This window comes from Pristiophorus japonicus, unplaced genomic scaffold (assembly GCF_044704955.1).
Source record: "Pristiophorus japonicus isolate sPriJap1 unplaced genomic scaffold, sPriJap1.hap1 HAP1_SCAFFOLD_29, whole genome shotgun sequence".
In the NCBI taxonomy this organism is placed as follows: Eukaryota; Metazoa; Chordata; class Chondrichthyes; family Pristiophoridae; genus Pristiophorus; species Pristiophorus japonicus.
Genome location: NW_027252668.1, coordinates 19345081 through 19633438, shown reverse-complemented (window position 1 = coordinate 19633438; position 288358 = coordinate 19345081).

Genomic DNA, 288358 nt, shown 5'->3' with positions numbered 1-288358 from the left:
CCAGTTCAGTATTTATTGTACTCTCCAGGTCAGTATTTATTGTATTTATTGTACTCTCCAGGTCAATATTTATTGCCCTCTCCAGTTCAGAATTTATTGCCCTCTCCAGGTGAGTATTAATGTACCTCCAGGTCAGTATTTATTGTACGCTCCAGGTCAGTATTTATTGCCCTCTCCAGGTCAGTATTTAATGTATTTATTGTACTCTCCAGGTCAGTATTTAATGCACTCTCCAGGTCAGTATTTATTGTACTCTCCAGGTCAGTATTTATTGTACTCTCCAAGTCATTATTTATTGCACTATCCTGGTCAGAAATTATTGCACTCTTCAGGGCAGTATTTATTGTACTCTCCAGGTCAGTATTTATTGGAATCTCCAGCTCATTATTTATTATACTCTCCAGCTCAGTGTTTAATGTACTGTCCAGGTCAGTATTTATTGTCTGCTCCAGGTCAGTATTTATTGTACTCTCCAGGTCTGTATTTCTTACCCTCTCCTGGTCGGTATTTATTACCCTCTCCAGGTCAGTATTTATTGCACTCTCCAGGTCAGTATTTATTGTACTCTCCAGGTCAGTATTTATTGCACTCTGCAGGTCAGCATATATTGTACTCTCCAGGTCAGTATTTATTGCACTCTCCAGGTCAGTATTTATTGTACTATCCATGTCAGTATTTATTGCCCTCTCGAGGTCAGTATTTATTATACTCTCCAGGTCAGTATTTATTGTACTCTCCAGGTCAATATTTATTGTACTCTCCAGGTCAGCATATATTACCATCTCCAGGTCAGTATTTATTGTACTCTTCAGATCAGTATTTATTGTACTGTCCAGGTCAGTATTTATTACCCTCTCCAGGTCAGTATTTATTGTACTCTACAGGTCATTATTTATTGTACTCACCAGGTCAATATTTATTGTACTCTCCAGGTCAGTATTTACTGTTCTCTCCAGGTCAATATTTATTGCTCTCTCCAGGGCAGTATTTATTGCCCTGTACAGGTCAGTATTTATTGTACTCTCCTGGTCAGTATTTAATGTACTCTCCAGGTCAATATTTATTTTACTCACAGGTCAGTATTTATTGTACACTCGAGGTCAGTATTTATTGTACTCTCCAGGTCAGTATTTATTGCCCTCTCCAGGGCAGTGTGTATTGCTCTCTCCAGGTCAGTATTTATTATACTCTCCAGGTCATTATTAATTTTACTCTCCAGGTCAGTTTTTATTGTACCCTCCAGATCAATATTTATTGTACTAACCAGGTCAGTATTTATTGTACTCTCCAGGTCAGTATTTATGGTACTCTCCAGGTCAGTATTTATTATACTCTCCAGGTCAGTATTTATTGTACATCTCCAGGTCAACATATATTGCACTCTCAAGGTCAATATTTATTGCCCTCTCCATGTCAGTATTTATTGCCCTCTCCAGGTCAGTATTTATTGTACTCTCCAGGTCAGTATTTATTGTATTCTCCAGGTCAGTATTTATTGTAATCTCCAGTTCATTTTTTATTGTACTCTCCAGGTCAGTATTTATTGTACTCTCCAGGTCAGTATATATTACCCTCTCCATGTCAGTATTTATTGTAATCTCCAGGTCAGTGTTTATTGTACTCTCCAGGTCAGTATTTATTACCCTCTCCAGGTCATTTTATATGGTACTCTCCAGGTCAGTATTTATTGTACTCTCCAGGTCAGTATTTATTGTATTTATTGTACTCTCCAGGTCAGTATTTATTGTACTCTCCAGGTCAGTATTTAATGTACTCTCCAAGTCAGTATTTATTGTACTCTCCAGGTCAGTATTTATTGCCCTCTCCAGGTCAGTATCTATTGTAATCTCCAGGTCAGTATTTATTGTACTCTCCAGGTCAGTATTTATTGTACTCTCCAGGTCAGTATGTATTGTACTCTCCAGGTTAGTATTTATTGTCCTCTCCAGGTCAGTATTTATTATACTCTCCAGGTCATTATTTATTGTACTCTGCAGGTCAGTATTTATTGTCCTCTCCAGGTCAGTATTAATTGTACTCTCCAGGTCACTATTTATTGTACACTCCAGGTCAGTATTTATTGTACTCTCCAGGTCAGTATTTACTGCACTCTCCAGGTCAGTATTTATTGTACTGTCCAGGTCAGCATTTGTTTTCCTCTCCACGTCAGTATTTATTGTACTCTCCAGGTCACTATTTATTGTACCCTCCAGGTCAGTATTTATTGTACTAACCAAGCAAGTATTTATTGTCCTCTCCTGTTCAGTATTTATTGTACTCTCCAGTTTAGTATTTATTGTATACTCCAGTTCAGTATTTATTGTACCCTCCTGGTCAGTATTTATTGTACTTTTTAGGTCAGTATTTATAATACTCTCCACGTCAGTATTTATTGTTCTTCCAGGTCAGCATTTATTGTACTTTTTTGGTCAGTATTTATAGTACTCTCCAGCTCAGTATTTATTGTTCTCTCCAGGTCAGCATTTATTGAACTCTCCAGGTGAGTATTTATTGTACTCTCCAGTTCAGTATTTATTGTACTCTCAAGGTCAGTATTTATTGTACCCTCCAGATCAGTATTTATTGTACTCTTCAGGACAGTATTTATTGCACTCTCCTGGTCAATATGTTTGCCCTCTCCAGGTCTGTATTTATCGCCCTCTCCAGGTGAGTGTTTATTGTACTCTACAGGTCAATATTTATTGTGCACTCCAGGTCAGTATTTATTGTACTCTCCAGGTCAGTATTTATTGTACTCTCCAGGTCAGCGTTTATTGCCCTCTCCAGGTCAGTTTTTCTTGTACTCTCCAGGTCAGTATTTATTACCCACTCCAGGTCATTTTTTATTGTACTCTCCAGGTCAGAATTTATTGTATTTATAGTACTCTACAGGTCAGTATTTATTGTACTCTCCAGGTCAGTATTTAATGTACTCTCCAGGTCAGTATTTATTGTACTCTCCAGGTCAGTATTTATTGTACTCTCCAGTTCAGTATTTACTGTATTTATTGTACTCTGCAGGTCAGTATTTATTGTACTCTCCAGGTCAGTATTTAATTTACTCTCCAGGTCAGTATTTATATTACTCTTTAGGTCAGTATTTATTCTACTCTCCAAGTCATTATTTATTGCACTATCCAATTCAGAAATTATTGCACTCTTCTGGGCATTATTTATTGTACTCTCCAGGACAGTATTTATTGGAATCTCCAGGTCAGTATTGATTATACTCTCCAGCTCAGTGTTTAATGTACTGTCCAGGTCAGTATTTATTGTCTGCTCCAGGTCAGTATTTATTATACTCTCCAGGTCTGTATTTCTTACCGTCTCCTGGTCGGTATTTATTACCCTCTCCAGCTCAGTATTTATTGCACTCTCCAGGTCAGTATTTATTGTACTTTCCAGGTCAGTATTTATAGTACTCTCCAGGTCAGTATTTATTATTCTCTCCAGGTCAGCATTTATTGAATCTCCAGGTCAGTATTTATTGTACTCTCCAGGTCAGTATTTATTGTACTCTCAAAGTCAGTATTTATTGTACTCTCCAGGTCAGTATTTAATGTACTCTCCAGGTCAGTATTTATTGTACTCTCCAGGTCAGTATTTATTGTACTCTCCAGGTCAGTATTTAATGCACTCTCCAGGTCAGTATTTATTGTACTCTCCAGGTCAGTATTTATTGTACTCTACAAGTCATTATTTATTGCACTACCCAGGTCAGAAATTATTGCACTCTTCAGGGCAGTATTTATTGTACTCTCCAGGTCAGAATTTATTGGAATCTCCAGCTCAGTATTTATTATACTCTCCAGCTCAGTGTTTAATGTACTGTCCAGGTCAGTATTTATTGTCTGTTCCAGGCCAGTATTTATTGTACTCTCCATGTCTGTATTTCTTACCCTCTCCTGGTCGGTATTTATTACCCTCTCCAGGTCAGTATTTATTGCACTCTCCAGGTCAGTATTTATTGTACTCTCCAGGTCAGTATTTATTGCACTATCCAGGTCAGTATTTATTGTACTATCCATGTCAGTATTTATTGCCCTCTCCAGGTCAGTATTTATTATACTCTCCAGGTCAATATTTATTGTACTCTCCAGGTCAATATTTATTGTACTCTCCAGGTCAGCATATATTACCATCTCCAGGTCAGTATTTATTGTACTCTCCAGATCAGTATTTATTGTACTGTCCAGGTCAGTATTTATTACCCTCTCCAGGTCAGTATTTATTGTACTCTCCAGGTCATTATTTATTGTACTCACCAGGTCAATATTTATTGTACTCTCCAGGTCAGTATTTACTGTACTCTCCAGGTCAGTATTTATTGCTCTCTCCAGGGCAGTATTTATTGCCCTGCACAGGTCAGTATTTATTGTACTCTCCTGGTCAGTATTTAATGTACTCTCCAGGTCAATATTTATTGTACTCACAGATCAGTATTTATTGTACACTCGAGGTCAGTATTTATTGTACTCTCCAGGTCAGTATTTATTGCCCTCTCCAGGGCAGTGTGTATTGCTCTCTCCAGGTCAGTATTTATTATACTCTCCAGGTCATTATTAATTTTACTCTCCAGGTCAGTTTTTATTGTACCCTCCAGATCAATATTTATTGTACTAACCAGGTCAGTATTTATTGTACTCTCCAGGTCAGTATTTATGGTACTCTCCAGGTCAGTATTTATTGTACTCTCCAGGTCAGTATTTATTGTACATCTCCAGGTCAACATATATTGCACTCTCAAGGTCAATATTTATTGCCCTCTCCATGTCAGTATTTATTACCCTCTCCAGGTCAGTATTTACAGTATTTATTGTACTCTGCCGGTCAGTATTTATTGTACTCTCCAGGTCAGTATTTAATGCACTCTCCAGGTCAGTATTTATTGTACTCTCCAGGTCAGTATTTATTGTACTCTCCAAGTCATTATTTATTGCACTATCCAGGTCAGAAATTATTGCACTCTTCAGGGCAGTATTTATTGTACTCTCCAGGTCAGTATTTATTGGAATTTCCAGGTCAGTATTTATTATACTCTCCAGCTCAGTGTTTAATGTACTGTCCAGGTCAGTATTTATTGTCTGCTCCAGGTCAGTATTTATTGTACTCTCCAGGTCTGTATTTCTTCCCCTCTCCTGGTCTGTATTTATTACCCTCTCCAGGTAAGTATTTATTGCACTCTCCAGGTCAGTATTTATTGTACTCTCTAGGTCAGTATTTATTGCATTCTGCAGGTCAGCATATATTGCACTCTCAAGGTCAATATTTATTGCCCTCTCCATGTCAGTATTTATTGCCCTCTCCAGGTCAGTATTTATTATACTCTCCAGGTCAGTATTTATTGTATTCTCCAGGTCAGTATTTATTGTAATCTCCAGTTATGTATTTATTATACTCTCCAGGTCAATAGTTATTGTACTCTGAAGGTCAGCATATATTACCATCTCCAGGTCAGTATTTATTGTACTCTCCAGATCAGTATTTATTGTACTGTCCAGGTCGGTATTTATTGTGCTCTCCAGGTCAGTATTTAATGTACTCTCCAGGTCAATATTTATTGTACTCACAGGTCAGTATTTATTGTACACTCGAGGTCAGTAATTATTGCAATCTCCAGGGCAGTGTGTATTCCTCTCTCCAGGTCAGTATTTATTATACTCTCCAGGTCATGATTAATTTTACTCTCCAGGTCAGTTTTTATTGTACCCTCCAGATCAATATTTATTTAACTAACCAGGTCAGTATTTATTGTACTCTCCATGTCAGTATTTATTGCCCTCTCCAGGTCAGTATTTATTGCACTCTCCAGGTCAGTATTTATTGTATTCTCCAGGTCAGTATTTATTGTAAATCTCCAGTTCAGTTTTTATTGTACTCTCCAGGTCGTATTTATTGTACTCTCCAGGTCAGTATATATTACCCTCTCCATGTCAGTATTTATTGTACTCTCCAGGTCAATATTTATTGTACTCTACAGGTCAGTATTTACTGTACTCTCCAGGTCAGTATTTATTGCGCTCTCCAGGGCAGTATTTATTGCCCTGTCCAGTTCAGTATTTATTGTACTCTGCAGGTCAGTATTTAATGTACTCTCCAGGTCAATATTTATTGTACTCACCAGGTCAGTATTTATTATACACTCGAGGTCAGTATTTATTGTACTTTCCAGGTCAGTATTTATTGCCCTCTCCAGGGCAGTATGTATTGCTCTCTCCAGGTCAGTATTTATTATACTCTCCAGGCCATTATTTATTGTACTCTGCAGGTCAGTATTTATTGTACTCTCCAGGTCAGCATTTACTGTACTCTCCAGGTCAGTATTTATTGTAATGTCCGGGTCAGTATTCATTGTCCTCTACAGGTCAGTATTTATTGTACCCTCCAGGTCAGTATTTATTGTACTAACCATGTCAGTATTTATTGTACTCTCCAGGTCAGTATTTATTGTACTCTCCAGGTCACTATTTATTGTACCATCCAGGTCACTGTTTATTGTACTCTCCAGGTCAGTATTTACTGTAATCTCCAGGTCAGTATTTATTAGCCTCGTCAGATCAGTATTTGTTGTACTCTCCAGGTCAGTATTTATTGTACTCTCAAGGTCAGTATTTATTGTACTCTCCAGGTCAATATTATTTGTGCTCTCCAGGTCAGTATTTAATGTACCTCCCGGTCAGTATTTTTTGCACTCTCCAGGTAAGTATTTATTGCCCTCTCCAGCTCAGTGATTATTGAACTCTCCAGGTCAGTATTTATTGCCCTCTCTAGGTCATTTTTTATGGTACTCGCCAGTTCAGTATTTATTGTACTCTCCAGGTCAGTATTTATTGTATTTATTGTACTCTCCAGGTCAATATTTATTGCCCTCTCCAGTTCAGAATTTATTGCCCTCTCCAGGTGAGTATTAATGTACCTCCAGGTCAGTATTTATTGTACGCTCCAGGTCAGTATTTATTGCCCTCTCGAGGTCAGTATTTAATGTATTTATTGTACTCTCCAGGTCAGTATTTATTGTAATCTCCAGGTCAGTATTTAATGTACTCTCCAGGTCAGTATTTATTGTACTCTCCAGGTCAGTATGTATTGTACTCTCCAGGTCATTATTTATTGTACAATCCAGGTCAGTATTTATTGTACTGTCCAGGTCAGTATTTAGTGTCCTCTCCAGGTCAGTATTTAATGTACCCTCCAGGTCAGTATTTATTGTACTAACCAGGTAGGTATTTATTGTACTCTCCAGGTCAGTATATATTGTACTCCCCAGGTCAGTATTTATTGTACTCACCAGGTCAATATTTATTGTACTCTGCAGGTCAGTATTTACTGTACTCTCCAGGTCAGTATTTATTGCGCTCTCCAGGGCAGTATTTATTGCCCTGTCCAGTTCAGTATTTATTGTACTCAGCAGGTCAGTATTTAATGTACTCTCCAGGTCAATATTTATTGTACTCACCAGGTCAGTATTTATTATACACTCGAGGTCAGTATTTATTGTACTTTCCAGGTCAGTATTTATTGCCCTCTCCAGTACAGTATTTATTACCCTCTCCAGATCAGTATTTGTTGTACTCTCCAGGTCAGTATTTATTGTACTCTCAAGGTCAGTATTTATTGTACTCTCCAGGTCAATATTATTTGTGCTCTCCAGGTCAGTATTTAATGTACCTCCCGGTCAGTATTTTTTGCACTATCCAGGTAAGTATTTATTGCCCTCTCCAGCTCAGTGTTTATTGTACTCTCCAGGTCAATATTTATTGCCTTCTCTAGGTCATTTTTTATGGTACTCGCCAGGTCAGTATTTATTGTACTCTCCAGGTCAGTATTTATTGTATTTATTGTACTCTCCAGGTCAATATTTATTGCCCTCTCCTGTTCAGTATTTATTGCCCTCTCCAGGTGAGTATTTATTGTACTCTCCAGGTCAATATTTATTGTACTCTCCAGGTCAGTATTTACTGTACTCTCCAGGTCAGTATGTATTGTACTCTCCAGGTCAGTATTTATTGTACTGTCCAGGTCAGTATTTATTACTCTCTCCAGTTCAGTATTTATTGTACTCCCCAGGTCAGTATTTATTGTAGTCACCAGGTCAATATTTATTGTACTCTACAGGTCAGTATTTACTGTACTCTCCAGGTCATGAATTTATTGCGCTCTCCAGGGCAGTATTTATTGCCCTGTCCAGTTCAGTATTTATTGTACTCAGCAGGTCAGTATTTAATGTACTCTCCAGGTCAATATTTATTGTACTCACCAGGTCAGTATTTATTATACACTCGAGGTCAGTATTTATTGTACTTTCCAGGTCAGTATTTATTGCCCTCTCCAGGGCACTATGTATTGCTCTCTGCAGGTCAGTATTTATTATACTCTCCAGGTCATTAATTATTGTACTCTGCAGGTCAGTATTTATTGTACTCTCCAAGTCAGTATTTACTGTACTCTCCAGGTCAGTATTTATTGTACTGTCCAGGTCACTATTTACTGTCCTCTCCAGGTCAGTATTTAATGTACCCTCCAGGTCAGTATTTATTGCACTTTCCAGGTAAGTATTTATTGCCCTCTCCAGCTCAGTGATTATTGTACTCTCCAGGTCAGTATTTATTGCCCTCTCTAGGTCATTTTTTATGGTACTCGCCATGTCAGTATTTATTGTACTTTCCAGGTCAGTATTTATTGTATTTATTGTACTCTCCAGGTCAATATTTATTGCCCTCTCCAGTTCAGTATTTTTTGCCCTCTGCAGGTGAGTATTTATTGTACTCTCCAGGTCAATATTTATTGTACTCTCCAGGTCAGTATTTAATGAACCTCCAGGTCAGTATTTATTGTACTCTCCAGGTCAGTATTTATTGCCCACTCCAGGTCAGTATTTAATGTATTTATTGTACTCTCCAGGTCAGTATTTATTGTAATCTCCAGGTCAGTATTTAATGTACTCTCCAGGTCAGTATTTATTGTACTCTATAAGTCAGTATTTATTGCCCTCTCCAGGTCATTATTTATTGTACTCTCCAGGTCAGTATTTATTGTACTCTCCAGGTCAGTATTTATTGTACAATCCAGGTCAGTATTTATTGTCCTCTCCAGGTCAGCATTTAATGTACCCTCCATGTCAGTATTTATTGTACTAACCAGGTCGGTATTTATTGTACTCTCCAGGTCAGTATTTATTGTACTCTCCAGGTCAGTATTTATTGTACTGTCCAGGTCAGTATTTATTACTCTCTCCAGGTCAGTATTTATTGTACTCCCCAGGTCAGTATTTATTGTACTCACCAGGTCAATATTTATTGTACTCTACAGGTCAGTATTTACTGTACTCTCCAGGTCAGTCTTTATTGCGCTCTCCAGGGCAGTATTTATTGCCCTGTCCAGTTCAGTATTTATTGTACTCAGCAGGTCAGTATTTAATGTACTCTCCAGGTCAATATTTATTGTACTCAACAGGTCAGTATTTATTATACACTCGTTGTCAGTATTTATTGTACTTTCCAGGTCAGTATTTATTACCCTCTCCAGATCAGTATTTGTTGTACTCTCCAGGTCAGTATTTTTTGTACTCTCAAGGTCAGTATTTATTGTACTCTCCAGGTCAATATTATTTGTGCTCTCCAGGTCAGTATTTAATGTACCTCCCGGTCAGTATTTTTTGCACTCTCCAGGTAAATATTTATTGCCCTCTCCAGCTCAGTGATTATTGTACTCTCCAGGTCATTATTTATTGCCCTCTCTAGGTCATTTTTTATGGTACTCGCCAGGTCAGTATTTGTTGTACTCTCCAGGTCAGTATTTATTGTATTTATTGTACTCTCCAGGTCAATATTTATTGCCCTCTCCAGTTCAGTATTTATTGCCCTCTCCAGGTGAGTATTTATTGTACTCTCCCCATCAATATTTATTGTACTCTCCAGTTCAGTATATAATGAACCTCCAGGTCATTATTTATTGTACCATCCAGGTCAGTATTTATTGTAATATCCAGGTCAGTATTTAATTTACTCTCCAGGTCAGTATTTATTGTACTATACAGGTCAGAATTTATTGCCCTCTCCAGGTCAGTATTTATTGTCCTCTCCAGGTCAGTATTTAATGTACTCTCCAGGTCAGTATTTATTGTACTATACAGGTCAGTATTTATTACTCTCTCCAGGTCAGTATTTATTGTACTCCCCAGGTCAGTATTTTTTGTACTCACCAGGTCAATATTTATTGTACTCTACAGGTCAGTATTTATTGTACTCTCCAGGTCAGTATTTATTGCGCTCTCCAGGGCAGTATTTATTGCCCTGTCCAGTTCAGTATTTATTGTACTCAGCAGGTCAGTATTTAATGTACTCTCCAGGTCAATATTTATTATACTCAACAGGTCAGTATTTATTATACACTCGAGGTCAGTATTTATTGTACTTTCCAGGTCAGTATTTATTGCCCTCTCCAGGTCAGTATTTATTACCCTCTCCAGATCAGTATTTGTTGTACTCTCCAGGTCAGTATTTATTGTACTCTCAAGGTCAGTATTTATTGCCCTCTCCAGGTCAGTATTTAATGTATTTATTGTACTCTCCAGGTCAGTATTTATTGTAATCTCCAGGTCAGTATTTAATGTACTCTCCAGGTCAGTATTTATTGTACTCTCCAGGTCAGTATGTATTGTACTCTCCAGGTCAGTATTTATTGTACAATCCAGGTCAGTATTTATTGTACTGTCCAGGTCAGTATTTCGTGTCCTCTCCAGGTCAGTATTTAATGTACCCTCCAGGTCAGTATTTATTATACTAACCAGGTCGGTATTTATTGTACTCTCCAGGTCAGTATATATTGTACTCTCCAGGTCAGTATTTATTGTACTGTCCTGGTCAGTATTTATTACTCTCTCCAGGTCAGTATATATTGTACTCCCCAGGTCAGTATTTATTGTACTCACCAGGTCAATATTTATTGTACTCTGCAGGTCAGTATTTACTGTACTCTCCAGGTCAGTATTTATTGCGCTCTCCAGGGCAGTATTTATTGCCCTGTCCAGTTCAGTATTTATTGTACTCAGCAGGTCAGTATTTAATGTACTCTCCAGGTCAATATTTATTGTACTCACCAGGTCAGTATTTATTATACACTCGAGGTCAGTATTTATTGTACTTTCCAGGTCAGTATTTATTGCCCTCTCCAGTACAGTATTTATTACCCTCTCCAGATCAGTATTTGTTGTACTCTCCAGGTCAGTATTTATTGTACTCTCAAGGTCAGTATTTATTGTACTCTCCAGGTCAATATTATTTGTGCTCTCCAGGTCAGTATTTAATGTACCTCCCGGTCAGTATATTTTGCACTATCCAGGTAAGTATTTATTGCCCTCTCCAGCTCAGTGTTTATTGTACTCTCCAGGTCAGTATTTATTGCCCTCTCTAGGTCATTTTTTATGGTACTCGCCAGGTCAGTATTTATTGTACTCTCCAGGTCAGTATTTATTGTATTTATTGTACTCTCCAGGTCAATATTTATTGCCCTCTCCTGTTCAGTATTTATTGCCCTCTCCAGGTGAGTATTTATTGTACTCTCCAGGTCAATATTTATTGTACTCTCCAGGTCAGTATTTACTGTACTCTCCAGGTCAGTATTTATTGTACTCTCCAGGTCAGTATTTATTGTACTGTCCAGGTCAGTATTTATTACTCTCTCCAGTTCAGTATTTATTGTACTCCCCAGGTCAGTATTTATTGTAGTCACCAGGTCAATATTTATTGTACTCTACAGGTCAGTATTTACTGTACTCTCCAGGTCATGAATTTATTGCGCTCTCCAGGGCAGTATTTATTGCCCTGTCCAGTTCAGTATTTATTGTACTCAGCAGGTCAGTATTTAATGTACTCTCCAGGTCAATATTTATTGTACTCACCAGGTCAGTATTTATTATACACTCGAGGTCAGTATTTATTGTACTTTCCAGGTCAGTATTTATTGCCCTCTCCAGGGCACTATGTATTGCTCTCTGCAGGTCAGTATTTATTATACTCTCCAGGTCATTATTTATTGTACTCTGCAGGTCAGTATTTATTGTACTCTCCAAGTCAGTATTTACTGTACTCTCCAGGTCAGTATTTATTGTACTGTCCAGGTCACTATTTACTGTCCTCTCCAGGTCAGTATTTAATGTACCCTCCAGGTCAGTATTTATTGCACTTTCCAGGTAAGTATTTATTGCCCTCTCCAGCTCAGTGATTATTGTACTCTCCAGGTCAGTATTTATTGCCCTCTCTAGGTCATTTTTTATGGTACTCGCCATGTCAGTATTTATTGTACTTTCCAGGTCAGTATTTATTGTATTTATTGTACTCTCCAGGTCAATATTTATTGCCCTCTCCAGTTCAGTATTTTTTGCCCTCTGCAGGTGAGTATTTATTGTACTCTCCAGGTCAATATTTATTGTACTCTCCAGGTCAGTATTTAATGAACCTCCAGGTCAGTATTTATTGTACTCTCCAGGTCAGTATTTATTGCCCTCTCCAGGTCAGTATTTAATGTATTTATTGTACTCTCCAGGTCAGTATTTATTGTAATCTCCAGGTCAGTATTTAATGTACTCTCCAGGTCAGTATTTATTGTACTCTATAAGTCAGTATTTATTGCCCTCTCCAGGTCATTATTTATTGTACTCTCCAGGTCAGTATTTATTGTACTCTCCAGGTCAGTATTTATTGTACAATCCAGGTCAGTATTTATTGTCCTCTCCAGGTCAGCATTTAATGTACCCTCCATGTCAGTATTTATTGTACTAACCAGGTCGGTATTTATTGTACTCTCCAGGTCAGTATTTATTGTACTCTCCAGGTCAGTATTTATTGTACTGTCCAGGTCAGTATTTATTACTCTCTCCAGGTCAGTATTTATTGTACTCCCCAGGTCAGTATTTATTGTACTCACCAGGTCAATATTTATTGTACTCTACAGGTCAGTATTTACTGTACTCTCCAGGTCAGTCTTTATTGCGCTCTCCAGGGCAGTATTTATTGCCCTGTCCAGTTCAGTATTTATTGTACTCAGCAGGTCAGTATTTAATGTACTCTCCAGGTCAATATTTATTGTACTCCACAGGTCAGTATTTATTATACACTCGAGGTCAGTATTTATTGTACTTTCCAGGTCAGTATTTATTACCCTCTCCAGATCAGTATTTGTTGTACTCTCCAGGTCAGTATTTTTTGTACTCTCAAGGTCAGTATTTATTGTACTCTCCAGGTCAATATTATTTGTGCTCTCCAGGTCAGTATTTAATGTACCTCCCGGTCAGTATTTTTTGCACTCTCCAGGTAAGTATTTATTGCCCTCTCCAGCTCAGTGATTATTGTACTCTCCAGGTCATTATTTATTGCCCTCTCTAGGTCCTTTTTTATGGTACTCGCCAGGTCAGTATTTGTTGTACTCTCCAGGTCAGTATTTATTGTATTTATTGTACTCTCCAGGTCAATATTTATTGCCCTCTCCAGTTCAGTATTTATTGCCCTCTCCAGGTGAGTATTTATTGTACTCTCCCCATCAATATTTATTGTACTCTCCAGTTCAGTATTTAATGAACCTCCAGGTCAGTATTTATTGTACTCTCCAGGTCAGTATTTATTGCCCTCTCCAGGTCAGCAGTTAATGTATTTATTGTACCATCCAGGTCAGTATTTATTGTAATATCCATGTCAGTATTTAATTTACTCTCCAGGTCAGTATTTATTGTACTCTACAGGTCAGAATTTATTGCCCTCTCCAGGTCAGTATTTATTGTCCTCTCCAGGTCAGTATTTAATGTACTCTCCAGGTCAGTATTTATTGTACTATACAGGTCAGTATTTATTACTCTCTCCAGGTCAGTATTTATTGTACTCCCCAGGTCAGTATTTTTTGTACTCACCAGGTCAATATTTATTGCCCTGTCCAGTTCAGTATTTATTGTACTCAGCAGGTCAGTATTTAATGTACTCTCCAGGTCAATATTTATTATACTCAACAGGTCAGTATTTATTATACACTCGAGGTCAGTATTTATTGTACTTTCCAGGTCAGTATTTATTGCCCTCTCCAGGTCAGTATTTATTACCCTCTCCAGGTGAGTATTTATTGCACTCTCCAGGTCAATATTTATTGTACTCTCCTGGTCAGTATTTAATGAACCTCCAGGTCAGTATTTATTGTACTCTCCAGGTCAGTATTTATTGCCCTCTCCAGGTCAGTATTTAATGTATTTATTGTACTCTCCAGGTCAGTATTTATTGTAATCTCCAGGTCAGTATTTAATGTACTCTCCAGGTCAGTATTTATTGTACTCTCCAGGTCAATATTTATTGCCCTCTCCAGTTCAGTATTTATTGCCCTCTCCAGGTGAGTATTTATTGCACTCTCCAGGTCAATATTTATTGTACTCTCCTGGTCAGTATTTAATGAACCTCCAGGTCAGTATTTATTGTACTCTCCAGGTCAGTATTTATTGCCCTCTCCAGGTCAGTATTTAATGTATTTATTGTACTCTCCAGGTCAGTATTTATTGTAATCTCCAGGTCAGTATTTAATGTACTCTCCAGGTCAGTATTTATTGTACTCTACAGGTCAGTATTTATTGCCCTCTCCAGGTCATTATTTATTGTACTCTCCAGGTCAGTATTTATTGTACTCTCCAGGTCAGTATTTATTGTACAATCCAGGTCAGTATTTATTGTACTCTCCAGGTCAGTATTAATTGTACTGTCCAGGTCAGTATTTATTGTCCTCTCCAGGTCAGTATTTAATGTACCCTCCAGGTCAGTATTTATTGTACTAACCAGGTCGGTATTTATTGTACTCTCCAGGTCAGTATTTATTGTACTCTCCAGGTCAGTATTTATTGTACTGTCCAGGTCAGTATTTATTACTCTCTCCAGGTCAGTATTTATTGTACTCCCCAGGTCAGTATTTATTGTACTCACCAGGTCAATATTTATTGTACTCTACAGGTCATTATTTACTGTACTCTCCAGGTCAGTATTTATTGCGCTCTCCAGAGCAGTACTTATTGCCCTGTCCAGTTCAGTATTTATTGTACTCAGCAGGTCAGTATTTATTGTACTCAGCAGGTCAGTATTTAATGTACTCTCCAGGTCAGTATTTATTATACACTCGAGGTCAGTATTTATTGTACTTTCCAGGTCAGTATTTATTGCCCTCTCCAGGGCAGTATTTATTACCCTCTCCAGATCAGTATTTGTTGTACTCTCCAGGTCAGTATTTTTGTACTCTCAAGGTCAGTATTTATTGTACTCTCCAGGTCAATATTATTTGTGCTCTCCAGGTCAGTATTTAATGTACCTCCCGGTCAGTATTTTTTGCACTCTCCAGGTAAGTATTTATTGCCCTCTCCAGCTCAGTTATTATTGTACTCTCCAGGTCAGTATTTATTGCCGTCTCTAGGTCATTTTTTATGGTACTCGCCAGGTCAGTATTTATTGTACTCTCCAGGTCAGTATTTATTGTATTTATTGTACTCTCCAGGTCAATATTTATTGACCTCTCCAGTTCAGTATTTATTGCCCTCTCCAGGTGAGTATTTATTGTACTCTCCAGGTCAATATTTATTGTACTCTCCAGGTCAGTATTTAATGAACCTCCAGGTCAGTATTTATTGTACTCTCCAGGTCAGTATTTATTGCCCTCTCCAGGTCAGTATTTAATGTATTTATTGTACTCTACAGGTCAGTATTTATTGTAATCTCCAGGTCAGTATTTAATGTTCTCTCCAGGTCAGTATTTATTGTACTCTACAGGTCAGTATTTATTGCCCTCTCCAGGTCATTATTTATTGTTCTCTCCAGGTCAGTATTTATTGTACTCTCCAGGTCAGTATTTATTGTACAATCCAGGTCAGTATTTATTGTACTCTCCAGGTCAGTATTTATTGTACTGTCCAGGTCAGTATTTATTGTCCTCTCCAGGTCAGTATTTCATGTACCCTCCAGGTCAGTATTTATTGTACTAACCAGGTCGGTCTTTATTGTACTCTCCAGGTCAGGATTTATTGTACTGTCCAGGTCAGTATTTATAACTCTCTCCAGGTCAGTATTTATTGTACTCCCCAGGTCCGTATTTATTGTACTCACCAGGTCAATATGTATTGTACTCTACAGGTCAGTATTTACTGTAATCTCCAGGTCAGTATTTATTGCGCTCTCCAGGGCAGTATTTATTGCCCTGACCAGTTCAGTATTTATTGTACTCAGCAGGTCAGTAGTTAATGTACTCTCCAGGTCAATATTTATTGTACTCACCAGGTCAGTATTTATTATACACTCGAGGTCAGTATTTATTGTACTTTCCAGGTCAGTATTTATTGCCCTCTCCAGGGCAGTATGTATTGCTCTCTCCAGGTCAGTATTTATTATACTCTCCAGGTCATTATTTATTGTACACTGCAGGTCAGTGTTTATTGTACTCCCCAGGTCAGTATTTATTGTACTCACCAGGTCAATATTTATTGTACTCTACAGGTCAGTATTTACTGTACTCTCCAGGTCAGTCTTTATTGCGCTCTCCAGGGCAGTATTTATTGCCCTGTCCAGTTCAGTATTTATTGTACTCAGCAGGTCAGTATTTAATGTACTCTCCAGGTCAATATTTATTGCCCTCTCCAGCTCAGTGATTATTGTACTCTCCAGGTCAGTATTTATTGCCCTCTCTCGGTCATTTTTTATGGTACTCGCCAGGTCAGTATTTATTGTACTCTCCAGGTCAGTATTTATTGTATTTATTGTACTCTCCACGTCAATATTTATTGCCCTCTCCAGTTCCGTATTTATTACTCTCTCCAGGTCAGTATTTATTGTACTCCCCAGGTCAGTATTTATTGTACTCACCAGGTCAATATTTATTGTACTCTACAGGTCAGTATTTACTGTACTCTCCAGGTCAGTATTTATTGCGCTCTCCAGGGCAGTATTTATTGCCCTGTCCAGTTCAGTATTTATTGTACTCAGCAGGTCAGTATTTAATGTACTCTCCAGGTCAATATTTATTGTACTCAACAGGTCAGTATTTATTATACACTCGAGGTCAGTATTTATTGTACTTTCCAGGTCAGTATTTATTGCCCTCTCCAGGGCAGTATTTATTACCCTCTCCAGATCAGTATTTGTTGTACTCTCAAGGTCAGTATTTATTGTACTCTCCAGGTCAATATTTTTTGTGCTCTCCAGGTCAGTATTTAATGTAACTCCCGGTCAGTATTTTTTGCACTCTCCAGGTAAGTATTTATTGCCCTCTCCAGCTCAGTGATTATTGTACTATCCAGGTCAGTACTTATTGCCCTCTCTAGGTCATTTTTTATGGTACTCGCCAGGTCAATATTTATTGTACTCTCCAGGTCAGTATTTATTGTATTTATTGTACTCTCCAGGTCAATATTTATTGCCCTCTCCAGTTCAGTATTTAATGAATCTCCAGGTCAGTATTTATTGTACTCTCCAGGTCAGTATTTATTGCCCTCTCCAGGTCAGTATTTAATGTATTTATTGTACTCTCCAGGTCAGTATTTATTGTAATCTCCAGGTCAGTATTTAATGTACTCTCCAGGTCAGTATTTATAGCCCTCTCCAGGTCATTATTTATTGTACTCTCCAGGTCAGTATTTATTGTACTCTCCAGGTCAGTATTTATTGTACAATCCAGGTCAGTATTTACTGTACTCTCCAGGTCAGTATTTATTGTACTGTCCAGGTCAGTATTTATTGTCCTCTCCAGGTCAGTATTTAATGTACTCTCCAGGTCATTATTTATTATGCTCTGCAGGTCAGTATTTAATATACTCTCCAGGTCAATATTTATTGTACTCACCAGGTCAGTATTTATTATACACTCGAGGTCAGTATTTATTGTACTAACCAGGTCAGTATTTATTGTACGCTCCAGGTCACTATTTATTGTACTCTGCAGGTCAGTATTTACTGTAATCTCCAGGTCAGTATTTATTACCCTCTCCAGGTCAGTATTTGTTGTACTCTCCAGGTCAGTATTTATTGTACTCTCCAGGTCAGTATTTATTGCCCTCCATATGTAATTTTTTATGGTACTCGCCAGGTCAGTATTTATTGTACTCTCCAGGTCAGTATTTATTGTATTTATTGTACTCTCCAGGTCAATATTTATTGCCCTCTCCAGTTCAGTATTTATTGCCCTCTCCAGGTGAGTATTTGTTGTACTCTCCAGGTCATAATTTATTGTACTCTCCAGGTCAGTATTTAATGTATTTATTGTACTCTCCAGGTCAGAATTTATTGTAATCTCCAGGTCAGAATTTAATGTACTCTCCAGGTCAGTATTTATTGTACTCTACAGGTCAGTATTTATTGCCCTCTCCAGGTCATTATTTATTGTACTCTTCAGGTCAGTGTTTATTGTACTCTCCAGGTCAGTATTTATTGTACACTCCAGGTCAGTATTTATTGTACTCTCCATGTCAGTTTTTATTGCCCTCTCCAGGGCAGTATTTATTGCCCTCTCCAGGTCAGTATTTATTGTACTCTCCAGAACATTATTTATTGTACTCTCCAGGTCAGTATTTATTGTACTCTCCAGGTCAGTATTTACTGTACTATCCAGGTCAGTATTTATTGTACCCTCCAGGTCAGTATTTATTGTACTTCCCAGGTCAGTATTTATTGTACTCTCCAGGTCAATATTTATTGTACTCTCCAGGTCAGTATTTAATGTACTCTCCAGGTCAGTATTTATTGTACTCTACAGGTCAGTATTTATTGCCCTCTCCAGGTCATTATTTATTGTACTATCCAGGTCAGTATTTATTTTATTCTCCAGGTCAGTATTTATTGTACAATCCAGGTCAGTATTTATTGTAATCTCCCGGTCAGTATTTATTGTACTGTCCAGGTCAGTATTTATTGTCCTCTCCAGGTCAGTATTTAATGTACCCTCCAGGTCAGTATTGATTGTACTAACCAGGTCGGTATTTATTGTACTCTCCAGGTCAGTATTTATTGTACTCTCCAGGTCAGTATTTATTGTACTGTCCAGGTCAGTTTGTATTACTCTCTCCAGGTCAGTATTTATTGTACTCACCAGGTCAGTATTTATTGTACTCAACAGGTCAATATTTATTGTACTCTATAGGTCAGTATTTACTGTACTCTCCAGGTCAGTATTTATTGCGCTCTCCAGGGCACTATTTATTGCCCTGTCCAGTTCAGTATTTATTGTACTCAGCAGGTCAGTATTTAATGTACTCTCCAGGTCAATATTTATTGTACTCACCAGGTCAGTATTTATTATACACTCGAGGTCAGTTTTTATTGTACTTTCCAGGTCAGTATTTATTGCCATCTCCAGGGCAGTATGTATTGCTCTCTCCAGGTCAGTATTTATTATACTCTCCAGGTCATTATATATTGTACTCTGCAGGTCAGTATTTATTGTACTCTCCAAGTCAGTATTTACTGTACTCTCCAGGTCAGTATTTATGGTACTGTCCAGGTCACTATATATTGTCCTCTACAGGTCAGTATTTATTGTACGCTCCAGGTCAGTATTTATTGTACTGACCAGGTCAGTATTTATTGTACTCTCCAGGTCAGTATTTATTGCACTCTCCAGGTCATTATTTATTGTACGCTCCAGGTCACTATTTAATGTACTCTGCAGGTCAGTATTTACTGTAATCTCCAGGTCAGTATTTGTTACCCTCTCCAGGTCAGTATTTGTTGTACTCTCCAGGTCAGTATTTATTGTACTCTCCAGGTCAGTATTTATTGCCCACTATATGTCATTTTTTATGGTACACGCCAGGTCAGTATTTATTTTACTCTCCAGTTCATTATATATTGTACTCTGCAGGTCAGTATTTATTGTACTCTCCAACTCAGTATTTACTGTACTCTCCAGGTCAGTTTTTATTGCCCTCTCCAGGTGAGTATTTATTGTACTCTCCAGGTCAGAATTTATTGTAATCTCCAGGTCAGTATTTAATGTACTCTCCAGGTCAGTATTTATTGTACAATACAGGTCAGTATTTATTGCTCGCTCCAGGTCATTATTTATTGTACTCTTCAGGTCAGTGTTTATTGTACTCTCCAGGTCATTATTTATTGTACACTCCAGGTCAGTATTTAATGTACTCTCCATGTCAGTATTTATTGCCCTCTCCAGGGCAGTATTTATTGCCCTCTCCAGGTCAGTATTTATTGTACTCTCCAGGACATTATTTATTGTGCTCTGCAGGTCAGTATTTATTGTACTCTGCAGGTCAGTATTTACTGTACTATCCAGGTCAGTATTTATTGTACCCTCCAGGTCAGTATTTATTGTACTTCCCATGTCAGTATTTATTGTACTCTCCAGGTCATTATTTATTGTACTCTCCAGGTCAGTATTTATTGTACTCTCCAGGTCAGTATTTATTGTACAATCCAGGTCAGTATTTATTGTACTCTCCAGGTCAGTATTTATTGTACTGTCCAGGTCAGTATTTATTGTCCTCTCCAGGTCACTATTTAATGTACCCTCCAGGTCAGTATTTATTGTACTAACCAGGTCGGTATTTATTGTACTCTCCAGGTCAGTATTTATTGTACTCTCCAGGTCAGTATTTATTGCGCTCTCCAGGGCACTATTTATTGCCCTGTCCAGTTCAGTATTTATTGTACTCAGCAGGTCAGTATTTAATGTACTCTCCAGGTCAATATTTATTGTACTCACCAGGTCAGTATTTATTGCACTCTCCAGGTCAGTATTTATTGCACTCTCCAGGTATTATGTATTGCCCTCTCCAGCTCAGTGATTATTGTACTCTCCAGGTCAGTATTTATTGCCCCCTCTAGGACATTTTTTATGGTACTCGCCAGGTCAGTATTTATTGTACTCTCCAGGTCAGTATTTATTGTATTTATTGTACTCTCCAGGTCAATATTTATTCCCCTCTCCAGTTCAGTATTTATTGCCCTCTCCAGTTGAGTATTTATTGTACTCTCCAGGTCAATATTTATTGTACTCTCCAGGTCAGTATTTAATGAACCTCCAGGTCAGTATTTATTGTACTCTCCAGGTCAGTATTTATTGCCCTCTCCAGGTCAGTATTTAATGTATTTATTGTACTCTCCAGGTCAGTATTTTTTGTAATCTCCAGGTCAGTATTTAATGTACTCTACAGGTCAGTATTTATTGTACTCTACAGGTCAGTATTTATTGCCCTCTCCAGGTCATTATTTATTGTTCTCTCCAGGTCAGTATTTATTGTACACTACAGGTTAGTATTTATTGTACAGTCCAGGTCAGTATTTATTGTACTCTCCAGGTCAGTATTTATTGTACTGTCCAGGTCAGTATGTATTGTCCTCTCCATGTCAGTATTTAATGTACCCTCCAGGTCAGTATTTATTGTACTAACCAGGTCGGTATTTATTGTACTCTCCAGGTCAGTATATATTGCCCTCTCCAGGTCATTATTTATTGTACTCTTCAGGTCAGTGTTTATTGTACTCTCCAGGTCAGTATTTATTGTACACTCCAGGTCAGTATTTATTGTACTCTCCAGGACATTATTTATTGTACTCTGCGGATCAGTATTTATTGTACTCTGCAGGTCAGTATTTACTGTACTATCTCGGTCAGTATTTATTGTACCCTCCAGGTTAGTATTTATTGTACTTCCCAGGTCAGTATTTATTGTACTCTCCAGGTCAATATTTATTGTACTCTCCAGGTCAGTATTTATTGTACTCTCCAGGTCAGTATTTATTGTACTCTCCAGGTCAGCATATATTGCACTCTCAAGGTCAATATTTATTGCCCTCTCCTTGTCAGTATTTATTTCCCGCTCCAGGTCAGTATTTATTGTACTCTCCAGGTCAGTATTTATTGTATTTATTCGACTCTCCAGGTCAGTATTTATTGTATTTATTTTACTCTCCAGGTCAGTATTTATTGTACTTTCCAGATCAGTATTTAATGGACTCTCCAGGACAGTATTTATTGTACTCTCCAGGTCAGTATTTATTGCCCTCTCCAGGTCAGTATTTATTGAACTCTCCAGGTCAGTATTTATTGTACGCTCCAGGTCAGTATATATTACCCTCTATAGGTCAGTATTTATTGTAGTCTCCAGGTCAGTATTGATTGTTCTGTCCAGATCAGTGTTTATTGCCCTCTCCAGGTCAGTATTTACTGTACTCTCCAGGTCAGTATTTGTTGCTCTCTCCAGGGCAGTATTTATTGCCCTTCCAGGTCAGTATTTATTGTACTCTCCAGGTCAGTATTTATTGTACTCACCAGGTCAGTATTTATTGGACACTCGAGGTCAGTATTTATTGTACTCTCCATGTCTGTATTTATTGTCCTCTCCAGGGCAGTATTTATTGCCCTCTCCATGTCAGTATTTATTGTACTCTCCAGGACATTATTTATTGTACTCTGCACGTCAGTATTTATTGCACTCTACAGGTCAGTATTTACTGTACTTTCCAGGTCAGTATTTATTGTACCCTCCAGGTCAGTATTTATTGTACTTCCCAGGTCAGTATTTATTGTACTCTCCAGGTCAGTATTTATTGTACTCTCCAGGTCAGTATTTATTGTAGTCTCCAGGTCAGTATTTATTGTACTCTCCAGGTCAGCATATAGTGCACTCTCAAGGTCAATATTTATTGCCCTCTCCTTGTCAGTATTTATTTCCCGCTCAAGGTCAGTATTTATTGTACTCTCCAGGTCAGTATTTATTGCATTCTCCATGTCAGTATTTATTGTAATCTCCAGTTCGTATTTATTGTACTCTCCAGGTCAATATTTATTGTACTCTCCAGGTCAGTGTATATTACCCTCTCCAGGTCAGTATTTATTGTACTCTCCAGGTCAGTATTTATTGTACTCTCCAGGTCAGTATTTATTGTAGTCTCCAGGTCAGTATTTATTGTACTCTCCAGGTCAGCATATAGTGCACTCTCAAGGTCAATATTTATTGCCCTCTCCTTGTCAGTATTTATTTCCCGCTCCAGGTCAGTATTTATTGTACTCTCCAGGTCAGTATTTATTGCATTCTCCATGTCAGTATTTATTGTAATCTCCAGTTCGTATTTATTGTACTCTCCAGGTCAATATTAATTGTACTCTCCAGGTCAGTGTATATTACCCTCTCCAGGTCAGTATTTATTGTACTCTCCAGGTCAGTATTTATTGTACTTTCCAGGTCAGTATTTATTACCCTCTCCAGGTCCGTATTTATTGTAATCTCCAGGTCATTATTTATTGTAATCTCCAGGTCAGTATTTATTGTACTCTCCAGGTCAGTTTTTATTGTACTCTCCAGGTCAGTATTTATTGTCCTCTCCAGGTCAGTATTTATTGTACTCTCCATTACAATATTTATTGTACCCTACAGGTAAATATTTATTGTACTCTCCAGGTTAGTATTTATTGTACTCTCCAGGTCAGTATTTATTGTACCCTGCAGTTCAGTATTTATTGCCCTTTCCAGGTCAGTATTTAATACCCTCTCCAGGTCAGTATTTTTGTACTCTCCAGGTCAGTATTTATTACACTCTCCATGTCAGTATTTATTGTACTGTTCAGCTCAGTATTGATTGTACTCTCCAGGTCACTATTTTTTGCACTCTCCAGGTCAGTATTTATTGCGCTCTCTCGGTTAGTATTTATTGCCCTCTACAGGTCAGTATTTATTGTACTCTCCAAGTCAGTATTTATTGTATTCTCCAGGTCAGTATTTATTGTGCTCTCCAGGTCAGGATATATTACCCTCTCCAGGTCAGTATTTATTGTACTCTCCAGGTCAGTATTTATTGTACTCTCCAGGTCAGTATTTAATACCCTCTCCAGGTCCGTATTTATTGTAATCTCCAGGTCAGTATTTATTGTACTCTCCAGGTCAGTATTTATGGTACTCTCCAGTTCAGAATTTATGGTACTCTCCAGGTCAGTATTTATTGTACTCTCCAGGTCAGTAGTTATTGTACTCTCCAGGTCAGTATTTAATGTACTGTCCAGGTCAGTATTTATTGTACTCTCCAGGTCAGTATTTATTGTCCTCTCCAGGTCATTATTTATTGCACTCTCCAGGTCAGTATTTATTGTACTCTCCAGGTCAGTATTTATTATACTCTCCAGGTCATTATGTTTTGCACTCTCATGGTCAATATTTATTGCCCTCTCCAGGTTAGTATTTATTGCCCTCTCCAGGTCAGTATTTATTGTACTCTCCAGGTCAGTATTTATTGTACTCTCCAGGTCAGTATTTATTGTACTCTCCAGGTCAGTATTTATTATACTCTCCAGGTCATTATGTTTTGCACTCTCCAGGTCAATATTTATTGCCCTCACCAGGTTAGTATTTATTGCCCTCTCCAGGTCAGTATTTATTGTACTCTCCAGGTCAGTATTTATTGTCCTCTCCAGGTCAGTATTTATTGTACTCTCCATTTCAATATTTATTGTACCCTACAGGTCAATATTTATTGTACTCTCCAGGTTAGTATTTATTGTACTCTCCAGGTCAGTATTTATTGTACCCTGCAGTTCAGTAATTATTGCCCTTTCCAGGTCAGTATTTAATACCCTCTCCAGGTCAGTATTTATTGTACTCTCTAGGTCAGTATTTATTACACTCTCCATGTCAGTATTTATTGTACTGTTCTGCTCAGTATTGATTGTACTCTCCAGGTCATTATTTTTTGCACTCTCCAGATCAGTATTTATTGCCCTCTCTCGGTTAGTATTTATTGCCCTCTCCAGGTCAGTATTTATTGTACTCTCCAGGTCAGTATTTATTGTGCTCTCCAGGTCAGGATATATTACCTTCTCCAGGTCAGTATTTATTGTACTCTCCATGTCAGTATTTATTGTATTCTCCAGGACAGTATTTATTGTACTCTCCAGGTCAGTAGTTATTGTACTCTCCAGGTCAGTATTTAATGTACTGTCCAGGTCAGTATTTATTGTACTCTCCAGGTCAGTATTTATTGTCCTCTCCAGGTCATTATTTATTGCACTCTCCAGGTCAGTATTTATTGTACTCTCCAGGTCAGTATTTATTATACTCTCCAGGTCATTATGTTTTGCACTCTCCAGGTCAATATTTATTGCCCTCTCCAGGTTAGTATTTATTGCCCTCTCCAGGTCAGTATTTATTGTACTCTCCGGGTGAGTATTTATTGTACTCTCCAGATCAGTATTTATTGTACTCTCCAGGTCAGTATTTATTGTCCTCTCCAGGTCAGTATTTATTGTACTCTCCAGTTCAGAATTTATTGTACTCTCCATTTCAATATTTATTGTACCCTACAGGTCAATATTTATTGTACTCTCCAGGTTAGTATTTATTGTACTCTCCAGATCAGTATTTATTGTACTCTCCAGGTCAGTATTTATTGTCCTCTCCAAGTCAGTATTTATTGTACTCTACATTTCAATATTTATTGTACCCTACAGGTCAATATTTATTGTACTCTCCAGGTTAGTATTTGTTGTACTCTCCAGGTCAGTATTTATTGTACTCTCCATGTCAGTATTTATTGTACTCTCCAGGTCAGTATTTATTGCACTCTCCAGGTCAGAAATTATTGTACTCTCCAGGTCAGTATTTATTACCCTCTCCAGGTCCGTATTTATTGTAATCTCCAGGTCATTATTTATTGTAATCTCCAGGTCAGTATTTATTGTACTCTCCAGGTCAGTTTTTATTGTACTCTCCAGGTCAGTATTTATTGTCCTCTCCAGGTCAGTATTTATTGTACTCTCCATTACAATATTTATTGTACCCTACAGGTAAATATTTATTGTACTCTCCAGGTTAGTATTTATTGTACTCTCCAGGTCAGTATTTATTGTACCCTGCAGTTCAGTATTTATTGCCCTTTCCAGGTCAGTATTTAATACCCTCTCCAGGTCAGTATTTTTGTACTCTCCAGGTCAGTATTTATTACACTCTCCATGTCAGTATTTATTGTACTGTTCAGCTCAGTATTGATTGTACTCTCCAGGTCACTATTTTTTGCACTCTCCAGGTCAGTATTTATTGCGCTCTCTCGGTTAGTATTTATTGCCCTCTACAGGTCAGTATTTATTGTACTCTCCAGGTCAGTATTTATTGTATTCTCCAGGTCAGTATTTATTGTGCTCTCCAGGTCAGGATATATTACCCTCTCCAGGTCAGTATTTATTGTACTCTCCAGGTCAGTATTTATTGTACTCTCCATGTCAGAATTTATTGTACTCTCCAGGTCAGTATTTAATACCCTCTCCAGGTCCGTATTTATTGTAATCTCCAGGTCAGTATTTATTGTACTCTCCAGGTCAGTATTTATGGTACTCTCCAGTTCAGAATTTATGGTACTCTCCAGGTCAGTATTTATTGTACTCTCCAGGTCAGTAGTTATTGTACTCTCCAGGTCAGTATTTAATGTACTGTCCAGGTCAGTATTTATTGTACTCTCCAGGTCAGTATTTATTGCCCTCTCCAGGTCATTATTTATTGCACTCTCCAGGTCAGTATTTATTGTACTCTCCAGGTCAGTATTTATTATACTCTCCAGGTCATTATGTTTTGCACTCTCCAGGTCAATATTTATTGCCCTCTCCAGGTTAGTATTTATTGCCCTCTCCAGGTCAGTATTTATTGTACTCTCCAGGTCAGTATTTATTGTACTCTCCAGGTCAGTATTTATTGTACTCTCCAGGTCAGTATTTATTATACTCTCCAGGTCATTATGTTTTGCACTATCCAGGTCAATATTTATTGCCCTCACCAGGTTAGTATTTATTGCCCTCTCCAGGTCAGTATTTATTGTACTCTCCAGGTCAGTATTTATTGTCCTCTCCAGGTCAGTATTTATTGTACTCTCCATTTCAATATTTATTGTACCCTACAGGTCAATATTTATTGTACTCTCCAGGTTAGTATTTATTGTACTCTCCAGGTCAGTATTTATTGTACCCTGCAGTTCAGTAATTATTGCCCTTTCCAGGTCAGTATTTAATACCCTCTCCAGGTCAGTATTTATTGTACTCTCTAGGTCAGTATTTATTACACTCTCCATGTCAGTATTTATTGTACTGTTCTGCTCAGTATTGATTGTACTCTCCAGGTCATTATTTTTTGCACTCTCCAGATCAGTATTTATTGCCCTCTCTCGGTTAGTATTTATTGCCCTCTCCAGGTCAGTATTTATTGTACTCTCCAGGTCAGTATTTATTGTGCTCTCCAGGTCAGGATATATTACCCTCTCCAGGTCAGTATTTATTGTACTCTCCATGTCAGTATTTATTGTACTCTCCAGGTCAGTATTTAATGTACTGTCCAGGTCAGTATTTATTGTACTCTCCAGGTCAGTATTTATTGTCCTCTCCAGGTCATTATTTATTGCACTCTCCAGGTCAGTATTTATTGTACTCTCCAGGTCAGTATTTATTATACTCTCCAGGTCATTATGTTTTGCACTCTCCAGGTCAATATTTATTGCCCTCTCCAGGTTAGTATTTATTGCCCTCTCCAGGTCAGTATTTATTGTACTCTCCGGGTGAGTGTTTATTGTACTCTCCAGATCAGTATTTATTGTACTCTCCAGGTCAGTATTTATTGTCCTCTCCAGGTCAGTATTTATTGTACTCTCCATTTCAATATTTATTGTACCCTACAGGTCAATATTTATTGTACTCTCCAGGTTAGTATTTATTGTACTCTCCAGGTCAGTATTTATTGTACCCTGCAGTTCAGTAATTATTGCCCTTTCCAGGTCAGTATTTAATACCCACTCCAGGTCAGTATTTATTGTACTCTCCAGGTCAGTATTTATTACACTCTCCATGTCAGTATTTATTGTACTGTTCAGCTCAGTATTGATTGTACTCTCCTGGTCACTATTTTTTGCACTCTCCAGGTCAGTATTTATTGCCCTCTCTCGGTTAGTATTTATTGCCCCCTCCAGGTCAGTATTTATTGTACTCTCCAGGTCAGTATTTATTGTATTCTCCAGGTCAGTTTTTATTGTGCTCTCCAGGTCAGGATATATTACCCTCTCCAGGTCAGTATTTATTGTACTCTCCAGGTCAGTATTTATTGTACTCTCCAGGTCAGAAATTATTGTACTCTCCAGGTCAGTATTTATTACCCTCTCCAGGTCCGTATTTATTGTAATCTCCAGGTCAGTATTTATTGTAATCTCCAGGTCAGTATTTATTGTACTCTCCAGGTCAGTTTTTATTGTACTCTCCAGGTCAGTATTTATGGTACTCTCCAGTTCAGAATTTATTGTACTCTCCATTTCAATATTTATTGTACCCTACAGTTCAATATTTATTGTACTCTCCAGGTTAGTATTTATTGTACTCTCCAGATCAGTATTTATTGTACTCTCCAGGTCAGTATTTATTGTCCTCTCCAAGTCAGTATTTATTGTACTCTACATTTCAATATTTATTGTACCCTACAGGTCAATATTTATTGTACTCTCCAGGTTAGTATTTATTGTACTCTCCATGTCAGTATTTATTGTACTCTCCAGGTCAGTATTTATTGCACTCTCCAGGTCAGAAATTATTGTACTCTCCAGGTCAGTATTTATTACCCTCTCCAGGTCCGTATTTATTGTAATCTCCAGGTCATTATTTATTGTAATCTCCAGGTCAGTATTTATTGTACTCTCCAGGTCAGTTTTTATTGTACTCTCCAGGTCAGTATTTATTGTCCTCTCCAGGTCAGTATTTATTGTACTCTCCATTACAATATTTATTGTACCCTACAGGTAAATATTTATTGTACTCTCCAGGTTAGTATTTATTGTACTCTCCAGGTCAGTATTTATTGTACCCTGCAGTTCAGTATTTATTGCCCTTTCCAGGTCAGTATTTAATACCCTCTCCAGGTCAGTATTTTTGTACTCTCCAGGTCAGTATTTATTACACTCTCCATGTCAGTATTTATTGTACTGTTCAGCTCAGTATTGATTGTACTCTCCAGGTCACTATTTTTTGCACTCTCCAGGTAAGTATTTATTGCGCTCTCTCGGTTAGTATTTATTGCCCTCTACAGGTCAGTATTTATTGTACTCTCCAGGTCAGTATTTATTGTATTCTCCAGGTCAGTATTTATTGTGCTCTCCAGGTCAGGATATATTACCCTCTCCAGGTCAGTATTTATTGTACTCTCCAGGTCAGTATTTATTGTACTCTCCATGTCAGAATTTATTGTACTCTCCAGGTCAGTATTTAATACCCTCTCCAGGTCCGTATTTATTGTAATCTCCAGGTCAGTATTTATTGTACTCTCCAGGTCAGTATTTATGGTACTCTCCAGTTCAGAATTTATGTTACTCTCCAGGTCAGTATTTATTGTAATCTCCAGGTCAGTAGTTATTGTACTCTCCAGGTCAGTATTTAATGTACTGTCCAGGTCAGTATTTATTGTACTCTCCAGGTCAGTATTTATTGTCCTCTCCAGGTCATTATTTATTGCACTCTCCAGGTCAGTATTTATTGTACTCTCCAGGTCAGTATTTATTTAACTCTCCAGGTCATTATGTTTTGCACTCTCCAGGTCAATATTTATTGCCCTCTCCAGGTTAGTATTTATTGCCCTCTCCAGGTCAGTATTTATTGTACTCTCCGGGTGAGTATTTATTGTACTCTCCAGATCAGTATTTATTGTAGTCTCCAGGTCATTATTTATTGTCCTCTCCAGGTCAGTATTTATTGTACTCTCCATTTCAATATTTATTGTACCCTACAGGTCAATATTTATTGTACTCTCCAGGTTAGTATTTATTGTACTCTCCAGGTCAGTATTTATTGTACCCTGCAGTTCAGTAATTATTGCCCTTTCCAGGTCAGTATTTAATACCCACTCCAGGTCAGTATTTATTGTACTCTCCAGGTCAGTATTTATTACACTCTCCATGTCAGTATTTATTGTACTGTTCAGCTCAGTATTGATTGTACTCTCCAGGTCACTATTTTTTGCACTCTCCAGGTCAGTATTTATTGCGCTCTCTCGGTTAGTATTTATTGCCCTTTCCAGGTCAGTATTTATTGTACTCTCCAGGTCAGTTTTTATTGTATTCTCCAGGTCAGTATTTATTGTGCTCTCCAGGTCAGGATAATTACCCTCTCCAGGTCAGTATTTATTGTACTCTCCAGGTCAGTATTTATTGTACTCTCCAGGTCAGAATTTATTGTACTCTCCAGGTCAGTATTTATTACCCTCTCCAGGTCCGTATTTATTGTAATCTCCAGGTCAGTATTTATTGTACTCTCCAGGTCAGTATTTATTGTACTCTCCAGGTCAGTTTTTATTGTACTCTCCAGGTCAGTATTTATGGTACTCTCCAGTTCAGAATTTATGGTACTCTCCAGGTCAGTATTTATTGTACTCTCCAGGTCAGTATTTATTGTATTTTCCAGGACAGTATTTATTGTACTCTCCAGGTCAGTAGTTATTGTACTCTCCAGGTCAGTATTTAATGTACTGTCCAGGTCAGTATTTATTGTACTCTCCAGGTCATTATTTATTGCACTCTCCAGGTCAGTATTTATTGTACTCTCCAGGTCAGTATTTATTATACTCTCCAGGTCATTATGTTTTGCACTCTCCAGGTCAATATTTATTGATCTCTCCAGGTTAGTATTTATTGCCCTCTCCAGGTCAGTATTTATTGTACTCTCCGGGTGAGTATTTATTGTACTCTCCAGATCAGTATTTATTGTACTCTCCAGGTCAGTATTTATTGTCCTCTCCAGGTCAGTATTTATTGTACTCTCCATATCAATATTTATTGTACCCTACAGGTCAATATTTATTGTACTCTCCAGGTTAGTATTTATTGTACTGTCCAGGTCAGTATTTATTGTACTCTCCAGGTCAGTATTTATTGCCCTCTCCAGGTCATTATTTATTGCACTCTCCAGGTCAGTATTTATTGTACTCTCCAGGTCAGTATTTATTATACTCTCCAGGTCATTATGTTTTGCACTCTCCAGGTCAATATTTATTGCCCTCTCCAGGTTAGTATTTATTGCCCTCTCCAGGTCAGTATTTATTGTACTCTCCAGGTCAGTATTTATTGAACTCTCCAGGTCAGTATTTATTGTACTCTCCAGGTCAGTATTTCTTATACTCTCCAGGTCATTATGTTTTGCACTATCCAGGTCAATATTTATTGCCCTCACCAGGTTAGTATTTATTGCCCTCTCCAGGTCAGTATTTATTGTACTCTCCAGGTCAGTATTTATTGTCCTCTCCAGGTCAGTATTTATTGTACTCTCCATTTCAATATTTATTGTACCCTACAGTTCAATATTTATTGTACTCTCCAGGTTAGAATTTATTGTACTCTCCAGGTCAGTATTTATTGTACCCTGCAGTTCAGTAATTATTGCCCTTTCCAGGTCAGTATTTAATACCCTCTCCAGGTCAGTATTTATTGTACTCTCTAGGTCAGTATTTATTACACTCTCCATGTCAGTATTTATTGTACTGTTCTGCTCAGTATTGATTGTACTCTCCAGGTCATTATTTTTTGCACTCTCCAGATCAGTATTTATTGCCCTCTCTCGGTTAGTATTTATTGCCCTCTCCAGGTCAGTATTTATTGTACTCTCCAGGTCAGTATTTATTGTGCTCTCCAGGTCAGGATATATTACCCTCTCCAGGTCAGTATTTATTGTACTCTCCATGTCAGTATTTATTGTATTCTCCAGGACAGTATTCATTGTACTCTCCAGGTCAGTAGTTATTGTACTCTCCAGGTCAGTATTTAATGTACTGTCCAGGTCAGTATTTATTGTACTCTCCAGATCAGTATTTATTGTACTCTCCAGGTCAGTATTTATTGTCCTCTCCAGGTCAGTATTTATTGTACTCTCCATTTCAATATTTATTGTACCCTACAGGTCAATATTTATTGTACTCTCCAGGTTAGTATTTATTGTACTCTCCAGGTCAGTATTTATTGTACCCTGCAGTTCAGTAATTATTGCCCTTTCCAGGTCAGTATTTAATACCCACTCCAGGTCAGTATTTATTGTACTCTCCAGGTCAGTATTTATTACACTCTCCATGTCAGTATTTATTGTACTGTTCAGCTCAGTATTGATTGTACTCTCCAGGTCACTATTTTTTGCACTCTCCAGGTCAGTATTTATTGCCCTCTCTCGGTTAGTATTTATTGCCCCCTCCAGGTCAGTATTTATTGTACTCTCCAGGTCAGTATTTATTGTATTCTCCAGGTCAGTTTTTATTGTGCTCTCCAGGTCAGGATATATTACCCTCTCCAGGTCAGTATTTATTGTACTCTCCAGGTCAGTATTTATTGTACTCTCCAGGTCAGAAATTATTGTACTCTCCAGGTCAGTATTTATTACCCTCTCCAGGTCCGTATTTATTGTAATCTCCAGGTCAGTATTTATTGTAATCTCCAGGTCAGTATTTATTGTACTCTCCAGGTCAGTTTTTATTGTACTCTCCAGGTCAGTATTTATGGTACTCTCCAGTTCAGAATTTATTGTACTCTCCATTTCAATATTTATTGTACCCTACAGGTCAATATTTATTGTACTCTCCAGGTTAGTATTTATTGTACTCTCCAGATCAGTATTTATTGTACTCTCCAGGTCAGTATTTATTGTCCTCTCCAAGTCAGTATTTATTGTACTCTACATTTCAATATTTATTGTACCCTACAGGTCAATATTTATTGTACTCTCCAGGTTAGTATTTATTGTACTCTCCAGGTCAGTATTTATTGTACTCTCCATGTCAGTATTTATTGTACTCTCCAGGTCAGTATTTATTGCACTCTCCAGGTCAGAAATTATTGTACTCTCCAGGTCAGTATTTATTACCCTCTCCAGGTCCGTATTTATTGTAATCTCCAGGTCATTATTTATTGTAATCTCCAGGTCAGTATTTATTGTACTCTCCAGGTCAGTTTTTATTGTACTCTCCAGGTCAGTATTTATTGTCCTCTCCAGGTCAGTATTTATTGTACTCTCCATTACAATATTTATTGTACCCTACAGGTAAATATTTATTGTACTCTCCAGGTTAGTATTTATTGTACTCTCCTGGTCAGTATTTATTGTACCCTGCAGTTCAGTATTTATTGCCCTTTCCAGGTCAGTATTTAATACCCTCTCCAGATCAGTATTTTTGTACTCTCCAGGTCAGTATTTATTACACTCTCCATGTCAGTATTTATTGTACTGTTCAGCTCAGTATTGATTGTACTCTCCAGGTCACTATTTTTTGCACTCTCCAGGTCAGTATTTATTGCGCTCTCTCGGTTAGTATTTATTGCCCTCTACAGGTCAGTATTTATTGTACTCTCCAGGTCAGTATTTATTGTATTCTCCAGGTCAGTATTTATTGTGCTCTCCAGGTCAGGATATATTACCCTCTCCAGGTCAGTATTTATTGTACTCTCCAGGTTAGTATTTATTGTACTCTCCATGTCAGAATTTATTATACTCTCCAGGTCAGTATTTAATACCCTCTCCAGGTCCGTATTTATTGTAATCTCCAGGTCAGTATTTATTGTACTCTCCAGGTCAGTATTTACGGTACTCTCCAGTTCAGAATTTATGGTACTCTCCAGGTCAGTATTTATTGTAATCTCCAGGTCAGTAGTTATTGTACTCTCCAGGTCAGTATTTAATGTACTGTCCAGGTCAGTATTTATTGTACTCTCCAGGTCAGTATTTATTGTCCTCTCCAGGTCATTATTTATTGCACTCTCCAGGTCAGTATTTATTGTACTCTCCAGGTCAGTATTTTTTATACTCTCCAGGTCATTATGTTTTGCACTCTCCAGGTCAATATTTATTGCCCTCTCCAGGTTAGTATTTATTGCCCTCTCCAGGTCAGTATTTATTGTACTCTCCGGGTGAGTATTTATTGTACTCTCCAGATCAGTATTTATTGTAGTCTCCAGGTCATTATTTATTGTCCTCTCCAGGTCAGTATTTATTGTACTCTCCATTTCAATATTTATTGTACCCTACAGGTCAATATTTATTGTACTCTCCAGGTTAGTATTTATTGTACTCTCCAGGTCAGTATTTATTGTACCCTGCAGTTCAGTAATTATTGCCCTTTCCAGGTCAGTATTTAATACCCACTCCAGGTCAGTATTTATTGTACTCTCCAGGTCAGTATTTATTACACTCTCCATGTCAGTATTTATTGTACTGTTCAGCTCAGTATTGAATGTACTCTCCAGGTCACTATTTTTTGCACTCTCCAGGTCAGTATTTACTGCGCTCTCTCGGTTAGTATTTATTGCCCTTTCCAGGTCAGTATTTATTGTACTCTCCAGGTCAGTTTTTATTGTATTCTCCAGGTCAGTATTTATTGTGCTCTCCAGGTCAGGATATATTACCCTCTCCAGGTCAGTATTTATTGTACTCTCCAGGTCAGTATTTATTGTACTCTCCAGGTCAGAATTTATTGTACTCTCCAGGTCAGTATTTATTACCCTCTCCAGGTCCGTATTTATTGTAATCTCCAGGTCAGTATTTATTGTACTCTCCAGGTCAGTATTTATTGTACTCTCCAGGTCAGTTTTTATTGTACTCTCCAGGTCAGTATTTATGGTACTCTCCAGTTCAGAATTTATGGTACTCTCCAGGTCAGTATTTATTGTACTCTCCAGGTCAGTATTTATTTTATTTTCCAGGACAGTATTTATTGTACTCTCCAGGTCAGTAGTTATTGTACTCTCCAGGTCAGTATTTAATGTACTGTCCAGGTCAGTATTTATTGTACTCTCCAGGTCGGTATTTATTGTCCTCTCCAGGTCATTATTTATTGCACTCTCCAGGTCAGTATTTATTGTACTCTCCAGGTCAGTATTTATTATACTCTCCAGGTCATTATGTTTTGCACTCTCCAGGTCAATATTTATTGATCTCTCCAGGTTAGTATTTATTGCCCTCTCCAGGTCAGTATTTATTGTACTCTCCGGGTGAGTATTTATTGTACTCTCCAGATCAGTATTTATTGTACTCTCCAGGTCAGTATTTATTGTCCTCTCCAGGTCAGTATTTATTGTACTCTCCATTTCAATATTTATTGTACCCTACAGGTCAATATTTATTGTACTCTCCAGGTTAGTATTTATTGTACTCTCCAGGTCAGTATTTATTGTACCCTGCAGTTCAGTAATTATTGCCCTTTCCAGGTCAGTATTTAATACCCACTCCATGTCAGTATTTATTGTACTCTCCAGGTCAGTATTTATTGCACTCTCCATGTCAGTATTTATTGTACTGTTCAGCTCAGTATTGAATGTACTCTCCAGGTCACTATTATTTGCACTCTCCAGGTCAGTATTTATTGCCCTCTCTCGGTTAGTATTTATTGCCCCCTCCAGGTCAGTATTTATTGTACTCTCCAGGTCAGTATTTATTGTATTCTCCAGGTCAATATTTATTGTGCTCTCCAGGTCAGGATATATTACCCTCTCCAGGTCAGTATTTATTGTACTCTCCAGGTCAGTATTTATTGTACTCTCCAGGTCAGAAATTATTGTACTCTCCAGGTCAGTATTTATTACCCTCTCCAGGTCCGTATTTATTGTAATCTCCAGGTCAGTATTTATTGTAATCTCCAGGTCAGTATTTATTGTACTCTCCAGGTCAGTTTTTATTCTACTCTCCAGGTCAGTATTTATGGTACTCTCCAGTTCAGAATTTATTGTACTCTCCATTTCAATATTTATTGTACCCTACAGGTCAATATTTATTGTACTCTCCAGGTTAGTATTTATTGTACTCTCCAGATCAGTATTTATTGTACTCTCCAGGTCAGTATTTATTGTCCTCTCCAGGTCAGTATTTATTGTACTCTCCATTTCAATATTTATTGTACCCTACAGGTCAATATTTATTGTACTCTCCAGGTTAGTATTTATTGTACTCTCCAGGTCAGTATTTATTGTACCCTGCAGTTCAGTAATTATTGCCCTTTCCAGGTCAGTATTTAATACCCTCTCCAGGTCAGTATTTATTGTACTCTCTAGGTCAGTATTTATTACACTCTCCATGTCAGTATTTATTGTACTGTTCTGCTCAGTATTGATTGTACTCTCCAGGTCATTATTTTTTGCACTCTCCAGATCAGTATTTATTGCCCTCTCTCGGTTAGTATTTATTGCCCTCTCCAGGTCAGTATTTATTGTACTCTCCAGGTCAGTATTTATTGTGCTCTCCAGGTCAGGATATATTACCCTCTCCAGGTCAGTATTTATTGTACTCTCCATGTCAGTATTTATTGTATTCTCCAGGACAGTATTTATTGTACTCTCCAGGTCAGTAGGTATTGTACGCTCCAGGTCAGTATTTAATGTACTGTCCAGGTCAGTATTTATTGTACTCTCCAGGTCAGTATTTATTGTCCTCTCCAGGTCATTATTTATTGCACTCTCCAGGTCAGTATTTATTGTACTCTCCAGGTCAGTATTTATTATACTCTCCAGGTCATTATGTTTTGCACGCTCCAGGTCAATATTTATTGCCCTCTCCAGGTTAGTATTTATTGCCCTCTCCAGGTCAGTATTTATTGTACTCTCCGGGTGAGTATTTATTGTACTCTCCAGATCAGTATTTATTGTACTCTCCAGGTCAGTATTTATTGTCCTCTCCAGGTCAGTATTTATTGTACTCTCCATTTCAATATTTATTGTACCCTACAGGTCAATATTTATTGTACTCTCCAGGTTAGTATTTAGTGTACTCTCCAGGTCAGTATTTATTGTACCCTGCAGTTCAGTAATTATTGCCCTTTCCAGGTCAGTATTTAATACCCACTCCAGGTCAGTATTTATTGTACTCTCCAGGTCAGTATTTATTACACTCTCCATGTCAGTATTTATTGTACTGTTCAGCTCAGTATTGATAGTACTCTCCAGGTCACTATTTTTTGCACTCTCCAGGTCAGTATTTATTGCCCTCTCTCGGTTAGTATTTATTGCCCCCTCCAGGTCAGTATTTATTGTACTCTCCAGGTCAGTATTTATTGTATTCTCCAGGTCAGTTTTTATTGTTCTCTCCAGGTCAGGATATATTACCCTCTCCAGGTCAGTATTTATTGTACTCTCCAGGTCAGTATTTATTGTACTCTCCAGGTCAGAAATTATTGTACTCTCCAGGTCAGTATTTATTACCCTCTCCAGGTCCGTATTTATTGTAATCTCCATGTCAGTATTTATTGTACTGTTCAGCTCAGTATTGATTGTACTCTCCAGGTCACTATTTTTTGCACTCTCCAGGTCAGTATTTATTGCGCTCTCTCGGTTAGTATTTATTGCCCTTTCCAGGTCAGTATTTATTGTACTCTCCAGGTCAGTTTTTATTGTATTCTCCAGGTCAGTATTTATTGTGCTCTCCAGGTCAGGATATATTACCCTCTCCAGGTCAGTATTTATTGTACTCTCCAGGTCAGTATTTATTGTACTCTCCAGGTCAGAATTTATTGTACTCTCCAGGTCAGTATTTATTACCCTCTCCAGGTCCGTATTTATTGTAATCTCCAGGTCAGTATTTATTGTACTCTCCAGGTCAGTATTTATTGTACTCTACAGGTCAGTTTTTATTGTACTCTCCAGGTCAGTATTTATGGTACTCTCCAGTTCAGAATTTATGGTACTCTCCAGGTCAGTATTTATTGTACTCTCCAGGTCAGTATTTATTGTATTTTCCAGGACAGTATTTATTGTACTCTCCAGGTCAGTAGTTATTGTACTCTCCAGGTCAGTATTTAATGTACTGTCCAGGTCAGTATTTATTGTACTCTCCAGGTCGGTATTTATTGTCCTCTCCAGGTCATTATTTATTGCACTCTCCAGGTCAGTATTTATTGTACTCTCCAGGTCAGTATTTATTATACTCTCCAGGTCATTATGTTTTGCACTCTCCAGGTCAATATTTATTGATCTCTCCAGGTTAGTATTTATTGCCCTCTCCAGGTCAGTATTTATTGTACTCTCCGGGTGAGTATTTATTGTACTCTCCAGATCAGTATTTATTGTACTCTCCAGGTCAGTATTTATTGTCCTCTCCAGGTCAGTATTTATTGTACTCTCCATTTCAATATTTATTGTACCCTACAGGTCAATATTTATTGTACTCTCCAGGTTAGTATTTATTGTACTCTCCAGGTCAGTATTTATTGTACCCTGCAGTTCAGTAATTATTGCCCTTTCCAGGTCAGTATTTAATACCCACTCCATGTCAGTATTTATTGTACTCTCCAGGTCAGTATTTATTGCACTCTCCATGTCAGTATTTATTGTACTGTTCAGCTCAGTATTGAATGTACTCTCCAGGTCACTATTATTTGCACTCTCCAGGTCAGTATTTATTGCCCTCTCTCGGTTAGTATTTATTGCCCCCTCCAGGTCAGTATTTATTGTACTCTCCAGGTCAGTATTTATTGTATTCTCCAGGTCAATATTTATTGTGCTCTCCAGGTCAGGATATATTACCCTCTCCAGGTCAGTATTTATTGTACTCTCCAGGTCAGTATTTATTGTACTCTCCAGGTCAGAAATTATTGTACTCTCCAGGTCCGTATTTATTGTAATCTCCAGGTCAGTATTTATTGTAATCTCCAGGTCAGTATTTATTGTACTCTCCAGGTCAGTTTTTATTCTACTCTCCAGGTCAGTATTTATGGTACTCTCCAGTTCAGAATTTATTGTACTCTCCATTTCAATATTTATTGTACCCTACAGGTCAATATTTATTGTACTCTCCAGGTTAGTATTTATTGTACTCTCCAGGTCAGTATTTATTGTACCCTGCAGTTCAGTAATTATTGCCCTTTCCAGGTCAGTATTTAATACCCTCTCCAGGTCAGTATTTATTGTACTCTCTAGGTCAGTATTTATTACACTCTCCATGTCAGTATTTACTGTACTGTTCTGCTCAGTATTGAGTGTACTCTCCAGGTCATTATTTTTTGCACTCTCCAGATCAGTATTTATTGCCCTCTCTCGGTTAGTATTTATTGCCCTCTCCAGGTCAGTATTTATTGTACTCTCCAGGTCAGTATTTATTGTGCTCTCCAGGTCAGGATATATTACCCTCTCCAGGTCAGTATTTATTGTACTCTCCATGTCAGTATTTATTGTATTCTCCAGGACAGTATTTATTGTACTCTCCAGGTCAGTAGTTATTGTACTCTCCAGGTCAGTATTTAATGTACTGTCCAGGTCAGTATTTATTGTACTCTCCAGGTCAGTATTTATTGTCCTCTCCAGGTCATTATTTATTGCACTCTCCAGGTCAGTATTTATTGTACTCTCCAGGTCAGTATTTATTATACTCTCCAGGTCATTATGTTTTGCACTCTCCAGGTCAATATTTATTGCCCTCTCCAGGTTAGTATTTATTGCCCTCTCCAGGTCAGTATTTATTGTACTCTCCGGGTGAGTATTTATTGTACTCTCCAGATCAGTATTTATTGTACTCTCCAGGTCAGTATTTATTGTCCTCTCCAGGTCAGTATTTATTGTACTCTCCATTTCAATATTTATTGTACCCTACAGGTCAATATTTATTGTACTCTCCAGGTTAGTATTTATTGTACTCTCCAGGTCAGTATTTATTGTACCCTGCAGTTCAGTAATTATTGCCCTTTCCAGGTCAGTATTTAATACCCACTCCAGGTCAGTATTTATTGTACTCTCCAGGTCAGTATTTATTACACTCTCCATGTCAGTATTTATTGTACTGTTCAGCTCAGTATTGATTGTACTCTCCAGGTCATTATTTTTTGCACTCTCCAGGTCAGTATTTATTGCCCTCTCTCGGTTAGTATTTATTGCCCCCTCCAGGTCAGTATTTATTGTACTCTCCAGGTCAGTATTTATTGTATTCTCCAGGTCAGTTTTTATTGTGCTCTCCAGGTCAGGATATATTACCCTCTCCAGGTCAGTATTTATTGTACTCTCCAGGTCAGTATTTATTGTACTCTCCAGGTCAGAAATTATTGTACTCTCCAGGTCAGTATTTATTACCCTCTCCAGGTCCGTATTTATTGTAATCTCCAGGTCAGTATTTATTGTAATCTCCAGGTCAGTATTTATTGTACTCTCCAGGTCAGTTTTTATTGTACTCTCCAGGTCAGTATTTATGGTACTCTCCAGTTCAGAATTTATTGTACTCTCCATTTCAATATTTATTGTACCCTACAGGTCAATATTTATTGTACTCTCCAGGTTAGTATTTATTGTACTCTCCAGATCAGTATTTATTGTATTCTCCAGGTCAGTATTTATTGTCCTCTCCAAGTCAGTATTTATTGTACTCTACATTTCAATATTTATTGTACCCTACAGGTCAATATTTATTGTACTCTCCAGGTTAGTATTTATTGTACTCTCCAGGTCAGTATTTATTGTACTCTCCATGTCAGTATTTATTGTACTCTCCAGGTCAGTATTTATTGCACTCTCCAGGTCAGAAATTATTGTACTCTCCAGGTCAGTATTTATTACCCTCTCCAGATCCGTATTTATTGTAATCTCCAGGTCATTATTTATTGTAATCTCCAGGTCAGTATTTATTGTACTCTCCAGGTCAGTTTTTATTGTACTCTCCAGGTCAGTATTTATTGTCCTCTCCAGGTCAGTATTTATTGTACTCTCCATTACAATATTTATTGTACCCTACAGGTAAATATTTATTGTTCTCTCCAGGTTAGTATTTATTGTACTCTCCTGGTCAGTATTTATTGTACCCTGCAGTTCAGTATTTATTGCCCTTTCCAGGTCAGTATTTAATACCCTCTCCAGGTCAGTATTTTTGTACTCTCCAGGTCAGTATTTATTACGCTCTCCATGTCAGTATTTATTGTACTGTTCAGCTCAGTATTGATTGTACTCTCCAGGTCACTATTTTTTGCACTCTCCAGGTCAGTATTTATTGCGCTCTCTCGGTTAGTATTTATTGCCCTCTACAGGTCAGTATTTATTGTACTCTCCAGGTCAGTATTTATTGTATTCTCCAGGTCAGTATTTATTGTGCTCTCCAGGTAGGATATATTACCCTCTCCAGGTCAGTATTTATTGTACTCTCCAGGTCAGTATTTATTGTACTCTCCATGTCAGAATTTATTGTACTCTCCAGGTCAGTATTTAATACCCTGTCCAGGTCCGTATTTATTGTAACCTCCAGGTCAGTATTTATTGTACTCTCCAGGTCAGTGTTTATGGTACTCTCCAGTTCAGAATTTATGGTACTCTCCAGGTCAGTATTTATTGTACTCTCCAGGTCAGTAGTTATTGTACTCTCCAGGTCAGTATTTAATGTACTGTCCAGGTCAGTATTTATTGTACTCTCCAGGTCAGTATTTATTGTCCTCTCCAGGTCATTATTTATTGCACTCTCCAGGTCAGTATTTATTGTACTCTCCAGGTCATTATTTATTATACTCTCCAGGTCATTATGTTTTGCACTCTCCAGGTCAATATTTATTGCCCTCTCCAGGTTAGTATTTATTGCCCTCTCCAGGTCAGTATTTATTGTACTCTCCGGGTATTTATTGTACTCTCCAGATCAGTATTTATTGTAGTCTCCAGGTCATTATTTATTGTCCTCTCCAGGTCAGTATTTATTGTACTCTCCATTTCAATATTTATTGTACCCTACAGGTCAATATTTATTGTACTCTCCAGGTTAGTAATTATTGTACTCTCCAGGTCAGTATTTATTGTACCCTGCAGTTCAGTAATTATTGCCCTTTCCAGGTCAGTATTTAATACCCACTCCAGGTCAGTATTGATTGTACTCTCCAGGTCAGTATTTATTACACTCTGCATGTCAGTATTTATTGTACTGTTCAGCTCAGTATTGATTGTACTCTCCAGGTCACTATTTTTTGCACTCTCCAGGTCAGTATTTATTGCCCTCTCTCGGTTAGTATTTATTGCCCCCTCCAGGTCAGTATTTATTGTACTCTCCAGGTCAGTATTTATTGTATTCTCCAGGTCAGTATTTGTTGTGCTCTCCAGGTCAGGATATATTACCCTCTCCAGGTCAGTATTTATTGTACTCTCCAGGTCAGTATTTATTGTACTCTCCAGGTCAGAAATTATTGTACTCTCCAGGTCAGTATTTATTACCCTCTCCAGGTCCGTATTTATTGTAATCTCCTGGTCAGTATTTATTGTAATCTCCAGGTCAGTATTTATTGTACTCTCCAGGTCAGTTTTTATTGTACTCTCCAGGTCAGTATTTATGGTACTCTCCAGTTCAGAATTTATTGTACTCTCCATTTCAATATTTATTGTACCCTACAGGTCAATATTTATTGTACTCTCCAGGTTAGTATTTATTGTACTCTCCAGATCAGTATTTATTGTACTCTCCAGGTCAGTATTTATTGTCCTCTCCAGGTCAGTATTTATTGTACTCTCCATTTCAATTTTTATTGTACCCTACAGGTCAATATTTATTGTACTCTCCAGGTTAGTATTTATTGTACTCTCAAGGTCAGTATTTATTGTACCCTGCAGTTCAGTAATTATTGCCCTTTCCAGGTCAGTATTTAATACCCTCTCCAGGTCAGTATTTATTGTACTCTCTAGGTCAGTATTTATTACACTCTCCATGTCAGTATTTATTGTACTGTTCTGCTCAGTATTGATTGTACTCTCCAGGTCATTATTTTTTGCACTCTCCAGGTCAGTATTTATTGCCCTCTCTCGGTTAGTATTTATTGTCCTCTCCAGGTCAGTATTTATTGTACTCTCCAGGTCAGTATTTATTGTATTCTCCAGGTCAGTATTTATTGTGCTCTCCAGGTCAGGATATATTACCCTCTCCAGGTCAGTATTTATTGTACTCTCCATGTCAGTATTTATTGTACTCTCCTGGTTAGAAATTATTGTACTCTCCAGGTCAGTATTTATTACCCTCTCCAGGTCCGTATTTATTGTAATCTCCAGGTCAGTATTTATTGTAATCTCCAGGTCAGTATTTATTGTACTCTCCAGGTCAGTTTTTATTGTACTCTCCAGGTCAGTATTTATTGTCCTCTCCAGGTCAGTATTTATTGTACTCTCCATTACAATATTTATTGTACCCTACAGGTCAATATTTATTGTACTCTCCAGGTTAGTATTTATTGTACTCTCCAGGTCAATATTTATTGTACCCTGCAGTTCAGTATTTATTGCCCTTTCCAGGTCAGTATTTAATACCCTCTCCAGTTCAGTATTTTTGTACTCTCCAGGTCAGTATTTATTACACTCTCCATGTCAGTATTTATTGTACTGTTCAGCTCAGTATTGATTGTACTCTCCAGGTCACTATTTTTTGCACTCTCCAGGTCAGTATTTATTGCGCTCTCTCGGTTAGTATTTATTGCCCTCTCCAGGTCAGTATTTATTGTACTCTCCAGGTCAGTATTTATTGTATTCTCCAGGTCAGTATTTATTGTGCTCTCCAGGTCAGGATATATTTCCCTCTCCAGGTCAGTATTTATTGTACTCTCCAGGTCAGTATTTATTGTACTTTCCATGTCAGAATTTATTGTACTCTCCAGGTCAGTATTTAATACCCTCTCCAGGTCCGTATTTATTGTAATCTCCAGGTCAGTATTTATTGTACTCTCCAGGTCAGTATTTATGGTACTCTCCAGTTCAGAATTTATGGTACTCTCCAGGTCAGTATTTATTGTACTCTCCAGGTCAGTATTTATTGTATTCTCCAGGACAGTATTTATTGTACTCTCCAGGTCAGTAGTTATTGTACTCTCCAGGTCAGTATTTAATGTACTGTCCAGGTCAGTATTTATTGTACTCTCCAGGTCAGTATTTATTGAACTCTCCAGGTCTTTATTTATTCCACTCTCCAGGTCATTATTTATTGTACTCTCCAGGTCAGTATTTATTATACTCTCCAGGTCATTATGTTTTGCACTCTCCAGGTCAATATTTATTGCTCTCTCCAGGTTAGTATTTATTGCCCTCTCCAGGTCAGTATTTATTGTAATCTCCAGGTGAGTATTTATTGTACTCTCCAGATCAGTATTTATTGTACTCTCCAGGTCAGTATTTATTGTCCTCTCCAGGTCAGTATTTATTGTACTCTGCATTTCAATATTTATTGTACCCTACAGGTCAATATTTATTGCACTCTCCAGGTTAGTATTTATTGTACTCTCCAGGTCAGTATTTATTGTACCCTGCAGTTCAGTAATTATTGCCCTGTTCAGGTCAGTATTTAATACCCTCTCCAGGTCAGTATTTATTGTACTCTCCAGGTCAGTATTTATTACACTCTCCATGTCAGTATTTATTGTACTGTTCAGCTCAGTATTGATTGTACTCTCCAGGTGACTATTTTTTGCACTCTCCAGGTCAGTATTTATTGCCCTCTCTCGGTTAGTATTTATTGCCCTCTCCAGGTCAGTATTTATTGTACTCTCCAGGTCAGTATTTATTGTATTCTCCAGGTCAGTATTTATTGTGCTCTCCAGGTCAGGATATATTACCCTCTCCAGGTCAGTATTTATTGTACTCTCCAGGTCAGTATTTATTGTACTCTCCAGGTCAGAAATTATTGTACTCTCCAGGTCAGTAGTTATTGTACTCTCCAGGTCAGTATTTAATGTACTGTCCAGGTCAGTATTTATTGTACTCTCCAGGTCAGTATTTATTGTCCTCTCCAGGTCATTATTTATTGCACTCTCCAGGTCAGTATTTATTGTACTCTCCAGGTCAGTATTTATTATACTCTCCAGGTCATTATGTTTTGCACTCTCCAGGTCAATATTTATTGCCCTCTCCAGGTTAGTATTTATTGCCCTCTCCAGGTCAGTATTTATTGTACTCTCCGGGTGAGTATTTATTGTACTCTCCAGATCAGTATTTATTGTACTCTCCAGGTCAGTATTTATTGTCCTCTCCAGGTCAGTATTTATTGTACTCTCCATTTCAATATTTATTGTACCCTGCAGGTCAATATTTATTGTACTCTCCAGGTTAGTATTTATTGTACTCTCCAGGTCAGTATTTATTGTACCCTGCAGTTCAGTAATTATTGCCCTTTCCAGGTCAGTATTTAATACCCACTCCAGGTCAGTATTTATTGTACTCTCCAGGTCAGTATTTATTACACTCTCCATGTCAGTATTTATTGTACTGTTCAGCTCAGCATTGATTGTACTCTCCAGGTCACTATTTTTTGCACTCTCCAGGTCAGTATTTATTGCCCTCTCTCGGTTAGTATTTATTGCCCCCTCCAGGTCAGTATTTATTGTACTCTCCAGGTCAGTATTTATTGTATTCTCCAGGTCAGTTTTTATTGTGCTCTCCAGGTCAGGATATATTACCCTCTCCAGGTCAGTATTTATTGTACTCTCCAGGTTAGTATTTATTGTACTCTCCAGGTCAGAAATTATTGTACTCTCCAGGTCAGTATTTATTACCCTCTCCAGGTCCGTATTTATTGTAATCTCCAGGTCAGTATTTATTGTAATCTCCATTTCAGTATTTATTGTACTCTCCAGGTCAGTTTTTATTGTACTCTCCAGGTCAGTATTTATGGTACTCTCCAGTTCAGAATTTATTGTACTCTCCATTTCAATATTTATTGTACCCTACAGGTCAATATTTATTGTACTCTCCAGGTTAGTATTTATTGTACTCTCCAGATCAGTATTTATTGTACTCTCCAGGTCAGTATTTATTGTCCTCTCCAAGTCAGTATTTATTGTACTCTACATTTCAATATTTATTGTACCCTACAGGTCAATATTTATTGTACTCTCCAGGTTAGTATTTATTGTACTCTCCAGGTCAGTATTTATTGTACTCTCCATGTCAGTATTTATTGTACTCTCCAGGTCAGTATTTATTGCACTCTCCAGGTCAGAAATTATTGTACTCTCCAGGTCAGTATTTATTACCCTCTCCAGGTCCGTATTTATTGTAATCTCCAGGTCATTATTTATTGTAATCTCCAGGTCAGTATTTATTGTACTCTCCAGGTCAGTTTTTATTGTACTCTCCAGGTCAGTATTTATTGTCCTCTCCAGGTCAGTATTTATTGTACTCTCCATTACAATATTTATTGTACCCTACAGGTAAATATTTATTGTACTCTCCAGGTTAGTATTTATTGTACTCTCCAGGTCAGTATTTATTGTACCCTGCAGTTCAGTATTTATTGCCCTTTCCAGGTCAGTATTTAATACCCTCTCCAGGTCAGTATTTTTGTACTCTCCAGGTCAGTATTTATTACACTCTCCATGTCAGTATTTATTGTACTGTTCAGCTCAGTATTGATTGTACTCTCCAGGTCACTATTTTTTGCACTCTCCAGGTCAGTATTTATTGCGCTCTCTCGGTTAGTATTTATTGCCCTCTACAGGTCAGTATTTATTGTACTCTCCAGGTCAGTATTTATTGTATTCTCCAGGTCAGTATTTATTGTGCTCTCCAGGTCAGGATATATTACCCTCTCCAGGTCAGTATTTATTGTACTCTCCAGGTCAGTATTTATTGTACTCTCCATGTCAGAATTTAATGTACTCTCCAGGTCAGTATTTAATACCCTCTCCAGGTCCGTATTTATTGTAATCTCCAGGTCAGTATTTATTGTACTCTCCAGGTCAGTATTTATGGTACTCTCCAGTTCAGAATTTATGGTACTCTCCAGGTCAGTATTTATTGTACTCTCCAGGTCAGTAGTTATTGTACTCTCCAGGTCAGTATTTAATGTACTGTCCAGGTCAGTATTTATTGTACTCTCCAGGTCAGTATTTATTGTCCTCTCCAGGTCATTATTTATTGCACTCTCCAGGTCAGTATTTATTGTACTCTCCAGGTCAGTATTTATTATACTCTCCAGGTCATTATGTTTTGCACTCTCCAGGTCAATATTTATTGCCCTCTCCAGGTTAGTATTTATTGCCCTCTCCAGGTCAGTATTTATTGTACTCTCCGGGTGAGTATTTATTGTACTCCCCAGATCAGTATTTATTGTAGTCTCCAGGTCATTATTTATTGTCCTCTCCAGGTCAGTATTTATTGTACTCTCCATTTCAATATTTATTGTACCCTACAGGTCAATATTTATTGTACTCTCCAGGTTAGTATTTATTGTACTCTCCAGGTCAGTATTTATTGTACCCTGCAGTTCAGTAATTATTGCCCTTTCCAGGTCAGTATTTAATACCCACTCCAGGTCAGTATTTATTGTACTCTCCAGGTCAGTATTTATTACACTCTCCATGTCAGTATTTATTGTACTGTTCAGCTCAGTATTGATTGTACTCTCCAGGTCACTATTTTTTGCACTCTCCAGGTCAGTATTTATTGCCCTCTCTCGGTTAGTATTTATTGCCCCCTCCAGGTCAGTATTTATTGTACTCTCCAGGTCAGTATTTATTGTATTCTCCAGGTCAGTATTTATTGTGCTCTCCAGGTCAGGATATATTACCCTCTCCAGGTCAGTATTTATTGTACTCTCCAGGTCAGTATTTATTGTACTCTCCAGGTCAGAAATTATTGTACTCTCCAGGTCAGTATTTTTTACCCTCTCCAGGTCCGTATTTATTGTAATCTCCTGGTCAGTATTTATTGTAATCTCCAGGTCAGTATTTATTGTACTCTCCAGGTCAGTTTTTATTGTACTCTCCAGGTCAGTATTTATGGTACTCTCCAGTTCAGAATTTATTGTACTCTCCATTTCAATATTTATTGTACCCTACAGGTCAATATTTATTGTACTCTCCAGGTTAGTATTTATTGTACTCTCCAGATCAGTATTTATTGTACTCTCCAGGTCAGTATTTATTGTCCTCTCCAGGTCAGTATTTATTGTACTCTCCATTTCAATTTTTATTGTACCCTACAGGTCAATATTTATTGTACTCTCCAGGTTAGTATTTATTGTACTCTCCAGGTCAGTATTTATTGTACCCTGCAGTTCAGTAATTATTGCCCTTTCAAGGTCAGTATTTAATACCCTCTCCAGGTCAGTATTTATTGTACTCTCTAGGTCAGTATTTATTACACTCTCCATGTCAGTATTTATTGTACTGTTCTGCTCAGTATTGATTGTACTCTCCAGGTCATTATTTTTTGCACTCTCCAGGTCAGTATTTATTGCCCTCTCTCGGTTAGTATTTATTGTCCTCTCCAGGTCAGTATTTATTGTACTCTCCAGGTCAGTATTTATTGTATTCTCCAGGTCAGTATTTATTGTGCTCTCCAGGTCAGGATATATTACCCTCTCCAGGTCAGTATTTATTGTACTCTCCATGTCAGTATTTATTGTACTCTCCTGGTCAGAAATTATTGTACTCTCCAGGTCAGTATTTATTACCCTCTCCAGGTCCGTATTTATTGTAATCTCCAGGTCAGTATTTATTGTAATCTCCAGGTCAGTATTTATTGTACTCTCCAGGTCAGTTTTTATTGTACTCTCCAGGTCAGTATTTATTGTATTCTCCAGGTCAGTATTTATTGTGCTCTCCAGGTCAGGATATATTACCCTCTCCAGGTCAGTATTTATTGTACTCTCCAGGTCAGTATTTATTGTACTCTCCATGTCAGAATTTATTGTACTCTCCAGGTCAGTATTTATTGTCCTCTCCAGGTCATTATTTATTGCACTCTCCAGGTCAGTATTTATTGTACTCTCCAGGTCAGTATTTATTATACTCTCCAGGTCATTATGTTTTGCACTCTCCAGGTCATTATTTATTGCACTCTCCAGGTCTGTATTTATTGTACTCTCCAGGTTAGTATTTATTGCCCTCTCCAGGTCAGTATTTATTGTACTCTCCGGGTGAGTATTTATTGTACTCTCCAGATCAGTATTTATTGTAGTCTCCAGGTCATTATTTATTGTCCTCTCCAGGTCAGTATTTATTGTACTCTCCATTTCAATATTTATTGTACCCTACAGGTCAATATTTATTGTACTCTCCAGGTAAGTATTTATTGTACTCTCCAGGTCAGTATTTATTGTACCCTGCAGTTCAGTAATTATTGCCCTTTCCAGGTCAGTATTTAATACCCACTCCAGGTCAGTATTTATTGTACTCTCCAGGTCAGTATTTATTACACTCTCCATGTCAGTATTTATTGTACTGTTCAGCTCAGTATTGATTGTACTCTCCAGGTCACTATTTTTTGCACTCTCCAGGTCAGTATTTATTGCCCTCTCTCGGTTAGTATTTATTGCCCCCTCCAGGTCAGTATTTATTGTACTCTCCAGGTCAGTATTTATTGTATTCTCCAGGTCAGTATTTATTGTGCTCTCCAGGTCAGGATATATTAACCTCTCCAGGTCAGTATTTATTGTACTCTCCAGGTCAGTATTTATTGTACTCTCCAGGTCAGAAATTATTGTACTCTCCAGGTCAGTATTTATTACCCTCTCCAGGTCCGTATTTATTGTAATCTCCTGGTCAGTATTTATTGTAATCTCCAGGTCAGTATTTATTGTACTCTCCAGGTCAGTTTTTATTGTACTCTCCAGTTCAGTATTTTTGTACTCTCCAGGTCAGTATTTATTACACTCTCCATGTCAGTATTTATTGTACTGTTCAGCTCAGTATTGATTGTACTCTCCAGGTCACTATTTTTTGCACTCTCCAGGTCAGTATTTATTGCGCTCTCTCGGTTAGTATTTATTGCCCTCTCCAGGTCAGTATTTATTGTACTCTCCAGGTCAGTATTTATTGTATTCTCCAGGTCAGTATTTATTGTGCTCTCCAGGTCAGGATATATTTCCCTCTCCAGGTCAGTATTTATTGTACTCTCCAGGTCAGTATTTATTGTACTCTCCATGTCAGAATTTATTGTACTCTCCAGGTCAGTATTTAATACCCTCTCCAGGTCCGTATTTATTGTAATCTCCAGGTCAGTATTTATTGTACTCTCCAGGTCAGTATTTATGGTACTCTCCAGTTCAGAATTTATGGTACTCTCCAGGTCAGTATTTATTGTACTCTCCAGGTCAGTATTTATTGTATTCTCCAGGACAGTATTTATTGTACTCTCCAGGTCAGTAGTTATTGTACTCTCCAGGTCAGTATTTAATGTACTGTCCAGGTCAGTATTTATTGTACTCTCCAGGTCAGTATTTATTGAACTCTCCAGGTCTTTATTTATTCCACTCTCCAGGTCATTATTTATTGTACTCTCCAGGTCAGTATTTATTATACTCTCCAGGTCATTATGTTTTGCACTCTCCAGGTCAATATTTATTGCTCTCTCCAGGTTAGTATTTATTGCCCTCTCCAGGTCAGTATTTATTGTAATCTCCAGGTGAGTATTTATTGTACTCTCCAGATCAGTATTTATTGTACTCTCCAGGTCAGTATTTATTGTCCTCTCCAGGTCAGTATTTATTGTACTCTGCATTTCAATATTTATTGTACCCTACAGGTCAATATTTATTGCACTCTCCAGGTTAGTATTTATTGTACTCTCCAGGTCAGTATTTATTGTACCCTGCAGTTCAGTAATTATTGCCCTGTTCAGGTCAGTATTTAATACCCTCTCCAGGTCAGTATTTATTGTACTCTCCAGGTCAGTATTTATTACACTCTCCATGTCAGTATTTATTGTACTGTTCAGCTCAGTATTGATTGTACTCTCCAGGTGACTATTTTTTGCACTCTCCAGGTCAGTATTTATTGCCCTCTCTCGGTTAGTATTTATTGCCCTCTCCAGGTCAGTATTTATTGTACTCTCCAGGTCAGTATTTATTGTATTCTCCAGGTCAGTATTTATTGTGCTCTCCAGGTCAGGATATATTACCCTCTCCAGGTCAGTATTTATTGTACTCTCCAGGTCAGTATTTATTGTACTCTCCAGGTCAGAAATTATTGTACTCTCCAGGTCAGTAGTTATTGTACTCTCCAGGTCAGTATTTAATGTACTGTCCAGGTCAGTATTTATTGTACTCTCCAGGTCAGTATTTATTGTCCTCTCCAGGTCATTATTTATTGCACTCTCCAGGTCAGTATTTATTGTACTCTCCAGGTCAGTATTTATTATACTCTCCAGGTCATTATGTTTTGCACTCTCCAGGTCAATATTTATTGCCCTCTCCAGGTTAGTATTTATTGCCCTCTCCAGGTCAGTATTTATTGTACTCTCCGGGTGAGTATTTATTGTACTCTCCAGATCAGTATTTATTGTACTCTCCAGGTCAGTATTTATTGTCCTCTCCAGGTCAGTATTTATTGTACTCTCCATTTCAATATTTATTGTACCCTGCAGGTCAATATTTATTGTACTCTCCAGGTTAGTATTTATTGTACTCTCCAGGTCAGTATTTATTGTACCCTGCAGTTCAGTAATTATTGCCCTTTCCAGGTCAGTATTTAATACCCACTCCAGGTCAGTATTTATTGTACTCTCCAGGTCAGTATTTATTACACTCTCCATGTCAGTATTTATTGTACTGTTCAGCTCAGCATTGATTGTACTCTCCAGGTCACTATTTTTTGCACTCTCCAGGTCAGTATTTATTGCCCTCTCTCGGTTAGTATTTATTGCCCCCTCCAGGTCAGTATTTATTGTACTCTCCAGGTCAGTATTTATTGTATTCTCCAGGTCAGTTTTTATTGTGCTCTCCAGGTCAGGATATATTACCCTCTCCAGGTCAGTATTTATTGTACTCTCCAGGTTAGTATTTATTGTACTCTCCAGGTCAGAAATTATTGTACTCTCCAGGTCAGTATTTATTACCCTCTCCAGGTCCGTATTTATTGTAATCTCCAGGTCAGTATTTATTGTAATCTCCAGGTCAGTATTTATTGTACTCTCCAGGTCAGTTTTTATTGTACTCTCCAGGTCAGTATTTATGGTACTCTCCAGTTCAGAATTTATTGTACTCTCCATTTCAATATTTATTGTACCCTACAGGTCAATATTTATTGTACTCTCCAGGTTAGTATTTATTGTACTCTCCAGATCAGTATTTATTGTACTCTCCAGGTCAGTATTTATTGTCCTCTCCAAGTCAGTATTTATTGTACTCTACATTTCAATATTTATTGTACCCTACAGGTCAATATTTATTGTACTCTCCAGGTTAGTATTTATTGTACTCTCCAGGTCAGTATTTATTGTACTCTCCATGTCAGTATTTATTGTACTCTCCAGGTCAGTATTTATTGCACTCTCCAGGTCAGAAATTATTGTACTCTCCAGGTCAGTATTTATTACCCTCTCCAGGTCCGTATTTATTGTAATCTCCAGGTCATTATTTATTGTAATCTCCAGGTCAGTATTTATTGTACTCTCCAGGTCAGTTTTTATTGTACTCTCCAGGTCAGTATTTATTGTCCTCTCCAGGTCAGTATTTATTGTACTCTCCATTACAATATTTATTGTACCCTACAGGTAAATATTTATTGTACTCTCCAGGTTAGTATTTATTGTACTCTCCAGGTCAGTATTTATTGTACCCTGCAGTTCAGTATTTATTGCCCTTTCCAGGTCAGTATTTAATACCCTCTCCAGGTCAGTATTTTTGTACTCTCCAGGTCAGTATTTATTACACTCTCCATGTCAGTATTTATTGTACTGTTCAGCTCAGTATTGATTGTACTCTCCAGGTCACTATTTTTTGCACTCTCCAGGTCAGTATTTATTGCGCTCTCTCGGTTAGTATTTATTGCCCTCTACAGGTCAGTATTTATTGTACTCTCCAGGTCAGTATTTATTGTATTCTCCAGGTCAGTATTTATCGTGCTCTCCAGGTCAGGATATATTACCCTCTCCAGGTCAGTATTTATTGTACTCTCCAGGTCAGTATTTATTGTACTCTCCATGTCAGAATTTAATGTACTCTCCAGGTCAGTATTTAATACCCTCTCCAGGTCCGTATTTATTGTAATCTCCAGGTCAGTATTTATTGTACTCTCCAGGTCAGTATTTATGGTACTCTCCAGTTCAGAATTTATGGTACTCTCCAGGTCAGTATTTATTGTACTCTCCAGGTCAGTAGTTATTGTACTCTCCAGGTCAGTATTTAATGTACTGTCCAGGTCAGTATTTATTGTACTCTCCAGGTCAGTATTTATTGTCCTCTCCAGGTCATTATTTATTGCACTCTCCAGGTCAGTATTTATTGTACTCTCCAGGTCAGTATTTATTATACTCTCCAGGTCATTATGTTTTGCACTCTCCAGGTCAATATTTATTGCCCTCTCCAGGTTAGTATTTATTGCCCTCTCCAGGTCAGTATTTATTGTACTCTCCGGGTGAGTATTTATTGTACTCCCCAGATCAGTATTTATTGTAGTCTCCAGGTCATTATTTATTGTCCTCTCCAGGTCAGTATTTATTGTACTCTCCATTTCAATATTTATTGTACCCTACAGGTCAATATTTATTGTACTCTCCAGGTTAGTATTTATTGTACTCTCCAGGTCAGTATTTATTGTACCCTGCAGTTCAGTAATTATTGCCCTTTCCAGGTCAGTATTTAATACCCACTCCAGGTCAGTATTTATTGTACTCTCCAGGTCAGTATTTATTACACTCTCCATGTCAGTATTTATTGTACTGTTCAGCTCAGTATTGATTGTACTCTCCAGGTCACTATTTTTTGCACTCTCCAGGTCAGTATTTATTGCCCTCTCTCCGTTAGTATTTATTGCCCCCTCCAGGTCAGTATTTATTGTACTCTCCAGGTCAGTATTTATTGTATTCTCCAGGTCAGTATTTATTGTGCTCTCCAGGTCAGGATATATTACCCTCTCCAGGTCAGTATTTATTGTACTCTCCAGGTCAGTATTTATTGTACTCTCCAGGTCAGAAATTATTGTACTCTCCAGGTCAGTATTTTTTACCCTCTCCAGGTCCGTATTTATTGTAATCTCCTGGTCAGTATTTATTGTAATCTCCAGGTCAGTATTTATTGTACTCTCCAGGTCAGTTTTTATTGTACTCTCCAGGTCAGTATTTATGGTACTCTCCAGTTCAGAATTTATTGTACTCTCCATTTCAATATTTATTGTACCCTACAGGTCAATATTTATTGTACTCTCCAGGTTAGTATTTATTGTACTCTCCAGATCAGTATTTATTGTACTCTCCAGGTCAGTATTTATTGTCCTCTCCAGGTCAGTATTTATTGTACTCTCCATTTCAATTTTTATTGTACCCTACAGGTCAATATTTATTGTACTCTCCAGGTTAGTATTTATTGTACTCTCCAGGTCAGTATTTATTGTACCCTGCAGTTCAGTAATTATTGCCCTTTCCAGGTCAGTATTTAATACCCTCTCCAGGTCAGTATTTATTGTACTCTCTAGGTCAGTATTTATTACACTCTGCATGTCAGTATTTATTGTACTGTTCTGCTCAGTATTGATTGTACTCTCCAGGTCATTATTTTTTGCACTCTCCAGGTCAGTATTTATTGCCCTCTCTCGGTTAGTATTTATTGTCCTCTCCAGGTCAGTATTTATTGTACTCTCCAGGTCAGTATTTATTGTATTCTCCAGGTCAGTATTTATTGTGCTCTCCAGGTCAGGATATATTACCCTCTCCAGGTCAGTATTTATTGTACTCTCCATGTCAGTATTTATTGTACTCTCCTGGTCAGAAATTATTGTACTCTCCAGGTCAGTATTTATTACCCTCTCCAGGTCCGTATTTATTGTAATCTCCAGGTCAGTATTTATTGTAATCTCCAGGTCAGTATTTATTGTACTCTCCAGGTCAGTTTTTATTGTACTCTCCAGGTCAGTATTTATTGTATTCTCCAGGTCAGTATTTATTGTGCTCTCCAGGTCAGGATATATTACCCTCTCCAGGTCAGTATTTATTGTACTCTCCAGGTCAGTATTTATTGTACTCTCCATGTCAGAATTTATTGTACTCTCCAGGTCAGTATTTATTGTCCTCTCCAGGTCATTATTTATTGCACTCTCCAGGTCAGTATTTATTGTACTCTCCAGGTCAGTATTTATTATACTCTCCAGGTCATTATGTTTTGCACTCTCCAGGTCATTATTTATTGCACTCTCCAGGTCTGTATTTATTGTACTCTCCAGGTTAGTATTTATTGCCCTCTCCAGGTCAGTATTTATTGTACTCTCCGGGTGAGTATTTATTGTACTCTCCAGATCAGTATTTATTGTAGTCTCCAGGTCATTATTTATTGTCCTCTCCAGGTCAGTATTTATTGTACTCTCCATTTCAATATTTATTGTACCCTACAGGTCAATATTTATTGTACTCTCCAGGTAAGTATTTATTGTACTCTCCAGGTCAGTATTTATTGTACCCTGCAGTTCAGTAATTATTGCCCTTTCCAGGTCAGTATTTAATACCCACTCCAGGTCAGTATTTATTGTACTCTCCAGGTCAGTATTTATTACACTCTCCATGTCAGTATTTATTGTACTGTTCAGCTCAGTATTGATTGTACTCTCCAGGTCACTATTTTTTGCACTCTCCAGGTCAGTATTTATTGCCCTCTCTCGGTTAGTATTTATTGCCCCCTCCAGGTCAGTATTTATTGTACTCTCCAGGTCAGTATTTATTGTATTCTCCAGGTCAGTATTTATTGTGCTCTCCAGGTCAGGATATATTAACCTCTCCAGGTCAGTATTTATTGTACTCTCCAGGTCAGTATTTATTGTACTCTCCAGGTCAGAAATTATTGTACTCTCCAGGTCAGTATTTATTACCCTCTCCAGGTCCGTATTTATTGTAATCTCCTGGTCAGTATTTATTGTAATCTCCAGGTCAGTATTTATTGTACTCTCCAGGTCAGTTTTTATTGTACTCTCCAGGTCAGTATTTATGGTACTCTCCAGTTCAGAATTTATTGTACTCTCCATTTCAATATTTATTGTACCCTACAGGTCAATATTTATTGTACTCTCCAGGTTAGTATTTATTGTACTCTCCAGATCAGTATTTATTGTACTCTCCAGGTCAGTATTTATTGTCCTCTCCAGGTCAGTATTTATTGTACTCTCCATTTCAATTTTTATTGTACCCTACAGGTCAATATTTATTGTACTCTCCAGGTTAGTATTTATTCTACTCTCCAGGTCAGTATTTATTGTACCCTGCAGTTCAGTAATTATTGCCCTTTCCAGGTCAGTATTTAATACCCTCTCCAGGTCAGTATTTATTGTACTCTCTAGGTCAGTATTTATTACACTCTCCATGTCAGTATTTATTGTACTGTTCTGCTCAGTATTGATTGTACTCTCCAAGTCATTATTTTTTGCACTCTCCAGGTCAGTATTTATTGCCCTCTCTCGGTTAGTATTTATTGTCCTCTCCAGGTCAGTATTTATTGTACTCTCCAGGTCAGTATTTATTGTATTCTCCAGGTCAGTATTTATTGTGCTCTCCAGGTCAGGATATATTACCCTCTCCAGGTCAGTATTTATTGTACTCTCCATGTCAGTATTTATTGTACTCTCCTGGTCAGAAATTATTGTACTCTCCAGGTCAGTATTTATTACCCTCTCCAGGTCCGTATTTATTGTAATCTCCAGGTCAGTATTTATTGTAATCTCCAGGTCAGTATTTATTGTACTCTCCAGGTCAGTTTTTATTGTACTCTCCAGGTCAGTATTTATTGTCCTCTCCAGGTCAGTATTTATTGTACTCTCCATTACAATATTTATTGTACCCTACAGGTCAATATTTATTGTACTCTCCAGGTTAGTATTTATTGTACTCTCCAGGTCAGTATTTATTGTACCCTGCAGTTCAGTATTTATTGCCCTTTCCAGGTCAGTATTTAATACCCTCTCCAGTTCAGTATTTTTGTACTCTCCAGGTCAGTATTTATTACACTCTCCATGTCAGTATTTATTGTACTGTTCAGCTCAGTATTGATTGTACTCTCCAGGTCACTATTTTTTGCACTCTCCAGGTCAGTATTTATTGCGCTCTCTCGGTTAGTATTTATTGCCCTCTCCAGGTCAGTATTTATTGTACTCTCCAGGTCAGTATTTATTGTATTCTCCAGGTCAGTATTTATTGTGCTCTCCAGGTCAGGATATATTACCCTCTCCAGGTCAGTATTTATTGTACTCTCCAGGTCAGTATTTATTGTACTCTCCATGTCAGAATTTATTGTACTCTCCAGGTCAGTATTTAATACCCTCTCCAGGTCCGTATTTATTGTAATCTCCAGGTCAGTATTTATTGTACTCTCCAGGTCAGTATTTATGGTACTCTCCAGTTCAGAATTTATGGTACTCTCCAGGTCAGTATTTATTGTACTCTCCAGGTCAGTATTTATTGTATTCTCCAGGACAGTATTTATTGTACTCTCCAGGTCAGTAGTTATTGTACTCTCCAGGTCAGTATTTAATGTACTGTCCAGGTCAGTATTTATTGTACTCTCCAGGTCAGTATTTATTGAACTCTCCAGGTCTTTATTTATTCCACTCTCCAGGTCATTATTTATTGTACTCTCCAGGTCAGTATTTATTATACTCTCCAGGTCATTATGTTTTGCACTCTCCAGGTCAATATTTATTGCTCTCTCCAGGTTAGTATTTATTGCCCTCTCCAGGTCAGTATTTATTGTAATCTCCAGGTGAGTATTTATTGTACTCTCCAGATCAGTATTTATTGTACTCTCCAGGTCAGTATTTATTGTCCTCTCCAGGTCAGTATTTATTGTACTCTCCATTTCAATATTTATTGTACCCTACAGGTCAATATTTATTGCACTCTCCAGGTTAGTATTTATTGTACTCTCCAGGTCAGTATTTATTGTACCCTGCAGTTCAGTAATTATTGCCCTGTTCAGGTCAGTATTTAATACCCTCTCCAGGTCAGTATTTATTGTACTCTCCAGGTCAGTATTTATTACACTCTCCATGTCAGTATTTATTGTACTGTTCAGCTCAGTATTGATTGTACTCTCCAGGTGACTATTTTTTGCACTCTCCAGGTCAGTATTTATTGCCCTCTCTCGGTTAGTATTTATTGCCCTCTCCAGGTCAGTATTTATTGTACTCTCCAGGTCAGTATTTATTGTATTCTCCAGGTCAGTATTTATTGTGCTCTCCAGGTCAGGATATATTACCCTCTCCAGGTCAGTATTTATTGTACTCTCCAGGTCAGTATTTATTGTACACTCCAGGTCAGAAATTATTGTACTCTCCAGGTCAGTATTTATTACCCTCTCCATGTCCGTATTTATTGTATTCTCCAGGTCAGTATTTATTGTAATCTCCAGGTCAATATTTATTGTACTCTCCAGGTCAGTTTTTATTGTACTCTCCAGGTCAGTATTTATGGTACTCTCCAATTCAGAATTTATTACACTCTGCAGGTCAGTATTTATTGTACTCTCCAGGTCAGTATTCATTGTACTCTCCAGGTCAGTATTTATTGTACTCTCCAGGTCAGTATTTATGGTACTCTCCAGGTTCAGTAATTATTGTACTCTCCAGGTCAGTATTTATTGTACTCCCCAGATCTGTATTTATTGTACTCTCCAGGTCAGTATTTATTGTCCTCTCCAGGTCAGTATTTATTGTACTCTCCAGGTCAGTATTTATTGTATTCTCCATGCCTGTATTTATTCTACTCTCCAGGTTAGTATTTATTGTACTCTCCAGGTCAGTATTTATTGTACCCTACAGGTCAATATTTATTGTACTCTCCAGGTTCGTATTTATGTTACTCTCCAGGTCTGTATTTATTACCCTCTCCAGGTCAGTAATTAATATCCTCTCCAGGTCAATATTTATTGTACTCTCCAGGTCTGTATTTATTACCCTCTCCAGGTCAGTATTTAATACCCTCCCCAGGTCAGTATTTAATGTACTCTCCAGGTCAGTGTTTATTGTACTCTCCAATTCAGTATTTGTTATCCTCTCCAGGTCCGTTTTTATTGTACTCTCCAGGTCAGTATTTATTGTACTCTCCAGGTGAGTATTTGTTGTACTCTCCAGAACAGTATTTATTGTACTCTCCAGGTCAGTATTTATTGTCCTCTCCAGGTCAGTATTTATTGTACTCTCCAGGTCAATATTTATTGTACCCTACAGGTCAGTATTTATTGTATTCTCCAGGTCAGTATTTATTGTACTCTCCAGGTCATTATTTATTGCGCTCTCCAGGTCAGTATTTATTGCACTCTCCAGGGCAGTATTTATTGTACTCTCCAGGTCAGAATTGATTGTACTCTCCAGGTCAGTATTTATTGTACTCTCCAATTCATTACTTATAGTACTGACCAGGTCAGTATTTTTTGTACTCTCCAGGTCAGTATTTATTGTATTCTCCAGGTCAGTATTTATTGTACTCTCCAGGTTAGTATTTATTGTACTATCCAAGTCAGTATTTGTTGTACCATCCAGGTTAGTATTTATTGTACTCTCCAGGTTAGTATTTATTGTACTCTCCAGGAAAGTATTTATTGTACTCTCCAGGTCAGTATTTTTTATACTCTCCAGGTCACTATTTATTACCCTCTCCAGGTCAGTATGTATTGTACTCTCCAGGTCAGTATTTATTGTACTCTCCAGGTGAGTATATATTGTACTCTCCAGAACAGTATTTATTGTACTCTCCAGGTCAGTATTTATTGTCCTCTCCAGGTCAGTATTTATTGTACTCTACAGGTCAGTATTTATTGTACCCTATAGGTCAATATTTATTGTACTCTCCAGGTCAGTATTGATTACACTCTCCAGGTCAGTATTCATTGTACTCTCCAGGTCCGTATTTATTGTGCTCACCAGGTCAGTATTTATTACCCTCTCCAGGTCAGTATTTATGGTACTCTCCAGGTTCAGTAGTTATTGTACTCCCCAGGTCAGTATTTATTGTACTCCCCAGATCAGAATTTGTTGTACTCTCCAGGTCAGTATTTATTGTCCTCTCCTGGTCAGTTTTTACTGTACTCCAGGTCAGTATTTATTGTACTCTCCAGGTCAGTATTTATTGTAACCTACAAATCAATATTTATTGTTCTCTCCAGGTTAGTATTTATTTTTCTCTCCAGGTCTGTATTTATTATCCTCTCCAGGTCAGTATTTAATACCCTATCCAGGTCAGTCTTTTATTGTACTCTCCAGGTCTGTATTTATTACCCTCTCCAGGTCAATATTAAATACCCTCCCCACGTCAGTATTTATTGTACTCTCCAGGTCTGTATTTATTGCACTCTCCAATTCAGTATTTGTTACCATCTCCAGGTCAGTATTTATTACACTCTCCAGGTCAGTATTTATTGTACTCTCCAGGTCAGTATTCATTGTACTCTCCAGGTCAGTATTTATTGTACTCACCAGGTCAGTATTTATTACCCTCTCCAGGTCAGTATTTATTGTACTGTCGTGGTCAGTATTTATTCTACTCTACAGGTCAATATTTATTGTACTCTCCAGGTCAATATTTATTGTACTCTCCAGCTCAGTATTTATTGTACTCTCCAGGCTAGTATTTATTGTACTCTCCAGGTCAGTATTTATTACACTCTAGAGGTCAGTATTCATTGTACTCTCCAGGTCAGTATTTATTGTACTCACCAGGTCAGTATTTATTACCCTCTCCAGGTCAGTATTTATTGTACTCACCAGGTTCAGTAGTTATTGTACTCTCCACGTCAGTATGTATTGTACTCCCCAGATCAGAATGTGTTGTACTCTCCAGGTCAATATTTAATACCCTCCCCACGTCAGTATTTATTGTACTCTCCAGGTCTGTATTTATTGCACTCTCCAATTCAGTATTTGTTACCATCTCCAGGTCAGTATTTAGTACACTCTCCAGGTCAGTATTTATTGTACTCTCCAGGTCAGTATTCATTGTACTCTCCAGGTCAGTATTTATTGTACTCACCAGGTCAGTATTCATTACCCTCTCCAGGTCAGTATTTATTGTAGTCTCCAGGTCAGTATTCATTGTACTCTCCAGGTCAGTATTTATTGTACCTTACTGGTCAATATTTATTGTACTCTCCAGGTTAGTATTTATTTTACTCTCCAGGTCTTTATTTATTACGCTCTCCAGGTCAGTATTTAATACCCTCTCCAGGTCAGTATTTATTGTACTCTCCAGATCAGTGTTTATTACCCTCTCCAGGTCAGTATTTATTGTACTGTCGAGGTCAGTATTTATTGTACTCTCCAGGTCAGTATTTATTGTACTCTCCAGGTCATTATTTATTATACTCTCCAGGTCATTATGTTTTGCACTCTCCAGGTCTATATTTATTGCCCTCTCCAGGTTAGTATTTATTACCCTCTCCAGGTCAGTATTTATTGTACTCTCCAGGTCAGTATTTATTGTATTCTCCAGGTCAGTATTTATTGTACTCTCCAGGTCATTATTTATTGCACTCTCCAGGTCAGTATTTATTGTACTCTCCAATTCATTACTTATAGTACTGTCCAGGTTAGTATTTATTGTACTCTCCAGGTTAGTATTTATTGTACTCTCCAGGAAAGTATTTATTGTACTCTCCAGGTCAGTATTTTTTATACTCTCCAGGTCACTATTTATTACCCTCTCCAGGTCAGTATGTATTGTACTCTCCAGGTCAGTATTTATTGTACTCTCCAGGTGAGTATATATTGTACTCTCCAGAACAGTATTTATTGTACTCTCCAGGTCAGTATTTATTGTCCTCTCCAGGTCAGTATTTATTGTAATCTCCAGGTCAGTATTTATTGTACCCTATAGGTCAATATTTATTGTAATCTCCAGGTTCGTATTTATTTTACTATCCAGGTCTGTATTTATTACCCTCTCCAGGTCAGTATTTATTGTACTGTCGTGGTCAGTATTTATTCTACTCTACAGGTCAATATTTATTGTACTCTCCAGGTCAATATTTATTGTACTCTCCAGCTCAGTATTTATTGTACTCTCCAGGCTAGTATTTATTGTACTCTCCAGGTCAGTATTTATTACACTCTCCAGGTCAGTATTCATTGTACTCTCCAGGTCAGTATTTATTGTACTCACCAGGTCAGTATTTATTACCCTCTCCAGGTCAGTATTTATTGTACTCACCAGGTTCAGTAGTTATTGTACTCTCCACGTCAGTATGTATTGTACTCCCCAGATCAGAATGTGTTGTACTCTCCAGGTCAGTATTTATTGTGCTCTCCTGGTCAGTATTTATTGTACTCTCCTGGTCAGTATTTATTGTATTCTTCATGTCTGTATTTATTGTATCCTCTAGGTTAGTATTTATTGTACTCTCCAGGTCAGTATTTATTGTAACCTACAGGTCAATATTTATTGTTCTCTCCAGGTTAGTATTTATTTTTCTCCCCAGGTCTGTATTTATTATCCTCTCCAGGTCATTATTTAATAACCTCTCCAGGGCAGTATTTTATTGTACTCTCCAGGTCTGTATTTATTACCCTCTCCAGGTCAGTATTTAATACCCTCCCCACGTCAGTATTTATTGTACTCTCCAGGTCAGTATTTATTGCACTCTCCAATTCAGTATTTGTTACCCTCTCCAGGTCAGTCTTTATTGTACTCTCCAGATCAGTATGTATTGTACTCTCCAGGTGAGTATTTATTGTACTCTCCAGGTCAATATTTATTGTACCCGACAGGTCAATATTTATTGCACTCTCCAGGTTAGTATTTATTGTACTCTCCAGGTCAGTATTTATTGTACTCTCCAGGTCAGTATTTATTTTCCCTCTCCAAGTCGGTATTTATTGTACTGTTCAGGCCAGTATTTATTGTACTCTCCAGGTCACTATTTTTTGCACTCTACAGTTCAGTGTTTATTGCATTCTCTAGGTAAGTATTTATTGCCCTCTCCAGGTCAGAATTTATTGTACTCTCCATGTCAGTATTTATTGTACACTGCAGGTCACTATTTATTGTACTCTCCAGGTTAGTATTTATTGTACTCTCCAAATCTGTATTCATTACCCTCTCCTGGTCAGTATTTATTAACAGCTCCCGGTCAGTATTTATTGTACCCTCCAGGTCATTATTTATTGTACTCTCCAGGTCAGTATTTATTGTACCCTACAGTTCAGTATTTATTGCCCACTCCAGATCAGTATTTAATACCCACTCCAGGTCAGTTTTATTGTACTCTCCAGGTAAGTATTTATTACCCTCTCCACGTCGGTATTTATGGTACTTTTCAGGTCAGTATTTATTGTACTCTCCAGGTCACTATTTTTTGCACTCTACAGTTCAGTGTTTATTGCCCTCTCTAGGCTAGTATTTATTGCCCTCTCCAGGTCAGTATTTATTGTACTATCCAGGTCAGTATTGATTGTATTCTCCAGGTCATTATTTATTGAAATCTCCAGGTCAGTAATTATTTTCCTCTCCAGGTCAGTATTTATTGTACACTCCATGTCAGTATTTATTGTACACTGCAGATCACTATTTATTGTACTCTCCAGGTTCGTATTTATTGTACTCTCCAAATCTATATTTATTACCCTCTGCTGGTCAGTATTTATTACCCTCTCCCGGTCAGTATTTATTGTACCCTCCTGGTCAGTATTTATTGTACTCTCCAGGTGAGTATTTATTGCATTCTCCAGGTCAATATTTATTGCCCTCTCCAGGTCAGTATTTATTGCCCTCTCCAGGTCAGTATTTGTTGTACTCTCCAGGTTAGTATTTATTTTACTCTCCAGGTCATTATTTATTGCACTCTCCAGGTCACTATTTATTACCCTCTCCAGGTCAGTAATTATTGTACTCTCCAGGTTAGTATTTATTATCCTCTCCAGGTTACTATTTATTACCCTCTACAGGTCAGTATTTATTGTACTTTCCAGGTCAGTATATATTGTACTCTCCAGGTGAGTATTTATTGTACTATCCAGATCAGTTTTCATTGTACTCTCCAGGTCAGTATTTAATGTCATCTCCAGGTCAGTATTTATTGTACCCTGCAGGTCAATATTTATTGTACTCTCGAGGATAGTATTTATTTTACTCTCCAGGTCTTTATTTATTACCCTCTCCAGGTCAATATTTAATACCCTCTCCAGGTCAGTATTTATTGTACTCTCCAGGTAAGTATTTATTACCCTCTCCAGGTCAGTATTTATTGTACTCTCCAGGTCAGTATTTATTGTACTCTCCAGGTCAGTATTTATTATACACACCAGGTCATTATTTTTTGCACTCTCCAGGTCAATATTTATTGCCCTCAACAGGTTAGTATTTATTGCCCTGTCCAGGTCAGTATTTATTGTACTCTCCAGCTCAGTATTTATTGTATTCTCCAGGTCAGTATTTATTGTACTCTCCAGGTCATTATTTATTGCACTCTCCAGGTCAGTATTTATTGCACTCTCCAGGACAGTATTTATTGTACTCTCCAGGTCAGAATTGATTGTACTCTCCAGGTCAGTATTTATTGTACTCTCCAATTCAATATTTATAGTACTGACCAGGTCAGTATTTTTTGTACTCACGAGGTCTGTATTTATTGTATTCACCAGGCCAGTATTTATTGTACTCTCCAGGTTAGTATTTATTGTACTGTCCAGGTCACTATTTATTGTACTGTCCAGGTCAATATTTATTGTACTCTCCAGGTCACTATTCATTGTACACTCCAGGTCACTATTTATTACAGTCTCCAGATCAGTATTTATTGTACTCTCCAGGCCAGTGTGTATTGTACTCTCCAGGTCAGTATTTATTGAACTCTCCAGGTAAGTATTTATTGTACTCTCCAGGTCAGTATTTATTATACTCTCCAGGTCACTATTTATTACCCTCTCCAGGTCAGTATTTATTGTACTCTCCAGGTCAGTATTTATTGTACTCTCCAGGTGAGTATTTATTGTACTCTCCAGGTCAGTATTTATTACACTTTCCAGGTCAGTATTTATTGTAGTCTCCAGCTCAGTATTCATTGTACTCTCCAGGTCAGTATTTATTGTACTCACCAGGTCAGTATTCATTGTACTCTCCAGGTCAGTATTTATTGTACTCACCAGGTCAGTATTTATTACCCTCTCCAGGTCAGTATTTATGGTACTCTCCAGGTTCAGTAATTATTGTACTCTCCAGGTCAGTATTTATTACCCTCTCCAAGTCAGTATTTATTGTACTCTCCAGGTCAGTATTTATTGTATTCTCCGGTTCAGCATTTATTGTAATCTCCAGGTCAGTATTTATTGTCCCCTCCATGTCAGTATTTATTGTACTCTCCATGTCAGTATTTATTGTACCCTGCAGGTCAGTATTTATTGTACCCTCCAGTTTAGCATTTATTGTACTCTCCAAATCTGTATTTAATACCCTCTCCAGGTCAGTATTTATTACACTCTCCAGATCAGAATATATGGAACTCTCCAGGTTCAGTAGTTATTGTACTCTCCAGGTCCGTATTTATTGTACTCCCCAGATCAGAATGTATTGTACTCTCCAGGTCAGTATTTATTGTCCTCTCCTGGTCAGTATTTATTGTACTCTCCAGTTCATTATTTATTGTACCCTACAGGTCAATATTTATTGTACTCACCAGGTCAGTGTTTATTACCCTATCCAGGTCAGTATTTATGGTACTCTCCAGGTTCAGTAGTTATTGTACTCTCCAGGTCAGTATTTATTGTACTCCCCAGATCAGAATTTATTGTACTCTCCAGGTCAGTATTTATTATCCTCTCCTGGTCAGTATTTATTGTACTCTACAGGTCAGTATTTTATGTACTCTCCAGCTCAGTATTTATTGTACTCTCCAGGCTAGTATTTATTGTACTCTCCAGGTCAGTATTTATTACACTCTCCAGGTCAGTATTTATTGTACTCTCCAGGTCAGTATTCATTGTACTCACCTGGTCAGTATTTATTGTACTCACCAGGTCAGTATTTATTACCCTCTCCAGGTCAGTATTTATTGTAGTCTCCAGGTCAGTATTCATTGTACTCTCCAGGTCAGTATTTATTGTACTCACCTGGTCAGTATTCATTGTACTCTCCAGGTCAGTATTTATTGTACTAACCAGGTCAGTATTTATTACCCTCTCCAGGTCAGTATTTATGGTACTCTCCAGGTTCAGTAGTTATTGTACTCTCCAGGTCAGTATTTATTGTACTCCCCAGATCAGAATTTATTGTAACCTCCAGGACAGTATTTATTGTCCACTCCTGGTCAGTATTTATTGCACTCTCCAGGTCAATATTTATTGTACCCTACAGGTCAATATTTATTGTACTCTCCAGGTTAGTATTTATTGAACTCGCCAGGTCAGTATTTATTGTACCCTGCAGGTCAGTATTTATTGCCCTCTCCAGGTCTGTATTTAATACCCTCTCCTGGTCAGTATTTATTGTACTCTCCAGGTCAGTATTTATTGTACTGTTCAGGTCAGTATTTATTGTACTCTACAGGTCACTAGTCTTTACACTCTCCAGGTCAGTATTTATTGCCCTCTCTGGGTTAGAATTTATTGCCCTCTGCAGGTCAGTATTTATTGTACTCTCCAGGTCAGTATTTATTGTATTCTCCAGGTCAGTATTTATTGTAATCTCCAGGTCAGTATTTATTGTCCTCTCCATGTCAGTATTTATTGTACTCTCCAGGTCACTATTTATTGTAATCTCCAGGTCAGTATTCATTGTACTCTCCAGGTCAGTATTTATTGTACTCACCAGGTCAGTATTTATTACCCTCTCCAGATCAGTATATATGGTACTCTCCAGGTTCATTAGTTATTGTACTCTCCAGGTCCGTATTAATTGTACTCCACAGATCAGAATGTATTGTACTCTCCAGGTCAGTATTTATTACACTCTCCAGGTCACTATTTATTGTACGCTCCAGGTCAGTTTTCATTGTACTCTCCAGGTCAGTATTTATTGCAGTCACCAGGTCAGTATTTATTACCCTCTCCAGATCAGTATATATGGTACTCTCCAGGTTCAGTAGTTATTGTACTCTCCAGGTCCGTATTTATTGTACTCCACAGATCAGAATGTATTGTACTCTCCAGGTCAGTGTTTATTACCCTCTCCAGGTCAGTATTTATGGTACTCTCCAGGTTCAGTAGTTATTGTACTCTCCAGGTCAGTATTTATTGTACTCCCCAGATCAGAATTTATTGTACTCTCCAGGTCAGTATTTATTATCCTCTCCTGGTCATTATTTATTGCACTCTACAGGTCAATATTTATTGTACCCTACAGGTCAATATTTATTGTACTCTCCAGGTTAGTATTTATTGTACTCTCCAGGTCAGTATTTATTGTACCCTGCAGGTCAGTATTTATTGCCCTCTCCAGGTCAGTGTTTAATACCCTCTCCAGGACAGTATTTATTGTACTCTCCAGGTCAGTATTTATTACCCTCTCAAAGTCAGTATTTATTGCACTGTTTAGGTCAGTATATATTGTACTCTCCATGTCACTATTTTTTTGCACTCTCCAGGTCAGTATTTATTGCCCTCTCTAGGTTAGTATATATTGCCCTCTCCAGGTCAGTATTTATTGTACTCTCCAGGTCATTATTTATTGTATTCTCCAGGTCAGTATTTATTGTAATCTCCAGGTCAGTATTTATTGTCCTCTCCAGGTCATTATTTATTGTATTCTCCAGGTCAGTATTTATTGTAATCTCCAGGTCAGTAATTATTGTCCTCTCCATGTCAGTATTTATTGTACTCTCCAGGTCATTATATATTGTACTCTCCAGGTGAGTATTTATTGTACTCTCCAGATCAGTATTTATTGTACTCTCCAGGTCAGTATTTATTATACCCTCCAGGTCAGTATTTATTGTCCCCGACAGGTCTATATTTATTGTACTCTCCAGGTTAGTATTTATTTTACTCTCCAGTTCTGTATTTATTAACCTCTCCAGGTCAGTATTTAATACCCTCTCCAGGTCAGTTTTTATTGTACTCTCCAGGTCAGTATTTATTACCCTCTCCAGGTCAGTATTTATTGTACTGTCCAGGTCAGTATTTATTGTACTCTCCAGGTCAGTATGTATTGTCCTCTCCAGTTCAGTATTTATTGTACTCTCCAGGTCAGTATTTATTGTACCCTAAAGGTCAATATTTATTGTACTCTCCAGGTTAGTATTTATTTTACTCTCCAGGTCTGTATTTATTAACCTCTCCAGGTCAGTATTTAATACCCTCTCCAGGTCAGTTTTTATTGTACTCTCCAGGTCAGTATTTATTACCCTCTCCAGGTCAGTATTTATTGTACTGTCGTGGTCAGTAGTTATTATACTCTCCGGATCAGTATTTCTTGTACTCACCAGGCCAGTATTTATTGTACTCTCCAGCTCAGTATTTATTTTACTCTCCAGGCTAGTATTTATTGTACTCTCCAGGTCAGTATTTATTGTACTCTCCAGGTCAGTATTCATTGTACTCTCCAGGTCAGTATTTATTGTACTCACCATGTCAGTATTTATTACCCTCTCCAGGTTAGTATTTAATACCCTCCCCACTTCAGTATTTATTGTACTCTCCAGGTCAGTATTTATTGCTCTCTCCAATTCAGTAATTGTTACCCTCTCCAGGTCAGTCTTTATTGTATTCTCCAGGTCAGTATGTATTGTACTCTCCAGGTGAGTATTTATTGTACTCTCCAGGTCAATATTTATTGTACCCTGCAGGTCAATATTTATTGTACTCTCCAGGTTAGTATTTCTTGTACTCTCCAGGCCAGTATTTATTGTACTCTCCAGCTCAGTATTTATTGTACTCTCCAGGCTAGTATTTATTGTACTCTCCAGGTCAGTATTTATTGTACCCTACAGTTCAGTATTTATTGCCCTCTCCAGGTCACTATTTAATACCCTCTCCAGGTCAGTATTTATTGCACTCTCCAGGTCAGTATTTATTACCCTCTCCAAGTCGGTATTTATTGTACTGTTCATGTCAGTATTTATTGTACTCTCCAGGTCACTATTTTTTGCACTCTACAGTTCAGTGTTTATTGCCCTCTCTAGGTTAGTATTTATTGCCCTCTCCTGGTCGGTATTTATTGTACTCTCCAGGTCAGTATGTATTGTATTCTCCAGGTCAGTATTTATTGTAATCTCCAGGTTAGTATTTATTGTCCTCTCCAGGTCAGTATTTATTGTACTCTCCATGTCATTTTTTATTTTACACTGCAGGTCGCTATTTATTGTACTCTCCAGGTTACTATTTATTGCACTCTCCAAATCTGTATTTATTACCCTCTCCTGGTCAATATTTATTACCCTCTCCCTGTCAGTATTTATTGTACCCTCCAGGTCAGTATTTATTGTACTCTCCAGGTGAGTATTTATTGCATTCTCCAGGTCAATATTTATTGCCCTCTCCAGGTCAGTATTTATTACCCTCTCCAAGTCGGTATTTATTGTACTGTTCAGGTCAGTATTTATTGTACTCTCCAGGACACTATTCTTTACACTCTCCAGGTCAGTATTTATTGCCCTCACTTGGTTAGAATTTATTGCCCTCTGCAGGTCAGTATTTATTGTACTCTCCAGGTCTGTATTTAATGTATTCTCCAGGTCAGTATTTATTGTAATCTCCAGGTCAGTGTTTATTATCCTCTCCATGTCAGTATTTATTGTACTCTCCATGTCAGTATTTATTGTACCCTGCAGGTCAGTATTTATTGTACTCTCCATTTAGTATTTATTGTACTCTCCAAATCTGTATTTGATACCCTCTCCAGGTCAGTATTTATTGTATTCTCCATGTCTGTATTTATTGTACTCTCCAGGTCAGTATTTGTTGTCCTCTCCAGGTCAGTATTTATTGTACTCTCCAGGTTAGTATTTATTGAACTCTCCAAATCTGTATTTATTACCCTCTCCTGGTCAATATTTATTACCCTCTCCCGGTCAGAATTTATTGTACCCTCCAGGACAGTATTTATTGTACTCTCCAGGTGAGTATTTATTGCATTCTCCAGGTCAATATTTATTGCCCTCTCCAGGTCAATATTTATTGCCCTCTCCATGTCAGAATTTATTGTACTCTCCAGGTCAGTATTTATTGTATTCTCCATGTCTGTATTTATTGTACTCTCCAGGTCAGTATTTGTTGTCCTCTCCAGGTCAGTATTTATTGTACTCTCCAGGTCAGTATTTATTTTACTCTTCAGGTCATTATTTATTGCACTCTCCAGGTCACTATTTATTACACTCTCCACGTCAGTATTTATTGTGCTCATCAATTCAGTATTTGTTACCCTCTCTAGGTCAGTATTTATTGTACTCTCCAGGTTAGTATTTATTATCCTCTCCAGGTTACTATTTATTACCCTCTCCAGGTCAGTATTTATTGTACTCTCCAGGTGAGTATTTATTGTACTCTCCAGATCAGTTTTTATTGTACACTCCAGGTCAGTATTTATTGTCATCTCCAGGTCAGTAGTTATTGTACCTTGCAGGTCAATATTTATTGTACTCTCTAGGATAGTATTTATTTTACTCTACAGGTCTTTATTTATTACCCTCTCCAGGTCTGTATTTATTACATTCTCCAGGTCAGTATTTATTGTACTCTCCAGGTTAGTATTTATTACCCTCTCCAGGTCAGTATTTATTGTACTGTCCAGGTGAGTATTTATTGTACTCTCCAGATCAGTTTTTATTGTACAGTCCAGGTCAGTATTTATTGTCATCTCCAGGTCAGTAGTTATTGAACCTTGCAGGTCTATATTTATTGTACTCTCTAGGATAGTATTTATTTTACTCTACAGGTCTTTATTTATTACACTCTCCAGGTCTGTATTTATTACACTCTCCAGGTCAGTATTTATTGTACTCTCAAGGTCAGTATTCATTGCACTCTCCAGGTCAGTATTTATTGTACTCACCAGGTCAGTATTCATTACCCTCTCCAGGTCAGTATTTATGGTACTCTCCAGGTTCAGCAGTTTTGTACTTTCCAGGTCATTATTTATTGCACTCTCCAGGTCACTATTTATTACACTCTCCAGGTCAGTAGTTATTGTACTCATCAATTCAGTATTTGTTACCCTCTCCAGGTCAGTATTTATTGTACTCTCCAGGTTAGTATTTATTATCCTCTCCAGGTTACTATTTATTACCCTCTCCAGGTCAGTATTTATTGTACTCTCCAGGTGAGTATTTATTGTACTCTCCAGATCAGTTTTTATTGTACTCTCCAGGTTAGTATTTATTGTCATCTCCAGGTCAGTATTTATTGTACCCTGCAGGTCAATATTTATTGTACTCTCCAGGATAGTATTTATTTTACTTTCCAGGTCTTTATTTATTACCCTCTCCAGGTCAGTATTTAACACCCTCTCCAGGTCAGTATTTATTGTACTCTCCAGGTCAGTATTTATTACCCGCTCCAGGTCAGTAGTTATTGTACTCTCCAGGTCAGTATTTATTCTACTCTGCAGGTCATTATTTATTATGCACTCCAAGTCATTATTTTTGGCACTCTCCAGGTCAATATTTATTGCCCTCTCCAGGTTAGTATTTATTGCCCTGCCCAGGTCAGTATTTATTGTACTCTCCAGCTCAGTATTTATTGTATTCTCCAGGTCAGTCTTTATTGTACTCTCCAGGTCATTATTAATTGCACTCTCCCGGTCAGTATTTATTGCACCCTCCAGGACAGTATTTATTGTACTCTCCAGGTCAGAATTGATTGTACTCTCCAGGTCAGTATTTATTGTTCTCTCCAATTCAGTATTTATTTTACTCTCCAGGTCATTATTTATTGCACTCTCCAGGTCACTATTTATTACACTCTCCAGGTCAGTGTTTATTGTACTCATCAATTCAGTATGTGTTACCCTCTCCAGGTCAGTATTTATTGTACTCTCCAGGTTAGTATTTATTATCCTCTCCAAGTTACTATTTATTACCCTCTCCAGGCCAGGATTTATAGTACTTTCCAGGTCAGTATATATTGTACTCTCCAGGTGAGTATTTATTGTACTCTCCAGACCAGTTTTTATTGTACACTCCAGGTCAGTATTTATTGTCATCTCCAGGTCAATATTTATTGTACCCTGCAGGTCAATATTTATTGTACTCTCTAGGATAGTATTTATTTTACTCTACAGGTCTTTATTTATTACCCTCTCCAGGTCAGTATTTAATACAATCTCCAGGTCAGTATTTATTGTACTCTCTAGGGCAGTATTTATTACCTCTCCAGGTCAGTATTTATTGTACTCTCCAGGTCAGTATTTATTCTACTCTCCAGGTCAGTATTTATTATACACTCCTGGTCATTATTTTTTGCACTCTCCAGGTCAATATTTATTGCCCTCTCCAGGTTAGTATTTATTGCCCTGTCCAGGTCAGTATTTATTGCACTCTCCAGCTCAGTATTTATTGTATTCTCCAGGTCAGTATTTATTGTACTCTCCAGGTCATTATTTATTGCACTCTCCAGGTCAGTGTTTATTGCACTCTCCAGGACAGTATTTATTGTACTCTCCAGGTTAGAATTGATTGTACTCTCCAGGTCAGTATTTTTTGCACTCTCCAATCAGTATTTATAGTACTGACCAGGTCAGTATTTTTTGTACTCACCAGGTCTGTATTTATTGTATTCTCCAGGTCAGTATTTATTGTACTCTCCAGGTTAGTATTTATTGTACTGTCCAGGTCACTATTTATTGTACTGTCCAGGTCAGTACTTATTGTACTCTCCAGGTCACTATTCATTGTACAGTCCAGGTCACTATTTATTACAGTCTCCAGGTCAGTATTTATTGTACTCTCCAGGCCAGTATTTATTGTACTCTCCAGGTCAGTATTTATTGAACTCTCCAGGTCAGTATTTATTGTGCTCTCCAGGTCAGTATTTATTATACTCTCCAGGTCACTATTTATTACCCTCTCCTGGTCAGTATTTATTGTACTCTCCAGGTCAGTATTTATTGTACTCTCCAGGTGAGTATTTATTGTACTCTCCAGATCAGTATTTATTGTACTCTCCAGGTCATAATGTATTGTCCTCTCCAGGTCAGTATTTATTGTACTCTCCAGGTCAGTATTTATTGTACCCTACAGGTCAATATTTATTGTACTCTTCAGGTTAGTATTTATTTTACTCTCCAGGTCTATACTTATTACCCTCTCCAGGTCAGTATTTATTGTACTGTTGTGGTCAGTATTTATTCTACTCTCCGGATCAGTATTTATTGTACTCTCCAGGCAATATTTATTGTACTCTCCAGCTCAGTATTTATTGTACTCTACAGGCTAGTATTTATTGTACTCTCCAGGTCAGTATTTATTACACTCTCCAGGTCAGTATTTATTGTACTCTCCAGGTCAGTATTCATTGTACTCTCCAGGTCAGTATTTATTACCCTCTCCAGGTCAGTATTTATTGTACTCTCCAGGTGAGTATTTATTGTACTCTCCAGATAAGTATTTATTGTACTCTCCAGGTCATAATGTATTGTCCTCTCCAGGTCAGTATTTATTGTACTCTCCAGGTCAGTATTTATTGTACCCTACAGGTCAATATTTATTGTACTCTCCAGGTTAGTATTTATTTTACTCTCCAGGTCTATACTTATTACCCTCTCCAGGTCAGTATTTATTGTACTGTTGTGGTCAGTATTTATTCTACTCTCCGGATCAGTATTTATTGTACTCTCCAGGCAATATTTATTGTACTCTCCAGCTCAGTATTTATTGTACTCTACAGGCTAGTATTTATTGTACTCTCCAGGTCAGTATTTATTACACTCTCCAGGTCAGTATTTATTGTACTCTCCAGGTCAGTATTCATTGTACTCTCCAGGTCAGTATTTATTGTACTCACCAGGTCAGTATTTATTACCCTCTCCAGGTCAGTATTTATGCTACTCTCCAGGTTCAGTAGTTATTGTACTTTCCAGGTCAGTATTTATTGTACTCCCCAGATCAGAATTTATTGTACTCTCCAGGTCAGTATTTATTGTCCTCTCCTGGTCAGTATTTATTGTACTCTCCAGGTCAATATTTATTGTATCCTACAGGTCAATATTTATTGTACTCTCCAGGGTAGTATTTATTGTACTCTCCAGGTCAGTATTTATTGTACCCTGCAGGTCAGTATTTATTGCCCTCTCCTGGTCAGTATTTAATACGCTCTCCAGGTCAGTATTTATTATACTCTCCAGGTAAGCATTTATTACCCTCTCCAAGTCAGTATTTATTGTACTGTTCAGGTCAGTATTTATTGTACTCTCCAGGTCACTATTTTTTGCACTCTCCAGGTCAGTATTTATTGCCCTCTCTAGGTTAGCATTTATTGCCCTCTCCAGGTCAGTATTTATTGTAATCTCCAGGTCAGTATTTATTGTATTCTCCAGGTCAGTATATTATTGTAATCTCCAGGTCAGTAGTTATTGAACCTTGCAGGTCTATATTTATTGTTCTCTCTAGGATAGTATTTATTTTACTCTACAGGTCTTTATTTATTACACTCTCCAGGTCTGTATTTATTACACTCTCCAGGTCAGTATTTATTGTACTCTCAAGGTCAGTATTCATTGCACTCTCCAGGTCAGTATTTATTGTACTCACCAGGTCAGTATTTATTACCCTCTCCAGGTCAGTATTTATGGTACTCTCCAGGTTCAGCAGTTTTGTACTTTCCAGGTCATTATTTATTGCACTCTCCAGGTCACTATTTATTACACTCTCCAGGTCAGTAGTTATTGTACTCATCAATTCAGTATTTGTTACCCTCTCCAGGTCAGTATTTATTGTACTCTCCAGGTTAGTATTTATTATCCTCTCCAGGTTACTATTTATTACCCTCTCCAGGTCAGTATTTATTGTACTCTCCAGGTGAGTATTTATTGTACTCTCCAGATCAGTTTTTATTGTACTCTCCAGGTTAGTATTTATTGTCATCTCCAGGTCAGTATTTATTGTACCCTGCAGGTCAATATTTATTGTACTCTCCAGGATAGTATTTATTTTACTTTCCAGGTCTTTATTTATTACCCTCTCCAGGTCAGTATTTAACACCCTCTCCAGGTCAGTATTTATTGTACTCTCCAGGTCAGTATTTATTACCCGCTCCAGGTCAGTAGTTATTGTACTCTCCAGGTCAGTATTTATTCTACTCTGCAGGTCAGTATTTATTATGCACTCCAAGTCATTATTTTTGGCACTCTCCAGGTCAATATTTATTGCCCTCTCCAGGTTAGTATTTATTGCCCTGCCCAGGTCAGTATTTATTGTACTCTCCAGCTCAGTATTTATTGTATTCTCCAGGTCAGTCTTTATTGTACTCTCCAGGTCATTATTTATTGCACTCTCCCGGTCAGTATTTATTGCACCCTCCAGGACAGTATTTATTGTACTCTCCAGGTCAGAATTGATTGTACGCTCCAGGTCAGTATTTATTGTTCTCTCCAATTCAGTATTTATTTTACTCTCCAGGTCATTATTTATTGCACTCTCCAGGTCACTATTTATTACACTCTCCAGGTCAGTGTTTATTGTACTCATCAATTCAGTATGTGTTACCCTCTCCAGGTCAGTATTTATTGTACTCTCCAGGTTAGTATTTATTATCCTCTCCAAGTTACTATTTATTACCCTCTCCAGGCCAGGATTTATAGTACTTTCCAGGTCAGTATATATTGTACTCTCCAGGTGAGTATTTATTGTACTCTCCAGACCAGTTTTTATTGTACACTCCAGGTCAGTATTTATTGTCATCTCCAGGTCAATATTTATTGTACCCTGCAGGTCAATATTTATTGTACTCTCTAGGATAGTATTTATTTTACTCTACAGGTCTTTATTTATTACCCTCTCCAGGTCAGTATTTAATACAATCTCCAGGTCAGTATTTATTGTACTCTCTAGGGCAGTATTTATTACCTCTCCAGGTCAGTATTTATTGTACTCTCCAGGTCAGTATTTATTCTACTCTCCAGGTCAGTATTTATTATACACTCCAGGTCATTATTTTTTGCACTCTCCAGGTCAATATTTATTGCCCTCTCCAGGTTAGTATTTATTGCCCTGTCCAGGTCAGTATTTATTGCACTCTCCAGCTCAGTATTTATTGTATTCTCCAGGTCAGTATTTATTGTACTCTCCAGGTCATTATTTATTGCACTCTCCAGGTCAGTGTTTATTGCACTCTCCAGGACAGTATTTATTGTACTCTCCAGGTTAGAATTGATTGTACTCTCCAGGTCAGTATTTTTTGCACTCTCCAATCAGTATTTATAGTACTGACCAGGTCAGTATTTTTTGTACTCACCAGGTCTGTATTTATTGTATTCTCCAGGTCAGTATTTATTGTACTCTCCAGGTTAGTATTTATTGTACTGTCCAGGTCACTATTTATTGTACTGTCCAGGTCAGTACTTATTGTACTCTCCAGGTCACTATTCATTGTACAGTCCAGGTCACTATTTATTACAGTCTCCAGGTCAGTATTTATTGTACTCTCCAGGCCAGTATTTATTGTACTCTCCAGGTCAGTATTTATTGAACTCTCCAGGTCAGTATTTATTGTGCTCTCCAGGTCAGTATTTATTATACTCTCCAGATCACTATTTATTACCCTCTCCTGGTCAGTATTTATTGTACTCTCCAGGTCAGTATTTATTGTACTCTCCAGGTGAGTATTTATTGTACTCTCCAGATCAGTATTTATTGTACTCTCCAGGTCATAATGTATTGTCCTCTCCAGGTCAGTATTTATTGTACTCTCCAGGTCAGTATTTATTGTACCCTACAGGTCAATATTTATTGTACTCTTCAGGTTAGTATTTATTTTACTCTCCAGGTCTATACTTATTACCCTCTCCAGGTCAGTATTTATTGTACTGTTGTGGTCAGTATTTATTCTACTCTCCGGATCAGTATTTATTGTACTCTCCAGGCAATATTTATTGTACTCTCCAGCTCAGTATTTATTGTACTCTACAGGCTAGTATTTATTGTACTCTCCAGGTCAGTATTTATTACACTCTCCAGGTCAGTATTTATTGTACTCTCCAGGTCAGTATTCATTGTACTCTCCAGGTCAGTATTTATTACCCTCTCCAGGTCAGTATTTATTGTACTCTCCAGGTGAGTATTTATTGTACTCTCCAGATCAGTATTTATTGTACTCTCCAGGTCATAATGTATTGTCCTCTCCAGGTCAGTATTTATTGTACTCTCCAGGTCAGTATTTATTGTACCCTACAGGTCAATATTTATTGTACTCTCCAGGTTAGTATTTATTTTACTCTCCAGGTCTATACTTATTACCCTCTCCAGGTCAGTATTTATTGTACTGTTGTGGTCAGTATTTATTCTACTCTCCGGATCAGTATTTATTGTACTCTCCAGGCAATATTTATTGTACTCTCCAGCTCAGTATTTATTGTACTCTACAGGCTAGTATTTATTGTACTCTCCAGGTCAGTATTTATTACACTCTCCAGGTCAGTATTTATTATACTCTCCAGGTCAGTATTCATTGTACTCTCCAGGTCAGTATTTATTGTACTCACCAGGTCAGTATTTATTACCCTCTCCAGGTCAGTATTTATGCTACTCTCCAGGTTCAGTAGTTATTGTACTTTCCAGGTCAGTATTTATTGTACTCCCCAGATCAGAATTTATTGTACTCTCCAGGTCAGTATTTATTGTCCTCTCCTGGTCAGTATTTATTGTACTCTCCAGGTCAATATTTATTGTATCCTACAGGTCAATATTTATTGTACTCTCCAGGGTAGTATTTATTGTACTCTCCAGGTCAGTATTTATTGTACCCTGCAGGTCAGTATTTATTGCCCTCTCCTGGTCAGTATTTAATACGCTCTCCAGGTCAGTATTTATTATACTCTCCAGGTAAGCATTTATTACCCTCTCCAAGTCAGTATTTATTGTACTGTTCAGGTCAGTATTTATTGTACTCTCCAGGTCACTATTTTTTGCACTCTCCAGGTCAGTATTTATTGCCCTCTCTAGGTTAGAATTTATTGCCCTCTCCAGGTCAGTATTTATTGTAATCTCCAGGTCAGTATTTATTGTATTCTCCAGGTCAGTATATTATTGTAATCTCCAGGTCAGTATTTATTGTCGTCTCCATGTCAGTATTTATTGTACCCTGCCGGTCAGTATTTATTGTACTCTCCAGGTTAGTATTTATTGTACTCTCCAAATCTGTATTTAATACCCTCTCCAGGTCAGTATTTATTACCCTCTCCAGGTCAGTACTTATTGTACCATCCAGGTCAGTATTTATTGTACTCTCCAGGTGAGTATTTATTGCACTCTCCAGGTCAATATTTATTGCCCTCTCCAGGTCAGTATTTATTGCACTCTCCAGGTCACTCTTTATTGTACTCTCCAGGTCAGTATTCATTGTACTCTCCAGGTCAGTATTTATTGTACTTCCCAGATCAGAATTTATTGTACTCTCCAGGTCAGTATTCATTGTACTCTCCAGGTCAATATTTATTGTACCCTACAGGTCAATATTTATTGTACTCTCCAGGTCAGTATTTATTACCCCAACCAGGTCAGTATTTATGGTAGTCTCCAGGTTCAGTAGTTATTGTACTCTCCAGGTCAGTATTTATTGTACTCCCCAGATCAGAATTTATTGTACTCTCCAGGTCAGTATTTATTATCCTCTCTTCGTCAGTATTTATTGTACTCTACAGGTCAATATTTATTGTACCCTACAGGTCAATATTTATTGTACTCTCCAGGTTAGTATTTATTGTACTCTCCAGGTCAGTATTTATTGTACCCTGCAGGTCAGTATTTATTGCCCTCTCCAGGTCAGTATTTAATACCCTCTCCAGGTGAGTATTTATTGTACTCTCCAGGTCAGTATTTTTTACGCTCTCCAAGTCAGTATTTATTGTACTGTTCAGGTCAGTATATAATGTACTCTCCAGGTCACTATTTTTTTCAAACTCCAGGTCAATATTTATTGCCCTCTCCAGGTTAGTATTCATTGCCGTCTCCAAGTCAGTTTTTATTGTACTCTCCAGGTCAGTATTTATTGTATTCTCCAGGTCAGTATTTATTGTAATCTCCAGGTCAGTATTTATTGTCCTCTCCATGTCAGTATTTATTGTACTCTCCATGTCAATATTTATTGCACCCTGCAGGTCACTATTTAACATACTCTCCAGGTTAGTATTTATTGTACTCTCCAAATCTGTATTTAATACCCTCTCCAGTTCAGTATTTATTACCCTCTCCAGGTCAGTATTTATTGTACCCTCCAGGTCAGTATTTATTTTACTCTCCAGGTCATTATTTATTGCACTCTCCAGGTAACTATTTATTACACTCTCCAGGTCAGTATTTTCGTACTCATCAATTCAGTATTTGTTACCCTCTCCAGTTCAGTATTTATTGTACTCTCCAGGTCAGTATTTATTACCCTCTCCAGGTCAGTATTTATTGTATTCTCCAGGTCAGTATTTATTGTACTCTCCAGTTCAGTATTTATTATCCTCTCCAGGTCACTATGTATTACCCTCGCCAGGTCAGTATTTATTGTACTCTCCAGGTGAGTATATATTGAACTCTCCAGGTGAGTATTTATTGTACTCTCCAGATCAGTATTTATTGTACTCTCCAGGTCAGCATTTATTGTCTTCTCCAGGTCAGTATTTATTGTCCCCGACAGGTGTATATTTATTGTACTCTCCAGGTTAGTATTTATTTTACTCTCCAGTTCTGTATTTATTAGCCTCTCCAGGTCAGTATTTAATACCCTCTCCAGGTCAGTTTTTATTGTACTCTCCAGGTCAGTATTTATTATCCTCTCCAGGTCAGTATTTATTGTAATCTTCAGATCAGTATTTATTGTACTCTCCAGGTCAGTATTTATTATCCTCTCCAGGTCAGTATTTATTGTACTCTCCAGGTCAGTATTTATTGTACCCTACTGGTCAATATTTATTGTACTCTCCAGGTTAGTATTTATTTTACTCTCCAGGTCAGTATTTATTACCCTCTCCAGGTCAGTATTTATGGTACTCTCCAGGTTCAGGAGTTATTCTACTCTCCAGGTCAGTATTTATTGTACTCTCCAGGTGAGTATTTATTGTACTCTCCAGATCAGTATTTATTGTACTCTCCAGGTCATAATGTATTGTCCTCTCCAGGTCAGTATTTATTGTACTCTCCAGGTCAGTATTTATTGTACCCTACAGGTCAATATTTATTGTACTCTCCAGGTTAGTATTTATTTTACTCTCCAGGTCTATACTTATTACCCTCTCCAGGTCAGTATTTATTGTACTGTTGTGGTCAGTATTTATTCTACTCTCCGGATCAGTATTTATTGTACTCTCCAGGCAATATTTATTGTACTCTCCAGCTCAGTATTTATTGTACTCTACAGGCTAGTATTTATTGTACTCTCCAGGTCAGTATTTATTACACTCTCCAGGTCAGTATTTATTGTACTCTCCAGGTCAGTATTCATTGTACTCTCCAGGTCAGTATTTATTGTACTCACCAGGTCAGTATTTATTACCCTCTCCAGGTCAGTATTTATGCTACTCTCCAGGTTCAGTAGTTATTGTACTTTCCAGGTCAGTATTTATTGTACTCCCCAGATCAGAATTTATTGTACTCTCCAGGTCAGTATTTATTGTCCTCTCCTGGTCAGTATTTATTGTACTCTCCAGGTCAATATTTATTGTATCCTACAGGTCAATATTTATTGTACTCTCCAGGGTAGTATTTATTGTACTCTCCAGGTCAGTATTTATTGTACCCTGCAGGTCAGTATTTATTGCCCTCTCCTGGTCAGTATTTAATACGCTCTCCAGGTCAGTATTTATTATACTCTCCAGGTAAGCATTTATTACCCTCTCCAAGTCAGTATTTATTGTACTGTTCAGGTCAGTATTTATTGTACTCTCCAGGTCACTATTTTTTGCACTCTCCAGGTCAGTATTTATTGCCCTCTCTAGGTTAGAATTTATTGCCCTCTCCAGGTCAGTATTTATTGTAATCTCCAGGTCAGTATTTATTGTATTCTCCAGGTCAGTATATTATTGTAATCTCCAGGTCAGTATTTATTGTCGTCTCCATGTCAGTATTTATTGTACCCTGCCGGTCAGTATTTATTGTACTCTCCAGGTTAGTATTTATTGTACTCTCCAAATCTGTATTTAATACCCTCTCCAGGTCAGTATTTATTACCCTCTCCAGGTCAGTACTTATTGTACCATCCAGGTCAGTATTTATTGTACTCTCCAGGTGAGTATTTATTGCACTCTCCAGGTCAATATTTATTGCCCTCTCCAGGTCAGTATTTATTGCACTCTCCAGGTCACTCTTTATTGTACTCTCCAGGTCAGTATTCATTGTACTCTCCAGGTCAGTATTTATTGTACTTCCCAGATCAGAATTTATTGTACTCTCCAGGTCAGTATTCATTGTACTCTCCAGGTCAATATTTATTGTACCCTACAGGTCAATATTTATTGTACTCTCCAGGTCAGTATTTATTACCCCAACCAGGTCAGTATTTATGGTAGTCTCCAGGTTCAGTAGTTATTGTACTCTCCAGGTCAGTATTTATTGTACTCCCCAGATCAGAATTTATTGTACTCTCCAGGTCAGTATTTATTATCCTCTCTTCGTCAGTATTTATTGTACTCTACAGGTCAATATTTATTGTACCCTACAGGTCAATATTTATTGTACTCTCCAGGTTAGTATTTATTGTACTCTCCAGGTCAGTATTTATTGTACCCTGCAGGTCAGTATTTATTGCCCTCTCCAGGTCAGTATTTAATACCCTCTCCAGGTGAGTATTTATTGTACTCTCCAGGTCAGTATTTATTACGCTCTCCAAGTCAGTATTTATTGTACTGTTCAGGTCAGTATATAATGTACTCTCCAGGTCACTATTTTTTTCAAACTCCAGGTCAATATTTATTGCCCTCTCCAGGTTAGTATTCATTGCCGTCTCCAAGTCAGTTTTTATTGTACTCTCCAGGTCAGTATTTATTGTATTCTCCAGGTCAGTATTTATTGTAATCTCCAGGTCAGTATTTATTGTCCTCTCCATGTCAGTATTTATTGTACTCTCCATGTCAATATTTATTGCACCCTGCAGGTCACTATTTAACATACTCTCCAGGTTAGTATTTATTGTACTCTCCAAATCTGTATTTAATACCCTCTCCAGTTCAGTATTTATTACCCTCTCCAGGTCAGTATTTATTGTACCCTCCAGGTCAGTATTTATTTTACTCTCCAGGTCATTATTTATTGCACTCTCCAGGTAACTATTTATTACACTCTCCAGGTCAGTATTTTCGTACTCATCAATTCAGTATTTGTTACCCTCTCCAGTTCAGTATTTATTGTACTCTCCAGGTCAGTATTTATTACCCTCTCCAGGTCAGTATTTATTGTATTCTCCAGGTCAGTATTTATTGTACTCTCCAGTTCAGTATTTATTATCCTCTCCAGGTCACTATGTATTACCCTCGCCAGGTCAGTATTTATTGTACTCTCCAGGTGAGTATATATTGAACTCTCCAGGTGAGTATTTATTGTACTCTCCAGATCAGTATTTATTGTACTCTCCAGGTCAGCATTTATTGTCTTCTCCAGGTCAGTATTTATTGTCCCCGACAGGTGTATATTTATTGTACTCTCCAGGTTAGTATTTATTTTACTCTCCAGTTCTGTATTTATTAGCCTCTCCAGGTCAGTATTTAATACCCTCTCCAGGTCAGTTTTTATTGTACTCTCCAGGTCAGTATTTATTATCCTCTCCAGGTCAGTATTTATTGTAATCTTCAGATCAGTATTTATTGTACTCTCCAGGTCAGTATTTATTATCCTCTCCAGGTCAGTATTTATTGTACTCTCCAGGTCAGTATTTATTGTACCCTACTGGTCAATATTTATTGTACTCTCCAGGTTAGTATTTATTTTACTCTCCAGGTCAGTATTTATTACCCTCTCCAGGTCAGTATTTATGGTACTCTCCAGGTTCAGGAGTTATTCTACTCTCCAGGTCAGTATTTATTGTACTCCCAAGATCAGAATTTATTGTAATCTCCAGGTCAGTATTTATTGTCCTCTCCTGGTCAGTATTTATTGTGCTCTCCAGGTCAGTATTTATTGTGTGCTCCATGCCTGTATTTATTGTCCCCTCTAGGTTAGTATTTATTGTACTCTCTAGGTCAGTATTTATTGTACCCTACAGGTCAATATTTATTGTTCTCTCCAAGTTAGTATTTAATTTACTCTCCAGTTCACTATTTATTACCATCTCCAGGTCAATATTTAATACCCTCTCCAGGTCAGTATTTATTGTACTCTCCAGGTCTGTATTTATTCCCCTCTCCAGGTCACTATTTTGTGCACTCTCCAGATCAGTATTTATTGCCCTCTCTAGGTTAGTATGTCTTGCACTCTCCAGGTCAGTATTTATTGTACTCTCCAGGTCAGTATTTATTGTATTCTCCAGGTCAGTATTTATTGTAATCTCCAGGTCAGTATTTATTGTCTTCTCCAGGTTAGTATTTATTGTCCCCGACAGCTCTATATTTATTGTACTCTCCAGGTTAGTGTTTATTTTATTCCTCAGTTCTGTATTTATTAGCCTCTCCAGGTCAGTATTTAATACCCTCTCCAGGTCAGTTTTTATTGTACTCTCCAGGTCAGTATTTATTCCCCTCTCCAGGTCAGTATTTATTGTACTGTCCAGGTCAGTATTTATTGTACTCTCCAGGTCAGTATTTATTGTACTCTCCAGGTCTGTATTTATTATACTCTCCAGGTCATTATTTTTTTCACTCTCCAGATCAATATTTATTGCCCTCTCCAGGTTAGTATTTATTGCCCTCTCCAGATCAGTATTTATTGCCCTCTCCAGGTCAGTATTTATTGTATTCTCCAGGTCAGTATTTATTGTAAACTCCAGGTCAGTATTTATTGTCCTCTTCAGGTCAGTATTTATTGTACTCTCCATGTCAGGATTTATTGTACCCTGCAGGTCACTATTTATTGTACTCTCCAGGTTAGTATTTATTGTACGCTCCAAATCTGTATTTATTATCCACTCCTGGTCAGTATTTATTACCCTCTCCAGGTCAGTATTTATTGTACCCTCCAGGTCAGTATTTATTGTACTCTCCAGGTGAGTATTTATTGCACTCTCCAGGTCAGTATTTATTGCCCTCTCCATGTCAGTATTTATTTTACTCTCCAGGTCATTATTTATTGCACTCTCCAGGTCACTATTTATTACACTCTCCGGGTCAGTACTTATTGTACTCATCAATTCCATATGTGTAACCCTCTCCAAGTCAGTATTTATTGTACTCTATGGGTCAGTATTTATTACCCTGTCCAGGTCAGTAATTATTGTACCCTCCAGGTCTGTATTTATTACCCTCTCCAGGTCAGTATTTATACGCTCTCCAGGTCAGTATTTATTGTGCTCTCCAGGTCTGTATTTATTCCCCTCTCCAGGTCAGTATTTATTGCCCTCTCCATGTCAGTATTTATTGTACTCTCCAGGTCAGTATTTATTGTATTCTCCAGGTCAGTATTTATTGTACTCTCCAGGTCAGTATTTATTGTACTCTCCTGGTCTGTATTTATTACCCTCTACAGGTCAGTATTTATTACACTCTCCAGGTCAGTACTTATTGTGCTCTCTAGGTCTGTGTTTATTGTACTATCCAGGTCAGTATTTATTGTACTCTCCAGGTTAGTATTTATTGTAGTCTCCAGGTCAGTTTTTATTATACTCTCCCGGTAACGATTTTTTGCAATCTCCAGGTCAATATTTATTGCCCACTCCAGGTTAGTATTTATTGCTCTCTCCATGTCAGAATTTATTGTACTCTCCAGGTCATTATTTATTGTATTCTCCAGGTCAGTATTTATTGTAACTCCAGGTCAGTATTTGTTGTTCTCTCCAGGTCAGTATTTATTGAACTCTCCATGTCAGGATTTATTGCACTCTCCAGGGCAGTATTTATTGTACTCTCCAGGTCAGAATTGATTGTACTCTCCAGGTCAGTATTTATTGTCCTCTCCAGGTCAGTATTTATTGTACTGACCAGGTCAGTATTTTTTGTACTCTCCAGTCCGTATTTATTGTACTGTCCAAGTCAGTATTTATTATACTCTCCAGGTCAGTATTTATTGTACTCTCCAGATCAGTATTTATTACCCTCTCCAGGTCAGTATTTATTGTAGTCTCCAGATCAGTAATTATTGTACTCTCCAGGTCAGTATTTATTGCACTCTCCTGGTCAATATTTATAGCTCTTCAGGTCAGTATTTATTGCCCTCTTCAGGTCAGCAGTTATTTTACTCTCCAGGTCAGTATTTCTGAACTCTCCATGTCAGTGTTTATTGTACTCTCCAGATCAGTATTTATTACCCTCTCCAGGTCAATATTTATTGCCCTCTCCAGGTCAGTATTTATTGCCCTCTTCAGGTCAGTAGTTATTTTACTCTCCAGGTCAGTATTATTGAATTCTCCAGGTCAGTATTTCTTGTACTCTCCAGGTCAGTATTTATTGTACTGTCCAGGTCAGTATTTATTATACTCTCCAGGTCAGTATTTATTGTACTTTCCAGGTCAGCATTTGTTGTACTCACATGTTAGTATTTATTGTAGTCTCCAGAGCAGTAGTTATTTTACTCTCCAGGTCAGTATTTTTGAACTCTCCAGGTCACTGTTTATTGTAATCTCCAGATCAGTATTTATTACCCTCTCCAGGTCATTTTTTATGATACTCTCCAGGTCATAGTTATTGTACTCTCCAGGTCAGTATTTATTGTATTTATTGTACTCTCCAGGTCAGTATTTATTGTCCTCTCCAGGTCAGTATTTAATATACTCTCCAGGTCAGTATTTATTGTAATCTCCATGTCAATATGTATTGCCCTCTCCAGGTCAGTGTTTATTGTACTGACAAGGTCAGTATTTATTGTCTTCCCCAGGTAAGTATTTATTGTACTCTCCAGGTCAGTATTTATTGTACACTCCAGGTCAGTATTTTTTGTACTCTCCAGGTCAGTATTTATTGTACACACCAGGTCAGTGTTTATTGTACTGTCCAGGTCAGTATTTATTGTCCTCCCCAGGTCAGTATTTACTGTACTCTGCAGGTCAGTATTTATTGTACACTCCAGGTCAGTATTTGAAGGTATGAGGCGTGAATTGGCTCAGATGGATTGGCCAGGTCAGTACTTATTGTACTCTCCAGGTCAGTATTTAATGTAGTATCCAGGTCAGTATTTTTTCTACACTCCAGGTCAGTATTTATTGTGCTATCCAGGTCAGTATGTATTGTACTCTCCACGTCAGTATTTATTGTACTCTCCAGGTCAGTGTTTACTATACTGTCCAGGTCGGTATTTGTTGTCCACTCCAGGTAAATATTTATAGCTCTTCAGGTCAGTATTTATTGCCCTCTTCAGGTCAGCAGTTATTTTACTCTCCAGGTCAGTATTTCTGAACTCTGCAGGTCAGTGTTTATTGTACTCTGAGATCAGTATTTATTACCCTCTCCAGGTCAATATTTATTGTAGTCTCTAGATTAGTATTTATTGTACTCTCCAGGTCAGTATTTATTGCACTCTCCTGGTCAATATTTATTGCCCTCTCCAGGTCAGTATTTATTGCTCTCTTCAGGTCAGAAGTTATTTTACTCTCCAGGTCAGTATTTCTGAACTCTCCAGGTCAGTATTTCTTGTACTCTCCAGGTCAATATTTATTGTACTGTCCAGGTCAGTATTTATTATACTCTCCAGGTCAGTATTTATTGTAGTCTCCAGATCAGTATTTATTGTACTCTCCAGGTCAGTTTTTATTGCACTCTCCTGGTCAATATTTGTTGCCCTCTCCAGGTCAGTATTTATTGCCCTCTTCAGGTCAGTAGTTATTTTACTCTCCAGGTCAGTATTTTTGAACTCTCCATGTCAGTGTTTATTGTATTCTCGAGATCAGTATGTATTACCCTCTCCAGGTCATTTTTTATGGTACTCTCCAGGACAGTATTTATTGTACTCTCCAGGTCAGTATTTATTGTCCTCTCCAGGTCAGTATTTAATATACTCTCCAGGCCAGTATTTATTGTAATCTCCAGGTCAATATTTATTGCCCTCTCCAGGTCAGTATTTATTGTACTCCCAAAGTCAGTATTTATTGTACACTGGAAGTCAGTATTTATTGTACTCTCCAGGTCAGAATTTATTGTCCTCCCCAGGTCAATATTTATTGTACTCTGCAGGTCAGTATTTATTGTACACTCCAGGTCAGTATTTATAGTACTCTCCAGGTCAGTATTTATTGTACTCTCCAGGCCATTATTTATTGCACTCTCCTGGTCAGAATTTATTGCACTCTCCAGGTCAGTATTTATTGTATCCTCCGGGTCACTATTTATTGTACTCTCCAGGTCACTATTTATTGTACTCTCCAGGTTAGTATTTAGTATTTATTGTACTCTCCAGGTCAGTATTTATTGTACTTTCCTGGTCACTATTTATGTGACTCTCCAGGTCAGTATTTAATACCCTCTCCTAGCCGTATTTATTGTACTCTCCAGGTCACTATTAATTGTCCTCTCGAGGTCAGTATTTATTGTACTCTTCATGTCAGTATTTATTGTATCCTGCAGGTCATTATTTATTGCACTCTCCTGGTTAGTATTTATTGTACTCTCCAGATCTGTATTTATTACCCTCTCCAGGTCAGTATTTATTGTACTCCCTAGGTCATTATTTATTGTACTCCCCAGGTCAGTATTTATTGTACTCTCCAGGTCAGTATTTATGGTACTCTCCAGGTCAGTACTTATTGTACTCTCTAAGTCAGTCTTTATTTTACTCTTCAGGTCATTATTTATTGTACTCTCCAGGTCATTATTTATTGCACTCTCCAGGTCACTAATTATTACACTCACCAGGTCTGTATTTATTGTACTCTCCAGGTCAGTATTTATTGGACTCTCCAGTTCAGTATTTATTGTACTTCCAGGTCATTATTTATTGTACTCTCCAGGTCAGTATTTATTGTACTCTCCAGGTCAGTATTTATTGTATTTATTGTACTCTCCAGGTCAGTATTTAATATACTCTCCAGGTCAGTATTTATTGTAATCTCCATGTCAATATTTATTGCCCTCTCCAGGTCAGTGTTTATTGTACTGTCCAGGTCAGTATTTATTGTCTTCCCCAGGTCAGTATTTATTGTACTCTCCAGGTCAGTATTTATTGTACACTCCAGGTCAGTATTTGTTGTACTCTCCAGGTCAGTATTTATTGTACACTCCAGGTCAGTGTTTATTGTACAGTCCAGGTCAGTATTTATTGTCCACCCCAGGTCAGTATTTACTGTACTCTGCAGGTCAGTATTTATTGTACACTCTAGGTCAGTATTTATAGTTCTCTCCAGGTCAGTATTTATTGTACTCTCCAGGTCATTATTTATTGCACTCTCCTGGTCAGAATTTATTGCATTCTCCAGGTCAGTATTTATTGTATTCTCCGGGTCAGTATTTATTGTACTATCCAAGTCAGTATTTATTATACTCTCCAGGTCAGTATTTATTGTACTCTCCAGATCAGTATTTATTACCCTCTCCATGTCAGTATTTATTGTAGTCTCCAGATCAGTATTTATTGTACTCTCCAGGTCAGTATTTATTGCACTCTCCTGGTCAATATTTATAGCTCTTCAGGTCAGTATTTATTGCCCTCTTCAGGTCAGTAGTTATTTTACTCTCCAGGTCAGTATTTCTGAACTCTCCAGGTCAGTGATTATTGCACTCTCCAGATCAGTATTTATTACCCTCTCCAGGTCAATATTTATTGTAGTCTCTAGATGAGTATTTATTGTGCTCTCCAGGTCAGTATTTATTGCACTCTCCAGGTCAGTATTTTTGAATTCTCCAGGTCAGTATTTCTTGTACTCTCCAGGTCAGTATTTATTGTACTGTCCAGGTCAGTATTTATTATACTCTCCAGGTCAGTATTTATTGTACTCTCCAGGTCAGCATTTATTGTACTCACAGGTCAGTATTGATTGTAGTCTCCAGATCAGCAGTTATTTTACTCTCCAAGTCAGTATTTTTGAACTCTCCAGGTCAGTGTTTATTGTACTCTCCAGATCAGTATTTATTACCCTCTCCCGGTCATTTTTTATGATACTCTCCAGGTCAGTATTTAATGTACTCTACAGGTCAGTATTTATTGTATTTATTGTACTCTCCAGGGCAGTATTTATTGTCCTCTCCAGGTCAGTATTTAATATACTCTCCAGGTCAGTATTTATTGTAATCTCCATGTCAATATGTCTTGCCCTCTCCAGGTCAGTGTTTATTGTACTGTCCAGGTCAGTATTTATTGTCTTCCCCAGGTCAGTATTTATTGTACTCTCCAGGTCAGTATTTATTGTACACTCCAGGCAGTATTTTTTGTACTCTCCAGGTCAGTATTTATTGTACACTCCAGGTCAGTGTTTATTGTACTGTCCAGGTCAGTATTTTTTGTCCTCCACAGGTCAGTATTTACTGTACTCTGCAGGTCAGTATTTATTGTACACTCCACGTCAGTATTTATAGTACTCTACAGGTCAGTATTTATTGTACTCTCCAGGTCATTATTTATTGCACTCTCCTTGTCAGAATTTATTACATTCTCCAGGTCAGTATTTATTGTATATTCCGGGTCACTATTTATTGTACTCTCCAGGTGACTATTTATTGTACTCTCCAGGTGACTATTTATTGTATTCTCCAGGTTAGTATTTATTGTACACTCCAGGTCAGTATTTATTGCATTTATTGTACTCTCCAGGTCAGTATTTAATATACTCTCCAGGTCAGTATTTATTGTAATCTCCATGTCAATATTTATTGCCCTCTCCAGGTCAGAGTTTATTGTACTGTCCTGGTCAGTATTTATTGTACTCTCCAGGTCAGTATTTATTGTACTCTCCAGGTCAGTATTTATTACATTTATTGTACTCTCCAGGTCAGTATTTAATATACTCTCCAGGTCAGTATTTATTGTAATCTCCATGTCAATATTTATTGCCCTCTCCAGGTCAGTGTTTATTGTACTGTCCAGGTCAGTATTTTTTGTCTTCCCCAGGTCAGTATTTATTGTACTCTCCAGGTCAGTATTTATTGTACACTCCAGGTCAGTATTTATTGTACTCTCCAGGTCAGTATTTATTGTACACTCCAGGTCAGTGTTTATTGTACAGTCCAGGTCAGTATTTATTGTCCACCCCAGGTCATTATTTACTGTACTCTGCAGGTCAGTATTTATTGTACACTCCAGGTCAGTATTTATAGTTCTCTCCAGGTCAGTATTTATTGTACTCTCCAGGTCATTATTTATTGCACTCTCCTGGTCAGAATTTATTGCATTCTCCAGGTCAGTATTTATTTTATTCTCCGGGTCAGTATTTATTGTACTATCCAAGTCAGTATTTATTATACTCTCCAGGTCAGTATTTATTGTACTCTCCAGATCAGTATTTATTATCCTCTCCAGTTCAGTATTTATTGTAGTCTCCAGATCAGTATTTATTGTACTCTCCAGGTCAGTATTTATTGTGTTTTCCGGGTCACTATTTATTGTACTCTCCAGGTGACTATTTATTGTACTCTCCAGGTGACTATTTATTGTATTCTCCAGGTTAGTATTTATTGTACACTCCAGGTCAGTATTTTTTGTACTCTCCAGGTCAGTATTTATTGTACACTCCAGGTCAGTGTTTATTTTACTGTCCAGGTCAGTATTTATTGTCCTCCCCAGGTCAGTATTTACTGTACTCTGCAGGTCAGTATTTATTGTACACTCCAGGTCAGTATTTATAGTACTCTCCAGGTCAGTATTTATTGTACTCACCAGGTCAATATTTATTGCCCTCTCCAGGTCAGTAATTATTGTTCTCTCCAGGTCAGCATTTATTGTACTCTCCAGGTCAGTATTTATTGTACTGTCCAGGTCAGTATTTATTGTACTCTCCAGGTTAGTATTTATTGTAGTCTCCAGGTCAGTATTTATTGTACTCTCCAGGTCAGTTTTTGTTGTACACTCCAGGTCAGTATTTATTGTGCTATCCAGGTCAGTATGTATTGTACTCTCTACGTCAGTATTTGTTGTACTCTCCAGGTCAGTGTTTATTGTACTGTCCAGGTCGGTATTTGTTGTGCTCTCCATGTAAATATTTATTAACCTCTCCAGGTCACTATTTATTGTTCTCTCCAGGTCAGTATTTATTGCCCTCTCCAGGTCAGTCTTTATTGTACTCGACAGGTCAGCATTTATTGTAATCTCCAGATCAGTATTTATTGTACTCTCCAGCTCAGTATTTATTGCACTCTCCTGGGCAATATTTATAGCTCTTCAGGTCAGTATTTATTGCCCTCTTCAGGTCAGCAGTTATTTTACTCTCCAGGTCAGTATTTCTGAACTCTCCAGGACAGTGTTTCTTGTACTCTGAGATCAGTATTTATTACCCTCTCCAGGTCAATATTTATTGTTGTCTCTAGATTAGTATTTTTTGTACTCTCCAGGTCAGTATTTATTGCACTCTCCTGGTCAATATTTATTGCCCTCTCCAGGTCAGTATTTATTGCTCTCTTCAGGTCAGCAGTTATTTTACTCTCCAGGTCAGTATTTCTGAACTCTCCAGGTCAGTATTTCTTGTACTCTCCAGGTCAGTATTTATTGTACTCTCCAAGTCAGCATATATTGCACTCTCAATGTCAATATTTATTGCCCTCTCCTTGTCTGTATTTATTGCCCGCTCCAGGTCAGTATTTATTGTAATCTCCAGTTCGTATTTATTGTACACTCCAGGTCAATATCTATTGTACTCTCCAGGTCAGTATATATTACCCTCTCCAGGTCAGTATTTATTCTACTCTCCAGGTCAGTATTTATTGTACTGTCCAGGTCAGTATTTATTACCCTCTCCAGGTCAGTAATTATTGTACTCCCCAGGTCAGTATTTATTGTACTCTCCAGGTCAGTATTTATTATACACTCCAGGTCAGTATTTTTTGTACTCTCCAGGTCAGTATTTATTGTACTCTCCAGGTCAATATTTATTGCCCTCTCCAGGTCAGTATTTATCGTACTCCCCAAGTCAGTATTTATTGTACACTCGAAGTCAGTATTTATTGTACTCTCCAGGTCAGAATTTATTGTCCTCCCCAGGTCAATATTTATTGAACTCTGCAGGTCAGTATTTATTGTACACTCCAGGTCAGTATTTATAGTACTCTCCAGGTCAGTATTTATTGTACTTTCCAGGCCATTATTTATTGCACTCTCCTGGTCAGAATTTTTTGCACTCTCCAGGTCAGTATTTATTGTATCCTCCGGGTCACTATTTATTGTACTCTCCAGGTCAATATTTATTGTACTCTCCCGGTTAGTATTTATTTTACTCTCCAGGTCAGTATTTATTGTACTTTCCTGGTCACTATTTATGGGACTCTCCAGGTCAGTATTTATTACCCTCTCCTAGCCGTATTTATTCTAATCTCAAGGTCCGTATTTATTGTACTCTCCAGGTCACTATTTATTGTCCTCTCGAGGTCAGTATTTATTGTACTCTTCATGTCAGTATTTATTGTATCCTACAGGTCATTATTTATTGTACTCTCCTGGTTAGTATTTATTGTACTCTCCAGATCTGTATTTATTACCCTCTCCAGGTCAGTATTTATTGTACTCCCTAGGTCATTATTTATTGTACTCCCCAGGTCAGTATTTATTGTACTCTCCAGGTCAGTATTTATGGTACTCTCCAGGTCAGTACTTATTGTACTCTCTAAGTCAGTATTTATTTTACTCTCCAGGTCATTATTTATTGTACTCTCCAGGTCATTATTTATTGCACTCTCCAGGTCACTAATTATTACACTCACCAGGTCTGTATTTATTGTACTTTCCAGATCAGTATTTATTGTACTCTCCAGGTCAGTATTTATTGTAATCTCCAGGTCAGTACTTATTGTACTGTCCAGGTTAGTATTTATTGTACTTCCAGGTGAGTATTTATTGTACTCTCCAGGTCAGTATTTATTGTACTCTCCAGGTCAGTATTTATTGTATTTATTGTACTCTCCAGGTCAGTATTTAATATACTCTCCAGGTCAGTATTTATTGTAATCTCCATGTCAATATTTATTGCCCTCTCCAGGTCAGTGTTTATTGTGCTGTCCAGGTCAGTTTTTATTGTCTTCCCCAGGTCAGTATTTATTGTACTCTCCAGGTCAGTATTTATTGTACACTCCAGGTCAGTATTTATTGTACTCTCCAGGTCAGTATTTATTGTACACTCCAGGTCAGTGTTTATTGTACAGTCCAGGTCAGTATTTATTGTCTACCCCAGATCAGTATTTACTGTAATCTGCAGGTCAGTATTTATTGTACACTCCAGGTCAGTATTTATAGTTCTCTCCAGGTCAGTATTTATTGTACTCTCCAGGTCATTATTTATTGCACTCTCCTGGTCAGAATTTATTGCATTCTCCAGGTCAGTATTTATTGTATTCTCCGGGTCAGTATTTATTGTACTATCCAAGTCAGTATTTATTATACTCTCCAGGTCAGTATTTATTGTACTCTCCAGATCAGTATTTATTACCCTCTCCATGTCAGTATTTATTGTAGTCTCCAGATCAGTATTTATTGTACTCTCCAGGTCAGTATTTATTGCACTCTCCTGGTCAATATTTATAGCTCTTCAGGTCAGTATTTATTGCCCTCTTCAGGTCAGTAGTTATTTTACTCTCCAGGTCAGTATTTCTGAACTCTCCAGGTCAGTGATTATTGCACTCTCCAGATCAGTATTTATTACCCTCTCCAGGTCAATATTTATTGTAGTCTCCAGGTCAGTATTTTTGAATTCTCCATGTCAGTATTTCTTGTACTCTCCAGGTCAGTATTTATTGTACTGTCCAGGTCAGTATTTATTATACTCTCCAGGTCAGTATTTATTGTACTCTCCAGGTCAGCATTTATTGTACTCACAGGTCAGTATTGATTGTAGTCTCCAGATCAGCAGTTATTTTACTCTCCAAGTCAGTATTTTTGAACTCTCCAGGTCAGTGTTTATTGTACTCTCCAGATCAGTATTTATTTCCCTTCCCAGTCATTTTTTATGATACTCTCCAGGTCAGTATTTATTGTACTCTCCAGGTCAGTATTTATTGTATTTATTGTACTCTCCAGGTCAGTATTTATTGTCCTCTCCAGGTCAGTATTTAATATACTCTCCAGGTCAGTATTTATTGTAATCTCCATGTCAATATGTCTTGCCCTCTCCAGGTCAGTGTTTATTGTACTGTCCAGGTCAGTATTTATTGTCTTCCCCAGGTCAGTATTTATTGTACTCTCCAGGTCAGTATTTATTGTACACTCCAGGCAGTATTTTTTGTACTCTCCAGGTCAGTATTTATTGTACACTCCAGGTCAGTGTTTATTGTACTGACCAGGTCAGTATTTATTGTCCTCCCCAGGTTAGTATTTACTGTACTCTGCAGGTCAGTATTTATTGTACACTCCACGTCAGTATTTATAGTACTCTCCAGGTCAGTATTTATTGTACTCTCCAGGTCATTATTTATTGCACTCTCCTTGTCAGAATTTATTACATTCTCCAGGTCAGTATTTATTGTATATTCCGGGTCACTATTTATTGTACTCTCCAGGTGACTATTTATTGTACTCTCCAGGTGACTATTTATTGTATTCTCCAGGTTAGTATTTATTGTACACTCCAGGTCAGTATTTATTGTACTCTCCAGGTCAGTATTTATGGTACTCTCCAGGTCAGTACTTATTGTACTCTCTAAGTCAGTATTTATTTTACTCTCCAGGTCATTATTTATTGTACTCTCCAGGTCATTATTTATTGCACTCTCCAGGTCACTAATTATTACACACTCCAGGTCAGTATTTTTTGTACTCTCCAGGTCAGTATTTATTGTACACTCCAGGTCAGTGTTTATTGTACTGTCCAGGTCAGTATTTATTGTCCTCCCCAGGTCAGTATTTACTGTACTCTGCAGGTCAGTATTTATTGTACACTCCAGGTCAGTATTTATAGTACTCTCCTGGTCAGTATTTATTGTACTCGCCAGGTCATTATTTATTGCACTCTCTTGGTCAGAATTTATTGCATTCTCCAGGTCAGTATTTATTGTATATTCCGGGTCACTATTTATTGTACTCTCCAGGTGACTATTTATTGTACTCTCCAGGTGACTATTTATTGTATTCTCCAGGTTAGTATTTATTGTACACTCCAGGTCAGTATTTATTGTACTCTCCAGGTCAGTATTTATGGTACTCTCCAGGTCAGTACTTATTGTACTCTCTAAGTCAGTATTTATTTTACTCTCCAGGTCATTATTTATTGTACTCTCCAGGTCATTATTTATTGCACTCTCCAGGTCACTAATTATTACACACTCCAGGTCAGTATTTTTTGTACTCTCCAGGTCAGTATTTATTGTACACTCCAGGTCAGTGTTTATTGTACTGTCCAGGTCAGTATTTATTGTCCTCCCCAGGTCAGTATTTACTGTACTCTGCAGGTCAGTATTTATTGTACACTGCAGGTCAGTATTTATAGTACTCTCCTGGTCAGTATTTATTGTACTCGCCAGGTCATTATTTATTGCACTCTCTTGGTCAGAATTTATTGCATTCTCCAGGTCAGTATTTATTGTATATTCCGGGTCACTATTTATTGTACTCTCCAGGTGACTATTTATTGTACTCTCCAGGTTAGTATTTATTGTACTCTCCAGGTCAGTATTTATTGTACTCTCCTGGTCACTATTTATGGTACTCTTCAGGTCAGTATTTATTACCCTCTCCAGGCCGTATTTATTCTCCTCTCCAGGTCCGTATTTATTGTTCTCTCCAGGTCAGCTTTTATTGTACTCTCCAGGTCAGTATTTATTGTACTGTCCAGGTCAGTATTTATTGTACTCTCCAGGTCAGTATTTATTGTAGTCTCCAGGTCAGTATTTATTGTACTCTTCATGTCAGTATTTATTGTATCCTACAGGTCATTATTTATTGTACTCTCCAGGTTAGTATTTATTGTACTCTGCAGATCTGTATTTATTACCCTCTCCAGGTCAGTATTTATTACCCTCTCCAGGTCAGTATTTATTGTGCTCCCCAGGTCACTATTTATTGTACTTCCAGGTGCGTATTTATTGTACTCTCCAGGTCAGTATTTATTCTACTCTCCAGGTCAGTATTTATTGTACTCTATCGGTTAATAATTGTTATACTCTCCAGGTCAGTATTTCTGTTACTCTCCAGGTCAGTACTTATTGTACTCCCCAGGTCAGTATTTATTTTACTCTCCAGGTCATTATTTATTGTACTCTCCAGGTCATTATTTACTGCACTCTCCGGGTCACTAATTATTACACTCACCAGGTCTGTATTTATTGTACTCTCCAGTTCAGTATTTATTGTACTCTCAAGATCAGTATTTATTGTACTCTCCAGGTCAGTATTGATTGTAATCTCCAGGTCAGTACTTATTGTACTCTCCAGGTCAGTATTTATTGTACTTCCAGGTCAGTATTTATTGTACTCTCCAGGTCAATATTTATTGTACTCTCCACTTCATTAATTGTTGTACTCTCCAAATCAGTATTTATTGCCCTCTCCAGGTCAGTATTTATTATACTCTCCAGGTCAGTATTTATTACCCTCTCCAGGTCAGTATGTATTACCCTCTCCAGGTCAGTAATTATTGTACTCTCCAGGTCAGTATTTATTGTACTCTCCAGGTCAGTATTTATTGCCCTCTCCAGGTCAGTATTTATTGTACCCTCCAGGTCAGTACTTATTGTACTCTTCAGGTCAGTATTTATTTTACTTCCAGGTCAGTATTTATTGTATTCTCCATGTCAGTATTTATTGTACTTTCCAGGTCAGCATTTATTGTACTCTCCAAGTCAGTATTAATTGTACTCTCCAGGTCAGTATTTATTGTACTCTCCAGGTCAGTATTTATTGTACTTCCAGGTCAGTATTTATTGAACTCTCCAGGTCAGTATTTATTGTACTCTCCAGTTCATTAATTGTTGTACTCTCCAAATCAGTATTTATTGCCCTCTCCAGGTCAGTATTTATTATACTCTCCAGGTCAGTATTTATTACCCTCTCCAGGTCAGTATGTATTACCCTCTCCAGGTCAGTATTTATTGTACTCTCCAAGTCAGTATTTATTGTACTCTCCAGGTCAGTATTTATTGCCCTCTCCAGGTCAGTATTTATTGTACCCTACAGGTCAGTACTTATTGTACTCTTCAGGTCAGTATTTATTTTACTTCCAGGTCAGTATTTATTGTATTCTCCAGGTCAGTATTTATTGTACTTTCCAGGTCAGCATTTATTGTACTCTCCAAGTCAGTATTAATTGTACTCTCCAGGTCCGTATTTATTGTACTCTCCAGGGCACTATTTATTACAGTCTCCAGGTCAGTATTTATTGCACTCTCCAGATCAGTGTTTATTGTACTCTCCAGTTCACTATTTCTTGTACTCTCGAGGTCAGTATTTATTGTACTCTTCATGTCAGTATTTATTGTATCCTACAGGTCATTATTTATTGTACTCTCCAGGTTAGTATTTATTGTACTCTCCAGATCTGTATTTATTACCCTCTCCAAGTCAGTATTTATTTCCCTCTCCAGGTCAGTATTTATTGTACTCCCCAGGTCAGTATTTATTGTACTTCCAGGTGCGTATTTATTGTACTCTCCAGGTCAGTATTTATTCTACTCTCCAGATCAGTATTTATTGTACTCTATAGGTCAGTAATTGTTATACTCTCCAGGTCAGTATTTATGGTACTCTCCAGGTCAGCACTTATTGTACTCTCCAGGTCAGTATTTATTGTACTCTTCAGGTCAGTATTTATTTTACTTCCAGGTCAGTATTTATTGTACTCTCCAGGTCAGTATTTATTGTACTTTCCAGGTCAGCATTTATTGTACTCTCCAAGTCAGTATTTATTGTACACTCCAGGTCAGTATTTATTGTATTCTCCAGGTCAATATTTATTGTACTCTCCAGGTCAGTATTTATTGTACTCTCCATGTCAGTATTTATTATACTCTTCAGGTCAGTATTTATTGCCCTCTCCAGGTCAGTGTTTATTGCCCTCTCCAAGTCAGTATTTATTGTAATCTCCAGGTCAGTACTTATTGTACTCTCCAGGTCAGTATTTATTGTACTTCCAGGTCAGTATTTATTGTACTCTATAGGTCAGTATATATTGTACTCTCCAGTTCATTATTTGTTGTACTCTCCAAATCAGTATTAATTGTACTCTGCCGGTCAGTATTTATTGTACTCTACAGGTCAGTATTAATTGTACTCTCCAGGTCGGTATTTATTGTACTCTCCAGGTCAGTATTTATTGTACTCTCCAGGTCAGTATTTATTGTAATCTGCAGGTTCGTATTTATTGTACTCTCCAGGTCACTATTTATTGTACCCTGCAGTTCAGTATTTATTGCCCTCTCCAGGTCAGCAATTAATACCCTCTCCAGATCAGTATTTATTGTACTCTCCAGGTCAGTATTTATTACCCTCTCCAGGTCAGTATTTATAGTACTCTCCAGGTCAGTATTTATTTTGCTTTCCAGGTCACTATTTTTTGCACACTACAGGTCAATATTCATTGCCCTCGCCAGGTTAATATTTATTGACCTCTCCAGGTCAGTATTTTTTGTACTCTCCATGTCAGTATTTGTTGTATTCTCCAGGTCAGTATTAATTGCCCTCTCCAGGTTGGTATTTATTATACTCTCCAGGTCATTATTTATTGTACTCTGCAGGTCAGTATTTATTGTACTCTCCAGGTCAGTATTTACTGTCCTCTCAAGGTTAGTATATATTGTACGGTTCAGGTCAGTATTTATTGTCCTCTCCAGGTCAGTATTTATTGTACTCTCCAGGTCATTATTTATTGCACTCTCCTGGTCAGTATTTATTGCACTCACCAGGTCATTATTTATTATATTCTCCAGGTCACTATTTATTGTACCCTCCAGGTAAGTATTTATTACGCTCTCCAGGTCAGTATTTATTGTACTCTCCATGTCAGTATTTATTGTCCTCTCCAGGTCAATATTTATTGTGCTCTACAGGTCAGTATTTATTGTACTCTCCAGGTCAGTAATTATTGTACACGAAAGGTCAGTATTTATTGTACTCTTCAGGTCAGTATTTATTTTAAACTCCAGGTCAGTATTTTTGGACTCTCCAGATCATTGTTTATTGTACTCTCCAGGTCAGTATTTATTACCCTCTCCAAGTCAGTTTTTATTGTACTCTCCAGGTCAGTATTTATTGTACTCTCCAGTACAGTATTTATTGTATTTATTGTAATTTCCAGGTCAGTATTTATTGTACTCTCCAGGTCATTATTTATTGCACTCTCCAGGTCAGAATTTATTGCACTCTCCAGAGCACTATTTATTGTACTCTCCATGTCAGTATTTATTGTACTTTCCCGGTCAGCATTTATTGTACTCTCCAAGTCAGTATTAATTGTACTCTCCAGGTCAGTATTTATTGTACTCTCCAGGTCAGTATTAATTGTACTCTCCAGGTCGGTATTTATTGTACTCTCCAGGTCAGTATTTATTGTACTCTCCAGGTCAGTATTTATTGTACTCTCCAGGTCAGTTTTATTGTACTCTCCATGACAGTATTTATTGCCCTCTCCAGGTCAGTATTTATTGCCCTCTCTAGTTCAGTATTAATTGTACTCTCCAGGTCAGTATTTATTGTACTCTCCATGTCAGTATTTATTATACTCTCCAGGTCAGTATTTATTGTACCCTCCAGGTCAGTACTTATTGTACTCTCCAGGTCAGTATTTATTGTACTTCCAGGTAAGTATTTATTGTACTCTCCAGGTCAGTATTTATTGTACTCTCCAGTTCATTATTTGTTGTACTCTCCAAATCAGTAATAATTGTACTCTCCCGGTCAGTATTTATTGTGCTCTCCAGTTCAGTATTTATTGCCCTCTCCAAGTCAGTATTTATTGTAATCTCCAGGTCAGTACTTATTGTACTCTCCAGGTCAGTATTTATTGTACTTCCAGGTCAGTATTTATTGTGCTCTCCAGGTCAGTATTTATTGTACTCTCCAGTTCATTATTTGTTGTACTCTCCAAATCAGTATTAATTGTACTCTCCCGGTCAGTATTTATTGTACTCTACAGGTCAGTATTAATTGTACTCTCCAGGTCGGTATTTATTGTACTCTCCAGGTCAGTATTTATTGTACTCTCCAGGTCAGTATTTATTGTACTCTGCAGGTTCGTATTTATTGTACTCTCCAGGTCAGTATTTATTGTACCCTGCAGTTCAGTATTTATTGTACTCTCCAGGTCAGTATTTATTACCCTCTCCAAGTCAGTATTTATAGTACTCTCCAGGTCAGTATTTATTTTGCTTTCCAGGTCACTATTTTTTGCACACTCCAGGTCAATATTCATTGCCCTCGCCAGGTTAATATTTATTGCCCTCTCCAGGTCAGTATTTTTTGTACTCTACAAGTCAGTATTTATTGTATTCTCCAGGTCAGTATTTATTGCCCTCTCCAGGTTGGTATTTATTATACTCCCCAGGTCATTATTTATTGTACTCTGCAGGTCAGTATTTATTGTACTCTCCAGGTCAGTATTTACTGTCCTCTCAAGGTTAGTATTTATTGTACGGTTCAGGTCAGTATTTATTGTCCTCTCCAGGTCAGTATTTATTGTACTCTCCAGGTCATTATTTATTGCACTCTCCAGGTCAGTATTTATTGCACTCACCAGGTCATTATTTATTATATTCTCCAGGTCACTATTTATTATACCCTACAGGTAAGTATTTATTACGTTCTCCAGGTCAGTATTTATTGTACTCTCCAGGTCAGTATTTATTGTACTCTCCAGGTCAGTATTTATTGTGCTCTCCAGGTCAGTATTTATTGTACTCTCCAGGTCAGTAATTATTGTACACGACAGGTCAGTATTTATTGTACTCTTCAGGTCAGTATTTATTTTACACTCCAGGTCAGTATTTTTGTACTCTCCAGGTCATTGTTTATTGTACTCTCCAGGTCAGTATTTATTACCCTCTCCAAGTCAGTTTTTATTGTACTCTCCAGGTCAGTATTTATTGTGCTCTCCAGTACAGTATTTATTGTATTTATTGTACTTTCCAGGTCAGTATTTATTGTACTCTCCAGGTCATTATTTATTGCACTCTCCAGGTCAGTGTTTATTGTACTCTCCAGGTCAGTATTAATTGTACTCTCCAGGTCGGTATTTATTGTATCTCCAGGTCAGTATTTATTGTACTCTCCAGTTCCGTTTTATTGTACTCTCCATGATAGTATTTATTGCCTCTCCAGGTCAGTATTTATTGCCCTCTCTAGTTCAGTATTTATTGTACTCTCCAGGTCAGTATTTATTGTATTCTCCTGGTCAAAATTTATTGTACTCTCCAGGTCAGTATTTATTGTACTCTCCATGACAGTATTTATTATACTCTCCAGGTCAGTATTTATTGTACCCTCCAGGTCAGTTCTTATTGTACTCTCAAGGTCAGTATTTATTGTACTTCCAGGTCAGGATTTATTGTACTCTCCAGAGCACTATTTATTGTACTCTCTATGTCAGTATTTATTGTACTTTCCAGGTCATCATTTATTGTACTCTCCAAGTCAGTATTAATTGTACTCTCCAGGTCAGTATTTATTGTACTCTCCAGGTCAGTATTAATTGTACTCTCCAGGTCGGTATTTATTGTAATCTCCAGGTCAGTATTTATTGCACTCTCCAGGTAAGTATTGATTGCCTTCTCCAGGTCAGTATTTATTGCCGATCCCTAATTATTCCCGAGAATGTGAGTGAGCCGCCTTCTTGAACCGCTATAGTACGTGTGCTGAAGCTGTTTCCACAGTGCTGTTTGGGAGGGATTGCCTGGATTTTGACCCAACGACTATGAAGGAACAGCCAATATATTTAGAAGTCAGGATGGTGAGTAACCTGGAGGGGAACGTGCAGATGATGGCGTTTCCATGCACTTGTTGCCCTTGTCCTTCTTGGTGGTAGGGGTCGCGGGTTTGGAGGTGCTGACAACGAAACCTTAGCTAGTTGTTGCAGTGCATCTTTTCGATTGTACACACTGCAGCCACGGTGCGCCGGTGCTGGAGGGAGTGAATGTTTAATGTGGTGGATGCAGGGCCAATCAACTGGGCTCCTTTGTCCATACAAAAGGAGTCAAATAAAAAGCAGGAAACTCTTGACCAGTTAGCCTAACATCTGTGGTTAGGAAAATGCTGGAGTCTGTTATTACGGAAGCAGTAGCAGGACATTTGGAAAAGCATAATACAATGAAGCAGAGTCAGCATGGTTTTATGAAAGGTAACTCTCATTTCACAAATGTGCTGGAATACTTTGAGGATGTAACGAGCAGGGTGGATAAGAGGGAACCTGTGAATGTGGTGTATTTGACAAGGTGCCACATAACAGGTTACTGCAGAAGATAAACGTTCACGTGGTTGGGGGTAATATATTAGCATGGATAGAGGATTGGTTAACTAACAGAAAACAGATAGTGGAATAAATGGGTCATTTTCGGGTTGGCAATCAGTGACTAGTGAGGTGCCGCAGGGATCGGTGCTGGGGCCTCAACTATTTACAATCTTATATTAATGACTCGGATGAGGGGATCAAGTGTAATGTAGCCATGTTTTCGGATGATATAAAGATGGGTGGGAAAGCAAATTGTGAGGAGGACACAAACAATCTACAAATGGATATAGACAGGCTAAGTGAGTGGGCAAAGATTTGTCAGATGGAGTATAATGTGGGAAAATGTGAGGTTATCCACTTTGACAGAAAAAATAGAAAAGCAAATTATAATTTAAATGGAGAAAAATTGCAAAGTGCTGCAGTACAGAGAGACCTGGGGGGACTTGTACATCAAACACAAAAGGTTAGTATGCAGGTACAGCAAGTAATCAGGAAGGCAAATGGAATGTTGGCATTTATTGCAAGGGGGATAAAGCAGAGAAGTCCTGCTACAACTGTACAGCGTATTGGTGAGGCCACACCTGGAGTACTGCATGCAATTTTGGTCTCCGTATTTAAGGAAGGATATACTTGCAGTGGACGCTGTTCAGAGAAGGTTCACTAGGTTGATGCTAGAGCAGTGGGGGTTGACTTATGAAGATAGGTTGAGTAGGTTGGGCCTATACACATTGGAGTTCAGAAGAATGAGGTGATCTTATCGAAGCATACAAGATAATGAGGGGGTTCGACAAGGTGGAAGCAGAGAGTATATTTCCAATCATACTACGGGGCATAGTCTAAGAATAATGGGCCGCCCATTTAAAACTGTGATGAGGAGGAATTTTTTCTCTGAGGGTTGTAAATCGATGGAATTTTCTCCCCCAGAGATTTATGGAGGCTGGGTCATTGAATATATTTAAGGCAGAGATAGACAGATCTTTGAGTCATGAGGGAGTAAAGAGTCATGGGGAGCGGGCAGGCAGGCAAGTGGAACTAAGAACACGATCAGATCAGCCATTATCGTATTAAATGGAGGAGAAGCTTCGGTGGGCCAAATTGCCTAATCCTGGTTCTATTTCTGATGTTCTTATGGATAGAGGGTGGGCTAACTGACAGAAGACAGAGAATCAGGCTAAATGGTTCATTTTCCGGTTGTCAAACAGTAACTTGTGTGGTCCAACTATTGGGACCAAGTGCAATGGGGCCAAGTTTCCTGATGACACAAATATGTGTGGGAAAGCAAGTTGTGAGGAGGACACAACGAATCTGCAGAGGGATATTGGCAGCCTAAGAGAGTGGGAAAAATGTTGTAGATGGTACATAATTTGGGAAAGTGTGAAGTTATCCACTTTGGCAAGAAAAAAAACGCAAATTATTATGTAAATAGAGATATATTAAAAATGCTCAGTACAGAGGGACCAGGGAGTCCTTGTACATAAGACATAAAATTAGGAGCTGGAGTAGGCCATACGGCACCTCAAGCCTGCTCCGCCATTTAATATGATCCTGGCTGATCTGATCATGGACTCCGCTGCACTTCCGCGCCCACTCCCCATAACCCTTTGATCACTTATCGGTCAAGAAACTGTCTATTTCTGTCTTATATTTATTCAATGTCCCAGCTTCCACAGCTCTCTGAGGCAGCGAATTCCAGATTTACAAGCCTTTGAGAGAAAAAATTCCTCCTCATCTCAGATTTAAATGGGCGGCCCCTTATTCTAAATTCATGCCCTCTCGTTCTAGTCTCCCCCATCAGTGGAAACATCCTCTCTGCATCCTCTCTGCATCCCCCTCATAAGCTTATACGTTTTGATAAGATCACCTCTCATTCTTCTGAATTCCAATGAGTAGAGGCCCAATCGCGTCAACCTTTCTTCATAAGTCAAGCCCCAGATCTCTGGAATCAACCTAATGAATCTTCTCTGAATTGCCTCAAAAGCAAGTATACCCTTTCGTAAATATGCAAACCAAAACTGCACGCAGTATTCCAGGTGTGGCCTCACCAAAACCCTGTACAGTTGGAACAAGACTTCCCTGCTTTTATACTCCATCTCCTTTGCAATAAAGGCCAAGATTCCATTGGCCTTCCTGATCACTTGCTGTACCTGCATACGAACCTTTTGTGTTTCATGCACAAGTACCCCCAGGTACCGCTGCACCGCAGCACTTTGCAATCTTTCTGCTTTTAAATAATAACCTTCCCTTTTTAATTTTTTTCTGCCGAAGCGCATGACCTCACACTTTCCAACATTATACTCCATCTACCGAAATTTTTGCCCACTCGCTTAGCCTGTCTATGGCCTTTTGCAGATTTTGTGTGTCCTCCTCACACATTGCTTTTCCTCCCATCTTTGTATGGTCAGCAAACTTGGCTACGTTACACTCGGTCCCTTCCTCTAAATCGTTAATATAGATTGTAAATAGTTGGGGTCCCGGTACTGATCGCTGCTGCACGCCACTAGTTCCTGATTGCCAAACCGAGAATGAACCATTTATCCCGACTCTGTTTTCTCTTGGTTAGCTAATTCTCTATCATTGAAACATTGAAAATAGATGCAGGAGTCGGCCATTCGGCCCTTCGAGCCTGCACCACCACTCAATAAGATCATGGCTGATCATTCCTTCAGCACCCCTTTCCTGCTTTCTCTCCATACCCCGTGATCCCCTTTACCGTAAGAGCCATATCAAACTCCCTCTTGAAGATATCCAATGAACTGGCATCAACAAATCTCTGTGGCAGGGAATTCCACAGGTCAACAACTATCTGAGTGAAGACGTTTCTCCTCATCTCAGTCCTAAATGGCCTTTCCCTTATCCTAAAACTATGTCCCCTGGTTCTGGACTTCCCCAACATCGAGAGCATTCTTCCCGCATCTAGCCTGCCCAGTCCAGTCAGGATTTTGTATGTTTCTATGAGATCCCCTCTCATCCTTCTAAACACCAGTGCATAAAGGCCCAGTTGATCCAGTCTCTCCTCATGTGACAGCCCAGCCATCCCTGGAATCAGTCTGGTGAAATATCGCTGCAATCCCTCAATAACATGAACGTCCTTCCTCAGACTAGATTACCAAAACTGAACACAATATTCCAGGTGAGGCCTCACTATGGCGCTGGACAACTGCAGTAAGACGTCACTGCTCCGATATTCAAATCCCCTAGCTATTAAGGCCAACATACCATTTGCCTTCTTCACCGCCTGCTGTAAAATGGATGTGGGGAGTTCAAACACAGTCCTTGCTTCGTTAATAACGGACTCCAACATTTACCCAACCACAGATGCTAGGCTAAATGGTCTATAGTGTCCCTGCTTATTGGCTGCCTCTTTTTTAAATAGGGGCATTTACACTCACAGTGACACTGACCCCTCACACTCTTCTATCTGGGGGGGTCCCTCTAACCCCTCACACACCTGGATCTGGGTGGGGCGGGGCGTCCATCTAACCACTCACATTCCTGTATTTGCGGAGGAACCTCTAAGTCTTCTCTCACACTCATGTATCTGGGGACGTCCCTCTAACCCCTCTCGCACACTCCTGTATCTGGGAAGCTCACTTTAAAGCCTCTCTCTCACTCTTGTATCTGGGGAGGACCCACTAACCCTTATCTCACTCTGCTATATCTGGGGGTGTCCTTCTAATCCCTCTCTCACACTCCTGTATCTGGGGAGCTCCCTCTAACGCCTCTCTCTCACTCCTGTAACTGGGGAGGTCCCTCTAACCCCTCCTGCACACTCATGTATCTGGGGAGTTCCCTCTAAACCCTTCTCTCACAGTCCTGTATCTGGGGTGGTCCCTCTAACCCCTCTCTCACACTCGTGTATCTGTGGACGTCCCTTTTAATCAGTGAGCCAGTGCCCATTTTACTCTACACAGCAAGACTCCTTGCATGGACCTGTGTCAGGTTGAGGTCAGTGATTTGCTTGAGGGAGGAGAGAATGAGGAAGGAGCTGAGATTCCATAATATATATTGTGAATACCTCTCTTGCTATATCCCTGGTATCGTTAACAGTAAGGGGTGAACAATTGACTGTTAGTGTTTCGAAGATGTACGTGACACTGTCGTTTCACAGGGGTATAATCAGCTGTGATATTCATTCCAGTTTACTGCAGCTATCCTTATTTCAACCTGAAATATTTGCTCAGGATTTGTGAAAGGGCAGGTTAAAAAATGGTTGTAAAACCGACCTCGTCTCTGAGCTTGAGACAAAGACAAAAGCTTCCAGTTATAAACTGATATCAACAAAGTCTGACTCTGGACGCATTTCCGTGGTCAGGTTTCTGGGGAGCTCGCGCTAATCTCTCGCTCATACTCCTGTGTCTGGGGAGGTCCTTTTCACCATCTCTCTCACCTCAGTATCTAGAGAGGTTCCTTTAACCCATCTCTCACACTCCTGTATCTGGGGAGCTCCCTCTAACCCCTCTCTCACACTCCTGTATCTGGGGAGGTCCCTCTAACCCCTCTCTCACACTCCTATATCTGGGGAGCTCCGTCTAACCCCTCTCTCGCACTCCTGTATCTGGGAAGCTCCCTCTAACCCCTCTCTCACACTCCTGTATCTGGGGTGGTCCCTCTAACCCCTCACACTCCTGTATCTGGGCAGGTCCCTCTAACCCCTCTCTCACACTCCTGTATCTGCGGAGGTCCCTCTAACCCCTCTCTCACACTCCTTTATCTGGGGAGTTCCCTCTAACACCTCTGTCACAATCCTGTATCTGGGGAGGTCCCTCTAACCCCTCCCTCACACTCCTGTATCTTGGGAAATCCCTCTAACCCTTCTCTCACACTCCTGTATCTGGGGGAGGTCCCTCTAACCTCTCACACTCCTGTATCTGGGAAGCTCACTTTAAAGCCTCTCTCTCACTCTTGTATCTGGGGAGGACCCTCTAACCCTTATCTCACTCTGCTATATCTGGGGGTGTCCCTCTAAACCCTCTCTCACACTCCTGTTTCTGGGGAGGTCCCTCTAATCCCTTCTCTCACACACCTGTATCTGGGGAGGTGCCTCTAACCCCTCTCTGACACTCCTGTATATGGAGAGCTCTCTCTAACGCCTTTCTCTCACTCCTGTATCTGCGGAGATACATCTAACCCTTCTCTGTCACTCCAATATCTAGGGAGGCTCCTATAACCCCTCTCTCACACTTATGTTCCTGGGGAGGTGCTCCTAACCACTCTCGCATCACTCCTCTAATTGAGGAAGTCCCTCTAACCCATTCCACATTAATCCTGTACTTCGGAATTTCTTAACTCCTTCCTCACACTCCTGTATCTGGGGAGGTCCCTCTAACCCCTCACATTCCTGTATCTGGGGAGATCCCTCTAACACGGCTCTCACACTCCTGTATCTGCGGAGGTCCCTCTAACGCCTCTCTCTCACTCCTGTAACTGGGGAGGTCCCTCTAACACCTCTCTCACACTCCTGTATCTGGGGAGCTCCCTCTAACGCCTCTCTCTCACTCCTGTAACTGGGGAGGTCCCTCTAACCGCTCCTGCACACTCCTGTATCTGGGGAGTTCCCTCTAAACCCTTCTCTCACAGTCCTGTATCTGGGGAGGTCCCTCTAACCCCTCTCTCACACTCCTGTATTTGTGGACGTCCCTTTTAATCAGTGAGCCAGTGCCCATTTTACTGTACACAGCAAGAATCCTTGCATGGACCTGTGTCAGGTTGAGGTCAGTGATTTGCTTGAGGGAGGAGAGAATGAGGAAGGAGCTGAGATTCCATAATATCTATTGTGAATACCTCTCTTGCTATTTCCCTGGTATTGTTGATAGTAAGGGGTGAACAATTGACTGTTAGTGTTTCGAAGATGTACGTGACACTGTCGTTTCACAGGAGTATAATCATCTGTGATATTCATTCCAGTTTACTGCAGCTATCCTTATTTCAACCTGAAATATTTGCTCAGGTTTTGTGAAAGGGCAGGTTAAAAAATGGTTGTAAAACTGACCTCGTCTCTGAGCTTGAGACAAAGACAAAAGCTTGCAGTTATAAATTGATATCAACAACGTCTGACTCTGGACGCATTTCCGAGGTCAGGCTTCTGGGGAGCTCGCGCTAATCTCTCGCTCATACTCCTGTGTCTGGGGAGGCCCTTATCACCATCTCTCTTCCCTCAGTATCTAGAGAGGTTCCTTTAACCCATCTCTCACACTCCTGTATCTGGGGAGCTCCCTCTAACCCCTCTCTCACACTCCTGTATCTGGGGAAGTCCCTCTAACCCCTCTCTCACACTCCTATATCTGGGGAGCTCCGTCTAACCCCTCTCTCACACTCCTGTAGCTGGGAAGCTCCCTCTAACCCCTCTCTCACACTCCTGTATCTGAAGTGGTCCCTCTAACCCCTCACACTCCTGTATCTGGGCAGGTCCCTCTAACCCCTCCCTCTCACTCCTGTATCTGCGGAGGTCCCTCTAACCCCTCTCTCACACACCTGTATCTGTGGAGGTCACTCTAACCCCTCTGTCACAATCCTGTATCTGGGGAGCTCCATCTAACCCCTCTCTCACACTCCTGTATCTGGAGAGGTCCCTCTAAACCCTCTCTCACACGCCTGTATCTGGGGGAGGTCCCTCTAACCCCTCACACTCCTGTATCTGGGGAGGCCCTCTAACCCCTCTCATACACTCCTGTATCTGGGGAGGTCCCTCTAACCCCTCACATTCCTGTACCTGGGAAGGTCCCTCTAAACCCTCTCTCACACTCCTGTATCTGGGGAGGTCCCTCTAACCCCTCGCACACACTCCTGTAATGCAGGAGGTCACTCTAACCCCTCTCCCACACTCCTGTATCGAGGGAGCTCCCTCAAACCCCTATCTCACACTCCTGTACACGGGGAGGTCCCTCTCACCCCTCTCTCATACTTCTGTGTCTGGGGAGTTCGTTCTCAACCCTCACACTCCTGTCTCTAGGGCGGTCCCTCTAACCCAGAAGAAGAGGAACTAGGAATTGGCGTAGGCCATACCGCCCCTCGAGCCTGCTCTGCCATTCACTATAATTTCATGGATGATCTGATCATGGACTCAGCTCCACTTCCCCACTCCCTCCCCATAACCCCTTATCCTCAGCGTTTTAGAAACTGCCTATTTCTGTCTTAAATTTATTCAATGTCCCAGCTTCCTGAGGCAGCGAATTTCATAGATTTACATCCTTGAGAGAAGAAATTTCTCCTCATCTCCCTTGTTCTAAGATCACGAACTCCAGTTCTCGTCTCCTCCTTCAGTGCAATCATCCTCTCTGCATCCACCTTGACATGCTCCCTCTTAATCTTATACGTTTCGATAAGGTCCCCTCTTATTCATTCTTCTGAATTCCAATGAGTAGAAGTCCAACCTACTCAACCTTTCCTCATAAAGCAACCGCCTCATCCCCGGAATCAACCTAGTGAATCTTCTCTGAACTGCCTCCAAAGCAAGTATATCCATTCGTAAATATGGAAACCAAAACTGCACGCAGTACTCCAGGTGTGGCCTCAACAATACCCTGTAAAGCTGCTGTAAGACTTCCCTGCTTTTATACTACATCCTCTTTGTAATATCGGCCAATATTCCGTTGGCCTTCCTGATCACTTGCTGTATATGTGTACTATCTTTTTCTGTTTCATGCACAAGTACCCCCAGGCAATCTTTCTCCATTTAAATAATAATTTTTTCTACCAAAGTGCATGACCTCACAGTTTCCAACATTATATTCCATCTGCCAATTTTTTTCCCACTCACTTCGCCAGTTCATGTCCATTTGCAGATTTTTTTTGTCCTCCTGACACATAGCTTTTCCTCCCATCTGTATATCATCAACAAACTTGGCAAGGTTACACGTTCTTCCAAGTCGTTAATATAGATTGTAAGTAGTTGGGTTCCCAGCACTGATCCCTGCGGCACCCCACTAGTTACCAACCAGAGAATGAAGCATTCATCCCGACTCTCTGTTTTCTGTTAGTTAGCCAATCCTCTATCCGGGCGAATTAACCCCAACCCCATGAAATTTTATCCTGGGCAGTAACCTTTTTATGTGGTGTCTTATCAAATGCATTCTGGAAGTTCAAATACAGCACGTCCACTTGTTCCCCTTTATCAACCCTGTTCGTGATATCGTCAAAAAATATCCAGCAAATTTTTCAAACATGACCTCCCCTTTGTAAATCCATGCTGACTCTGCCTGACCGAATTTTGCTTTTCCAAATGTCCTGCTACTGCTTCTTTAATAACGGACTCCAACATTTTCCCAACCACAGATGCTAGGCTAACTGGTCTCTAGTTTCCCTGCTTTTTGTCTGCCTCTTTTTTAAAATAGGGGCGTTTATACTCACAGTGACACTGACCCCTCACACTCCTCTATCTGGGGTGTCCCTCTAACCCCTCTCTCACACTCCTGTATCTGAGAAGCTCCCTTTAAAGCCTCTCTCTCACTCCTGTATTTTGGCAGGTCACGCACACCCTTCTCTCACTCTCCTTTTTCTGGTGGTGTCCCTCTAAACCCTCTCTCACATTCCTGTATCTGCGGAGATCCCTCTAACACCTCCTTCACACTCGTGTATCTGGGGAGGTCTCTCTAACCCCTCTCTCTCACTACTTTATCTGTGGAGGTCCCTCTAACCCCTCTCTCACACTCCTATATCTGGGCGCTCCCTCTCACCCCTCTCTCACACTCCTGTATCTGGGGAGGTCCCTCTAACCCATTGTCACACTCCTATATCTTGGGAGGTCCCTCTAACTCCTCTCTCACACACTCCTGTATCTGGGGAGATCCCTCTAACCCCTCTCTCACACTCCTGTACCTCGGGAGGTCCATCTAACCCCACCCCCCTCTCACACTCCTCTATCTGGAGAGGTCCATCTTACCCCTCTCTCACACTCCTATATCTGGGCGCTCCCTCTAACTCCTCTCTCACACTCCTGTATCTGGGGAGGTCCCACTAAACCCCCTCTCACACTCTCGTATCGGGAGAGGTCCCTCTAACCCATCTCTCAAACTCATATATCTGGGCGCTCCCTCCAACCGCTCTCTCACACTCCTGTATCTGGGGAGGTCACTCTAACCCCACTCTCACACTCCTGTATCTGGGGAGGTCCCTCTAACCGCTCTCTCACACTCCTGTATCTGGGGAGGTCACTCTAACCCCTCTCCCACATTCCTGTATCTGGGGAGCTCGCTTTAACACGGCTCGCACACTTCTGTATCTGCGGAGGTCACTCTAACCCCTCCTGCACACTCCTATGTCTGGGGAGGTCCCTCCAAACCCTTCTCTCACAGTCCTGTATCTGGGGAGGTCCCTCCAACCCCTCTCTCACACTCCTGTATCTGTGGACGTCCCTTTTAGTCAGTGAGCCAGTGCCCATTTTACTGTACAAAGCAAAAGTCCTTGCATGGACCTGTGTCAGGTTGAGGTCAGTGATTTGCTTGAGGGAGGAGAGAATGAGATAGGAGCTGTGATTCGATAATGTCTGCTGTGAATACGTCTCCTGCTATTTCCCTGGTATTGTTGACAGTAAGGGGTGAACGAATGACTGGGTGTGTTTGGAAGATGTCCGTGACTCTGTCGTTTCACAGGGGTATAATCAGCTGTGATATTCATTCTACTTTACTGCAGCTATCTTTATTTCAACCTGAAATATTTGCTCAGGTTTTTTGAAAGGGCAGGTTAAAAAATGGTTGTAAAACTTACCTCGTCTCTGAGCTTGAGACTAAGACAACAGTTCCCAGTAAGAAACAGATATCAACACAGTCTGACTCTGGACGCAATTCCGAGGTCAGGTTTCTGGGGAGCTCGCTCTAAGCTCTCGCTCACACTCCTTTGTATGGGGAGGTCCTTTTCACCATCTCTCTCACCTCAGTATCTAGAAAGGTTCCCTTAACCTATCTCTCACACTCCTGTATCTGGGGAGCTCCCTCGAACCCCTCTCTCACACTCCTGTATCTGGGGAGGTCCCTCTAACCCCTCTCTCACACTCTTGTATCTGGGGAGGTCCCTCGAACTCCTCACACTCCTGTATCTGGGCAGGTCCCTCTAACCCCCCTCTCACACTCCCGTATCTGGCAAGGTCCCTCTAACCCCCCTCTCACACTCCTGTATCTGGGGAGGTCCCTCTAACCCCTCTCTCACACTCCTGTATCAGGGGAGGTACTTCCAAACCCTCTCTCACACTCCTATATCTGGGGACGTCCCTCTAACCCCTCTCTCACAAACTCCTGTATCTGGGGTGGTCCGTCTAACCCCTTTCTCACTCTCCTGTATTTGGCGAGTTCCCTCTAACCCCCCCTCTCACACTCCGATATCGGGGGAGGTCTCTCTGATCCCTCTCTCACACTCCTATATCTGGGGAGCTCCCTCTAACCCCTCTCTCACACTCCTATATCTGTGCGCTCCATCTAACCCCTCTCTCACACTCCTGTATCTGGCGAGGTCCCTCTAACCCATTCTCACACTGCTAGGTCTTGGGAGGTCCCTCTAACCCCTCTCTCACACACTCCTGTATATGGTGAAGTCCCTCTAACCCCTCTCTCACACTCCTGTACCTCGGGAGGTCCATTAAACCCCACCCCCTCCCACACTCCTGTATCTGGAAGAGGTCCCTCTAACCCCTCACTCACACTCCTATAACTGGGCGCTCCCTCTAACACCTCTCTCACAATCCTGTATCTGGGGAGGTCCCTCTAACCTCCCTCTCACACTCCTGTATCTAGAGAGGTCCATCTAACCCCTCTCTCACACTCATATATCTGGGCGCTCCCTCTAACCCCACTCTCACACTCCTGTATCTGGGGAGGGTCCTCTAACCCCTCACTCACACTCCTGTATCTGGGGAAGTCCCTCTAACCCCTCCCTCACACTCCTGTATCTGGGGAGGTGCCTCTAGCCCCTCTCTCACACTCCGATATCTGGGGAGGTCACTCTGACCCCTCTCTCACACTCCTATATCTGGGGAAGTCTCTCTAACCCCTCTCTCACACATTCCCCTATCTGGGGAGGTCCCTCGAACACCTCTCATCACACTCCTATATCTGGACGCTCCCTCTAACCCCTCTCTCAGACTCCTGTATCTGGGGCGGTCCCTCTAACCCCTCTCTCACACTCCTGTATCTCGGGAGGTCCATCTAACCCCCCACCCCTCTCACACTCCTGTATCTGGGGTGTCCTCACTAACCCCTCTCTCACACCGCTGTATCTGGGCGCTCCCACTAACCCCTCACTCACACTCATGTATCTGGGGAGGTCCCTCTAACCCCTCTCTCACACTCCTGTACCTCGGGAGGTCCATCTAACCCCCCGCCCCTCTCACACTCCTGTATCTGGGGAGGTCCCACTAACCCCTCTCTCATACTCCTGTATCTGGGCACTCCCTCTAACCCCTCTCTCACACTCCTGTAACTGGGTAGGTAATTCTAACCCCTCTCCCACACTCCTGTATCTGGGGAGCTCCCTCTAACAAGGCTCTCACACTTCTGTATCTGCGGAGGTCCATCTAACCCCTCCTGCACAATCCTGTATCTGGGTAGGTCCCTCTAAACCCTTCTCTCACAGCCCTGTATCTGGGGATGTCCCTCTAAACCCTCTCTCACACTCCTGTATCTGTGGACATCCCATTTAATCAGTGAGCTCGTGCCCATTCTACTCTACACAGCAAGAGTCCTTGCATTGACCTGTTTCAGGTTGAGGTCAGTGATTTGCTTGAGGGAGGAGAGAATGAGGAAGGAGCTGTGATTCGATACTATCTGCTGTAAATACCTCTCTTGCTATTTCCCTGGTATTGTTAACAGTAAGGGGTGAACGAATGACTGGGTGTGTTTGGAAGATGTCCGTGACTCTGTCGTTTCACAGGGGTATAATCAGCTGTGATATTCATTCCAGTTTACTGCAGCTATCCTTATTTCAACCTGAAATATTTGCTCACGTTTTGTGAAAGGGCAGGTTAAAAAATGGTTGTAAAACTGTCCTCGTCTCTGAGCTTGAGACTAAGAAAACACCTCCCAGTTGTAAACTGATATCAACACAGTCTGACTCTGGACGCAATTCCGAGGTCAGGTTTCTGGGGAGCTCGCTCTAACCTCTCGCTCATACTCCTGTGTCTGGGGAGGTCCTTTTCACCTTCTCTCTCACCTCAGTATCGAGAGAGGTTCCTTTAACCCATCTCTCACACTCCAGTATCTGGAGAGCTCCCTCGAACCCCTCTCTCACACTCCTGTATGTGGGGAGGTCCCGCTAACCACTCTCTCACACTCCTGTATCTGGGGAGGTCCCTCTAACCCCTCTCTCACACACCTGTATCTGCGGAGGATCCTCTAACCCCTCTCTCACACTCCTGCATCGCGGAAAGTCCCTCTAAACCCCTCTCTCACCGTCCTGTATAAGGGGAGGTCCCTCGAACCCCTCTCAACCACTCCTGTATCTGTGGACGTGCCTTTTAATCAGTGAGCTAGTGCGCATGTTACTGTACACAGCAAGAGTCCTTGCATGGACCTGTGTCAGGTTGAGGTCAGTGATTTGCTTGAGGGAGGAGAGAATGAGGAAGGAGCTGTGATTCAATAATATCTATTGTGAATACCTCTCTTGCTATTTCCCTGGTATTGTGGACAGTAAGGGGTGAACAATTGACTATGTGTGTTTGGAAGATGTACGTGACACTGTCGTTTCACAGGGGTATATGGAGCTGTGATATTCATTCAAGTTTGCTGCAGCTATCCTTATTTCAACTTGAAATATTTGCTCAGGTTTTGTGAAAGAGCAGGTTAAAAAATGCTTGTAAAACTGACCTCGTCTCTGAGTTTGAGACTAAGACAACAGCTCCCAGTTATAAACTGATATCAACACAGTCTGACTCTGGACGCAATTCCGAGGTCAGGTTTCTGGAGAGTTCGCTCTAACATCTCGCTCACACTCCTGTGTCTGGGGAGGAGCTTTTCATCATCTCTCTCACCTCAGTATGTAGAGCGGTTCCTTAAACCCATCTCTCAAAATCCTGTATCTGGGGAGGTCACTCTAAACCCTCTCTCACACTCCTGTATCTGGGGTGGTCACTCTAACCCCTCTCACACTCCTGTATCTGGGGACGTCCCTCTAACACCTCTGTCACACTCCTGTATCTGGGGAGGTCCCTCTAACCCCTCTCTCACACTCCTGTATCTGGGGAGGTCCATCTAACCCCTCTATCACACTCCTGTATATGGGGAGGTCCCTCTAACCCCTCTCTCACACTCCTGTATATGGGGAGGTCCCTCTAACCCCTCTCTCACGCTCCTGAATCTGGGGAGGTTCCTCTAACCCCTCTCTCACACTCCTGTATCTGGGAAAGTGCCTCTAACCCCTCTCTCACACTCCTGTATTTGGGGAGGTCCCTCAAACCCCTCTCTCACACTCCTGTATCTGGGGAGGTCCCGCTAACCCCTCTCTCACACTCCTGTATTGAGGAGTTCCACCTAACCCCTCCCTCACACTCCTGTATCTGGGGAGGTCCCTCTAACCCCTCTCTGACACACTCCTGTATCTGGGGAGGTCCCTAAATCCCCTCTCTCACACTCCTGTAGCTGGCGAGTTCCCACTAACCACCCCTCTCACAGTCCTTTATCTGGGGAGGTCCCTCTAACCCCTCTCTCCCACTCCTATATCTGGGGAGATCCCTCTAACCCCTCTCTGACACTCCTGTATCTGGGGAGGTCCCTAAAACCCTCTCTCACACTCCTGTATCTGGCGAGTTCCCTCTAACCACCCCTCTCACACTCCGATATCTGGGGAGGTCTCTCTGACCCCTCTCTCACACTCCTATATCTGGTGAGGTCCCTCTAACTCCTCTTTCACACATTCCTATATCTGTGGAGGCCCCTCTAACCCCTCTCTCACACTCCTATATCTGGGCGCTCCTTCTAACCCCTCTCTCACACTCCTGTATCTGGGGAGGTCCCTCTAACCCCTCTCTCACACTCCTATATCTTGGGAGGTCCCTCTAACCCCTCTCTCACACTCCTGTATCTGGGGAGGCCCCTCTAACCCCTCTCTCACACTCCTATATCTTGGGAGTTCCCTCTAACCCCTCTCTCACACACTCCTGTATCTGGGGAGGACACTCTAACCTCTCTCTCACACTCCTGTATCTGTGGACGTCCCTTTTAATCAGTGAGCCAGTGCCCATTTTACTGTACACAGCAAGAATCCTTGCCTGGACCTGTGTCAGGTTGAGGTCAGTGATTTGCTTGAGGGAGGAGAGAATGAGGAAGGAGCTGTGATTCGATAATATCTACTGTGAATAACTCTCCTGCTATTTCCCTGGTATTGTTGACAGTAAGGGGTGAAGAATTGGCTGGGTGTGTTTGGAAGATGTACGTGACTCTGTCGTTTCAAAGGGTTATAATCAACTGTGATATTCATTCCAGTTTACTGCAGCTATCCTTATTTCAACCTGAAATATTTGCTCAGGTTTTGTGAAAGGGCAGGTTAAAAAATGGTTGTAAGACTGACCTCGTCTCTGAGCTTGAGACAAAGACAAAAGCTCCCAGGTATAAACTGATATCAACACATTCAGACTCTGGACGCAATTCCGAGGTCATGTTTCTGGGGAGCTCGCTCTCACACGGTGCCATGAACTTGGCTGCTGCTGCCCTCCCCTGATGAGTCATCCCCCTCAACAGTGCCCAAAGCAGTGTATCTGTTTTGCAGGGGGATGACCACAGGGGACTCCTGCACTCCCTTCCTTGCACTGTTCTTCCTGTTGGTCTTCCATTCCCTATCTGGCTGTGGACCCTTTCCCTGCGTTACGACCAACTCGCTACACGTGATACTCACGTCATTCTCAGCATCATGAATGCTCCAGAGTGAATCCAGCCTCAGCTCCAACTCCGCAACGCGGACCGTCAGGAGCTTGAGGTGGACACACTTCCTGCAGAGATAGTGGTCAGGGACACTGGTGTCGTCCCTGAGTTCCCACATGGTACAGGAGGAGGATAACACCCTACCGAGCTCTCGTGCCATGACATAACCCTTAGATACACTTAAATTGGCAACAACAATGTTAAAATTACTCACTGTTATAGTAGAGAAAAAGGAAAGAGAAAAAGAGAAAAACTACTCACCAATCACCAACCAATCACTCACCCTCTTGGCTGTGACGTCACCTTTTGATTTCTTTATACTTCTTTTTGCCTTCTCCCTGTAGCTGCACAAGTTACGATTTTTATAGGCGTATCCTCGCACCTCTTCGACGCTGCTCCCGACTGCCGCCGACACTGGGCCCCGGACTCCCTGCTGTGCCTTTTATAGGCCTCTCCAAGCACCTCCTCGACGCTGCTCCCGACTGCCGCCGAAGCTGGGCCCCGGACTGCCTGCTGTGCCTTTTATAGGCCTCTCCACGCACCTCCTCGACGCTGTACCCGACTGCCGCCAACGCTGTGACGCGGACTCCCTGCTGTGCCGATTATAGGCCTCTCCACGCACCTCCTCGACGCTGCTCCGGACTGCCGGTGAATTGGCTACCTTGAGTCACATTAGCCTTTCCAGCACTACTCCCCTAATGACAGTGATTGTCTCAAGGTCCTCCCTTCCCACATTCCCGTAACCAGCAATTTTTGGCATGGTTTTTGTGTCTTCCACTGTGAAGACCGAAGCAAAATAATTGTTTAAAGTCTCAGCCATTTCCACATTTCCCATTATTAAATCCCCCTTCTCATCTTCTGAGGGACTAACATTTACTTTAGTCACTATCTTCTGTTTTATATATCGGTAAAAGCCTTTACTATCTGTTTTTATGTTTTGCGCAAGTTTACTTTTGTAATCTATCTTTCCTTTCTTCATTGCTTTCTTAGTCATTCTTTGCTGTCGTTTAAAATGTTCCCAATCTGCTAGTTTTCCACTAAATTTGGCCATCTTATACGCATTGGTTCTTAATTTTATACTCTCTTTATTTCCTTGGTTATCGGCATGGACGAGGCCCGTTCGGCCCATCAAGCCCATGCCGAATCAAAGCATGTCCCACACCACCTCGCCTTTTCTCTGTAGCCCTGCAATGTCTTTCTTCATCTAGAAAGTTGCGGATTAAACATGGACAGTCAACATGGATTTGTTAAGGATAGGTCGAGTCTGACTGATATTTTTTATTTTTGGAGGATGCAACATGAACTCTGGATGAGGGCTGTGCACTTGCTGTAGTGCATATAGAATTTAGCAAGGCTTCAGATAAGGTGTCACATAGCACATTGTTCACGAAAGTAAAAGCCCATCCAGGGCAAAGTGGGAAGTAGGATCCAAAATATGTTCACTGGCAGGAAGCAAATGTTAATGCTTGATGTGTGTTTTTTGACTGAAAGGCTGTTTCCAGCGGGGTTCCATAGTGCTCCGTACTAGGTCCCTTGCTTTTTCTCTTCACGATTTTGAGTTGAATGTAGATAAATTAATAAGTAGTTTGCACATTATTCCATAATCGACTGATAATAAAAAAGGAAGCTGTGGATTGCAGGAAGATATTAACGAACTGGTCCGGTTGGCAGAACAGATGCCAATTGAATTCAATCCGGAAAATTATGAGGTAATGCATTTGAGGAGGGCTAACACGGCAAGTGAATACGCTTTAAATGGTAAGGTACTGAAAAGTATACAGTAACAAAGGGGCCTTGGAGTGCTTGTCCACTGGTCCTGGAAGGTCGTATGTCAGTAAGATGCGATGGTAAAAAGACATTTGTTATATTTACCTTTGTTAGCCACGGCATAGACTATAAGAGCAGCTAGTTTATGTTTGAACTGTATAAAGCACTTTTTAGGCCATAACTAGAGTATTGCTTGAAGTTCTTGTCTCCATATTACTTGAAAGATGAGATTGCATTAGAGAGGGTACAGACGAAGATGTATAAGAGAGATGCTTGTATTGAACAATTTTGGCCATGAGGGAAGTTTGGATAGGTTGTGTTTGGTTACATTAGTACACAGGAGGCTGAGGAGCGTCGTTATTGAGGCGTATCAAATTATGCCCCCAAAAGTTTGTCACCATCCTCTGCCTGCTCCACGAGGGCAGGGAAACCGGGATTCTGAACAACGGACCTATCACAGAACCAACCCACGTCAGGACCGGGGTCAAGCACTGTTGCGTCATCGCGCCAACAATCTTCTCGATCTTGCTCGCTGCAATGCTCCACCTCACACTCAAACAGCTCACCACATGAGTGCAAATTAAATACAGAACCAATAGGAACCTCGTCAACGTTCGACATCTACAGTCCAGAACCAAGACCATCCCAACCTCTGTCGACGAACTGCAGTACGCGAATGACACTTGTGTCTGTGCACATTCAGAGACTGAAGGGTCATCAACCAAGGGGGATCGATTTATGTAACTGGCGGGAGGTTTTGAGGAGATATGAGAGGAAATGTCTCCACCCAGAGGATGGTGGGGGTCTGGGACTAACTGCCTGAAAGGCTGATAGAGGCAGAATCACTCATCACATTAAACAAGTTATTGGATGTGCTCTTGGAGTGCTATATGTTACAGGGCTACGCACCATGAGCTTTAATGTGGGATTAATCTGGACAGCTTTTTGTCGGCTGCGCGGACACAATGGGCCAAAACTGCCTCCTTCCGTGCTGTAAATTCCTGTTTTTCTATGATTATCCAACTCACTTTTGAGTCTGCCTCCACCATCCTTTCTGATAGTGCATTCCAGATCTGAACCACTCGCCGCATAAAACTTTGGCTCTTTTGCCAATCACGTTAAAACTGTGCTCTCTGCTTCTCGACCATTCCGCCATTTTTTTCTATCTACTCTGTCTGAATCCCGCGTAAATTTGCCGATTTCAATCAAATCAGCTCTCAATCTTCGCTGCTCCAAGGCGAGCAAAGCCAGCTTCTCCAGACGATCAAACGAATTGAAGTCCGTCATTCCTGAAATCATTCTCGCAAAATCTTCGCTGCACCCTTTCTATGGTCTTCACATCTTTCCTAAAGTGCGATGTCCAGAATTGTACACAGAACTCCAGTTTGGGCAGAACTAGTGTTTTATGCAGGTGCATCATAATTTCAATTTTTTGTATCTTATGCCTCTATTTCTGACGTCCACGATCCCATAAACATTTTCAACCGCTTTCTCAACCTGCCTTGTGAACTCACATCCAAGTTAATAATATATATCAAGAAAAGCAGCGGTCCTAGAAGCAACTCCTTCGGAACACCACTTTACAGCTTGCTCCAAACGGAAAAACAACCGTTCACCAGGACGGTCTGTTTCCTGTCACTTAGCCAATTTATTATCCATGATGCAACTGTTCCTTTTACTCCATGGGCTTCAATCATGCTGGCAAGACTATTATGTGGGACTTTGTCAAAATATATTTTAGAAATCAATGTACTGATCAAAAAAGTTCTCCTGATCACACTTCAGAATTTTTGCCGCTTCTCTGCCTTTACACTATTACAATTCCAGTACAGTTGAAGTCAACCGTTTTTCCTTCCCGACAGTTCTTGCTCCTCTCTGTATGGCTCTGTTAAATTGCTCCTCCGTATCTTTCCCACTCTTTGGTGGTTAATAAGATATGCCTTGTAGTTTAATGGCAACTCAATTATTTCTCAACACTAGTCTTTGAACCCTCCAGGAGATCTTCCCTCTCCAGTACTGTAACATTCTCCTTAATATTAGTGCGACACCATATCCGACATTTAGTTCCCTATTTTTTCCGGGAATATAACCAGGTATATGTAATATCCAATCCTGTCCTTTGCTCCAGGTCTCAGTTATTTCCACAATATCATATTCTCATGTCTCTTTTTGTGCCTGCAGCTCAATTACCTTGTTTACTACACTTCGTGCTTTCACAAAAATAAACTGTAACCGCCTCTTAGACCATGGTTGTATTCTCTCTTAGACTGACACAAACTAATACCGTACTATTTTAGTGCTCCCTGCCACTCCCATTACTTGCGAACTTTCACCAACCTTTCTAATGTTACATCCTGCTGCCCACCCCACTTCCAGATTAGTTAAATCCCTCCCCAACACCACCAGCAAACCTCCCTGCGAGGATACAGGTACCGGCTCTGATGAAATGCAAACCTGTCCTGCTTGCAGAGGTGCAACCTCCCCAGAATATATCCCAATGCCTCAGGAATCTAATGCCCTCCCCGCTGCACCATCCTTCCTGGCACGCATTAATTTGCTCTATACTCCGATTTCTGTACTCACACGAGCATGACGCGAGAAGTAAACCACAGATTACTATCTTTGAGGTCGTGCTCTTTAATCTCTCTCTGAGCTCCCTATAATCTACTTGAAGGACCTCATCCCTCTTTCTACCTCTGTCTTTGGTACTGATATGAACCAAATCAGTACACCCTATTCTCTCAGATTGTCCTGCAGCCGCTCTGTACCATCCTTTATCCTGGCACCTATAAGGCAAAATATCATCCTGGAATCAGGTCTGCGCTCGCAGAAACGCATGTCAAATCACCTGATTATAGAATCCCCTGCCATTTTTGCTCTTCCCCTCTTCTTCCTGCCCCCTATGCAGCTGAGCCACCCGTGGTGTCGTGCACATGAATCTGTTTGCACTGCGCAGAAACACGGTCGCCCTCACCAGTACTCAGAACAGAATACTGGTTGGAGAGCGAGATGCACTCATTGAATTCTTACAAGACCTGCCTGGTCCTCTTTCTCTCTCTAGCGGCCACGCATTCCCTGTCTCTCTGAATATTCTTCAGCTGCGGCGTGATCACATCTATGAACATGTTATCCAGGTAGCTCTCAGCCTCAAAAATGCACAACAGTGCCGCCAGTTGCTGCTCAAGCTCCGAAGCTCAGAGCGCGAGGTCCTGCAGCTGCCGACAATTCCAGCACATGTGTGTGCCCCGGACATGGGGAGCACCAGTACTTTCCACTGGACAGAGCTGCCTGCCCTGTCCCTATTTAATAGTGTAAGACTTAACTTAGAAGTAATGAACTTAAAGATTCGAAAAAAAAACTCACCAGCTACTCTCCAATCGCTTTTGTTGATATCAGATTTGGTATTTCACTCTGACTTCACTCTTTCAACTTCAGCTTGTGATGAATTGCTCGCCTCTCTCCTGTCGTTCCACATCTCGCCGAACCGACCTCGAGCCTGAAGCACGCTTTAGCCCTCATCCCATCTCGCCGAGCCCTCACCACCTTTGTCAAGCAAGACACATCTTTCACAAATGAATGCTGGCACTCTCTGAGCAACTGAAAATATCCTTAATTGTAGATTCGAGTAATTTCCCGACAACAGATAGTAGAGTAATATAATTCCCCGGTTTCCATCTCTCACCAGTTTTAAAAAGCAGCTTGACTTCTGCAAGCTACCAATCTAAAGGGATGTTCGCCGAATTACGAGAACTTTGGAAAATAAGAGAGAGCGAGAGAGAGTGGGAGAGAGAGAGAATAAGAGAGGGAGAGAGAGAGAGAGCGAGAGATGTCGAAACAGAGAGAGAGCGAGAAGGTGGGAGGGAGATGGAGAGAGAGAGAGCGACTTAGACAGAGAGATAGAGTGACAGGCAGAGATGGAGAGAAGGTGTCGAAGGAACTTTAATTTTTACCTGAACAATGCTGTACCTGGCCTGGATGTGTTTGATAGAGCAGTTTACATAAAAACATAAGAACATAAGGATTTGGAGTACGAGTAAGCCATGCAGTTCATCGAACCTGGTCTAACATACAACTCCACTTTAGCACCCGATAGCCTTATCCGACGATTCCCCTGGACTCCAAAAATATTTCTATCTCGGCCTTGAATATATTCAGAGACACAATTTCCACAGACCTCTGGGGCAGAAAATTCCAAAGATTCAAAACCCTCTTAATGCAGAAATGACTCCTGAAATCTGCCTTAAATGGTCGACAGAAAGGAGATGATTAAAAGTGGAGGGCAGAGAAATTCAAGGCAAAAAACAAAAAGGGCCACTGAATATAAAGCTGCTGCAGGAGTGGTCAAAACCAGAAATCATGGTTAAAAATTAGGATTAAAACACTCTACCTAAACGCACGCAGCATTCGAAATAAAGTAAATGAGTTGATGGCACAAATCATTACAAATGGGTATGATTTGGTGGCCATTGCAGAAACATGGCTGCAGGTTGACCAAGACTGGAAATTAAACATACAGGGGTATCTGACGATTCGGAAAGAAGTACAAGAAGGGAAAGGAGATGGGTTAGCTCTGTTAATAAAGGATGATATCAGGGTAGTTTTGAGAGACGATATTGGCTCTAATGAACAAAATGTTGAATCATTGTGGGTGGAGATTAGTGATAGTAACGGGAAAATGTCACTGTTGGGCGTAGTTTATAGTCCCCCAAATGATAACTTCACGGTGGGGCGGGGAATAATCAAGGGAAAAATGGAGGCATGTGAAAAATGAACGACAGTAGTCATGGGGGATTTTACCCTACATATCGATTGATCAACTCAAATCGCACGGGCTGGTTTGGAGGAGGAATTCATAGAATGGAGACGGGATTGTTCATTAGAACAGTATGTTACAGAACCTACAAGGGAACAAACTATCTTAGATCTGGTCCTATGTAATGAGACAGGAAAAATAAACGATCTCCTAGTAAAAGATCCTCTCAGAATGAGTGATCACAGCTTGGTTAAATTTGCAATACAGAATGAGGGTGAGGAAGTTGGGTCAGAAACGAGCGTACTATGCTTAAACAAAGGGGACTACAGTGGGATGAGGGCACATTTGGCCAAAGTAGACAGGAAAGAAAGACGAAACGGTGGCACAATTGAGGAACAGTGGAGGACTTTGAAGGAGCTCTTTCATAGTGCGCAACAAAAATATATTCCATTGAAAAAGAAGCGTGGTAAGAGAAGGGATAACCAGCCGTGGATAACCACGGAAATGAAGGTGAGTATCAAACCAAAGACAAATGCGTGTAAGGTGGCCAAGGTTAGTGGAAAACGAGAAGATTGGGAAAATTTTAAACAACAGCAAAGAATGACTAAAAAAGCAATAAAGAAAGGAAAGATAGATTATGAAGGTAAACTTGCGCAAAACATAAAAACAGATAGTAAAAGCTTTTACAGAAACATAAAACGGAAAAGAGTGACTAAAGTAAATGTTGGTCCCTTAGAAGATGAGAAGGGGGATTTAATAAAGGGAAATGTGGAAATGGCTGAGACCTTTAACAAGTATTTTGCTTCGGTCTTCACAGTGGAAGAACAAAAACCATGCAAAAAATTGCTGGTCACAGGAATGTGGGAAGGGAGGACCTTGAGACAATCACTGTCATTAGGGGCGTAGTGCTGGACAGGCTAACAGAACTCTCAAGTTAGACAAGTCTCCTGGTCATGAGGAAATGCATCCAAGGGTATTAAAAGAGATGGCGTAATTTATAGCGAATGCATTCGTTACAATCTCCCAAAACTATATGGACTCTGGGAAGGTACCAGCGGATTGGAAAGCAGCTAAGGTAACGCGTGTTTTAAAAAGGGGGCAGACAAAATGCAGGTAACTATAGGCCGGTTAGTTTAAAATCTGTCGTGGGGAAAATGCTTGAAGCTATAATTAAGGAAGAAATAGCGGGACATCTTGATAGGAATAGGGCAATCAAGCAGACGCAGCATGGATACTGAAGGGCAAATCATGTTTAATTAATTAACTGGAATTCTTTGAGGATATAATGAGCATGGTGGATCGAGGTGTACCGATGGATGTGCTGTATTTAGATTTCCAAAAGGCATTCGATAAGGTGCCACACAAAAGGTTACTGCCGAAGATAGAGATACGTGGAGTCAGAGGAAATGTATTAGCATGGATAGAGAATTGGCTGGCGAACAGAAAGCGGAGAGTCGGGATAAATGTGTCCTTTTAGGGTTGGAAATCGATGGTTAGTGGTGTGCCACAGGGATCGGTGTGGGACCACAAATGTTTACAACATACAAAGATGACCTGGAATAGGGGACAGAGTGTAGTGCAACAAAATTTGCAGATGACACAAAGATTAGTGGGAAAGCGGGTTGTGTCGAGGACACAGAGAGGCTGCAAGGAGATTTGGATAGGTGAAGCGAATGGGCTAAGATTTGGCAGATGGAATACAATGTCCGAAAGTGTGAGGTCATCCACCTTGGGAAAAAAAACAGGAAAAGGGAATATTATTTGAATAGGGAGAAATTACAACATGCTGAGCTGCAGAGGGATTGGGTGTCCTTGTGCATGAATCCCAAAAATTTAGTTTTCAGGTGCAGCAGGTAATGAGGAAGACGATAGGAATGTTGGCCTTCATTGCATGAGGGATGGAGTCCAACAGCAGGGTGGTCCTGCTGCAATTGTACAGGGTATTGGTGAGGCCGCACCTGGAGTACTGCGTGCAGTTTTGCTCACCTTACTTAAAGAAGGATATACTGGCTTTGGAGGGGGTACATAGACGATTCACTCGGCTGATTCCGGAGATGAGGAGGTTACCTGATGATGATAGATTCTTCAGACTGGATCTTTACTCGTTGGAGTGCAGAAGGATGAGGGTTGAACTTATAGAAACATTTAAAATAATGAAAGGGATAGACAAGATAGAGGCGGAGAGGTTGGTTCCACTGGACGTGTAGACTGGAACTATGGGGCACAGACTCAAAATACGGGGGCGCCAATTTAAACCGAGTTGAGAAGGAATTTCTTCTCCCAGAGGGTTGTGAATCTGTGGAATTCTCTGCCCATGGAAGCAGTTGAGGTTAGCTCATTGAATGTATTCAAGTCACAGATGGATAGATTGTTAACCAATAAGGAATTGCGGGTTACGGGGAGCGGGCGGGTAAGTGGAGCTGAGTCCACGGCCAGATCAGCCATGATCTTATTGAATGGCGGAGAAGGCTCGAGGGACTAGATGGCCTACTCCTGTTCCTAATTGTTATGTTCTTATGTTCTTATGACCACTAATCCTGAGTCTGTGACTCCTCGTTATAGACACTCCAGCAAGGGAAAACAAACTTTCAGTATCTACCCAGTAAATCCCCTTCAGAATATTGCATGTTTGAATGAAGCCACCTCTCAATCTTCTCAACTCCAGAGAATACATTTCAATTTTATGACGTGTCTCATCATGAGGAAGCACTCTCATCCCAGGAATCAATCTCGTGAACCACCGTTGTGCCACCTCCAAGGAACATAAGAATATTAGAATTAGGAACAGGAGTTGGCCATCTCGCCACTCGAGCATGCTCCGCTATTCAATACCATCATGGCTGATCTGGCCGTGGACTCAGCTCCACTTCCCGCCCGCTCCCCAGAACCCTTAATTCCCATATTGGTTAAAAATCTATCTATCCATCTGTGACTTGAATACATTCAATGAGCTTGCCTCAAATGCTTCCTTGGGCAGACAATTATACAGATTCACAACCCTCTGTGACAAGAAATTCCTTCTCAACTCGGTTTTGAATTGGCTCCCCCGTATTTTGAGGCTCTGTCCCATAGTTCTCATCTCCCCGACCAGTGAAAACAACCTGTCCGCCTCGATCGTGTCGATCCCATTCATTATTTTAATTGTTTCTATAAGTTCACCCCTCATCCTTCTGAACTGCAACGAGTAAAGACTCAGTCTACTCAATCTATCATCATAACGTAACCCCCTCATCTCCAGAATCAGCCTCGTGAACCGTCTCTGTACCCCATCAAAAGCCAGTATATCCTTCCTTAATTAAGGTGACCAAAACTGCACGCAGTACTCCAGGTGCGGCCTTACCAACACACTATATAGTTGCAGCAGCACCTCCCTGCCTTTGTACTCCATCCCTCTCGCAATGAAGGCCAAGATTCCATTCGCCTTCCTGATTACGTGCTGCACCTGCAAACTAACTTTTTGGGATTCATGCACAAGGACCCCCAGGTCCCTCTGCATCTCAGCATTTTGTAATTTCTCCCCATTAAATTAATATTCCCTTTTACTGTTTTTTATCCGAAGGTGGATGACCTCACATTTTCCGACATTGTATTCCATCTGCCAAACATTAGCCCATTCACTTCACCGATCTAAATCTCTTTCCAGCCTCTCTGTGTCGTGCACACTACCCGCTTTCCCACTAATCTTTGTGTCATCTGCAAATTATATAACACTACACTCTGTACCCTCTTCCACGTCATCTATGTATATTGTAAACATTTGTGGTCCCAGCAACAATCACTGTGGCACACCACTACCCACCGTTTTCCAACCCGAAAAGGACCTATTCATCCCGGTCTCTGCTTTCTGTTCGCCAGCCAATTCTCTATCCATGCTAATACATTTCCTCTGATTTCACATATGTCCTTCCTTAGATAAGTTGAGCCAAACAGTACGCCATGTTTCGTACCACCGCGACTGTGTCCGATTCTAGAAATGCGACTTTACTCTTGGACTTCAAACCACCTGCAATAAAGGACAACATGCCATTTGCATTCCTTATTGCTTGCTGTTCCTGCATGTAGCTTTCTGTGTTTCTCGCACTAGGACAACCACATCGCTCTGAACAACAACATTTAAAAAATATTCTGAGTCCTATTATTTCTACCAAAGTGAATTAACTCACATTTCCCCACATTACACTCCAGCTGAAACATTATTGCCCACTTAATTAGGCTATTCCTATCCGTTGGCAGTATTTAGAGTACAGAAGGAGTTTTACTCTGTGCTGTTCATTCCCTGGGATTAGTTAATTGGACTGTCTGGAGGGAGATAGGAGCAGGGTGGTGAAGAAGGAACCAGTGCTGTGGTGCATTAGGATTACCCGAAGGCATTCGATTAACTGCCACATAAAAGGTTACTGCACAAGATAAATGTTCACAACGTTGCGGGTAATATATTACCATGGATAGAGGATTGGCTAACAAACAGAAAACAGATTGTCGGGATAATTAGGCAATTTTCGAGTGGCAAACATTGACTAGTGGGGTACCGCAGGGATTGTTGCTGGGTCCTCAACTATTTACAATCTATTTTAATGAATTGGATGAAGGGACCGAGTGTAACTTAGCCAAGTTTTCTGATGAACACAGATGTTTGGGAAAGGAAATTGTGAGGTGTTTACAACAAATATGGAAAGGGAGATAGACAGGCTAAGTGAGTGGCTAAAAATGTGACAGATGGAGGAAAATGTTGTAAAATGTGATTTATCATCTTTTGTAGAAAAAATAGAAAATCAAATTAAATTTTAAATGGAGAAAAATGCAAAGTGCCGCAGTACAGAGGGACTCGGTGTCCTTGTGCATGAAACACAAAAACATATTATGCAGGTACAGCAGGTAATTAGGAAGGCAAATGGAACCTTGGCTTTTATTGCAAGGTTGGTAGAGTATAAAATAAGCGAATTCCTTCTACAACTGTGCAGTGTATTGGTAAGGCCACACCCTAAATACTGCGCACAGTTTTGGTGCCCCTATTTAAGGAAGGATATAGTTGCATTGAGGCTGCTCAACGAAGGTTTACTAGTTTGTTTCCGGAGATGAGGGGCTTGCATTTTGAAGACAGATCGAGTAAGTAGTGCCCATACATATTGGAGTTCAGAAGAATGAGAAGTGATCTTATCGAAACATATAAGATAAAGACAGGGCTCGACAAGGTGGATGCAGAGAGGATATTGCCACTCATAAGGGAAAATAAAACTAGGGGACATAGTCTCAGAATAACGGAACCCCCATTCAAAACTGAGATCAGGAGGAATTTCTTCTCTCAGACTGTTGTATATCTATGGAATTATCTGCCCCAGAGAGTTATGTAGGCTGCATCATTGAATATATTAAAAGCGGAGATAGACAGATTATTGAGCGATAAGGGAATAAAGGGTTATGCGGAGCGGGCAGGGCAGTGTAGCTATGTCCATGATCAAATCAGCCATGAACTTATTTGATCGTATTGAATGGCGCAGCAAGATTGGGTTGCTAAATGGCAGACTCCTAATTCTATATCTTCTGATTTTTATGTTCTTATGAGATTTAGTCTGTATCTCACTACTCGCTGTAACTGCCCTGGGAATGTTTATTTGGAAAATTTTGAAGGAGCTTTACTCTGTATCTAAAACATGCTGTAACTGCCCTGGGAGTATTTTATATGACAGTGTCGAGTCAGATGTAATCTGTATCAAACCCTTGCTCAAATTATCCAGCGAGTGTTTGATGTGACAGTGTCGAGTGAGCTTTGCTCTTTATCTAACCCGAGCTGTACCTGCATTGCTAGTGTTTGATGGGAGACTGCAGAGCGACCTTTACACTCTATCTTACCCGTGCTGAAGCTATCCAGGGAGTGTTTAATGGGAGTGTCTCGAGGGAACTTTTCTATGAATGTTACCGGTGCTTTACCTGCCATTTGATTGCTTGATGCAACATCGGAGAGGGAGCTTTACTCTGTATCCAACCCGTTTTGTAAATGCACTCGAAGAATTTGACGTGACAGTGTAGAGGGAGCTTTACTCTGTATCTAACACGTACTGCACATTCACTGCGACTGTTTGTTGGGACAGTGTAGGGGGCGCTTTATTCTTAATGTAAATCCTGCTCTGCCTGCCCTGGTATTGTTTGATGCGAGTGAGCAAGGGATGTTTACTTTGTTGCTAACCCCCTGGTCTACCAGCCTTGTGAATTTTTGATGGGGACACAGTAGAGGGAGCTTTATATTATGAGAGAGATTCATCGATATTATCATCAGAGCAGGACGCCATTTCGGCCCATCCTATCCGCGTTGGGCGGCCAATCACTATCCAGTCTAATTTCCCTTCCTAGCTTTTAGTGCGTAGCCATGTAGGTTATGGCTCTTTTCGGGTGCATGCAAGTATGTTCTAAATGTGGTGAAGTAACTTGCCTCTCAAGCAGTGAGTTCCAGACCCCCACCACTCACTGGGTGCAGATATTTCCCCTCATATCTCATCATATCTCCCACCAATTACTTTAAATCTATGCCCCCTGGTTATTGACCACTCTGCCAAAGGAAACCGATCCTTCCTATCCACTCTATCCAGGTGCTCATAATTTTACACAGTTGAAACAGGTCTCTCCTTAGCCTCTGCTGTTCCCAACAAAATAGATCCAGCATCTCCAATATTTCCTCATAGCTAAAATTTTCGAGCCCAGGCAACGTTCTAGTAAATCTATTTCTGCTATTGCCAAACAGGATTTTATACAGTTCAAGCACAACCTCCTTGCTCTTGTATTCAATACTTCGACTTATAAAGCGAAGTATTCCATATGCCTTAACCGAAGATTCCACTCCACCTTGTTTGACTTAGCACTCGACCATATTCGTCCCATTATCCGCAATTCTGGTCTCACCATTTCTCTTGCTCTCACGCAAAAAATTACGGGTTTACGCTTGCACTCACCTTCCAACCAACCAGCCTCCAGAATCAATGGATCACCATTTCTGCCTCCTCCCGCGTGATTTAACCATCAAACTCTTCTTCTCCTCTCTTCCCATTCCAGCATTTCTGAAGAGAACGCTCCTTCTGCTATACAATGGTCCATTCCACAGTCACTCTAAGCAGCCCCTCCCCTGCCCACGGCATCTTCCCAGGCAATCGCAGAAAATGCAACACCTGCGTTGTTATCTCCTTCCTACCCACTGTCCAGCGCCCCAAACACACCTTCCAGATAAAACATTGTTTCACTTGTATTTCTTTCAATGTGTTATACTGTATTCGCTGCTCACCATGTGGTCTCCTCTGCACTGGTGATAGCAGGGACAGATTGGGTGATCACCATGGGTCAGGCGAACAAGCTTGACATTGACCATCCGGTCACAAAGTATTTTAATTCTCTGCCCCACGCCCCCTCTGAGATCGATGTTCTTGCTGAACTGAAGCTCAATGTAAGCTCTAGGAACGGCACCTCATCTTTCGATTCGGCAGTTTACATTCTTCTGTATTCAAGATTGAGTACAACAACTGAATGTTATAAAGACTACTCCCATTTTTAGGACACGAGCTCTTGTTAATGAGCTCATTTAGTTATTCCCATTTAGTTATCCACTAGACGCATCTTTTGTTTCTTTCCTTGTCCCAATGTTGTCCCCTTTTGCTTTGCACAATCAACCCCTTGATTCATTTAATCTCTCCTGACTTCCACCCTGTCACAGATCTTCCTCTTTGTTCCTACCCCAGCCCCCATCCGTTTCCCTGCCTCTGTACCTGTTTAAAACCTGCTCCAACTCCAACTAACTCCAGTTGTGATGATTAGTCATCGATCTGACAGGTTAAATTTATTTAACACTCCAGAAATGCTTTCTGTCCTGCTGAATATTTCCAGCAATTACTGTTTATTCGAATTTTCAGCACCGCAAGAAGTTACCATTGGAAATATTGATATCAGCTCGGTGGGTGTGAGGCGCGGTAACCAAGCGGCAAGGTCTCCGTCTTATAAACTGAAAAGCACGGAATCGTTCCCTCCCCATGCATTCATACAATGTTGCTTTAAACATCCTGTTGCTCCAAAAGATTTCAAAATGAATCTAAATCTGCCAACGCATGTGCATGAAGATCCAGTGAATCTCTTGGATAGGTCAGTGATCGATGCTGCTTCCTGTGTTTCTCTTGAATTTGGCGTGCAGTAAAGATCATGTCCATTGTGCCCCTCAGTTGGCAGAATGAGTACTACGAATGTGCGACCTCGACAGTCACTGGGAGAATGGGATTAAGGCGGATTCTTCCGATGACTTTCTCTGGGGCAGGCCGCAGGGAAACTCCTCTGTAATTATCGCAAACGGACTTGTCGCCTTTCTTGATGCTAGTCACGATTACAACGTCTCCGAAATCTGCGGGTCTGCACTCCTCCTTCCAAATAAGAGAACAGATTTAATGAATTCGCGCCAAAAGTAATTCGCCACCCATCTTTAGTGCTTCGGTGGCGATTCCATGTGCTGCTGCGGCCTTCTTGATCTTCAATTATCGGATGGCCATTTGTACGTTGTGCCAGGATTAGTTGGTGACAGGTAGCATGCTTTCGGATGGAATCGAGGACACTCATGACGAAGACAGAGTTTCTGATCAGCAGATCTTGAAGTACGCCTTCCAGCGGGCACTGACTGCTTCTCTGTCCTTCTAATTACTCTTCTGTTTCTGGCCCTCAGTGGGGTATAAACTTCACTGCTTGATCATAATTGGTCTTGGTTGCGCCAATGAATCTTTGCACGTCGTGTTTGTCAGCTCGTTGCTGGATCTCCTGCGCTATTTCCACTCGCCATCTGTTATTTAGGTCGCGAGATTTATATTGGATCGCGCCCTTCAGACGTCGAAAGAACTGCTTTCTTTCTCTCGAAATGTGCATCAGTTTCAAATTCAACAATGATTTTCATCTGCGGCTTTTTAGCTCCTGGATCTCGTGGTCATTCTCGTCGAACCAATCTTGATGTTTCCTCATGGATTTCTCAAGCGTCTCTGCAGCGGTGCCAACAATACAGGCCTTGAAGGCCGACCAGTCACTGTGGACACTCTGCCTCTCCGGCTGACTGGAATTCCTGAAGTTGGATGCAAGGCGTTATCTAAATAGGACATTCTTAATAGGGTTTTTGAGTGTTCCAGCGTTGGTTTTCCTGTGCCAGCATTTCTGTTCCCGCTGCTGTTTTGAGTCTACATTCATTTAATATCAGGATGGATTAGCTGGAGGTTCATTTAGCAATCATCAGCTATTGCCATGGTGTGCGTGATGCGGACGTGGTTGCGATCCCAAGACAAGACAATTACGTAGTCATCTTGTTGGAACAGTAAACCAGCAACATTGTGAATGAATTGACTTATGCCGCCCAGCTTCGGAATCAAGCAATGCCGATTGGTTGATAGCTGATTTTTATATGTATATCCTGTTGCTGCAATGTGCAATTAAGGCAGTTAGCTTTCTTGTCACCAGAAGACCACAACTGTTTTTAAGATGCACATAGTCCCAGCCTGGCCGAAGTATGCAGCGCGGGGATTGCAAAGCAAATGGAGCAGCGTCACAGACCGAGATATGAAGGGCTGAAACACCCAAATGGGAGTTTTCTTTGCACAGCGCTTCATGTAATTTTTAAAATTTTATATGCATACTGAACTTCATTCGAAAACCGGGGGATTGCAATGGGTCGGAAATCGAACCCATGTCTTCTCATAGAAACATAGAAAATAGGTGCAGGAGCAGGCCATTCAGCCCTTCTAGCCTGCACCGCCATTCAATGAGTTCATGGCTGAACATGAAACTTCAGTACCCCCTTCCTGCTTTCTCGCCATAACCCTTGATCCCCCGAGTAGTAAGGACTTCATCTAACTCCCTTTTGAATATATTTAGTGAATTGGCCTCAACTACTTTCTGTGGTAGAGAATTCCACAGGTTCACCACTCTCTGGGTGAAGAAGTTTCTCCTCATCTCGGTCCTAAATGGCTTACCCCTTATCCTCAGACTGTGACCCCTGGTTCTGGACTTCCCCAACATTGGGAACATTCTTTCTGCATCTAACCTGTCTAAACCCGTCAGAATTTTAAACGTTTCTATGAGGTCCCCTCTCATTCTTCTGAACTCCAGTGAATACAAGCCCAATTGATCCAATCTTTCTTGATAGGTCAGTCCCGCCATCCCGGGAATCAGTCTGGTGAACCTTCGCTGCACTCCCTCAATAGCAAGAATGTCCTTCCTCAAGTTAGGAGACCAAAACTGTACACAATACTCCAGGTGTGGCCTCACCAAGGCCCTGTACAACTGTAGCAACACCTCCCTGCCCCTGTATTCAAATCCCCTCGCTATGAAGGCCAACATGCCATTTGCTTTCTTAACCGCCTGCTGTACCTGCATGCCAACCTTCAATGACTGATGTACCATGACACCCAGGTCTCGTTGCACCTTCCCTTTTCCTAATCTGTCACCATTCAGATAATAGTCTGTCTCTCTGTTTTTACCACCAAAGTGGATAACCTCACATTTATCCACATTATACTTCATCTGCCATGCATTTGCCCACTCACCTAACCTATCCAAGTCACTCTGCAGCCTAATAGCATCCTCCTCGCAGCTCACACTGCCACCCAACTTAGTATCATCCGCAAATTTGGAGATACTGCATTTAATCCCCTCGTCTAAATCATTAATGTACAATGTAAACAGCTGGGGCCCCAGCACAGAACCTTGCGGCACTCCACTAGTCACTGCCTGCCATTCTGAAAAGTACCCGTTTACTCCTACTCTTTGCTTCCTGTCTGACAACCAGTTCTCAATCCACGTCAGCACACTACCCCCAATCCCATGTGCTTTAACTTTGCACATTAATCTCTTGTGTGGGACCTTGTCGAAAGCCTTCTGAAAGTCCAAATATACCACATCAACTGGTTCTCCTTTGTCCACTTTACTGGAAACATCCTCAAAAAATTCCAGAAGATTTGTCAAGCATGATCTCTGCTCCCGCATTTTAACAGCTGCAGCTCATTGCACCCTCCTCTAGACATGTTTTGAGGGACCATCATATACCTGAAACATTAACTCTGTTTCGCTCTCCGGGATACTGCCTGACCTTCTGTGCATTGCCAGCATTTTCTTTTTATCGTCATCATGGGCAGTCTCTCGTAGCGAGGATGACTTGCTACCACGCCAAACAGCATTGAGTATCAATGGTGTATCAATGAAGGACGTAATATTCCAGATCCCGACCTACATCGTGCTTGGAATTTTTAACGTCTGTTGCCGTTGCATACCAGCAATCACACGGACTTGATAGAGCTGGTATTTGATCCATTGGCAAAGAATACGCAAGTCAAACTGGAGACCAACTCTGCTGCACAGACCAAGCGCGCACACATGTCGTTGTGTGGGCTGGCCCATGCTGCCCCTGGGCTCTCGTCTCTTCTGGGCCCCAGATTCACGCGTCTCTTGGGAACAGTCACTTCCAGTAATGGACTCTTGCCGCTCCTTCACCTCTCCAGCTGTGTCTGCCCGCACTGCAATCAGTGACCGAGCTTCACAGCCATCGCCCTCCTGCAGCAGCACGCGCTGCTCCCTGCAGTGGAATGTCGCAACACGCTTCTCCCTCCAAAGGCCTCGGCCTGCTGATGGTATTGCAGGACTGGACTGCGACGATTTTCAGGACAGGTCTCCGCATACGACTTGATCCTTTTTATAGATTAGGCTGCACTTGTCGCCTTTAGAGCTTGTGCTGCAATGGTAGACATTCTGATTCCAGATCAGGCGTCAGCGGATTTCAAGCACATCTAAATCGCACGTTGTCATTGGGCCAGCTTCACGTTGAAGGAAGAGCTGTTCATTGTTGGTGCAATAAATATTGTCAGAAACAAGTGTTCTGTTACTTTAGATTTTCGCACACAGTTTTTATTAAATTTATACTTTAGAATCCAACAATTTTTAAGGGATCTGTTACGTTTCTTTTTTGCACAATAACCATGTCTCCCGCGTGGCAGGTGGGAATTCTATGCCTGAACTATCACAGCTTACATTGTTTTGTTCTTTAATCATCAAGTCAGCGCAATTAATTATTGCATTTTATTAATACTAATTGAAGCACAATAAAGCACAGCGAAGTAATTCAGATGCTGAAAAATTATTTATTCAGCAACTGCTCGAAACACGCCACTGGTTCAGCACCAGGGACTCTCTCTCAGCTCTGTTCCCGCTCTCTAAACAACCGCTCCTCTCTGCTACTGCTCTGTAAACAGCCGCTCCTCTCTGCTCCCGCTCTGTAAAATAGCCGCTCCTCTCTGCTCCCGCTCTGTGAACGGCCGCTCCTCTCTGCTCCCGCTCTGTAAATTGCCACTGCACTCTGCTCCCGCTCTGTAAACAACCGCTCCTCTCTGCTCCCGCTCTGTAAACAGAAGCTCCACTCTGCTCCCGCTCTGTAAACAGCCGCTCCTCTCTGTCCCGCTCTGTAAACAGCCGCTCCTCTCTGCTCCCGCTCTTTAAACAGCCGCTCCTCTCACCTGCCACGTGTGTAAGACATTCAATGAGATAGAGAGCCGCAAACACCCGGAAACCTACATATTTACTCAGTTGGTTGGTTTTAACTTTTCTCCTTTGAAGCTCTGTGAGTTTGGATAATCATGAAAAGACGGCTCAAAGGTACACATTTTTAAATTAAATTACTGATTTTTTTGCCGCGCCTTTCGGCTCTGAGAACGTGATTTTTGACTAAACCCGAGCGACGGCAGTCCTTCTTTTGTACCCGGGATCTGTCCCATTTCAACACTGAAAATCTCAAAGTGCGAATCAAATCGCGAGGCCAAAGAGCCTCAATAAAAATACAACGCAACTCATTGCGTATTGAAATATCATATTCTTTCGGGAAAGAAGAACGTTTTATCACCCATCCTGCATGTGTTGCGTCTCTGAGAGCGATATCAAATTAGTTCCACACCCCATAATCCTACAAACGTGTTCGCTTTAATGTACATATGAGTAATTTGAGACATGACATGTGCTGAGCATTGCATACAAAGATGAAAAGTTGAATTTGGACGTGAAGCTTACGTTGATTAACAACGCAAGCAAGAGCATCAAATATTTAAAGAAACAACAATGAGGATTATATTGGAATTCGTGCATGCAGCGCAAAATGGATTCGCAGTCCTACACCTTAATCTCAAATTACTACTACTATGTAATCAGTCAGTTTGCTTTCTGCTTTTTGCATCCAAAAACAAATCTGTGCGACAAACGGAACTCGCCGCCCGTTCTGCCCGTGCACCCACTTGCAACAATGTTCAAAACTACAATTCGCGTCTTTCAGTCGAAGACCTTTCGTTGCTTCAGGTGATGGAGCGCCAGAAATGTTCTGTTTTGAAACAGATTCAGAACAGAGAAAAAAAAACGTCTGACCCGGTGAATTAAACGACCAGGACAGGACTTTGTTAGTATCGAAGTCAGGCGCTTTTTCCATTAGCCCAGGCAGCCACTGTTGCTGCCATGACAACTGTTGTTGGGAGAATTCTAAGCAAAGGTCTATTCTTTCTGGAAAGGAGGAAAAGCTGAGACAAGAGGCGCGATCGAATGACTAAACATGTTTGTACCCCCAAAAAAATAATCTTTTTTCAAAATAGTAAAGATTGATGTTTTGCTGTGTTGTATCAGCAGGTGCCATAGAGGACAAAAGGTAAAAAGCAAAAATTCCCATAATTCCAATTATACCGAAATTGCTGCGATCACAATGCAGAATAGTAACCACTAAAGGATTACGGCGCCCCAGATCAGCTGCTACAAGTCTGCTCTCACCAGAGCAAAGTCAAACACACCACTGCTGAGAAAAGATGGATTTTTTTGATGAGGCCAAAATTAGGCCCGCTAGAATTTATGACAGCGGTGGAATTGGACTCACACCCTGCAGCGACTGGAGCGTTAATCCGAGTGGCAACTGGAGCTTCCATAGTTAAATGTAAACCCCTTTCACCAGGGAAGAAATTTGCCATTGTACGTTTTGGATCTAACTATCTCTCTTGTCTATTGCAACATCTGACCCGATACTGCCGCTATCCTTTTGCGTTTATCTCATTTTCAGTCAGTGGGTTGATGGTGAAGGAATTCCAGTGTGTGTTTCGAACGTTAACTAAATAAAAACATAAGAACATAGGAAATAGGAACAGGAGTACACAACTGGCCACTCGATCCAATTCTGACATTCAATACGATAATGGATGATCTGATCATGGACTCAGCTTCACGTCCCTGCCCGTACTCCATAACTCTTTAATCCCTTGCCTCTCAAAAATCTGTCTCAGTCCGACATAACTATAGTCAATGACTCAGCCTCCACAGCTCTCTGGGGCAGAGAATTCCATAGGTTAACAAACCTCTGAGAGAAGACATTTCTTCTCATCTCAATTGTAAATGTGCGGCCCCGTATTCTAAGAATATCAGCCAAATCCTTGTGACATCGAGGAAAGAATCAGCCAAAGACATTTAACAGGATGATGTTTAATGTGATGTTGCAAATACAACATTCGGCCTCGAATGAATCAGGATCCATTATGTGCAAAACGAAACTGTCATATCAAAGCGATTGCAACTACCCTAATATTAATTGAGTTATAATCAATGTGACAGGTATTGAGGGTGAAGAATTACTAAAATATATTCAGGAGAACATTTTTTATGCAGTATGTACCAAGCCCAACAAGGGAGTGCATGGTTCTGGTCTTAAATTTAGGTGATGAATCTGGGCTGGTGGTATGATTATCACTGTGAGAGTTGTTCTGCCGAGTGATTCAGTTAGATTTGGTGCAGTAACGGAAAAGCTTAAGGATAGACAAGAAATAAATGGTTTCATTTGAGGAAAAGCCAATTTTACTGAGTTGAGATTTGATTTATCCACTGGAAACAACGACTAGAAGGCAAATCCATGTCATATCAGTGAGAGGCATTTAAGGAGGTGAACATGACGGTTCAGGGCAAGTATTTCCCATAAAGCAAAAGAGTGGGCAGAACAAATCTAGAATCCGTGGAATTAAAGTGGCACACAGGGTAAGAAAAAAAGGGAGGCTTATGACAGCACAATTCTGCAGAAACCCAACAGGACTATAGAACGTGAAGCGGTAAAATTAAAAAAGAAAATCAGGAATGCAAAGAGAGATAGAGATTAGGAAAACATGTTGGTAAGTAAAACCAATGAAAGCCAGAACATGTTTTATGTTGTGTATCTTTAAAGAATGCACTCCCATGTTCCACCACTAGGGAGCTCATCCCCTGAAGTACCAAGGGATCCCAGCATCTCTTGAGTGCACAGCATATAATCCGGCCCGTAAGGCCTGTTCCTCACTCTGGAGTGTCTTATTAAAGACTGAGGTCACTGTTGCTTTAACCTCCCTGTGTGCAGCCTCATCTGTGTTAGGAACACTATAAATGGCGACATGAATACGAATCCAACGCAAAGATGCAGCAAACTGTGGACATCCTGGAGAAGTTCTCGGAGGGTGAGTACTGGGAAGACTTTCTCGAACGACTAGAACAGTATTTTGTAGCCATCGAGCTGGACGGGAAAGGGAGCGCTACAAAAATGAGAGCCGTCCTCCTCACAGTATGCGGGGCACCGACCTGCAGCCTACAGCCTCATGAAAATGTTCTGGCTCCGGTGAAACCCACAGATACGTCGTATGAGGAGCATCTTTTCCCGAGAGAGAGCTTGCTGATGGCGACTTATCGATTCTACACGTGCCAGCGAACTGAAGGTCAGGAATTGCCGAGCTATGTCGCCGAGCTAAGGCGACTTGCAGGAAAATGTATGTTTGATGGCTACTTGAAGCAAATGCTCAGAGACTTTTTGTACTGGACATTGCCCACGAGACCATCCTACTGACTCTCGAGACACCGACCCTCAGCAAGGCCATTGCGATAGCACAGGAGTTTATTTCCACCAGTGATAGCACCAAACAAATCTCTCAGCAAACAAGTGCTAGCAATGTTCATAAATTAACTGGAACTATTTATGCAAGCAGAAATGGATAGGGCAGAACCCACGACTCTGAAACTGCCAGCACGCCTCTCTGTTTCCATGTGTCTATGACCCAGATGACTCACAGTCCCGAACTAAGGATGAATGCAAGGCAATTCACAACTTGGCGCTGTGGAGGCTTCCATTCCGCCTAATCATGCCGCCTCAAACGGTATGTTTGCAAGAGCTGTGCTACAATAGGACATCTCCAACGAGCTTGCAAACGAGCTGTACGCTCTGCAAAGCCTGCTAACCACCACGTGGCAGAGGAAGATCGGTCCATGGTGTTCCAATGCAATTTCGAGCCTCAGAGAGAGGAGGCAGATGATGAAGTACACGGGATGCACACATTTTCGATGACATGTCCACTTGAAATGCTAAACGTAACATTGAATGGCTTAACCGTAGCAATAGAACTGGACACTGGCACTAGCCAATCGATCTTGAGTAAAAATATGTTTGAAACTCTGTGGTAGAACAAGGCATTCAGACCAGTCCTGAGCCCCATCCACACGAAATTGAGAACGTACACCAAAGAGCTTATCACTGTCCTGGGCAGGACCATGGTCAAGTGATCGCTGCAAGAACTACCACTCTGGATTGTCCGGGGCGATGGCCCCGCACTGCTTGGAAGGAGCTGGCTGGGCAAAATCAGCTGGAACTGGGATGAAATCCGAGCGTTACCACATGTCGATGAGGCATCATGTACCCAGGTTCTTATCAAATATCCTTCCCCTTTATGAGCCAGGCATTGGAAACCTTTCCGGGGCGAATGTGCGGATCCACTTGGTCCCAGAGGCAGCGGCCATTCACCACAAGGCGCAACCGGTACCTCACATGATGAGGGAGAGAGTGGAAATCGAGTTGGACAGGCTGCAATGCGAGGGCATCATCTCCCCAGTGGAACTCAGCGAGTGGGCCAGCCCGATTGTTCCAGCAGTCAAAAGTGATGGTACGGACAGGATTTGCGGCGAACAGAAAGTGACGATTTATCGTTTCTCGCTACAGGGCCAGTATCTACTACCTAAGGCAGACGACCTATTTGCGACGCTGGCAGGAGGCAAGACGTTCACCAAGCTCGTCCTGACTTCGGCCTACATGACACACGACCTGGAGGATTCTTCGAAGGGCCTCACCGACATCAACATGGACAAGGGGCTGTTCATCTACAACAAATGCCCGTTCGGAATTCGGTTGGCTGAAGTGATCTTTGCAGAAAAACGTGGAGAGCCTCCTCAAGTCGGTACCAGAGACGGTGGCCTTTCAGGACTTCATATTGGTTACGGGTCGGAACCCCGCCGAGAATCTACATAACCTGGAGGACGTCCTCCAGCGACTGGATCGCGTAGGGCTCCGGCTGAAGAGTTCGAAATGCATCTTCATGGCAACAGAAGTGGAGTTTTTGGGTAGAAAGTTCGCAGCGGATGGCATTCGGTCCACAGACGCCAAGACAGAGGCTATCAGGAATGCACCCTGGCCACATAATGTTACTGAGCTGCAGTCGTTCCTGTAACACCTCAACTATTTTGGTAACTTCCTACCGGGGTTAACAACCTCTTAGAGCCCCTACATGTGTTATTGCGTAAAGGTGAGAACTGGGTGTGGGGAACAAAAACAGTCATTGATTTTGAGAAAGCAAGAAACATTTTATGCTCTCACAAGCTGCTTGTATTGTATAACCCGTGTGAAAGACTTCTGCTAGCATGTGATGCGTCGTCGTACGGAGTCGGGTGTGGATTAAAACAAGCTTACGTTGAGGGGAAGTTGCAACCTGACGCCTATGCCTCCAGGAGCTTGTCTAAGTCCGAGAGAGCCTACCGCATGATTGATAAAGAGGCATTAGAGTGTGTGTTTTGGGTACAGAATATGCATCAATATCTGTTTGGCCTCGAATTTGAGCTGGAAACCGATCACAAGTCCCTCATATCACCTTTCGCTGCAATCAAGGGGTAAATGCTAATGCCTCAGCCCGCGTAAAAAGGAGGGCACTCGGGCTATCAGCTGATAACTATACCATCCACCACAGGCCAGGCACTGAGAACTGTGCGGCTGCTCTCAGTCGGCTCGCATTGCGCACCACGGGGTTGGAAATGGCGCAGCCTGCAAACTTGTTGATGGTGGCGCAGCCCGCAGACTTGTTGGCCATGGAAGTTTTTGAAAATGCTCGATCACCTATCACGGCCCGCCAGTTTCGGACTTCCACCAGCCATGATAATCTGTTATCTGAAGTTAAAAACTGTGTGCTGCATGGGAGCTGGGCCAGCTTCCTCGTTGAAAAGCAGAAGCTAATCAAGCCGTTCCAGCGGAGAAACGACGAGCTGTCTATTTAGGCAGACTATCTGTTGTGGGGAAAACGCGTCGTGCTACCCAAAAAGGGCAGGGAGACATTTATCTGGGATCTCCACAGCACACACCCGGGTATAGTAATGATTAAAGCGATAGCCAGATCCCAAATGTAGTGGTCCGGTATCGACTCTGAATTTTAGGCTTGTGTACGGCAATGCAGCGTGTGTGGTCAGTTGAGCAACGCGCCTCGAGAGGCACCACTAAGTTTGTGGTCCTGGCCCTCCAGACCATGGTCGAGGATCCATGTCGACTATGTGGGCCCGTTTTTTGGTAAAATGTTGCTGATGGTGGTAGATGCTTTTTCAAAATGTATTGAAAGTGAAATAATGTCGAGAAGCACCGCCACTGCCACCATTGAAAGCCTGAGGGCTCTGTTTGCCACCCACGGCCTGCTGACATATTGGTCAGTGACAACGTGCCATATTTGACCAGTGCCGAATTGAAATAATTCATGAACCGCAATGGGATCAAACATTCACCAAGGCCCCGCTCAAACCTGCCTCCAATGTGCAGACATCGCGAGCAGTACTCAGATGTAGCCCTTGCAACCAGAGGGATCAAGGTTTATGGGGAGAGAGCAGGAATGGGGTACTGAAGTTGCATGTTCAACCGTGAACTCATTGAATGGCGGTGCAGGCTCGAAGGGCCGAATGGCCTACTCCTGCACCTATTTTCGAAACAATCAAACAGAGCCTTAAACGAATCACAGAAGGCTTACTCCAAACACGCCTGTCTCGAGTATTGCTCAGCGACTGCACGAGACCCCACTCGCTCACCGGGGTGCCCCCAGCTGAGCTACTCATGAAAAGGACACTTAAAACCAGATTCTCGCTGGTTCACCCCAACCTGCATGATCAGGTAGAGATCAGGCGGCAGCAACAAAATGCAAACGATGGTCGTGCCACTGTGTCACGGGAATTTGATCTGAATGACCCTGTGTATGTGATAGATATGAACATGGTCCCAAGTGGATCGCGGGCACGGAGATAGCTAAAGAAGGGAGTACGGTGTTTGTAGTCAAAGTAGACTATGGGCAACTTTGCAGAAAGCACCTCGACCAAAGGAGGCTGTGGTTCACAGACAGACCTGAGCAACCCACAGCAGACACCACATTTTTCAAGCCCAAAACACACACCCAAAGCTCACTGATACAATCCCAGACTAGGAAATCGAACCCATCACGCCCATCATCCCAGCAAGGCCAGGCTCACCCAGCAGCCCTGCAGGGCCAAAAACACGGCAACCCAGCGAGGGCATAGCCAACACACCAGAACAGACATTTGTACCGAGGCGGTCCACCAGGGAAAGAAAGGCTCCCGACCGCCTCAAGTTGTAAATAGATTTCATTTTGACATTGGGGGGGCCGGGGCGGTGAGTGATGTTGTGTTACGACTATGCATGCACTCCCATTTTCCGCCACCAGGGAACGCATCCACTGAAGACCCAAGGGATCCCAGCATTCCTTGGGAGTACTGTATATAAGCCGGCCCCTAAGACCTGTTCCTCACTCTGGAGTGTCTTAATAAAGACTGAGTTCACTCTTCCTTTAAACTCCGTGTGTGCAGTCTCATCTGTGTTAGGAACACAATAACTTCGAAAAGAAATGTGACCCCGATCGCCAGAAAGAAGATGAAATGCTGACTCCCGTTCGGCGAAAAATTCCTTTCACAAACATTTCTCTGACCGAAATTTCACAAAATAAAAATGTTCCTTTCAAAGTCATTTAACCCGAATTTTCACGCACCCAAATCTTCCAAATCAGATGCCACTAGTTCTGCCGACACAATCCATGTCGCTTTGCAATATTCTGCTCCCAGGCACACTATTAGATATGCTACTAACTTATAGAATCACATAATAAGGGAATGGTTACAGCACGGAAGAGCCACATTCGGCCCGCAGAGGCCATGCCAACTCTCAACTAGTCACACCAACCCTGTCATTTACCCGCAACTGTACAATCTTATAGCTTCGGATATATATCCAACTCCGTTTTGAAAGATAAGATTTAGTCTGCCTCCACCGCCCTGTTAAGCAGTGTATTCCAGATTTTAACCATTTGCTGAGTAATGGCAACTCCTGTTCCTGTGTATAAAGTTTGAGGAACACGGGATCAATTCCTGCCACACTCAAAACCTTGCTAACTATAGCACAGTCATTCTATTCTCATAACGCAAGGTCCTGACGTGTCGGCAAGCTGTTGAGCTTAAAGCTCTGGTTATATTCCCAACAACAAGGCGACTACCGCATTTCTGTAGTGTAGTGGTTATCCCGTTCGCCTAAGACGTGAAAAGTCACTGGTTCGAGACTGGGCGGAAACATTTTGCAAACGTGTTATATTAATGATTAGAACAAATTGAATAATTCATATTTCTGGTTCAATATTAACAGAATGCAGTGTCTCATGACGCTGTTGCATTTGCGGATTTCTCTGCACTCAAATTCTGTGCTCATTCAAAATCTACACAGTGTTTCTCGCTCCCTCCCGTTTGCAGCCCTGACGGTGGAGAAATCCCATCTCAAAGCTGCACATTCCATGCATTCAGTTCAGCTGTGAGAGATTATTAAAGGATCCTGCCGCGCCGCATCGAAAATCAAAGCCACAAACAAACCCATCGACTAATCGCTCTTCCCCAGCTCCAGAGTGAGTGAGGGCGGGACAAACCCCAAAATTCCGATCCCGCACTCGCCAATTCGCCGCTGCCGGCGGATAGCGGCGAATGCAGCATCAACGACAGTTTACCGTTCTTCACTGGGCTACAAAATGCTGCGCTTTGAGGCAAAGCTCCCCGCACACCGAACAGCAGTCTCAGAAAACTCTGAATCCCTGGTATGTGAGTTCGAGCCGCAGTCCACATGAACGTTTTTTCATTGGAAACACCATTAATGAGCCGATCGCCTTGTTTTGCATCATGAAAGTAATGCTGACCGACATTATGTAATCAAAGAAGTTTACAGCATGGAAGGAGTCCTTTTCGTCACAACGAATCCACACCGGCCAACAAATGTCCAGTTTTCGGTTTGTAACCCTGCAACTTACGGCTTTTGAAAAGCATATCCGAGTACTTTTAAATGTGGTGAGGGTTTCTCCCTCCACCACACTTACAGACAGTGAGTGCTAGACCCTCACAAACATCTGGATGAAGAATGTTCCATTCAAATCCCCGTAACCCTTATACTAATTACTTTAACTTTATGCCCACTGGTTGTTGACCCCTCTACTATGGGAAATTTGCCCATTTAATCAACAATATCTAGTCCACTCCTAATTGTATACACCATAATGCAGTCGCCAATCAGCCCCTTATGGTCCAAGGAAAACAACACGCATCCTACCCAATCTCTCCTGATAGCAAAGTTGCTGCACTCCCGGCAACATCTACGTCAATCTCCTCTGTACCCACAGCAGCACAATTAAGTCCTTCATTCAATGAGGTGACCAGAACAGCACGCAGTACTCCAGCTTTGGCCTCACCAGAATGTTATATATTTCAAGCATAACCCATTTGCTCTTCTATTCAATGCCTCTGTCAATAAATGCAACGATGCGATATGCCTTCTTCACCAACTTATCCAATTGGCCAGCTACCTTCATGGATATGTGGACATGTAATCCCAGTTGCCTTTGTTCCTCTACACTTCTCAATGTCCTACTAGTTGAAGTGTATTCCCTTTCCTTGTTAGCCCTCCACAAATGCAACGATATCACATGTCTCTGGATTAAATTCCATTTGCCACTGTTCTGCCCACCTGTCAGTTGATTGATGTCTTCCTGCAGTCTCCAACTTTCATCTTCATTATCAACCGCACTGCCTATTTTACTTTCGCCTCTGAACGACTTAATCATAACCCCTGTATTCAAGTTTAGATCAATGATAAATACCATAACAAGCAATTGACCTAGCACTGAAGACAGCGGGACCCCACTGGAAAGATCGTTCCATTCACAAAAACACTCATCAAGAATTACACTTTGCTTCCTGTCTATGACACAAAGTTGCATCCAATTTGACCACTTCGCCCTTGATCCCATGGGCTTTTACTTTCATCACCATTCTGCTATGTGGGACCTTAGCGAAAGTATTAATAAAATCCATATAGACTATATCATTCGCACTGCTTTATCGACCCATCTGGTGACCTCCTCCAAAAATGAAACAAGTTAGTCAAACGCCACCATTCCTTAACAAATCGTGCTGACTGCCCTGATTAACTAGTGCCTTTTCGAAATGTAGAAAATGTATAATCGTTAAATGTTATCCTACTTCACGTGAATATATCATCAATTAACTAATGATCTTCATTTGCACAACGAAAGAAATGTGAACTGAAGGAGAGTCTTTAATTGAATAATTTGACTGTGCTCTGCAACTTACCTCTTCAACCATTTTAGACACTGTGCTTTAGTGGTCTGCTTCAAAATGTTCATTGCTGGTAGGAATACATGAGACCTGGGATACGGTGAGATCGACTGTAGAGCAAGTGACTGGTTATTGTGAAACAGCACAGAAAATATACATCCTGTAAGAATAACATCGAAAAGAAATGTGAAGCCAATATCCTGAAAGAAAAGTAAATGTTGAGTCCCTTTCAGCAAAAAATTGCTTTCCCAAACATTTCTCTGACCTAAACTTCCCAAAACAAAAATGATGCTTTTTAAAATCATTAAACCCGGATTTTCGCGCACCCGAATCTTCTGAATCAGTTGCCTCTCGCTCTGCCGACTCAATCCATGACCCTTTGCAATATTCTGCTTCCATGCACACTATTAAATGTTCCACTAACTTATAGATTCACAGAATAAGGGAACGGTTACAGTACGGCAGAACCACATTCGGCCCGTCAAGCCCATTCCAGCACTCAACTAGTCCAACTCCCCCGTCATTTACCCGCAGCTGTGCAATTTTTTCCTTCGGATACTTAGCCAACTCCATGTTGAAAGATAAAATTGAGTCTACCTCCACCGCCATTTAAAGCAGTGTATTCCAGATTCTAACCACCTGCTGAGGAATGGCCTCTCCTGTTCCTATGCATAAAGACAGAGAAACAAGGGATCAATTCTTGCCACAGTCAAAACCTTGCTAAATATAGCACCGTCATTCTATTCACATAACGCAAGCTCTTGAAGTGTAGTCCAGCTGTTCAGGTTAAAGCTCTGGTTATTTTCCCAACACTGCGTTTGCGACAGCGTTTCCGTAGGGTAGTGGTTATTGCACGCGAAAGGAAACCAGGCTGAAATATGCAAACGTGTTCAATTAATGATTAGAAGAAATTCAATAATTCCTATTGGTTGTTCAATATTAACAGAGTACAGTGTCTCACGACGCTGTTGAATTTGCTGATTGCTTTGCACCGTTCTGTACACACTTAAACTCTGCTCAGTGTTTCTCACTCCCTCCCGTTTCCAGCACTGATCGTGGATAAATCCCATCTCATAGCTGCACATTCCGTGCATTCAGTTCAGCTGTGAGAGATTATTAAAGGATCCTGCCGCGCCGCATCGAAGATTAAAGCCACAAACAAACCCATATGCTAATCCCTCTTCCCCAGCTCCAGAGTGACTGAGGGCGGGACAAAGCCCCATCATTCCGAGCCCGAACTCGCAAATCAGCCGCTGCAGGCGGAAAGCGGCGAATGCAACATCAACAGCGGTTTACCGCCCTTCACTGGGCTACAAAATGCCACGGTAGGAACCTAAACTCCCCGTACACCAAACCGCAGCCTCATTAGCCTCTTAATCTCCGGTTCATGAATTCGAGCCCCAGCTTGCATGACCGTTTTATCACTGGACACACCATTAATGAGCCGATTGCCTCGTTTTGCATCATGAAAGAAATGCAAACCGCTAATTATATAATCATAGAAGTGTGCAGCTTGGAAGGAGTTCTTTTTGTCCCATCGTATCCGCACCGGCCAACAAATCACTTTTAGGTGTGTAACACTGCACGTTACGGCATTTCAAATGCACATTCAAGTACTTTTTAAATGTGGTGAGGGTTTCTCCCAGGCAGTGAGTTCCAGACCCCCACAAACATTTGCATGAAGAATTTTCCCTTCAAGGACCCTTTAACCCTTATACTAATCACTTTTAATTTATGCCCCCTGGTTGTTGACCCCTCTGCTTTGGGAAATAAGCACTTTTAATCTGCAATATCTTGGCCCCTCCGAATTTTATACACCTTAATGCAGTAGCCCGTCAGCCTCCTTTTTTCCAAGGAAAATAAACACAGCCTATCCAATCTCCTCATAGCAAAGTTGCTCCACTCCCGGCAACATCTAATTCAATTACTCTGTACCATCCACAGCGCAATCACGTCCTTCCTTCAATGCGGTGACCAGAACTGCACGCAGTACTACAGCTATGGCCTAACCAGAAATTTAAACTGTTCTAGCATAACCCACTTGCTGTTCTGTTCCTTGCCTCTGCCAATAAATGTAACCATTCCGTATGCCTTCTTAACTAAGTTATCCAATTGTCCAACTACCTTCAGGGATCTGTGGACATGCAATCTCATTTCCCTTTTTTTCTCTATATTTCTCAATGTCCTACCAGTTGATGTGTATTCCCTTTCCTTGTTAGCCTTACTCAAATGCACGATCTCACACGTCTCTGGATTAAACTCCATTTGCCACTGTTCTGCCCAACTGACCAGTTGATTGATATCAGCCTGCAGTCTCCAGCTTTCTTTTCCATTTTCAAACACACTGCCTATTTTACTATCACCTGAAAACGTCTGAATCATAACCCCTATATTCAAGTTTAAATCATTGCTAATTACCATAAAAAGCAATGGTGCTAGCACTGAAAACTGTGGAACCGCACTTGAAACATCCTCCCAGTCACAAAAACACCCATCGAACATTACCCTTTGCTTCGTGCATCTGAGTCAAATTTTGATCGAATTTGCCACTTCGCCCTGGATCCCATGGGATTTTAATTTCATGATCAGTCTGCCAAGTGTGACGTTAGCGAATGCATTAAAAAAATCCATATGCACTACATCATATGATGTACTTCATCGGTTCACCTTGTGACTTCCTCCAAATATGCAATCAAGTCAGTCAAACGAGACCCTTCCTTAACACATCGTGCTGTCTGCTGTGATTAACCTGTGCCTTTCGAAATGTCGAAAATGTATAATCGTTTAATGTTACCCTGCTTTCACGGTAAAACATCATTAATAAACTGATGATCTTCATTTGCACAACTAAATAAATGTTAACTGAAGGAGAGTCCTCAATTGAATAATTTGTCTGTGCTCTGCAATTTACCTCTTAAACGATTTTAGACACTGTGCTTTAGTGGTCTGTTTCAAAATGTTCATTGCTGGTAACAATACATGATACTGGGGTTACAGTGAGATGGACTGTAAAGCAAGGGACTGGTTATTGTGAAACAGTAAATAAAATATACATTCTGGAAGAATAAAATCAAAAGGAAATGTGACCCCAACATCCTGAAAGAAGATTAAATGCTGAGTGCCTTTCAGCAAAAAAATCCATTCCCAAGCATTTCTATGACGGAAACTTCACAAAACCAAAGTGATACTTTTAAAATCATTAAATCGAATTTCGGCGCAAACGCATCTTCTGAATTGGATGCCTCTAATTGTGCCGACTCATACCATGTCACTTTGCAATATTCTGCTTCCATGCACACTATTAAATGTGCCAGTAACTTATAGAATCACAGAATTCAGGAACAATTACAGCACGGAAGAAGGCAATTCGGCCCGTAAACGCCAAGCCAACTCTCAACTAGTCCCACACCCGATAATTTACCCGCTGATGTGCAATTCTGTTTCATTCGGATAGTTAACCAACTCCCTTTTGAATGATAAGAATGAGTCTGCCTCCACCCTCATTTAAACAGTGTGTTCCAGATTCTAACCACTTGCTGAAGAATGGCCACTCCTGTTCCTATGTATAAAGACAGAGAAACACGGGATCAATTCCAGCCACACTCACCACCTTGCGAAACGTAGCACCGCATTTCTATTCTCATAACGCAAGCTCCCGAAGTGTAGTCTATCTGTTGAGCTGAAAGCTCTGTTTATGTTCCTAACAGAGCTTCTCACACAGCATTTCCGTAGTTTAGTGGTTATCATGTTCGCGTAATACGCGAAAAGTCCCCGGTTGGAAACCTGGCGGGAACATTTTGCAAACGTGTTCTATTAATGATTAGAAGAAATTGAATAATTCATATTAGTGGTTCACTATTAACACAGTGCAGTGTCTCATGACGCTGTTGGAGTTGCTGATTTATTTGTACCGTTCTGCAAACATTTTTACTCTGCTCAGTGTTTCTCACACCCTGCCGTTTCCAGCACTGACCGTGGAGAAGCCCCATCTCAAAGCTTCACATTCCGTGCACTCAGTTCAACTGTGAGAGAAGATTAAAGGATCCTGCCGCGCCGCATCGAAGATCAAAGACACTAACAAACCTATCGACGAATCGCTCTTCCCCAGCTCCAGAGTGATTAAGGGCGGGACAAACCCCAACATTCCGAGCCCGCACTCGCCAATTAGCCTCGGTCAGAGGTTTCCGGCGAAGGCAGCATCACTGGGCTGCAAAATGCCACGGAATGAGCCAAAGCTCTCCCTGCACCAAACAGCAGCCACATAAGACTCTTAATCTCAGGTTCATGAATTCGAGCCCCAGCTTGCATGACCGTTTTATCACTGGAAACACCATTAATTAGCCGATCGCCTCGTTTTGCATCATGAAAGTAATGCAAACCGCTAATTATATAATCATAGAAGTGTGCAGCTTGGAAGGAGTGCTTTTTGTCCCATCGTATCCGCACCGGCCAACACATGTCCACTTTTAGGTGTGTAACCCTGCATGTTATGGCATTTCAAATGAACATCCAAGTACTTTTTAAATGTGGTGAGGGTTTCTCCCTCCAACACACTTTCAGCCAGTGAGTTCCAGACCTCAATAAACATCTGGAAGAAGAATGTTCCCTTCAATTCCCCTTTAAACCACTTTTAATTTATGCCCCCTGGTTGTTGACCACTCCACTGTGGGAAATTGGCCCTTTTAATCTACAATATCTAGGCCCCTCCTAATTTATTCACCTTAATGCTGTCGCCTCCTCTGTTCCAAAGAATACAAAACCAGCCTATCCAATCTCCTCTTAGCAAAGTTGCTCCACTCCCGGCAACATCTACGTAAGTCTCTCTGTACCCTCAACAGCGCAATCATATCCTTCCTTCAATGCGGTGACCAGAACTGCACGCAGCACTCCAGCTATGGCCGAACCAGAAATTTATACTGTTCTAGCATAACCCACTTGCTGTTCTGTTCCTTTCCTCGGCCATCAATGCAACCATTCCGTAAGCCTTCTTAACAAACTTAGCTAATTGGCCAACTACTTTCAGTGATTTGTGGACATGCAATCCCAGTTCGCTTTGTTCCTCTATATTTCGCAATGCCTACCAATTGACGTGCATTCCTTTTCCTTGTTAGCCCTCCACAAATGCACGATCTCACACGTCTCTGGACGAAATTCCATTTGCCACTGTTCTGCCCACCTTACCAGTTGATTGATAGCTGCCTGCAGTCTCCAGCTTTCCTCTCCATTTTCAACCACACTGCCTATTTTACTATCACCTGAAAACGTCAACATTTTTTGAGGATGTTTCCAGTACAGTGGACAAGGGAGAACCAGTTGATGTGGTATATTTGGACTTTCAGCATGCTTTCGACAAGGTCCCACGCAAGAGATTAATGTGCAAAATAAAGCACATGGGATTGGGGGTAGTGTGCTGAAATGGATTGAGAACTGGTTGTCAGACAGGAAGCAAAGAGTAGGAGTAAATGGGTACTTTTCAGAATGGCAGGCAGTGACTAGTGGGGTACCGCAAGGTTCTGTGCTGGGGCCCCAGCTGTTTACAATGTATATTAATGATTTATACGAGGGGATTAAATGTAGTATCTCCAAATTTACGGATGACACTAAGTTGGGTGGTAGTGTGAGCTGCGAGGAGGATGCTATGAGGCTGCAGAGCGACTTGGATAGGTTAGGTGAGTGGGCAAATGTATGGCAGATGAAGTATAATGTGGATAAATGTGAGGTTATCCACTTTGGTGGTAAAAACAGAGAGACAGACTATTATCTGAATGGTGACAGATTAGGAAAAGGGGAGGTGCAACGAGACCTGGGTGTCATGGTACATCAGTCATTGAAGGTTGGCATGCAGGTATAGCTGGCGGTTAATAAAGCAAATGGCATGTTGGCTTTCATAGCGAGGGGATTTGAGTACAGGGGCAGGGAGGTGTTGCTACAGTAGTACAGGGCCTTGGTAAGGCCACACCTGGAGTGTTGTGCACAGTTTTGGTCTCCTAACCTGAGGAAGGACATTCTTGCTATTGAGGGAGTGCAGCGAAGGTTCACCAGAATGATTCCCGGGATGGCGGGACTGACCTGTCAAGAAAGACTGGATCAACTGGGCTTGTATTCACTGCAGTTCAGAAGAATGAGAATGGACCTCATAGAAACGTTTAAAATTCTGACGGGGTTCGACAGGTTAGATGCAGGAAAAATGTTCCGAATGTTGGGGAAGTCCAGAACCAGGGGACACAGTCTAAGGATAAGGGTTAAGCCATTTAGGACCGAGATGAGGAGGAATTTCTTCACCCAGAGAGTGGTGAACCTGTGGAATTCTCTACCACAGAAAGTTGTTGAGGCCAATTCACTAACTATATTCAAAAAGGAGTTAGATGAGGTCCTTACAACTAGGGGAATCACGGGGTATGGTGAGAAAGCAGGAATGGGGTACTGAAGTTGCATGTTCAACCGTGAACACATTGAATGGTGGTGCAGGCGAGAAGGGCCCAATGGCCTACTCCTGCACCTATTTTCTATGTTTCTATGTTTCTATAACCCCTATATTCAAGTTTAGATCATCGATAATTACCATAAAAACCAATGGACCTAGCACTGAAAACTGCGGAACCGCTCTTGAAACATTCTTCCAGTCACAAAAACAGCCATCAAACATTAACCTTTGCTTCCTGCCACTCTGCCAAATTTGGATCGAATTTGCCACTTAGCCCTGGATCCCATGGGCTTTTACATTCATGACCAGTCTGCCATGTGGGACCTTAGCGGAAGCATTCATAAAATCCATATACATTACATCATATGCACTACTTCATCGCTTCACCTGGTGACTTCCTCCAAAAATGCAATCAAGTTAGTCAAACGCGACTCTTCCTTAACAAATTGTGCTTGCTGCCGTGATTAACCTGTGCCTTTAGAAATGTCGTAAATGTATAATCGTTCAATGTTATCCTGCTTTCATGGGAAAACATCATTAATAAGCTAATGATCTTCATTTGCACAGCTAAATAAATGTTAACTGAAGGAGAGTCCTCAATTGAATATTTTTCTGTGCTCTGCAATTTACCGCTTAAACCATTTTAGACACTGCGCTTTCGTGGTCTGTTTCAAAATGTTCATTGCTGGTAACAATACATGTGACTTGGGATACAGAGAGATAGACTGTAAAGCAAGGGACTGCTTTTTGTCAAACAGCAAAGAAAATATATATTCGGAAAGAATAACATCGAAAGGAAATGTGACCCCAACATCCAGAAAGAAGATTAAATGCTGAGTCCCTTTCAGCAAAAAAATCCTTTCCCAAGCATTTCTCTGCCAGAAACTTCACAAAAGCAAAAGTATACATTTAAAGTCATGAAACCCGAATACCCGAGTGATTCGAAGAAGCTGACCACCATCACGACAAAGAAAATAAGTTGTTTGACGACAACAGATGTCCGTTTGGGATTCACTCGGCCGCCGGGATCTTTCAACGAAATATGGAAAGCCTCCTCAAGTCGATTCCAAGGACAGTGCTTTTCAGGACGATATGCTCATCACCGGTTGTGATACTGAAGAACAGCTCCGCAACCTGTAGAGGTGCTTCTCAGACTGGACCTGGTAGGTCTGCGACTGAAAACTATGAAGTGCGTCGTCCAAGCTCCAGAGGTAGAGTTCCTGGGGATGAGGGTAGCAGCGGACGGGATCTGACCTGCTGCATTCAAAACGCAAGCGATCCAAAGAGCTCCCAGAACCCGTAATTCGACGGAGCTGCGTTCGTTCCTGGGCTCCTAAACGATTTTGGTAACTTTCTTGCCAAATTGAGCACGCTGTTTGAGCTGCTACACGTGCTCCTTCGCAAAGTTCGCGATTGGGTCTGGGGGGACAGCAAGGAAAGGGCTTTTGATAGAGCAGGAAATTTGTTATGTTCCAACAATCTGTTAACGCGATATGACCCATGTAAGAAACTCGTTTTTACGTGAGATGCGTGGTCCTATGGGGTCAGGTGTGTGTTGCAGCATGTTAATGCCAATTTTCAGTTACCGCCGTTAGCCTATACCTCCAGAAGTCTATCACAGGCAGAACGGGGATACGGGATGGGAGAAAAGCAAGCCCTTCCATGTGTATAAGCTGTAAGAAAATGCATAAGTACCTGTTTGGCAACAAATTTGCGCTGGGGATAGATCACAAACCCCTAATGTCCCTTTTGGCCGACAGCAAGGCCATAAATGCAAATGCATCAGCCCGCATACAGCAGTTGGCATTCACATTAGCTGCCTATGATTATACAATTCGGCACATACTTGGCACTGAAAACTGCGCCGAAGCAGTCAGCAGGCTCCCACCAATCACTACCGATGGGGCAACCGAGCGAGCTGCTGAGATGGTCATGGCTTTTGAAGCTTTCGACAGCGAAGACTCAGCTGTGACAGCCCGTCAGATAAACGTCTGGACTAACAGAGACCAGCTACTGTCTTGAGTCAAGAAATGTGCCCTGAATGGGGAATTAGCAGCCACGTATGAGGCATGCTCTGAGGAATTCAAACCATTTCACAAGCGCGAGGATGAACTGTCGATTCAGGCCGATTGCCTACTATGGGCAGAGAGATGTTCATCAGAAAACTCCACAAAGAGCACACGGGCATTGTCAAGATGAAGACAATTGCCAGGTCACACGTTTTGTGTCCAGGGATAGATGCAGACCTGGAACATTGTGTTCGCAGGTGCAGCACGTGTGCCCAGCTGAACAATGCGACCAGCGAAGCACCCCATCGCCCCGGGTCCTGGCCTGCCAAGCCATGGTCACGCATCATTGTGGACGGCACAGGTCCTTTCTTAGGAAAAATTTTATTATTTTTAGTAGACGACTACTCCAAATGGATCGAGTGAAACATTGTCAATTCAAGCACATCCTCTGCGACCGTAGAAAGTCTGCAAGCAATATTCACTGCCCATGGTCTACCAGACGTCTTGGTCAGCGAGAATGGCCCATGCTTTACTAGCACTGAATTCGAAGACTTCCTGGCAGGGAATTGTATCAGATATGTCAGAATGGCACCGTTCAAGCCGGCTTCATCGGTCAGGCGGAACGAGCAGTTCAGATTATCATAGAGTGGATGCTCTGAATCAAAGGGGGTTTCCTGCAAAGCCGCTGATGACGCCTCCTGTTGGCCAATAGATACCGACCACACTCGCTCACAATGGTCCCACCCGCATAGCTGCAAAGGAAAAGGAGGCTCAAAACTAGGTTATCGGTTATACACGCCACCATGATAGAAATGTATGAGAACAGGCGCGAGTCACAATGTGACTAGCACAACAGGAATGCGAAGGCGCGATGTATCGATGTCAATAACCCTGTCTTTGTCCTCAACTAAGCTGCAGGGCCTAAATGGCTTGCAGGCACTGTGATTGCCAAAGAGGGGACCATGATTCTGGTCGTAAAACTTACCAATGGAAAAATCAGCTGCAAACACGTGGATCAAATAAAAAGGAGTTTCACCAACACTATTCATGAAGCAGAGGAAGAACACGAAGCAGAGTTCAATCCACCACAGGTGACCGAACACCGGAATCTTGTGGAGGAAAGCCCAGACATTGTGGGCAGTCCAGACAGGCCTGAGGCACCGCAAACAGCCGACACTCAGGCCAGCGCCCAACAACCGGAGCCCCAAGTCAGGCACTCTACAAGGAAACGTAAACCACGAGAGAGACTTAACCTGTTATCCCAATAAGATTTGGCGGGGGAAAGGGGGGGCGGGGTGGGGAGGTGATGTCATGTATTTAACTATCATTGTAAGCCATGTACAAACTTATCTAAGTTGTACACTGTGAGAAAATTGACCACAAGGTGGGGAACTTGTGGGAGAAACTCCGAACCTACACTTTCAGTTAAAAAGGGCAAGCTCGACCCACCTTCTTCACTTCAGTGCTTCCAATAAAGTATGGGCCTCGTATGCATTTATACTCTATAGTAAGGACATATTATTGGCGACGAGAAACTGGGATTTAAACCACGCGAACATGGCCATTATCAGCACAGACGAGAGGTACTGTGTTGGTGATGATTGGGACGATTTTATTGAGAGACTACAGCAAAGTAAGGAGATATGAATATCGCTCGCGGTAATGCCCAATTTAAAAAATGCAGATTAGGGGCTTTGAAATTGTACCACATTCCGGCGTTCTGAAAGCTCATTGTAACCATCCACACCGGAAGTAATGACAATTTTTGGTTCATCTCATCTATAGCAGAAAATCTAGCCCATAATCTCAGAAAATTGGACCCCCATTTAAAACTGAGATGATGAGGAAGTTCTTCTCTCAGGGAGTTTTAAATCTGTGGAATTATCTGTCCCAGAGAGCTGCGGAGGCTGGATCATTGAATAAATTTAAGGCAGAGATGACAGATTTTTGAGCAATAAGGCAATAAAGGGTTATGGGTAGTGGGCATGGAAGTAGAGCTTACTCGATTATCAGATCAGCCATGTTCCTATTGAATGGTGGAGCATGTTCGAGGGGCCAGGTCGCCTCCTATAGCAACTTGTTGTTTTCCTGCCAAAATACCACACTTATCAATTTTACATGTTAAATTTAAACTGCCATCTGTTTGCTCTTCTCAATCAGAGTTAGGGTATTGTTGTAAGCAAAATGATTGATTTTGGACAGAAACGCCACCCGCGAATTGTATGATCAGGTTAGAGACTTCTCCGATGTTCTCTGGCACTCCAGCCTGAATACATTTCATGAGAGTCAAGACCCAATCAAATCTTCTGGTGGGTTAGGACCTGTTTTAGGCAGCAATGATATTGTAATCTTTCAATGCAAAATATATATCACTTAACAGTGTAATGAGTTAACTTTACGTGCAGGAATGAGTGTCAGTTGGACGGTTTAAATGATTGTCCATTTTTACGGATGATCAGCCACGATCGTCGTGTATAGCGGAGCAGGCTCGAAGGGCTGAACGGCCTACTCCTGCACCTATTTTATAATTTCTAATGTGCAACAGTCAGTCTGTTCCCTCCTGAAATCTAGGACTATCGTCCTCATTGGATACACCATTTCCTAGTCTCGTATCATCTACAAAGGTTAAAATGATGCCGTTTATACCCAACTCTAGTTCACGGATATATATCAAACAGAGCAGCGCTCCAATCCAGACCCCTTGGGGAGACAGCAGTAGAGCTCGCGCCAGTCTGAACAACAACCAATCACCAATGCTCTCTTTTTTCTGTCAATTCGACAATGACATTACCATACTGCCCTGTCCCTTTAATCTCATGGGTTAGAATTTTATCAACAAGTTAATTAAGTGGCTGTTTGTCAAAGGCCTTTCAACAGTCCTTATACACATCATCAAAAACTTAATATTTCTATATACATCTAGATTCCTACCAAATTGTATCACATCGCATTCATCTTGAAATTCACTTCCCACTTCAATGCACAGTCCAAATGTCTTCGAGTGTTTATTGTGAGATGAACTTTCGAGAATTGCGTCTTAAATATTTGAAGCAATGTATCAAACAAAATTCTGAATAAAACAATTGGTAATGCAATAAACAGCCATTTATCTGCCTGAGATTTTGGAATTAATAAGGAAACCAAACGGTTTATTGCTATTCGGTGACGATGTTATTTATTTAATGCACTGATTACATAAACGTCACTTTGTGTCTTCACATATCTAATTATGCACCCAATATTCTTAGACCGTCCCCAATCACCCAATAGCCTCAGCTGATCCCCATCCCACCCAATGTCCTCAGCTCCTGCCCAACCTACCCAATATCCTCAGCACCTCCACAGCCCTCCCAATATCCTCAGACGCTTCCTACCCCACCCAATATGCTCAGCTCCTCCTCATCCCACCCAATATCCTCATACCCTCCCCACCCCACCCAATATCCTGAGACCTTCCTCACCCCACCCAATATCCTCAGCTCCTCCACACTCCACCCAATATCCGCAGACCCTCACCACACCATCCAATATCCTTGCGCCCTCCAGACCCCACCCAATATCCTCAGACCCTCCGCGCCCCACCCAATATCCTGAGAACCTCCTCACCCCACCCAATATCCTCAGACCCTCCGCACCCCACCCAATATCCTCAGACCCTCCCCACACCACCACACATCCTCTGCTCCACCCCACACCACCCAATATCCTCAGACCCTCCCCATCCCACCCAATATCTTCAGACCCTCCCCACAGCACCCAATATCCTCAGACCCTCCCCACACCAGCCAATATCGTCAGCTCTTCCCCACCACACCCAATATCCTCAGACCCTTCACATCACACCCAATATCCTCAGCTCTACCCCACACAACCCAATATCGGCAGAACGTCCACACTCCACCCAAAATCCTCAGACACTCCCCTCCCCACCCAATATCCTCTGGCCCTCCCTACCTCACGCAATATCCTCAGACGCTCCTTACACTACCCAATCTCCTCAGCTCCTCCCAAACCCACACAATATCCTCAGACCATCCCCACTATACCCAATATCCTCAGATACTCCTCACACCAGCCAATCACATCAGCTCCTCAAAACCCCACACAATATGCTCAGACCCTCCACACCCCACACAATATCCTCAGACCCTCCCCACCCAACACAATATCCCCCGCTCCTCCCCAGCAATGTTGCCTCTAATTGTTTGTATTGAGCGCGTCAGAAACTACTTTTAGCGTGAACTTTTAACCCTGGGAAAAGTTTACAACAACAATATTTACAACAACTTTTACATCAACGACAGCAGCAGCAACCACTTATAAGAACATAAGAACATAAGAACATAAGAATTAGGAACAGGAGTAGGCCATCTAGCCTCTCGAGACTGCTCCGCCATTCAACAAGATCATGGCTGATATGGCCGTGGTGTCAGCTCTACTTACCCGCCCGCTCTCCGTTGAAATCGTATGTAGAGTTATGCCATATTGGCAGCCCACCGTCTCAGATCATTAGACAATCAGAAAAGGTTCGATATAGGGTTTACATATCTTCTCTTCTGTTTAATTATAATCCTCTATAAATGATCTCCAGTGCTTCATTTGCACTTGTATGGCCTGATTATCCTCCATTGCTACATTTGATATCTTTTGTATCTGTACCCAGAGATCACTTTGCATTTCAATTCCATTTGTACCATTACTTTCCAAGTGTAGGTTGGGTATTTATCTCTCCTACCAAAATGCTCCAACTCAAACTGATCCATATTGAAAATCGTTTGATGTTTACATCAATATTATGCACGTTGGTTGCGATAGAATTAATTAAATATTTTTAGTTCGTCATGTACAAAATCTATTGATGTGATCACAAATGAGTGGGATATAAATGTACTGCATAAGAATGCAATAAGACGACATAACCATCACTCAGTTACTCGGCTATGCATCGACAAACAGTCCAAAAGTCCAATGTGAGCTGAAAGTGGCATATATTTTCGTGCAATTAGTCTTTATTTTAAAGTTGTCAACTTTTTAGCCGCATCTCTCATAGAACAAGTGCAGCACAAGCAGCAGGAACAGTGACTTTCCTAGGATGCTGATATCCTGTTTGTCCACGTAAGCAATTAGAATATTAATCATAAAACAATCAGCCAACCAGAACATAACATTGCCGTAATTCTTTAGTTAATGGTATAAAAAAGATTGAACAAAATAAACCGCAATCTCAAACTGCAGTCACTTCCATTAATACAGGTTGCCTCCTTGTTCCAGCATCACCCCATGTAACATGTCGGAAATGAGACACTTATACACAAGTGCAGAAAAACACATACAAAATGTGCGTCACCGAATTGAAAACAAAACGGAGGGAGAGCTATGATTTAACAGAAATATACATTCATCTTTCTTCCTGGATAGGAAAACCAGTCTGACTTGGATATGTCTACTAATATGGTGAATTAAAGTTGTTAAAATACAAATTTTACTTCCAATGTTTTTCTCTCAAACACTCGGTAATATATTAATCCATGCTCTTATTACCTAAAGTGTGGAATTATTTTATGTACTTCCCAATTCTAATGTCCGAAACAAAATTAATTGTACTCTCAATTTTTATTTTCCTATTTCAAACACATGTACCAAATCTAAATTATACGTTGTCTGTTTCATAAAGTATTTTCTGTGTCGTTTTCAAAAAACAAATAGTGCTTTGTTCTAAAATCGCTTCCTGCTATTTTATACATCATTACATTACCCTTGTTTCACTTTAACATTCCAAAAACGTTTAGAAGGAAATCTACTTTTAAATTTTTCCTGAGACTTGTTTGGACTGTAGCAAGACAGACAACATAAAATAGTTCTCAATAGTAAAAAATAGTGGATGCTGGAATTTGAAACTCAAACAGAAAATGCTGGAAATACTCAGAAGCTCAGGCAGCTTCTGTGGAGAGAAAAACTAAGTTAGCCATTTAGGTCTGTGTGGAAGAACTTTAGTTCACGATATAGGAAGGGGTTAAATTTCTCTTTTCCTTTTAGTAAGTTTAATTCTGTGCTGAGACTGCAGAATCCTGCAAGGCCAGAAAATACTTGATGTCTCTTTTTTGTTAGAAAAGAACAGGTAACATGAAGGCTGTACATCTGGTATTTGTATATGTTAAGATACCCCCATTGCCTGGACAAACTGATTGCTCTGATATGCGAAAACAGATAAGAGGGGCTTTTAGTGATGATCCTGCTGACCCTCGAAAAGATTGAATAATGACGTGACAAGATACTGTTGGGCTGTGTAAACTGACCTTTGTGCCCTGTTTAAAATTGGTAATGTTCCTGAATAATGTAGTTGTCAATTCTAGAGATATAATTCCTTTTTTTCTGTATAAAGATGGAACACGTTTCTATAGAATCTCAGAGTATTGCCTTGGTAACGACCAAGCAGCTCTCCGAGATATCTCGCCTGTACATATTAAAGAATCTCTTGAAGCAAGACTCTGAAATCTCCGCTTGAGTTACTTTAACTTAGAAATTTCCTCGACAGTTTCTGGCGTAGTCTGCAGGACCTCTGATAACGAGATCCCAAACGAACAAAATTAAAAGAAAAAATTGGCTTAAAAGAAAAAGAGGAATTTTAAAAGGATTTTCCCAGCTTAAAGGGGAAAGTGCCTAGGCTGTCCTAGAAAAGGGGGCAAGCCGCCTAGATCCCGGAAGGGTAAGGCATAGGGTAGCTACCGTATTAAGCTAAAATAACAAGAAAGCTAAAGGAGACCCGAGCCGAGCCGAAAAGAGACACCGGTGAGCGCTTTGTAAATACTGTGTGTGTATATATTTTTGTGGGCGTGTCTTAACCTCTCGTTTCAGGAAACACCGCGAGAAACTGCACCCGGAGAGAATGGGAAACAGCTCTAGTCGAGCAGGATGCTTGCGTCCAGTTCCTAGAAAAGGGAAGAAAACCGACCCTCCAACTAAAAGAATGAGTATGCAGCGTAAAACTGAAAAAAGGATTCGTAAGGTAGTAAAGCAACGAGAGAAGGTAGGAGATCCAATTGTGCCACCCGGCTCGCCGGCGGACACTGTAATTAAAGAAACGGGGGATGACCGATAAGCGGTAACATTTAGGAGCGATTTATATGGTTGGTCTGATGGGGACTGGCCATATGGAGGAAGTTTTAAATTGTCTTTAATCGAAGAATGGAGGAAAATAACTAAGGAAGGGGGAGGAGACCCTACTTGGGACAAAGATTATATGGATAAATGTTTTATTAAATGGCTAGAGGTTGCAAAAAGACATCAGCCTCCGAAAGTAAAAATAAATCAGGAGAGAAAGAAAAGGGGGAAACTGAAAAACCTCCCTCTTATAGCCCTCCAAACCTCCCTATCCCCTCAGCACCAACCGTGGGACTCTATCCTCGCATAGAACCCCCAAAGCGAAATAGCTGGCAGGAAATTTTAGAAATGGTTATTGCCCATAGAGATCAAGCCCAGGGAGAACTAGCTGTCTTCCCGGCCCCACCACCTAATGGAGGAGCTGATGAAGGAAACCCGGGGGTATTAGGAGCAGGGGCTGAAGCAGCAGAGGCTGAAGCAGCAGAGGGAGGGGGAGCCAATCTGAGAGCTGGTGTGGTCCTAAGGTCACAAACAACCCCAGCTCAGGCAGAAGCCGACTCTACCCTCCTCCTCCAAAATCCCCGAGCAATGATCGGAACCACAGCGGTTTTAAAACCCTGGTCTCCGGGAGAGGCCAGAGATATGATCTCTGCAGCCCCAAACCCGGTAAAGAAACCTGTTGCATTTCATAACTGGCTTGAGCAGACCTGTACAATTTATAATCCGCTACCAGGGGATGTTAAACTATTATTACAAGCAGCGTACGGATCTTCCTGGCAGGGAGTAAAAGATATGTTCCATATCCCGCCCGGAGAAGAAGGGGATTGGAGAGCTAATAATGATTTGCTAAATGAAGGAAACGAATCTTTAACACACTGGCTACAGAATAGAGGACGGAATGCAATTCTACAAGGGGCTTGAAAACATGGGGATATAGGGGAGGTTGCTCGCTGTTTGCAGAAAGCGGAAGAATCAATGATAGATTTCGCAGCCAGGTGGAAAAATAGCTGGGAGGAGTATGCAGGAATACCCTTAGATACGAATGAACCTTTAGCAGTACAAACACTGCTGCACTGCATGTTACCACAGCATGCAAAGACCTACAAAATTAAAGTTTTAGATTGCCAAGGAAAAACCTGGAAAGAGACAGTCACTGTCTTGGCAAACATGGACAGGGAGGGATTGTTCAATTACGTAAGTAAAACCAAAGCAACAGGTCAATATTACCAGCAGAGAGGCGGAGGGCAGGCGCAGAATCGAGGGGGATTTAGGGGTGGAGGAAGAGGAAGAGGACAGTGGTCACAGCGAGATCGCTCTCAAGATGAGTGTAGAAATTGTGGAAGAATAGGGCATTGGGCTCGCGACTGTAGATGCCCGCCCAAACAGAATGGAGGGTCGCAAGGGAACTTTTCCGAACCTCCACCTCCACCGGCCCCTCAATTTTCCTTTTCTAACCCCAATCCGTATCAATCAGCATAGGGATGCCCCAGAGGCATAACGGTACAGGCAGCGACTCTTCGCTTATCAACGGACATAGAAGAAAATCCCTTAGCAATACTAAAAGTAGGAAACACTTATGTAAAGTTCCTGGTGGATACCGGCGCCACTATGTCCTCTGTACCGCCCTCTGTGGGACTACACGAAAGCAACACCTCTATTTTAAGTATGGGTGTGGGCGGCGTCCCCTTGAAAGATTTCTTATCTAAACCTACTAATTTGACAATTGAAGGACAACAAGTCAATGGCGAGACCCTGATAATTTCAAAAACGACGCCTCTCCCCCTATTAGGAAGACAGACTTTGTGCAAGCTGGGAGCCATAATATATTGCACAAAGGAAGGGATGTTTATGGAGATTCCTTCAAATAACATTCACCAATTCTTTCAAGGGACAGAAAAGGAGAGAGAGGAAGAGGGTGAAGAGAATACTGCCCTTTACAATTGGCAACTGAGTGGCAACTTCTACTCCCCCGTAATAAAAGAATTAGTAGAAAGCTTAAAAATTAAGACTAATCCAAATACTAAAGAACTATTGTATATCATCTTGACAAGCTATGAGGCAGTCCAGCTTCACTGTACCGCCTGGTATACTCGACAAAAGGCTGACAATTATCAGCGCCTTATACAACCATTCTTAAATAAAATTGAAGTGATAAAGGCCACTCCCAGCATTTACTTCGGACCTGAAGGGTTAGGGGTGGCCGTGGAGCTAACAGCCTTACAACAAAAACGATTTAAAGAAGAAAATACGACACCCCATCTGACATTGGCTGTAAAGCCCCCAGCAAAACCTAAAGACATGGGCGGGATGATCTTAGACATAGAAGAGAAAAGACAGCGACCAGGTTATCAACCATGGGCGATGATAGAACTGCAGGATATACGGCTAGAATTTATCACCCGTGACAGAGGAATTCTCCACTGGGAGAGAAAAGGGCACGATGCTACGTTTGAAAAACAGCAACCCCCCGGACAAACTAGCCCTAACATACCAATGGCACTGAGTCAAGTGTCCCCCGAACTCTGGGCTAAACATAAAAACCATGTTGGACAAGTCTATTCTGCGGTGCCCCATAGGGTACAGTTGATAAAAAATGCTGTATTACTAACGCTCCAGCATTGGGACTTCCGAACTATTCGAAACCTTTTCAAATGTATGTGAATGAAAAAGAAGGATTCGCAACAGCAGTGCTAACCCAAGAACATGGTGGGGGAAATAGACCAGTTGCTTATTATTCGGTAATGCTCCCCCCAGTAGTACGAGGAATGCCTGCTTGTCTGCGTGCTGTAGCCGCTACTGCGGTCATGGTGGAAAAATCAGTACCAATTGTATTGGACTATCCGTGCACTGTTATCACCGCGCATGCGGTGCTGTTATTGTTGAATTCCGCAGCAACTCAGCATTTCACAGCATCCCGAAGGACAAGCTACGAGGTGCTGCTGTTTTCACACCCTAACTACACTTTTCGCCGTGCGCCTGCAGTAAACCCTGCTGTTTTTGTTCCGACCAGCTCCACTAGAGAAATAGAGGACCCAGACCAGCACGACTGTCTGTCAACAGTGGAGATGGCTACCATGCCTAGACCAGATTTGCTTACGGAACCAATGGACAATCCCGATCTCATTCTTTATACAGATGGGTCGTCTCACAGACCATCAGACAATTTGCTCCTGGCAGGCTATGCTATTGCGAACCCATATGAAATTGTTGAGGCATTTGCCTTGCCCCCCGGAACCTCGGCACAGGCAGCTGAATTGTTCGCCCTAACTAGAGCATGTATATTAGCTAAAAATCAATCTGCTAATATATATACCGATTCAAGATATGCATTTGGTGTAGTCCATGATTTTGGACAACTATGGAAAAACAGAGGCTTCATCACCTCTGGCGGGAAGCATATTAAGCACTCACAATTAGTGCTTAACCTGATAGATGCCATTCAATTGCCAAAAAGGGTTGCTGTTATTAAATGCGCAGCCCACACAACTGGTGAAGATGAAGTATCAATAGGAAATAGGAGGGCCGACGAGCCGCTTTGGACCAGACGTGCTGCCTACAGGCAGCCTCAATCTCCCCTCTGCCAACACTGAGCGCCCAACAACTTGAAATAGCACAGCAACAAGTTACAGTGCAGGAAAGAAAAACATGGGAGAAACAAGGATGTTTTTAAAAAAAAATAATATCTGGACCCATCCTGACGGACGAACTGTATGTCACAGGTCTTTTTTTTGCCCTTGTCTCACCTAGCTCATGGTCAGGCTCACATGGGCAAAGGAGGGATGATACATGCTATCAATGCGCAATGGTATGCACCAGGAATAACAGTAATAATTGAGAAAATTGCTAAAACCTGCCAAATTTGCCAACGAAACAATAGAGGAAAGACGCCTGCAGAATATGACCATCTACCCCAACCAAGCATGCCCTTTGAAAATTTGCAAGTTGATTTTGTCCACATGCCTCCAGTATTAGGCTTTAAGTATCTATTAGTAATAGTAGATATCTTTACAAGGTGGGTAGAGGCATATGCAACAAGGAAGGATGATGCCCGAACAGTAGTGAAGATCCTATTTAAAGAAAGATATGGGATACCTATGGGAATCAACAGTGACAGAGGAACACATTTTACAGGAAAAATAGTGCAGAATCTAGCCGAAGCGCTAGGTTTCCAGTGGAAATTGCACATACCGTATCAACCTCAGTCCTCAGGCATGGTGGAAAGAGTCAATGGAGTGATAAAATCCACCCTTACTAAAGTATGTCAAGAAACAGGACTAAAATGGCCAGATGCCCTTCCATTGGTACTATATACCATAAGAAACCAAAAGAACCGAAATACTGGTTTGACACCCCATGAAGCCTTATTAGGAAGGCCAATGCCTACTGGTGTAAAACCGCCACTAGGAGCAGAAAAGGTAGCATTAATTTGGAATGACGAAAAGTCGCTAAAATATGCTCAGGCCATGTGTGAAATAGCGAGAAGCCTGCATGAGCGAATAAAACAGACCCAAGTACCTCCGTCAGAGGGAAACATGCACCGTTTCAGGCCGGGAGAGCAAGTATTAGTGAAAACTCTAAACAAGGAATCTTTTTCTCCTAGGTGGAAGGGACCATATCAGATAATCCTCACAACAAGAACCGCCCTGAAACTGGAAAAACATCCAAATTGGATACACGCCACCCGATGTAAATACTACCTTCCAGACGAAACACAGCAAGAAGAAGAAATACCGAGCTAGGGCGGACACACCCCGAAAAGAACTGTACTCATCCCCTTTTGTTTCTACCGAGCCAGGCTGGACTAAGAGCACAATACCCCGAAGTATCAAGCTAGATGTCAGAACTTGCCTGTATACCAATTTGGGTCTTTATCTTGTGGATCACTGTTACTATTGTACTAGTAAGCTATTATTTTAACGAATTGGTTCAGGAGCATTATAGAAGAATACAAAGGGAGGAAGATGAGGAAGGACTCCTGGCAAAACTATCAGGGGACTCTGGGTATGTTAATCCTTCTGGCAGTGGCAAGAGTTAAAACAGAAGAAAGGTTTATAAAAGAAGGTAAAATATGGAAAGGAGAAATGGCCTGGGGCACGATTGACAAAGCAGGACAGCAGGACACTTATGTATGTTCGGAAAAAGAGGATTGCAAAGTGGGGAACTTCACAGTAAGGTGTGAGGCCTGCGGAATAGGGGTGGACCCAAGATCAGGGGAAGTGAAAATAACCAGTGAGGAAGGATTTAACATAACCTTGAAATGGAAGGTACATATGACATGCCTGACCAGCAAGGAAAGAGCTGAGAGCCAAGAAACTAATGGCACGTTTTGTGACCCCGAAGAAGATTGTCATTTTAAAATAGAAAACAGAGGATGGGTAAAGTGCATGAACCGTACAAAAATACTACATGGGGGAACCTATATTAAACAGTGGACACATAATAAAAATAGGCATTCCCCCAGAGATCCGGGCCATTTAAAACGGATATTGACCACCTGCACATCGGTAGTAAGATCCCCAGGTATAGTAAATTTAACCATACAAATCCTATATCCGCTAAAGGAGTAGGAATGGGAGCCTTGAACACAATAGATATAGAGACCCTGCAAAACAAAATCCAGGTTGTAGGAGAACTAATAGGAGAAAGTATAGAGTTGAGAAACGCGTGGGATGAAGGGCTACAGCAACTACAGGTATCTGGCTACATAACAGACAAAATGACGTGGAGGCAAAGTAAAGAAATAGAAAAGGAAATCGAAAACCTGATGAAGGAACAGAAAGGGCTAAATTGGTACACCAGCTGCATGTTTACGGAGAATATCAGACAGTTATTGAGAGCCGAGTTAGAAAGGAAAATACTATCTTTCCACGCTGAGACCTGGGAAAGGTTAATGGGAATCAAGCAACGAAATAAGTTTCCAGATCTTGTCCTCAAACCTCAAGAAAAATACACTAGCTGTGATATAGACGGATGTAATATCACAATGGAAATAATAAGTATGACTAAGAAGGAAATTTGGTGTCAGTATCAAGTAATACCCCAATTATTCGGACAGAACTTTTGGTATCTAAAATTTAAAGGGGACTGGGTCGATGAAAGGAATCTAACACATCATGACAGGGGATGTGTTAAATGGCCATTCGGGATGGTTTGTCCTTACCGAACCGCCATCCACGAACCATGTTCTTTGCAGCACTCGACAGGAATATGCAAGTGGGAACTAAAACAAGCTAATGACACAGAGGTCTAAGAGATAGGCCAAAAGGAAGTTTGCCTAACAGGAAATAAACCCGTCTACTTAAACGGGATTTTATATATACCTCCTATTAATATTTGTGTGAAAGGAGTTTACACTCTATATAACCCAGAAGAAAAAAGAACTTATACTTTTGGACAGTGGAAAAATGTGGAGAAGTATTTAACGGTGCACAGAATTGAACCATTACCACCTACAATTAATTTAACCCGACTGCATAATTTAATACAAAATGACAAAGAAATAGAAAAGGCATTGTCCAAGCGGGGCAGAGATATTCACCAATTTGAGATAGAAAGGAGTTTTAAAAAAGGGACAATTAGTACGAATAGCAAACACAGTTACCTCTATAACAGCGCATCACTGGTGGGATATATTCCAAGGCTGGTCCCCCAGGGCAACAGCGGTATTAAAACTGGCAATACACCCGATAGTAGTACTTGGTGTAATTTTGCTGATTCTGCTGCTAATTGTCTGTGGAATGGGGCTGAAAGTAAGTTCCCTGTTAGGACAAGTAATTAACCTAGTAGAAAAAATAGAGCAGAAAAATGTGATCGTGAAAGGAAGGTTAAACAGAATAGAGGGACAGTTAGATGACTATAATGAAAAAGAATGTTTAGAGATGAGACCTTACCCCGAGGGGTATGAGCCTCCCTTCTCTATCTAAGAAGGAAAGCATGTTGATCATTAAAGATAAAAGATCAACAAGGAGGGAGTTGTGGAAGAACTTTAGTTCACGATATAGGAAGGGGTTAAATTTCTTTTTTCCTTTTAGTAAGTTTAATTCTGTGCTGAGACTGCAGAATCCTGCAAGGCCAGAAAATACTTGATGTCTCTTTTTTGTTAGAAAAGAACAGGTAACATGAAGGCTGTACATCTGGTATTTGTATATGTTAAGATACCCCCATTGCCTGGACAAACTGATTTCTCTGATATGCGAAAACAGATAAGAGGGGCTTTTAGTGGTGATCCTGCTGACCCTCGGAAAGATTGAATAATGACGTGACAAGATACTGTTGGGCTGTGTAAACTGACCTTTGTGCCCTGTTTAGAATTGGTAATGTTCCTGAATAATGTAGTTGTCAATTGTAGAGATAGAATTCCTTTTTTTCTGTATAAAGATGGAACAAGTTTCTATAGAATCTCAGAATATTGCCTTGCTAACGACCAAGCAGCTCTCCGAGATATCTCGCCTGTACATATTAAAGAATCTCTTGAAGCAAGACTCTGAAATCTCCGCTTGAGTTACTTTAACTTAGAAATGTCCTCGACAGTCTTTGAGCTTTCGGTCAGAACTGGAAGAAGTGAAAGATGTAACAGTTTTTAAACATGTTCAGAGGCAGGATTTAACCTCACCTGCCTTACATCAAAACACAGATCTTTCCTTTTGTTCTTTCCCTTCCTCCCGACTTTTTCTGCCCCTGCATCTGGTTTAAGTCTGTTACATCTCTATCATTTTTCATTTCTGATGTAAGTTGACAGACCTGAAACATTAACTCTGTTTCTCTCTCCACAGTAGTTCCTGCAATTTTTTTTTATGTTATATACAATAAACTTTTTTGTGTTTTTACCACTTTTTTTCTTCTCTCCAAACGTATTAATGATACTTAATAACGTCAATAAAAAGTAACGTGCAACTCCGACATCTCCACCCCTGCCCTCCCTTCCTCAACAGCATGGGGAGCGTGTTTGTGCAAAGCTGCTCACTTTATTCAATCGCTCAAAATCAAATATTGAACGCCTTCATTTTTAATCGTGTTAAGCAACTCGGAGCATCTTTAGAAGTGTCTGGATTCAAGACCAGGTTGGGACTTGTTTAGAGGAGGCGAAAACTGATTTTTGCCTGTTTCGTCCGAAATCATCTTCGAAACTTAGAAGGTAACGTGTTTTCAACGCTCCTGTTTTGTGAAAGTCTCATAAAAAATCTTTAAACTGTTTCTAGTCTCATTGTAGCATTCTGAAAATAATTTGCTCCGAGTTTCTCTTTCCTGCTTCAAAGCTGTCGTTAAACACTCAACAAGAATAATAAAATAAACGGATTCCAAACGGAGCTCAAATAAGAAGGTGAAGAAAGTGGTGAAACTTCCTAAGAAGGCGGTGAACTTATCAACCCTCAGATTTGGCGATGAATTGGCATCAGTTTTGTAGAAGTTGTTTTCTCTTTGCCTGCTGCCGTTCCCTCCGTCTCTCACAGACTCTGATGTAAAAACGGGCCCACAAACCTTATCTTGTCTCTCATGACATGATTTGAATAACCAGGAGAAATACTTTCAAAAAGGGACCAAAATCTCGGAAAATGTAACTGGAACTGAGCTCGGCACTCTTTAAGCCGACGGATTGTTGTCTTTAGCCACCTCCCAGCGGCCACAGAACATGTGCTGCTCCTCCACCTGTGTTGTTCCGGATGAGCAGAAATGTATCCAATTGAAGATTGGGAAGACCGATTCATTATTTTCGGTCCCCGCCACAAACTCCGTTCCCGAGTGACTGACTCCATGCCTTTCCCCATCTCGGTCTGAGACTGAACCCGGCAGTTCGCAAACTTGCTGTTACATTTGATACTGAAATTAACTTTCGACCATATATCCGCTGCGAACTAAGACCGCCTATATCCATCTTCCTAAGATCGCCCATCTCCGCCCCTTGTCTCAGCTCGTCCGCTGCTGAAATCCGTCGTGCTATCCTCCGTTTCCTGGAGACATCATTATTCCAACAGTCTCCTGGTTGGCCTCCCACATTCTGCCCTGCGCATGCTAGAGGTGATCCGAAACCCGGATGCCCATGATCTAACTTCCACCAAATTCCTGTCACCAATTACACCTGTGCTCGCTGAACTACATTGGTTCCTGGTTCAACAACGCCTCGCTTTCAAAATCCTCATCCTTGCTTTAAAGTCCCTCCATTGCCCTTACATCCTCTTTACTATGTAACCTCCCCCACCACTAAATCCTAGATATGTCTTCAATCCATTAATTCTGCCCTCTTGAGCAGCCCTGATAATAATCACTCCGCCATTGGTGGGCGAGCCTTATGTTGCCAAGACCCCGAGCTCTGGAATTTGGCCCTAATCCTCTCCACCTCCGAATATCTTTTTCCCCTTCAAGATGTTCCTTATAACTTTCTTCTTTCAACAACGTGTTGATCACTTGCACTAAATGCTACTTGTGCGGTTCAGTGTCAAGTTTGTTTTGTCTCATTGTACACCTGTGGAGACCGTTGGGACGTTTCGCCACGTTAAAGGCTCTATATACTTTAAGTTGTTGTTGTAGTGTCAAAATGCGACCGATGTGCAGTCCCTGGGAACGGACTGACAAACATCAGTCTCACCCGTCTTATGCTCTCTTTACCCCTCTTTTCCTGCCTATCTCTCTCTCTCGATTTCTGTATGACGCTGTATCTCACTCCCCATGAATTGTCTCTCAATCTCTCCCATTTACTCGCCTCAATCTCATTCTCTTCCACTCTATCTCGCTCCCCACTCACGATTTGCCCCAGCCTCACTATCCAACATTTTCTCTCTCCAATACTCTCCCACAACTGCACCTGGTGTTCTAGGGCCTAAAGCGTTCAGTGTGCCGACGCACTTTATAAGATAACCGTCTTTCAAGCCATGATTCGCAGCACAGTACCTGCATTCTGCTGCTCTTCACATACTCAGTGGTTCAGGGCTCCAGCCTATAGCGGTTTCCAGGTAACTGGCTACATAATGGGCTCAGCCCGCTCGCACCGAATTTGCACCAGCAGATCTGAGGAACGAACCTGTGGAATATGATTGTAACGAGTGCCTGCATGTTGAAGCCTGTGCCAGCCAGAGTACGTGACATGCAACCCTGATGTGGGGAAGCATCGAGATAAACACACAACTGCACAGCTTTGGAGAAACAGTGTGTAATACTCTTCCAGATACATCACTGACCTAACTCATACTGTCACTACCCATCCAGATACATCAGTGACCTCACTCATACTGTCACTACTCATCCAGGTACATCACTCTCCTCACAGTACTGTCACTACCCATCCAGATACATCACTGACCTTACTCATACTGTCACTACCCATCGAGATAAATCAATGACCTCACTCATACATTCACTCCCATCCAGGTAAATCACTGACCTCACTTATCCTGTCACGACCCATCCAGGTACATCATTGACGTCACTAATACTGTCATGACCCATCCAGATTTATTACTGTCCTCACTCATACTGTCTCTACCCATCCCGATACAACATTGACCACACTCATTCTGTCACGACACATGAAGATACATCACTGGCCTCATTCATACTGTTATTGCCAATCCACATACATCACTGACCTCACTACTACAGTCACTACCCTTCCAGATACATCAATGACCTCACTCATACTGTTACTGCCCATCCAGATACAAAGAAACACAAAACCATGGAAATTAGGTGCAGGAGTAGGCAATTCGTCACTTCAAGACTGCACTTGGATTCAATATGATGATGGCTGAACATGCAAGTTCAACATCCCATTCCTGCTTTCTCTCCATACCCCTTAATCCCTGTATCCGTAAGGGCCACATCAAACATCCTTTTGAATATATCTAACGAACTAGCCTCCACAAATGTCAGTGGTAGAAAATTACACAGGTTCAAAATTCTCTGAGAGAAGAGGTTTCTCCTCATCTCGTTCCTAATTGGCTCCCCCCTTATGCTAAGACTGTGACCTCTGGTTCTGGAGTACCCCAACATCGGGGACATTTTTCCTGCATCTATCCTGTACAATCCTCTCAGAACTGTATATGTTTCGATGAGATCCGCACTCATTCTCCGAAATTCCAATGAATGCAAGCCTCGTCGATACAGTCTTTCTTCATATGTCAGTCCTGCCATCCTGGGAACCAGATTGGTGAAGCTTCGCTGCACTCCCTCAATAGCAAGAATGTTCTTCCTCGGATTAAGAGACCAAAACTGCACACAATTTTCAACGTGCGGCATCACCAATGCCATGAACAACTGCGTAAGACGTCCTTGATCCTGTACTCTAATCGGCTCGCTATAAAGGCCAACATAGCTTTTAACTTCTTCACAGCCTCCTGTACCTGCAGGCTAACTTTCAATGGCTGATCTACCACAAAACCCTCGTCTCGTTGCTCCTCCCTTTTTCATAATCTGTCAAGATTCAAAAAGTGTTCTTCCTTTCTGTTTTTGCCACCAAAATGGATAACCTCAAATTTTTCGACCTTGAACTGCATCTGCCACGCATTTGACCATTCACATAACCTGTCCACGTCATCGTACAGCCTCTTAGCATGCTCCTCGCAACTCACACTGCCATCCAACTTAGTATAATCTGCAAACTTGAAGACATTACATTCAATTCCTTCGAGTAAGTCAATGTGTATATTGTAAATAGCTGGGGTCCCAGGACTGAACATTGTCGTACCACACTACGCAGTGCATGCCATTTTAAATTGGTATTATTAATTAATATTATAAATTTACCTGTTCAGTCCCTCCTGTTGGTCCCTGATTATTTCTAAATAATCATCCGACCACATACATGTTCTGAGCCATCTGCTGGAAAAAGTGTACAAATCCATTTCCTTTGGATTGCTCGTAATTCCATCTTTTACCAGAATCTTTGCAGGCTACCCCTGCCAATTTCCGTTGGATTAGTGGCAAGCTACTTATATTTGTTTTTGTACATACAGAGCATAAGCTTGAGGGATTTAATTGTTTCACTAACGTGTTCCAAAGTCCCTATGTTTCCAACATTACATGGGCTGTTGGCTGTTCGGCGAGAACCACGCAATTGCATATCCCACGGATCTTACACATCAGATATTGTTGGATAAAGATACATTTCCCTACCGGTACCAATATTACCAAAATTCGGTGCCAAATTAATTTAAGGACCGCGTAAGCCTTAGGTGACAAGCCCTTAAAAATGTCCCACCAGTGTTAAACCGTGAGGTCACTGAGTTGTTTCGTCACGCGGATCAGTTCTTGTTTTGTGTAATTCATTACGATCTTTTGTCTGAGTAACCGTTCCCTTTCTTCTCCCAGGTACTTGGTCACCTGAACGTGTTTTTCGATAAAGGCCTTTAACTTTCGCATGTTCAGTACCGGAGGTAGAAGGATAATCCTTTGGTGCTCGTACGTTGTGCCATGTTTTTCCTTTGTCGCACTCGGTCGGACTTGGTCGTTTTAACGTCGATGATGACATATATTTTTTCCAGCATTCATTTACCAGGGGTTACAATCCATCCGCGTTCAAATATACCGCGTGGGTATTGGTTACACATATGTAGTTTTGTCTGATTTCATGTATTACGATAACATTTAAGGGTTGCAGCCGCTATTCACAAGCCCCTGTTGTGCCTTCAATGCTGCATGGATCCACCTCTGGAGCATGTAGCGGGTATAGTTGTCCTAATGGTGACTTTACGCAGGCCATCCCTTTGTGCATTTTATTCTTCAGGTCTGTCCAATTTATGTAAAACTGTGACTTCCATTAATTTTTCCCGAATATCTGTGGTTGGGTCAAAAACTCACATTATATCTGACTGTTAATAACATTAGCCAACAAAATCGTCATATTACATCCCTCTTCATCACATCACGTATGCATCATATCTGGCCTGAGTGTAAGATTTTGGTGTACAAACTGAACTACTTTAGCCCATTGTGGGTCATTCCCAGAGAATGCTATTCTTTCTAATTCAGCACGTTGTCCTTCCTTGATCAGCCCCATTATATGTCAGTGAAACTTATTGGCTTCCCGCGTTGAATTGACCAATACCTGTTGCTGTTCCCAGTTAGTTTTGTTGACGGTTGCCGTATCATATTGTCTGACAGCCGTCCCCACAGGCGATTGACCTGTTAGGGTTCTTCCCACACATCTGACAGCATTATGGAATCTTTTGTCCATTGTCCAGCTTTTTGTATTTGAATCCGCAGCGTTTCAATATCCATTGAATTTAATGCTCCTAGTCCCGTTCCTAACACTTCTACTACTCGATCTATTACGTTACACCAATTGCGAGCTTTAGTTATCTTTAGGGCAAGATCCGGGTTCTTACAAACTGGGTACCATCTAATGATCATAATGTATATTTATTTGTACATTTTTTATTGTAGGGTCTATCATTGTGCTCATATGTTTATTGTGCAGCTTTTGTAAGTGCGGCATCCGTTCCTGGTTCAGACAGAGATATTTTACACTTATCATGACCATTCATTCACCCCTCCGGCCAAACTGAATTGTTCCTGCACAAGACCCAGTTTCCATCTCCCAAGGTTGCGTGCCTCCACTCTGTACTATCGGTGCACTCCGTTTTTTTAGTATCCCAGGCTTCTTTACGTATTCTGCTAATATTCTGGGGAGTATTGTCGCTTACACATCATCCCTGGACCGTAGGCCATCCATGTAAAGTTGAAGGTTACATTCTCATTCTTATGGGTGATCAGTATGATATTGCCAGAGACTGGTGTCGAATAGGTCCATCGTTTGCAGTCAAACGTTAAATGAAAAACATGACCTTACATTCCCGCGGGGCATGGATAGTTTCCTGGGTGGCTTCTCGGTGGGCCTTCCACTAATAATAACGTCTACGGTCTTTTCATTCGAAACGTTTCTCTGGAGGCACTGGGAGGGCAGGACGGCCAGAAACCCAATTGCCACCACCACAGGTCCAACCCGTTGTTTTCTGGCTTGCTTCCGGATCGGACGCGTCCGTCGTCACCGGGTGCACTGCCACTACACATTAAAACAGACGGGGGTTGTTTAGTGTTATATGGTTTTCCCTGTGCCCAGTATTTCCATGTAATCCTAGTGGGCTATGTGTACAAACACAAGTATCGTTCATTATGAGTACCGAGTATGGTCTCATTCTTCGGAGCGCCATTCCCCTTCACAACCCTATCACATTTATCATGAAATGTTCTCCTATTTAGGTAGCGTAACGAGTCTCACTCTCTCATTTTGAATTTCTAGTTCTCTTGTCTGCTCTTTGCTCCTAACTTATTTATTCATAGCATAAACCTCCTGATTTCGATGGACCAAGTACTCCTTCAGCATCACCTGAGTTGGTCCTGCTTCACCTGCCCCTGCATCTCAGGCCTTTGGTGTCTCATAGCCCTTCCAATCGTCAGCTCCTATGGTGTTGTCCCGTGGTTCGCTCTCGGGTGCGTATGAGCCGCATTAACATTTCTGCAAGCAGCCCGGTGCATCCGTTATCTATCTCATGCGTTGCTTTGGACAGGGTCGTGTTTAAGGTCTTATTCATTCTTGCCACCATTCCCGAAGTTTGGGGATGATATGGTATGTGGTACCTCTGTTTGATTCGCAGCTGTGCACATATTTCTTCCATTAATTTGCCCGTGAAATGTGTCTCATTGTCTGAATCTATCTGTCGGGATACTCCCCACCGAGGTATCACCTCGCTAGCCAGGATCCGTGCTACCATTCGAGCAGAGCAGTCCCTGGTAGCGAAGGCTTCCACCCATCGTGTGGACTGGACTATAACTACCAGGCACTAACTTTTGCCAGTATCCTATCGCAGGGAGCTGGTGAAGTCGATCTGTAAATTCTCCCAAGGTCCCTCTGGCCTTGGCTCATGTCCCATTCGTACCTTACATCCCCTGCGTACGTTTTGTTGGGCACAAATAATGCACTTTTGGCAAAATTTATTTACATCCTTCCACATCGCTGGCCACCACGAGTACTGCGAGAGCAAGTACAGCATGTTGCTTCTCTGGATATGTGTTATCCCGTGATATAATTTTCGTACTTGTTGCCCACAACATTGTGGTACCACAACTTGCTTCTGGGGATCCCATATCCATATTTCACATTTTTGCTGGACTCCTTTCACGTCTTTCTTCCTGATCGACACTATGGTGGACTGATACCATATTTATGTCAGTATGAACACTGTTGACATTACTGGTTTAATTTCAGCCTTAAATGCTGGCTTTGGCTTCCGTTCACGTGCCGCTCGTTTGGCTCCGAGGTCGGCGAACCTATTCCCGACGATGGTTAGGTCTTGCGGGAGCTTTTGCCCCTTACTAGTTAGTTCTGTGTATGCTTTTACCTTTATTGCCGCTGCTCACCATGGTTCTTTTGCTGCTTTCACTTGACTTTTTGCGAGCTTTCCATGTTTTACCACATCGCCAGCCGATGTCAGAAACCCTCGTCTTGACCAGGCTGTCATATAGTGGTGAACCACCCCGAAAACTTATTGATCTTCTGTAAACTTTTTTACTCCCTTTCATTTAGCTGACTCGAGAGCCTTTATACCAGTTCTGCCACCTGAGCGGACTTGTCTCCTGGGAGTTTTTTACCATTATTTCCTCTCGCTCCTGTGTTACCCTGCCCACCCAGTATGGGTTTCTCCATCAATGTATTTTCTGGATTCATCAGGATTGTCCAATGGCTCTTCCTTTACCCCGCTGTGCGTTTCCTCCTCTACTTGTTCCTGAGAGCTAAGTTCATCTCCTTCTGTCGGCGAGGTTAACTCCATTATGCTTTTTTACTATTACTGACTTGCCTTTGGACATGAATACGGCCAACCATAAGCTTTTAGGCTGTCCGAGATCGACGCCAGCTTTCGAATTTTTAGTACTTAGTAGTTCTACCAGGGAATGTTGTGGGTGCAAAATGATCTGTCCCATCATCATTACTGGTTGGCTTACTTTGACCATCCAAGTCGCACAGGGCAAGGCGGACACACATCGGGGGATTCTACTAACCACATGGACTTTCTTCGTCGAGTAGTAGGATATACGTCTCTGTTGGCTCCCATGATCCTGCATTACCACAGCGGAATAGCGTCCATCATTCTGATTACAATGGAGTTGGAAAGGTTTATTGGGATCTGGCAATCCTAGGGCGGGGGACGACATCAGATCTCTTTTTATTCACCTTATGCCTCTTACTGCTCCGGTCCGCAATCTATTTGACGTAGGGGTCCATTTAATTAATTTCTGTATGGGTCCCGCTATTGTTGTGTATCGAGGTATAACATTCCGACGATAGTTAAAAAGTCACAATACGTTCCTTACTCCACTGAAATTCTGGGGCTTAGGCATGTCCCTTATTGCCATCCGTCTTTCCTCTGTCATGTATTTTTTGCCCTGACTGATCCAATGTCCAAGGTACCGCACTGTAGTCTGGGCCACCTGCGCCTATATGGGTGATGCCTTGAACCCACCTGCACGCACACAGACACTCACACACACAGTTACACACAGATACTCACTGACACACAGTCACGCACACAGCCACTCATTCACTCACACACAGACACAATCTCACAGACAAACACATATCCAGACACACACTTACACACATACACACACTCACACACTTTCCCAGACACAGTTACAAACACACACTCACATGCAGACACTCACTCACACACACACTCTCACACACACATTTACACACACACAATTACACACTCAAAGACGTACACACACATACACAGACACACACTTACACATTAACACATTCCCAAATTCACGCACTTACTGACCCGCACACCCTGCACAGATTTATATGCTCACTTTCTTACAAACTCACGCACTTAGACACACATATATTCAAAGATTACATACTCACACACTTACCCAGATACACACTCAAGCACACAAATGCGCACACATAGACACTCGCACACACTTACAGATTCACATACTCAAACAGTTACTCACTCAAAGACTTACCCAGGCACACACGTGCATAATTACACATTTATACAATAATACAGTCAGAGACTTACACACTCGTACGTTTAGCCAGACACACAATTACACACTCATACACTTACACTAAGAAAATTACACATTCACACTCTTACCCAGACACAAACTCACACATTAACTAATTTACTTAGCCAGGCACGCGCTTACACGCTCACATGCTTACGCACTCATGCACTCACACACTCACAGATGTAAGCATACACACACTTACCTAGACACGCACTTACACACTCGCACACTCACACTCATAGACTTAAATACTCACAGACTCACACACTTACACAGACACACATTCACACACTTACACACTCCAGACTTACACAGTCACACACACTTGCTCACACACAGGCTTAGCCAGGCACACAATAATACACTCACACATACACACACTTACCCAGACACACATTTAAACTCTCATATATTTACACACACACAAGCACACACTTAAACACACATTCCACGCATCATCAGCAATCACACGAATTGGGGATGAATTGCTTCTACGTCAAAACGTTCACAGGTGTTTCAATGAATGACTTAAAATTCCAGGTCCGAACAAAATCTTCAAGGGTGGAAGATGCCTATGCGTGGATTTTTTTTAACGTGTGATGACTGTTGTACACCAGCCAGCAATTACCCACATACACACTTACCCATACACATGCCCATACACTCATGCATAATAACACACTCACATTCATTTACCCAGACACACACATACACACTCACACAAATGCACACACACTTACCCAGACAGAAAGTCACACACAATTAACACACTCATACTCATACATCCGTACCCACACAACCACTAATTCAGTCAGACATAATCACACATTCATACACAATAACACACTCATGCACGCTTAACCATACACATCATTACATACTCATATACTTACACACACTTACACAGGCACACACTCAAACACTCTCACACTATAACACACTCACCAACACTTACGCAGAAACACACTCACACACTCATACATACATTCTCAATCACATAAACCTGCACTTAGCCAGGCACGCATTTACCCAGAGACGCATTTACACTAGCACAGTTGACTCATGAGTTGGCCAGTTGGGACAAAATCTTAAATGAACAATTGTGTGTCAGCAGTTTAATTAGCGCAAGTTGCCATTACAGAACGGGGCAGAGGAGCAGAGAGGTGCCGCTACATATATCACTATAAACAGCGAAGCAGGCAAATGAGGCCATAATAAACATCAAATGAAGCTACAGGGTGCATTTCAAGAAGGTCAGATTTCAAAAACACAATAACTTGTATTTACTTGGCGCCTTTATCAGATTGAATCATCCGAAGGCGCTTCTCAGAAGTGTTATGCGACAAAACATTTGACACCAAGACCTATCAGGAAAAATTAGGGCAGGTGACTGAAAGCTTCATTAAAGAGGGAGATTTTAAGGAGAGTGTTGAAAGATGATGGAGAAGTGCAGGTATGGAGAGGTTTATGCAGGGAGTTCCAGACCTAGGCAACAGAAGGCTTGTGATCAGAGTGAATATTAACGCACTCACTTACACACTATCCACACAGGGCTGCCTGTGTGAGGCTTGTGATTAGGGTGAATATTAACATACTCACTCACACACGATCTACACATGGCTCCTTAAATGAGGCCTGTGATCAGGGTGAATATTAACACACTCACTCACAGACGATCGACACAGGGCTCCATAAATGAGGCCTGTGATCAGGGTGAATATTAACACACTCACTCACACACTGTCTACACTGGGCTCCCAGCATGCGGCCTGTGATCAGGGTGAATTATTAACACACTCACTCACACACTTTCTACACACAGCTTTCTGTGTGAGGCATGTGATCAGGGTGAATATTAACACACTCACTCACACCCTGTCTACACTGGATTCGCTGTGTGAGGTCTGTGTTCAGGGTGAATATTAACACACTCACTCAATTAAACCAGGTCTGCACTGGGCTCCCTGTGTGAGTGCTGTGATCAGGGTGAATGTTAACACACTCACTCACACACTGTCTACAAAGGGCTCCCTGTGTACGGCCTATGATCAGGGTGAATATTAACACACTCACTCGCACACTTTCTACACAGGGCTGCCTGTGTGAGGCATGTTATCAGTGTGAATATTAACACACTCACTCACACACTGTCTACACTGGGCTCCCTGTATGAGGCCTGTGATCAGCGTGAATATTCGCCCACTCTCTTACACACTTTCTACACAGGACTCCCTGTGTGAGGCATGTGATCAGGGTGAATATTAACATACTCACTCACACATGTTCGAAACGGGACTCCCTGTGTGTGGCCTGTTATCAGGGTGAATATTAACACACTCACTCACACACTTTATACACTGGGCTCCCTGTGTGAGGCCTTTAATTCGGGTGAATATTAACACACTCACTCACACACAGTCCACACTGTGCTCCATGTGCGATGCCTGTGATCAGGGTGAATATTAATCCACTCACTCACACACTGTCAACACTGCGTTCCCTGTGTGCAGCCTATGAACAGGGTGAATATTAACACACTCATTCACACACTGTCTACACGGAGCTCCCTGTGTAGGGCCTGAGATCAGATTATTACTAACACATTCACTCACACATTGCCTACACTGGGCTCCTTGTGTTAGGCCTGAATGTGAAATTATGTCGGGAAGCACCGCCACCACCACCATTGAAAGCCTGAAGGTCATGTTTGCCACCCACGGCATGCCTGACATACTGGTCAGTAACATCGGGCCATATTTCACCAGTTCCGAATTTAAAGAATTCATGACCTGAAATGAGACCAAACATGACACGTCGGACCCGTTTAAAGCAGCCTCCAATGGGCAGGCAGGGCGGCCAGTACAAACAATCAAACAGAGCCTTAAATGTGTCACAGAAGCCTCACTCCAAATGTGCCTGTCCCGAGTACTGCCCAGCTACGGCACGAGACACATTCACTCACAGGAGTGCCCCCGGCTGAGCTACGCATGAAAGGAACACTTAGAACGAGACTCTCGTTGGTTCACCCCAATTTGCATCATCAGGTAGAGAGCAGGCAGCAGCAACAAAATGTAAGCGATGGTCGCGCCACTGTGTCATAGGTAATTGATCTGAATCACCCTGTGTATGTACGAAACTATGGACATCTTCCCAAGTGGACCGCCGGCACGGTGATAGTTAATTAAGGGAGTAGGGAGTTTGTGGTCAAACGAGACAATGGACAAATTGCACAAATCATCTGGACCAAACGAGGCTACGGTTCACAGACTGCCCTGAACAACCCACAGCAGACACCACCTTTTTAGAGCCCACAACACACAGCCAAAGGATCAACGACAGCACCTCGGACTAGGAAATCGAACCCATAACGCCCAACATCCCAGCTAGGCCAGGCTCACTCAGCAGACTTGCAGCGCCAACAACATGCCAACCCAGCGAGGGCACAGCCAACACGTATGAACATACATTTGTACCGAGGCGATGAACCAGAGAAAGAAAGTCTCCCGACCGCCTCACCTTCTAAAGAGTTTTCAATTTGACTTTGGGGGAAGTGATGCTGGGCATCGATAAAGCATACACTTCCATGTCCCGCCACCAGGGAATGCATCCCCTGAAGACTCAAGGGATCGCAGCATCCCTTGGGAGCACTGTATGTAATCCAGCCCCGAAGGCTTGTTCCTCACTCTGGAGTGTCTTAATAAAGACTGAGATCACTGTTACTTGAACCTCACTTTGTGCAGTCTTATCTATGTTAGGAACACAATAAATTGGAAAAAAAATGTGACACCGAAAGCCAGGAATAAATGAAAAGCTGACTCCCTTTCTGCGAAATAATCGTTTCGCAAAAATGTCTCTGACCGAAAATTCACAAAAGAAAAATTTTCCTTTCAAATTTCCACGCAGCCGATTCTTCTGAATCAGATGACTCTCGTTGTGCTAACTCAATCCATGTCGCTTTGCAATATTGTGCTTCCATGGACACTTTTAAATGTGCCACTCACTTATATAATCACAGAATAAGGGAATGGTTACAGCATGGAAGGAGTCCATTCGGCCCATTGAGCCCATGCCAACACTCAACTAGTCCCAATTACCTGTCATTTACCAGCAGCTGTGCATTTTTTTTTCTTTCAGCTCCTTATCCAGCTGCCTTTTGAAAGATAAGATTAAATCAGCCTCCACCGCCCTTTAAAGCGTTATATTTCAGATTCTAACTGCTTGCTGCGAAATGGACACCTTCAGTTCCTATCTACAAAGTGTAAGTAAAAAGGGATCAATTTCTGCCTTTTTCAAAAAAGCACCTTCATTCTATTCTCGGAACTCAAGCTCTTGAAGTGCAGTCCAGCTGTTGAGGTTAAAGCTCTGGTTATGTTCCCAAGAGGGCTTTTGCCACAGCGTTTCTTCAGCGTAGTTGTTATCACGTTTGCCCAACATGCAAATGATCCCCGGTTCGAAACCGGGTGGAAGCATTTTGAAAACGTGATCAATGAATGATTGGAACAAATTGAATAATTCATATTCGTGGTTAACAGAGTGCAGTGTTTAATGACGCTGTTGCATTTGTTGATTTCTTACACTGTACACACTGAAACTCTGCACAGTGTTTCTCACTTCGTCCCGTTTCCAGCCCTGACGGTGGAGAAACGCCATCTCAAAACTACACATTCCGTGCCGTCAGTTCAGCTGTGAGAGATTATTAAAGGATCCAGTCGCACCTGCTCGCTTCACAACAGAAAATCAAAGCCATAAACAAGCCATTGACTAATCGCTCTTCCCCAGCTCCAGAGTGAGTGAATGCTTGACAAGCCCCAACATTCCGGTCCCGCACTCTCCAATCAGCCGCTGCCGGCGCAAAGCGACGAATGCTGCATCAACACTGGCTTACCGCCCATCACTGAGCTATAACATGCCTCGGTTCGAGCTAAAGCTTCCCGTACACCGAACAGCAGCCTCATAAGCCTCTTAATCTCAGGTTCCTGAGTTTGAGCTCCAGCTTACATGAACATCTTTGCACTGGAAAGACTCTTAATTAGCTGATCGCCTCGTTTTAGCTGATCGCCTCGTTTTGCATCATGAAGTAATGCGAACCGATAATTATATAATCATAGTAGATTACAGCATGGAAGGAGTCCTTTTCGGCCCATCGTATCTGCACTGGCGAACAAATGTCCAGTTTTCGGTATGCAACACTGCACGTTACGGCATTTCAAGTGCAAAACCAAGTACTTTATAAATGTGATGAGGGATTCTCCCGCCACCACGCTTTCAGGCAGTGAGTTCCAGACCCCGACAAACATCTGCATGAAGAATTTTCCCTTCAAATCTCCTTTAACTCTTTTACTAATTACTTTTAATTTATGCACCCTGGTTGTTGACCACTCACCTACGGCAAATAGGCCCTTTTAATCAACAATATTTAGGCCCCTCCTAATTTTCTACATCTCAATGCTGTCGCCCATCAGCCTCCTCTGTTCCAAGGAAACCAAACCCAGCCTATCCAAATGTCCTCATAAAAAATTTGCTCCACTCCTGGCAACATCCTACAGAAATCTCCTCCATACCCTCTTCAGAGCAATCACGTCATTCCTTCAATACGATGATCAGAACGGCACGATGTACTCCAGCTGTAGGCTAACCAAAATTTTGCATATTTCAGACATAACCCACTTGCTCTTTTATTCCATGCCTCTGCCAATAAATGCAACCATTCGGTCTGCCTTCTTAATCAACTTATCCAACTGGCCAGCTAAATTCACGGATCTGTGGACATTCATTGACAGTTCATAAGAACATACGAATTAGGAACAGGAGTAGGCCATCTCGCCCCTCGAGCCTGCTCCAACATTCAAAAAGATCATGGCTCATCTGGCCGTGGACTCAGCTCCACTTACCCGCCCGCTCCCCATAACCCTTAATCCCCTCATTGGTTGAAAATCTATCTATCTGTGATTTTAATACATTCAATTAGCTAGCCTCAACTGCTTCCCTGGGCAGAGAATTCCAAAGATTCACCACCCTCTGGGAGAAGAAATTCTTCACAACTCGATTTTAAATTGGCTGCCCCGTATTTTGTGGCTGTGCCCCCGAGTTCTATTCTCCCCGAATAGTGGAAACAACCTCTCTGTCTCTATCTTGTCTATCCTTTTTATTATTTTAAATATTTCTATAAGATCACCCCTCACCCTCAAAAACTCCAATGAGTAAAGACCCAGTCTGCTCAAAGTATCATCATAAGATAACCCCCTCATCTCCGGAATCAGCCTAGTGAATCGTCTGTACACACTCCAAGGCTAATTTACCCTTCCTTAAGTAAGGTGACCAAAACTGCATGCAGTACTCCAGCTCCGGCCTTACCAATACCCTATACAGTTGCGGCAGGACCTCCCAGCTTTTGTACTCCATCCCTCTCGCAATGAAGGCCAACATTCCATTCGCCTTCCTGATTATCTTCTGAACCTGCAGACTAACTTTTTGGGATTCATGCACAATGACCCCCAGGTCCCTCTCTAACGCAGCATGTTGTAATTTCACCCCATTCAAATAATATTCCCTTTTACTGTTTTTTTTTCCAAGGTGGATGACCTCACATTTTCCGACATTGTATTCCATCTGCCAAAGCTTATCCCATTCGCTTAATCTATCTAAATCTCTTTGCAGCCTCAATGTATCCTTTACACACCCCGCTTTCCCATTAATCTTTGTGTCATCTGCAAATGTTATTACATTACACTCTGTCTCCTCTTCCAGTTCATCTATGTATATTGTAAACAGTTGTGGTGCCAGCACCGATCCCTGTGGCACACCACTAACCACCGATTTCCAATCTGAAAAGGACCCATTTATCCTCACTCTCTGCTTTCTGTTCGCCAGCCAATTCTCTATCCATGCTATTACATTTCCTCTGACTCCGCATAACTTTATCTTCTTCAGTAACCTTTTTTGTTACACCTTATCGAAATCTGGAAATTTGGAAATCTAAATACACCACATCCATCGGTACACCTCTATCCACCATGCTCGTTATATCCTCAAAGATTTACAGTAAATTAGTTAAACGTGCTGTCCCCTTCATGAACCAATGTTGCGTCTGCTTGATTGCACTATTCCTTTCAAGATATCCCGCTATTTCTTCCTTAATGATAGCTTCAAGCATTTTCCCCACTGCAGATGCTAAACTAGCCGGACTATAGTTACCTGGCTTTTGTCTGCCCTCTTTTTTAAACAGAGGCGTTACATTAGCTGCTTTCCAATCCACTGGTACCTCCCCAGAGTCCAGAGAATGTTGGTAGATTATAACGAATACATCTGCTATAACTTCCGCCATCTCTTTTATTACACTGGGATGCATTTCATCAGGATCAGGGGACTTGTCTACCTTGAGTCCCATTAGCCTGTCCAGCACTACCTCACTTGTGATCGAGATTGTCTCAAGGTCCTCCCTTACCCCATTCCCTTGACCAGCAATTTGTGGCATGGATTTTGTGTCTTCCACTGTGAAGACCGAAGCAAAAGAATTGTTACATGTCTCAGCCATTTCCACATTTTCCATTTCTAAATCCCCCTTCTCATCTTCTACAAGACCAACATTTACTTTAGTCACTCTTTTCCGTTTTATATATCGGTAAAAACATTTACTATCTGTTTTTATATTTTGTGCAAGTTTACTTTCGTAATCTATCTTTCGTTTCTTCATTGCTTTCTTAGTCATTGTTTGCTGTCGTTTAAAATTTTCCCAATCTTCTAGTTTCCCTCTGACGTTGGCCACCTTATGCGCATTGGTTTTCAAATTGATACTCTCCTTTATTTACTTGGTTATCCGCGGCTGGTTATCCCTTCTCTTGCCGCCCTTCTTTTTCATTGGAATATATTTTTGTTGAGCACTATGAAAGGCCTCCTTAAAAGTCCTCCACTGTTCCTCAATTGTGCTACCGTTTAGTCTCTGACCTCATCCCTCTGTAGTTCCCTTTGTTTAAGCATAGTATGCTCGTTTGAGACACTATTTCTCACGCTCAATCTGTATTACAAATTCAACCAGACTGTGATCACTCATTCCGAGAGGAGATATTACTAGGAGATCGTTTATTATTCCTGTCTCGTTACACAGGACCAGATCTAAGATAGCTTGCTCACTTGTAGGTTCTGTAACATACAGTTCTAAGAAACAATACCTTATGTATTCTATGAATTCCTCCTCAAGGCTACCCCGTGCGATTTGATTTGACTAATCAATATGTCGGGTACAATCCCCCATGATTGCTGCCGTTCCTTTTTCACATGCCTCCATTATTATCTTGATTCCCTTGATTAATTAGTTCGCCCCACCGTGAAGTTATTATTTGGGGGCCTATAAACTACACCCACCAGTGACTTTTTACCCTTATTATCTCTAATCTCTACCCACAATGACTCAACATTTTGTTCATTAGAGCTAATATTGTCTCTCACAACTGCCCTGATATCATCCTTTATTAACAGATCTACCCCTCCTCCTTTCCCTTCCTATCTACATTCTCGGGTGGATAATTCCAATTAATTTACAACTCTTTGAGTGAAGACATTTCTCCTCATCACAGAATTAAATGGCCGTCCCGTTAATCTGTGAGATTGACCTCCTGTTTTAGATTCCCCAGTCAGGATGAACATTTATTCTGCATTAACCCTGTTAACCCCCGTTTATATGTTATATATTTTTATATGTTTCAATGAGAGCCAATATCATCTCTCACAACTGCCCTGATATCATCCTTTATTAACAGAGCTACCCCACCTCCTTTCCCTTCCTGTCCATCCTTCATAATTGTCAGATAGCCCTGTATGTTTAATTCTCAGTCTTGGCAACACTGCAACCACGTTTTTGTAACGGCCACCAAATCATACCCATTTGTAATGATTTGTGCTGTCAACTCATTTACTTTATTTCGAATGCTACGTGCGTTCAGGTAAACCATGATTTTAAATTTTTACCCCTCTTGCAGCCCATTTATCTTCATACATATTGTCCCTTCCTTTCACCTTGTGGTTTACATTTACCCCAGTGCTATTCTGCTCTGTTGCCTCCTGCCTTTTGCATTCTTTCTTGGGGTCCTGTTCATCTGCGCTCTCACCCACTCTAACTAGCTCAGAGCCCTCTCCTGGGTTTCGAATACTCCTCGCATTGAGGCACCGAGCTTTCAGGCTTGCCATTTAATTACACTTTAACCCTTTAGAATTTTGCTGTACATTGGCCCTGATTGTTTTTTGCCTTGGGTTTCTCTGCCCTCCACTTTTATTCATCTCCTTTCTGTCGTTTGATTCTGTCGTCGTTGTGTTTCACTCTGTCAACCTGCATTGGTTCCCATCCCCCTGCCATATTAGTTTAACTCCTCCCCAACAGCACAAGCAAACACTCCCACTCGGACATTGGTTCTGGTCCTGCCGAGGTGCAGACCATCCGGTTTGTAATGGTCCCATCTCCCCCAGAACCTGTTCCAATGCCCCATGAATTTGAATCCCTCCCTGCTGCACCACTGCTCAAGCCACGTATTCATCTGCGCTATCCTGCGATTCCTACTCCTACTGGCACGTGGCACTGGTAGCAATCCCGACATTACTACTTTTGAGATCCCACTTTTTAATTTAGCTTCGAGGTGCTTAAATTCGTCTCGTAAGACCTCATCCCTTTTTTTCCCTGTGTCTTTGGTACCAATGTGCACCACGACAACTGACTGTTCTCCCTCCCTTTTCAGAATGTCCTGCACCCACTCCGAGACATCCTTGACACTTGCACCAGAGAGGCAACATACCATCCTGATTTCTTGGTTGCGGCCGCAGAAGCGCCTGTCTATTCCCGTTACAATTGAATCCCGTATCACTATCGTTCTCACACTCTTTTTCCTGCCCTCCTGTGCAACAGAGCCAGCCACGGTGCCATGAACTTAGCTGCTGCTGCTCTCCCCTGGCGAGTCATTCCGCTCAACAATACTCAAAGCATTGCATCATTTTTGCAGTGGGGTGACCGCAGGGGACCCCTGCACTACCTTCCTTGCACTACTCTTCCTGCTGGTCTTCCATTCCCTAGCTGGCTGCGAACCCTTCACCTGCGGTAAGACCAACTCGCTATACGTGCTACGCACGTCATTCTGAGCATCGTGGATGCTCCAAAGTGAATCTACCCGCAGCTCCAATTCCGCAACGCGGTCCGTCAGGATCTGAAGGCGGATACACTTCCCACCTGAAGTGTCCCTGAGTTCCCACATGGTACAGGAGGAGCATATCACGTGACCAAGCTCTCCTGCCATGAATTAACGCTTTGATTAACTTAAATTGGTGAAAACACTGTTATCATGTTACTTACTGATATTAAAAAGAAAAAGAAAAGCTACGTTCCAATCACCAGCCAATCACTTACCCCTTTGGCTGTGACATCACATTTTGATTCCTTTCTCCTTCTTTGCTCCTCTACACTTCTCAATGTCCTAGAGTTGATGTGTATTCCCTTTCGTTGTTCGCCCTCCACAGATGCTCAATCTCACACGTCTCTGGATTAAATTCCATTTGCCACTGTTCTGCCACCTTACAAGTTGATTGATATATTCCTGCAGTCTCCAGCTTTCTTCTTCATTATCAGCAACACTTACCTGAAGACTTCTTAATCATAACCCCTATATTGAAGTTTAGATCATTGAAAAATACCACAAAAAGCAATGGAAGTAGCACTGAAACTGCGGAATCCCATTAGAAACATCCTTCCAGTACAAAATCACCCATCAAACATTAACCTTTGCTTCCTGCGTCTGAACCAATTCTTGATCCAATTTGCCACTTCGCCATGGATCCCATGGGATTTTACTTTCATCACCAGTCTGCCATGTGGGACCTTAGCGAAAGCATTAATAAAATCGATATACATTGCATCGTCCGCACTACTGATCGACCCTACTGGTGACCTCCTCCAAAAATGCATTCAAGTTACTCAAACGCGACCATTCCTTAAAAAAATCGTGCGAACTGTCCTGATTAACCAGTGCCTTTTGAAATGTAGAGAATGTATCATCGTTAAATGTTATCCTGCTTTCACGGTAAAACATCATTAATTAACTGATGATCTTCATTTGCACAACTAAAGAAATGTTAACCGAATGAGAGTCCTCAATAAAATAATTTGTCTGTGCTCTACAATTTACCTCTTAAATCATTTTAGACACTGTGCTTCAGTGCACTGCTTCAAAATGTTCATTGCTGTTAACAATACATGAGACTGGGGATACAGTGAGATAGACTGTCGAGCAAGGGAGTGGTTATTGTGAAACAGCAAAGTAAATATACTATCTGGAAATATAACATCTAGAAGAAATATGATGCCAAAATCCAGAAGAATAATTAAATGCTGATTGCCTTTCAGCAAAAAATTCCTTTCCCAAAGATTTCTCTGACCGAAACTTTACAAAACAAAAATAATGCTTTTTAAAGTCATTAAACCCGAATTTTCGCGCACCGAATCTTCTGAATCAGATACCTCTAGCTCTGCGGACTCAATCCATGTCGCTTTTCTATATTCTGCTTCCATGCACTCTATTAAATGTGCAACTAACTTACAGAATCACGGAATAAGGGAATAGTTACCGTATGGAAGAACCACATTCGGCCCGTCGAGCCCATGTCAACTATCAACTAGTCCCACCCGCACTGTCATTTACCTGCAGCTGTGTATTTTTTTCCTTCAGATCCTTATGCAACTGCCTTTTGAAAGATAAGGTTAAATCAGCCTCCACCGATCTTCAAAGCATTGTATTTCAGATTCTAACTGCTTGCTGCGAAATGGCCACCTTCAGTCCCAATCGATAAAGTCTGAAAAACACGGGATCAATTGCTGCTGCACTCACAAACCTCTGAAAAAAAAGCACCTTCATTCGATTCTCGGAACGCAAGCCCCTGGAGTGTCGTCCAGCTGTTGAGGTTAAAGCTCTGGTTATGTTCCCAAGACGGCTTTTGCCACAGCGTTTCCGTAGTGTAGTGGTTACCACGTGAAAGATCCCAGGTTCGAAACCGGGCGGAAACATTTTGCAAACGTGTTCAATTAATGATCAGAAAAAAATTGAATAATTCATATTCGTGGTTAACAGAGTGCAGTGTCTCATGACTTTGCTGCATTTGTTGATTTCTCTGTAAAATTCTGTACAAACTGAAACTCTGCACAGTGTTTCTCACTCCTTCCCGTTTCCAGCCCTGACAGTGGAGAAACGCCATTTCAAAAGTGTACATTCCGTGCCTTCAGTTCAGCTGTGAGAGATTATTAAAGGAACCAGCCGCACCGCCTCGTTTCACAAAAGAAAATCAAAGCCACAAACAAACCGACCGACAAATCGCTCTTCCCCAGCTCCAGAGTGAGTGAAGGCAGGACAAGCCCCAACATTCCGGTCCCGCATCTCCAATAAACCACTGCAGGCGGAAAGCGACGAATGCAGCATCAACATTGGATTACCGCCCATCACTGGGCGATAACATGGCACAGTTCAAGCTAAAGCTTCCCGTGCACCGAACAGCAGCCTCATAAGACTCTTCATCTCAGGTTCTTGAGGTTGAGCTCCAGCTTACATGAACATGTTTACACTGGAAACACTATGAATTAGCTGATCGCCTCGTTTTGCATCTTGAAAGTAATGCTAACCTATAATTATACAATCATAGAAGATTACACCATGGAAAGAGTGCTTTTCGGCCCATAGTATCTGCACCAGCGAACAAATGTCCAGTGTTAGGTGTGTAACCCTACACCTTAAGGCATTTCACGTGCACATCCAAGTACTTTATAAATGTGGTTAGGGATTCTCCCGCTACCACACTATCAGGCAGTGAGTTCCAGACCCAGACAAACATCTGCATGAAGAATGTTCCCTTCAAATCCCCTTTAACGCTTATACTAATGACTTTTAATTTATGCCCCCTGGTTGTTGACCACTCACCGATGGCAATTAGGCCCTTTTACTCAACAATATTTGGGTCCCTCCTAAATTTAAACACCACAATGCTGTCGCTCATCAGCCTCCTCTGTTCCAAGTAAACCAAAGCGAGCCAATCTAATCTATCATAGTAAAGTTGCTCCACTCCCGGCAACATTCTACAGAAATCTCCTCCATACCCTCTTCAGTGCAATCACGTCCTCCCTTCAATACGGTGACCAGAACTGCACGCAGTACTCCAGCAGTAGGCTAACACGAATGTTGCACATTTCAGACATACCCCACTTGTTCTTCGATTCCATGCCTCTGCCAATAAATGCAACCATTCGGTCTGCCTTCTTAATCAACTTATTCAAATAGCCAGCTACATTCAGGGATCTGTGGACATGCATTGACAGTTCCCTTTGCTCCTCTACACTTCTGAATGTCCTACAGTCGATGTCTATTCCCTTTCGTTGTTAGCCCTCCACAAATGCACAATCTCACACCTCTCTGGATTAAATTTAATACGCCACTGTTCTGCCCAAATTATCACTTGATTGTTATCTTCCTGCAGTCTCCAGCTTTCTTCTTCATTATCACCCACACTGCCTATTTTACTATCACCTGAAAACTTCTGAATCATAACCCCTATATTCAAGTTTAGATCATTGAAAAATACCACAAAAAGCAATGGACCTAGCACTGAAAACTGCGAAACCCCACTGAAAATTTCCTTCCAGTCAAAAAACACACATCAAACATTAACCTTTGCTTCCTGCATCTGAACCAATTTTGAATCCAATTTGCCACCTCGCCCTGGATCCCATGGGCTTTTACATTCATCACCAGTCTGCCATGTGGGACCTTAGCGAAAGCATTAATAAAATCCATATACACGACATCGTATGCACTACTGATCGACCTCCTCCAAAAATGCATTCAAGTTAGTCAAACGCGACCATTCCTTAAAAAAATCGTGCGGACTGTCCTGATCAACCAGTGCCTTTCGAAATGTAGAGAATTTATCATCGTTAAATGTTATCCTGCTTTCACGGGAAAACATCATGAATTAACTGATGATCTTCATTTGCACAACTAAAGAAATGTTAACTGAAGGAGAGTCCTCAATAAAATAATTTCTCTGTGCTCTGCAATTTACCTCTTTAAACATTTTAGACACTGTGATTTAGTTGTCAGCTTCAAAATGTTCATTCCTGTTAACAATACATGAGACTGGGGATACAGTGAAAAGGACTGTAGAGCAAGGGACTGGTTATTGTGAAACAGCAAAGAAAATATACATTCTGCAAGAATAACATCGAGAAGAAATATGACGCCAACATCCAGGAGGAAGATTAAATGCTGAGTCCCTTTCAGCAAAACATTCCTTCCCCATACATTTCTCTGACCGAAAATTCACAAAACAAAAATGAAGCTTTTAATGTCATTAAACCCGACTTTTCGCGCGCCCGAATCTTCTGAATCAGATCCCTCTTGTAATGCCGACTCAATCCATTTCCCTTTGCATTATTCAACTTCCACGCACATTATTAACCGTGCCACTAACTTATTGAAGCACAGAATAAGGGAATGGTTACAGCACGGAAGAAGTCCATTAGGCCCGTCGAGGCCATGCCAACTCTCAACTCGCCCCACAACCCCGTTAGTTACCCACAGCTGTGCAATTGTATTCCTTCGCATATTATCCAACTCCATTTTCAAAGATAAGATTGAGTCTGCCTCCACCGCCCTTTTATGTAGTGCATTCGAGATTCTAACCACTTCCTGAGGAATGGCCACTCTTGTTACTATGTATAAAGTCTGAGAAACACAGGATCAATTCCTGCCACACTCAAAACCTTGCTAAATAAAGCACCGTAACTCAATTCTCATTCCGGAAGCTCGTGAAGTGTCGGCCAGATGTTGAGCTTAAAGGTCTGGTTATGTTCCCAACACTGGTGCTACCATAGCGTTTCCGTAGTGTAGTGGTTATCACATTCGCCTAACACGCTTAAGGTTCGTGGTTCGAAACCGGGTGGAAACATTTTGCAAACGTGTTTCATTAATGATTGCAACAAATTGAATAATTCATATTTGTGGTTTAATTTAACAGGAAGCAGTGTCGCATGACGCTGTTGCATTTGCTGATTTCTCTGCACAGTTATGCACACACTCAAGCTCTGCACAGTCTTTCTCACTCCCTCCCGTTGGCAGCCCTGACGGTGGAGAAACCTCATCTCAAAACTGCACATTCCATGCATTCAGTTCAGCTGTGAGAGATTATTAAATTAGTGCAGATATGTTAGCTGAACATTCATGCTTCGATGGTTTTTAGGCAGGAGAGAGAGGGGGAATAACGAGGGGTGGGGATAGGTCGCAGTGTTGATTAAAAAAGCAATTGCAGCATAGGAGAGTTACTGTGCATGATGGATGATCAATTCAAGACATATGGGATGAATTGAACAACATAACAACGGCGATCATACTGCTGGGAGTGTACTATAGACTCCCAAACAGCCAGAATGAGAGAGAAGAGCAACATTGTTGGCAAAGTTATAGGGGAGGAATAGAAGTCGTTTTCAACTACAATAATTTTAACTGGGATATAATTTGTGCGAAACACATAGAGGGACGGAATTCGTAAAATCCATTCAGGATATCATTATTAGAACGTAAGAACATAACATAGCCATTATATTGCAAGCCAAAGAAGGGAGGGGGCGATTCTGATATAGTTTTATCTAATGAAGCTGAGTGGGTGGAAGGGGTATCCTTGGGAGAGAATTTTGTTACGAATGATCATAATTCAGTTAGATTTAGTGTAGTTCTGGAAAAATACAAATTTAGACACGGAATCAATAATCTCATTTTGGGAAAAGCCAATTCTGTTAAGCAGAGATAGGATTTAGCCAATGTTTACTGGAAATAGATAATTGAAGGCAAAACTGTGTCAGAGCATTGGAGACATTCAAGGAGCAGATCCTCAGCGTTCAGATCAAGTACGTTCCCTTAAAGAAAGAGGGTGGGACTAGCAAATCCAGAGCCGCCCTGGATGCTAAGTGGCGTACCGGGTAGAATAAAAGAAAATATGGGGGCTTATGCCATAGCGATGCATCACTGCTTCAGAAACTCTAGAAGATTATCGGATGTGCAAAGGTGAAATTAAAAAGGAAATTATTAAAGCAAAGTGAGAGCATGAAAATATTTTTCAAGTAAATTCAAAGAAAACCCAAAAATTTATAAATACATTAAGAGCAAGAGGAGATCTAAAGAAAGAATAGGGCTCATTAGAGATCGTAAAATAATCTATGAGTGGAGGTGGAATATTACTTTATGGATCTTCAAGAATAATTTCCATCTGTTTTCACAGAAGTGTGCGGCGATGCAGACGTTGCAATTGTGGAGGAGGAACGTGAAATATTAAGTTAAATAGACATAGTAATCGAGGAAGTATTATGGGGTTTAACAGCTTTGAAAGTGGAAAAATCCACAGAGCCACGTGAAATGTACCCAGGCTGTTAAGAAAAGCAAAAGAGGAAATAGCAGAGGGTCTGACAATCATAATTCTCTGGCTGCAGTTGTGGTGCCAGAAGACTGGAGGACTCCTAAGTCGTATCTTTGTTGAAAAAGGGAGAAAGGGATCTATGATCAATTACAGAACAATCAGCCTAACCTCGGTTATGGAAAGATTATTAGAAAAATGTTTGAGGAACAGGAAAAATATTCATTACAAAGGCTCAGTTTGATCAAGCACAGTCAGCATAGATGTTTTCAGGGAAGGTCGAGTGTGACGAAATTGATTACGTTATCTGACAAAGATTGTCCGGAAGGGTAGTGCATTTTATGTAGTGTATATGGATCTTAGCAAGGCTTTTGACAAGGTAACTTATGGCACAATGCTCACTAACGTAAAAGCCCTTGGAATCCAATGCAAATTGGCAAGGTGGATCCAAAATTTTCCTGGAGGCAGGAAGCAAAGAGAAATAGATGTTTTCACAACTGGAAGGCTGTTCGAGTGGGAATCCTCTTGGCTCAGTAGAAGGTACATTGCTTTTTGTCGTATATATCAATGATTTAGACCTGAATGAAGGGGTTATGATTAAAAAGATTTCAGATGACACAACCATTGGCTGTGTGGATGATAATGAAGAAGAAAGATCCTGAATGCAGCTAGTAATCAATGAACTGTTCACCTGAGCAAAATTATGGTGAATGAAATGTAATACGGAGTGGTATTATGTTATGTATTTGGGGATGCTTAACAATACAAAGGAATACACTTTAAATGGTAGGGCAGTGAGAAGTGTACTGTAACATAGGGAATGTTGAATGCATATCCACATTCCCATGAATGTAGCAGCACAGGCAGAAAAAGGCGTAAAGAAGGCATCCGAAATTCTTTCCTTAATTAGCGGAGGCATAGACTACAAGAGCAGGGAAGTTATTCTTGAACTGTGGAAAGCACTAGGCAGGTCACAGATAGAGTACTGCGTGAAGTTCTGGTCACCATATTACAATAAACACGTGATTGCACGAGACAGGGTACATAGGAGATTTACCAAGATGTGGCCTGGAATGGAGAATTTTAGCTGTGTGGAAAGATTAGACACGCTGGGTTTATTTTCTCCAGAACGCAGGAGGCTGAGGGGAGAACTTTTAAGTTGTTTAATTATGTGGTGCCGAGATAAAGGGGAGAGGAAGGACCTTTATCCCTTATCAGAGGCTGTCAGCTACCAGGAGGCCTAGCTTTAAATTAATTGGTAGGAGGTTTAGAGCGGAGTTAGAGGAAATTTCTTCACACAGATATTTGTGGCGCCGATTGGGGGAGGGGGGCTTGGATCGCATTGCCTGAAAGGATGGTAGGTGCAAAAATGGTCACCGTATTTAGAAAGTACTTTGATGTCTATCTGAAGTGCCGTAACCTACAGAGCTGTGGACCAAGAGTTGGAAAGTGGGATTAGGCTGGATAGCTCTTTATTGGACAGTGCAAACACGACGGGGAGTAATGGCCTCCTTCTGTGCTGTAAATTTCTGTGATTCCATGATTCGATGAATAGAAAAGGTGGACGTGAAACAGCCCACTGAAGGTAAATCAGTGTCAGAGCAATGGGAGGTATTCAAGAAGGAGATACAAGTTCAGTGTCAACATTTTCCTGGAAAGAAAAACTGCAACATGTGCCAAATCTTGAGCCGTCTAGATAATAAGGTGCATACAGTGAAATATAAGGCTAAGAGAGGAAGCTTATATCAGCAACCGAGATCCCAGTACTGCAGAAAGCCTCGAGGTGAAATTAAAAATGAATTTTGGAAAGAAAAGCGAAAACATGAAAAATACTTGCACGTTGAATTAAAGAAAACACGGAGATATTTCACAATTGCATAAATAACAAGAGGATAACGAATGGCAGAATAGGGCATTTAGCGACCAAAATGGTAATCTATGTGTGGATGTGGAGTATGTGGAAATGGTATTTAACAAAAGTATTGCAGCTGTTTAATAAAGGAGGGTGACGATGCTAGCGTTAAAGGTAAGGTAGAAGGGAATGTAATATTGGATGGGATTAACATAGTAAGGAAGCAATGATTGAGGGGTTTGGCATCTACGAATGTGAATAAATCTCCAGGACGCAATGAAATATATCCTAGGCTATTAAAAGAAGGAAGTGGCGAAATTGCGGAGGCTCCAACCATCATTTGAGCAACCTCCCTTGGTACAGTAGAAGTAAAAAAACATTGCTAACAGCTAACGTTGTATCATTATTTAAAAAGGGATAAAGTGAAACAGCGAATAATTAAAGACAGTTAGTGTCATCCTGGTTGTGGGGAAATTATTGGAATCAACGCTGAGGGACAGTACAAACCTTCATTTTGAAAGACATTGATTCAAATGAACAGTCAGCATCGAATTGTTGAGGGAAGGTCGTGTCTGACATATTTCATTGAATTGTTTGAGGAGGTAACATAGAGGTACGATACGTGGAGTGAATTTGAAGTAATCGACAAGGATTTTAACAAGACTTTTTACAAAGTCTCGCACACCAGGCTGATCAAAAAAGCTAAAGACCATGGGATTTAAGCGAGTGTTGGAAATCGGATCGAAAATTGGCTCAGTGGCAGAAAGAAAATAGTTGATGCGAATAGAAGGCTGTTTCCAATGGGGTTTGTACGGTTCAGTGCTCAGTCCCTGGTTTTCTGCAGTTTACATTAATTATTGAGACATAAATGTAGGGACCATGGTAAAAAGGTTCACAAATGATAAGAAAATTGTCTGTGTGTTTGACAGTGAGGAAGGAAGTTTAGACTGCAGGAAAATATCGATTGATCTGTCAGTTGGGTAGAAAAGAGAAACATGGCAATCAATCCAGGGAAGTGTGAGCTAATACAATCGGGGAGGTGCAACAAGGCAAGCGAATTCACACAAAATAGCAGGATACTGCGATTTCTTCAAGAACAAAGGGACCTTCGAGTGTATGCCCTCAGATCTTTAAATTTAGAGGATAGGTCGATTATGTAGTTCAAAAGGCATGTGGAATCTTTTATTTGTGAGCCGAGGGATAGAATGTAAGAGCATGGAAGTTATGGAACAACTGCAAAACAATTGTTAAGGCGCAGCTGGAGTATTGCTGCAGTTCTGCTCACGAGATTACAGGAAATATTTGATTGCACTCGAGAGGGCACAGTGGACATTACGAGGATGTTGCATAGACTGGAAAATTGAAGCTATGAGGAAAGATTGGCTGAACCATGTTTTATTTTAATTGGAATTGACGAGGCTGTTGGAAGATTGAATTGAGGTGCATGAAATACGAAGGCCCTAGATAGAATGGGTAGCAAGGACATTAGAAAGAAGATTTGCCTTAGGTGTGTGGTCCAACACCAGACGCATCGAGGCAAAGTAGTTGGTATAGAAACATAGAAACATAGAAAATAGGTGCAGGAGCAGGCCATTCAGCCCTTCTAGCCTGCACTGCCATTCAATGAGTTCATGGCTGAACATGAAACTTCAGTACCCCCTTCCTGCTTTCTCGCCATAACCCTTGATCCCCCGAGTAGTAAGGACTTCATCTAACTCCCTTTTGAATATATTTAGTGAATTGGCCTCAACTACTTTCTGTGGTAGAGAATTCCAAAGGTTCACCACTCTCTGGGTGAAGAAGTTTCTCCTCATCTCGGTCCTAAATGGCTTACCCCTTATCCTCAGACTGTGACCCCTGGTTCTGGACTTCCCCATCATTGGGAACATTCTTTCTGCATCTAACCTGTCTAAACCCGTCAGAATTTTAAACGTTTCTATGAGGTCCCCTCTCATTCTTCTGAACTCCAGTGAATACAAGCCCAGTTGATCCAATCTTTCTTGATAGGTCAGTCCCGCCATCCCGGGAATCAGTCTGGTGAACCTTAGCTGCACTCCCTCAATAGCAAGTATGTCCTTCCTCAAGTTAGGAGACCAAAACTGTACACAATACTCCAGGTGTGGCCTCACCAAGGCCCTGTACAACTGTAGCAACACCTCCCTGCCCCTGTATTCAAATCCCCTCGCTATGAAGGCCAACATGCCATTTGCTTTCTTAACCGCCTGCTGTACCTGCATGCTAACCTTCAATGACTGATGTACCATGACACCCAGGTCTCGTTGCACCTTCCCTTTTCCTAATCTGTCACCATTCAGATAATAGTCTGTCTCTCTGTTTTTACCACCAAAGTGGATAACCTCACATTTATCCACATTATACTTCATCTGCCATGCATTTGCCCACTCACCTAACCTATCCAAGTCACTCTGCAGCCTAATAGCATCCTATCATGATTAGAGATGAGATAAGGGGAATAAATTTATCCAGGTGATGATGGGTGTCTGGACCTCACTAGCTGAAAGGATAGTAGACGCAGAAACCCTCACCATTATTTATAACGTACTTGGAAGTGCACTTAAAGAACCGTATCCTACAGGCCTACGGTCCTCGTGTTGGAGGTCGGGACAGGCTGGTTAGCTATTTGTCGGCGGGTAGAGACACAATGGGACAAATGGCTTCCTTCAGTGTTGTATTATTTATATTATTCTATGAGGAGAAAGAGTTAGAAAGGTTCAGAGATTTCGTAAGGAAATTCTAGAGCTAAGAGCCCAGGCAGCTGAAGATACTGCCACGAATGGTTGAGTGATTATAATCACCGGCGCTCAACGAGACAGGATTAGAGGAGTGAAGATTTGTCAGGGATTTATGGAGCTGGAGGAGCAGACAGAGATAGGGAGGGGCGAGGAAATGAAGCGGTTTGAAAGCAAGGATGAGATTTTATAATCGATGCGTTGCTGAACCGGGAGTGAATGTAGTTCAGTGAGCACATGGGCGATGGGTGAACGGGCTTGGTGCCAGTTAGGACACAGGCTGTCTATTTTGTGGATGAGCACAAGTTTTCATAGTGTAGAACGTGGGTGGCCACCCAGGAGTGCATTGGAATAGTCCAGTCCAGGCAACAAATGTATGGATAAGGATTTCAGCAGCAGACGCGCTGAGGCAAGGGTTGAGATGGCTGATGTTATGCACGTGGGATACTCCATAACTCAGAGGTAAAAGGTTGGCAGCCACGAGGAAGGATTTGGTTGCATGCAGTCCGCGGTTACGTTTAATGGACTGTAATTTAAGTTATGGGATTGAGGAGGATTTGGATGGAATTCAAGAAGCAAAGCAACTTCCTGACGGCAGCAGAAAAGCTGTCGAGGAGGAAGTGCACGGAATGGAGATTAACTTTGGAATTCTCGTTTCTCAATCAGTGAACGGTTCACAGCCGTTGATTTGTTTGCAGTGCACGGAATGTGTACAGTTGGGGTCTCATAGCCTCAGGAAGGATAGAGAGGGAGGAAGGAAGGTTCGCCAGACTGATTCCTGGGATGTTGCGATAGTTCGATGAGAAGAAATTGAGTAGACCAGGAAAATATTCGCTCGAATTTAGAATAATGTGAGGTGAACTCATTGAAATATACGACATTCTTACAGTACTTGACAGCACAAATGCAAAGAGGACGTTTACTCTGTCATGGGAGTCTAGAACCAGTGGGCACTGTCTCAGAATAAAAGATCTGCTCTTTAGGACAGAAATCAGGATAAACGTTTACAATCAGCGGGTGGTGAATCCTTTGAATTATTTACCCCAGAGGGCTGTGGAGGCTCAGTCTTTGAGTATATACATGACAGCGGTCGATAGATTAAGGAAAATTAAGGGCATTAAGGGATATGTGTCAGTACAGGAATGTAGATTTGAGATAGAAAATCAGCCATAATATCATTGAATATCGCAGCAAACTCGAGGGACCGAATGGCTGGCTCCTGCTCCTAATTCTTCTGTCTTTTTGAAAGAAGTGGAAATAAAAACTGACACGTTGTTTAATCATTAATTGTTCCCATTAGTCTCACACTTCATCCTTGCTCACGCTGGACCATGGATCACGAGCGAACATCAGGTCATCGTTACCAAGAAGGTCACTGATCTCAGCTCGGCTGGGGATCTTCCCACAAGGCCGCTAACCTCATAGTTCCCTAACCCGCGCAGCCAAATACAAAAATTGCTTCAGCCTGTTCACGCCCCATGGAACTGATGTCCACTGTCTCAGCTCAATTTTTCTCCCCTTGTCTTACCTGTTCCCACCTCCTGGGACATTTGGAATAGCGTGATGCAATAATGCAGAGACAGCATGTTTTTCTGAAAGGGAAATCATGCTTGCCATTTTGCAGGAGTTATTTGAGGATGTAACGAGCAGATGGATATGGAGGAACCAGTGCACGTGGTGTAATTCGATTTCGAGAAGGCATTCGATAAGCTGCCACATAATAGTTTGCTGATCAAGAAAGAAGTCCATGGATTTGGCGGTAATGTATTAGCATTGGCTAAATAACAAAAAAACAGAGAGTCGGAATAAATGGGACATTGTACGGGTGGCACAACCGACTAGTGGGGTGCCGCAGGGTCAGGGTACTGAGTCTTCAACTATTTACAGTCTGTATTAATGACTTAGAAGAAGAGACCGAGTCTAATTTAGCCAAGTTTGCTGATGATACCAAGATGGTATGGAACGCAAATTGTGAGGAGGATATAAAACATCTGCAAAGGGAGATAGACAGGCGAATGAGTGGGCAAACCTTTGGCAGGTGGGGAATCATGTGGGATATTGTGAGATTATCCAATTTGACAGAATTACTAGGTAAGCAAATTATGATTTAATTTGAGAAAAATTGCAACCTGCTGCAGTACAGAGTGACCTGGGGAGCTGTGTGCATGAAACACAAAAGGTTAGTAGTCAAGTACAGCAATTAATCAGGAGCGCAAATGATTTGTTGGCCTTTATTGCAAGAAGGATGAAGTATAAAATGAGAGAAGTCCCGCTACACATTTGCAGGGTATTAGTGAGGCTACCCCAGGAGGACTGCATAGAGTTCTGGTATCCTTAGTTACAAAGATATACTTGCATTGGCGGCTGTACAGAGAAGGTTCACCAGAATGATTTCGGAGATGAGAACGTTGACTTATGAAGATAGGCTGAGTAGGTTGGACCTATACTGATTGCAGTTCAGAAGAATGAGAGATGATGATCGTGAAATTTGTAAGAAAATGAGAGGGCTCGAAAAGGTGATGCAGAGAGGATATTTCCACTCATCGGGGAAACTAAAACGAGGGGACATCGTCTCAGAATAAAGAACCTCCCACGTAAAACTGAGATTAATGTTTTTTTCCTTTGCGGGTTGTAAATCTAAGGAATTTTCTGATCGAGAGAACTATGAAGGTTTGTTCATCATATATATTTAAGGCGGGGATGGACATATTTTTGAGCGATAAGAGGGCAAAGGATTACAGTGTGCGTGATGGGAAGTACAGCTTAGTCCATGACCAGATGAGCCATGATCAAACACATTGACACAGTGGGCTCGAGGGGCCAAATGGCCGAGTTCCTCTCCTATTGTTTATGTTCTTATGGTATAAAACGATAATTTGATATCGAGCCTCATCAGGAGATATAAGAATAGATGAGCAAAAGCTTTGTCACAGAGCTAGGTTTCAAAGCGTCCTAAAGTAGTGGAAATAGATGGAGAGGTTTAGCTAGGAATTCCAGAGATTAGGGCTCAGGCAGCTGCAGGGATGACCAGCGATTGTTGAACGATAATAAACAGGGATACACAAGATGGCAGAATTAGAAGAGTGCCTATATCTTCAGTGGTTATGGGGATCGAGGATATTAATGACATTGGGAGGGGCGAGGCCATGACGAGAAGTGAAAACAACAATGAGAATTTTGAAATCCAAGCATTGCTTCAGCGCGAGCCAATATCGGTGAGCGACCATCAGATGCTGGGTGAATGGGATTGATGCGAGTTTTGGGACAGAGAGTTTTGGGCCAACATCAAGTTTACTTAGGGTAGATCGTGGGAGGCCAGTAAGGAGTGCGTTGGAGTTGACAAGTCAGAAATAACGAAGGCATGGTCAGGATTTCAGCAGCTGATGGGTGACGGTAGCGGCGGTGTCGGGCGATGTTACGGATGGGGGACATTCCTCAAGGAGGCAGCTCGGGAGCAAAAGTTTGGCACTGACTGGGGAGTGAGTTGGTGAAATGCAATCTGCGGCTTAGATTAAGAGCCTCAGCTGTGGATTAATTTAATTGAGTTAGGAGGTTTTACGTGGAGGTCAAGATTAAAAGAGATAGCCCAAGGGCAGCAGAAAAGCAGGAAAGGAGGCGGTGAGGAAACGCTTTGATTGTGGTTCGACTTTCGAACTTTTCGTATTTCAATCAGTGAATGGTTCACATCAGCTGTTGGAGTGTACATAATGGTACTCAAATAAAAACAATCAGGGGCGTTAATCTATCATTATCGTCATTACATGAATGTTAATTGCAGATACGATGTGACTTAAATAATAAGGTGTGTGATTCTTGTGCAAATCAGAATATTATCAAAAGTTTGCAGGTTCGAGTCTTGCCCTAGATGCGCTAGTTAATTACATTTTAACTTTATAAAACCAAACCACAAGTCAAATCATTAGATTGATGAATGGTTGATGAATAGCGGTGTACATAAAATGAGATATTTCACAACTTTTCAAGAAAAATATAATTCCACTGAGGAGGAAACGGCGAAAGCGAAACGATCGCCTTCCATGTTTAACTATTGAAATCAAGGACGGCATCAAATTCAAAATAAAGACATCAATATGGCCAAAACTAGTAGGAGGCAGAAGATTGGAAAGCGTTTAAAAGCCAACAAAGAATTACAAAAAAATGATTAAGAATGGGAAGATAGACTATGAAAGTAAACTAACCCGAAATATTAAAACACATAGCAAGAGTTTCTATACGTATATAAAAATGAAAATTGTGGCTAGTCTAAATGTTGGTTCCGAAGTGGACGAGACCGGAGAATTAGTAATGGGAAACAAGGAGATGGCAGAAACTCTGAACAACATTGTGTTTTATTATTTACGGTAGTGGACACTAATAATATGTCAACAATGGATAGTCAAGGGGCTATAGGGGGGAAGGAACTGAACACAATCAAAATCAGTAACGTTGTGGCACTAAGTAAGCTATTGGGACTAAAGGCAGAAAAGTCCTATGCACCCTATGGCTTGCATCCTAGGGTCTTAAGGGAAGTAGCGGCAGGAATAGTGGATGAATTGGTTGTGATTTACCAAAAATCCCTGGATCCTGGGATGGTCCCAGCAGATTGGAAAACAACAAATATAACACCCCTATTTAAAAAAGGAGGCCGATAAAAACGCAAGTAACTATAGACCAGTAAGCCTAACTTCTGTGGAATGGAAGATATTGAAGTCCATTATTAAATAAGAAGCAGCAGGAAATCTGGAGAAGCAAAATTAGGTCAGGCAGCGTCAGCATGGATTCAAGCAGGGGAATTCATTTTTTGCACATTGGCTAGAATTCTTTGAGGACGTAATGAACAGGGTGGATGAAAGGGAACCAATGGATGTGGTGTATCTGGACTTCTAGAAAGCCTTTCACAACCTGCGATGTAAAATATTACTGCACAAGATAATGATTCACGTGCTGGGCGGTAATATACTAGCATTAATAGAGGATAGCCGAATGAACAGAAAACACAGAGTAGGAATGAATGGTTCATTCTCAGGATGGCAATCTGTAACCAGGGGGATGATGCACCGGTCAGTGCTGGGTTCAAACTATTTGCAATCTATATGAACAACTTGGAGGAAAGTAGCGAGTGTAACGTTGCTAAGTTTGCCGACGATACAAAGATGGGAGGAAAAGCAGTGCATGAAGAGCACACTAAACATCTGCAAAAGGAAAAAGACAAGCTAAGTGAGTGGGCAGACGGAGTATAATGTGGGAAATTATGAGGGCAGCAAAAATTAAGAGCTATTTATTATTTAAATGTAGAATGTTTGCAAAGTGCTGCTGTACATGCGGAACTGGGGGTACTTGTGCATGAAACACAAAAAGCGTAGTGTGCAGGTACAGCAAGTGATCAGGAAGGCCAATGGAATCTTGGCCTTTCTTGCAAAGGCGATTGGAGTATAAAAGCTGGGATGTCATGCTACAGTAGTACAGGCTATTTGTGAGGCAATACCTGGAATAATGCGGGCAGTTTTGTTTTCCATATTTGCGAAAGGATATACTCGTTTTGGAGGCAGTTCAGAAAAATTACAAAAGGTTGATTCCAGAGATGAGGAGGTTAACAGATGTGGAAAATATGAGTCGTGTGGGCCTCTACTCATTGGAATTCAGAAGAATGAGAGGTGAGCTTATCGAAACGTATGAGATTAAGTGGGGGCTTGGCAAGGTGGAAGCAGAGAGGATGTTTCCACTGATAGGGCAGACTAGATCTAGATGGCATAATCTTTGAATCAGAGGCCGCCCATTTAAAACTGAGGTGAGGAGAAATGCGTATTTCAGTGGGTAGTGCATCTGAGGGATTCGCTGCCTCAGAGAGCTGTGGAGGCTGGGTCATTGAATATATTTAATGCGGAGATAGAACGAATTTTGAGTGTTAATTGTTTAAAAGATTATCGAGAGCGGGCAGGGAAGTGGAGCTGAGTCCATGAGCAGAGCAGCCATAATTTATTGAATGTCGGAGCTGGCTGGAGTGGTCAAATGAACTACTCCTGCCCTAATTTCTTATGTTCTTACGTTTTCATTTTGTTCATTGTCGAAAGAAACTTTGGAATTCCTTCAGCATCAAACCACAGATTGCAACTGAGATAAACGCAGCGAGAGGTAGCTGCAGAATCGAGTCAGATGGCAGAATAGACAAGAGAGATGGTTCGATCCAAAACAGCCTCCGAATCCAAAAGGCAATGACAGGTAGCTGACTGAAATTAGTCAGTGAAGGCGAGCCGGTAAAGTTGTGGTTTGTCTCCGTGGCTTAAGTGTTCAAAGCACTTGTCTAATTAACACGACAGTCTTGGGTTCAACCATTAATACGGCCTAATTTATTTTCACTACGCACAATGGACGAAATTCTTCCCGCGTGAAAGGGGTTTTAAATATAACTACCACAGCACCAGTTTTCATTCTGGATTGACACTCCAATCGCTGCGGGGTGTCGGTGGAATTCCACCGGTGCCATAATTTCTGGTGGGACTAATTTTTGCTTGATCAATAATAATCCAGCAGTGCTGTTTATGACTGTACTTTTGTCAGAACAAACTTGCAGTAACTGATGTAGGGTGCCGTGATCGTATAATAGTTAGTATTCTCCGTTATGGCTGCAGCAACCTCGGTTCAAATCCGAGTTATGGTACAGTTTACATTTTATCTTTTGTCCTCTCCGGCAACTGTTGATAGAACACAGCAGCACATCAATCTTTATTTTCTTAAACACTTATTATTTTTTTGACAGCAGAAACATGTATACTCTTTCAAACGGATCTGTTTTCTCAACTTTTTCTGCCTTCCAGAAACAAAAGCCCTTTCCTGAAAATGCTCCCTTCAATAACTGTAATGGCGGCAGCAGTGGCTGCATGGGTTAATGGAAAAGGCGCCTGACTTCAATACCAAAATAAGTTCTGTCACGGGCATTTAATTCCCCCAGTCAATCGTTTATTTTTCTCTGCATTGAAACTGTTTCACTACATAACATTTCTGGCGCTGCCTCACCTTAAGTAAGAAAAGGACTTTTACTGACAGACGCTAGTTGTATTCTTTCAACATTGTTGCAACTTGGAGCATGGGCAGGACAAGCGTTGAGTTCTGTTTTTCCCTAAAGATTGCTGTTTGGATGCAAAAATCAGAAAGCTGAGAGACTGATTACACTCTTGCAGCAAAACATGGTGGCTGACTGGTTCAGGCAAAGGTCTGCTAAAAAATTGTGCGCAAATGCGCGGATGCGAATATAATCCTCGTTGTTATTGCCTTCAACGTTTGATGCTTCAGTTTTTTTTGTTCATCGCTTAAGCTTAATGTCCACATTCAACTGTTGCTCCAAATATGCTATACTCAGCTCATGTCATTTCACAAATTACTAATATTTACATTAAAAGGAAAGAAAAAATTCGGATTGTGGGGAGTGGGACTATTTTGATAGCTCTCTCATGGACACAGCACAGGGAGGCTGGGCTTTAAATTTAAATCTTTACCGACAGAATATGAGATTTGCATACGTAATGAGTTGCGTTGTTTCTTTTTATCGGAGGCTCGTTGGCTCGATTCTCACATTGGGATTTTCAGCTTTGAAATGCGACAGATCCTGGATGCAATTCCTTGACTATTGTCTCAAGGGTTTAGTCAAAAATCACATTTTCACAGCCGAAATGCACTGCAGAAAAGATTAATAATTTAAATTGTAATGTATGAATTTGCACGTATTTTTTACATCGTCCGAAATCACACAGCTTCACAGGAGCAACGTTAAAACCAACCAATTGAGTAAAGTTATTGGATTCCGGTGTCTGCAGCTCTGTGTCTCATTGGATGCGTTACACACGTAGGGGTTGTGAAGAGGCAGAGCATGATGAGCAGAAGTTCAAAGAGCGGGAGCAGAGACGATCGGCCGGTTACAGAGCGGGAGCAGAGAGGAGAGGCTGTTTACAAAGCAGGAGCAGAGCTGATTGGAAGTGGCTTGTTCTGGACCTGTGAGTTTTTCGAGCAGTTGCTGAAGAAATTATTTTTTAGCATCTGAAATACTTTGCTGTGCATAATTGTGCTTCATTTTGTATTAAAACAAATGCAATCATTAATTGCGCTGGCTCGAAGATTAAATACAAAAGCTGCTATGTACGTAAGTATGTTATACTTGACATCAGAGGACGCGACTACTTGATTCCTAGTGGTCATCTGCAGACAAGGGCAGGGCCAGTATACAAGATTGGCTGCCATGCTGTTTCGGCAATCTGGAGTTGCAATAAAGAATTGTTAATGAAGAATACAAAGAAAAACAGGCTCTCTCTCGTCCACCTGGATCTAATTTATCACGTGCAAACCCGGCGACACCGGCAGAACATGTACCGCGAACACGTGGCTGTTTCACGTGATATTGATGACAACGACCCTCGATTTGTCCTGAATTACGGCCATGGTTCCAAGTGGATTGCTGGCACTATTTTTGCCAAGGAGGGGAATAGAGTGTTTATACTCAAACTGTTAATTGCCGAAACGTGCAGAAAGCATTTAGATCAGACCAATTTGCGATTTACTGACAGCCAGGTACGACTTGAATAGGACATCAACATCGACGATCCACCAAACCACACACAACCAGCAATCGAACTCGTTGGCAATCACGAGGATGAATCCACCGTTCCTGACAGTCCGGTCACAGCAGCCGCGTTGCAGCGCAGAAATGCTCTGTCCAACTCACACGTGCCAGGGTTTGAACTTAGACAATAAACCAGGGGCGAAATGCTCTGGATCGCTTCAACTTGTAAATAACTTGTACCGAAGGTCGGAGTGATGTTATGCATATAACGATGTAATACTTGCCACCAGAGGGCGCGAATTCTGGTGTCCGAATGGTTCCCTGCACACACGTGCAGGGCCAGTATAACATGTTGTCTGGCATGTTGCTTACGCACTCTGGAGTTGTAATAAAGGAGTCAAAGGACACACTAAGTTTAGCTCCCTGTACTCAGACTCGTGGAGTTCTTCTGTACACGACAAAAACAAGGTAAGCTTTGCTGATTCAGGGGAAGAAAACTCGCCTGACACGCGGGAGACATGGTTATTGTGAAAACAATGAACGTAACACATGCCTTATATATTGTTGAAATATAAACCATAAATTAAAAAATAACTGTGTGCGTAAATTGAGAGGAACAGATCATTTGATTCTGAGAATATTTATTTCACCAACAATGGATAGCTCTTCTTTCAAAGTGATGCTGGCCCAATGAATACGTGCGATGTAGACTTGCATGGAACCCATTGTCTGATCTGGAATCAGAATCACTACCATTGCAGCACAAGGTCCAAAGCCGACAAGTGCAACCTCATCTATAGGAAGGGTAGAAACAGGACATGCTGACAATTCACAGACGGTCAGGCAATATCCGTGGGGAGCAAAACACAGTTTATGTTTCAGGTCCATGATGCTCCCTCAGAACCTGTCTATAGGAGGGTGCAGTGAGGAGCAGCTGTTTAAATATGGAGCAGAGAAGACGCGGGTCCGAACCAGGTCAATCCCGATCCCTGGTTTTACTAATGAATTTCAATAAACAAATTACATTTAAAAAGTTACATGTAGCACTGCGCAAAGAAAAATCTCATTTTTTGTTTTCAGCCCGTCATATCACGGTCTGTGAAGCTGCTCCATTTGCGATGGAATCCCGGTGCTGCATATATCGGCCAGACTGAGACTATGTTCATTCTGAATCAGTTCAGTTGTCGATCTTATAAAAGCTGACTGTTATAATTGCTCAATGCAGCAAAATAATATATATAAAAATCCGCTATTGACCAATCGGCATAACTTGATTCTGAAGCTGGGCATTCTGTGTTTCAATTCTTTCACCGGGTTGGTGGGTTATTGTTCCAACAAAATGACTATGTCATCGTCTGGGCGATGGATCGCATCGACGTCCACATCACCCACGCCATGACAGGAGCTGGTAACTGCTGGATGGGCCACAGCTAATCCACTCTGTTACTTAATTAATGTAGACTCAAAACAGCAGCGTGAACAGAAACGCTGGCGCAGGAAAACCAAAGCTTGATCACTCAAATACTCTTCTAAGGAAGCCCTATTCAGACAACACCCCACAACCAACTTCAGGAATTCCAGTCAACCGGAGGCACAAAGTGTCCGTAGTCCTTGGTCTGCGTTCAAGGCCTCTCTACTTAACACCTGTGTCGAGACGCTTGGTAAATCCACCAGGAAACATCAAGACTGGTTCGACAAGAATAAGCAGGAAATCCAGGAGCTAATAAGCCACACCACCAATGCAAGGCATTGTTGAACTGGAAGCAGATGCAAAACTCGAGAGCAACAACGCAGTTATTTAGACATCTAGAGGCCGAGGTCCAAGATAAAACTAGCGATGTCATGAACAGATGAAGAAGATCCAGCAACTTGATGATAAACATGGTGTGCATGGATTCATTGGCGCAGTCAAGACCAACTACGGACCAAGCAATGAAGTTTGCACCTCAATGAGGGCCAGGATCGGAACCGTACTTATCAAGGACAGAGAAGCAGTAAGTGCCCGCTGGAAGGCGTATTTCAAGATCTCTTAACAGAGACTCTCTCTTCGAAATAAGTGTCCTCGATTCCATCCGACAGCATGCTACCCACCTCGAACTCAGCATAACCACAGCCCGGCATGAGGTTCCAAAGGCCATCCGATAATTGAAGAACAACAAAGTATCGTAAGCACATGGAGTCCCAGCTGCTGCACTAAAGAATTGCGGGGAATATCTGTTGGCGCGAATGCATGAAATAATTTCATTCATTTGCAATGCGGAGAGCAAGCCAGGGGATCTCGGAGAAGTTGTAATCATTGCCTTCCTCAAGAGAGGTGATAAGTCCTATTGCAGTATTTACAGAGGAGTTTAACTGCTGTCTGACCAAGGGAAAGTCATCCGAAGAATCCTCCACAATCACGTTCTCCAAGTGACTGAAGTTTCGTGGTGCTGATTCAGCCCACGAAGGGGCACAGTGGTCATGATCATCACTGCGTGCCAAATTAAATAAAAAGGCTGGGAGCAGCATCGAACACTGGACAGGACCTACTTTGACCTCAAAAAGGCCTTCGACACCGTCACAGGTGAGGGATTATGAAGTGTCCTCTTCAACTTCAGCTGTTCTCAAATTGTTTTCATTATCCACCACCTGCTTCACGATGACATGCAAGCCATAATGCTGAACAACGGATCCACCACACATGTGCGAACCGGGGTCAAGCAAGGTTGAGTCATCATAACAACGCTCTTCTAAATCGTCCTTTCTGCAATGATCCTTCTGACTCTCAATATGCTCTCACCTACTTTTGAACTAATCTACAGAATAAGTGTGAAATTGTTCAAACTCCATCACCTGCAGTCCAGATTCAAGGTCGTCCCACCATCTGCGATTTAATTATAATATGCAGAGGATGCTTGCGTCTGTGCACAGTGGAAGGTCGAATTCCATACCTTTGTCAATACCAGCAGCGAAGCGTACGAGGGCATGGGCCTTACATTAACCATCCATAAGACATAGGTTTTCCACCAACCTGCACCGCCATACAATACGGCCATCTTATTATCAAGAACCATGCCGAGGCCTTGGACAACGTGGACTATTTTGCATAACTCGGAACGCTAATGTCAACAAGGGAAGATCTCGAAGACAAAGTCCAACACCGCCTTCAGTGTGCCAGTGCAACGTTCTGTCACCTGAGGAAGAGAGTGTTCAATGAGCAGGATCTGAAGTCCGGCACCAAGCTCAATGCCTGCAGGGCTGTAGTGATGTTCCCCCTCCTGCATGCTTCACAGGCATAGCCTTTGTAGAGCAGGCACTTCAAATCACAGGAGAAGTAGCAAAAATGCTTAATCGGCAAGTTCCTGCAAATACATTGGCAGCATAGGAAGCAACGGCAGAATACTCGCTCAGGCAAACATCTACAGCATGGAAGCATTGACCACACTCCATCAGCTCTGATGGACAGGTGACTTCGTCCTCATGTCTGATATTAATCTGCCAAAATAAGGTGCTCTACTCAGAGCACCAACAGGGCAAGCGAGTCCATGGTGGCATAAGTAACTGTTCAAGAACATTCACAAAACAGCCTTGAAAAATTATTACATTCCCACCGACATCTGGGAATCTTTGGACTAAGACGGCTCAAAGTGAGGCAGAAACATTTGGGAAGGCGCCAAACACCCCATGTCTCTTCGCTGGAATCACACAGAAGCCAAGCACAAACAGGGGAAGAAGCCCACGACAACCCAAGCACCACACCCTTCCGTCCTTTCCACCACCGCCTGCCCAACTGGTGACAAAGACTGTGGTCCTCGCATTTCCTCATCACTCACCTGAGAAAAAATATTGTGAGGAAGCAAGTCATCCTCGACTCCGAGCGAGTGCCTAAGAGGAGACAAACAGGGGAAGACCGAAATAAATAGATGCATTCAAGGAAGTATATATACGCATACGAGTGCTGACATTGAAGGCGTTTGATGCAGAAGGGAGGAAGCACGCCCTTGCGGAGCATAAACATAGACACTGACCTGATTGGCCGAATGGTAGTTTATGTGCTCAAAATAATTTGTATTACATTTTGTACATCAGTAACCTTTATATTTCCAGTATAACTAACCCATACTCAATTCTGATACTTTACTGATGTATGAGAGATTTTTCCACTCCATGTGCTCTCTCTAACACAAAGTGCCCACTGAACTTCCAATATACACAGCCATTTCCCAACATGGAATGATTTCATTCTATGAATATAATTGCTCAACACTCAGTAAACGTTCACTTTCCAATATGCACAGCCCATGACCGGATAATGAATCATTTGTCAGATAGGAGAGATTTCTCTTGTGACTATAATGGTATTATTCAGTACCTGTTATATTTCCAACATATTGAGCCAATGCCCAATATTGACTTTACTGTTATGGGAGAGATTTATGTTCTCAATATTCCGGCTTTTAATGCACACTAACGTGGATGGTAATAGGGCAGTAAAGAAACAAAAGATGCTCCAAAGAAGGTGTTTGTGGGAACAGCAGAATATTTCCTCCATCGGATGCCCGAGAGCGGGAGCACAGGTTAAGCTCCGATTTATTGAACTTACTGTTGAGACCGGAAGGTTGTAAAATACCGAAAGGAAAGATATGGTCCGCAACGCATTTACTCAGCACAGGAAGCCTGGTCAAGCCGGTTTGATTCCGGCCAATACAGAACCCTGTACGGTTTGTATTCGGAATCATGGGACCAATACAAAAGCCAACTTCTCACATCTTTTCAGCGGTACAAAAAACAAGCCTGACTGATATTCTCGGCAGTCGATGTTTCATGAGGATAGAGGTTTGAAGCTAAATGTAAGTTTCTCCCAAATCAGCGAGCTCATCAATACAGAAAGCCAAATGTCAAGGTGCTGCATTGGCGGTAATCGAAAATGAGTATAAGACATTCAAGGAGACACAGAGACGAATACAGCTAGAAACATTTAACCTTACTGAGTAAGTTGAATTTCATATCGCTCCTGTGCAGATCTGGGATTTCAGTAGACGTGGGAAAATCGCACGAGATTACATAAATTTTATTTAAAATATTTATGTTTTCTGGAATGTCGATCGGAGTTGAAAAGCTAATTTTTGACTAAAATTGAGCCTCGTTCGTCCGCGGTGTGAATCGGGACTGCTTGAAACTCAGCTTTAAAATCCGAAAGACAGAATCATGCCCATAAAGCAAAGCAACCGCGTATTGGTCTTGAATGCGCTAATTAATGTATGCACGTCGTGTTTGTCAGCTCATTGCTGGATCTCTTGCTTTATTTCTACACCCCCCCCCATCTGTTATTTATGTCGCGAGTTCTATCTAGGATCGCGGCCTTCAGATGTCTAAAGAACTGCTTTCTTGCTCTGGAATTGTGCATCTGTTACAAATTCTAGAATGATTCGCATTTATTGCTTCTTAGCTCCTGAATCTTCTGGTCATTTTTGGCGAAACAGTCTTGATGTTTCCTGAAGGATTCATCAAGCGTCTCTGCACAGCTGGTAACTATAGAGGCCTTCAGGGCAGACCAGGCAATGTGGACATTCTGCCTAACTGGAATTCCTGAAGTTGGTTTCGGGTCTCTGTCGGAATAGCGCCTTCTGAATAGGTTCTTTGAGTGCTCCAGCGTTGGTTTTCCTGCGCCAGCGTTTCTGTTCCGGATGCAGTTTGGATTCTACGTTTATTTAATAACAGGATGGAATTGGCGTTGGTTCATCCAGCAATCATCAGCTACTGTCATGGCGTGGGTGTTGCGGACCTCGTTGAGATCCCAAACCCAGACAATGACGTAGTCATCTTGTTGGATCAGTAAACCAGCCATCTTGTGAATGAATTGAAACATACACCGCCCAGCTACGGAATCAAGCAATGCCGATTGGTCGATTGCTGATTTTTATATATATCCTGTTGCTGCATTTTGCAATTATGGCAGTTAGCTTTCTTGTCACCAGAAAACCAACAACTGTTTTTAGGATGAACATAGTCCCAGGGGGCCGATATCTGCAGCACCGAGATTGCAAGGCAAATGGAGCAACGTCACAGACCGAGATATGACGGTCTGAAATCCGCAAATGGGAGTTTTCTTTGTGCAGCGCTTCATGTAAATTTAAATTTAATTTGTTTACTAAAATTGATTAGTAAAGCGGGGCATTGCAATTGGTCGGGAATCGAAACCCTGTCTTATCTGCTCACTCATTTAAGCAGCTGTTCCTCATTGCACCCCCCTCTAGACATGTTTTGAGGAACCACCATCAAACTGACACGTTAACTCTGTTTAACTCTCCACGGATACTGCGTGACCTTCTGTTTATTTCCAACATTTTCTTTTTCTCATCATCGTAGGCAGGATCTTGAAGCGAGGATGACGAGCTTCCACGCCAAAAAGCAATGAGTACACAGATGTATTAATGAATGCCCTCATATTCCAGATCCTGAAATATATCGTGAAGAGTGGAACTTGCCTGTGCTTCGAATTCTTAACGTGTGGTGGCCGTTGCATAACAGAAACCACACAGGTTTGACATAGGTCGGTCTTGAACCAGTGGCAAGGTATACGCAAGTCAAACTGGAGAACAGCTCAGCTGCACAGGCCGAGCGCGCACACATATCGTTGTGGGGGTTGGCCCATGCTGCCCTTGGGCTCTCGTGTCTTCTGAGCCCCAGATTCACGCCTCTATTGGGCCCCGGCCACTTCCATCTATGGACTCTTGCCGCTCCTCCATCCCTCCTGCTCTGCCTGCCCGCACTGCAATCAGTGACCTGGCTTTGTAGCCATCGCCCTCCTGCAGCAGTACGCGCTGCTCCCTGCAGTGGCATGCGGCTGCAAGCTTCTACCTCCAAAGGCCCCGGCCTGCTGATGGTCTTGCAGGCCGGGACCGCGCTGATTTCTGGGCCGGGCCACCGCACGCTGCTCCCTCCAATTGCACCGGCCTGCTGATTGTCTTGCAAGATTGGACCGCGCCGATTTCCAGGACAGGCGCCTTCATTGTGCTCGATCCTTACTATAGATGCGGCTGCATTTGTCAGCTTTAGACCTTGTGCTGCAATGATAGCGCTTCTGATTTCAGTTAAATGGCAACGGGTTACAATCAAGTCTAGATCGCACGTTTTCATTGGGCTAGCCTCACTTTGAATGAAGAGCTGATCATTGTTGGTGCAATAAGTATCCTCAGAATCAAGTGATCTTTAATTTCGATTTTCGCACAGAGTTTTTATTTAATTCATATTTTATAACCCAACAATGTTTAAGGGATGTGTTATGTTTATTATTTGCACAATATTCATGTCTCTCGCGTGGCAGGCGAGAATTCTACCCCTGACCCACCAAAGCTGACATTGTTTTGAAATTTATTCTTCATGCCAGCGCAATTAATTATTTCATTTGTTAATACAAAGCGAGGCGCAATAAAACACTGCAAAGTTCTTCAGATGCTGAAAAAGAATTTATTCAGGAACTGCTCGAGACATGCCACAGGTCCAGCGCCAGATACTGCCACTCAGCTGTGCTCCCGCTCTGTAAATAGCCGCTCCTCTCTGCTCCCGCTCTGTAAAAAGCCGTCCCTCTCTGCTCTCGCTGTGTCAACAGCCGCTGCTCTCTACTCGCGCTCTCAAACAACCGCCCCTCCCTGCTCCCATTGTGTAAACAACTTCTTCCCTCAGTTCCCGCTCTGCAAACAGTCACTTTTCTCTACTCCCGCTCTGTAAATAGCCGCTCCTCTCTGCTCCCGTTCAAAAAACAACCGCTCCTTTCTGCTCCCGCTCTGTAAATAGCAGCCCCTCCCTGCTCTCGCTTTGTAGACAGGTTCTTCCCACTTTTCCTGCTCTGCAAATAGTCACTTTTCTCAATCCCGCTCTGTAAATCGCCGCTCCTCTCTGATCGCGCACTGTAAACAGCCGCTCCTCTCTGCACCCGCTCTGTAAATAACCGCTCCTCTCTGCTGTCGCTCTGTAAACAGTCGCTCCTCTCTGCTCCCGCTCTGTAAATAGCCGCTCCTCTCTGCTCCCGCTCTGTAAACAGCCCTCCTCTCTGCTCCTGCTCTGTAAACAGCCACTCCTCTCTGCTCCTGCTCTGTAAACAGTCGCTGCTCTCTGCTCCCGCTCTGGAAACAGTCGCTCCTCACTGCTCCCGCTCTGTAAACAGCCGTTCCTCATGCTCTGCTTCTTTAAACATCCGCTCCTCTCACCTCCCACGTGTTTAAGATGTGCAATGAGACACAGAGCCACTCAAACCCGGAAACCTATAACTTTACTCAGTTGTTTCGTTTTAATGTTGCTCCTGTGAAGTTCTGTGATTTGTACGATGTACAAAATATGGTGCAAATTCACAAGTTTTTAATTTAAATTATTGATCTTGTGTGCAGTGCCTTTCAGCTGTTAGAAGGTGTTTTTTGTCTAAATGCTGGCGACGACAGTCCGGGATTTGCACCATGGATCTGTCGCATTGCAACACTGATAATCCCAAAGTCAGAATCTAATCACTAGACCAATGAGCCTCCTATAAAATACAACGCAACACGATGCATGTTGAAATCCCATCCAATGTCGGTAAAGAAGAAAGTGTGAACTCCCTCCTGCCTGTATTGTGTCGTTGAGTGAACTATTAATATAGTCCGCCTCCCCATCATCCTACACATGTTTTCCCATTATTATACATGTTAATAGTTTGAGACATGACATGAGCTGAGTGTGGCATACTTGGAGTAAAAGGTTAATTTGGACATGAAGCTTACGGTGATTAACAAAACCAACAGAGGCATCAAATGGTCAGCACAATAACAATGAGGATTATATTCGAATCCTCACGTGTAGCGCACAATGGATTTGCAGTCCTTCGCCTCAACCATTCGGCTACCTCGGATTACTGGTATGTACACTAAATCTGCTTTCTGCTTATTTAACCAAAACTGAAATCCTCAGCTACAAACGGTACTCACCGCTAGTGCTGCCCGTGCACCCAGTTGCAACAATGTTCAAATTGTACAATTAGCGTCTGTCAGTAAAAGGCCTTCCGTTGCTTCAGGTGAGGGAGCGCCAGAAATGTTCGATTGTGAAACAAATTCAGAACAGAGGAAAACAAACACGTTTGACGCGGTGAATTAAACGACCACGCCAGGACTTTGTTAGCATCGACGTCCGGCGCCTTTTCCTTCAGCTCATGCAGTCACTGCTGCCGCCACAATTGTGGTGAGGAGAATTGTAAGAAAAGGGCTAATTTTTTCTGGAAAGCAGGAAAAGCTGAGACAAGAGGCACGTTTGAATTAGTAAAACTATATCTACCGCAAACAGTATTATATTTGTTTCATATAGTGTAGATTGATGTTTTGCTGTGTTTGATCAGCAGGTGCCGCAGATGACAAAAGATAAAAAGCAAACTGTGCCGTAACTCTGATTGGAACCGAGGTTGCTGCGGCCACAACACAGAGTACTAACCACGATAAGATCACGGCGACGCACAGCAGCTGTCGCAAGGCTGCTCGCACCACAGCAAGGAATCACACGCAGCACTTCTTGGAAAAGATGGATTCTTTACATGAGGCCAAAATCAGCCCCGCCAGAAATAATGGCAGCAATGGAATTCGACCCACACCCTAAAGCGACTGGAGCGTTAATCCAGAATACTGGAGCCATCGGAAGAAATGAGCCTCTTGAGCGTTGTGAAAAAAAGCCAAGGGAGTGGAGGCTGGGTCATTGAATATATTTAAGGAGGCGACATAGAGAATTTTGAGCGATAAGGGATTAAAGACTTATGGGGAGTCGAATGGAGGATCTATTCTTGACTCGACAGGCGCTTTGATCAGCTGAGCCACGCAGCGAAACAACGCTTTTACCAGCTTACCTTCACTGAGTCCACTGTCATTGCCTTTTGGAGAGTGAGGCAGTTTTGGATCTAACCATCTCTCTTGTCTATTCCGCCATCTGTCCCGATGCTGCTGCTATCACTCACTGCATTTATCTCACTTTCAATCTCTGCTTGATCTGAAGGAAGTCCAGTATTTGTTTCGAACATGAACTAAATGAGAACATAACAACATAAGAAATTGGAGCAGGATTAAGCCATTTGGCAACTCGAGCCAGCTTCGACATGCAATTAGAACATGGCTGATCTACAACTGTAAATGGAATTGCGAAGTCCACACCTAGAGTACTGCATACAGTTCTGGACTCCATATATTAGGAAGGATATGCTTGCATTGGTGGCTCTTCAGAAAAGCTTCACTACGTGTTGAAGAAAGGGTGAATAGGTTGGGCCTATACTCATTGGAATTCAGAAGAATGAAAGGTATTCTTATCGAAATATATACGTTAATGAAGGTGCTCGAAAAGATGAATACAGAGAGGATAGTTGGAAACGTAGGGAAAGTGAAAGTAGCGGACATAGTCTCAGAATAAGCGGCAGCACATTTAAGATCGGGAAGAGGGGGAATGTATTCTACCTAATAATATAAGGAAATAAGAACATAAGAAATAGGAGCAGGAATAGGCCATTTGGTCCATAAAGCCTGTTCCACCGTTCAATAAAGTCGTGGCTGATCTGATCATGGATTCAGCTGCATTTCCTTGCCCGCTTCCCATAACCCTTTACCCCGCTTATCGCACAATAATCTGTATATCTCCGCCTGAAATGTATTCAAACAGCCTCCACAGCTCTCTGGGACAGAGATTTGCAAAGATTTACAACCTTGTGAGAGAAGCAATTCCTCCTCATCTCAGTTTTAAATAAGTGGCGACTTGTTCCGAGACTATATCCCCTTGTTTTCTTTTTCCCATATAAGCGGAAACGTCCTCTCTGCATCCACCTTGTCGAGCCGCCTCATTATATTATATGTTTCAATAAGTTGACCTCTCATCCTTCTGAACTCCAATGTGTACAGGCGCAACCTACCGACCCAAAATGTACGCAGTACTCTAGGTGTCGCCTCATCAATACCATGTATACTTGTAGCAGGACCTCTCTGCTTTTATACTCAATACCCATTCAATAAATGCATTCCTGATTACCTGCTCTATCTGCAGACTAAATTTTTGTGTTTCGTGCACACGGACCCGCAGGACCATCTGTACTGCACCTTTTTGAAATTTTCCTCCATTGAAAACGAATTTGCTTTTATACATTTCTACCAAAGTGGATAACCTCACATTTTCCCAAATTATACTGCTCCAGCCAAATGATTGCTCAGTCTCTTAATCTGGCAAAACTCTTTGCAATTTTTTTGTGTTCAACTGACAACTTGCTTTCCCACCCATCTTTTTTTTTTTACAGATAAATAGGCGACAGTGCACTCGGTTCCTTCAGCCAAATCAATAATATAGATTGTAAGTTGTGGAGATCGCAGCACCTATCCCTGCGGCACCCCACGAGTTACTGTTTGCCAAATGGACAATAAACAATTTATCCCGACGCTCTATTTTCTTTTAATTAGCCAATCTTCTATCAATGCTAATATATTACCCCGAACCCAAGACCACGTATTTAACTTGTGCAGCCAAAGTTTATGTTTCATGTTATAGAATGCTTTCTGGAAAGCTAAATTCACCACATCCAATGGTTACCTCTTATTCACCCTGCTCGTTGCATCCTCAAAGAACTCCAGCAAATTTGTCAAACATGGATTCTCTTTGATAAAACCATGATTGTTTAAATTATGCTTTTCGAAATGATCTGCTACCGCTTCCTTAATAATGGACTCCAGCATTTTCCCAACGACAGATGTTAGGAAAACTGATCTATAGTTTCCTGCTTTCTGTCTGCCTCCGTTTTTACACAGGGGCGTTACATTTCCGGGTTTCCAATACGCTGGGAGCTTCCCAGAATCCAGGAAAAATTGTCAGATTACAACCAATGCATCCACTATTACTTTAGCCATTTATTTTAAGATCCTAGGATGCAAGCCGTCAGGTCCAGGGACTTGTCCGCCTTTATGCCCATTATTTAACCGAGTACTATTTCTTTCGTGATAGTGATCCATCCCTCCCGAAAGCCCATTGAGTATCCACAATTGGGATATTTGTCTTCTAACGTGAAGCCCGTTACAAAATATTTGTTCAACGTCTCTGCCATTTGCGGGATCCCCATTATTAATTACCCAGTCTTGCCCTCTAGGGGACCAATATTTACTTTAGCCATAGTTTTCCTTCTTTTGTACCGGAAGAAACTCGAGTTATCTGCCAGTTTACTTTCAGGTGGACAGGAGCATGGCAGAGGGAATTTATTCCAAAGAGGTTTGGGGTAATGCCTTTGGGGAGGGCTAACAGGGCAAGGGAATGCACATTAAATGTTAGAACATTTGGAAGTGTAGAGGAATGAAGGTAGCTTTGAGCGCAGGTAAACACATGCCTTAGAGAATCAAGGGGCCAAATGGCTGACTCATGCTCATATTTCATATTTTCTCATGTTCTGACAATTTGTTTTAATGGCATATGGAATGCATGGGCCAAAACTAGAAAACTGCGTGTAGTTCTGCTCATTTAATTACAGCGTCGAGGTGATTGCCGTAGAGCTGGTCGAGAGCAGATTTACGAGGATGTTGCCTGGATTGGAGGATATTAGCTATCAGGAAAGATTACATGGGATGGATTCATTTTTTTCAGACTAGCAGATGCTGAGAAGTGGACTCATTGAGGTGTATACAATTATGAGGGTTTAGATAAAATGAACAGTAACGACCTATGATATGGGTCAACAACAAGAGGTAATAAATTAACATAATCAGTTGGGACTCAGAGTGCATTTTTTTCACCCATAGAAAGGTGGAGGTGTGAAACCCACAGCCTGAAAAGGTGATATAGGCAGAAGACTGTACCCTATCTAAAAATTACCTGGATGTGCAATAGAACTGCCCGAACGTGCAGGGCTACGGACCCAGTTTCTGAAAGAAGGATTCGGCTGGAACCAACTAGGGGGGAGGCCATCTTAGACTGGGTGTTGTGTAATGACAGAGGATAAGTTAGCAATCTCGTTGTGCGAGGCCCCTTGGGGAAGAGTGACCGTCATGTGGTGGAATTCTACATTAGGATGGAGAATGATACAGTTTATTCAGAGACCATGGTCGAACGTAAAGAAGGGTAACTTTGAAGGTATGAGGTGTGAATTGGATAGGATGGATTGGCGAATGATACTGAAGGGATTGTCAGTGGATGGGCAATGGCAGACATTTTGAGACTGTATGGATGAACTACAACAATTGTACATCCCTGTCTGGCATAAAAATAAAAAATGGGAAGGTGGCGCAACCGTGGCTATCAAGGGAAATCAGGGATAGTATTAAAGCCAAGGAAGTGGCATACAAACTGGCCAGAAATAGCAGCGAACCCGGGCACTGGGAGAAATTTAGAACTCAGCAGAGGAGGACAAAGGGTTTGATTAGGGCAGGGTAAATAGATACGAGAGGGAGCTAACAGGGAACATTAAAACGGACTGCAAATGCTTCTCTATATATGTGAAGAGAAAAAGGTTCATAAAGACAAACGTAGGTCCCGTGAAGTCAGAATCAGGGGATGTCTTAATGGGAACAAAGAAATGGCAGAACAATTGAACAAGTAATTTGGTTCGGTGTTCACGAAGGAGGATGCAAACACCCTACCGGATATAAAAGGGGTCAGAGGGTCTAGTAAGAAGTTGGAACTGAGGTGGATCCTTATTAGTCGAGAAATTGTGTTGGGGAAATAGATGGGATTGAAGACCGATAAATCCGCAGGGTCTGATGGTCTGCATCCTAGAGTATTTAAGGAGGTGGCCTTGGAAATAGCGAATGCATTGACAGTCATATTCCAACATTCCATAGAATCTGAATCAGTTCCTCTGGAGTGGAGGGAATCGAATGTAACCCAACTTTTTAAAAAATGAGGGAGGTAGAAAACAGGGAATTATACACCGGACAGCATGACATCGATAGAGGATAAAATGATGGAATCAATGATTAAGAATGTCATCTCAGCGCATTTAGAATAGGTGACATAATAGGTCCAAGTTAGCATCGATTTGTGAAAGGAAAATCATGCTTGACAAATCTTCTGGAATATTTTGAGGATGTTTCCAGTGGAGTGGACAAGAAAGTTGATGTGGTGTATTTGGACATTCAGAAGGCTTTCGCCAAGTTCCCACACAAGAGAGTAATGTGTAAATTAAATGCACATGGGATTGGGGGTACTGTGCTGACGTGGATTGAGAACTGGTTGGCAGACAGGAAGCAAAGAGTAGGTGCAAATGGGTACTTTTCAGAATGGCAGGCAGTGACGTTTATGGCACTGCATGGTTCTGTGCTGAGGCACCAGCTGTTTACATTGTACAATACTGATTTAGACAAGGGGATTAAATGAAGTATCTCCAAATTTGCGGATGACACTAAGTTGGCTGGCAGAGTGAGCTGGGAGGTGGATGCTATGAGGCTTCAGATTGACTTGGATAGGTTAGGTGAGTGGGCGATTGCTTGGCAGATGAAGCAATATGTGGATTTTTGTCATGTTATCCACTTTGGTGGTAAAAACAGAGAGACAGACTATAATCTAAATGGTGACATATTATGAAAAGGGGAGGTGCAACTCGACCTGGGTGTCATGGTACATCAGTCATTGAGTGTTGGCATGCAGGTACAGCAGGCTGCTAAGAAATAAAATGGATTATTGGCATTCATAGCGCGGGGATTTGAGTACAGGGGCAGGGCGGTGTTACTCCAGTTGTACTGGTCCTTGATGAGGCTACACCTGGAGTATTGTGTACACTTTCGTCTCCTAACTTGAGAAAGGACATTCTTGCTATTGAGAGAGTGCAGCGAAGGTTCACCAGACTGATCCCCGGGATGGCGGGACTGACATATCAAGAAAGACTAGATCAACTGGGCTTTTATTCACTGGAGTTCAGAGGAATGAGAGGGGATCTCATAGAAACGTTTTTAAATTCTGACGGGTTTAGACAGGTTCGATGCTGGAAGAATGTTCCCAATGGTGGAGAAGTTCAGAACCAGGGATCACAGTCTAAGGAGAAGGGGTAAACCATTTAGTACCGAATGAGGAGAAACTTCTTTACCCAGAGAGTGGTGAACCTGTGGAATTCTCTACCACAGAAAGTTGTTGAGGCCAATTCACTAAATATATTCACAATGGAGTTAGATGTAGTCCTTACTAATCGGTGGATCCAGAGGAATGGCGAGAAAGCAGGAATGGTGTACTGAAGTTACATGTTCAGCCATGAACTCATTGAATATCGGTGCAGGCTCGCAGGGCTGAATGACCTCTTCTTGCACCTATTATCTATGTTTGTACTCCTCCAGCCACGTATTCTTCTGATTTATCCTGCGATTCCTACTCTGTCTAACACGTGGCACTGTTAGCAATTCTGAGATTAGTATTTTGAGGTACTACATTTTAATTTAGCTCCTAGCTTCCTAATTGCGTCTCGTAGGAATTCATCAAGTTTTTTTACCTATATCGTTGGTAACTCTCTGCACCCCGACAAGTGGCTGTTCACCCTCCCCTTCCAGAATGTCCTTCACCCGCTCCGAGAAATCCTCGACCCTTGCACCAGGAAGCCAACATACCATCCTGGAGTCTCAGTTGCGGTCTCATTCCTATTGAATCTCTTATCGCAATCGCACTCCCACTCTTTTTCCTGCCCTCCTGTGCAGCAGAGCCAGACATGGTGCCAGGAACTTGGCTGCTGCTCCCTTCCCCTGAAGAGTCATCCGCCTCAACAGTACCCAAAGCGGTGTATCTGTTTTGCAGGGGGATGACCGCAAATGACCACTGCAATACCTTCCTTGCACTGATCTTCCTGTTGGTCACCCGTTCCCTATCTTGCTTTTCCTGCATTCCGACCAACTCGCTAAACGTGCTATTCATGTCATTCTCTGCATCGTGGATGCTCTAGACTGAATCCAGCCGCAACTCTCGTGCTGCAATGCGGTCTGGTATGAACTGCAGACGGATGCACTTCCCGCACAAACAGTCGTCAGGGACACCAGAGGCGTTCCTGAGTTCACATATCGTACAGGAGGAGCATAAAACGTGTCCGAGGTCTCCTGCCATGACTTAACTCTTGGATTAACTTAATGGGGCAACAGAAATGTTAAAAGGTTACTTACTGATAAAGAAAGAAAAATAAATATTACTGACCAATCACCAGTCAATCACTTACCCCTTTGGCTGTGACATCACCTTTCAATTTCTTTCTATATCTTCTTTGCCTTTTCAGTGTAGCTGCACCAGCTGGCCTCAGCGATGCGTTGCGCCTTTTTATAAGTTTCTCTGATGCACATCGCAAGCCGCTCCGACTCGATACGAACTACCGAGCCTCAGCGATGCGTTGAGCCTTTTTTTAGACCTCTCCAACGCACCTCGCGACCATCCCCGACTCACCACGACCTCCCCAGCCTCAGCTACGTGTTGGGTCTTTTAATGGGCCTCTCCAGCGCACCTACCGACCCTCTCCGACTCACCAAGAACTCCAGAGCCTCAGCGACATGTTGGGCCTTTTTATAAGCCTCTCCGACGCACCTCTGGAGCCTCTCCGACTCACCACAAATTCCAAGCATCAGCGACGCGTAAGGACTTTTTATAGGCCTCTCCGACGCAAGTCCCGAGCCTCCTCGTCTCACTGCGAACTCCGGAGTATCAATGTCGTGCAGGACCTTTTTATAGGCTTCTCCGACCACCTCCTCAACCTCACCGACTCACTACGAACTCCCGAGCCTCAGCGACGCGTTGGGTTTTTTTGTAAGCCTCTCCAACGCAACTACCGAGGCTCTCCAAAACAACACGAACTCCCGAGCCTCAGCTACGCGCTGCGCCATTCTATAGGCCTCTCCGACTCAACTTCCGAGCCTCAGCGATGCGTTGGTCCTGTTACGAGGCCTCTCCAACTCACCGTGAGCTCCCGCGACTCGGCGACGCGTTGGACCTTTTTATAGGGCTCTCCAACGCACCTCCCCAGCCTCTACGACTCACCACAAACAGCATATTTACCTGTTTCATAATGGAAGCGGCTCACTCCTTCAAATATAAACAAGTAATACCAAAGCGCTGTCAAAGAACTGTCACCTGCCCCTGAATCATGTGGCTCTTTGGAATCTAAATGCTCACATGGAACCATTAAAGAGTATATAAAATGTGAGGGAAACACCAATTGTCATTTCAACGTCGAATCATTGCCTGATCTTAGCGAGGATTAAACAACCTTTGCGTTGCATCTGCCTGCACTATCATATAAGTACTTCACGCTAGCCCGTTGTGCCACTGGAGCCACACTATGGTAATGTGAGGCATCAGTACTCCCAAGTTACAGCTGTATTTTCCACCGATCTTATATACAAGTGTGCATAGAGTCATTCCGCTCAAAAATACGCCATTAATTCCATCGTCTCTGTGCCACACTCAGAAAAATGTTTCAAATTATTCCCACGTCTGAGATTTTGCGCCAAAGCCCTGCTTTATATTTCTCTGTATCCGTTTATTATTTACAATGCAGGAAGGATATATTCACCTTGGAGTGAGTACAGCGTAGGAATTTCCAAATGACAGCTAGAATCAAAGGCCAGATTACAAAATTAAAGTTGTATTCTATTGAATTTAGCAGGATAATGTGTGATTTGACCAATCAATTCAAGATATTAGGGGGAAATGTTAGTATAAGCAGAGATTCATTTTTCCCGCTGTCTGTAGTATCTCGGATTAGGGGACATAGTCTATAAATTAGAGCCAAAAGTGAACTTAGCCAACACGTCTGCTCAAAAAGGATGATAAAGTTTGGAACTCTCTTCTGCAAACTGAAATTGATGAACGATGAACTGTTAATTTTAAATCTGACGTTGAATTATTTGTGTCAACGAATGGTAGGATTTGGGCCAAAGGAAGCCAGATAAAGATCAGCCATTTTCTCATTGAGTGGCATAGAAACATAGAAACATAGAAAATAGGTGCAGGAGCAGGCCATTCAGCCCTTCTAGCCTGCACCGCCATTCAATGAGTTCATGGCTGAACATGAAACTTCAGTACCCACTTCCTGCTTTCACGCCATACCCCTTGATCCCCCGAGTAGTAAGGACTTCATCTAACTCCCTTTTGAATATATTTAGTGAATTGGCCTCAACTACTTTCTGTGGTAGAGAATTCCACAGGTTCACCACTCTCTGGGTGAAGAAGTTTCTCCTTATCTCGGTCCTAAATGGCTTCCCCCTTATCCTTAGACTGTGACCCCTGGTTCTGGACTTCCCCAACATTGGGAACATTCTTCCTGCATCCAACCTGTCCAAACCCGTCAGAATTTTAAACGTTTCTATGAGGTCCCCTCTCACTCTTCTGAACTCCAGTGAATACAAGCACAGTTGATCCAGTCTTTCTTGATAGGTCAGTCCCAACATCCCGGGAATCAGTCTGGTGAATCTTCGCTGCACTCCCTCAATAGCAAGAATGTCCTTCCTCAAGTTAGGAGACCAAAACTGTTCACAATACTCCAGGTGTGGCCTCACCAAGGCCCTGTTCAACTGTAGCAACACCTCCCTGCCCCTGTACTCAAATCCCCTCGCTTTGAAGGCCAACATGCCATTTGCTTTCTTAACCGCCTACTGATCCTGCATGCCGACCTTCAATGACTGATGTACCATGACACCTTCCGTTTTCCTAATCTGTCACCATTCAGATAATAGTCTGTCTCTCTGTTTTTACCACCAAAGTGGATAACCTCACATTTATCCACATTATACTTCATCTGCCACGCATTTGCCCACTCACCTAACCTATCCAAGTCACTCTGTAGCCTCATAGCATCCTCCTCGCAGCTCACACTGCCACCCAACTTAGTGTCATCCGCAAATTTGGAGATACTTCATTTAATCCCCTCGTCTAAATCATTAATGTACAATGTAAACAGCTGGGGCCCCAGCACAGAACCCTGCGGTAACCCACTAATCACTGCCTGCCATTCCGAAAAGTACCCATTTACTCCTACTCTTTGCTTCCTGTCTGACAACCAGTTCTCAATCCACCTCAGCACACTACCCCCAATCCCATGTGCTTTAACTTTGCACATTAATCTCCTGTGTGGGACCTTGTCGAAAGCCTTCTCAAAGTCCAAATATACCACATCAACTGGTGCTCCTTTGTCCACTTTTTTGGAAACATCCTCAAAAAATTCCAGAAGATTTGTCAAGCATGATCTCCCTTTCACAAATCCATGCTGACTTGGACCTATCATGTCACCATTTTCCAAATGCGCTGCTATGACATCCTTAATAATTGATTCCATCATTTTACCCACGACTGAGGTCAGGCTGACCGGTCTATAATTTCCTGCTTTCTCTCTCCCTCCTTTTTTAAAAAGTGGGGTTACATTGGCTACCCTCCACTCCACAGGAACTGATCCAGAGTCAATGGAATGTTGGAAAATGACTGTCAATGCATCCGCTATTTCCAAGGCCACCTCCTTAAGTACTCTGGGATGCAGTCCATCAGGCCCTGGGGATTTATCGGCCTTCAATCCCATCAATTTCCCCAACACAATTACCCGACTAATAAAGATTCCCCTCAGTTCCTCCTCCTTAATAGACCCTCTGACCACTTTTATATCCGGAAGGTTGTTTGTGTCCTCCTTAGTGAATACTGAACCAAAGTACTTGTTCAAGTGGTCTGCCATTTCTTTGTTCCCCGTTATGACTTCCCCTGATTCTGACTGCAGGGGACCTACGTTTGTCTTTACTAACCTTTTTCTCTTTACATACCTATAGAAACTTTTGCAATCCGCCTTAATGTTCCCTGCAAGCTTCTTCTCGTACTCCATTTTCCCTGCCATAATCAAACCCTTTGTCCTCCTCTGCTGAGTTCTAAATATCTCCCAGTCCCCAGGTTCGCTGCTATTTCTGGCCAATTTGTATGCCATTTCCTTGTCTTTAATACTATCCCTGATTTCCCTAGATAGCCACGGTTGAGCCACCTTCCCTTTTTTATTTTTACGCCAGACAGGAATGTACAATTGTTGTAATTCATCCATGCGGTCTCTAAATGTCTGCCATTGCCCATCCATAGTCAACCCCTTAAGTATCATTAGCCAATCTATCTTAGCCAATTCATGCCTCATACCTTCAAAGTTACTCTTCTTTAAGTTCTGGACCATAGTCTCTGAATTAACTGTTTCATTCTCCATCCTAATGCAGAATTCCACCATATTATGGTCACTCTTCCCCAAGGGGCCTCGCACAATGAGATTGCTAATTAATCCTCTCTCATTACACAACACCCAGTCTAAGATGGCCTCCCCCCGAGTTGGTTCCTCGACATATTGGTCTAGAAAACCATCCCTTATTCATTCCAGGAAATCCTCCTCCACCGTATTGCTTCCAGTTTGGATAGCTCAATCTATGTGCATATTAAAGTCACCCATTATAACTGCTGCACCTTTATTGCATGCACTCCTAATTTCCTGTTTGATGCCCTCCCCAACATCACTACTACTGTTTGGAGGTCTGTACACAACTCCCACTAACGATTTTTGCCCTTTAGTGTTCTGCAGCTCTCCCCATATAGATTCCACATCATCCAAGCTAATGTCTTTCCTAACGATTGCATTAATCTCCTCTTTAACCAGCAATGCTACCCCACCTCCTTTTCCTTTTATTCTATCCTTCCTGAATGTTGAATACCCCTGGATGTTGAGTTCCCACCCCTGATCATCCTGGAGCCACGTCTCCGTAATCCCAATCACATCATATTTGTTAACATCTATTTGCACAGTTAATTCATCCACTTTATTGCGGATATTCCTTGCATTAAGACACAAAGCCTTCAGGCTTGCTTTTTTAACACCCTTTGTCCTTCTAGAATTTTGCTGTACAGTGGCCCTTTTTGTTCTTTGCCTTGCGTTTCTCTGCCCTCCAATTTTCCTCATCTCCTTTCTGTCTTTTGCTTTTGCCTCATTTTTGTCTCCCTCTGTCTCCCTGTATAGGTTCCCATCCCCCTGCAATATTAGTTTAACTCTTCCCCAACAGCACTAGCAAACACTCCCCCTAGGACATTGGTTCCGGACCTGCCCAGGTGCAGACCGTCCGGTTTGTACTGGTCCCACCTCCCCCAGAACCGGTTCCAATGCCCCAAGAATTTGAATTCCTCCCTGCTACACCACTGCTCAAGCCATGTATTCATCAGCGCTATCCTGCGATTCCTACTCTGACTAGGACGTGGCACGGGTAGCAATCCTGAGATTACTACTTTTGAGGTCCTACTTTTTAATTTAGTTCCTAGCTCCTTAAATTCTTTTCGTAGGACCTCATCCCTTTTTTTACCTATGTCGTTGGTACCAATGTGCACCACGGCAACTGGCTGTTCTCCCTCCCATTTCAGAATGTCCTGCACCCGCTCCGAGACATCCTTGACCCTTGCACCAGGGAGGCAACATACCATCCTGGAGTCTCGGTTGCGTCCGCAGAAACGCCTATCTATTCCCCTCACCATCGAATCCCCTATCACTATCGTGCTCTCACTCTTTTTCCTGCCCTCCTTTGCAGCAGAGCCACCTACGGTGCCATGAACTTGGCTGCTGCTGCCCTCCCCTGATGAGTCATCCTCCCCAACAGTACTTAAAGCAGTGTATCTGTTTTGCAGGGGGTTGACTACAGGGGACCCCTGCACTATCTTTCTTGCAATGCTCTTCCTGCTGGTCTTCCATTCCCTACCTGGCTGTGGACCCTTCTCCTGCGGTAAGACCAACTCACTACACGTGATACTCACGTCATTCTCAGCATCGTGGATGCTCCAGAGTGAATCCACCCTCAGCTCCAATTCCGCAACGCGGATCGTCAAGAGCTCGAGGCGGATAAACTTCCCACACACGGAGCGCCCAGGGACACCGGAAGTGTCCCCGAGTTCCCACATGGTACGGGAGGAGCATATCACATGGCCGAGCTCTCCTGCCATGTCTTAACCTCAGATACACTTAAATTGGTAATAACAATAAAAAGAAAAGAAAAGCTACTCACCAATCACCAGCCAATCACTTACCACATCGGCTGTGACGTCACTTTTTGATTACTTTCTAATTCTATTTTGCTTTCTCTCCCGCTGTAGCTGCACCGGTATGCTTTTGACAGGTCGCTCCCCTCTCACCAACTGCCGCTGGCTCTCGATCTCCCGCTGGGCTTTTGACAGGTCGCTCCCCTCTCACCAACTGCCGCTGGCTCTCGATCTCCCGGTGGGCTTTTGACAGGTCGCTCCCCTCTCACCAACTGCTGCTGGCTCTCGATCTCCCGCTGGGCTTTTGACAGGTCGCTCCCCTCTCACCAACTGCCGCTTGCTCTCGATCTCCCGCTGGACTTTTGACAGATCGCTCCCCTCTCACCAACTGCCGCTGGCTCTCGATCTCCCGCTGGGCTTTTGACAGGTCGCTCCCCTCTCACCAACTGCCGCTGGCTCTCGATCTCCCGCTGGGCTTTTGAAAGGTCGCTCACCTCTCACCAACTGCCGCTGGCAGAACAGGCTCGATGTGCCCAATGGTCTACTCCTGTTCCTATGTACACCTCCTCTCGTCTGTGCATTTGTACACATTTAGGGAGTAGGCAGATGTGAATAATTTACAGGGAAAAATTCAGATCATATCTTCAAGTCTTCCACTCACACATAATAATGCACAGAATCACGGATTCATTCATTCGGAATCAACTGAGATATGGAGAATCCGAGAAAAACACAGCCACGCGGACCTGCAATACACTCAATGATCAAAATGCTGTTATCAGAGATTGTACGTACATGTCCTGCGGCTGCCTTTTTATACATTGGTCAATAGCTTTTGCTATATGCACCTGATCCACTTTACATCCGACATTACTAAATCAGTGTACTTCGTCCATTAGGAATCTATGCTATCCATTTGTCTTGAGCTGCTTTTCCAGTGAAGTTTACTGACAGAAGATGATCCTCATTTTCACCATTGTCGAGTGCCCATTTCCTCAAAGAACGAAGCCAAACAGAATGAGGGTTGTACATTGAATTAACGATCAGGAATCGATGGCTCACTGGCGAAAGCTCCGTTTGAACCCGACAACCACAGCCTTGTGAGGTAGAGAGTTTATCTAAGAGAAATCATGTTTCCATAAATGTGTTACAGTTTTTGAGTTTGCAACTAGTAGAATAGGTAAGGGGAACTAGTGGATTTGTGTAATAGGGTTTTCAGAAGGCATTCAATAAGCTGCCACTTAAGAGAGTATTAATGAATATAGTGCTCAATAGATTCGGGTTATTACACTAACGTACATTGAGGATTGGTTAACGGTGAGTACAAATTAATTTTGGTTTGCTGTAAATTGTGGAGTTCCGCAATGTTCGGTGCTTGGGCCTCAGTAATTCTCACAATATATCAATGATTTGATTCACGGGACAATGTGTAGTATATTGAAGTTTGCCAATGATATAAAGTTAGGTGGGAATTTCAGTGTGAGCAGGATGCAAAGATGCTTCAAGGGCATATAGACAGGCTAAGTTAATAGGCAAGAACGTAGCAAATGGAATATAGTGAGGAGAAATATCATGTTTTCCACTTTTGCAGAAACAATAGAAAGGCAGAGATTTATTAAATGGTGAGAGATGGAAACTACTAATCTTCAGAGGGACCTGGGTGTCTTTGTACACGAATCACGAAAGATAAAATGCATGTAGAGCAAGCAATGGCGAGAGGAAAAGGTATGTTCGCCTTTATTACAAGAGGATTTGAATGTAAGAGTAAAGAAGTCGTACTATAATTATACAGGGCACCGGTGAGTGCACAACTGGAGAATTGTGTACAGTTTTGGACTCCTTGTCTAAGTCTTGGCGTGAGTGTTCCTACAAGGAACGATTAAGTAGACTGGGGTTATATTCTCTACAGTTTAGAATAATTAGATATGATGTCATTTACTAATACACAATTCTTACTGGGCCAGAGAGTGTTTTTGTATGAGGGATGTTAATCCTGACTAGAACGAGGGATCACAATTCCTGAATTTAGGGTCTTCTATTTAGGACAGTGATGCGGAGAAATATCGAAACTTAGAAAGTTGTGATTATTTAGAATTCTCTATCGGCGAGTGATGAGGAGGCTCTGTCATTGAGCACATTCAAGACGTAAATCAATAGATTTTTGAAATTAAGGGAATCAAGGGATATGGCAATAGTGCGGACAGTTTAAATTGTGGTAGAGGTTCAGCCATAATCTCGATCAATGCCGGAGCATGCCAGAGGATCCAAATGGCGTACTCGTGTTCCTTTGTCTCATATTCCTATGTTGTTATATTCCAGAATCTGGAATCCAGATGAACATTTAATTCTATGAAAACGTGCTCAACGATTTTGCTCCTGTAAGTCATCGTTCTAACGTTAAGAGAAGTGTCCTTTCTTCTTCATTCACCAAACATAGAAACAGAGAAACATAGAAACAGAGAAAATAGTTGCAGGAGTATGCCATTCGATCTTCGAGCCTGCACCACCATTCAATAAGATCATGACTGATCTTTCCCTCAGTACCGCTTTCCTGCTTTCTCTCCATGCCCCTTGATCCCATTGGCCGTAAGAGCCATATCTATCACGCGCCTTAATATATCCAATGAACTGGCATCAACAACTCACTATGGCAGAGAATTCTACAGGTTAACAACTCTCTGAGTGAAGAAGTTTCTCCTCATCTCAGTCCTAAATTTCCGACATCTTATCCTTAGACTATGTCCCCTGGTTCTGGACTGCCGCAACAACGGGAACTTTCTTCCTGCATCTAACCTGTCCAATCCCGTCAGAGTTTTATATGTTTCTATGTGACCCACTCTCATCCTTCTTAACTCCAGCAAATACAGGCCCAGTCGATCCTGTTTTTCCTCAAATGTCATTCCTGCCATGCCGGGAATCATTCTGGTGAACCTTCTCTGCAATCCCTCAATAATAAGAATGTCCGTCCTCAGCTGAGGAGACCAGAACTGAACACAATGTCCCAGTGAGGCCTCACTAAAGTACTGTAAAACTGCATAAGATATCCTTGCTCCTATAATCAATTCTCCAAGCTAAGAAGGCCAATTGCCTTCTCCACCGCCTGCTGTACCTTAATGCCGAATTTCAGTGACTGATGTACCATGACACCCAGGACTCGTTGCACCTTCCCTTTTCCTAATCTGCCGCAAGCAGATAATATTCTGCCTTGGTGCTTTTGCCGGCAGAGTGGATAACCTCATATTTATCCAAATTATACTGCATCTTTCATGCGTTTGCCCACTCACCTAATCTGTCCAAGTCAACCTGCAACCTTTCATTATCGTCCTCACAGCTCACTCCATCACCCAACATAGTGTCATCTGCAAACTTGGAGATATTTCACTCAATTCCTTCATCGAAATCATTAATGTATATTGTAAATAGCTGGTGTCCCAGCTCTAAGCCCTGCTTCTCTGAAAAGAAACCGTTTATCCCGACTTTTGCTTCCCGTCTGCCAAACAGTTCTCTATCCAAGTCAGTACATTAGTCCCACTAACTTGTGCTCTAATTTTGAACAACAATTTCTGGTGTGGGACCGTGTCAAAGCCTTATGAAATTTCAAATAAGCCACATCCACTGGTCCTCCCTTGTCAACTCTACCAGTTACATCCTCAAAAAATTCTAGAAGATTTGTCAAGAATCAATTCCCTTTCATAAATTCATGCTGACTTGGAATTATCCTGTCACTGCTTTCGAAATGCGCTGCTATTTCATTTTTAATAATTGATTCCAACATTTCCCCATCACTGACTACAGGCTAATCGGTCTACAATTACCCTTTTTCTCTCTCCCTCCTTTCTTAAAAGGTGGTGTTACATTAGCTACCCTCCAGTCCATAGCAACTGATCTAGATTCGATAGTTTGCTCGAAAATGATCACCAATGCCTCCACAATTTTTAAAGCCATAGCCTTAAGTACTCTGAGATGTAGATTTTCAGGCACCGGGGAATTATCGACCTGCAATCCTACCACTTTCCCCAACACAATTTCCCCCCTATTAAAGATTTCGTTCAGTTCCTTCTTCTCACTCGACACTCGGTCCCTAATATTTCGGGAAGGTTATTTGTGTCTTCCTTCGTGAAGACAGAATCAAAGTATTTCTTTAACTGGATCACTATTTCTTTGTTCCCATTTTAAATTCACCAAAATCTGACTGTAAGGGACCTATGTTTGTCTTCACTAATCCTTTTTCTCTTCACATGTCTATCGAAGCTTTTGGAGTCGGTTTTTATGTTCCCAGCAAGCTTCCTCTCATACTCTGTTCTCCCCCTCCTAATTAAACCCTTTGTGCTCCTTTGTTGAATTATAAAATCTCCCAGTCCTCAGATTTGCTGCTTTTTCTGGCCAATTTATATGGCTCTTCCTTGGATTTAATATTCTAATTAATTTCCCTTGTTAGCCACGATTAATCAATCTTCCCCATTTTATTATTGCTACAGACAGGGATGTACAATTGTTGAAGGTCACCCATGTGATCTTTAATTATTTGCCATTGTCTATCCACCGTCAAACCTTTAAGCATGATTCGCCAGTCTATTGTGGCCAATTCATGCCTCATACCAACTGGAAAGTTACCTATTCTTAAGTTCAGGTCCCTCGTCTCTGAATAAACTGCGTCACTCTCGATCTTAATAATAAATTCTTACCTATTATGGTCACTCTTCCCCAATCCCTCGCAGAGCAAGATTGCAAATGTGTCCTTTCTCTTAGCCATGCAGTCTAGGATGGCCAGCCCTCTAGTTGGTTCCTTGAAATATTGGTGTCGAAAATCATCCCAAATACACTCCAGAAGATCCTCCTCTGCCGCATTGGTTAGCCCAATCAATATGTAAATTCAAGTCGCCCATGATATCTGCTGTACCTTTAATGCACGCATTCCTAATTACTTGTTTGATGCTATCCGCAACCTCACTGCTACTGTTTGTTGGTCTGTACACAAGTCTTACTAGCGTTTTGTCTCCTTTGGTATTTGGTAGCTACAACCATACCGATTCCACATCATCAAAGTGAATGTTCCTCCTTGCTATTACTTGAATTTCCTCTATAACAAACAACGCCGCCGCCTCCGCCTCCTTTTCCTTTCTGTCTATCCTAGCTGAATGGTGAATACGCCTGGATTTTCCGTTCCCAGCCGTGATCACCCTGGAGTCATGTCTCCATGATGCCAATTACATCATATCCGTTAAGAGCAATCTGCGCAGTTAATTCGTCCACCTTATAACAAATACTCCTCCATTGAGGCACAGAGCCTTTAGGCGTGTCTTTTTAACACAGTTTGCCTCTTTAGAAACTTGCTGTAATGTGGCCTTTTTGATTTTTGCCTTGGGTTGCTCTGACTTCTACTTTTCTTTTTTTTCTTTTTATCTTTTTCTCCTGCCCCTATTCTACTTTCCTCTATCTCCCTGAATAGGTTCCCATCCCCCTGCCATATTAGTTTAAAAGCTCCGCATCATCACGAGCAAACACTCCCCCAAGGATATGGGTTTCAGTCATTTCCAGCTGCAAATCGTCCAGTTTGTACACGTCCCACCTCCCCCAGAACCGTCTTCCAAATCCCCAGGAAGCTAAATCCCTCCCTTCTGCACCACTCCTCAAGCCACGTATTCATCTGAGCTATCCTGTGATTCCTACTGTGACTAGCACGTGGCACTGGTCGCAATCTTGAGATTACTAATTTTGATGTCCTACTTTTAAATTTAGCTCCAGCTCCCCAAATTAGTCTTGTCCGCCCTCATTCCGTTTTTTACTGATATCGTTGGTACCTATTTGCACCGGATAACCTTCCCGCACATGAAGCGTTCCTGCCTTCCCACATATCACAAGAGCAGCATGACACGGGTCTGAGCTCTCTTGCCATGACTTACCCTTAGATTAACCTAATTTTGCAACAGCAATGCTAAAACATACCGACTGATAAAGAAAAAGACAAACTACTCGCCAATCACCAGCCAGCTGCTTACCCGCTTGGCTGTGACGTCAGCCTTCTATTTATTTTTACTTCTTCTTTGCTTTCACTCCCTGCAGCTGCACATACTGGCCTATCCGACGCTGCCGCCTCCACGAAATACCCGCTGGCCACCCGGCTGGCCGTTAGGCATTTTGTCGGCCTCTGTTACGCTGTCCCACCTCCTCAAAATCTCCACTGCTTCGCGACTCGTCTCTGGGACTTTTGTCGGCGTCTCTGACGATGCTCCGCCTTCTCGAACTCCCCGCTGCCTCCCGACACGTCGCTGGGCCTTTTTCACGCCTGTCCGATGCTGCTGCAGCTTCTCGAACTCCCCGCTGCCTCCCAACTCGTCGCTGGGCCTTTTCTGGCCTCGCCGACGCTTCTCCGTCTCATCGAACGCCCCGCTGCGTCCCGACTCGATTCTGGACATTTTTTAGGCCTCTACGACGCTGCGCCGCCTCCTCGAACTTCCCTGAGTTGTTTGTAGAGCTCCTATTTTTCCGTTTTCTGAAAATCCAAATTGCGCTGTTGATGAAGCAGCAATTTCCAATTTAAGTGTCTACTCGTTCATTAAATATCGCTGAAATGTCCTGTTTATGGTGCGATCTCCTCAATCCTCTGCTGCAGGGAAAACTAAGTCACCTCTTTGTTGAGCTAACTCTGGTCTTTCTAAAATCAATTCCCCTGTTTATGGAGCAAATTGTGCTATTTCTAGAGCTAATTCCAATGTTCGTGTGGCTGCAAATTTCCCAGTCTGTGAAGCTCCTAATTCAACTGTTTCTCTAGCAACTTCCCCTGTTCCTGGAGTTAATCGCCTTTTATCTGTAGCTGAAAAGCCTTCTGTTTTTACAGCACCTGACTCTCCCTCTTTCTGTAGCGAATCAACATATTTCTAGACGTAATTACTCTCTTCCTGGAGCACCAAATTCCGGTGATTGTGGAGCACTTAATTTCCCGATTTATGGAATTAATTCCACTAATGAATAAAAACCTATTCTCCCTGTTTCTGGAGATATTTCCCTTATTCTGGGGTTAGTTTCAATGTACTTGGAGCTGCTAAATCCCACCTTACGGCAGCGCCGATTGACGATTTTGCTGGAGCTCGTACTACCCCAGGTTATGCAGGTCCAAGTTCCACTGTTTCTGGAGATATTTCAGTTATTTGTAATAATTCCCCTGTTTCCGGTGCGTCAAACTGTGCTGTTTATGAAATATCAAATTGCGCTTATTTATATGTCTGCCATTTCCCGATATATTTATCTCAGAATTATTCTGCTTATTGCGCGCTCTCCTAATTACCCTGCTACAGGAATAAATAGTTTACCTGTTTCTTGAGCCTAAACTTATCTCTTTAAATGTAATGTATTTTGTTTCTGGAGCTACTTCATCTGTACTTAACAAATCCCTGTGTTTCTAGAGCTCCTAATTCCTCTATTTCTCCAGTGCCCAATTCTCTAGTTTATGTATATGATAATTCTCATCTTTCTAGACCCAAGTCCCCTATTTCTGCAGCTAATACTCATGTTTCTGAACTAATTCCGGTATTACTGGAACTCCGAATTCCCCTCTCTGCAGTTCCTAATTACGCGGGTCCTGGCGCTAATTTCCTTGTATCTGGAGCTAATTCCCCTGTTTCTGGAGCTCATCTTTTTTCTGGGGTTCCTAATATCCCAGATTGTGAATCTCCTAATGCTTGTATTTCAGGAGGTAACTCCACTGATTCTGTTGCGAATTGAACTGTTTCTGTAAATAATACATTTTTGTCTGGGTAAAATTAATGGAGATAATAATTCCCCTTTTTCTGGAGCTCCATATTGTGTGGTTTGTGAAGCAAAAAAATTGTCCTTTTTACATGGCAGTAGTTTCCCGATATCTATGATTCCGTAATTGTCCTGATTATAGTGCGCTCTCCTAATTAGCCTCAAACATGAACAGAAAATTCACCTTTTCTGGAGGGAACTCTCTTCTTTCATAACATCATTCTCCTGTTTCTGGAGCTAATTGCACTGTGCTGTGATTAACCCTGTGTTCCTGGAGTTCGCCTCCCGTGATTCTGCATCTCCCCATTGCCCTATTTCTGGAGCAAATTCAACTCTTTCTGGAACTGCTAATTTACCAGTTTCTGTCATTTCTACGTTTCAACTTTCAAGACTTAATTCCACAGTTTGTAGATCTAATTCCCCTGTTTCTGGCGCTCATTCCCTTGTTTCTGCGCTAATTCCCGTGTTCCTGGCGCTCCTACTTGCATTCTCTCTGCGACTACTACTTTTCCTGTGCCTGTAGGGAATTCTCCTATTTTTCTAACTAATTCAGCTGTTTCTGGAGTTAATATTACCTTTTTTCCAGAGCAAATTTCATAGTTTCTGAAATTCCTAGTTGCTCTATTTCTGGTGAATCTGAGTTGTTTGTGGAGCTTACAGTTGTTCTTTTCCTGAAGCTCCAAATTAAGCTGTTTATGAAACACCTAATTATCCTACTTAAGTGTCTACGTCTACTAGTTATATATATATATATTCTACAAAGGTCTTGTTTATGCTGCACTCTCCGAAATTCGCTGCTGCAGTGCCAGCTAAATTTGGAGATTCTAAGTTGTTTGTGAAGTTCCTAATTGTCTTTTTTCTGGTGCTCCAAATTTCCCTGTTGATGAAGCACCCAATTGGCCTATTTAAGTGTCTACTAGTTATATATATAGCTCCGAAATTTGCTGTTCATGATGCGCTATCCTAAATCCACTGCTGCATAGGCACCTCTTTCTAGAATATCCCTGTTCTTTCTAAACATAATTATCCTGTTTCTGGAGCTAATTGCGCTGTTTCTGGCGCTAATTACACTGTGCCTGGGGCTGCTGATATCCCAATCTGCGAGCTCCTAATTCCGCTGCCTCTGCTGCAATTTCCCCTCGTAATCGAGATAATCACCTTGTATCTGCAGCTGAAAATTCCTCTTTTCTAGAGCACCTGATTCTCCCACTATCTGGAGCTCATCACCATTTTTCTGGACATAATGTGGCTGTTTCTGAGCTCATACTTATGATGTTTCTGGAGCACTTAATTCCTCATTTTACGGCGTTAACTCCAATATTTCTGGAGCTAATTCACCGCTTTATGGCATTAATTCGTGTAATTAAGGATATCCCAGTCCCCCTCTTTCTGCAGCTATTTCCCTTGCTCTAGGGTTAGTTTCAATTTTCTTGGAGCTGCTAAATCCCATCTTATGGGAGCCCCAAATGCCGTTATTGCTGCAGCTCCAGCTACCCCAGGTTATGCAGGTAATTTCCCTCTCTGCAGCTTCCAATTCCCTGCTCCTTGAGCTAATTCCCCAGTTTCTGGAGTTCAGTTTTTTCTGGAGTCCCTAATATCCCTGATTGTGGATCTCCTAATGCATCTGCTTCTGGAGGTAACTCCCTTGTTTCTTTTGGCAATTCAACGGTTTCTGGAGCTAGGATTTTCCCTTTTAAAAATTACTGTGGTGCTCCTAATTTCCATTTTTGGGGAGCTCGAAATTGTGAATTTAATGAAGCACATAATCGTCTTTTTTACGTATCTAGTATTTTGCCAATACACATGTTTCTGAACTAATTCAAGAATTCCTGAAACTCCGAATTCACCTCTCTGCAGCTCCTAATTACGCGGGTCCTGGAGCTAATTCCCTTGTTTCTGGAGCTAATTCCCCAGTTTCTGTAGCTCCGAATTGTCCTGTTAATGATGCGCTCTCCTACTTCTGGCACTAATTACACTGTGCCTGGGGCTGCTGATATCCCAATCTGCGAGCTCCTAATTCTGCTGCTTCTGCTGCAATTTCCCCTCTTAATCGAGATAATCACCTTGTATCTGCAGCTGAAAATTCCTCTTTAGAGCACCTGATTCTCCCACTATCTGGAGCTCATCACCATTTTTCTGGACATAATTTGCCTGTTTCTGAGCTCATACTTATGATGTTTCTGGAACACTTAATTCCTCATTTTACGGCGTTAACTCCAATATTTCTGGAGCTAATTCACCACTTTTTGGCATTAATTCGTGTAATTAAGGATATCCCAGTCCCCCTCTTTCTGCAGCTATTTCTCCTGCCACATGAATAGAAAATTCACATGTTCTGGAAGAAACTCTCCTCTTTCTAAACTTAAATCCCCTCATTTTGAGCTAAATGCGCTGTACTATGATTATTCCTGTTATCCTGGAGCTTGCTTCCCCTGTTTCTGCAGTTCCCCATTGACCTGTTTCTGGAGCGAATTCCTCTGTTTCTGGAGCTGTTAATACACCAGTTTCTGTAAATCCTACTTTTCATCATTCGAAACATAATTCCACAGTTTCCAGAACTAATAATCCTCTTTCTAGCGCTACTTCCCTAGGTTCTGCGCTAATTCCCGTGTTCCTGGAGCCCCTACTTCCCCTCTCTGCGACTCATAACGTCCCTGTTCCTGGAGGGAATAATCCTGTTCCTGTAGCTAATTCAGCTGATTCAGCAGTAAATACTTTTATTTCTGGAGAAAATGCCAACGTTTCTGAAGGTCATATTTCAGTTGTTTGTGGAGCTCCTAATTCCACTGTTTATGGAGCTCCCGATTGTACTGTATATGAAGCAACCAATTGTTCTCGTTACGTGTCTACTAGTTTGTCCTTGTTACGTGACTACGAGTTTGCCCATATATATAGCTCCGAATTATCATGTTTATCCTCCGTGTTCCTAATTCCCCTGCTACAGGAAGAGTTAATTCAACTCTTTCCGGATGTATATCTCCTATTTCTAAACACTACTCCCTGTTTCCGGAGATATTGGCACTGTACTGTGATGATTCTCATGCTCCTGGAGCTCCTGCTTCCCCAGTGTCGACAGCTCCCCATTGCCCTGTTTCTGGACCTAATTCTATTTTTCCTGGAGTTGTTAATCCACTAGTTTCTGTAACTCTTTCTTTTCATCTTTCTAGAGCTAATTCTACTGTTTCTGGAGTTAATGGCTCTATTTATGGAGCCAATCCCCTTGTTTGTGACCGAATTCCCGTGTCACTGGTGCTACAACTCCCATCTTTCTGCTGCTCAAAATTCCCCTGTTCCTGGAGTTAATTCCGCTGTTTCTGGAGGCGACTCCCGTATTTACGTAGATAATTCAACAGTTTTTGGAGCTAATGGCTATGTTTCTGGAGTTACTTCCGCAATATTCGAAGGTCCTAGTTCTCGTGCCCCTGAAACTCCGAATTCCTTTGTTTATGAGCTAATAACTATGTTTCTGGAGCTAATTCCTAAATACCTTAAGGTCCTCAATCTCCTGTCCCTGCAGCTCCTAATTCCTGTTTCTGGAGCTAATACCTATGTTTCTGGAGCTAATGACATATATCTGAAGGTTCCAGTTCTGTTCCTGCAGCTTCTAATTCCTCTGTTTCAGGGGCTAAGAGTTTCTGGTGCTAATGACATAATATTTGAACTTTCCAGTTCTACTGTTTCTGCAGATCCTAATGTATATGTTTCTGGAGCTAATACCTGTTTCTGGAGCTAACGCCTATGTTTCTATAGCTAATTCCACATTATCTGAAGGTACCAGTTCTCGTGTCATGGCTGCTCCGAATTCCTCTGTTTCTGGAGCAATTGCCTATTAATTCTGGAGCTAATTCCCAAATATCTGATGTTCCTGCAGCTCCAGATTCCTCTGTTTCTGGAACAAATATCTGTTATTTCTGGAGCTAATTCCCCAATATCTGAAGTCCCCAGTTCTCCTGTCTCTGCAGCTCCTACTTCCTCTGTTTCCGGAGCTAAAACCTATGTCTCTGGAGTTAATTCTCCAATATCTGAAGGAACTGTGTAATTAGCAGTTCCAGGAACAATGGAATAGCTTCAGAAATAATGAAATTAGCAGCTTCGGAAGAGTGGAATTAGCAGCACCAGAAACAGAGGACTTAGCTCCAGAAACAGTGGAATTATCAGCTCCAGGAACAGCGGAATTAGCGCCAGAAACAATGGAATTAGCAGCTACAGAAACAGAGGAATTTGCTGCAGAAAAATTAGAAGTAACACCGGAAACAGTGGAATTAGCTCCAGAAACTGTGGAATTAGCAGCCGCAGAAAAACTGCAACTAGCTCCTTAAATAATGGAATTAGCTCCAGAAACAGTGAAATTAGCAGGTCCAGGAACAGGGGAATTAGCCCCAGAAATCGAGGAATTAGCTTCAGAAATAGAGAAATTAGCTCCAGAAACAGTGGAATTAGCTCCAGAAACTAGAATTCTCAGCTTCAGAAACAGTGGAATTAGCTCCAGAAATAAAGGAATTAGCTCCAGAAACAGTGGGATTGGAAGAACCAGAAATAGAGTAATTAGCCCCAGAAACAGTGGAAGTAGAAGGACTAGAAATAGAGGAATTAGCCCCAGAAACAGGGGAATTAGAAATAGAAACAATGGAATTAGATCCAGAAACAGTGGTATTAGATCCAGAAATAGTGGCGTTCGCAGCTTCAGAAACAGTGGAATTAGCTCCCGCAATTATGTGAATTAGCTCCAGAAACAGTGGTATTAGCTCCAGCAACAGTGGAATTAGCTCCAGAAAGAGGGGAGTTAGCCCCAGAAACAGGAATTAGCCACGGAAACAGTGGAATTAGCTCTAGAAACAGTGGAATTAGCTCCAGAAATAGAGAATTTGTTCAGGAAGTAGTGGAATTAGCTCCAGAACAGTGGAATTAGCAGCTGCAGAAAGAGGGGAATAAGGCCCAGAAACAGAGATTAGCTGAAGAAACAGTGGAATTAGGTCCAGTAAAAGGGAGGAATAGGCAACTCCAGAAACAGTGTAATTAGCTCCATCAACAATGGAATTAGTTCCAAAAACAGCAATATTAGCAGTTCCAGGAAAATCTGAATTAGCAGCTGCAGAAACGATGGAATTAGCAGGTTCAGCAACTTTGGAATAAGCAGCTCCAGAAAGAGGGAGGAATTAGCAGCTCCAGGAACAGTGGAATTAGAAGTTCCAGAAACAGGGGAACTAGCTTCAGAAACAGTGGAATTAGCTGCTCCAGTAAAAAGTGGAATTAGCTCCAGAAACAGTGGAGTTAACTCCAGAAACAGTGGAATTAACTCCAGAAACAGCAGAATTAAATCCAGAAACAATGGAATTAGCTCCAAAAACAGTGTAATTATCTCCAGAAACTGTGGAATGAGCTCCAGAAATCGTGGAATTAAATCCAGAAACAGTGAAATTAGTTCCAGAAACAGTGGAATTTGCTCCAGAAACAGTGAAATTAACTTCAGAAACAGTGTGATTAGCTCCAGAAGAAGTGGAATTAGCTCCAGAAATAGTTGAATTAGCAGCTTTTAAAACAGTGGAATTAGCTCGAACAACAGTGGAATTAGCTCCAGAAACAGTGAAATTAGGTCCAGAAGCAGTGGAATTAGCAGTTCCAGAGAAAGTGGAAATAGCTCCAGAAAAAGTGGAATTAGCCACAGAAACATTGGAATTAGCTCTAGAAATACAGGAATTCGTTCAAAAGAGGGAAATTAGCTCCAGAAACTTTGGAATTAGTCGCAGACACAGTGGAATTAGCGCCAGAAACAGAGGAATTGACTCCAGAAATATTGGAATTTGCAGCCACAGGAACTGTGGAATTAGCAGCTCCAGTAACAATAGTAGTAGCTTCAGAAATATTGGAATTAGAAGCTCCAGGAACAGCAGAATTTTCGCCAGAAGCTGTGGAATTAGCAGCTCCAGAAACAGTGGAATTCGCTCCAGAACAGTGGAACTAGCAGCTGCAGAAACAGGAGAATTAGCCCCAGAAACAGTGGAATTAACACCAAAAACAGCGGAATTAACTCCAGAAAGAGTGGAATTAGCTCCAGAAACAGTGAAAGTAACTCCAGAAACTATGGAATGAGCTCCAGAAATCGTGGAATTAACACCAGAAACAGTGGAATTAGCTCCAGAAACAGTGGAATTAGCACCAGAAATAGTGGGATTAGCTCCAGAAACAGTGGAATTAGCTTCGTAAACAGTGGAATTAGCTTCAGAAACAGTGGAATTAGTTCCAGAAGTAGTGGAATTAGCCGTTCCAGAGACATTGGAATTAGCTCCAGAAAAAGTAGGTTAGCCACAGGAACAGTGGAATTAGTTCCAGAAACAGTGGAATTAGTTCCAGAAACAGTGGAATTAACTCCATAAACAGCGGAATTATCTCCAGAAACAATGGAATTAACTCCAGAAACAGTGGAATTAGCTCCAGAAATAGTGGAATTAGCAGCTTCAGAAACAGCGGAATTAGCTCCAACAACAGTGGAATTAGCTTCAGAATCAGTGGAATTAGTTCCCGAAGGAGTGGAATTAGCAGTTCTAGAGACAGTGGAATTAGCTCCAGAAAAAGTGGATTAGCCACAGAAACAGTGGAATTAGCTCTAGAAATAGAGGAATTTGTTCAGAAAGAGGGGAATTAGCTCCAGAAACGTTGGAATTAGCCGCAGACACAGTGAAATTAGCGCCTGAAAGAGAGGAGTTATCTCCAGAAATATTGGAATTAGCAGCAACATGAACTGTGGAATTAGCAGCTCCAGTAACAATAGTAGTAGCTTCAGAAATATTGGAATTAAGAGCTCCAGGAACAGCAGAATTAGCGCCAGAAGCAGTGGAATTAGCAGCTCCAGAAACAGTGGAATTAGCTACAGAAACAGTGGGAGTAGCTCCAGAAACAGTGGAATTAGCTCCTTGTAAAAGGGAGGAATAGGCAACTTCAGAAACAGTGTAATTATCTCTAGCAACAATGGAATTAGCTCCAGAAACAGGACTATTAGCATGTCCAGGAACATCGGAATTAGCAGCTGCAGAAAAGATGGAATTAGCAGTTCCAGCAACTTTGGAATCAGCAGCTCCAGAAAGAGGGAGGAATTAGCAGCTCCAGGAACAGTGGAATTAAAAGCTCCAGAAACAGGGGAACTAGCTCCAGAAACAGTGGAATTAGTAGCTCCAGGAACAGTGGAATTATCAGCTTCACGAACAGTGGAATTAGCTCCAGAAACAGTGGACTTCGCTCCAGAAACAGTGGCATTAGCTCCAGAAATAGGGGAATTAACTCCAGAAACAGTGGGATTAACTACAGAAACAGTGGAATTAGCTCCAGAAACAGTGGTATTAACTCCAGAAATAGTGGAATTAACTCCAGAAACAGTGGAATTAGTTCCAGAATTAGTGGAATTAACTGCAGAAACAGTGGCATTAGCTCCAGAAACAGTGGAATTAGCTCCAGAAACAGTGGAATTAGCTCCAGAAACAGTGGCATTAGCTCCAGAAACAGTAGAATTAGCTCCAGAAACCGTGGAATTAGCTCCAGAAACACTGGAATTAACTCCAGAAACAGTGGAATTAGCTCCAGAAATTGTGGAATTAGCAGCTTCATAAACAATGGAATTAGCTCCAACAACAGTGGCATTAGCTTCAGAAACAGTGGAATTAGTTCCAGAAGCAGTGGAATTAGCAGTTCCAGAGACAGTGGAATTACCTCCAGAAAAAGTGGTATTAGCCGCAGAAACTGTGGAATTAGCTCTAGAAATAGAGGAATTTCTTCAGAAAGGGGAATTAGCTCCAGCAACTTTGGAATTAGCCGCAGAAACAGTGGAATTAGCGCCAGAAACAGAGGAATTATCTCCAGAAATAATAGAATTAGCAGCAACAGTAACTGTGCAATTAGCAGCTCCAGTAACAATAGTAGTTACTTCAGAAATATTGGAATTAGCATCTCCAGGATCATCAGAATTGGCGCCAGAGGCAGTGGAATTAGCAGCACCAGAAACAGTGGAAATAGCTCCAGAACAGTGGAATTAGCAGCCGCAGAAACAGGGGAATTAGCCAAAGAAATAGTGGGAGTAGCTCCAGAAACTGTGGAATTAGCTCCTGTAAAAGGGAGAAATAGGCAACTCCAGAAACAGAGTAATTATCTCTAGCAACAATGGAATTAGCTCCAGAAACAGGAAGATTAGCATTTCCAGGAACATCGGAATTAAGAGCTGCAGAAACGATGGAATTAGCAGTTCCAGCAACTTTGGAATTAGCAGCTCCAGAAAGAGGGAGGAATTAGCAGCACCAGAACAGTGGAATTAGAAGCTCCAGAAACAGCGGAACTAGCTTCAGAAGCAGTGGAATTAGCAGCTCCAGGAACAGTGGAATCAGCATCTTCAGGAACAGTGGAAATAGCTCCAGAAACAGTGGAATTATCTCCAGAAACAGTGGACTTAGCTCCAGAAACAGTGGAATTAGCTCCAGAAACAGTGGAATTGGTTCCAGAAATAGGGGAATTAACGCCAGAAACAGTGGAACTAACTCCAGAAACAGTGGAATTAGCTCCAGAAACAGTGGAATTATCTCCAGTAATAGTGGAATTAACTCCAGAAACAGTGGCATTAGCTCCAGAAACAGTAGGATTAGCTCCAGAAACAGTGGCATTACATCCCGAAACAGTGGAATTAGCTCCAGAAAAAGTGGAATTAGCCGCAGAAACAGTGGAATTCGTTCCAGAAGCAGTGGACTCAGCATTTCCCGAGACAGTGGAATTAGCTCCAGGAAAAAGGTGAATTAACTCCAGAAACAGTGGAATTAGCTCCAGAAACAGTCGAATTAGCTCCAACAACACTGTAATTAGCTTTAGAAACAGTGGAATTAGCTCCAGAAATATTGGAGTTTTCAGACACAAGAATTGTGGAATTAGCAGCTCCAGGAACAATGGAATTAGCTTCAGAACTATTGGAATTAGCAGCAACAATAACAGTGGAATTAGCTGCTCCGGAAAAAGAGGAATTAGCTCCAGAAACAGTGGAATTATCAGTTCCATGAACAGCCGAATTAGCGCCAGAAACTGGAATTAGCAGCCCGAGAAACAGGGGAATTAGACCCAGAAACAGTGGAATTTTCTGCAGGAACATCGGAATTAGCAGCTTCAGAAACAGTGAGAAATTAGCAGTTCCAGGAACAGGGGAATTAGCTTTCGAAACGGAGGAATTAGCTCCAGAAACAGGGAAATTAACTCCAGGAACTGAGAACTCAGCAGCTCCAGAAACAGGGGAAATAGCAGCTTCAGACACAGGGGAATTATATACAGAAATCGTGGAATTAACTTCAGAAGCAGGGGAATTAGCTTCAGAAATAGCGGAATTTGAAGCACCAACAAAAGGTGAAATTAGCAGCTCCAGAAACAGTGGAATATGATGCATAAATATTCGAATTACCAGCTCCAGAAATAGTGGAATTAACCCCAGAAACAGCGGAATTAGCTCCAGACACAGTGTAATTAGCAGTTCCAGAAACAGTGGAATTATCAGCTTCAGACACAGAAGAAATCGCTCCAGGAACAGTGGAATCAGCTCCAGAAATAGTGGAATTAGCTGCAGAACAGAGTAATTATCAGCGCTGGAAATATTGGATTCGCTTCAGAAACAGTGGAATTAGCTCCAGGAACAGTGGAATTAGCAGCTCCAGATTGACTTGCATTAGCTCCAGAAACAGAGGAATTAGCTCCCAGAACAGTGGAATTAGCTCCAGAAACAGTGGAATTAGCATCTCCAGGAAATTTGAAATTAGCAGCTCCTGCAAGAAGGAGAAATTAGCAGCTCCAGGAACAGTGGAATTAGCTCCAGAAACGGTGGAAGCAGGTCTAGAAAGAGGTTAATTAGAAATTAAAGGAACTGGTGATTAAGAGCTCCAGACACAGTGGGATTATCTCCAGAAACTGAAGAATTGTGCGCTGCAGAAACAGGGAAAGTAGGAGCTCAGGAACAGAGGAATTCGTTCAGTACAGCAGAACTATTTACAGAAACATGGTAATTCGGTAAGACAGAGAAGAGTTAGCTCAATAAATAGGAAAATTAGCTGTTCCTTTTGCAGGAGAATCGCGCAACAAGCAGAACACTTCAGAGCTATATAGACCGGGAGAATATTAGCAACATGAATACAGAATTAGACGCTGCATAAACAGTGCATTTGTAGCTCCAGAATCATAGCAATTAGAATCTCCACAACACGTGAAATAACTACAGAAACAGGGAACTAGACCCTACATATGATGTGGTATTAGAAGGTACAGCAACATGGGAATTAGCAGCTCCCAGAACAGAGAAATTAGCCGCAGAATGAGTGAATTAGCTACAGAAACAGGGGGAATAGTATCGCCTTAAATATATGAATTAATTCCAGAAACATGAAAATTAGTTGCATTAATACTGGAATTTATTCCAGAAACCTGTGAATTATGTGCTCCAGAAACGCCCGAATGAGGAGCAACAGAAAGACGAATTATGGCCTAAAAAACGGTAATTATCTCCAGACATTGGGAGAATCGGTTGCTCCAGAAACAGAGGGAATTTCGGCTACAGAAACAGGGGAATCATGATATCCAGAAACAAGAGAGTTGTGGATCAGTACACAACGTATTTCGGAGCAAAATAAACAGAATATTTTTGAGATCCAGATAGAGCGGAATTAGGGGAGCACCACATCGACATGGCACTGGGAAATTGGGGCACAGCTCCATAAACAGGCGTCTTCGATTTTCCTTTAGCAGAGGATTCAGGAGAGTGCTCCTTAAACAAGACAATATATCGGGGAAACAGTAGCCACATAATTAGGTGTTCCACAAACAGTGCTATTTGCATCTCCAGAAATTGTGCAATGATGGGAACCACAAACAAGGAAAAGTTGGAACTCTCGAAATTCATGTATTAGGAATTCCAGAAACATTGACGAAAGCAGATCCAGAAATAGAAGGATTAACCCCAGAACAAGATAATTAGTTACGGAAACACTGGAATTAACTCCACAAATCGGGGAATTAGGAGGTCCATAAACACAGGTATTAGCAGCTCCCGAAACAGGGGAAATGTCCTTAGAAATATGAGAATTAGCTCGAACAAGGGCAGAATCAAGTGTTCCGGAAACAGTAGACGTTGCAGCAAAGAAACAGGATGTGTAGCTTCAGCAGCATGAGATTACGATATCCAGTAAGAAGGCAATTATGGTTCCATAAAGAATTTGAAGCAAAAGATACAGGAGATTTAGGAGATCCAGATACAGGGAATTTGGGAGAGGGCTCCATCAACATGGAACATAGGGGAGGGCACAAGAAAGTGGGAAATGTGGAGAAGCTCTGGAAAAAGGCAAATTAGCTGTTCCGATAGCATGGAGAGCGCACCATTAACAGGACAATTCGGATTTATAGTGGAACATGTAGCTACAAGAAAACGATAATGATGTGTTCCATGAACTGCGAAATATGGAGCTCCATTGTCAACGACATTAGAAACTCTACAATCAAATAAATCATTTCCAGAACTGAGGGACTAGTACCTCCAGAAACTGCTGAATCAGCACCAGAAACAGAGTGTTACCTATGAAACAGTTGAATTAGCGACAGAAACATGGGAGTTACCTCCAGAAACAAAGGAATTAGGATCTCCTCAAACTGCGATATCAGGAGCTCCAGAAAAATATGAATTACCTCCACAACCAGAGGATCAGATTCAGAATCCGTGAAATTGGCAGGTGCAGATCGAGGAGCTCCAGTAACACGGAAATTAGATCGGAAATAAGGGCATTAGCTTCAGAAACAGGGGAACTAATTCCAGAAAAATTCCTGAAACTGGGGAAATAAAAGTTCCAGAAACAAGGGAAGTTGGAGAAAAAGATAGATGCGTTTTTGATGATACGAATATAGGGAAATTATCAGAGGGCTCCATCAACGTGGAACTTAGGAGCAGGCACCAGAAAGTGGGACATTTGGAGCCAGCTCTAGACACAGGTGTATTCGCTGTTCCTGTCTCAGGGAGTTTGGAGAGTGCACTATAAATAGGAAAATTCGGGGCTATATCTATAGGGGAACGAGAAACCACATACGAACACAATTACGTGCTCCAAAAACAGCGCAATTTGGGGTTCCAAATACGTTTTTTTGGGAGCTTCACAAGCAACTGAAACATCTGCTGTAAAAATGGAACTAGTGCCTGCAGAATCTTGGGATTTAGCTCAAGAGGCAGAATTATTAACCCCTGAAACAGGTTAAATTGCTACAGAAACAGGGGCTCTCCCTGCAGAAACTGACGAATTCGAAGCTTCACAAATTGGGATATTAGGATCTGCAGAAAAAAGAAGAATTAGCTCCGGAAACATCTAAATTAGTAGCCGGAACACCGGAATTAGCTCATAAACAAGGGCATTAACACCATAAACAAGGGCTCAACTCCAGAAACAGTGCTATCATCTCAGAATCAGGCAAATTATCTCCAAGAACAGGGGAATTATACGATCCAGAAATAAGGTAAGTATGGTTCCATAAACAAATTCATTTGGAGCAAAAGAAACAGGAAATTTAGGAGATCACAATAGAGGGTAATTAGGAGAGGGCAGTTTCACCGTGGAACGTTGGTGCAAGCTCTAGAAAGTGGGAAATTTGGAGCCAGTTTCAGAAACAAATCAATTAGCTTATCCTGTCGATTGGGAATTTGGGAAGCGCACCAAAAACAATACAATTTGGAGCAATATATATTGGAGAACTAGTGGCCACATGAAAAGGGCAATTAGGTGCAATATAACAGGGCAATTTGGAGCCCCAAGAAACAGAAGAATTAGGAGCTGCAGGAACAGGAGAACTGGGAACTACAGAGATTGGGGAATTAGCTCCAGAAAATAGGTTCTGGAGAAACATTAGCTCCAGAAACATTAGCTCCACAAACAGCTGAATTAGCTACCGAAACAGGGGTATTAATCTTGGAACAGGGAAATTTGGAGTGGCAGAAAGAGGGGAAGTTGGAAATCCTGGAACACGGATATTCGCGCAGAAAGAAGGGAATTTGCCCCAGAATTAAAGCCATTGACTCCGGAAACACTGGAATTAGCTCTAGAAGGAAGAAAATAAGAGTTGCAGGAAGTGGTGAATTATCAGCTCCAGAAACAGTGGAATTCGCTCCAGAAACAGGGCACTCCGGAGCTGCAGACACAGGGGAAGCATGGGCTCCAGGAGCACGGGCATAATCACAGTACAGCGCAGAAACAGGGAGTTGTGTTTAGAAATAGGATAGTTACATTCAAAAACACAGAATTAGCTCTTCCTCTGGCAGGAAAATTAGGGGAGCGCACCATAACAGGGTAATTCGGAGCCATATATACCGGCAAACTACACAGGTAAAAAGGACAATTACGTGCTTCATTAATTGCACAATTTGGAGCTCCACAAAAAGCGAAATTATGATCTCCACAAGAATTTCCCCCAGAAAAAAACGTATTCTCTCCAGAAACAGTTGAGTTAGCAACAGAAACAGAAGAGTTACCTCCAGAAACAGATGCATTAGGAGATCCACAATCTGGATATCTGGATCTCCAGAAAAAGATGAGATCCAGAAAGAGGGGAATTAGTTCCAGGAACAGGGGAATTAGGAGCTGCAGCGAGGGGAATTATTGTTCCAGGAATACTGGAATTAGTTCAGTAACAAGGCTGTTAGCTCCAGAACAGAGGAAATAGGACTAGAATGATGTGAATTCGGAGTTACAGAAATTGCCGAATTGGGCACTGCAGAAATGGGAAATTAGGAACTCCAGAAACATGGGATTTTAATCGGTACATCGAAAGTTGCTCCAGTAATAACTGAATTACATTTAGAAAGAGAAGAGTTGTCTCATGAAACAAATGAACTAGTATTTACTGTAGCAGGGAATTAGGAGAGTGTACCATAAGCAGAATACATCAGAGCTAAATATAGCAGGAAATGGTAGCCACATAAAAAGCACACTTAGATGCTTCATAAACAGCGCAATTTGAAGCTCCAGAAACAGGGGAATTAGCTCCAGTAAAAGGGAGGAATAGGCAACTCCAGAAAAAGTGTAATTATCTCTAGCAACAATGAAATTAGCTCCAGAAGCAGGAATATTAGCAGTTCCAGGAACATTGGAATTAACAGCTGCAGAAACGATGGAATTAGCAGTTCCAGCAACTTTGGAATTAGCAGCTCCAGAAAGAGGGAGGAATTAGCAGCTCCAGGAACAGTGGAATTAGAAGCTCCAGAAACAGTGGAACTAGCTTCAGAAACAGTGGAATTAGCAGCTCCAGGAACTGTGGAATTAGCAGCTTCAGTAACAGTGGAATTAGCTCCAGAAACAGTGGAATTAACTCCAGAAACAGTGGAATTAGCTGCAGAAACAGTGGAATTAGCTCCAGAAATAGGGGAATTAACTCCAGAAACAGTGGAATTAACTGTAGAGTGGAATTAGCTCCAGCAACAGTGAAATTAACTCCAGAGACAGTGGATTTAGCTCCAGAAATATTGGACTTAACTCCACGAACAGTGGAACTAGCTCCAGAAACAGTGGAATTAGCTCCAAAAACAGTGAAATTAACTCCAGTAACAGTGGAATTAGCTCCAGAAACAGTGGACTTAACTCCAGAAACAGTAGAATTATCTTCAGAACTGTTCGCAAACAGTAGAATTAGCTCCAACAACAGTGGAATTAGCCGCAGAAACAGTAGAACTCGTTCCAGAAGCAGTGGAATAAACATTTCGCGAGACTGTGGAATTAGCTCCAGAAAAAAGGTGAATTAACTCCAGAAAAAGTGTAGCAGCTTTAGAAACAGTCGAATTAGCTCCAACAACAATGGAATTAGCTTTAGAAACAGCGGAACTATCTCCAGAAATATTGGAATTTGCAGCCACAAGAATTGTGGAATTAGCAGCTCCAGGAACAATGGAATTAGTTTCAGAACTAATTGAGTTAGCAGCAACAAGAACAGTGGAATTAGCTGCTTCAGAAAAAGAGGAATTAGCTCCATAAACAGTGGAATTATCAGTTCCATGAACAGCCGAATTAGCGCCAGAAACTGGAATCAGCAGCTCCAGAAATAATGCAATTCGCTCCAGATACAGTGGAATGAGCAGCCCTAGAAACAGGGGAATTAGCCATAGAAACAGTGGAATTATCTACAGGAACATCGGAATTAGCAGCTTCAGAAACAGGGAGAAATTAGCAGCTCCAGGAATAGGGGAATTAGCTTTAGAAACAGAGGAATTAGCTCCAGAAACAGGGAAATTATCTCCAGAAACTGAGAACTCAGCAGCTCCAGAAAAAGTGGAATTAGCAGCTTCAGACAGAGGGGAATTATATTCAGAAATCCTGGAATTAACTTCAGAAGCAGGGGAATTAGCTTCAGAAATAGCTGAATTTACAGCACCAACAAAAGGTGGAATTAGCAGCTTCAGAAACAGTGGAATATAATGCATAAATATTGGAATTACCAGTTCCAGAAATAGTGGAATTAGCCCCAGAAACAGTGTAATTAGCAGTTCCAGAAACAATGGAATTATCAGCTTCAGACACAGAAGAAATCCCTCCAGGAACAGTGGAATCAGCTCCAGAAATAGTGGAATTAGCTGCAGAACAGAATAATTATCAGCTCCGGAAATATTGGAATTCGCTTCAGAAACAGAGGAATTAGCTCCCAGAACAGTGGAAGTAGCTCCAGAAACAGTGGAATTAGCAGCTCCGGGAACTTTGGAATTAGCAGCTCTAAAAAGAAGGAGAAATTAGCAGCTCCAGGAACAGTGGAATTCGCGCCAGAAACAGTCAAATTAGCTCCAGAAACGGTGGAAGCCGGTCTAGAAAGAGGTTAATTAGAAATTAAAGGAACTGGTGATTAGCAGCTCCAGACACAGTGGGATAATCTCCAGAAACTGAAGAATTGTGCGCTGCAGAAACAGGGGAAGTAGGAGCTCAGGAACAGAGGGCTTCATTCAGTAGAGCGGAACTATCTACAGAAACATGGTAATTCGGTTAGACAGAGAAGAGTTAGCTCAATAAATAGGACAATTAGCTGTTCCTGTCGCAGGAGAATTAGGGCAGCGCGCCACAAGCAGAACACTTCAGAGCTATATAGATCGGGAGAATATTAGCAACATTAATACAGAATTAGACGCTGCATAAACAGTGCATTTGTAGCTCCAGAATCAAAGGAACTAGAATCTCCACAACAAGTGAAATAACTACAGAAATAGGGAACTAGGCCCTACATAAGATGTGGAATTAGAAGGTACAGCAACATGTGAATTAGCAGCTCCCAGAACAGAGCAATTAGCCCCAGAATGAATGAATTGGCTCCATAAACAGGGGGAATAGTATCGCCTTAAATATATGAATTAATTTCAGAAACATGTAAATTAGTTCCATAAATACTGGAATTTATTCCACAAACTAGTGAATTATGTGCTTCAGAAACGCCCGAATTAGGAGCAACAGAAAGACGAATTATGGCCTAAAAATCGGTAATTATCTCCAGACATTGGAAGAATCGGTTGCTCCAGAAACAGAGGGAATCTCGGCTACAGAAACAGGGGAATCATGAGAGTTGTGGCTCAGTAAACAACGTAATTCGGAGCAAAATAAACAGAATGTTTATGAGATCCAGATAGAGCGGAATGAGGGGAGCACCACATCCATATTTCGCAGTTCATGGAACACATCATTATCGTTTTCTTCTAGCTACATGTTCCCCTATAAATCCGAATTGTCCTGTTAATGGTGCGCTCTCCAATTACCCCTGCTATAGGAACAGCTAATTTCCCACACGGAACTGGGAAATAGGGGCACAGCTCCATAAAAAGGCGTCTTAGATTTTCCTTTAGCAGAGGAATTAGGAGAGTGCACCTTAAACAAGACAATCCGGTGCTATATATATATATATATAAATATATATCGGGGAAACAGTAGCCACATAAATTAGGTGTTCCACAAACAGTGCTATTTGAATCTCCAGAAATTGTGCAATGATGGGCTCCACAAATAAGGAAAAGTTGGAACTCTCGAAATTCGGGTATTAGTAATTCCAGAAACATTGACGATAGCAGATCCAGGAATAGAAGGATTAGCCCCAGAACAAGATAATTAGTTACAGAAACACTGGTTAACTCCACAAATCGGGGAATTCGAACGTCCATAAACACATGTATTAGCAGCTCCCGAAACAGGTGAATTGTCCTTAGAAATATGAGAATTAGCTCGATCAAGGGGCAGAATCAAGTGTTCCGGAAACAGTAGAAGTTGCAGCAAAGAAACAGGGTGTTTAGCTTCAGCAGCGTGAGATTGCGATATCCAGTAACAAGGCAATTATGGTTCCATAAAGAATTTGAAGCAAAAGATACAGGAGATTTAGGAGATCCAGATGCAGGGAATTTGGGAGAGAGCTCCATCAACATGGAACATAGGGGAGGGCACAAGAAAGTGGGAAATGTGGAGACAGCTCCGGAAAAAGGCAAATTAGCTGTTCCTATAGCAGGGGTAATTGGAGAGCGCACCATTAACAGGACAATTCGGATTTATAGGGGAAAATGTAGCCAAAAGAAAACGATAATGATGTGTTCCATGAACTGCGAAATATGGAGCTCCATTGTCAGCGACATTAGAAAGTCCACAATCAAATAAATCTTTTCCTGAACTGAGGGACTAGGACCTGCTGAAACTGGGGAATCAGCACCAGAAACAGAGTATTACCTATGAAACAGTTGAATTAGCTACAGAAACATGGGAGTTACCTCCAGAAATAAAGGAATTAGGATCTCCTCACTCTGCGATATCAGGAGCTCCAGATAAATATGAATTACCTCCACAAGCAGTGGATTAGATTCAGAATCAGGGAAATTTGCAGCTGCAGATCGAGGGAGCTCCAGTAACACAGGAATTAGATCGGAAATAAGGGCATTAGCTTCAGAGACAGGGGAACTAATTCCAGAAAAATTCCTGAAACTGGGGAAATAAAAGTTCCAGAAAAAAGGGAAGTTGGAGAAAAATATACACGCGTTTTTGATGATACAGATAGAGGGAAATTTTCAGAGGGCTCCATCAACGTGGAACTTAGGAGCAGGCTCCAGAACGAGGGACATTTGGAGCCAGCTCGAGACACAGGTGTATTCGCTGTCCCTGTATCAGGGAGTTTGGAGAGTGCACTATAAATAGGAAAATTCGGGGCTATATCTATAGAGGAACTAGTAACCACGTACGAACACAATTACGTGCTCCAAAAACAGCGCAATTTAGGGTTCCAAATACGTTTTTTTGGGAGCTTCACAAGCAACTGAAACATCTACTGTAATAATGGAACTAGTGCCTGAAGAATCTAGGGATTTAGCTCGAGGCAGAATTATTAGCCGCTAAAACAGGTAAAATAGGTACAAAAACAGGGGCTTTCCCTGCAGAAACTGACGAATTCGAAGCTTCACAAACTGGGATATTAGGATCTGCAGCAAAAAGAAGAATTAGCTCCGGAAACATGGGAATTGGCACCCGGAACACCGGAATTAGCTCATACATAAGGAAATTAACTCCATAAACAAGGGCTCAACTCCAGAAACATAGAAACATAGAAACATAGCAAATAGGTGCAGGAGCAGGCCATTCAGCCCTTCTAGCCTGCACCGCCATTCAATGAGTTCATGGCTGAACATGAAACTTCAGTACCCACTTCCTGCTTTCGCGCCATACCCCTTGATCCCCCGAGTAGTAAGGACTTCATCTAACTCCCTTTTGAATATATTGAGAAACAGTGCTATCATCTCAGAATCAGGGACATTAACTCCAAAAACAGGGGAATTATACGATCTAGAACGAAGGTAAGTTTGGTTCCATAAACAGATTCATTTGGAGCAAAAGATGCAGGAGATTTAGGAGATCCCAATACAGGGTAATTTGGAGAGGGCAGTTTCACCGTGGAATGTTGGTGCAGGCTCCAGAAAGTGGGAAATTTGCAGCCAGTTCCAGAAACAAGTGAATTAGCTGATCCTGTCGATTGGGAATTAGGAGAGCGCACCAAAAACAATACAACTTGCAGCTATATACATCGGAGAACTAGTGGCCACATGAAAAGGGCAATTAGGTGCAATATAATAGGGCAATTTCGAACGCCAAGAACAGAAGAATTAGGAGCTGCAGGAACAGGAGAACTAGGAACTACAGAGATTGGGGAATTAGCTCCAGAAACATAAGTTCAGGAGAAATATTAGCTCCAGAAACATTAGCTCCACAAACAGCTGAATTAGCTACCGAAACAGTGGTATTAAATCTCGGAACAGGGAAATTTGGAGCCGCAGAATGAGGGGAAGTTGGAGCTCCTGGAACACGGATATTCGTGCAGAAAGAAGGGAATTAGCTCCAGAAATAGAGCCATTGACTCCAAAAACACTGGAATTAGCTCGAGAAGGAAACAAATAAGAGTTACAGGAAGTGGTAAATTATCAGCTCCAGAAACAGTTGAATCCACGCAGATAAATCCAGAAACAGGGAGTTGTGTTTAGAAATAGGATAGTTACATTCAAAAACAGAGAATTAGCTCTTCCTCTCGTAGTGAAATTAGGGGAGCGCACCATAACAGGGTAATTCGGAGCCATATGTACCGGCAAACAACAGAAGTATAAAGGGAAATTACCTGCTTCATAAATTGCTCAACTTGGAGCTCCATAAAAAGCGAAATTATGATCTCCACAGGAAAAAAACGTATTCTCTTCAGAAACAGTTGAGTTAGCAACAGAAACTGGGGTGTTACCTCCAAAAACAGATGCATTAGGAGATCCACAATCTGGATATCTGGAACAGGGGAATTAGTTCCAGGAACAGGGGAATTCGGAGCTGCAGAGAGGGGAATTACTAGTTCCAGGAATACTTGAATTAGTTCAGCAACAACGGTATTAGCTCCAGAAAGAGAGGAATTAGGTCTAGGATGATGTGAATTCGGAGTTGCAGAAACTGCCGAATTGGGCACTGCAGAAATAGGAAATTAGGAGCTCCAGAAACATGGGATTTTAATTAGTACAGCGAAAGTTGCTCCAGAAATAACTGAATTACATTTAGAAAGAGAAGCGTTGTCTCATGAAACAGATGAACTAGTTTTTCCTGCAGCAGGGAATTAGGAGAGCGCATCATGAGCAGAATACATCAGATCTAAATATAGCGGGAAATGGTATCCACATAAAAAGCACACTGATGTGCTTCATAAACAGCGCAATTTGAAGCACCAGAAACAGGGGAATTAATTTCTCCACAATCAACTGAAATAGCTCCAGAAACAGGGGAACTAGAACCTGCATTACCTTGGGTAGTCGGAGCTCCAGCAACAGCGTCATTGTGAGCTCTCGTAAGATTTGATTTAGCAGCTCCAAGAACATTGAAATTAACCCCTAACAAGAGAAAGAGCTCCAGGAACAGTGGGAATGTGATATTCTTAGTTACCGGAATTAATTCCAGAAACCGGGGATTTAGCTGCAGTAATATTGGAGTTAACACTACAAACTTTGGAATTGATTGCTCCAGAAACACGAGAATTAGGAGCTGCAGAGAGAGGGGAATTATGCCCAGAAATATCGTGATTATATACAGAAAGAGAGAATTAGGTGCTCCAGAAACAGAGGACACTTCAGCTACAGATCAAAATTATTTGCTCCAGGAACAGGGGAATTTGCACTAGTCACAGAGGAATTCGGAGCTCCAGAGACTGCGAAATTAGTAGCCTCGGGAATATTGGAATTAGCTCCAGAAACAACGCAATTCTCTCCAGAAACAGGGGAATTGGTGTTAGAACGAACAGAGTAAGCTCTCGAAAGAGGTGACTTAGTTGTCCCTGTAGCAAGGTATTTTGGAGAGCGCACCATAAACATGTAATTTCGGATATATATATATAACCAGTAGACACTTAAATACGACAGTTAGGTGCTGCATAAACAGCGCAATTTGGAGCTCCAGAAAAAGGACAATTAGGAGCGCCACAAACAACTCAGAATCTCCAGAAAGAGGGAACCGAGGACTTCCAGAAACTGCGGGTTTTAGCGCAGAAATAAGCGAATTATCGCCGGAAACACGGGAAATAGTGCCAAAAACAGTGGACCGAAACCTCGAAACTGTGGAATTAGGTCTGGAAAGATGAATAGAAACTTGTAAATTAGCAGCTCCAGGCACAGAGGAATTACCTTCAGAAACAGGCATTGTGGAGCTGCAGAAACAGGGCAAGAAAGCTGCAAGAACACAGTACAAAGAAATTACCTCCCAAGCTCGCCTCAACACCAAGCACTTATAGCCACAAAGCTGTCCTACGCTGCCCAAACTCTCCTGCCCCCCACAAAGCTTTCCTAACCCCACAGGCTCTCCAACCCCGCCCAAGCTCTCCTACCCCCAAAGATCTCTAAAACCCCAACTCTACTATCGAACCAAGCTCTCCTACCCACCAAGCTCTCCGCTCCTCCCAAGTTCTCCGACCACTCCAATCACTCCTGCACCCCCAAGCTCTCCTAACACCACATGCTGTCCTACCTCTCCAAGCTCTCCTACCACCCCCCCAAGCTCTCCTGCCCCCCACACTCTCCTACTCAACAAACTCTGCTACCCCCCATGCTTACCTACCCCGCAAGCTCTCCTACGCCCTCCAAGCTCTCCTAACCCCGCCCCTAAGCTTTCCTAAACCCCAGGATCTCCTACCCACAAGCTCTCGTTAAACCCCAAGCTCTACACTCACAAGCTCTCCTACACGACAAAGCTATCCTCGCCGCCCAAGCTCTCCTACGCCCCCCATGCTCTCCTACCCCGCCAAGCTCTCCTGCCCCGCCAAGCTCTTCCACGCCCCAAGCTCTCCAACCGGCCAAAGCTCTCAGAACCCCGAAGCTCTCCTGCCCCTCCAACTCTCATAGGCCCCAAGCTTTCCTACCCCGCAAGCTCTCCTATACCGCCCAGCTCTCCCACCGCCACAAATTCTCCAACACCCCGCAAGTTCTCCAACCTCGCCAATCTTTCCTACCCAACTCCAAGCTCTCCTACAACTCAATCTCTCCATCCCCCCAATTTCTCGTACCACCCCAAACTCTCCTACCCGCCAATCTCTCCTACCCCACCAATCTCTCCGACACACAGAAGCTCACCTACCCCCAAAGCTCTCCTATTCACCCCAAGTCCTCAACCCCCCAAACTCTCCTCGTCCCCAGCTCTCCGACCACCTCAGATCTCCTACCACCTCCACCAGCTCTTCTATACAGCCAGCACTCCTACCCCCGCAGCTCAACACCACCCCAAGCTCTCCTACCCGCACAAGCTCTCCGACCCGAAAAGCTCTCCTACCACACCCCTCAAGCTCTCCTACCCCCCACGCTCTCCTACCTCCCAAGCTCTCCCATCCCCCAAGATCTCCGACCGCCTCCCAAGTTCTCCTACCCTCCGAACCTATCCTACCCCGCTCTCCAAGATCTCGTACCGCCCAAGCTCTCCAATCCCGCAAAACTCTCCTACTACCCAAGCTCTTCCACCTCGCAAAGCTTTCCTACACTCTCAGAATCGCCTACATCCCCATGCTCCCCTACCCCACAAGCTCTGCTACCCTCCAAGTTCTCCGACACCACAAGCTCTCATACGTCGCAAGCTCACCTACCCACCAAGCTTTCCTACACACCAAGCTCTACAGCCCCACAAGCTGTCCATCCCACCAAGAACTCCTAGCCCCGCAAGCTCTCCTACCCCTCAGGCCCACCTACCCCACCAAGCTCTACAATCCCCCAAGCTCACCTACACTCAAAGCTCTCCTACACCCCCAAGCTCTCCCATCCCCCAAGCTCTCCGACACTCTCCCAAGCTCTCCTTCCCTTCCAACCTCTCCTCCTCCCCTCCCCAAGATCTCGTAGCACCCAAACTCTCCAAACCCACGAACTCTCCTGCTCCCCAAGTTCGTCTACTCCCTTAATCTCTCCTCACCCCTCATAATCTCCAACATCCCCAAGCTCTGCGACCCCGGAAGCTCTGCTACTACCCAAGCTCTCCTACCATACCAAGCTCGCATACCCCGCAAGCTTACCTACCCACCAAGCTCCACTACACACCAAGCTTTACTACCCCGCAAGCTGCCCTACCCACCAAGATCTCGTACCACCGCAAGTTCCACTACCGTGAAACACTCCTACACCTCAAGCTCTCCTGCCCCCCATGCTCTCCACCCCACAAACACTCCTACCCCCCCTCCATTTCACTACAACCCGCCAATTTCTCCTACCGCCGCCAAAGCACTCCTACAACCCCTAAGCTCTTCTAGCCGTCAGGCTCTCCTACACCGCCCCCCAGCTCTCCTGCTACCCACCCAAGCCCTCCGAATCACCAAGCTCTCCTACCCGCCAAGAGTTCTTACAACCCCAAGCTCTCCTACCCCTCAAATGTCTCCTAACCCTCAAGCTCTCTTACCACCCCAAGATCTCCTACCCCTTCCACCAAGCTCTCCTACCACTGCCAAGCTCTCCTATACCCCAAGCTACCCTACACCTCATGCTCTCCTAACATCCCATGTGGTACAACCCCCCAAGCTCTCCTAATCCCGCAAGCTCTGCAACCCCTCCAAACTCTCATATCCCTGAAACACACCGACCCCGCAAACTCACCGAACCCCTCAAGCTCTCCTATACCCCAAGCTCTCCCACCCCCCAAACTCTCCTACAACCCCCAAGCTCTCCTACCCCCCTCCCGCATGATCTCCTACACCCACAAAGCTCTTCTACCCACATCTCCTTGGCGCTCCTACCCCACTAAGCTCTCCTACACCGCAAGCTCTGCTACCCACCCAAGATCTCCAAACCCCCCAAAGATTTCTTACACCCAAGCTCTCCTACCACTCAATGCTCTCCTACCCGCAAGCTCTGCAACACCCCATGCTCTCCTACCCCCCAATCTCTCCTATCCACCAAGCTCTCCTACACCCAATCTGTTCTACCACCGCCAAGCTCGACTACCGCGCCAATTCCCCAAACCACATGCTCTCCTACTACTGCATGCCCTCCTACCCGCCAAGCTCTCCTACCCCCGTAAGCTCTCCTATCCCCCATGATCTCCGAGCCCCCCAAGCTATCATAAACCCCCCACGTTCTTCGACACCCTAAGCTCTCCTACTCTGCCAACCTCAACTACACCACATGCTCTACTGCCCCGTCAGCTCACCTAACCCCAAGCTCTCCTATACTACAAGCTCCCGACCCACGCACCAAGCTCTCCTACCCCGCAAGCTCTCCAACACCCACAAGCTGTCCTATCCCCCCGCCTCGCCAAGTTCTCCTAACCCCCCAAGCTCTCCTAACCCCCAAGCTTCCCTACCACTCCAAGCTCTGCTACCCATCCCCAAGCACTCCTACCCATCCAAAAACTGTCCAACCCCCCAGTCTCTCTTACCGCCCTAGCTCTCCTACCCACCGCCAAGCTCTTCTACACTCCCATCCTCACTTACCCCTGCAAACTCTCCTACACCGCAAGCTCTCCTGCGCCTCCAACCGCTCCTAGCCTGCCAAGTTATCCTAGTCCCAAACGCTCTCCAATCTCCCCCAAGCTCGGCAACTACCCAAGCTCTCCTACCCGCCAAAGCTCTCCTGCCGCCCAAGCTCTCCAACCCCTCCAAGCTCCCCGAACACCCAAGCTATTCTACCCCGCAAGCTTTCTTTCCCCCAAACTCTCCTACCTTCCATGCTATCCTAAAACCCATGTTCTCCTTCCCCCAAGCTCTCCTACCATCCCAAGCTTTAGTAATCCCCTCCAATGTACTACTATCCCTCCCCAAGCACTCCTGCCCCCAAGGTCTCCTAACACCCCAAGCTCTCCTAATCCCCTACCCACACAGGCTCTCCTACACCCCAAGCTCTCCTACTCTCCCTCCCCCAAGCTCTCATACCTCCCCAAGCTCTCCTACCCCCCAGGCTTTCTAGCCCCCCAAACTCTACTACCCCACGCTCCAATACCCCGCCAAGTTTTCCTGCCCCCACCAAGCACTCCCAACCTCCAAATCTCACCGACCCGCCGCCAAGTTCTCCTCCTACCGCCCTAGCTCTCCTACCCCAGCAGCTCTGTTTCACCCCAGCTCTCCTACCACCCCCCCGCCACTAAGCTCTTTTACCCCACCATGCTCTGCTACCCGCCAATCTCTCCTACCCCCGCCAAAGCCCTCCTAAAATCCCTAGGCTCTCCTACCCCCCAAGCTCTCATACCCCGCAAATGTCTCCTACCCCTCAAGCTCTCTTACCAGCTCAAGCTCTCCTATCGCCCCAATTCCTAGTACACCCCCAAGCTCTCCTATCCCTCCCCAAGCCCTCCTATCCATCAAGCTCTCCTACCACACCAATATCTCCGACCCCCCCAAACTCTCCTAAAACCATCAATCTCTCCACCCCCTCAAGCTCTCCTACCCCACAAGATCTCCCACACACACCAAGCTCTCCTACACCGCCCAGGCTCTCCTACACCCCCCAAGTTCTCCTACTCACTCAAGCTCTCCTTCGCCTCCAAGCTTTCCGACACCCACAGTCTCTCCTACCTCCTCAAGCTCTCCTACCCCCGCAAATTATCCTACCCCCTCAAGCTCTCCAAAATCCCAATGCTCTCCTACCTGCCCTCGATCTCTTACACCCCCAAGGTCTCCTACCCGTCCCAAGCTCTCCTACCGTCCATGCTCTCCTCCACTCCAAAGCTCTCCTTCGAACTCAAGCTCTCCTACGCCCTCAAGCTCTCCTGTCCAACCAAGCTCTCCTGCCACCCAAGCACTCCTACCCCCAAGCTCTCCAACCACCCCAAGCTCTCTTGCCACCCCAAAGTTCTCCTACCCCCAAATGCACTCCTATCCGCAAGCTCTCTTTCCACCCCCATGCTCTCCTGCACACCAAGCTCGCCTACGCTACAAGCTCTCCTACCCCACAAAGCTCTCCAACCCCCTCGCTCTCCGACACCCTCAAGCTCTCTTATCACCCCAAGCTCTCCTACCCCGTAAACTCTCCAACCCCCCAGCACTTCTACCAACCAAAGCTCTCCTACCCTCGAAGATCTCCTACCCCGATGCTCACTAAACCTCCAAGCTCTCCAAACACACCAAGCTCTCCAACACCCCAAGCTCACCTACTCCACCAAACTCTTCTATACCCCAAAGACTCCTACCCGCTAAGCTCTCCTGCCCCCAAGCTCTCTTACCCCCCAAGCTCTTGCACACTCCCAACATCACCCATCCTACATTCTCTCCTACCCCCAAGCTCTGCTAGCCGACAAAATCTCCCACCAGCTGAGCTCTCCCACCTCCCCAAGCTCTTCTATCATCCAGCTCTCCAACCACACCCAAACCCTTCTACATCCATAAGCTCTCCGTCCACGCTCAAGCTCGCCTACCCCACCAAGCTCTTCTAGCCCCCCATGCACTTCTCGCCCCAAGCTCTCCAACCCCCCCAAATTTCCTTGCCCCCCCACAACTTCTCCTACACCCACAAGATCTCCTACCCCGCAAAGGTCTCCTAGCCCCCAAGCACTCCTGCACCCACAAACTCTCCTACCGCGCCAATATCACCTTCCTACCAGGATTTCCCACCCCACCAAGCTCTCCAACCCCCTCAGGCTCTCCTACCCCCGCAAGCTTTCTTAACCACCCCTCGCTCGCCTTCCCCCAAAGCTCTCCTACCCCGCCCCCAATCTCTTCTAACCGCACAAGCTCTCCTACCGCCCAAGCTTTCCTTCACCCCAAGCTTTCATTCCCCTCCCAAACCTCTCCTACCCGCCAAGCTATCTTCCCCCAAAATGTCCTACCACCCAAGCTCCTCAAACCCCTCATCTCTCTTACTCCCCCAAGTTCACCTACCACCCAAAGCACTCCTTCCCACACGAGCTTTCCTAACTCCCAAGCTCTCCTATACCGCAAGCTCACATACCCCCAAGCTCTCCTGCCCAACAAGCTCTCCTCCCCGCCCAAACACTACGAATCCACAAGCTCTCCTACACCCCAAGCTCTCCTACCCCGCAAACTCTCCTACACCCAACCTCTCCTAACCACCCAAGTTATCCTACACCTCCCAGGCTCTCCTACACCCCAAGCTCTCCCACCGCCGCAAACTATCCTACCTCGCCAAGCTCTTCAACCCCACCCAAGCTCTCCATCCACCGCCCCAAGTTCTTCTTTACCCCAAGCTCTCCTATCATCCCAAGCTCTCCTATCCCCACAAACTCTACTACACCGCCAAGCTCTCCTACCCCCAATGTCACTTACCCCCACAAGCTCTCCTACCGCCCCACGCTCTCCTACCCACACAAGCACTCCTACACCTAACAAGCCCTCCTACCCGCCCCAGCACTACTAACCCCTAGCTCTCCTACACCTTCCAACTCTCCTAGACCCCTACGCTCACGTACCCCTCCAGCTCTCCTACCCCACCAAAGCTCTCCTAACACGCCAAGCTCTCCTACCCGCCCAAGCTCTCCTAAACCCCCCAAGCTCTCCAACACCCCGCAAGCTCTCCTACACGCCCAAGCTCTCCTGCACCCCAAGCTCTCCAACACGACGCAAATTCTCCGCCGCCGCCAAGCTTTCCTACCCGCCGCAATGTCTTCTACACGCCCATGCTCTCCTATCCCCAAGCTCTCCTACCACCCAAGCTTTCTTACGCACCAAGCGCTCCTAACCCCAAGGTCTCCTCCCCTCAACATTCCACCCCCTAGGATCTCCTCCCCCCAAACTATCCTACCTCATCTAAGCTCACCACCACACCCAAGCTCTCCTATCCGCTCAAGCTCTGCTAACCCCCAAACTTAACTAACCCCCCAAGCTCTCTGAACCCCCAAGCTCTCTATCCTCCCAAGCTCATTTACCCACATGCTCTCCGAACCAGCAAGCTCTGCTACACCACCATGCTTTCCAACCCCCACAAGCTCGCCAACCCACTCCCAAGCTCTACTCCTCCGCAAGCTCTCCTACCCCCAAGCTCTCCAACCAACTCCCAAGCTATCCGACACTACAATCTGTCCAATTCACAAGCACTCGTAGCCGCCAAGCTCTCCTACCCCAACAATCTTTTCCACCCCCCAAGCTCACCTACTGTCCCAAACTCTCATCCCGCCCAAGCTCTCCTACACCCCCGAAGCTCTCCGACCCACGCAAACTCTCCTTCACAACGAATGCTTTCCTACCTCCCTCCCCAAGATCTCCTAACACCCCAAACTCTCTAACCGCTCCAAGCAATCCTAAATCCAAAGCTCTCCTCCTCCCGCAAGCTCTCCTACCCGTCATGCTCTCCTACAGCCCAAGCTCTCCTACCCGACCGCACTCTTAACCCGCTAAGCTCTTCTACCCCCAAACTATATCACCCCCTCAGCTGTCGTACACCGCAAGCTCTCACAACGCCCCCAAGATCTCCCACCGCCCCAAGCTCTCATACCCCCGAATCTCTCCTATTCCTACCCCCCAAGCTCTCCTACCCCCTTAACTCCCCGACCCTGCAAAATCTACAACACCATCCAAGCTCTCCTTCCCCGCCAAGCTCTCCAACCCCCCCGCAAGCTCTCCTACACCCCAAGCTTTCCTACACCCCTGCAACAACTCCTACCCCAGCAACCTCTCGTGCCACTATAGCTCTCCTAACCCACAAGCTCTCCTAGCCGCCCAAGCTCTTCGAACCGCACAAGATCTCCTGCCCACGATGCTCTCCAACCCCCAAAGCTCTCCTACCATACAAGCTCTCCTAATCCCCAAGCATTTCTAACCCCCATGCTCTCATATACCCCCCAAGCTCCCCTACCCGCCACGCTCTCCTATGTCCAAACTCTCCTACACCGCTAGCTCAAATACCCCAAAGCTCTCCTACCCATCAAGCTCTCTACCCGCCCAAGCACTCCGAAACCCTATGCTCTCCTCCACCCCAAGCTCTCCTACCCGTCCAAGCTCTCCTACCTCCCCCAATCTCTCCTAAACACCCAAGCTCTCCTACCGCCACAAGTTCTCATGTACAGCAAGTTCTCCTACCCCCACACCAACGCTATCTTACCCCCCAAGCTCTACTATCCACCAACCTCTCCTACACCACCCCACCAAACGCTCCTAACCCGCCATGCTCTCCTACACCTCCGAACTGACCTACCCACCCAAGCTCTCCTACACGCCCACGCTCTCCTACCCGCCCATGCTCTCCTACCATCCAACTCTCCTTCCACCGCAAGCTCTTCTACGCACCCGCAAGCTTTCCTACCCCGCCAAGATCTCCTACCTTCCAAGCTCCCCTTCCCTCCCAAACTCTCCTACCAATCCCAAGCTCTCCTACCCCCCAAGCATTCCCACCGCCGCAAACTCTCCTACCCTGCCAAGCTCTTCAACCCCACCCAAGCTCTCCCATGGCCAGAAGATCCCCTACCCACCAAGCTCTCCTACCCCTTTAAGCTCTCCTATTCCCCATGCTCTCCTACCCCTTCAAGCTCTCCTAGCCCGCAATCCTCACCTACGCCTCCAGCTTTCCTACCGCACCTTGATCTCCTAACCCCACAACTCTCCTACTCCCACAAGTTCTTCGACCCCACAAGAACTCCCAGACTCACAAGAACCCCTACACTCCCGAAGCTCTCCTACTCCCTGGCAAGGTCTCCCAAACCCCCAAGCTCTCCGATCCCTCGAATATCTCCTAGCCCACCCATGCGCGCCTACCCCGGCAAGCTCTCCTACCCCCGTTGCCCTCCTATGCCCAAGCTCTCCTACTCCCCAAGCTCTCCCAACACCCATGCTTCCTACACCCCTAAACACTCCTGCACCCCACGCTCTACTATCCCTACGCACTCCTACCCCCCAAAAGCACTCCTACTCCCGCTAGCTCACCTACCATCAAGCTCTCATACCCTACAAGCTCTGCTACACCGCCAAGCACTCCTGTCCTCCCAATGTCTCTAAACCACGCCCTTCCAAGTTCTCCTTTCCCCACAAGCTCTCCTATCCTCCCAATGTCTCCAAACCACCCCCTCCAAGCTCTCCTTCCCCCGCAAGCTCTTCTACCAACCCCGAAGCTCTCCAACCCCTCCAAGCTCTCCTACGCCCAAAGCGCTCCTACCCTCATGCTCTCCCAAACCCCAGCTGTCCTACCTCACCAGCTCTCCTACCGCCCCAGCTCCCCTAAAACCCAAGCTCTCCTACACCCCCAAGCTCTCCAACACCTCAACTCTCCTACCCCCACAAGCTCTCCTACCCACCCACAAGTTCTCCTGCCCCCAAGCTCTCCCAACCCCCCAAATCCTCCTGCCTCCCCAGCTATCCTACTGCCCCAGCTGTCGTACCCCACCAAGCTCTCCTATCCCCAATGCTCTCCTAAACCCGCCAATCACTTCTACCAAACCCACGCACTCCTACCACCCCAAGCTCTCTAACACCTCCAAAGCTCTTCTACTGGCTCCCCAAGCTCTCCAATCCTGACACATTCTCCAACCACACCAATCTCTCCTTCCCCCGCAATTTCTGCAAACCCGGGCAAGCTCTCCTACCCCGCAAGCTCTCCTACCCACCAAAGCTCTCTTACCCAACCCCAAGCTCACCTACGACCCCTCCCCTCAAAGCTCTCCTGCACCGCCAAGCTCTCCAAACCAACAAGCTCTCCCAACCGCCCAAGCTCTCCCACCGTCCCAAGCTCTCAATCCCCCAAGCTGCCGTACCAACCAAAGCTTTCCTAGCCTCCAAGCTCTCCTACCCCACCAAGCTCTCCTACCCGCCAAGCTCTCCTAACACCCCAACTCTCCTACCCCTGAAATTATCCTACCCCACCCCCAAGCTCTCCTAACCCACAAGCTCTCCTAACCCCAATCTCTCCTACCCCACAGGCTATCCTACAACCCGAGCATTGCGACCCCACAAGCTAACCTACCCCGTAAGCTCTCCTACCCTGCAATATCTCCAACACCACCCAAGCTCTCCGACCCCGCCCAAACTCTCCTTCCCCGCGAAGCTCTCCAACCCCCCCCGAAAGCTCCCCTACACCCCAAGCTTTCCTACCACAGAAAGCTATCCTACACCTCCGCAACAACTTCTACCCCCGCAAGTTCTCCTTCTAACCCCAGCTCTCCTAAACCCCAAGCTCTTCTACCCGCCCAAGATCTCGTACGCGCCCAAGCTCTCCTCCCCTGCAAGCTCTCCGACCTCACCCAAGCTCCCCTACATCCCCAAGGTTGGCATGCAGGTACAGCAGGCGGTTAAGAAAGCAAATGGCATGTTGGCCTTCATAGCGAGGGGATTTGAATACAGGGGCAGGGAGGTGTTGCTACAGTTGTACAGGGCCTTGGTGAGGCCACACCTGGAGTATTGTGTACAGTTTTGGTCTCCTAACTTGAGAAAGGACATTCTTGCTATTGAGGGAGTGCAGCGAAGGTTCACCAGACTGATTCCCGGGATGGCGGGACTGACCTATCAAGAAAGATTGGATCAATTGGGCTTGTATTCACTGGAGTTCAGAAGAATGAGAGGGGACCTCATAGAAACGTTTAAAATTCTGACGGGTTTAGACAGGTTAGATGCAGAAAGAATGTTCCCAATGTTGGGGAAGTCCAGAACCAGGGGTCACAGTCTGAGGATAAGGGGTAAGCCATTTAGGACCGAGATGAGGAGAAACTTCTTCACCCAGAGAGTGGTGAACCTGTGGAATTCTCTACCACAGAAAGTAGTTGAGGCCAATTCACTAAATATATTCAAAAGGGAGTTAGATGAAGTCCTTACTACTCGGGGGATCAAGGGTTATGGCGAGAAAGCAGGAAGGGGGTACTGAAGTTTCATGTTCAGCCATGAACTCATTGAATGGCGGTGCAGGCTAGAAGGGCTGAATGGCCTGCTCCTGCACCTATTTTCTATGTTTCTATGTTTCTATGTTTCCTACCGCCCCAAGCTCTCATCTCCTACAAGCTCAACTGCCCCCAACTCTCCGAACCCGCAAGTTCTCCTACCCTCACCGCCCAAGCTATCCTACCCCCCAAGCTCTCCCACTCTCCAGCGCTACTACCCTCCAAGCTCTCCTAGCCACCCCCAAGCTCTCCTAACACCGCAAGATCTCCTAGCCGCCAATCCCTCCTACCCCCAAAGCTCTCCTGCCCCGCCTATCTCTCCTACTCCCCAATCCTCTCCTAAACACCCCAAGCTGACCTACATGCCAAGCACTCCTAACCGCATAAACTTTCGTACCCAGCCAAGCTCTTCTACCCATCCAAGCTCTCCGACTACACCAATCTCTCCTACACCCCGCCCAAGATGTCCTAATCCCCAAGCACTTCTAACCCCCATGCTCTGCTACACCCCCCACGCTCTCCTAACTCCCAAGCTCTCCTACACCGCAAGCTCACATACCCACAAGCTCTCCTACTCATCAAGATCTTCTACCCGCCCAAGCACTCCGAATCCCAATTCTCTCCTACACCCTAAGCTCTCCTACTCCTCCAAGCTCTCCTACCTCCCCTAATCTCTCCTAACCACACAATCTCTCCTACCGCCCAAGCACTCATGTCACCCAAGCTCTCCTGCCCCTGCAATCCACCCTAACCCGCAAGCTCTCCTACCACCACCCCAAAGCTATCCTACCCTCCAAGCTCTCCGACCGTCCTCCCAGCACTCCAAGCCCTCCAAGCTCTCCTAGCACCTAAAATCTCCCTACCGCGCAAAGCTCTCATACCCCTCCAAGCTCTCCAACTCCCCAGCTCTCCTAGCCTCCAAGCTCTCCTAGCCACCCCCAAGCTCTCCTGCCCGCGGAAGCTCTCCTAAGCCCCCATAATCTCCTACATACCCCAAGCTCTCCCAACCACCCAAGCACTCCTACCTCCGCAAGCTCCCATACCCCACCAAGCTCTCCTACCCGCCAAGCTCTCCTAACGCCATAACATTTACAACCACGCCAAGCTCTTCTACCCCATCCAAGCTCTCCTACCACACCAAGCTCTCCTACACACCTCCCAAGATCTCCTACCCACCGAAGCTCTACTAACCCCACCAAGCTCTCCTATCCTCCCAAGCTCTCCTAAACCCCCCAAGCTCTCCGTCGCCCCCAAGCTCTCCTACCCCGCAAGCTATCCGACACCCCAAGCACTCCTACCCACACAAGCTCTCCAACACCGCCCAAGCACCCCTATCCCCTGGAAGGTCATCTACCCCTCCAATCACACCTAACACCCCAGCAAAGCTCTCCTACACACACAAGCTCTCCTACCGCCCCATATTCTCATACCCTCCAAGCTCTCCAATGCCCCCAAGATCTACTCACCCCAAGGTCTTCTACCACCTAAGGTCTCCTACACCCCAAATAATCCTATCCCTCAAACATTCCTACCACGCAAAGCTCTCCTACCCAACAACTTTGCCACCACTTCAGCTTTCCTAACCCACAATCTCTCCTAATCCACATGCTTCCTAACCTACAAGCAGTCCTGCCTCCCAAGCTCTCCTAACCAGCAAGCTCTCCTTCACCCCAAGCTCACCTACGCCCAAGCTCTCTGACCAGTCAAGCTCTCCTACCACGTAAAATCTCCCTACCGCTCCAAGCTCTCCTACCCCTCCAAGCTCTGCCACTCCCCAGCTCTCCTACCCTCCATGCTCTCCTACCCACCCCCAAGCTCTCCTTCGTCCGCAAGCTCTCCTACGTGCCAATCTCTCCTACCCCCACAGCTCTCTTGCCCCGCCAATCTCTCCTACGCCCCCATGCTCTCCTACACACCCCAAGCCCTCTTACCCACCCAAGCTCTCATACCTTCGCAGGCTCCCCTACCCCACCAAGATCTCCAACCCGCCAAGGTCTCCTACCCCCATAAACTTTACTACCGCGCCAAGCTCTCCTACCCCATCCAATCTCCCCTAAACCCACCAAGCTTTCCTATCCCCAAAACGCTCTCCTACAGCCCCAAACTCTCCTACCCCACAACGCTCTCCTACCGCCCAAGCTCTCCTAAACCCCCCAAGCTCTCCGTCGCCCGCAAGCTCTCCTAACCTCGCAAGCTACACAACACCCCAAATTATCCTATCCCCCAAACATTCCTACCCCGCTAAGTTCTCCTACCCCAAGCTCTCTTACCCGCCGAGCTCTCCTACCCCGTCAAGCTATCCCAACTCCCAAAACTCTCCTACCCTCACAAGCTCTACTACCCCGCAAAAGTATCCAAAGCCCCCAAGCTCAACTACCATGCCAAGCTCTTCTACACATCTCCAAGCTCTCCAAAGCCCCAAGCTCTCCTATGCTGCCAATTTCTACTGCCACCACAAGCTCTCCTATCGCCCCATGTTCTCATACATCCCAAGCTCTCCTACATCCCCCAAGCTCTCCTAGCCCCAAAGCTTTCCGACATACCAAGGTTTCCTACATCCCAAGTTTCCCTATCCCCCAAGCATTCCTACCCTACCAGCTCTCCGACCGCACCAGCTCTCCTACCTCCCCAGCTTTCCTACCCCGCAAAAGCTCTCCTAACCCCGCCAACCTCTGCTACCACCTAAGATATCCTACCAACCCAAGCTCTCCTACTCGCCCAAAGCTCTCCTAAAACCCTCCATAGGTTCTCATACACCCCAATGGTCTCCAACAGCCCCAAACTCTCTTCCGCCCCAAGCACCCCTACCCCTCCAAGCTCTCCTACCCGTCAAGCTCTCCTACCCGCCCAGGTTCCCGACACGCCCAAGCTCCACGACACCCCCAGGCTCTGCTAAATCCCAATCTCTCCTATTCGCAAGCTCTCCTATCCGGCAAGCTCTCCAAACCATCAAGCCATCCGACTCCTCCAAGCTCCCTTACCACCCCATGCTCTCCTAAACCCCCTACCTCTTCGTCCTCCTCTCGTTCTCCTAATCCCCAACGCTCTCCTACCCCAGACTCACCTACCTCCCAAACTCTCCGACCCCTAAACTCTCCTCCCCCCAAGGTCTCCTACCCCTAAAGCACTCCTCGCCCCATGCTCACCTACACCCCCAAGCACTCCTCCACCCGGAAGCCCAGCTACACCCCCAAGCTGTCCTACAGTCCCATGCTCTCCTACACCACCCCAAGCTCCTACACCCCCGAAAACTCTCCATCACCACAATCTCTCCTCCGAGCCCCAAGCTCCCCGACGCTGCCAAGCTCTCCAACCCCGCCAAGTTCTCCTACAATCCACAAGCTCACCTAACCCCTACCAAGTTCTCCGAATCCCCCAAGCTCCACTACATGCCGAAGCTCTCATACCCCGCCCAAGTTCTCCTAACCCGCCAAGTTCTGCGACCCCCAAGCTCCCCTACCCCACCAAGTTCTCCTACCCCCAAGCTCTCCGACCCCGCAAGCTCTCCTAATCCTCAAGCGCTCTGACTTACCCAAGCTCCCTTTCCATCTCAAACTCACCTAACACACAACCTCTCCTACCCCTCAACTCTCCTACCACTCAACGCTCTCCTACCCCCAGACACTCCTACTGCCCCAAGCTCTCCGACACCCCCAAGCACACCTACGCCCCAGGTTCTCCTCACCGCCCCAATCGGTTCTACCTCCACAAGGTCTCCTATTCCCTCAAGCTCGCCTACCAATCAAGCTCTCCTACCCCTGCAAGATCACCTACCCGCACAAGCTCACCAATAACCCAAGCTCTCCTACTACCACAAGCTCCACTCACCCCAAGCTCTCCTACCCCTCCAAGCTCTCCTCCCTAAACGCTCTCCTACCCCCATGCTCTCCTACCCCTCCCAATCTGTCCTACACCCCAATGCTCTGCAAGCACCCAAAACTCTCCTACACCCCAAGATCTCCAAGCCTCCCAAACTCCCCTACCCACAAGCTCTGCCAACCCCCAAGCTCTGGTTTCACCCCAAGCTCTCCTACCTCCCAATCTCTCCTACCCCCGAGTTCTCATAACCCCCAAGCTCTCCTAACCCCAATGCTCTCCAAACCCCCAAGCTCTCCTACCCATTAAGCACTCTGAATCCCCAACGACTCCTATCCCACATGTCCACCTACTCCCAAACTCGCCTGCCGCTCCAAGCTCTCGTACCCGAAAAGCCCTTCTAGCCCTCAAACTCTTCAAACCCCTAACTTTTATGCATGCCGCAAGCACTTCTCCCCCCAAGCTCTCTCATCCCCGAAATTCTCTTTCTCCCCACAAGCTCCCGTAACTGCCAAGCTCTCCTTCCTCTGCACGCACTTCTACTTGCATAGCTCTCCTACCATCCGTCAAGTTCTCCTGCCTCCCATTCTCTCCTATCCCCCAAAGCTCCCCTACCCGCCCAAGCTATCCAACCCCCCCAAGCTCTCCTATGCTCCCAAGCTCTCCTACCGGCGCAAGCTCTACTAGCACCCCGCAAGCTCTCCAATCCCCCATGCACTCCAATTCATCCAAGCTCTCCGACCAACCCAAGCTCTCCTAAACCCCAAGCTCTCCTACCCCCCAAGCTCGCCTAGCCCCCAACCTCTCCTACCCCACCAGCTCTCCAAACCCTCCCAAGCTCTCCTATCCGACTAAGCACTCCTAGCCCCCTCCGCAAGGTCTCCTACCCCCCAAAACTGTCGAAACACCACAAGCTCTCCTACCCCCGAAAGTTCTCCTATGCCCCCGAACTCTGCTAACATCCCAAGCTCTGCTATCCGCCCAAACTCTCCTATACCCCCACACTCTCCTACCCCCCCCCCCGCAGATCTCCTACCCAACAAGCTCTCCTAAACCCCCAAGCTCTCCTAACCCCCCAAGCTGTGAAGCACATAATTATCCTTCATATGTGTCTTGTAGTTTGCCGATATATATTGCTCCGAATTGTGCTGTTGATGGTGCACTCGCCTAAATACCCTGCAACAGGAACAGAAATTTCAGCTTTTATGGAGGTAGCTTTCCACTTTCTAAACCGAATTCCCCTGTTTCTGGAAATAATTGCTCTGTACTGTGATTATTCCTGTGTTCATGGAGCTCGCTTCCCCTATTTCTGCAGCTCCCCATTGCCCTGTTTCTGGAGCGTATTCCACTGTTTGTGGAGCTGCTAATTTACCAGTTCCTAAAACATCTACTTTTCCTCTTTCTAGACCAAATTCCCGATTCTATCACTATCTCCCTTATTTTTGTGCTAATAATGCTCATCTAGAGGCGCATCCGATGCTGGCCATTTTGCACCACTGTGCGAGATAATTATACAGGCCATACCTTATAATATATTGTCGCATTAAAATGCTTCCTGCAATGATTAGTAGCTATTCTTTTCACCGCTAAATTGCAAACAGCAGTCAAAAAAGATATATGACTCCTGAAAAGGGTGTAGTATTCATTTTTCTCCAATCACTTTAGGATACCTTAGATCTAATGCTCTGTTCCAGTGAACACGAAGGCAGAATATTTTCTGAATGGCGGCAGATTAGGATAAGGAGAGGTGCAACGAGACCTGGGTAACATGCTACATCAGTCGTTGAAATTTGGCATGCTGGTACAGCTGACGGTGAAGAAGGCGAATGGTATGTTATCATTCATAGCGAGGGGATATGAGTAGAGGAGCACGGAGGAATTACTGCAGTTGTACAGGACCTTGGTGAGGCCTCACCTGGAATACTGTGTTCAGTTTTGGTCTCGTAATCTGAGGAAGGACGTTCTTGCTATTTTTGGAGTGCAGCGAAGGTTCACCAGACTGATTACCGGGATGGCAGGACTGACATATGAGGGGAGACTGGAACGCCTGGGCCTGTATTCACTGGAGTTTAGAAGGATGAAAGTGGATCTCATTGAAAAATATAATATTCTGACGGGACTGGATTGTTTTGATGCAGGAAGAATGTTCGCGATGTTGAGGAAGTCCAGAACCAGTGGACACAGTCTAAGGATAAGGGGTAAGATGAGGAGAAACTTCTTCACTCAGAGAGTTGTTAACCTGTGGAACCAAATTCCGGAGAGAATTGTTCATGATGGTCCGTTAGATGTATTCAAGAGGGAATTGTATATTGCCATTACGGCTAAAGAGATCAAGGGGTATGGAGAAAAAGCAGGAAAGGGGTACTGAGGTGAATGTATAACCATGATCTTCTTGAACAGTGGGGAAGACTCGAAGGGCCGAATGGCCTCCTCCTGCACATATTTTCTATGTTTCTATGTTTCTAATTCCAATGTTCTTGGAGCTCCTCTTTCTGCGACTCCTAATTTCCCTATACCTACATGGAATGTCCCTGTTTCTCTAGTTTCTCTCGGTAATTCAACTGTTTCTGGAGCCAATTCCTTTATTTCCGTAGAACATTCCATATTTTCTTGAAGTCCACGTTCCCCAATTTCTGGACATTATGTTTTGTTTGTGGAGCCCCTATTCGTCTGTTTTTGGAGCTCCAAATTGCACTGTTGATGAAGCAGCTAATTGTTCTATTTTCGTGTCGACTAGTTATATATATATAACTATCGGAAATGTGCTCCTTATGGTGCGCACTCCTAACTCCCATGCTGCAGAAACCGCTAAGTTACGTCTTTCTGGAGTAACCTCGCTCATACCTTTGTTGCCGCATAAAATTCCATAGTTTCTGGAAGTCCTAGTTCCCCACTTAATATTTAAGTGTCTATTAGTTTTATATATTTATATATATATTTATGCATATATATCCGAAATGTCCTGCGTATGGTGCTCTCTTCTAAGTCACCTGCTAGGGGAATAGCTGGTTTCCTGTTTCTTGAGCAAATTCTTCTCTTTCTAAATTTAATTCCTTTGTTTCTGGAGATACTTCCGCTGTGCTGAACATATTCCCGTTTTCTTGAGCTCCTAATTCGCCAGCTTCAGCAGTGTCCAATTCCGCAGTTTCGGTAATTCCTAATTGTCATGTTTCTAGACCTAATTCCCATGTTTCTGGTACTAATAACCTTGTTTCTGAACTAATTATAGTATTCCTGGAACTGCTACTTCCCCTCTCTGCAATTCCTAATACCACTGTTCCTGCAGCTAACTCCCCTATTTCTGGAGCTCAGGTTTTTCCTGGAGTTCCTAATATCCCAGGTTGTGGATCTCCGAATGCATGTTTCTGGGAGTAACTATCCTGAATCTGTAGCTAATTCAACGGCTTCTGGAGCTGATACCTTTTTTTCTAACATTACTAACCCCAGCGTCTGCTTCACCTTCATCCTACGTGTACGCATAGGGCACTCATGTACCTACATTCATGCACGGTGATCTATTGCTCTGAATGTAACGGACGAATGAAGGGCAGATCTGGGGCTGTATGAAGAACACCTCTCAGCACCATACCCTATCTCCCAGACGACATAAATCAGATAAAGGATCCCCTGTAGGAAAATATACAAATTTACCACATCCTAAAGCATCATCTCTCGTGTGCTGGCAGCTCTACAATTGTTATTGTCCTTAGCCTGGCATGTAAAGTCAGGTGCAACTTAGTCTAACTGTAGGAATAAAAGCAAGGTTAAAGCTACAGTAAAGAAGCAGAGTAACCTACTGAGACAGAGGGAGTAATATAGCTACATGTGCACTAGGCTCACTCCCGCAACTGTTAAATTTAGAAGGGCTGGTTACGTTGAGGTGAGTAGTCAAGGACCAAAAGGGGGAATTGAAGCACTACATGGGCCTCCGTTGTATCTGATTCAATGATAGAGTTTTCAAGTTGCCGATAGCAACATACATCATCAATTCCATATTTAGACTCATATGGTTCAGACGAGTGTTGCATTACAGGAAGCCTCGCTCGCAGCTGCTTAAAATTAAGGAAATAGCCTCATGCTCAAGAAGTAAAGTCCAAGGTGTATCATATGAGCGAAATAGATCATAAATCTGTGTCGGACTGAAAAAGGCCATGTAAAAGGACAATGGCTGTAATGTACAGTACACAACTATTTGCTGCAATGTATAACTGTCCCAGTCCAAGAGTTTATCGAAGAGATCGGGGCGGAGAGCTCAGTGAAGGCTAATTATCAACTACACGATTTCCCCTTGCAAAGGAATAATCGATTCATTGCCATTCAACAGTCATCGAGTGGTGTATTCATTTGTTACACTACATTATATTTAAAATAGCTACAGACTCACGGGAGTTACCTGAAGAAATAGAAGAATTCGTGGCTCCACAAACTGGGATATTCGTAACTCCCCACAAAAAGATGAATTAGCTCGGGAAACCCGTGAATTGCTGCAGGAACACGCGAATTACTTCATAATCAGGAGAATTAGCTCCAAAAACTTGGGAATTAACAGATACAGAAACAAGGAAAGTATGGTTCAATAACCAAAGTAATTTGGAGCAAAAGAAAGAGGAGATTTAGGTGATACAGATAAGAAACAGGGGAATTAGGAGAGGGCAGCATGAACATGGAAATTAGGAGAGGGCTCGACAAACTAGGAAATTTGGAGACAGTTCCAGAAACGAGGGGATTTTTTCGCAGTAACAAAGTTTTAGCTCCAAACAGTTCAATTAGCTACAGAACCAGGACAGTTACATGTAGAAACAGGATTTAGGAGCTTCACAAACTGGAATATTCGGACCTCCAGTAAAAAGCTGAAGTAGGAGCTTTAGGAACCCGGGAATTAGCGCAAAACAAGGGACTTAGCTCCATAAACAGAGGAATTGGGTCCAGAAAGTGGATAATTAGGAGTTACAAGAACCGGTGAATTAGCAGCTCCAGAAACAATGGAATTAGCTCCAGGAACAGAAGAATTGTATGCTGCTGAAACTGGGGATTTAGGAGCTCAGGAACACAGGACTTCGCTCCTTACAGCGGAATTATATATGAAACATGGGAATTGGGTTTAGACAGAAGGGAGTTAGTATAATAAATTGGAAAATTAGCTGTTCCTGTAGCAGGGGAATTAGCACAGCGCGCCATAAGCAGAACCATTCGGAGCTATATATATCGGGGGAATGTTAGCCCCATGAATAAACAATTAGACGCTTCGTAAACCGTGCATTTCAGCTTCAGAAACAGGGGAATTAGGATCTCCCCAACAAGAGAAATATCTACATAACCTGCGGTATTAGAAGCTTCAGCAACAGGGACATTAGGAACTTCCTAAAGATGAGAATTTACAGTTCCAGGAACAGAAAAATAAGCCACAGAACAAGGGAATTAGCTCCAGAATAGACTCAATATTACCTCCTTAAATATATGAATTAATTCTAGAAAGACGAAAATTAGCTCGATAAACACTGGTATTTACTGCACAAACAAAGGCATTATGTGCTTCAGAAGCCCCGGAATTAGGAGCTACAGCAAGAGGGGAATGATATCCTGAAATATGGTAATTACCTCGGGAAAGAGAGAGAATCGTGTGCTCCAGAATCAGAGGATATTTCGACTATAGAAACAGGGAAATCATGAGATCCAGAAGCAAAAGAAGTTTAGGTTCCATAAACAATGTAATTTTGAGCAAAATAAACCTGAGATTTATTAGATCTAGATAGAGTGGAATTAGGAGAACATGGGACATAGCAGACAGCGCCAGGAACTGGGAAATTGGGCACAGCTTTATAAAAAGGCGACTTGGGTTTTCCTTTCGCAGGAGAATTAGGAGAGTGCAGCATAAATAGACAATTCGGTACGATATATATAGGGCAAATAGTAGCCACATAAAAAGGATAATTAAGTACTCCATAAACAGTTCAATTTGGAGTTCCTGAAATTGCGCAATGAGGAGATCCACAAACAAGTGAAATAGCTCCAGAAACAGGAATAATGGGAACTCTCGTAACTGGAGTATTAGGAACTCCAGAAACATTGATGATACCAGCTCCAGGAATAGAAGGTGAATCCCCAAAACAGGTAATTGGTTCCAGAAACACAGATATTAGGAGCTCTCGAAACAGGGGAATTGCCTGCAGAAATATTGGAATTAGATCCACCAAGGGGCAGATCAAGAGTTCCAGAAACAGAAGACATCATAGCTACAGATTCAGGTTGTTTAGCTTCAGAAACTGAGATTACGAGATCCAGAAACAAGGCAAGTATGATTCAATAAAGAATGCAATTTGAAGCAAAAGATAAAGGAGATTTAGGAGATCCGGATACAGGGAAATAAGGAAATTACAGCTTCAAACTGGAACATAGGAGAGGGAACAAGAAAGTGGGAAATTTGGAGACATCTCCGGAAAAAGGCGAATTAGCTGTTCCTAAAGCAGGGGAAATAGGAGAGCGCACCATTAACAGAACAATTCGGAGCTAAAGGGGAACTCATAGCCTCAAGAAAAGGACAATGGTGTGCTCCATAAACTGCGCAATTTGGAGCTCCAGTGACGGGGATATTAGTAACTCCGCAAACCATTGAAACATTTCCAGAAACAGGTGCACTCGGACTTCCAGAAACTGGGGAATCAGCACCAGAAACTGAGGTATTACCTACTTAAACAGTTGAATTAGCTACAGAAACAGAGAAGTTACATCCAGAAACAGAGGATTTAGGATCTCCTCAAACTGGGATAATAGGAGCTCCAGCAAAATATGAATTACCTCTACAATCAGGAGTATTAGATCGATAAACAGGGGAATTGGGAGCTGCAGAACTAGGAGATCCAGGAACATGGAAATTAACTCAGAAATGAGGCCATTATCTTCAGAAACAGGGAAATCAACCCATAAAATTTGGAATTATATTCTGAGACTGTGGAAATATAAAGTCCAGAAACAAAGGAAGTATGGTTCCATAAACAAAATAAGTTGGAGCAAAAGATACAGGCGCTTTAGGAGATCCAGATGCAATGGAATTAGGAGAGGACTCCATCAACATAGAACTTAGGAGCAGGCTCCATTAATTGGGAAATGGTCTGGGGAATAGACAGGGACTTGGGTTGCCATGGTGCAGAAAATTGGGCTGGAATGGGGCACGAACTTGCGCTGGTGGATGGGACGTGAACCATGTAAAAACGACAATTACCTGCTCCATAAAGAGCGCAATATTAACTCCAGAAACGGGTGTATTGCGATCTACAGAAACAGCTGATATATCTCCAGTAATAGGGGAACTAGTACCTCCATAATATATGGATTCAGCTCAAGAGGCAGAATTATTAGTTCCAGAAGCCTTTGAAATATCTACAGAAACAGGGGTTTTCCCTCCAGAAACTGAGGAATTCGGAGCTTCAGAAAAAAGCTAAATCCCCTCTGGAAACATGGGAATTAGTACCAGGAAGACGGGAATTAGTTATTAAGCAAGGAAATTAGCTCCAGAAACAGGGGACTCAAATCCAGAAGCAGTGCTATCATCTCCAGCATCAGGGGAATTAGCTGCAAAAACAGTGGAATTATACGATCCACAAGCGAGAGAAGTATGTTTCCATAAAGAAATGTATTTGGAGCAAAGGAAACAGGTGATTTTGGTGATCCAGATAGTGGGTAATTAGGAGAGGGCAGCATCAACGTGGGCCTCTGAAGCAGGCTCCAGAATCTGGGAAATGTGGAGCCAGCTCCAGAAACAAGTAAATTAGCTTATCATTTAGGCGGGGAATTCGGAGAGCGCATCATAAACAATATACTGTGGGTTCGAGATAGATAATCATGAGTGGTCACATGAAAAGCGCAATTAGATATAACATAAACAGGGCAATTGAGAGCCTCAGAATCAGAGGAATTAGGAACTGCAGATACAGGAGAACTAGGACCTTCAGATATTTGGGAATTAGCTCGAGCAACATCGGCATTAGCTCGAGAGATTGTTGAATTAGCGACCGAAACTGCGGAGTTACCTCCGGAAATGGATTAGAAGCTGCACAAACTGGGAAATTAGGATATCCAGAAATAAGTTACATGAACTCCAGAAGCATGGAAATTAACTCCAGGAACAGGGGAATTTGGAGCTGCAGAAAGACGGGAAGTATAAGCTCCAGGAAGATGTGAATTAGCTCAGAAAAAAGGGAATTAGCGCCAGAAACAGGTGAGTTAGATATTGAAACTGTGGAAGTATGTCTTGTTGCAGCTTAATTAAGAGAGTGCACAATAAACACGACAATTCGGCAAAGTACTAGGCACGTAAAAAGGACAATTATTGGCTTCATAAACCGCTCAACCTGGAGCTCCACAAAAAAGGGAAATTAGGAGCTCCACTGGAAATTTCCACAGAAAAATGCTTATCTCCAGAGACCGTTGAAGTAGCAAAGTAAAAAGGGTAATATGCTCCAGAACCTGCAGTAAGAGATCCACAATCTGGGATATTGGAATTGCAGAAAAAAGATGAGCTTCAGAAACAAGGGAATTAGCTCCAGTAAGAGTGGAATTGGGAGCTGCAGGGACGGGACTTAGGAGTTCCAGGATTACTGTAATTAATTCAGAAATAAGGGTATTATCTCCAGAAACCGGGGAATTAGGTCTAGAAAGAGGAAAATCAAAATTCACAGAAACTGCCTAATTGGGAGCTGCAGAAACAGTGGAATTAGGATTTCGAGAAACAGGGGAAATTGTACAGTACAGAGGAAGTAGCCCCAGAAGCAAAGGAATTATATCGGGTAAATGGAAGCACAATTGGATTTTTCATAAACGGCGAAATTTGAAGCTCTCGAAGCAGGTAATTGTGATCTCCACAAATATCTGAAATGGCTCGAGCAACAGTGGAATTTGACCTGCATAACCTGTGGTAGTAGGAACTCCAGCAACAGCTGCATTCGGAGCTCACATAAGGTGGGATTTAGCAGCTCCAAGAACATTGCAACGAACCCTGAAACAAGCGAAATAGCAGCAGAAACAGGGGCAATGTGATAGCCTTAATTACAGGCTTTAGTTCCATCAGCGGGGAATTATCTCCAGAAATATCTCCAGTAAACTCCATAAACTGGGGAATTAATTGCTCCACTAACACCAAAATTAGGAGCTCCAGAAAGAAGGGAATTATGTCCTGAAACATGATTAGCTCCAGAAAGTGGGAATATCAGGTGCTCCAGAAATAGTGGGCATCTCAGCTACAGAAACAAGGTGATTAGCTCCAAGAACAAGGGAAGTTGCTCCAGAAACAGAGGAATTAGGAGCTCCACAGACTGGGAAATTAGTATCTCTAGGAACAGGGGTATTAGCGCAAGAAATGCGGAATTTGCTCCAGAAACGTTTGCGAAGAGCAGAGTTAGCTCCAGGAAGAGGTGCCTTAGCTGTCCCTGCAGCAGGGGATTTAGGAGAGCGCAGCATAAATAGGACATGTCGGTGATATACAAACATATATACATATATATATATATATATATATAAAACTAATAGACACTTAAATGGGACAATTAAGTGCTTCACAAACAGTGCAATTTGTAGCTCCAGAAAATGGATAATTATGATCTCCAGAAACAAATCAGAATCTCCAGAAAGAGGGGAACTAGGACTTGCAGAAACCATGCCATCATCTTCGGAAACAATGTTATTAGCTCCAGAAACAGTTGAATTAGCTGCGGAAAGAGGGGAATTCACTCAAGGAACTTTGAAATTAGAAGTCGCAGAAAGAGGGGAAGCAGGAGCTCAGGAACGCGGGGATTTGCGCAGAAACAAGCGAATTAGTTCCAGAAACCGTGGAATTAAGTTTTGAAAGATGACAATAGGACGTGCGGAAACTGGAATATTTTCAGCTCCAGAAACAATGGAATTTACTCCAGAAACAGGGCAAGGGGGAAATGCAGAAGCAGGGAAAGCGAGCTCCAGGAACACAGGAATAATCACAGTAGTGCATAAGTCGGTTCGGAAACAGGGGAGTTATGTTTAGAAATCGGAGAGTTACTTCGAGAAAAGATAAATTATCTTTTCATGTTGCAGGGTAATTAGGAGAGCGCACCATAAACACGATAATTCGGAGCAATATCTACTAGCCTAGTACACACGTAAAATGGACAAAAATGTGCTTCATAATCTGCACAATGTGGAGCTCCAGATATATGGAAATCTGGATCACCACCGTAATTTACCCCCAAAAAAAGGTATTCGCGCCAGAAACCGTTGAATTATCAAACAGAAACAGGGGATTTACCACCATAAACAGATGAGATATTTCGAACGCCAGAAAAAAGATTAGCTCCAGAAAGAGTGGAATTAGCTCCAGGAACAGTGGAATTAGAAGCTACAGAGAGGGGAATTAAGAGTTCCAGGAATACTGGAATTAGTTCAGGAACATGGGTATGAGCTCCAGAAACAGGGGCATTAGGACTAGAAAGATGAGCATTCGGAGTTACAGAAATTGCCGAATTGGGCACTGCAGAAACTGCGGAATTAGGATTTCCAGCAACACGGAAAATTATTCTGGACAGCAGAAGTAGTTCCAGAAACAAAGGAATTAGAAAGAGAAGAGTTGGCTCAAGAAACAGGTTAGCTAGCTATTCCTGGAGCAGGGGAATTAGGAGACCGCACTATAAGCAGAATAATTCGGACCTAAATATATTGGGCAAATGGTAGCCACATAAAAGCACAATTAGATGTTTCATAAACAGGGTAATTTGATGGTTTAGAAAAAGGGCAATTAGGTTCTCCACAAACAAGTAAAATATCTCCAGAATCATGGGAACAACGACCTGCACAACCTGAGGTACTATGAGCTTCAGCTTCAGCGGCAGTCGGAGCTCCCATAAGATGGGAGCTAGCAGCTCCAAGAACATTGAAACTAACCACGGAACAAAAGAAATAGCTCCAGAAAAAGTGAAAATGGGATATCCTTAATTACAGGAATTAATTCCAGAAACCGGGGAATTAGCGCCATATCTTTTGGAGTTAACTCCACAAGCAGGGGAATTAAGGGCTCCAGAAACACCGGAATTAGGAGCTCCAGAAAGGGAGGATATTATGTCCAGAAATATGGTGATTAGCTTCCGAAAGAGGGAAAATCTGGTGCTCCAGAAACACAGGATTTTCAGCTACAGAGACAAGTGGTTTAGCTCCACAAGACTGGGAAATTAGCAGCTGCAGGAATATTGGAATTAGCTCCAGAAACAGCGCAATTAGCTCCAGAAATAGGGGAACTGCATTTAGAAAGAGCAGAGTTAGCTCTCGAATGAAGTGACTTAGCTGTCCCTGCAGCAGGGGATTGAGGAGAGCGCAGCACGAACAGGACATTTCGTAGACATACATATATAACTAGTAGACACTAAAATAGGACAATTAGCTGCAGAAACAGAGAATGTCCTCCAGGAACAGGAAAATTAGGAGTCATAGAAAGAGGAAAGGTGGAATTCCAGGAACACGGAAATTAGAGCAGAAAAATGGAATTAGCTTCAGAAACAGGAAATTAGGTCTAGAAACTGTGGAATTACATCTAGAAAGTTGAAAAGTTGGAGTTACAGAAACTCGAATAATAGCAGCTCCAGAAACAGTCGATTTAGCTCCAGAAAAAGGGTAATGGTGAGCTGCATAAACAGCGGAAGCGAGCTGCAGCAACACAGGAATAATCGCAGTACAGCGCAATTAGCTTCAGAAACAGGGGAATTATGTTTAGAAAGAGGAGGTTTACCTCAAGAAACATTTTCTGTTCACGTTGCAGAGTAATTAGGAAAGCGCTCCTTAAAAAGAACAATTCGTAGCCATATATTTCTGCAAAATGCTCGACACGTAAAATGGACAGATATGTGCTAAATAAACCACACAATGTGGAGTTCCAGTAATATGGAAATGTGGAGCTTCACAGGCACTTTCCCCAGAGAAAAAGGTATTAGCTCCAGAAACAGTTGAATTAGCAAACAGAAACAGGGAAGTTCCCTGCAGAAACAAATGCATTAGAGATCCACAATCTGGGATATTCGCAACTCCAGAAAAAACATGAGCTCCAGAAACAGGGGAATTATCTGCAGGAACAGGGGAATTAGGAGCTGCACAGAGGGGAATTATACATTCCAGAAATTTTGGAATTAATTCGGAGACAACAGTATTAGCAACAGAAACAGGCGAATTATGTCTAAAAAGATGAGAATTAGGAGTTGCAGAAACTGCCGAAGTGGGCACTGGAGAAACTGGGGAATTATTAGCTCCAGCAACACCGGAATGTGTTCAGTACAGCGGAATTAGCTCCAGAAACAATGGAATTGCATTTAGAAAGAGAACAGTTGGCTCAAGAAACAGGTAAACTAGCTATTCCTGTAGCAGGGGAATTAGGAGAGCGCACCATAAGCAATTCATTCAGAGCTAAATATTTAAGCGAAATGGTAGCATCATATAAAGCACAATTAGGTGTTTCAAAATCAGCTCAATATGAAGCTCCAGAAAGAGGGGACTTAGGATCTTCAGCAACAACTGAAATAGGTCCAGAAAGAGTGGAACAAGGACCTGCATGACCTTGGATAGTAGGAACTCCAGCAATAGCGGCATTCGGAGCTCCCATTACGTGGAATTTAGCAGCTGTAAGAACATTGCAATTTACCCAAGAACAAGTGAAATAGCTCCAGAAACAGGGGCAATGGGATATCCTTAATTAAAGGAATTAATTACATAAACCGGGGAATTAAATCCAGAAATATTGGTGTAAAATCCACAAACTGGGGAATTAAGTGCTCCAGTAACAGCAAAATTTGAAGCACCAGAAAGAAGGGAATTATGTCCAGAAATATCGTGACTAGCTCAAGAAAGATGGAGAATCAGGTGCTCCATATACATGGACTTATCAGCTAAAGAAACAAGGTGATTAGCTGCAGAAACCGTGGAATTTGCTCCAGAAACAGAGGAATTAGGAGGTACATAGATTGGGAAATTAGTAGCTCCACGAACAGTGGCATTCGCTACAGAAACAGCATAATTAGCTCCAGAAACACGGGAATTGCATTTAGAAAGAGGAGAGTAAGTTCTCGAAATAGATGACTTACCTGTCCTTCCAGCAGGGGATTTAGGAGAGCGCACCATATACAGTACTTTTCGGATATATATATATATATAATTAGTAGACACTAAATAGAACTATTAGGTGCTTCCTCAACATCGCAATTTGGAGCAGCAGAAAAAGGCCAATTAGGAGCTCCATAAACAACTCAGAATCTCCAGAAAGAGAGGAACAAGAAATTCTAGAAACTATGATTTTCTTTTCGGAAATACAGGTATTAGCACCAGAAACAGTTGAATTAGCTACAGAAACAGGGGAATGCTCTCCAAGAACGAGGAAATTAGGAGTCGCAGAAAGCGGGGAATTGCAGCTCCAGGAACACAGGAATTAGCGCAGAAACAAGGGAATTAGATCTAGAAACAGTGGAATTAGGTCTTGAAAGAAGAAAAGTAGGATTTACAGAAGCTGGTAAATTAGCAGCTCCAGAAACAGGGCAATACAGAGCTGCAGAAACAGGGGAAACGAGTTCCAGGAACACAGGAATAATCACAGTACAGAACAATTAGCACCAGAAGCATGGAAATTATATTTAGAAAGAGGAGAGTTACCTCCAGAAAAGGTAAATTTTCTGTTCATGTTGCAGGGTAATTAGGAGAGCGCACCATTATCAGGGCAATCCGGAGCCATATATATCGGCAAACTACTAGACACGTAAAAAGGACAATTATGTTCTTCATAAACCACACAATTTTGAGCTCCAGAAACATGGAAATTTGAAGCTCCAGAGGAATTGTCCGCAGAAAAAAAAGTATTAGCTCCAGAAACAGTTGAATTGGCAACAGAAACAGTGGAGTTACCTCCAGAAACAGATTAGGAGATCCATAATCTGGGATGTTCGGAACTCCACAAAAAAGATGAGGTCCAGAAACAGGGGAATTAGCTCCAGGAACACGGGAATTGAGAGCTGCAGAGCGGGGCAATAGGAGTTCTAGGAATACTGGAATTAGTTACGAAACAACCGCATTAGCACCAGATACGCGGGAGTTAGTTCGAGAAAGAAGAGCTGTAGGAGTAACCGAAACTGTCAAATTGGGCACTGGAGTAACTGGAGAATTAGGAGCTCCAGAAACGCTGGAATTTGATCAGTACATAAAGGAGACAAAGGAATTACATTTAGAAAAAGAAGAGTTTACTCAAGGAACAGGTACCGAGATATTCCTGTCGCAAGGAAATTAGGAGAGCGCAACATAAGCAGAATAATTCGTAGCTAAATATTTCGGGGAAATAGTAGCAACATAAAAAGCACAATGAGGTGCTTCATAAACAGTGCAATTTGAAGATCCAGAATGAGGGAAATTAAGATCTCTATAAAC